This window comes from Ptychodera flava, chromosome 20 (genome assembly GCF_041260155.1).
Source record: "Ptychodera flava strain L36383 chromosome 20, AS_Pfla_20210202, whole genome shotgun sequence".
Taxonomy (NCBI): domain Eukaryota; kingdom Metazoa; phylum Hemichordata; class Enteropneusta; family Ptychoderidae; genus Ptychodera; species Ptychodera flava.
In genome coordinates, this window is record NC_091947.1 from 26,793,389 (window position 1) to 27,081,746 (window position 288,358).

The window sequence follows — 288,358 nt, forward strand, 5'->3', positions numbered from 1 at the left end:
TAACCGTATTGATGATAAGTTGACCACTAGTCTGACTAGTGTGTGGTGCGCGTGAATTTGATCTAATCACACTTGTGATTACTTGTCACTTTGGTCCAATCACATGTGAGATAACCTCAATTGCGATACGGCTCAGTCTGATCTAATTATACCGAAATTATTGCAGAAATACTTTTTTATATTTGTGTACACACCATAGACAGCATAGAGCGGAAGACGCACATGCGTGCTAAATATTCGCATGATATCTAATTACATTACCCTATGTCTGTAATTTCACGATATACACCGTTTGTTATGAAATTGTCAATCAAGGCTTTATGAACGACTGACACATGCGCACAAAACAGATGTAATCGTAGCCAGAACGCTGTCAACTTTTATTTGCCCAACTTTACACAGCACTTGAGTGACAAATGGCAGATCATAGTACATCGCCGATGAAGTTAAACAGTTAGGTTTATACGCACTTTGATTTCTGTATAAACTGTCTTTATTTCTTTGATAATATGGCAGACATTACCGCGCGTCCAAACAATGTCGGTATGCGTAGATCTACAGAATGCCATTTGTGTCCACAATTATTTCAGAGGCATGAACACCTGTGCTTTGAAAATTAGCTTGAAATATATAGATAATTCAATTATGTCAACTGAAACATTGCTAACTTTTTACTATGTACATTTCAAATCTGTTTTTATAATACACCGCCACTTGCAAGATATGACCTATATTGCGAGAACTCCGTCCAGCTCGTGCACATATGGAATGTACATGTGTCAGAAATCCGGATGTTCATTTCTCGGCATAATCTTATGAAGTGTATTGCAGGAACGTTTCAAAAAACTGCATGAATACGTGCGCGTGTTATTATTTTCACCTGGCAAGGATCGATGAGAGTAGAATATTTAGGGCATCTTTTACATTTTCGAAACTTCAGAACCGAAAATAACGTTGGCAATTGATGACTATTTCTCGCCCGGCTGATTCCTTCCATGCCGCAGGATGCACTGGCGGGAGCTCTGACATATATTAAACATATTTTAGGATATTCTGTATCATTATAGATTGGAACGAGTCAGAATAATAGTAAAACGACGTCATTATGACTGTGACGGTGCTTCAAACAATGAATATTTTCGGGGTAAAAGCCCGGGGGTAACTCAATGGCTAGTAGTACGGGGAGGGGGGTTCCTCACGAACATGGAAACCCAAACTGTTGTGATACCAGTTTAGAGCAAAAAAAACTACCCTTATTGATACCATACAATATAATAATCTAATCATTCGCCTTGCGTACCAGGGGTACCAACAGTCCAACCGACAGATCGGAAATTTTGATGGTAGATCTGGGATGTAGATACATGGGTTTCCAGTGTTGACAGCATGATTTTTTAACAAATGTCAGTTTGTGTTTAAAACCGGACCCTTTCTCATACCAACACCTCGTGAAAAGTATACCCTTTCTGATACCAAATAGTGCAAAAAAACGACCCCTTTCGCGCGGACCCTCCCCGTATAGCCATGTATGGGAGTTATCCCCCGGGGGTAAAAGCCGTGATTCAGTAAAGGATTCAAGTCTCCAAACAATCCCCCCCTTGCGTGCTAGAGGCTCTGGCGCAGCTCAATCCCATATTGAGAAAATTGAATGGACACAAGGCTGACGATGTGAAATGGACAAAAGGCTGACGATATGAACTGAATAAACCATTGGTTGCAAGTTTCTGTAGAGATGCAAAATACTCTGCACTGATTTTCGAGCTTCTTGGAAATTTTCTGGAATTGAAACCCCGCAAAAGTCCTGGAAAGTTGTTAAGCCACCGAAGATTTTCAAGAATAACAAAATAATCGGTTAATACGATATCGCAAAATGATGTGTAAACAGTTTTTTGAAAAAGTGATACATAATAAAATTTATACCCAGAAAATGGTATTTTAAATCTCAAACATTCCGTGAGAAAAGCTGAGAAACTCTGAAATTCCTTGACTTTGAGTGTATGGACTCTGGTTGAAAATAAAGCTTCACCGAACCTGTTAAGTTATAGAGCGCCCCCTACGTAGTAGAGGAAGATTAGGTGGGCATTTGTTTGTCGGAGATGGATATGGATGTGCCCTTTGCTCCGAGCCATCAATTCAATCTGGCCTGTGGACTGCGATGTATGTTCGTTCGCTCCACGAAGATACACATTAGATTGTAATAATACCTTAAGTTTGGAAAGACTAAAAGTGATGACAGTACCCTTCGATAACTAACTGTACATGTTGCACATCGATATCAATGAGGCACAACGTCGAATTACATTTGAAATAAGTTATTTCTTCCCGGGATACACGAATCCCCTCACCTCACCTATATTCATCTGAGGTTTATCAAATATGAATAAATTGGGTACTTTGACTTATCAAGACGTCGAGGAGATATTTATATTCAAAAGTAATAAAGTTCCGTGGCGTGTAGGGGCACCGTAGAGATATGATGGTGAATGATTTGAAAAAAAGACTCAAAATATTCTGAGTTACAGTTAAGCACGACATTTTTTAACAACGATTATGATTCTATTACACAGTATCGCCACCGCTCTACAGTAGAACAGCGCTCGGCATGGTGGGTGTCTATGGGCATATTTTCTTTCCCACTCCCACACACTCAACACGCACCGTCGGTCCGAACGCCGTACGCTCACCGTCGCTGAATTTAATGGGATATCTTACAGTGTAATGGATTATGATGCTGTGCGAATGTCCTTGGCAGATTTCAATACTTCTCCCTCCCATTGTGCAATGGGCATACGTCATAATGTATTTGCAGTTGGGTTTCCTTCTGTTGATAGACAGCGTACAGTAAAATATAACTCGTAAACAGGATGGTAAAACCACTTGAAGCATTGTGTCGTGACACATTGAAACGCTGAGTTCGTGCACCAGAAAATGCAAAGGTTTTTATTGATCTTAAGCTTTTCCCTCGTACAAAGGAAGCTTAGTTATTCAAGAATGTAATTGTGATCACCGGCACGACCCTTGATCTTTGATGGCTTCATTGATGGCACATGTATTTTCTGTGCAGAGGGAAGAACGCGGCATTCGAAAAATTAAGAGACATTCGCCCACCTATGTGCAGTAGAATCCGAGGGTGGGGTGGGGGATAAGGCCAGGCACTGCAATAAAAAGATTCTAATTGGGCCATAATTGACTTCACCATTTATCAAAGACAAAAGTTTTACTTTTTTTACTAGTTTTGATCGTGGAAAATGCAATGTCCATGAGAATACAGAGTAAAGAATCGAATAGTCCTGTACTCAAAGGATGTTTACCTAAAAAATTACAATGACAGTTTACTATCTTGGGTAGACGTAGGCTGTCTACTTCCAGGTCGCTTGGGATCAATTATTTCAATTCAATTAAAGTTCCTGTAGCTGTAATTCTTGAAATTTGTTGACCTGAAAAAGGCTTTCTATTTTCTCTGACTTGAAACCCTACAATTTAAAGGATATAGTCTTCTACTACTGAAAAATTGGACAAGCAAATTTAATTTTAACCGTTATTTTGATTTCCCGCTATGTAATATTAACAAGAAAACAAATCATATGATATCACAGTGGAAAACATTCTATACATTATATTAGGCTATTCTGTGAAGATTCCAATGCATATGTGCACGACGTACAGTGTTTTTGCTTTATGTGCATGAGGGCGTCATTTCACGTTTGGGCAAACGTTTATTATTTATCTTGCCCAAAATTACAAATGCAGTCCCAATGGACAGTTTATCATACTTGTATAAACACCCCTCAATGAGTTCATTTCCATGAACTTGTTTTAGTTTGGAAGTTAACAAAAATAATGCTAAAAGATACAGCTATTGGGCCTTTAAACCATCTTTCATTAAAAAATAAGTATTTATTAATGAGAAAAACTTGTGAGTGACCACAAATGAGTAAGGGTAAGTACTTCTCATGTGTAGCACAGTGCAGGACAGACAACCCGGCAAACCCAGTCACACACTTAGAACCAAGTGAACGACTGTAGATTCTATATCATATTCTGCGCAAATCGGTTGAAATAGATAAAATTTTAAATGAATATAAAAATATAATGGACACACAGAGAATTTAAAAAATACCAGTAACCATTTTTGAAAGGCTTCGACTCAGTGGCGAAACACACGTAACGGTGTTAACAGAGTGGCACCTTTATCTGGAGGGCAAAATGTTCTAAGAGGACAGAATCAAATACACAAGTTACTGCAGAAGTATTAAACACCGTCTTGCATGGTTCAGCTGTTGCTGATAAGCATTTGGTCATTTGAGAGCCACTAAAAACATACACATTAACTTACAATCACAACTTTCCCTTTTTGCCTTGTTGAGACGTCCTGGGTAACGTGACTTTAATGCTGATTTTGAACTCTGAGTGACCTAAGGGTAATGACGGTACAAATTTTGTATTTATGATTTTGGACAAATAAGTTTGAATTCCTGAAAAAACACCATTCGTGCACAGGCACTCATAAGTGTTGCTTTTCCTACCCGACTGACAGAGCTTAAATCACAGGCGTTCGTGGATGTTCCCGCCTGTAAAGAGGGTTGATCATGGCCATGGCATAAAGTGAACTATATTGTAGGTATTATCTTTTTGAAAATGTGGTGACCCCCCTTTTCCTACCAGTGAAAAAGCAATGACCCCCCCTTTGCGGATTCCAAAATTACAATGACCCCCCCCCCCTGGATTTTGCGGCCCCCCCCCCCGGCCGTAGAAACTGAACGGTTCCTCATATCCTGGTAGTAGCTTGAGAATAAATATAGGTATACGAACAAGATTGCAGTCGTATCGTTTCAGACTGTCGTCGATTCTATAGAAGCAAGTGTTGTTTCATCCGTTATCAAAGAAGGTCAACTTTGGTGTACAAGGCCACTAGTTTCGCAGCTAAAAGTGTCTACTCTTGTAATGTCCCGTGACGTCATTCATACCTCATTTACCAGGCCAATAGTAATAGGAACATGTACTTCAGACAAGGACGCCCTCTTTGTTATGGCTTTACAACAGTCGTGTAAGTCACCACTTTGCATTTTACCGTGATTAAATACCTATTAAATAGCCGTTAAAGATAGCGTTATCATAATGTCGATAATTACCGTGAAATATTCCGGTTGCGAGTGATTCTACAGATAGGCAAGAAGTTGACGTTCATTTGCACGTTATTAATTACGCTTTGGCTGTCACGGTGCCCGCACGATCTAGGCGGCAAGCTTGCATGCGTTTCCACTATGATGAAGTCGATCTGGAAATGGTGCGAATTGAGAGGAAAATTTGTTGGTTTTCCTTTTCGTGTCATAAAATACCAGCGTGTTGAAAAATTGTGTGTATGTTTGTGTTGATCCTTTATTTGTTTGTAGCGGTGGTGAAAACCGCGAAACCGGGGCAACAACTCGCAAGGCCTGGGCTGCATGTATGAAAGCATTTGATCTGAAAACGCCTGCCGCAAGTTAGCCAATGAAAAAGAGCTCCTGCAAAATAATTCTCGATAGACAGAAACAATATGATTGTAAGGAATATAGGAATGCCTGTAACGTTGTCCAGATCACAGACACTTTTCCAGTACAGTCAAGTGAAAATCGCCGATGTTGCGATGCATAGTCAACTTCTGCATACTATAGTATAATCACGCCTATGAGGACAGCATGCCATAACATGAATTGATTGGTAATGATCAATTTTTATTTGTTAATCTCACAAAAGTTTTTCCAAGGAACTCACAAAAATTATGATAAGCTGTAGCATCGTACTACTTTTTGCAGATGACTGCACTGCTTTATTTACACTCCACGATGCTGCGTTAATGGAGAATCTTTGCAGAGAGTCTCGTCGTTCCTAGGAGAAGCCAGTGGGTACAGGACGATGAATTTGACACTTTTCGAAAGATTATGTTTCACCTATCATCGTGTGCCAAAGCTTGGCAACAGGCATTGACGTGGCTCACATTCACCGTTCAATGAACTTTAGCAAACTCAGTCGACATTCATTTTTCCCGTCTCTGTAACGGTCATCCGTGATCAATTGAATGTTTTCGTCGGACATCACATGGCGATCTCTGTCGAACACACGTGCAACCGCGATGCATCCGAATGAAAGGTATACTTGTTGCGGCGCGGCAAATTGCCAGGACTGGATGTCCTGATCTGATCAACTTTAAAAGGCAACTATCTAACCTTTTCGTGATTAAATAGTGTTACAGTTTCTTAAGTTACAGCACGGAATAGGTTTTTTGCACCCTGCTTTCATCAGATTTATCAGAGTGTTGCTGTGGTAACATATTTCAATCGTTTCATTGGCTGAGTAAATAAAATAAATAAAATAGATAAATAAGTATACTTATGACACAATGTAGATACTGTATAGACACAGTTTTGACGCTATTGTCCCGTCCGTACGGTAAAGACGTACTATATAACTCTCGGGAGGAGGTTTTCGTACTTTATATCGATCGATAATGTTTGCCTTGGGGCAGACTTTGCGAAAATAAATGATTTCAGATCTTTCAAGTGTGCTAACATGCTCTTCAGGGATTAACGTGAAAAGTAGACAGAAAACAGAGTGTTTATCATTTGGTTTCGTTTAGATCATTTTAGCTTGTTTTCTAGTTGTGGGTTACATAGAGAATGCTTGGGCTTTTTCCTGACAATCAGGTTGAAGTTGTCCGTGAGTCTGAAAGGTTTTTGCAAGGAGTTGATGAAATCTCGTTTATAACAAACAGCAAGCGTACGCGACTTTTCTAGTTGGGTACACACTGTTCTATTCATACGGTGATTCACAAAGTCGCTCTGACCATGGACGTAAAAAAAAGATTTACGTCCAAAAAACTTTTAACGTCCGTGTACCGACAGGTCCGAGTGAACTTGAATTTTCTGTTTATAAAGCGACTGTGTTCCCTTGGCCATGAATCCTCTTCTCTTGGCTATTATCATTGCGGAATACGGAACTGCGGTTCCATGCGTTTACGCTTCCGTTTAATTTCCATGCGAAGGAGTACGGCGAAGAGGACCGTGACCCGAGCTTAGCTTTTTGTACTTAAATAACCCTGGATAGTCTCGCAGGCACTTAGTTCAAGGCCTGATCAATGCACAGAGCATGATTTCAAGGGGTAATGGTGAGATTATGTAAAGGCCAGGCTTGACGTCAAAATAGTAAACTCCGAATGGCGATTGAAACAAGCAACAGAAGTAGGATTCCACAGGACACATACTGGTAAACGCTGCCAATACCGTCATGTACAAAATATCAAATCCGATTATGTAAGTGTGTCAAACACGCATCTTCGAAGGCCAAACAATAAAATTTAAGTGCCAAATCTCACATTTCGGGGACGGAAATAATAAACTGTAAGCCTTGTGGTGTAGCGGTTTTTTTTTTCAAGAAACTTTCTGGCGAGAGAGATACTTTCACTAAATGGTTGTTTTTACGACTTTTTGCGTCACATCCTCTCCATTATTGGTTCTGTTTTCTGTTCAGTGTTTTCATAATCCTCCTGGGGCTTGTCTTGCTTACGACATACTGCTAGGTGTGACGTCATCGCCAATTTAACCCGATATCTGAACTTCAAATTGTCAAGGGACATTTTGTGTTGAGTCTATTTCTGATCCATCGGGCATTTTAAAGTTAATCTCCGTCATGCTTTTAAAATGTGCGTGTAAAAAAATAAAAGCTATGGGTTCTCAGTTTTTCATTCCTGGACTTTTCGTAGAGGATTTCTCGTGGTGTAGTCATAGTTTTGCATGAAAGTGTCCACAGATCGTATTCGCACACAACACGACTGTTTTTAAAGTCCCCCTCCTCCAGGTCATGCGCACTTCCGCAGGCCTTGAATTTTGACTATCGAGGGCAATAAAACCGTCGTAAACATTCAAGATTGTCTTCAAGATGTGGATGGTGAAGAAAAGTTTGCAAGTGTCAGGGTACAGGAAGCGCGGCTTTAGTTTGGTACATTAACTGGGATTTGTATCCCCGGTATAGTCCCGGCTTATCATTGTTTGTCAGCAAGATAAAAGCCGAGCGTTGATAGCACCATCTACATATAAGAGGGCCCATCCACAGCTAAACTGTTCCATTCGCACTGACACGTGGTCCGTGGAGCACAAACAGTAGGATCGCGGTGACGTTAACGGAGTGACAAGATAGCCCAACTGATTGCTGAGATTCTGTCGTTGGACTGGATAAGCTTACTGTATGTTGATAGAGTCGACCTGAGCTGAAGGCTGTAGAAAAAAGTCAGACCCTGATTGAATTCTTTTCTTTTTGCTCATCATGATAGTGTCCGCGAGAGATTTCTACGTTCTCGTCGTATTTGTCGGGCTCCTATGCAGTAGTATGGGTAAGTAAGATTTCCAATTCTAAATCTGAAGGTTGTCTCGTGGCTATGTCTTGTGCCGACCTAATTTCCACCTGACCACTCGATCACTCACACACACCAAAACGACCTTTTGTACCGGCGGTACGATTGACCACCGGACAGTACCAAGCCTTGTTCTTCCACTCACGTAACTTTGTCGGGATGAAGTACATCACTACACCCTGCGTACTCAATGATGAGCCAGAAGCGTGGACGTACTACAGAATCGTAGGTCCTACGTGGCACTGTAACTCGGAGAAACATACCTTACAGCTAGCTGCGAAGTCTGTACAAATTTCAGTCGACGTCGATTCCACGCATGGACAGACGCAACAATACATGTGTTTGTGTTTACAAACGACATGAACGAGTGCGTGCGGTAGACTGGCTGGTATATTAAAAACAATCGTACGAAAAATGTTTCCGATCTCATATTCTTTTGAATTCATATTACCTCACATAATTTCATGAAAGTCGTCTTCGGCATAACTTGTCTTTCAACATCTGTCATTGCGAGCCAGATGTAATATAATTTTTTTATATGATTGAGAAATGATAAACATCAGCTGTCCCAATAGGAATTCTATAATCGCCTTGTTGAATGCAGAAACGTCAAAATACATTAAGTGTAAATTCTTACATTTGCATGGAAAAGCGCCATCAGAACATCAGTAAGTGTTCGTAGGTTGTGCCTTTGAACGGAGTTGCAGCGAACCAATGGCAAACAGAAACCTATAACATCTCCCTGGCCGGGATAAGATCAGTCATAAGATCAGAATTTAGGAAACAGATATGTCTTGTGGTGAAAAGATGCCAAAATGATAATGCTATCCTTGCCTGGACAAACGTGTTGGATTAAATAAACTATGTATATCTTATGAAGACCCGTATTTGTAAGCAAACTTTCTGAATATTAATAATGAGTGAACTACCATTTGCCACGACAATGTACCAAGTGGGAAGTTGAACGTAAACAAAGTTCTAAAGATACGGAAAAGTTCGTTTCATAACAGACCTGTTACCATCGCACTTGCTGGAAAAGTCCAAAATATATCAAGTAAATAAAAATAGACAGTTTCATAGAGGGAACGAATAATCTGATCTTCAGAATCTCAACAATGACAATAAAAGAAAATCAAAAAACGATCAAGATAAACTACAGCAATTATATAACAACCAAGGTCTTTGGAGTGTCGTGCTATGATTATAAATGTAGAGTAGTGTGGATGTTTACGAGTATTTGTGGGGTATCACAAACGACACTGCTTCGAAATTTCGCATCAAGAGAAAACGCACCTTCAGCTTCGAGAATCGGAAAGCCCAAATCGTCCATTTTCGCGAACAGGACGTTCACATAGGATTACATAGCTTGACAATGACAGAATTCGCTCCCTGGGTTAATAACTGAGTGCGACCTTGAATTCCACTATTTACCCGTGTGTACCGAAGGAGTTACAAATCAACCAAACACCAAATGAATCCCTGTACATATCGGCAGAATCGATTTTTGTCTGAAAGGTAAAGCCAGAGACTCGGTATCCTCATGTGGACTCCGTCAACAGCAGCTGCCAGTTCCACGGCAAAATGTATGTCTGTTCATTATAACACCATAATGCTTAGTGTAAATTTATATAGAATGAATTGGAAAAAAATTAAGAAGGCACCTGAGTACAATCCGTTCACTGGTAAGAAAACTACTTTTGACGTCCAAATATTCTAGTAACAGTATTTTCGTGTTCCTGGGGCAACAGACAAAGTTGGAGCCACAGGTTAGACTCGATATATTGGAAACACGTGATCTTGACCGGGGATACGTTCATGGTGTTATAGTCATGTAATGTGGTCATCTGTATAATGTCAACAAATTTCATGACATCTAGCCCCTCTTTCCAAAGTAAGGCATAATCCTGATTCGTTGAAAGAAATCTGCTACATGTTATATGAGACAATTCTGCTGTAGAGGAACGTTAAATGATTATTGTATTTTGTCTGATTTTCCCTTGGAAAAACAAAAAAACATAAAGAGAATTTGGAGTCAAGTCAAAGCTAAAGTTATCAGGGAAAAATTAGTTAACTTAAGCTTTATCCAAGACAAACTTGAAATTACTCCACTGTTTTTTTGGGTTTTTTTATATCTTTGTTTTCCCAAATGGTTCATGGTGAGATAGGATCGTTCCGAAAATTTTATGGACAGCAAAGTACCCCTTGTGTTCGATTGAAGAAACATCTTTTCAAATTCACATGTGTGCACAGCTGTTTCCGAATAAAACTTCGGGGAGTACATTTTTTTGCGATTTCAATCCACAGCTTGAGAAAATAGAGAGACAGCTGATTTACATAACGATATATAATTTGCATACTCTTCTATCATGCAAATGGTTCTTGTTTGTAGTAGTTAACATAATTGTAAATAGACGCAATGATGGCCTATCCGTCGAAATCCCCTTGTTGAGAACCTTTTGCTTCTTTGCGCGCACAGACACAGACACATAGACACACAGACACAGACACAGGCACAGACATACAGACACACACAGACACACACAGACACACACACATGTATATATATATATATATATATATATATATATAATATATATATATATATATATATATATATATATATATTACTGTCAATAAAGGATCTTTCTTCCTAACCTATTAAAGCAGAACTCCTTTACGACCTTATTTATCGTCGCTGTAACGTTGACGCCTTTTTGTTATTTTCAAGCGAGCAGTGACGACTGCTCCAGGCGGAGCAACCAAAGACTGTTTAAAATTTTCGGGCACGTGGCCAACAGGTGCACCACTTGCAGGGACGACGCTGACTGTCACCCCGACGAACGATGCAAATGTTCCAAGGACTGTGGGAGAACTTGCATAGCCCATGGCGATAAACCCATTGTTAAGTTGGTAACGACGCCTGACGTACATGTCGATGCTTTGAAAGCAAAGGAACAGACGACAGTTACTGTAAAACAACAAGGAACAATTGGTAAGTTTCCTCAAACGACCGTGTTCGGTTTCGTCGACTTCATTAATCTGAGTTGGAAAGAAGGGATGTGAGACAGCGGGAAGACATGGATGTTACTAAGGGATAGTTACACTCCTTTCATGGTTTTAGTGGCTTCAATTCGTTACTTGTTCGTGTTTCGTTTTGTGTCAATATGTCATTGAGTATAGGGACTCTTTCCTGGTTTTGTTATGTTACTGTTCAAACTGACACTTACAAATCTTGCAAAAGCGTCTGATATCATTTACTACAACCATTTAAGGTAGAATGCGCCTCTGGGACAGGTATCTGGACTCTCAAACTTTTACAATATTCTTTTGGCCAACCACTTGTGTGAGCTCATTTTGAAACTTATGGAGAAAATGATTTAAGTTTACACAGGCATGTTTTTGTGAAAATCGATAATTTAATTTTCCTGATAGAGCTAATATAAGGATGGTAATCATTTTGAATTTCACAGGTGTTGGTAAATATTGGCCGATTGGTTTCTCTACTACCAAATTTGGACTGTGCCGCCAGATTTTCATACTTTATTTCGAAAGTTTACAGTGTCTTTACTAAAAGTTTTAGCAAAAAGTTTAAATATTTCAATTATGGGGCGCATACTATTTTTAATACAACCACCGCAAAACTTTTTATTCAAGGTACAATGGTAATTCCAATGGAGGTGTCACATTCTTCTTTTCGTTGAGTCAATTATAGATATTTAGTCCTAGAACGTATAACCCTATCACCTCATATTTAAATTTCAACATATCGTTCAGAGTTCATTACCTATAATTGTAAAACACTTTGAATAAGCAGCACTCTCTTTTTTAGCAAAATGGGAATTCGAATATGTTTGTTCTTAAATTCAGCCAACAAGACAGTTTGACCATTGCTAATGTGGGGGAATATTTTAATTAACAATATCTACAATTAACGAACCCTTGGAAAGAAATACTTTATTAATATACAGTACTCATGATTCAAAAGTTTCACGGCGTAAGTGTTTAGCAGTCAAATTTACACCCCAATCACCTGTGACTGACCAGTGCAACCCCTATCGGGGCTGCAAAGACATCGTGTTGTACAGAGCTGTGAATACAGGTGTGTGAAAGGACCAGAATTATATCCTGCATCAGTACATCATATTACCATGCCCTGTCCATTGCGTTTTAATTGGTCGAGCTGAACCACGTGACTGCCCACAAATACACAGTAATGGTTTGTTTTCATGCCCGTGAAAATGAATAATATCGTAAACATAGTAACTTTACGGCTAAAACGAATATTGTGATTTGTACAAAGATCATAATCAACCACAAAATAAAATGGAGCATTTGTGGGCCAAGTTTAGACTTTTTTTTCAAAAAAATCTCCGGATTTGCAAATTTTTGCAGCGCGCGCACTACTCACCGACAGGTTCTGGGGCCCCGTTGTCGTTCGCACGGGAAATTTGCGTAAATTTTGACTGTTTTTCAGGGTTCGTTGATAATATAATGGAAATAACAGACTCCGCGCTGACCATTAACGTTTATTTATGGGCGCGGGCGAGAGGAAAGCCAAATTAACGGGCTCGGCAAGCCTCGCCCATTAATTTTTGGCTTTCCTCTCGCCCTTGCCCATAAATAAACGTTAATGGTCAGCGCGTCGTCCGTTATTTCTATAATATTTGAAATTCAAAATGGCCGCCATTCCTGTGTTAACTCTATTGGGGAAAAATAAAATTTTGGATTTTCGTAAAAATAAGTCGGTAAAAGATTTTCTTTCTCCAAGAGCTTTAAAATGAGCCCCCACAAGTGGTAGATCAGAAAAGAATTGTAGAAATATGAGAGTCCGACTATCTGTCCCCGAGGCGCGTTCTACCTTACCCATAGACAGTAGAAGCAAGACCTCGCTTCTGTGTATGCAGGCCTATTAATAGACCATACAGGTCATTTAATGCAGATCTAAAATCTCACTTCCAGTTAGAATCAACCCAGTCCAGTAATCTGCCTGTTACATGTATTTATGTCCCGAAATCTGCCCATGGATTGCTCGCTTACGTTTCAACTGTCGAGTAATGAATAAATGATAAAATATTATTTCATCATTAAAAGGAATAGTTGAAACTTTACAACACCACTAGTCTTATCTAAAATGCCGGTCACACCATTGCCAAATATTAAAACTTTCGAGTCAACTTCACCCAATATCCACAGTTTCATCAAATAACTAAAACCTTTAGTGCATTACAACTTTAAGGCCTTCACAAGACCTCTTGCTTATTATTATTTCAAAAGACATGCAAAATTCAGTGAAACTGGATCGTAGCAGCTTTGTCATCGTTACTTCGAGATAGGCTTAGTATTGCTCTAATCATGCGGATGCAGTCTGTACGGAGAAGCCGTCCAGACGTGCAACGCACTGCAACCGATTGGCACGTCCTGTTAAACCATGGACGTAGAGCCCAGATCTCCATGGTTAAACAAACCGATATTCCCTTCTGAACAACTGACCTACTCTTCGAAAGCCATAACAACAACTATCTCACCGAGCGTGTTTGCTGTTCCGACACGTGTAACACCCAACGACGATATAAACCAACCCATTTCAATGATACTTCAACTGTACCTGTGTACCCATACCCCATAACTTCGACTTGGGACAGTGGTTCTGTCCCACGTATTAGCGGCATACACACGAACAAGTCAATAAACGTTCAACCCTTGTTATTTACAATGGCTCAATGGATAACATTTACAAGGAATTTATCGAGTAATGGGTATTTCATATCATCCAAAGCTGTTGAACACGACATAAAAACACACCAGCGCTGATCAGTGACCACGATAACAAAACGCTGTCGTGACGTGCGTGATGATTGGCTACAGACAACGTGGAATATAGTATTTTCGTTATTTGAAAAAGAACTACTGCCGTTCACTGACAGTCTGTGCATATTAAACACCTATTGCCTGGTCATGAGGGCTATAGCGCCCGTCTATTACCCCGAGGGGCCGTGTGTTACCAGAAACACATCGCTATTCCCCGAGACCGTAGGCCGAGGGGTATAGCGATGTGTTTCTGGTAACACACGGCCATGAGGGGTAATAGACGAGCGCTATAGCCCGAATACAGACCAGGCTATAGGTGTTTATAACACACCACATGCTCATGTTGTATTGTTATATAGATTTTAATGTGTTTTGATATTTTGCACTGCAACAATCCATTGTGACAAGTTTACTTGGCGATGTTTCGACAGCGGTTTCAGTTGTACGTGGTATCACTTTCTTTCAAAACATATTCGAAGCATACCTAGCGACATCCTTGGTTGCACTTTAATCTTTTCCGTCGTTGAGCTGTTCAAGTTCCTACGCTGTTGGAATGTTGGAAAATGTTGGAAAATCTGTTTTAGGGAATGTGTCGTCACCTATCCCGGACGCACATCACGTTCTAGTCACCCGCTATTGTTGCCTACGGTCACGTGACCGGGCACTTTCCCAAATTTGGTCAGAACTATTTCCCTAGGGAAATAGCTTTTCAAAAAATACCCTCTGACGTCACTTTTGTCGATCTGGTGGGGACTAGACGTATCTATTTTCTCGTCACGTGACGTATTCTGGCGAATCGCGACACGGAATGAGCATGTGGCGTGTTATAAATGTATATATCTTAATACTTTTGGCTTTCAGTTGTCAGGAAGTCGTAAGCCCTTAGAAGATCCCCGCTACAGTTGTATAATAGAGCGTACGTTCTGTAACTGTTGAGATGCGTTGCAACTCTCCTAGCTTGGTTTTGTTTTAGTTTTCTTTTTTGCACTTTTTATTGTGAACAAAACAAATACCGAAACCATTATAATGATTGACGAATATTCAACTTTGTAGTTGCCTAGTCCCCAACAGGAGTGAAGTTCATTTCGATTTAATATGGTAAAAATATGGTAACCTTTACATTTCTATACGTATGATCGGACCGAAGTAGACACACACTTAACAATATCACTTTCACTTTCTTTCAAGGTGATCATTGTCCGAAGAAGGAATACAGGTTAGTCTTAGTCTTTGGCTACATATCGCGAATTTGTCGGAAACGTGTCAAGTGTATCGTCGACAGCGACTGTGACCAGTCCGAGTACTGCGAGTGCAGCCGCTGGTGCGGCGCTGTTTGTGCTCCACGACCATCGCCAACACCAGGTAAGTCGGTAGATGATACACATGTTTGGTGGTACGCGTGCTATAGATTGGTATGGATATTGGAAGCTCATTCATATTTAGGGAGGGAGGCTATTATGTGGATTCACAGTCGACCCTTGTCGTACTTCGCCAGTCAAACCTTACAGGTCCACTAGCTGCAACTTTCAGTAATTTTTTCACTTCATATCCACACCGGTTTCCCGTTTTACTCCGACGCGACGTTTTTTCAGATTTACACTTTATTCTAAATATTAGATATTAGCTTGTGTCTGTCCCTTCGGATGACCACCCGGGGAAATATAGAGAGCTTGCCATTTATGAATTGTAGGGTGTATATTCGCACTATTACAAAATCGAATTTGTCTCTGAATAGACGTCCACAGACATTTGCAATTAAGGCAAGCTATTTCTTCCACTGTAGTTTTTACATAAGCTTTACTGAAAGGTCAGTCAAACGAAAGCGACGTTAAGGTAGAACGCACCTCGGGGACAGAAATTCAGGCCTTCAAATTTTATCACTTTTATTCTGACCTACCACTTGTGGGGGCTCATTTTGAAGCTCTTTGCGAAAGAAAAGTTTTCACCATCTTAGTTTTCCCTAAAATCGAAAATTTTGTTTTTTCTCATAGAGTTAACACAGGGATGGCGGCCATTTTGGATTTCAAATATCGAGAAACCACAAGTTATTTGTCTCTCTAGTACCAAAGTTTGCACGGTGACCCCTGATTTTTATTCTTGCTTTGGTAAGAGAATGGTTGAAAGTTTCAATGGGGAAAGTTTGAGCAAAAGTTTAAGTCTTTCACTATCGAGGTGCATATTACCTAAACTGACAAGAATAATTCTAGATCATCCTTCGAATATTTTTCTCCGAACACCCGCCACTATGACTCTGTCCATAACCTTGTAGCCTAGTGCGTAGGAAATGCCACAGTGATGAATGTCCAGGGGTGACCGTACCAACTACAATTCGTTCCTCATTCAGTGGAATAATGCTGACTTGGTTTATTTTCATTAACTTGTTACCGTTTGTAGAAACCTTTAAAATACATCGTTACTATGTACATTTGAATTCTAGTCCGGACCAGAATTTACTTGTCAACAATAACAATGAGTTGTCGAAATAAAAACGTGTATCTTGATATGCTTTGGGTAGTGAAACTTTTAATAGCTGAGATTAAAGACAAAAAATGTCAACAAAATCATCAAAAGTTAAAGGTACTGGGTCTTTAAACATTCCTTTTGAAAAGAGAGTTGTGTCTAACGTGTCTGAACAATCTGAACATAAAATTCTTGAACAAGCATGGTTTGAAAGCAAACAAACAGTAACTCCGAGAAAGAATCATTGATTTGTGTCTCACTGAAGTGGTACCCTAGAAAAATGGAAACTCGAAAACAAAAAACTGCCTGACAGCTATTTAGGAGAATAAAATGCTTCTACCAATACCATCATACTGTGCATTAAACTTGGCCAGTTCTACCTCAGAACTATATTAATGTGACGTTTCATATAAACGTGCAATTTTTTTGAGAAACCATAATGTTGGATCGGTAGGTAAATTGTTTTACAATCGTCAATATGACCCTTATCACATCTTATCAAACCAGAGGGTAACGTTCGATTCACTCCAGGTGAACTTTGAACCCGAAACTCGGTCACAGATTCCCAGGGATGATCCGATAAAATTTCATTGTCCTTCTCTCCATAATTCGCCGAAGCTATTAGACAATTAAGAGGGTGTGAGTGAAGGCGGAACCAGATAACAACGCTGATCTTGTTCCTGCCTGCGTTACTAGTACTGTGAAGTGATATGATAACTCCTGTACCAATCAGGGCGACTTTGCAAAGATTCTCCGACCAATCACGGCACGTCTTTTCCTGTGCGTCAACAGCGTTCCATAAGCTAAAAATGATCGATTGGTGTAAACGATGTGTGTTCTACGATATTCACAGTTTAATTGTGATCTTCGTATTCTCAGCTTTTTTGATAAAAAAAGTAGGGCGATAAAAGTTCATCTATTAATCATCGCTGTGGGAAAAGGAGTTTCAACCTCAACTTCCACGTTGGGAAAATATTACTCACACACAAATATGCTTAAGACTATCATGCTAAGCACAATTACAATTTACGAGGGTATGTAAGGTCATCTGCCTTAGATCGCATATCACACCTATAGAGATGTTTTTAAAGGCACTTTCGCGATCCCTGGGATCGCCTTTGTTCTGGTCTGTAAGAGGATTATGGAGGTGTGATAGCCTTTTGTTTTCCATTGAAATTGTAATCTGGTGGGTAAATTTTCTGATGAGACAACCTGGTGCCAACACAGGCCTTTAAACCCTGCCGACTTCGTCGTCGCCGTTCGGAAAAAACGTTCCGTGAGCTATGAACTTTAATATCTCGATCAATGCATTTCACGCCTTGTCCCTTGAGGTGAGACAACGAGCGCGTGACTTGAAACTTTTATTAGTCATGCTTAACAGGGATATGCAAAACTCGACAACTTTAGACCATCGCTTTTTCGCAAGAAACCTCTCCCTCTCTTTTTTAACTCATGCTTTATGTGAGCAATGATTTATATAGCATAACATGGAGGTCTACAATGCAAAAACATACTACTTAGCAATATTATTATCTATACTTTATGGGAGTCGAGGTTTCGCACGTACCTTTTTAAGGTAGAACGCACCTCGGGGACAGACATTCGGAATCTCAAACTTTTACAATTCTCTTCTGATATACTAAATGTGGGGATTCATTTTAAAGCTCTTGGTGAAAGAAAACTTTAAACCGGCTTAGTTTTTTGAAAATCGAAAATTTTTATTTTTCCCCATAGAGTTAACACAGGGATGGCGGCCATTTTGAATTTCTAATATCGGTAAATCTTGGGTAAATTGTTTCTCTAGTACCAAAATTTGCACGGTGACCCCCTATTTTTATTCTTGATTTTGAAAGAGAATGATTGACAGATTCCTTGAGGAAAGTTAGAGCAAAAGTTTAAGTCTTTCACCTTCGAGGTGCATACTACCTTAATGTGAGCTTTCAGTTTTCCTTTTCTATACTTAAGCTTGGTAAATTCTTTACAAATGCACTGTTGATAGCAAGGGGGTTTGTTCTTTACATCGCGCGACATACAGATTTAATAGATAGATCTGTTTCGCGATTAGAATCAGAAGATTCACAAGCATTGACTTGTCCAAATAAACTTCAAGCAATAATATAGCTTTTATGGGTCAAAACCGGCAGTAAGACCGGTTTCCCTGCCTAGGGTATAGTCCCCGGTCCATAACGGTGTTCACGGTTGCCTAACATGAAGAACGTACAAAGAGATGAATCGAGCGACCCTACTTCCGTCATTGCTGAAGACAAATTGATGGATCCCATTCTGAAATGCTACCGTGCAGGGATCTTTTCCAGAGCTAGAAAAAAACTCATGCTCTAGACTGAGAGAGACGAAGAACACATGTCATAGATAAAGCGATCCAACATCGAGTAACGTGTACGCTACTGTTTTCAAAATAACCATCGGTTGAAACATACTGGAAAAAAAAATAAACAAACAAGCACATGAACAAATGTTGACCAGGATTGTATCGACATCAGAGTCGTTCACCTTCATGTTCGAGCATAATTTGCACAACCGGAGCAAAAATATTGTTCTCCAGCCTATAGAAGTCAATTGAAGCACGGAGACTGCGATAAAGTTAATAATTTCGAGTGTTTATTTGTTTTACGAGTGTACCCCGATAACTGTAGCATAGATATGACGTCTTTACAATGACCAATAACTCATCACCTGTCACGGGGAGATTACTTGGACGTTTCCGGCCAAAATCGTCGGAGCGACCTTTGTACCTGACATATCCTAGTTCGTGGACTTCAAACGGCGAACCTTTGCAGCTGAAGCGAAAGACAGGTCGCAGGAAAATTTTCTACATTTTAATTTTGACACAAGTTTGTTGAAATAATCCTTGACTGCAATGCCGAGTTTGCTATATAAAGCGAAAGAACTGATCTCGTGTAAGTCACGTGAAAGACAGGGTCTTGCAAAGTGTCCCCATTTGCACAGGCGCCCGTGGCCTGGGTAATCTGCTTGATCGATCGATTTTCTGCTCGATCTATGGATCCCATATTAGCAATGGAGGAAAGATCGAGTACGGGATCGAGAGACCGGGCAGACTACCGAGCCCGCGGGCGTCTGTGGTTTTATCCACAGGGATTCGTAAATGGTCATAAATGGTCATAAAATAATTCCTTATTTAAATATTCAGTGATTAATAAATCGTGATTTCAAAAAGTAGTAGTTTGCACGGTTTTCATTGCTTGATGCTATATTGCATCGGACTGTTTCAGGCTGTATATTCCACGGTTTCCCCATGCACTTTTTACATATTTGACCTCTCGACAGCCTCGTCTTGACTGTGTACCATGACTTCATAGTTTTTGTGCCACTAGGTCGTCCAGTACTGGGCCCCGGCCAGGCGCGGTATAGCGGCAAGCAGTGAAAAATGTGCTTTTTCTAATCATGATGTTATTCGTCATTTACATCAAAATAAGGGATTATTTTCTGGCCATTTACGAATCCCTGTGGTTCACCCCAAAGGCTGGGCGTGTTGTTGGCCCATAAACGGTGGAGATCTTCTGTCTTGGCAACGTCGTCTCTATGGTATAGCGGACAACACGGAACAAATCTTTGTTGACAAGCGCGCTAATCTCATTATTAGCGTATTAAATTGGACAACTACAAAGTTTTTGAAGTGCTTTCGAGTATGTCCTCACGGTCTCTCAGAGTTCGCAGTATTTTATCCGCATTCCTTAGATAGTGGCGATCATTCGTCATCCCCTCGACATTTTTTTCGTTTTAACAAAGCCAGTACGCCAATTTTGATGTACAGATGATGCAGAATATTCAAGAAAAAGTTCCAAAAACTTCAAATTTTCTCTTCAACACTGAAATCTTGTATACCATTTTCTAATAACTTTCTGGCATGCACAGAATACGAATCATTTATTGAAATTTATAATGTCGCCAACAAGGATTGAATCAACTTTGATCGAAGATAGAAAGTTTAGTAAGATATTATTGCTGGAGATATAATTGTGCTAATGTGTTAACAGGACAAAGAGCAACGGTCATTTCATGAAATAGGTTAAGCACACATCAAAGAAAGGTCCTGCAAACACTGTACAATTCGAGAAATAACACATTTTGGACGTTTACAGACAGACAAAATATCTGATTGTTTTCTTGTTTTTTTATGCATGTATGTATATATGTTTTTTTCTCCCTAGATATTCCAAAAGCCGGCTCGTGTCCGTTGGTGCAACTGGGGTACAACCCACTCTTTCAGCGCTACAACAATTGTCGTTACGACTCGATGTGCCCAGGCGCCAGAAAATGCTGTAAAACCGTGGCTGGCTTTCGATGTTTGAAACCTGAATTGCCGTCTACCACAACCACCGTGTCGATAACAACAACTGTCAGTAATGTTACCCTGGATTTTAGATACAAAAGATATATGATGTCAAACCTTACAACAGCAAATGAAAATTATTCAGCGGAAATAAAACGTTAGTTTTCTATTTTAATTTGTGTTTTTGAAGGGAAATATCTTAACTTTTTGATAATTAATATTCTTCTATCATTATTTTTTAGTGAAACAATTACATACTTTCTCCATCTCCCTAAAGCCTGTTCATGGGACCACGAATCATTACTGTACAGTATGGATCGTTATTTTTGACTAGTAAATTCGAGTCCCGATACAAACTGAGTTGTCAACCATAACATGTTGGCATAATATACAGTCATCACGCTCATGTAGGCTTTTTGGCAAAGTGAACATTAGATATGTCGATATGATTGAAGAGTATGAGAAGAAACTTATTATTTGACAAACACCGCAAATAACTGGAAAGCTCGTGGAAATGGAGCTAGCCACGCCCATGGTTCATGTCATCGTTACCTTAGCTCATGATGACTTATCTACAGATGCAATTCTGTGAAAGTACAGTCATTTTCACAAAATATAAGTTTGTTGTTAAACTCTGGTAATTGCAATGGAATTGCACCACCGTCTTCAGTCGCATCACACGGCCGATACAGTTAATATTTACGTGATTGTATATGTGTCAGGTATGGGTTATGTTTGCATGTCTTCCACGCGTGCACATGGGCGAACGATTCCTTGTAGCCCACGTGTTGAATGCGAAGAAAAGTTTATAGTGTAGCTGCATGGGTCTCATGATTTAGACACGGTAGCCAGCTGATCACTGCGTGCCCTGAACTGAATGCAAATCTGGGGAATGTTTGATCAACGTCTGGCAAATAACATTGTCTGCTATCTCGATAGTGGTTGAGATCCCAAACTAGATCAACGTTCGTAGCTTCACGTTTTAACTGAATTATACCTTTACGATTTTCAACTGTCATAAAAGCCTAAGTAATGCTAACTTTCGATGATTATTTCATTATTTTTATTTATAAATCAATTGCAACTTCTTATTCTACTCCCCAAAGAATGTTGAAACACCCACTATTTAGCTTGTCAACTTATCGTTTAAATGTGTAAAATGCATTTTTATTGTTACATTTTAATTGTAGTCAGGACCAGAAGTCACTTTTCAACAATAACAATGCAGTTTACAACCATAGGGGCTGAGTTGACAAGCTGGATACTGTGTATATCAACATTCTTTGGGGAGAAGAACAATGAATTATGGTTCACATGCAAAATAGAAATGGTGAAATTATCATCAAAAGTTAGCATAACTGGGACTTTAATATACAAAATATAGAATTCAGAAATCAAAATAGTAAATATGGTTTGAACTATTTTGTGATGATTGCGGGTGACGAAAGGTGATAGAAAGTTATGCATTTACTACTATTGTTATGTCAATATTTTTATCCCAGGTGATATTTGCTAGAGAATGATAATTATATATATCACTAGTATCATATTTAGTGCTACAAGTGTTCTCATCGCATGCAAAGGTTTCCAAACAGTTCATGCTATTTTGCCAAAACATTTCTGATTTGGTTAACGGCGTTTTTGTTTCGTCAATTGTCACTTAATGGTGATGTACTGTATTATTCGACCGAAGCGATGCACAGCAAGTTTTATCATCATAAAGCGTAATGTAAGCCAGGTGCTAAAGACTTCGATTGGGTTTTGTCGTCCAGAATAATTCATTGCAAAGTTGTTCTTATTTTTTTCAATTTTTAAAATCCATGTAACCCTTTAATTTGTACTCACAGACCCCTGCATGGTCAAGGTCTGCAGAGACGAAGAACTTTGCCAAGTTTCACCTGAAACCGGCGAGGCAGAATGTGTTCAAAACCGGAGAAATTGCGACGAGGACGAAAACGTCGACGTCTGCGGCAGCGACGGCGTGACGTATCAGTCAATTTGCCATCTTAAGAAAAACGAAAGTACCAGAATCGTCCATCTTGGGAAGTGCACACTCGCAGTGGGTGCTTTCGGTGACAAATCGTGGCGGGTGTCTGGCGATGCCTGGATCAGAAGGACAGGTGAGGTCATGAGGTCATGATATCCTTATCTCCCACGATTTGCTTTCTCAGGAGAGATTTTTCCCAACAAGATTTCAGGAGAGCGAACTAGTATATTCGAATTCGTCGATTGTATTGTCACATTGTATGCTGAGGTATTATCGCAATATTTTGAGGCATTGCCTACCATTCTGTTACATTATTACAGTTAAATTCTGTACCGGTTTACGCTAATCTTATTATCACGCCATCGAGCTCTTCAAATTTAATGAGCCATTGTACACCGCTGTTTCAATTGATGGCTGATAGATTTGCGAAGAGTATTCATGCCACCTCGTCTAATTGTCCGTTTATCTCTTTCTCAGCGATGACACCGATAGCTCCCACCATCGCGTCATCTTTTGGAGATAGCGCCGGAGAAACCCCAACGATAAGGCAAAACTGATAAGCCAAATGGACACTGGAAAATAAAGTACAATCAAAGGTGATCGGTGCCTGGCGATCAAAAGAAAAGAATTGATTAAGTTCACAACCGAAGCGAAATGGACTTAGAAGCAATTTATATTTATAAGTCTTAGACCGACAGATGTACACAAAGAGTACATTTTGATTATTTGAGACAGCTGAACTATGAAATATAGACAGTGCCTAAAGCAGATTTATTTTAGAAAGTTATCATCACTTTAAGATGTAACGTCATCCAAGCTTTAATTTTCTTACCTTTATCAGAAATATTTAGTGAATTTTTTTTGTAAGTCTCACGCCAGACACATAGTTTCGCGTTCAAGGTAGTACAAGCCTCGAAATTGAAAGACTTCAACTTTTGTTCAGTCTTTCAGCAGGGAACGTTAGATCATTCCCTTTCGAATCAAGAATAAGAACCAGGGGTCACAGTTAGAAATTTGGCACCAGAGAAACAAATTTCGGAATAATTACAGACACTTGAAATTCAAAATGGCCGCCGTCCCAATGCTAACTCCATGAGTAAAAAATAAATTTTATGTTTCCACAAATACAAGCCTGTGAAAACTTAAGTCACTTAATGAGCTTCAAAATGAGCCCCCACTGGTGATAGACCAAAAAAAGGTGTTTGTAAAAGTTTTGGAGTCCGAATATCTGTCCCCGAGGCGCACTCTAGCTTAAAGAAACAAGAGCGTGATAAGGATAAGGTTCAAAAGCGAGCACTTGGATGTATCCGCTTGGCGAAAGCCGAGGGATGGACCATTAGATCTGGGGAGGGATGATCAGAATATCGATATGCAACTTTTTATTTCGCGTTCAGAATTTAAACATTTTTCGGACTTACAAGGCATGCATGATTTTTGACAAGTTTTCAATCTTTCCAGTCAACCCCCGTGTGAATATTTTATTTCAAAAACTATTAAGACTGCAATTTTTGCTACTTATTACTGTCCTTCCATTTTTTCCATTTTGACTGCCCCAACGGATCTAATGGTCGAACCCAAAGCAAACATACATACATACATACATACATACATACATACATACATACATACATACATACATACATACATACATACATACATACATACATACATACTTTTTCTTTCCTTTATCATAGGCAATAGGAGTGAGACGCTGCTACTGTCTATGCCTTTATATATCTTCATGTATTTTATTTACTGTTGGTTTTTAAATCAAACACTAGTGGTACTAATTAGTTGTTCTGTCAATACGCGTTGTTTTTTTTGTCATCTTTAATTATAAGACGATTTATTTGCAAAGTAGGTACGAGCAATCCTTACAAAACATCTTTGGTCATATGACCCTGCCCTGCGTTTAGTTGTCCCCTATTGGTTTATTGCAATCTAGTTTCTACAAACATTAAAGGCAATGTTGGCGACAAAAAATACCCGCAAACGCTTTGAATACGTATTGCCTGACTTCATTTGCAGTTTGTATCGATTCAGTCATTAAGCCTTGTTTTTTCATATGTAAGGTTTCTGATTAATGCCCCATTATCAGTGTGGTGGACGGAGAAGACCAAAGGAGGCCCGGGGGACCTTGGAGGGTCGCGTCTTGCGTCATTGAGGTACTCCAAAGTCCTGCGGATCACCGATAATCGATTACCGCAGGCATCCTAATGGGAAGGTTCGCGTGAACCGTGTCAGCCTACCCTCGGTACGACAGTGATCAAAGGTAAAGAGGAGAAATTCCAGTGACACTGTATCTAGGCCCCCTCATTCATGGCCTTCAAATGGCATTATATATTTCCCTTGGTTTCCATGTCTGCCGACGACTTGGCCCAAACTTCCCCTTAGTTTTTCCAGTTGATATCCGTGAAACGGATTCTCCTACATAAGTTTATGAAACCTATTGCCATTTGAGTTTTATATTGTTCAATCAAAGGGAACCCATGGGAGGCACAGCAAAGTGGGGCAATTTAAAACCTTTGGAGTTAGGATCGATAAGAGCATTACATTCCAAATCATTTCTAAATTTCTGGTTGCATTTAAAGGAACTTACTGGCCATATGGCATTCTATCTACTCAAAACCGTTTCGGGACTCAAATGTTTTTATACTGTAACGGTCATCCTCTATGAAATAATTGAGCTGTATCTTGATAGCCATCCAATCAGTGGTCGTTATTATTTTTTTTCAGAAAGTCTATAGCTTTGAATTAATACTGTAACATTCCATAACACAGTAAGAGGCTACTTTGTTCGCACACTGGGTTCGTACAGGGCAGATTCACCGAATAGAGATTGTTGTGTCGGTTTATTGACGAGATCGGTAGTTTGGTTGTCACGATATAAAATTGTTCCAAAATTCATGAATTTCCCTTTTCACGCAAAAGGCCGACGATGAAGTTTGATATTAGTGAATTTGTCCACATGTACGTAATTTTTATGTCAAAATCCAATATTTTCTACTTTTTTGTCGAATCTTATTTGTGTTCTCCAATGTCGACATACCCAAATGTCACAACCTGGCAAGTGTTTCTTTTGCACGCAAAAGTGTCTTTGATCAAGTACCGCGATTCCGCTACAACTCCTTTTGGAACCGCCCTTGATAGTTGCTCACTGCATCTTCAGCGATTACATGTGTAAGCCAAAATGTCCAAGAAAGCCATCATCAACTAACGTGTTCGGTGAAACTTTCCATTGAAAACTTTTCCCTTAAAGTGTATGTTATTTTAGCCTTTATCCTTATTTCAGTCTGTAACCAAAGGTTTTGAAACACTGAAGATTGGTCCCTCAAAGGGACAGTGGACAGTGAAATCAGTTTGTACTTACAACTTCCCACATGGCCATTTTCTACGCCTGCGTACAAAAATTTTACGTAGGTGACGTTAAAGCTTATTACCGACTGTTACTGGTCATGGTGCATTATAGGTCGAAAGCACATTTCTTACATCATAAAAAAATATGATGGAAGACACTTGAACGTCAATAAACGCTGTAGAATGTAACAAGACATCGACTCTTCTAGGATGGGCTTTGTATGTATGTATGTATGTATGTATGTATGTATGTATGTATGTATGTATGTATGTATGTATGTATGTATGTATCTATCTATCTATCTATCTATCTATCTATCTATCTATCTATCTATCTATCTATCTATCTATCTATCTATCTATCTATCTATCTATCTTTGAATGTATCTTTGTGCTTATCTATATATGTATCTATGTACGTATCTACGTATGTATCTATGTATCTTTCTATGTATCTTTGTATGTGTCTGTGTATAAAATTTACTTAAGTATACACGTGCACACACGTGCGTATTGAAGTATGCATGTACGATATTTGTGGTTATTCATTGCCCGTGTATATTCATTTAATGCAGAGTTCCAAGGTTACCCGTCATTAGAAGACAGCAGCCGATTTCAACAGATGGACAGATTAAAATACTTAGTCTGTGAGTACGTGATCATGGTCGGTTTCTTGGCCAAGAACACAGTGGTTAATCTCCGAATATTTAGTTAAGTCTAATTTGTGAACACATGATAGTTAAATTTTGAAGAAGTGCGATGAAAGTGAGGTAATGAACTGTTACTTGAGGGGAAATGTGAGGATAAACACATGTAAAATTCTAGTTGTACACGCAGTACCAGTTACTGGTACTAAAACAGGGAAACCGGTAGAGGGCGCAAAGAAACCTAAAATTAACTCTGTAACTGGATAATGGTGGATGGCTGCCACTTATCTAGACCACAGGTGCCAGGAGTTGCCAGTGTAGCATGCATATATAGCTATGTATACTACAGCCGCAACTCCAGGTACCTGTGATCTAGACAACTTCGAGGAAAATCGTCCCTATATGTGGCCAGGGGCATGCAGTACTGTTATAAAACTTTTGTCTTTAGCGAGCGTTCAGTTTTTACGGCCTGGGGGGGGGGGGGGGCGGCAAAATCTTGTCGCCGGTGTTAAAAAAAATATAGACCCCCCCTGCATTTTTCGTGAAAAAAAGATGACCCCCCCTTTGTCAGACGAAAAAATTTGATGATCCCCCTCCCCCCCCCCCCCGCTGAAAAATAACCAAAACCCATATGTCAAATTTACCCGCATGGTTTGGATTTGAACTACGGTACGTGGTGCACTTTATTCGTGTAGCAGAGATGCCAGTGCACAAACTTCTCAGCCACATCCATTGAAACGTCTGTTAATTAGAACGACTGTAAGGCAATTTTTAACTTCATTTCCATAGACAACTTATGTCCATGGACATTGTATAAAGTAAACTTTATTGGAGTGGTTCGCCAAAGGCAGCCCTCCGGTTAAGAGGGTCATGGGCCATTACGTAAAGTCAACTTTATTCTAGTGGGCCACTAAAGATGGCCCGCCGGTAAAGAGGGTCGATCATGGCTATTGCATAAAGTAAACTTTACTGGACAGGGCTGCTGAAGGCGTGCGGCCATTAAGATTGCCATGGGGTATTACATTAAGTCAATTGTAGTGGGCCGCCCCAGGCGGCCCGCCGGTAAAGAGGGTCGATCATGGCCATCGTATGAAGTAAACCTAATTGGAGTGGGTCGCCAAAGGCGGTTGCCCATTAAGTGGGTCATGGGTAATACATAATGTATATTTATTGTAGTGGGCCGCCGAAGGCGCCCCGCCGGTAAAGAGGGTCGATCATGGCCATGGAATAAAGTGAACTTTATTGTTGGTATTATGTTTTTGAAAATGTGGTGACCCCCCTTTCCTACCAGTGAAAAAGCGATGACCCCCCCCCCCTTCGCGGATTCCAAAATTACGATGACCCCCCTGGATTTTGCCGCGGCCCCCCCCCCCCCGCCGTAAAAACTGAACGGTCCCTTATGTTTATCTTTCGTTAGTGTTCCCTGAAACATTTGTGACATAGCATGGACTGGGGGAAGAAATGGATCCCCATACAAGTTTAGCTGCCTTCGGATTGCAGCATCGAACACATGCATGAACAGTTAAACTTAGTGTAACCGGACCTGATTTATTTATGCATATAATATGGTACGATGTCATGGTTTCCGTTTCCTAGCAACTGGTACGCCGGTACCACTTGGAGGTTAATGAAGCTCGTTAACAGCTCCTTCACAATTTTGAAAAGTCGAATGGTACCAGCCAGTAACAATGGCACTATCGTTTGTATCCCAAGTCGTATTCGTACCAACCCTGTTATTATGAGCATACAGATACAGTGATCATGTACAATTTTTGGCCAATGGCTGTTCTTTATTGAAAATGACCCATTGTCTGTTGATTTGCATAATGAAACGATGCTCATTAATATACTTTGCATAAATAAATACCATCAAGTGAGACACAGTCGTTCTATGATCAAAGCGACGGATAAACGTGAAATGATCGGTTCTACGAGATGCGAAGTCGGTTCCGAAGCCGTTGAATCTAGAAACGAGCGAGTTATAGTCAGTCGCACACACGTCATGTAACCATCTGTTGTATTTTTGGTCGTTTGTGTGTTAATGAAGTCAAATACGGCTAGTTTTCAATCGGTTTGGAACTCACAACATACGGAAGTCAGTCGCCTAGCAGAGAGGCAACAGACAGAACCGCTCGGAAGTCAAAAGTTGGAAAAACTTTCACCAAGTTCAAATCATATCAAGTGTAAAGACACACAATTTACAATGCATGTTATGTAGGAAACTCCATTTTATTTATGTCGTAGTTTAATATCTTTACTTTTGAATGTATCCCACTCAAACTCATTAAACGTTCATTAAACATTCAATTTCAATGATCTGTTTGCAGTTTTAAAACATTAACTCGACAACTTTTGATTGCCAGTTGGAGTATGTTTCTTGTCCTCGAACCATAAAAGAAACTCAACAACGATAAGAATTATAGATCTACGATATTTTAATACCTGAGTTTTACGTCTCTCTTGTGTTAGGTGTTGACTGTTAGATCTTGGGAGAGGCTGATCGACAGTAAAAAACATGTACACAGCAAAAGTTGCTGAAAACTTTTGCAGATATGCTTCGTTTCTGAAAAAATATTAACATAAATGTTGGATTTTAGGTAAAAATAGCCATGCCATTCAAATGCGGAAAAACAAAATCAAATTTTAGATTATGGAAATAGTAGGCTACATACTGACATTCTGAGCAGCCATCCAAGATCTAACAGCAAATCCCTTACTGCCGAGAGATATCGTCATTTGGTTCATATTTCCGTCATTTGGTTCATATATTGTAACTAGTCAATCAAACACAATTGTAAAGAAGCGGTGATTTTTCATGTGTAAATCTTCGGCATTGCTTGAGACGGTCCTTATTTAGCCGAGTCGATACACCTATAAAGAATACATATAGAGAAGGAACATTCGATTTTGAGAAGGGGTTGTCGCTATTCGAATCCTTGTTTCTGTCTTCTCCTATTCGCACTACTTTGGTTGTTTTACTGTAGATATCGTTAAAACAATTTCATTAACAGTCTCTTTAGCCGTTTTTTTTCAAGATTGGGTTAGTTTATAGCCAGAGGTATAAATTTGATTTTCCCCGATTTTTCCCCAGATGTTTAACCGTTCTAAGCACCCTTCTTAAAATGGACTGGTCCTTTTCTATGATTACAAGGCAAACTTGTCAACGATATAGACTTTGGTATATAAGGTATTGTCTGCGGAAGTTTCACAATATCTCTATGTGATAGAGTCGGCTGTCAACAACTACAATATAACACGTGACTAAAATATCACTCATATTTAGAAATAATAAGTACAGGTTTTTCTGGGAGTTTTGTGATGTTTAAACTTAATAAGGAAACACATGATTTAAAAACGTTCGATGACGCTCAGGTGCACCTTCGATACAAATTTCACCCTGCGAACTCTCGTCCCCGTATCTAAATACAAATTGCTGTAGTTTTATTTCCATTGAAATGTAGGTTATAAGACGGAAATGTGGGTCGCCGGGGAGGTGCAGTTGTGGAATTTTTAGGTAGTGTGTTTGAACTGTTCCATTCCGGAATCGTTCCCCCACCGTTATGCTGCTGTCTGGTAGTCTTGTAGGCGGACTAGTTTCTCGTCTCCTGTGCCTATCTGTACTTGTTCACTTCAGACATACGATCGAAAGCTGACCTAAATACTCTGAACCCAAATAGGACAATGAGGGGACCGTTGGAAACTGACCTACTTCTATATCCGTTCGTCCCCTTCCCCTTATGCGGTCAAACCGCAGGCGCTCGTATAGTTAGCAGAGTATGGTTATTAAAGTGGCACTCCCATTTGGTAACATTTTTAAAGCACATTTTTTTAATGCCAACGGTCGATATTTGACGTGGCGACTGCGCGCGGATCGCGAGATATCGATAAAAAACATGTCTTGAAAAAAGTAAAAGTTTGAATTCCGGTGGCCCACCTAAATTCAGCTTCCGAACATCGAACGTTCGGCACTGGGGCCATTGCCAACTAAGCTATGGAATACGAGTCTACGCTAACGCTGCTGTACGCCACAGTACTACCCGCGTCGGTGATCGGTCATGCCCCGTGGGAGAAAGCTGAGTCTTACTGACTTAGCGTAAAAACGAAAAACAATTTTTGCTGATTGCACCAGAGTTCGCATAGGTGACTAGCACAGTTACGTGCGGTTGATACATAGCGGCAGCCGCGTGTATGCGTCTATACCACGCGCGCGGCGTACTGTGTGGCAGACGACAAAATGTAGTCATCGGAGGCGGCTAATATTTGACACGTAAAAACTAATGTTTATGTGGTATTGGTTTAAAATATGATACAACTGATTTAGAATAATGAAAACTACAAAAACTAAGGATAAGTTTTCAAAAACTTACCTGAGGTCAAGGCATAATGCTGTATATAAAGTCTTTGCAGTGGGAAGTAAATTAATTGCGTCGTTCGGACTTATTGTAGACTCCCTAGAATATCGCCAATAAGCACAACAACAAACCTTCGGGGGATTTCGGATTAAAATCAGGAACGATCGTAAAATTTCGGGATGTGAAAAATACGCTCGGGAAATGACATGTTTTTATCTATATCTCGCGATCCGCGCGCTGTCGCCACGTCAAATATCGACCGTTGGCATTAAAAAAATATGTTTTAAAAATGTTACTAAGTGGGAGTACTAGTGCCTCTTTAAGTGCAAAAAAGGGCACACTGCACTTGGAGCGCCTTTAGGTCAAAGTGGCCCGAAAACATCACCAAAAACATCATGGGGGGGGGGGGGCCACTTGTTCGCACATTCTGAAGTTTGACCAATAATCTCTTGGGTAGGGTAGGGTGGAGAGATTTTTCAGCCAAGACCATGGCATTATGTACGTTACTTTCACAATCACAGGAAATTCCCTAAGACGAAGTGTTCCAAAGATGATCTTAAAGCCGAATTTTGTGTGGCCTTTCGTACTTATCCACGAACAATAAGTGACCAATAAATATCAACCACGCAATGGTGTGCGGAAAACACACAACAGGAAAAAATTTGCAAGGGATCGAAAACGATATGTTGCAAATGTTCAATAATGGTCTGTGGATGAACATGTGCACATTCTCCATGCTTGACAATGACTTTCCAGTGAAGTTCAGTCAGCGTTTCTCTGTCACGTGGTACATCTAAATCTGCACCAATGAAAAGCGACCTTCAATCTTTTAAATAATGTTTGAAACCCAGAAATCAAGCTATTTTTTAAAGTTGTCAAAGGATTACCAAGGTTGTTTTTATCCTCTGTTTTCGACTTGAAATGATATTTAGCGCGTAAACATGCTGATCAAATTGGATGATGAACGAATGAACACCATTTAAATTGTTGGACAAAAAGAGAAGGCGAAAAAAACACGATTTTCCTAGCAGTCATATTCTAACCCTACAACTTAAGGGTCATTACATATATTTTTGGAGTGTGGAGCTCAGAAATCTGGGGAAACGACAAATATGTAGAGCAAAATTTGTTACGGATATTGTGCAATCCTGCTGCTTTTTGAAAAAAAAATATTTTCTATATGAATGTCGGCCCACAAAAAAATGTTGAAATTTTGTTTGCGGAGTGTGAACTTATACAAGCTTTGCGAATGCGGAGAAAATGTCAAATTTTGGAAAGCGGAAAAAATAGCCTGTTGGCGTTCTGACAACCCTCCTCCACAGATTTATGGTCTATTCCTGATCGAGTGCCAATGTTTATAAGACATTTTACGGCTTCTCTGAAGAGCGTCCACATTTGCTCATGTTTGCCACTATTAATAAGTATTGCAAAATCGTTTTGTAAATGAAGTGTAGAAAATAGTAAGGCTTGTATGAGAGAAACAATAGCAAGCATTCTCAAATATTGCTTTAGAAATATCGGATGGTACACCTGAACAACACGAGGCCACATTATCCTTATGGTAAAAATCAGTACTTTCTCTTGGGTACCTTTCACGGTGAAAAAATACAGATGACCCCCTAAGATAATATCAATTTGCAGTACTGCTTACCGTGGGCCAAATATACTTCAATCTTGCTAAAATGTAAATCAAGCATTATTGTATCGTTACGCCACGTCCATTATTGCAGCGATAGTATGCCTATACCCGCTTGCAAGCACTTATATATTGCAACCATGATCTGTAAAAGTTTTTAAAAGGGTAATTCATGTTGCTCCGCGCACGCGTACACTGAGTAGCTCAGCATTTGTCAATCGCTAAGCGTTCGGTTGATCTTAAAGTTGGTTGCTGTCGACTGTGATTTGGACGAAATATGACTTCGCCATCCCATTGACGATTGTTACATAACCCGTCTCTTCAAAGGAGCGGTGTATGCATCAGACAAACAGCAACAAGACGACAGACACTACCGACATTACAATGGATGATTTGAGCATTTTCACACCTGCATCTGCAAGGGGTAAAAGAGAAAAAAGAATACGTCATTGGTAAACCTTTGCCCAGTGTACGGGAGATTTAACTTCACTCTAGAAAAATACCATGGTTCTGTCGACGGACAGCAACCATGTTCAACGACCAGAGCTATATATATATATATATATATATATATATATATATATATATATATATATATATATATATATATATATATATATATATATATATATATATATATATATATATATATATATATATATATATATATATATATATATATATATATATGTATGTGTGTGTGTGTGTGTGTGTGTGTGCATGCATGCATGCATACATACATACATACATACATACATACATACATACATACATACATACATACATACACACACATACATACATACATACATACATACATACACATACATACATACATACATACATACACACATACATACACACATACATACACACATAGATACACACATACATACATACATACATACATACATACATACACACATACATACACACATACATACACACATACATACATACATACATACATACATACATACATACATACATACATACATACATACATACATACATACATACATACATACACACATACATACATACATACATACATACATACATACATACATACATACATACATACATACATACATACATATAATCAATTATAGCACAAATGTTATCTATCAACTCAGCTTCGTACATCCTGGTATCTGGCCGTTGCATAAAACATTTTATCTCTATGGGAGACACTTGCAAGTATGTTCAAAAAATCAGAATATTGTGAGGTGTGAGATTTTACAGCTGCCTGGAACAGCAGGAAAAAGACTCGTACTATTTGATTTTCACAAACTTTACGTGGAAAATAGAAATACTTGGTCTGTAAGCGCAAAGTTCCAGTTGATAGGGTCTATGCTAAAATAAATCGACCGATGTTTGTCATGGACGACAGACAACCGCGAGGAAGACTGGAAGAAACCGACTAGAAAGACATACATTCCTCGTAAATGTCGTTCAAGAGAACTTACAAAGATTTTTTTGTTTTCGTTTTTGTTTTTTAATAATACCCTATTTTATAATTCGTTTGACGGCCTTGCATACAAACTGATAACCAGAATCTGACCTCAAATTCGTGAGATGACGTTTTGAAATGATCTGTGCAAAAAATGACCAGGGAACGTTACAGACAGTTCTATTCAGTGGATATGATGACAGATCAATAGCCAATCCGTAACCACAGCACTCCTTATGGATCGCAACCAAGTCAAAGATAATAGTGAAACCCTTCTTTACGAATTCAAAACAACAATATTAATTGAGGTGGTGAAAGGTCATAAGGGAAAATATCTAAAGCGTGCGTGTTGAGGTAGAAGACAGATATTTGGACTCTTCTTTTCTGATCTATCACTTATGGGGGTTCATTTAAAAGCTCTTGGGGTAAAAAACTGTCTTTGTTTTAAGAAAATCTGAAATTATACATTTTCTAATAGAGTTACAACGGGATGGCAGCCATTTCAAATTTATCGGGAAATGTTAGGTAATTTGTATCTCTAGTGCAAAAGTTATAACTCCTGGTTTGGTATCCTCTTTGAAAAACAACTTACAAAATGTTAAGTTCACCTTTGTACAAATGGTAATAACATTACTGGCATCGCAAGACCAAGAATAAAATTTCAAGGGTCTTTATTGCTTTCAGTTTTCACGTTAATATGAAAACATGGAAATACCTATGACAAACATTGGAGTACTACAGATGGCTTAAAAAAAACCCAGGAAATTCATCACGCTGAATTACCCCATCGTCAGAACATCATCACAAGCCACTTTAGCTGCTATAATTGTAGCTCTGCCGTCGTGCGGTGGATTCTGTTGTATTTGCTGTCCAGGCTGTTGTTGCGCCGGTCTTTCGCCATCGTGACTTTGCCAGGCGTCAGGGGGAGGAATTCAATTTAAGTCGTAAGAATGGGAATGAACAGATGTAAACGTCCAAATATTATGGTAATGATAACCGAGCTGTTTCGTCCCAGGCACTTGGTGGACAGACAGAAAGTGAGAACTGACTGTAACCAGTTGTGATGTGTCGGGACAAATCAACAGCGCCTTCAAAGTTAATACTGTACACTTCTATCGCTCATAGTACAAAGAGATCGAAATAGATTTACTGCAGCACACTATGGACTGTCGAATCTAAACAAATTTGCACCCGTCTAGTGGTTACTGTACAACATTTGAATTATATCACTTTACATGTAATATATTCAACTGTTTTTGAACACTGCAATAGTGTTTTTGCCAATATCGAAGAGCTGGCATTGATCGTTTCCTGTGATGTTAAAATTCAGTTTCTTCATGATTGCTATTCCACAGACCTTTGCCATCGGCATTGAACCTTTGAGGACATATTGGAAGTTCTTAGGCCCAATCAGTGCTGGTAGTTAGCAAAGTAGTCTAGTCCTTTTCCGGAGTATTAATCTGACCGTTATAATTGAATAATACAAATAGACTCCCTAAGTTGCCGTGAATAGTGACAATCGACCAATCAGATGTAATCTTCTGAGCACGCTGCACATCAGCTGTATTTTTGCCTTCGGAATTTTTTGGCCAATGTGTACGACTTTTCAGACCCCCTGTTACTTTCATACTAAAGAAGGTTGCAATGCTTTGACGCGGTTTTGCACAACAGGGTCATAATCTCTCTTCTCAGTAAAACATCAAATTCTGTCATAATTGTATTAATGCATATGAGTTAGTGAATGTTCTGGTCACTGCTTGAATTCACCTACATTGTACATCCGGGCTCGAGGGATTTCAGACTCTGCATTGCTTTTGCAAAGATTGGAATCCAACACTTCTATGTGGGGGCCCCTGAAATTGTTCCAGAGAGAGCATACAGGGATATGTGTATTAAAATGTTGTATCTACAAAAAATCTGCAAAATTTCATTGTTTTAAATGCAGTTATGTACGATTATTCCCTGACCTGGAATCTGATAGTCAATTAAGTTACAACTGTCATAGGTATGGGTCATGAGTCAAATAACACACATAATAACACATAAGACTTTTCTTTGAAGACAAGCTGAGATATTTTATTGACAAAAGGTGATCGTTTTCTCGCCAGAGCTTTTGCTCTGTCAGTTCCCACATCTTCAATTACAAAGAAAGTATATAGTAACATTTAGAGAAATGGCAGTCCAAGATTCTGTGAACTTTTGGAAAATTCTAAAATTCTTATTATACCCATGATCGCATCAGAAAACTTTCAATTTCCATGTCTCTTAGATTTATTGAAATGATAGCATTATAATTCATACATAAATGTTCATACATGGCATGCTAACATCTGTACCCGTACGTATGTGGGAACTCAAATAACCACATGGGAGATTCATAACCCTGGTAGCTGTGCTGTAAGTAGAGTTATTTAACATTTAATGGGCAAGATATGTAACATAACTTTCTCTACGAGATATGGAAATAGCCGTAATTAAAGGGATACAGTCATTAGAACTGCGCTCAAAGGTCATATGGGACCCGTACGACAAATGTAAACACTGTATCAAAGGTACAATGGTGATTGATGAAAGTTAAACCATGTCTGTTATAATCTACTTCGTGTAATTTGAATGTTGCAGCTATGAGGTCAAGGTGCATCTAGATAATAGTGCAGGAAATACATTGTTAATTTGTAAACAAGAAACTTGCACAGGCGCAGTTCAGATGACGGTTTCCCTTTAAGATGTAACTGTTGAGCTTTAAACCATGATGTATTGCTTAAGTAATTTTTGAAACGAACAGCATCATTTTGGCCATTAACAGCGGTTGGCATGCACCTACAAAACATGGGAAGGCCGAAGATGAATTTCCCATTAGGGCTTCTGGGATTATACGGCGATTTAAAAGTTTCAAATTCAAGGGTATCAGGAAAAAGGTTTTAGAAACCACAAAAACAAGATGAGTTTTGGGGGGACCTTTTTAAATTTTCCAAATCCTAGGAAGACAGCTAATGCACTTCTTCCAAAACAATTTGGTTTTTGATGGAATGTGTATATTTATTATTTATGATGTACTGAAACAGGAATGGGGGGGGGGGGGGGAAGAGTTGCTGTAGCATGGTATTTTCAAAAAAGTTTGACACATTGTAAGCGGCTAAATAGATGAAAATGTGTGCTCATGCACTGTACCCCGAGAGAATGTTCTAGACTTGATTTACTTGTCAACAATTGGGTACAATATTAATAGGCAATGAGGGGTCTTAACAAGCCATACACTGGGTTTTGTTTGGTGGGGATCTGAAGGGGAAATGGAAGCTTAACTGTCTGGACTATTGTGCTAGAAAGCAAATCATTTCAAAGAATCCTCCTTATAGCGTCATTGGATGTATAACATGTATAACATTTCGACAGATTAAGTTGACAAGCATATGAGATAAAACCTGTCTAATTGGCACGTCTGGACTGTACCTATGGATATGAAAGCAACAGAAAACAAAATGGCTGCCTGACAACCATATTGGATTACATCACATGACCAATCTGCTTGCCTGTATAGGTCATATAGATCAGTACATTTTACTGTCTTTATGCCAAGCGGACACGTTGTTGTTGATTCAAAATACCCATGACAAATAACAGGCACCAGGCCAGGCCAGGCAAGTGCATTGGAATGCATAAGGAGGACATAATTGAAGATGTTTAGTCTCAAATTTGCATCAAATCTATAATAACATCTATAAGTAACAGTTCTATAGACACAGAAAAAACTGGAACAAAATGGCTGTACATATATATTTGTACAAAGTAGAATTTTGAGATGCTGTCTGAGAAATGTTCTCACAGATAGAGAGTCACACTGATAGATGCACACATGCAGCCTGATTAAAATCTGATATTCTATATACTCTTTTGGTGTGAGCTAAATACAGTTGAAATTTATCCAGTTAAAGTTACATGATTAAAATATTGTCTACAAAGTTGCCCTGAAATAATGTTTAATTGTGCAAAGGTAATTTTCATTTTCCTGAGTTAATTAATCGTTAAATAAAACGTAATAAACACAAACATTATTTTTGTCCAGCTATAAGAGTTTGTTAGAAGTAATGTATCGCTAATTTGCATATCAATTATCATACCAACTTGAGTTTGAGCAAAATTGTACCAAAATGCTGTTAGGAATATTAAGCAAATGTTAAAAGTCACCAAGAAATTATTTTCTGAATTGATATTTTTTTATCATTTTTAGGATAATTTTTGTTTATTTATATATTAGTTATGTGATCAACTTGGTTTGAACAAACCTAAATCTGCATCAGAGTAGAAAGGTATAAAAAGGTCCTTCCAAGATTTCAAAAAGTCCTAGAGCAAATGGTTTCCAAGGTTACAATTATTGACCAATATTTACATCTATTTTGCTCATTGCACAATGGTCATAGAATCAATCTTGCTTGAACAACCTTAGATCTGCAACCGAGCAGGTCTGTTTTTGCAAAATATCAAAGGTCTACTTTTGGTAATTTGTGCATTTACTGAGCTCATTTGCATATTTTTTTGGCATTAAGCCAAAGTGACATTAAGATCTTAGAAATTCCATCCTTGACCCAAAGTGCATGTACACTCCAAATTTCAAGGTCACAGGCGCCACTATTTCCTAGGAAACTAAGTGAACAGACTGACATACATACACACGTACTTACAGACAGACAGACATACAGATATAGATACATACATACATACATACATACACACATACAGACAGACTGACATACATACACACGTACTTACAGACAGACAGACAGACAGATACTAGACAGCTACTGCCCCTATAGATTCTTTTGCCCTTTATATATGGCAACTGGAAGCTAACAAAGAAAAATAATTTTCAAGAAAAAGTGAGTAGAAACCCCAAAACTGTTACTTAATGTAAAAATATGTATAAATTTGAACTGAAGTTCTACTGAGGAATATTTGTACCAATATTGAAGAAATTGGAAAAGCCATTTGTGAAAACAAATTCTGCATACAAAAGTTGATGGATACAGCATGAGAGACAAGCGACGCACAAATCACCAATCTGATAAACCTAGCAACATTAACAGCAGGGCCAATGACTCCAATTTATTTAACTGGTGTCCTGAATACATATTTGATTAAAGCATTCTGATCATTCTGATTACTTCATAATTTTTCAATCTTTTGTACGGCTAGTTTGTCTCTGTACGTGTATAGTGTATGTTGTTCTTTATAGAGACCCTCTGGCTTTTGTGTTACGTCTGCGCTGTGCTGTGACAGACAAAGAGATACAAGGGCTACACAGACAAATAGCTCACACAGACATTGTTGGAAATCACAAAGAAGGAACTGAAATGATTTGTGACTGACTATGAAAGTAAGACACACAGACCAGACACATAAAGTACAACAGCACCAGACAAAGTTAGCAGAACAGCAGACATTCAAAACAATAAACTTGTTGTGCTCTTTCTACCAGTTAAAGAATTTATATTCATTATTTTGCAGATTATTTAATTTTTTATCGCTAATAGTGCAAAAAAATTTGCCACTTCAATCTTTAAGCTTGCTATGGGCATTTTTCCTTCATTTCTATTTTTATTTTAGGAGTCTGTTGTATTGGTCACAATCGTGTAACACAATGAAATAGTGGTAAACAAATCAGGCATCCAAGCCAAGTAACTGACAGAACAGACACAAAGATAATGATACAATCTTTCTGTGTTTGGCATTTACCAGTAAAAGATGCTACTCAGTGAAAGGTGGTTCTCACAAATGGCACAACTAATGCGTTACCATGACCAACAGTTATTCGATTTTCTTAACATATTTGATGACTTGCACAAACAACTAAAAAGCAATATTTATCCCCTTAGATAGAAAAAGAACACTATATTCTAATGCTTTTATGCAATTTACAACTACTTGCTATTTTTAATAAATAAATTCTCCCTTAAAAATTTACATAACCTCAATAATAAATTTAAAATTTACTTTTTGATCTGGAAGATACTACATTTACTCTTATTTCTAGATATATATTCTAAATGTATCTTTATCAATAATAAAGTTGCTACCTACAGTACTACAGTGCTGGAGCTTGGCAAAACCACGATGTACCATTTTGTTACCTAATACACAATACAATGACTTGCCTATGTGACATATATAAGCATACAATATATCTTTTTCGTTTTTCACATCAAACACCAAGGACAGACAATAGTTCTCTATTTATTGCAGAGGATGAAGATGCATATACTAATATTGACAAATAAACAAGAAATATATATAGCAATCTGAGTGGTATTGGAAGACCAAATATTGTAATTAAGGCAATATGGGAGATAAAATTAGAATTTATTTCACTAAAAGTTGAAAATTTGTTCTTGGAAAGCACACCATGGTTATGCTGAGCCCCAGTGCTGCTACACATGTGCTACGTCTCTTTGTCAAATGTTGACTACTACACACCTTGAAATAAGCCAGTATGCCTTTAAAGTGTATGTCTCTGCTTTCTTAAGGTACAGTATGCCTCGGGGATAGATATTTATACTCAAACTTTTACAATATTTCTCTGATCAACCACTTGTGACGGCTCGTTTGGAAGCTCTTGGAGTAAATAAAATTTTAACTGCCTTTTTTTTTGTGAAAATCAAAAATTGCCTTTTTTCCCATTGACTTAACACAGGGATAGCAGCCATTTTGAAATTTAACGATTGGTCAATTCAAGGTAATCTGTTTCTCTTGTACCAAAATTTGCACAGTAACCCCTGATTTTTATTGATTTTGAAAGAAAACGGTTGAGAGTTTATGTGTGGAAAGCTTTAGCAAAAGTTTAAGTCTTACACTTTTGAGGCATATACTACCTTAAAAAAGAAAAACAAAAGCAGAATTTGAATTAGCCTGCGGTGGAAGCAGATTGGTGGTGGGCAGATCTTACAGCAAGGTGATCAGAAAGGCAAGATTCAGCAGTACAAGTGATGCAGTGAGGTAGGAAGCGGAGGAAACATCTGTAAAGGATAAAATAGAAAAAAAAATCAGAGTTTATTTTGACAAAGATTAATTTCATGGCTCACAGAGTATAAGGCAGCATTTCACAAATGTAACATGTCTTACAGTTCTTTGCTATTCTCTTGCTTGTTGCATTTCTCAATACAAAATGACCAGTATATCAGATGTATTTTGAACATTTTTCGGAACATTTTTGTGAAAAGTCACAATTACTTTTTATATTATGTTCAACGAATCTGTAAATCATTTTTATTTGACAATATTGGTACGTTGGTTCTCTAACAAAACATTGTATGAAAACTTGTCTACACTACAAGTTATGGCATTTTGTTTCACAATGTGACCCAAAAATTACAGCAGACCTTCAGCAGAAGTCAGTACAGCAATGTGAGTAGTATGGTATAAAATGGGATGTTGTTGCTAGGATATCAACAGCCTTTTACTCAGCTGTACGTAATCACATCATCAGCATCATTCCTTGGTTTCATTGCATCTCAGTGATTTCTTTTTCCTTTTCAACTTTCCTGAATTAGAGTTTTCAATAAATGTGATTCATGGACAAGTAATATCTCTTTGTATTTGTTAAGATTATGCACACATTTTAAGTTTTCATTGGCTAAAAAGTGGCCAATTGTTATCTTTAACTTCATATTCAACAGAGAGAAGTATGTCTTAATGCTGAGGAAAGCCACTTGACTCTAAGATCGGCTCATAATGCCACAGCACACTCCCCTTGGTGTATGTGAGCCATCTTTGTAAACAGAGAGTGTGGGTTCAGTTTACAAACTGTTGAAATTACAACTGTAGTATATCAAAACAGTCTCAATTTTTCTAAAGTGTCCACTGTTCAGTAATTAAGTCTGGTGAAAATACATGCTGTTGCCACAGACATGTTTGGATGATAAATTGAGGAATCATAAAACAATGATTGACTCAAACATAGATAGTTTTACAAAGTGTCCCTGGAGCAGCTTTATTTAGCTTATTTGATCAGTGATTGAGAGACATTTGGTTAGAAGACAACAATATTATCATTCATAATCAGAATACTCATTTCCTACTGGTCGAGTAGACTGGCACATACAACAAATGACCTTTGACATGATGTAGTATCTGAAGACAGTAAATAGATAAAAAACTTACCAGAATATTCCATGGGGCAGTAATCTGTCGGCGCATACACACCTAGGTTTTCATTGTTCTCACTGGTTGCAGCAGTGATGAAGTTATTTCTCAGATTTGCAGAATTTGGGCCTAAATTAATATTTGAAAATGTACGAAAAAAAATCAAAATTGATTTTGGTCATTTCAACTTAATCAGCTGTTTTCTTACAACAAACACATTGATGTAATGATATAAGTATTTCCTCTGTTTAAGGCCAGTGCCGCAGAGACACTGAAATATGCAAACAAGAATAAACATACACGTCAAAATTTATATAACATTATACTGCTTGCATACAACTAAACATATTCTGGAATTTGTGTCATAAAATACTTAAATGAGCAATCATATATCAGTACTATGGTCCTATCATGGGTGAACTTTTGAGAGTCACACCTATGTGCCACATTCATGGAGATCATCAATTACGGCCATTCTTACTGGCACTGATGACCATCAGTGCTTTACTATTACTCTGATATGAACATTTACTAAGCTAATTGTAATTTTTGTGAGAGCTATGACACATTTCCCATTAATTACTGTTGGTGAAATATTGCTGTGCGCTCATTTATCTTTTAAGATAATTGAATTCAATTTAACATTTTTGCCAATAATGACTTTTTTTTCCATAGTCATAAATCATAAAGGGTAATAATCTCTATGATGTTTTACAATAATTTCTATTTTTTATAAAACGGCGTCACCAAGGTTTGTGAATTTGCATCATGGGAAATGTAGAGGCCATCCCTGGGATGACATGTCACTGCCACTCATTTCAGAGTTAAAGTTTGGATGAGAAATAAACAAAACAGGGGAAACGGAACAGTCCTTGCACATTTAGATTCTGATTCTAGGTCACCCTGTGGGTGCCATATTGTTAGTGTAGTGAATCTTGATGCAAGTAAAACATTGTAACTGATCTTTGTTTGATAGTTTACATTTGGAGAACTGCTAAATGAGAAAAAGTACAGATATTCTGCGCTAGCTTCCTCTTTAACCTTAAAGGAAAGTCTTGCAATTGTAGATAGAATCAATCTGACCATGCAAATATACCTCAAAAACATCCGTTCCAGTATTCCTTCCTGTCAACTTTTTCCGGTCTATACACTCACCACTATAAAGTCAGACATATCCTTGGGGGTTTCCTTTTCTTGTTCAAAATAGGTCACAAAGTTCATGTTATATAACCTAGGGGGATAGCACTAAGTAAACTTACCGATAAACCAAAACGCAATTGTTTGACAATCCGACACTGAAGTTACTGGCTCCCTGGAAGCTACAACGCGGGACATGTCAACACCGACAAAGGCAGCGACAGTCTGCCTGAAGTTGTATCTGTGGTTCAAATGGAAAGAGATTTCACATCATACCAATAATTTTTCTCTGATATGATTTAATCTTTGTATTTTTTGAAAGTTTCAGTTCACTCTCAGTGAAGATTTAAACTGTACTCCGCCATAGTTTCTCTACTGTCTCTGACTCAACCGTTAATTCTAACTGCTGAATTCCAATTCAGCCTCAGATAACAACATGCTCTATCAACACTTTATAATAAAAGGGTATGAAAATATTTAATGCATATTTATTATTATCGTCATGCTGGAACTCAAATTCAATTATCAGGTTTTACCATTCTATGGGAAAACTATTTGAGTTATTTCACATATTATGTTTGAAAATATAATTACAGTCAATAAATTACTTTGAGCTTTAAGAATCCATGGCATCAATAAACAAAATTACACAACAAAACTGTCTTGTGTTTCAATGTGGTAAATGCTCCCACGAAATCACACTGGCTCAAAAAAATACATTCATTATCTCACAGAAAGTTTATTTTCGCGATATGCATGAATACATTATTTTTGACACTGAGGGCAGTGTTCATGTTATTTCTCTTTTCTTGAATAAAATGCCCAAAATGACACTTACTGGTCAAATGTGTCTTCTAGCGTAGCAAATCCAAGAGAAACTCTTGCTCCAGTTTCTTCAGTAGGGAGCAGTGTCACACAACTGCCTCCAGACCCACCAGATGCGGTCACCTTTATTGTACGACCAATCACTGTAAACATTGAAAGAGTGGTTACTGATCACTATGGTAGAGAAAAGACAAACACTGAGAAAAATGTCACATCAAGTAACCTTTGACCTCAGCTACTTGCCACAGTAATACATGCCGTAGAATATTTACATAAAAACAGTCACAATAAAGCAACCTACAAACATCCCCTCCCTTAAGCCAAATGTGTCGCTTCTGTTTTATACTGAAGTTCTGGAGACCAAAAGATGCTTTTATGGTGATTTTTTGGCCTTATTTTCTACTCTCTGTAAACTCTGAAACTATTTTCATGTATGTTACGACATACCTGAAGATTCTCCTATAAGAGGCAGGTTGATATCTGTGTACCTCGCACGGCCATCCTCTGGAGACAGGTTGCCATAGCGACCAGTCAAGTCACCAACTTGACAGTGGCTTTGATAGGACAGACTGCATATTGAATCATACGAACCCTGTGAATATACCAAAAGTGAATGTAAGGAGATTAATTAAATGAACAATTTCCAGAAATTTTATTTACTTTAACAACATATCTAGAAATTCCCACATTGACTGCAGCTTGATGATGCATATTAACTTCCCGGTGTATGGTATCGGGCAGTAACCTGCCACAATAAAACTGAACTCCTGCTGGGAAGTAGGTATGCGCTGCGGTGGTGAAATGCAAACTACCGGTAGTATTTTACTTTTGGTTTTAAGACTGAGCTCTGAAATGTATCATCTTGTGTGGTTGGATAAACATTTTGGGGAGTTTTAGGTTGTAAAGGTCACCAAGTATAACTTGCTAATGAAATGTATCATAAACACTTTTGATATGTTTTTTTCAATAATATAATCAGCAGATAAGTTTGGATAAAGTTTGGATAACACCACAAAAATGCATGCAAGTATATACTAAGGAAAGGAAAAGGGTGAGGTTTGGCAGATTGGAACTCTTTTGCGATCCAATCCCTAAACCCATATTGACAATTGGCAGTTCAGTCTCTGGGGAATTATGACAAGATAAAGTCTCATTGTACAGGGTGCAAAATTTCAGAAAACAGCTTGCCTTCTCAAAGACCTGCCTAAAAATGGTTCTTTTGAGTCTGAAGTGACTTTGTGGGTTGATTTGCTTCAAATTTTGAAAAGAAAGACACAGAGAAATCCACCTTTAACTTTTTCACCACCGTGGTAAAATAGCCTAAAACCATTGTTATCAATGGTGATTGTGGGCTAGTTCATACACAAATGGGGTGAACAGGTTCAAGCTCCCTTTCTTTTAAGATCAAAATTATTCCACCTTGATTTTTGTCCCATATTTATTAGCATCTACTTGGCATATGTTCAAGTTAGATGTAATCTGCAACTTTGATGATATTTGAGAAAAAAAAACTCAACAAAATCGGTTTTGCTGAAGATCAGGAGATTTTTAACTTGGATGTGTTGCATATTACACCAGAGGGAACTGAAAGTGACTACTTACAATAAAACCACCAAACTATGACAGACAGTGTAATGAAAATGTGAAATACTCTTTGTTCCATGTTTACGGATTTAACTATGACAAGTACGTGACTTTCAAACTCTCATATCATGCATATGGCATTGTTGAAAACAGATACTGAGATATATTTGTGATGGGAATATCAAAGAGAGGCTGTTTTTAATGTTGCACTATTGTATATCGCTTTGAATGACAAAAATGAAAAGATGATTGCAAAACCCAGATATACTATGAACACTATATTTGGATCTGATCTTGATGATGTACAATTTGGCAAAATAATTGCCATTTCTTCAGTAAAGGATTTTTATATTTTCCTGTCCCACCCAGAGCAAAGTATGTGAGTTCCCATGCATGTTGAACTTGTTGCTGTACAAAAAAGTTTGATTTAACTGTTTATTTACACTTTAGGTATTTCACTGAACATAATTGGGAAAAACTCAGTAAAAATGTTTAGATTAGGTGCATAAATATGCAGATGAAAGTTAAATTCCATGTTTGTGGAAATCATTGTAGCAGTCTGAGGAGATCAAGACATTTCAACGACATTCCACAGGATTTGAAGTCATCACAGAACTACAAGAAGTCTTTCTGTGACTTCATTTTACCAGAAAGACGAATGCATTGTCATGAAAAACAGTGCTGGCACTGACTTGGTCTGTCCACGTCAAAAGTAAATCTTCTCTAAGTACTCGTCATTTGCTGAATGTCTTTCCCTTCAATGAGAAGACACAAAGAACTTTTCAAAGATGTTATTGAATCCACAACACTGCCAGATAATGGTTCCTTGTGTTCACAGGTGTATTAGCTGGGGATTCAAGGGTCTTAAAATTCTTTCCAGTGTGTGGGCTTTGAATACTCACATCACAATTAGCAGCCTTACAAGATTTTTTTGCCTACAAACATTCTGACTTGTTATCTGGTTTTGATTGTGCACTGGTAATCAAATAATCCAGCTCCATTGGTCAGTCTTACTTTGCATTGATGCAGTACAAGGTTATATATTCAGGTCCAATGGCTGCAATATGTACATTTTAACATAGATCTGCTCAGAATGACAGCAATATTTGTAATGATGGGCAAAGGCAAATAAATTTGCATAACAATTGATGCCACGCCTGTCTTACATCAGAAGATGACTTCAGTGAATTAGTATGATGATTACACCCTGCACAACTTTCAAAGAACAGCAATAGCACTCTTGAAAAGACTCTAGATCATGGATGTTTGGTTTTTTTCTTTTACATAAATATTTTTTCAAATCTGCCTTGGTTTACCAGTGAGTAGAACACGTGATTTTATACACGTATGTCACAACATTGAATTCAGTGAATTTTTTTTATGTTTAGTTTTGGCTCTACACATCCCTCAACTCTTTTTTTCATATTATTTTAAGTTTGACATCGTGAATTTAGAACAATGCTTATAAAACCTGATATATAGATTGGCTTTTACATAATAATTTCCTAAAATCTGCATCAGAAAGTGAACTAAAGACACGATCAACTGATTAAGGAGCAACATGTTTGGTAATCTTGTATATGCCTTTGTTTTCTGTCACAGTTTCGGCTTCCGAGAGATGCCACTGTAGACAAAGATTTTTACAATTGCTTTGGATTGAAAACTTTCACCTGGAAAGTTTTGAATATTTTTGCAGGATGAAGAATATGAAAATGAATATTTCGAAGATAAATTAGATTGCAAATGAAAGATAAATAGATTTTTCTGGAGATAGGTACATTTACTCTATAGCTTTTCAAAATTTGTTTGTTCTTTAATGGGTAAAACCTCCTGTGTACTTATACACTGAAGACAGCAAAATTTGATGCTTCCTGAAACGGGCGTAACCTTTAATCCTGCTAGTTCACACACGTTTTTACCCTCAGGTCAAGTTGGTTCAAACTAGAGAAGCATAGCATGTCCTATATTTTAACAACACTTTCGAACATTTGAAGGACCCTGAAATCCTAGATACTGTAAACATGATTTTTACTGACAAAAACTGCTATAATGATAGCCAAGTGGGTGAAAATACATATGGTTTTGGCTCAATACCACTTTTACTGACTTGGCTGATAGGGAAGTCCTGTATGGCAGTAAAAAGCTTAATACTAATCTTAAAACATCAATAGCAATATGTATTTTAAATGCATGATATGATTACAAAACTCCAAAATTCTGCCAAAAAACTAAACACAAGGGAGGTCACAAGGAGAGATTTTACAAATGAACTTGATAGTACATTCTGTTTTATATACAGTTCAAGGTTTAGGGTTGGAAAACTATCATCTCTAATGAACCATGGAAATCAAGAAAGACTCAACATGAATGAAATCAGCATGACAGCGATCGATTTAAACTTCCAAACATATCAATTTAATGGGAAATGAAACAGGCCGTGTGTCCAGATAAACATTGGAACAGAAATTAATATACATCATCAAAACAATCCCTCTGACGCAAATATTTCATAAAATTTCTTCAAAACAATTGAAGACATGTTTATACGGAGAAAATATTGTTATCATTCCTTGTCACTGAGATGAAGGAATTTCAGCATATCCCTGGAATACCGGCACACCCATGAATCTTTCAGTCCTGGGCTGATGCAAGCAAATGCCAGAGGTTTTTTTCTTTTTAGTATGTAGTTCAACATTGCATCTGTCAGTGCACTATACCAAAGTTGGTGAGAAAATATGCTTTGCAAGCATACCTGATAGGCTAGAAATTTTCCACTATCAAAACTGAGAAGGTCTATCCTGTCTCTGGCAGGAAAGACAGGGTGTTTATTCAACTTTGGTACTGCATTGAACTTGGCATATTTTGACCCCTCTGGTTTGTGTAGTACTGTCTTTGTTTTTGCTGTAAGTATTCACACAGTACTTGAATACTTGCATGAAAATGTTCCAGGTACATTTTTGTTTGTTTTTACACCTTGTTGCACCTGTTGATTCACTAGAATTTCTTTGTGCTGTAGCACTGCCATATGCCCCAATAAATGGCTCATAAAATTCCGAAAGGACATCTTGTTAGGTATACATCTCTTTGTCCTGAGTGTGAGGAATGTCATTATTACCCAGCATGCAATCTAAATTAATCTATGATTGAGGACGTATCAGTCATGCTTTGGTGTAGACTGTTTTGTAAATGGTCATTTTTATGTTATTTATGTTATATTTTATGTTATGTGTAATTTGATAAGTATATTTTGCAGTTTGGTAACACAGACAAGTGTACAGATTCTGTGTTTTTGGAAGGTCTTTCATTCATGTGTGAAAGTTTCATTAAAATTACCATCAGTTTTGCTTGTAATCTGTACTAGATTATACTAGATACTAGATACTCAGATAGATGTGAAAAGGACATTTATTTGAAATGGATTCCAAGATTTTTTCCTCACCATGTACAGCAGTGTTTGGTGATTGATTGTGATTGTGAATTATGCTCCTGATGTGTTATTGTTGACTGCATTTTTGGCCATAAAAGCTACAGGATTTGGTATGCGGGGATGGGCTAATTATACTCTGAAACAACTTTGGTGTGTTTGAGGGTCAATATAAGTGACAAATAAATCACCAAATGTGGATATTGTATGATAGCAAAACCTAAATGAGCTCATTTCTATGTTTAGTTGTTGTGGTTCAATCATAGTTGGTGCAATCTGAGGCTCCACTGTTTTAGTTCAATATCCCTACATCTTTGGCATGATAATATGACCAAGGTTTGGCACCCTTGGAATGACGTAGGCTGATTGTTGTCCGAAACAATGACAACATTTCTGTAAATAGTGACTGTTACATCACGAAGGGTGGAAATCCTATAATTACAAAAATGCAAATAAGCTCATTAGTTTTTCTTATGCCGATTATAATTAACAAGAAGATGTCAGGGTGACTTTGTTTGATATACAATGTTGAATCGTGAGCAGACTGACGTCATTGTAACAGAGTTATCTCACTTAAATTTCACACTTGTTTTATTTTAGTCCTCATCTTCAAAGACTCCATGTTTGATTACATTTCTATTTTTAGAAGAAGTAAAATTGTCGGCAGAACACTGCAGAATATCAATGAACCTTTTGTGTCAATGACCACTTGCTGGGCTTTTACAAAAATGCACCACACCCCTGAAACTGCCTGCCATGGATGGGTAGGCTTTGGTCATTTTCTCTACAAAGGATTATTGTTCTATTTTGTCATGGATACATGTCAGAGATAGATGACTTTCGCATGAACATCCCATACAGTTCCGTTTACTAGAATCTCATTTTTCCCCATCAGGTTACAGTTCACACCTTGGAAATAGTATTCCTGGCTAGGTAGCACACCAAAACACCATCCCTAAAGTTTTCACTTTTAAAGTTATACCTGACTGATTGCTTCAAATGTACATTTAACAAGAAATTATATTTTTAAGTAGGTAACTTGAAATTGTCACAACAGAATTCATTTTTGCAAAACGTTAAGTTTTCCTTACTTGCTACAGTTATTTACACTCATTTTTCATTGATACAGGTGGAGAACAGGTATTAATTTTAGACAGTCAAAGTGATTCCTATTAATTACTTAATCCCTTTCACAGCATAATTTGGAATATCCCGTCTACTTTCAGTTTGATTGGCAGACCTACATGTAGGCATATTAAAATTTACTACTCAGAGTAGTTAGAAATTCTGTAGATGCAGAAAGTCAACATTTCTGAGAAATGACACAGGCTCATTTCTTGGAGGACCGTATTACACAAGGTGAAAAGATGAAGATTCAGGATTTTTGTTTATTTGAATTCAGCTTAAATTTGGCTAAATGCAACACCGCAAAAGCATAAAGCACTATCTAACGGTGTGACAGAAACTACTTGTTACTCCCAGATTGGTTTCTGGATTTTATACGACCATTTACGGCAACATCTTTAACCCTCTTGTATAGACTACATCGTTCACCTCATAGTGACTAGCTTTGGTTTGGAAATCTGGATGACGTAGGTCAAGTTCAATTTAACATTTTCATGAACTGAGAACATGACTGCTGATGCAATTGAGCTAATTTCCTTGTAAAGTCTGTTCTTTTGTCAATGTCGGTGCATAATGTCTTGACCTAACCTAAGCATCAGTAAGTTTAAGCAACTTTAGACCAATGATTCTCTGAGACAATGAAGGTATTAATTTCAGTGAATAGTGAATAGTACATGTGGCATGACTGCTGACGCAAATGAACTTACGTCCTTGTAAAGTTAATTGTCATGTCAATGTCAAGGGAGTTTTTTGACCTTAGGACAAAGATTTATCACTTGGGATGACGTAGGCCCATTATTCTCTGAAACAATTGAGATCTTTCTATGAATGGTGAGTAATACATGACCCAATGAGGAAATTGTTCATGCACTTGCAAATGAGGTCATGTCAATGTAAGCTATCGTTGTTCCTATTTCAATGTCTGATTAACAAGATGTTGCTTTGACGTCATTTCATTGGAATACAGTGCTGGAGTTTTGCAACGTCATCACAACAGACAAAGAAATCTCACTAATGTCAGACTTGTTTTTAGTTACTAATCTTTAAAAAAATGCCTTTTGAATGATTGAGTGCTTTTGTATTCCTAGTATAGACTGAGCATCAAATTGTCAGCACTGAAAGAATGTTGAAACTGACATATCTGCCAAGTCTATCACAGCTTACGATAAATCTCTACACATTTGCAAGTCTTGTTACTCTTTTGGCCTTGACTTTCTGGTAACTCACCAGAGCTACTATAATTGGGGTTTAGGACTGAAAGGGCTCCACAAACAGACACCACACCCCCTTGGTGTAACTGCTGTGATGAACTGTCCTGTGACTTCCTTTTTGGACCAAATGGAGTCAATTTTATCTTGCAATGAAGAAACGGACTTGCATTAATACCTTTCTGTCTCCGTTGCTCAAAATCTTTTTTCCCAGTACAGCTCATCTTTCCAGGGATAGAACTCTATTCACTATGGTCCCTAATAAAATCTCTTCATACTTTGGAGCAAAAATAGTCCTTTTCAGAATCTGGTTTCAATATGATTATTTCCACTGAATAAAGAAGACTTCTGAAAATGTGAGATTGATTTCACTCATGATAGATTTCATACCTTTGCAACAAAACGTGATGAGGCTAAGATAATAAAAATACTACAGCTTTATTTGTAAGTGGTGTTTCCCCCCAGAATGTACAGTGAGGGTAATGTGCCTCCCCTCCCAATGCCTAGGGGATATACCATGAACATAGCAAGCATCAGTTCAACAGTCTAAAATTTCTCAGCTCATGGATCAGAATATCTATAGGCAGATCCATTCTCGACTTTACAAAGCACTATAAATTGTTAATTATCAACATACATTGTACAGGTATGCGTAAAGTATGCATGTTATTGTTTTAGCTCACTTAGTCCAGCCATGGAGAATTTCATGACAGAATTTTTCAAATAGCTTTGATCATGACAATGGGAAGAATATCAAAGTAAATACGGCTGTCAAAAAAGCCTGAACATCATCCCACACCGTCTATGAAAGGTCCTGATAGCAACTTGTTTGTGAAACTTCGTAAGTGTAATCTTTGCTTCAACATTTTCTGCATTGTGAAACTAAAGTATTGTTTGTTGAAACACATGCGTGGCATGATGTATTACACCTACCCCAGTTTCTACTTGATAAGGGTTGTAAACTTCACCAATACCATCACAGTCAGCAGTCTCTGAATATCCTGAATAAACACTCCATGAATATGGTACACCCTGGAGACAAAGGATTACATTTAGAAGTAGAGTCGAGGTCCGGGCAACTTGTCAGTTATATCATTATTAATACAATATGAAGGATTGTTGTTGTATGAATATATTGATTGACAATAAATAACTTTGTATTGACAATAAATAAATTTGTATTGACAGTGTGTCATACATGTTGTTTAAATTCTCAGAGGTGTTGAGATTTTGTAAAATGAAGAAAAAATTCCAAAACCACAAACTTGCTTGAAATAATATCAGTTGAATTCAATTTCATGATTGCTTCATGGATACTCATCAAAATCGACAGTTTAAAAAAGAGGAACTTGTGTGTTTCTCCATCATTTCATTCTATTTTGAACTCAAAATGTAAATATTGACTTCACGTCTGTGTGTACACCATTCACGTTTATGTTCTTACCTCGCCTTCTTCCAATGTCAGATCCGCTAAGATAGTCGTATCACCAAGGAAACCACCCTCATAATAAATTTTTTTCTGAAAAAAAAACAAAATGTGACTTTTAGTGCATGTTTAATCATGTTCTTTTAAATAAGATACACCCGAGATGTGTTTGATTGTTTAACAAACAATGGCAAAATAGTACAGTACATTCTCTCATTTGTATTTGCACCTTGGGAACAAATATTGCACCTTACGGACAGATATTCAGACTCTCAATTTTTTTCAATTCTTTTTTGATCTACTGTTCGGGGGTGGTTTCATTTTGAAGCTCTTGGATTGAGTTAAGTTTTCACTGACCTAATTAGTTATGTGAAGATCAAAATTCAATTTTTCCCATACAGTATAACACGGGTACAGCAGCCATTTTGAATTTCAAATATCAGTAAATGTTGGATACTTTGTTTCTGGTGTGCCAAAATTTGTAACCCCTAATTTCTATTCTTGATTCGCCAAGAAAATCTTTCCAAGTTTCATTGAGGAAAGTCAATGCAAAGGATTAAGTCTTTCAATTTGGAGGGGTGTACTATCTTAATTAAATCTTTATCACCTGTAGATATATGTTATATGTATGACTATATACTTTTGTTTATCTAGGTTTCTTTTGCCTTTTGATATTTCAAGATTATCCATACACATCTGTAAAACAGTCTCTGTAACAAACTTAAATGTTAATACTATACTTGGTATTTCACTTTTTTAAACTACCAGTATAGTAGGCAAGCTACAAATTGTACTTAGCACAGATTTGAACAGTTTCAGTGCAATATTTGCTTTTAGTCATTATAAGGTTAAAATAAGCTTCACAATGGGAGATTAAAATGTATTGTATGAATCAAAAATATATTGAAAACATGCACTGTTCTCAGTTGTAAAAACTAACACACAACAGCAACTACAGAGCTGATCACACGTACCACATAATTAACATTCACGGTTTGAAAATAACTGCACACATATTGCAGATTTTATGTGACATAACAGATTCTGGTTTGTTATAATTGGAATAATCGTCGTTGGGTGAAAATTTCCAGATTTGGCTTGGAATTGGTGCCATCGCAAGACATACCTACATAATAGTGCCTTTTACTTTTAGGAGTTGTGCTCAATCTTTCAAAAATACCCTGTCAGGTAAACCATAAAATATGAGACTTCCCTTCCATATACTGCCAAAACATGCAGCTTCTGACAAATGCCGCCTGACAGCCTTGGCATGGAGTTCAAACTTTGATTGAAAACAATGTTGCCACAATAACAGTAAGAAAGTACAGATGTGTACAGAAAGTAGAGTGATACAAATTGTAAACCTAGCTGAGCAGACTAACCAAACAACGGTTGTCAAACAAGGGTACATTCCTCAGTGCTGTAATTGTCACAACCACAGCAACTTTATCTAACCAGATAAACAAAACAAACTATACAATTTTGGCACGTTTCAACTCAGTCCTGTCACTTTGATGGGACTTGAGTCTCATTTATTTGTTGTTACTCTAGCAAGCAAAAGTGCCTCTCAATTGTTCCTCTTCAAAAGTGCTTGAAAAGAATATTAGAGGTTATAAAACGGCAAGCGAGGGTATTTGGTTGCGGATATAAGACCTCTGGGTGAAAATTAGCATATTTGGCGGGAAATAATCACCGAGCAAAGCGAGGTGATTATTTCACCCAATATGCTAATTTTCACCCCAGAGGTCTTATATCCGCAACCAAATACCCGAGCGCACCGTTTATAACCTCATTATATATGCTAAAGTTAAAACAGGTGGACAATGACGTTATTTAGGGCCGAAGTTGGAACGAAAGTTCAGGAGCGCCCAGCCTCATACAAACTCTAAAATAGAACGTTCAGAACGAGCGTGCGTGCACAGTTGAATTCATAAAATACGGTTACGCAAGGCATCGATATCGCGATTAGACATCGAACTTGAAGAATTTTACTTAAAAAAAAACGCTCGAAAAACTTTTAAAAATTATGTTGTTGTTACATGGCTTCGGCTGATTACAGAAACTCTTCATTTGTTGGTTCGTCAAGCTGCACTAGACTAAATTTAAAAATCAAAATCAATCTGAACCCATAGACTTGTTCGACATTATGGCGCGTTGAGCTCTCAGTTGGTGTTCGAAATTTGCGCGAGCTCAAAATGTTACGCGGCGCGCAGGTCTTCTTGTTGAGAATATAAATCCCGGCTCCAGCCAATCAGATTGCCGGATTCCCGCTAAGCATATTATAATCACCAAATACTTTTGTACCACTGAATGGTGACTTTGATTGATGTATGGCTGAGTAAACCCCAAAGTGCTTCATTTGCAGTGATTTGAATCAAAACAGTTCTAAAGATAGAGTCCACAGGAGCCGTAATAAAACTCCAGACACCTGTCACACTGAACCAGTGGAAACATTCTCCCTATGTGCAACCAGCTGGAAAATTATTTGTTCTGTTTATAGTAATGGGATCAGTAGGAACCTGTGAAGAAAGGCTGACATTCATTCAGTTGTTCTCAATCAGGGTGTCATTGATAAATGCTGGGACTTTAATCACTTTTTCACATCCAGTCATTGGTATTCTAATCCAACTGTGAATTGAACAGTATAACTTGATGTCACTGGTATAGAGTTAAATAGACAGTCATGCCAAAAGGACATATTATTTACATTAAATATCAGAATTCTTATATCTGTGTGTATACCTCTGTGTTCTCTCAATTGGTAAATAGTCATGGTACCAGAAGATATTTTGAGTTTACACACATGCCCTCGGATGGAATGGTACCACACAATGCCCATGAGAAAAGCTTACATTTGTGAACTACTGGAGCATTCAATCCCTGCTGTGGTTTGTTTCTGTTCCCTGTGGACTGTTTTAAACTTAAGGTATAACAAGCCCCGGGTACAGATAAACACTCTCAAACCTTTCCAATTCTTTTCTGATCTATTACTTGAGGGAACTCATTTGAAAGCTCTTGGTGTAAGAAAAGTTTTTAGTGTCTTAATTTTTCGAAATTGAAAATTTTATTTTTCCCTACGGAGTTAACACAAGGATGGCAGCCATTTTGAATTTCAAATATCGGGAAATCTTAGGTAATTTGTCTATAGTACCAAATTTTGCACAGTGACCACTGATTTTTATACTTGATTTGGTAAGAGAATGATTAATAGTTTCATTGAGGAAAGTTTGAGCAAAAGTTTAAGTCCTTCACTTTCGAGGCACATACATAATCAAAGACATTTCAAGAGGAACATATTTACAAATCCGGTTGTAAACAGTTTACCCTGACACTGACATTACATGTACCGGTATATATGTCACTTTTTTGTTGTGAAATTCAATACTCGCACATGGGTTGAGATGTGTTGAGATGTGTACGGTCAGTCTACTTTTACAGGGGAGCCCCCCCCCCAGTCATCATGTAAACAGACTGTCTACAAATAGGTTTAGCTGTTTAGTATAACCATGGTAATCAAGTTGTTGGTTCAAAAACTGATAAAAAAGCTCTAACTCATGATGCCAAGATACCCAATATCCATGGCAACAAGGAGGAAACAGCTAGAATACACATCAAAGTATGACATGGTTTTGATGTGGCTTCCGGAAGTGATTTGCCAGTGTGAAACCTTTGAGTCTGATGAAAGAACTATAAAGACATGATCTTGCTGAGTTTTAAGAGATTATGACAAGGCCCAATTAAAACCTATTGGATGTGATGTTACAGTAATAGGGTACACCATTTGTTTGCAACATTTGCCCTACATTTGGTAGTATAGGTTTGAAATCAGCTGACTGCTGTAATGACATCACCTGCCAAAGGTGTTGCTTGTTCCTTCAAGCTATATTTATTGACAACTTCAAAGGTGTGATGTTGTCTTTTGTTCACTTTACAAGTCCATTCTTCTTTATCAAATAGGCTAAAAACTCAATAACACTCTTCAATACATGCACCTAATTACAGCCTTTTAAACATCAAACTGACAAAAATCTCTTGAGGGTCTGTAACAATCATTGTTCTTTTTTGCATTAAACATTTCTTTTTCCCAGCCTTACACTAATGAAACTCCCTCAGAATAGCAGACATTTTGTTTCTTTTCGTTTTCAAACAGCATTTCAAGTTGCCATTGTTGGTTTGTTGAGTTTCCCAAGGTTTGATGGGATTGTTTAGCTACTGCTACAATAAACCTGAGACTTGCAGCCAAACTGCCGAGGTACATACACATAATGTAATTTATACATGGTCCTGCTACATGATAGAGGGACCATGATTTATAATGAAACACTGCAACAACTTCATACAGCACTTAAATTTCCCTTGAACATGTTGGATATGTTTGTTTCAGACAAGCACAAGTCCACAATAAGAACAGAAGCCTTTCTCTGAAAAGTGTGAGCTTTTGTGCAAAGTGTGCCGATGGTTGGTAGTGTAAATTTGCTCAGGTATCCTGCATGTATTGTCAAATGCTCTACGCAAAGAAAAACCTACAGGGTTGGTTTTCATTGTGGTTGTACAGAATGGTATTAAAATGCATGTAATGCTATACAGTTTGTTTAACCAGGCCTTTGAATACACACCATTAACTGCTGCACAACACCCAAACAGGATATCCAGTTTGATTTCAAGACTGTATATTTTTGAAAATGATTATATTATTAATAACTGTCCTGACATTTACAATGTAATATTATGGAAACTTGATTCCAAATAGCAGGCACTCACTCTCAATAGCCTATGTCATGATCAAGTTCACTTTCAAACAAAATTCTCAGATTGCATGGTCAGCAAAGTCTAGAATGCACCTTGGAGAGAGATATTTGGATGCGAAAATTTTTATAATTTTTCTCTGATCTACCACTTTTGGGGACTCATTTTTAAAGCTCATGGAATAAGAAAGTTTTTCACGATCTTAGTTTTTCGAAAGTTTAAATTTTTATTTTTCCCCATTGAGTTAACACAGGGATGGTGGCCATTTTGAATTTCAATGAAATAAATGTTAGGTAATTTGTTTCTCCAGGAACAAAGTTTTCATGGTGATAACTTTTTTTTTCAAAAAAGAACAGTGTGGGCAAAAGTTTTGGTCTTGCACTTTTAGGGGCGTGTACTACCTTAAAACATTAAATGTTGATTGCAGAAACCTGTGCTTTCAGTGGTATTACTTTGGACAGGTTGTACACAAGTACAGAAACAAAAAAGTTATCGAAGAGAAATTTAAATTCTGAAAATATTACTTCGAGAACTACGCACCTCCCAGTGTCTGAGTAAGGTGTTTGTGAGGGGGGAACTCAATATCTCACCCATATTGGTCACACAGTAATTAATCTTACATGTAGCTCATTCTCTGTTCCGTAATTACACACTTCACCCTAAACCCCTGCCATATAACCTTTACCTACCTTAACAGCAAGACAAGCCAGACCAAAAGAAAGAAAATCTCCAAATGGAAAGAAACCCTAGAGATGTTACGTGTATACTGATCTTTTATAAGGAAATTTCCTACTTTGTCCTCCTAATATTTGTACTAAAAATTTTGATGGGAAAAATTACATCACTCAAAGGGTTAATGTTATAATTCCTTGACATGAATTTGATGTAAAAAGCTAGGACACATCGAGTTGACCCATGTGGCTGAAATGTACAAATCATGAAAATGGAAATTTACTATTATCCCTTTATCAGAGAAGATTTCACTTATAACTATTGAATAAATTCGGAAATAAATGTATGAAAAGAAAGCAATGGTAAACTTTTTAAGAACATTGATATAAGCTATCTCAAATTGGATAATGAATTTTTAAACGCGTAAATATCTGTTTAAGTGCATAGTCTCTATTTCTATTTCTATTTCTGTCAAAATTAGTCTCCTATGACAGGCAATGTCCTGATTGAGGTCTTTTTTTCCTTCCTTAGTGAGATTTTTCCTGATCAGATTATTTTCTCCCGTAATGGTCTAGTGTGCCATGCTGTCAACATGTGACAAACTAAAGTGAGAATCTAGGATTCTAGACTTGAAAATTATACCAAACTTTGACAAAAATTGCAAATGTCGATAGAGTTTAACCTTGTCCATTTAGACATGTACTGAAGTAGGAAAACACCATGGAATTTGTTCAATGTGCACTAACTTGATACATCAGTGTCATGTACATTTGTAGCACACATGTTACAGACACCTTTGTCAGTTTCATGGTGTGAAATTACATCAGACCTGTGACCTTGGTCATTGATTCCATGCCAATTGAGAAATACATGGGGTGGTGCAGTTTTCCTGTTCTAGATTTTCTACTAGTCCCTGTAGCTCAAAACTTCATGAGTATTGAGGTCAGAGGTCAGACGTGCATGTACATATTAAAAAAAGATATAGTTACAAAAGCTTCACATTAAGAATTATATCCACAGAATTTTACTTGTCAGACTATTCAGTGTTAAAGAGGTTTATGATGTGATATTATAGTGTGACAAGTGAAATTCTGTGGATATAATTCCCTCTGCACTGAGTATGTCCCAAGGATGGAGGTAACTTTAGCACCCTCACAGAGTTGTTTCAGTTTTTCAATAATATTGAGTTTATACTTCAATGGATCAATTTTAGGAAAACCATACTTAATTCAATTAAAATACACATATTATACAAATATCAGTTAATAATTTGATTATATACTAAAAGCTGAAAAGTAACAATTTTAGTACAGTGAGAAATTTTGCTCAACAGCATTTGGCAAATGGAAAACTTTTCCGAATATATTCTGAAGCTCATAAAAAGTTGAAATTGTTGTTATGTCTAATCATTCTCCATGGTAAAGTGTACAACTTGTTATCGCAAACAAATATGCGATTTTTCATTTCATTCTAAATATTGGAATTTGGAAAAAAAAAAAATTTTTTATACTGCTTAATGGTCACAGTTTGCCAAACTGTGATCACACACTTGAACACCAGTTCTCCTCGAGGGGATATTTTTAGTATGTTGGGCACCCATCTGATTTTTCAGCAATTCATTCAAATATTAACAACTATACAAAAGAATACATTTTCACAACAAAAGATATGCAAATTATGCATTTTTATGTAAATTGACCACCCTTATTTTTTTCAAAGCTGTGGAAAACCCTACACTAACTGCTAAAGTTGGTGTAACCTTGAGACATGTGTACCTGCTTCATTCAGTATTGCACATGCAATTTCCCAAAATAGGGCAGACAGACCGTGCTCAGCTCTCTCTTTGAAAATGTCAGGGTGATTAAGGCTGGCTATACAATGTGCAGTATCGTTGTGTAACATCCGACGTATTAGAAGGTGATATCACTGATAGAAATGCTGATGTAAACTAGACAGTTATGAATAATGAAAGAAAACAATGGGTGCCAGGGGAAGTCAACGAGGTACAGCCTCTATTGTGTATTGTATGGTCAATGCATAATAATGAGACATAAAGAAGCTGTATTCAGTTCAATTCAATTAAAATATTAAATTGATATTACCGGTACGATATTAATATTAAAGTAAACGCTAAATCTACAACTTATAAAACAGACGTGAGAATTATTAAGTGTGAGCACATGCACACACCATTCAAAAACCACTCTGCAGTCAGACTCAAAGACACTTTCTGCCACTTTGACCTGCAGACCAAACGGCCGGAAAGAAATAAATTCTAAACATAAATTACTGGTACGATTGGATCAAATTGAGAAAGCTTTTCAGAACACCTGTTGCTTATAAATTCTGTTAAGGTTTTTCTGTAGTCTACAAATTAGTTTTGAACTTCTCAGCCCAAACAATTTTATCACATGAGTTCTTGTTTTTAACAAAAAGCTTTTTGTGTCTAACAAATAAAAGAACTGTTGAATAACACTGCTTACTCAAGTACAGCTGGTCATGCATCAAATATATTCATTAGTCCTATATACATGAAGCAATTTAAGGCTAGCATACAGTTAATCTATTATTTACACTTCCAGATATCACACTGGTAGATGAAGCATTAAGATGACAATATCAACAGACACTTTAAAATTCCTACTTTTTCCAAGCCATGCAGGCAATTCCTATGTTCCAGTAGCATGCTAGGATTTTTACAAAGGCAATGAGGATATATATGTTTGTACTTGGTCCACCGACATTTATTTTCAGTATTGACACTAGACTGTCAACAGTCCTCGTGCCTTCTTTTGACCGGAGTCACTTTACTAAGTGCGGTAGCAATCCAACGTAGCGATCGAGCGCCGAAGGCGTGAGGTCGAGTGCCGAAGGCACCAGCTATACATACCGGAAGCTACGCGAGACCAAGCAGTACAAGCGACTGGCGAGAGTCTATATGACACACACGGTTCTCATTTCACCAATACATACTGAGGAAAACCAAACACTTATGTACAGGTAAATGTACATGTATGTATGCAGAAACTAATGGTGAAGTTGGTATTTCAGTCTCTATTGATTTTTTGAAGTTATCATTGATCACAGGGAACAGTGAAGAATTCCATGAAAATGTGTATAAATAGACTTTAAATATTGAATGCTTGCTCCTATGATCTTAAGTTATAAACTTGAAACCTGTTGGCCACATTATATATAGTTGAGAGTGCTGCAAATATTTGATGAATTTGGAGTTCACTCGTACTCTAATGGATTTCATTTGATTCAGTGCAGACCAATCTGTGATGAGACACATATTTAATATCTACTTCTGTAAATGTCAAAATTGCATTTTTATTTATTGCAAGATGAAAATTAAATTCATGTTACGTACTGGCACTGAAAAGTATGTTTAGTTAAGACCACAGACTCTTTCATTTCCATGTTTTTATCACTCTGATGCAAGAGAACAGAAAAAAGTTTTGATTTCCTGCGTCATTTTTAACAATGGATTAAAAGTTGGCATAAAAGTAGGGATGTAGGTCAGGCTGGAAGTGGGGAAGACCTACATTTTTCACCTCACTTTTTAAGAAATGAAGTTGTAATACTTTAGTCCATGCTTTGAGTAGGAACACCCAGGCATAGCACGAGGAAACAATAAGTCCCGATGACTTTTCATTCTATTGTACGCATGGTGAATGCATATTACTCTATATGTCAAATAACTAGAATATTTCAGATCCATTTGACTAGATTTCACTTTGGACATAAAAAGACCATGTACAATCAGCACAAAAATGAGCATAGTTGTTACATAATGTTGTGCACATTTTATACTTTATATGTGTACAAATTACCTGACAACAATCACTGCTGTTTATTACATCATGACCTTAATTTGTCTCTGGTAAAAATCATGTTCACACAAAGCCTTCAAAAGAGAGAACAGAACTGCGTGACATCACCATACCAGAAAACTCTATACAATTTTTTAAAGTACAGCAATGCATACAGTGTCTAGATTTACCTGGGCTGGATTTAAACCAAGAATTTTTATTTGTGGGCTTTTTTTGTACAGTGTGCAGTATAGGTTGTAACAACAATGAAAAGGCTGCTTGCTTGTTTATGGGTGTTGTAGTAACTGAACAATAAGCGGCAATGTGTATAGGTGGTGCGGACTGCCAGCACAGTCTGAGAATGACTGTCACAGACACAGACTATGGGACCACGACAGTAATGAACCAGAAAGGTGTGTGAGATGGCACTTGTTTCCACAACAATGAAATTCCTCTCCACTTATAGCAATAGCGTGAAGAATAGGGACTGACACATGTCATGAACTGAAAGCACTCACGCCGCGAAGACCCTTTGTAACCTGAGAATTTAGTGGGGGCGAGTACCAAACCATCAAAGGGGATAAAACGATCACCTATGGAACATGTGCCCATTACATATTGACTTTATGTGAAAACCTTTTACAAAGCAAAAGACAAAAACAAACACAATATAAAGGTGGCATGAAACCATAGACGGCTAAATCATCACAGAAATGCACTTTCTTGTATCTTACTACATTGACATGATATTTCTCCAGAGGTTTCACGAAGCAAATATTTACACAGAACAAACTTACCAGTACTGTCTATATACCTTATGAGATACATGTGAGGTTTTTCTGTAAGTGCTTACATCGGTGCCATATATAATACAAAGCTAATCTGACAAGGCTGCTGGTCTAAGTTTCAGCTTTGTGATGACAAATTGGTAGAAAATCAAGGCATGTCGCAAAGGTTTGGAGAGTTGAAGTTGCAAGCCAATAGTTCACCTTTGAACCTATCACGCGTATCAGAGTAAATCAAAACATTTGTTTTGGGGTGGCTAATTCTCAGGGAACGCTTCATTATTCACGTTCATGCAGCCAACAATCCCTATTGTTAACTTTATCAAAAGTCTTACACAATTAAGCAATGTAGTTGCTAGATCAGATGATGAATTATTGAATAATCAACGCAATTGTAGTGTTATCAATTTTTACCGATTTGAAAATTGAATATGTCAAAATCATATTGAAATGTCAAAGAGAGTAAAACCACTATCAGGTATATTTTATTTCAGAATAAGCAAATTTAATTCCGGAGAATATGCTGGAAACACCACAAAAGTTAAACCCAAACAACATTAATGCTTTGATAATAAACCAACAAACTATGTTGTCCTTTCTTCTATGTTAAATGCAAAATCCAAGATACATGAATATGCAACAATGATGATGACATCATCATAAGATTTGCAAATGTTAACAGTATCATTTACATATGCTTTGCATAAATGAATACATAATTACAGCATTTGCATAACTCATTTGCATACTCATCAATAACTTTGCATAGATAAAGACTGTCATGGCACAATTTATGAATAATGCTTTTCTCTACCAATAAAGTTTCTCACTCACCATAACGACTGTCCCAGAAAGTGATGCTGTATCCATGGTTACCACTACTTCCACCTCAAAGTCTCCTGCAGCCAACACACTGATCAGATTTGAGCACACCCATCGAGAGCCGATCTCATCATTCCTGTGAATGACAATCGACCTGTCATTGGCACTCTGCGGGCCCATCATTGGAAGATTGCTGTCTGTGTAGGTTGTTGTCAATGACGACAGTTCCGCCAAGTTGCCAAACTTACCACTCAGGTCACCTACTTCATACATGTCATGCGTGCCGGTGTCTGGAGAGCCGATGACATTGAACGGATTAAAGTGTCCCAGGACTGATGCCCCACTGCAAGGGGACTCTGCACTGGATAGAATAGGAAGAGCATGGATGTGGTAGCCTTTTGCAAGACTTTGCAATCCTGAGATGGCAATGTCAATTTCAGAAGAATCAAGCCAGGAATTTTGTGTGATATCAATTGTCCCTGAAACTGGGCCTTCACTCCAGCTGCCGGCCCTGGCCACGACTGGTTTTAATTCATAGATATTGGCACATGCGTAACGACTGGCGCCAGAATCTGCAGCATGTACGACAATCGATCGGCCAATTGATGAAGTTATCCCGGACAGAGGTGCCTGGGTGTCTGTGAAAAAGAACTTTCCGCCACTCGTTGCCAAGTCTGAGACGATATCAATTTGGGAATGCTTGCTTGAGAGATCTCCCAGCTCACACCGGAAAGGATTGTCTGAATTGCACTCTGAGCTGTAGGCCGGCTCATCCAGACTTGCAGCATATGGATTGTAGTGAGGACCAGCACTGCTACACCTGGAAGTGGAGCTCAAGAAATCATCTGTGACTGGGTCTTCATGAATATGCCAATTATGACTGTTAGTGGCAGTGGAGCCGTCTGCTAAGTTTACAAATACAGACGTTTCGGAGAAAGGATCGTCAGATGCTTGTCGCAGCATCATGTAGCCTACAATTGGTCCTCGGAAAACAGCTACAGCCGTTTTGGTGGCAGCAGGATAACTGATACTTGCACAAATCCATCTGCTTCCGTCTGGTTTGTGGATGACAATGGAACGTCCTGCAATACTGTGTTTACCAAATATAGGTAGATTGTAGTCCGAATAAGTCTCGCTAAAATCGTCTCCTGATAAAGGTCCGAACTTTCCGCTCAAGTCTCCAATCTCATATTTGTCCATTGTGCCTGTTCCTGGTGTTGGACTACTGTCCTGATCAATACCATATGGGTTCCAGTGTCCACTGACAGAAAATCCACTGCAAAGGTCATCAGATTCGGTTGTTCGTGGTGGGAGCGGGAAATTATGCACGTGGTAAAACTTACCGGTGTCTTGTAAGTTGCTCAGCGAAACAGAGACTGTGGTGGGATCTAGCGGTGAAGCTTGGGTGAAAGAGATTGATCCATTGACATTTTCACTGCTGAAGACCGCTTCTACAGTCCTACTTTCTAACTCTGTGATATAGCCACATGCAAGTTTTTCACCGCCAGACATAATCACCACTGTGTGACCGATGACTGAGTTCGCCCCCGAAAGTGGGAGATTTGTATCGACAGATTGTTTGACTGCATCACCTTTGTTCGTTCCAACTTCTACATCTCCTAATTTGCCGACAGGTTACCAACTTGACAGTTTTCCTGAGCGCTTGAAGTGCATCCTGTGTTGTCGCTGCTGGTTGGGTTGTAAACTGAAGTCACAGCAGCGCAACGAGCTGTGTGCGTGATATCGTAATCTATTCCATTTAGGTTGCTGTAGATGGACCAATCATATGCACTGCCGCCGGTCATACCATCTATAAAGAACAGGTCGCTGTAGACCGTGGTTTCTGCAGAACTGTCACTGGCTGGCTGCCGAAGCATGACCATCCCAGCAACAGGAGCTTGGAATAATACTGTTGCAGTGACCAGAGTTTCAGACGTACTTATTGTAGCGCACACACGATGCGAGCCACTGTCTAACACAACCGACCTGCCACTTATACTATCTATACCAGACAGGTCTATGCTATTGTCCGTCACTTGATAACCATCTGGGGTAGAGCTCGTCAGACCAGAATGTGTCGCATCCAGGTCATGTAAAACTGCTCCCATCACTGGGTCAGCACATTTGGAAAATCGGTCGTAGAACACCGGAAGTTCTCGAATTTCCCACATGTAGGTACCAGCTAGCAAACCATTCAAGGAGACAGTGATTGTTGTGGAAGTGCCGGCAGATACCTGGTCAAACTGAATCGTTCCAGTTACGCCACCCATGTTGAAATTTGCACTGAGGGATGTGGACGACTCCACTGATACCAGAAGGTGACTCCATACTGGAAAAAAAACAGTAAAAGTCATAAACTAACATGCATGTATAAATTTTATAAATATTCTTTTCATAATTGCTGACTCTTTGGTGCAGCCATGTTATGTTACTGGTATTATCAAAAACTTCCTGAGTTCACCACAAGGGGATTTTGAGGAGACCGCCACGTCTCTGTCTTTTTGAGCGATTTTTTCATATGTCCATAACCAAACAAAAGAATATATTTTCACAATAACAGAATATGCAAATTACATAAATTGGTCGTTCCTGGTGTTTTTCCACGTTGTAGAGAGCACTGACTTGAACTGTTGTTAATTCCTTTAAAAATGAAGATTGATACATTTATATCAGGAGTAAAAGATCCATTTCTTGTAAATATTCAGATGACATAATTATGAAATGAAAGAGAACAGAGACGCATCTTTTTTTATACCAATTTTATTTTCAGATTACTTTACGCACACATACATATTTACAAGTTTCATTGTCAGTAGTTTCATTTGGTGTGGGAAACTTGTTGATCTAAACAGATGCCACAGAGTAAATACATCAGCGAGTTATGCAAATTTTTGGACATTGGTCTGTGTTCTCCAGTGACTGTCAGGTATAGGTTTCTATAGCTCTAACATCAATTGTAGCCTTTGCCAATCTTCAGCTTACATCGGCTGATTGGCAAACCAAACAGGAACCTAATTATGTATTTGTTGTACTTCTTTTGAAAGCATCAAGAATTTCTTTCATCTCAAATAACAGTAAATCTGAGGTTTCTTCTACCATCAAAGAAAATGCAAAGTAATTTTTTTTCTTTCTTCACTATGAAAGAGAATAACAAAGTATATTATTAGCAATGAGGGTCTGTGATGTTTCCTTATAGACATTCTCCAAGAGAGATGAAACGGACGGAATATAATTTCAATTTATTTTCTGCATAACAAAGAGAGAAGATTAGTCAAATGTGGTAAGTATGGTTTTTGAAAATACAAACTTCGTTCACATTGTGCAAGTTTTAACCTTTGACCCTCCAAATTGGTCCTATTCTTTTGTTTCGCAATGATGGATAGATCTCTCCAGAGGCAATATGGGCTACTCAGGAACCACTGTGGCTCTGTGACAACTGATGTATCCTATGGGAAACAGACCCTGAAGGCTCTATGTTATAGTGGCGTACAAACAAATAAATTTGGATAAATGCACCCACAGAAATATACCAGATTAGATTCAAGGTTCTATCTATCGTTTCTGCCTCAGGCTTTTGCATATGGCTCTGTTTGTACTGAGGTCAATTTGAATTCTGAATTCTGTCCCCTGGGGTAAAAGATTTAAAACTAGGACAGTTTTAGGTCATGTTTACTGGAAAGATACATGTACTTGTTTATGACCTACCATAGACTATACACTTGCAGTAACTGAATGATATACCAGATGCTGTCTCACCACTCATAAAAATATCTCTCCACTATGGCAGAGCACGGTCCTTTTGTGGAGGGACCGTGGGCAGAGTAGCCAAATAGAGACAGCACTTATAAAAGCATTTCCCTTGACAATGATTTTTTATTAATTGGCTAAGTGACATACATTAAACAGCTAAGTGACATCCTTCACTATATAGAAACAATATGTGTAAAAGTATAAAAACTCAGTAAAATACGAAAAAGCCATGTTTTTGGTATACTTGATACACGCACTGTGAAACGCGGGTTATTTTTTGAAGACATATGTTCATTAAATATTCATGATACAAATTGAATGTATAATGCTTATCAAGTGTTTTATATTTGTATCAGTAATGGAATCAAAAACTCTCAAGTACATGAACATGTTTTACATTTCTCATTCCTATTTCCATATAGACAAGTCCATACTAACCATTCATAACAATGACTTTGGACTAAATTAAAGGTTGTGAACAGGTTTTATGGGAAAAGGTTTTCATTGAGATTTTTTAATTGCCTGTTGAAATAATATACCAATTTATGCAAAGGAATTATCAAGCATTGTGTATGCACGTTAAGTTTATGATAATGTATAATTATCAATGGGAAAATATTCAAAAATTCTTTGCTCAATTGGTTTTAATTATTACATAAGCAATTGACAAAAGTTAGCCGCTATTCCTCTGGTAACGGCACTCACTCTTTCACAAACAGCATATTTTAATTCAACTACGGTCAAACGAATCCACCATGGGAAATTTCTAGGGTGTTGGGAGCAATGGAAAACAGATCATTATTGTTTTTACCGCTGAAACATCCTAGTTTTCCATGTGAATTCCATTGGTAAATTGAGCTTTCTGAAAATCTCAATATACTATGTGGACCATGGATGCTATTTAATACTATCCCGTTATCCCTGGTTATATGTAATATAATATCATCTGGAATACGCCCCCTTCAAAGAATTGAGGGAGCCAGGGCTCATCTTTGTGTTAATCTTTCGTCCACTTCAGACAATGAACTACTATCTAAACACCAGTCTGAATATATTCAAACTGTAATTTTCAAAAAACGCTGAATTTATTAAAGTATCATATTTTATGAATACATAAACCGTAATATGATTCATATGTGCTATTTATTTCATATGCAGATGGGCCAGGAATAATAGTTTGTAAAACAGTAGTTCAGTCAGTGAACTAAATAAAAGGAAACCTAAAAATTATTTGCACACTTTAATAGGTGTGATATTATGTTCATTTTGTACTTCGTAGAAGGCATCAAGGAGTTTAAGTGCAAGCTGCTAATTAAGATATTCTTTGGAAATGGCAAGACAAAAAGCAGTGCCCAGGAAATTAATCACGTGTTACAGTGAAGGAATTAAATGAAACTTGAAGCTGATATCACAGGGAACAGCATGCACACTGTGATCTAAAGAGCTTGTCGTTGGGAATGATCCTGGGCCGACTCGCAGCGATTTCGAAGCTGTTATCCAATTGGTTGGCAGAATCGTACCGTTATAATGAAATAATACAAATAAACTCCCTAAGTTGCTGTGAATAGTGACAATCGACCAATCAGATATAACCTTGCAAACACGCTGCGAGTCAGCCGATGATCTGAGTCAAGTGACCTGTCAAGTGCTGAACATAATTTCAACAGGCCAATACCTCAAATTTGTTGTTTTTATTTGTTCTACAAACTTTATAAAGTTGATTAATGTGACAATCAAAAAGTAGTCACCGAGATTAGATTGAGATAAAAATTATACAGATATGGTAAGATACTGTCCCTGAGCTTTGGACTATGTCATATAGTTTCCTGTTCTCTGCCTGTTTATCTACACAACCGTAAAAAGACCTAATGACTTTAGATCACTGCGTACATGTATGCAAATGTTGAAAGCAGTCCAAACCAGGATACTATTCCGGATTCCGCAATTGATAGGTGATAAAACACTTCGACTCCATGTGTTCCCTGTGGAGGAGACTCCGCAACGACCTTCACCTGGTCAATCCTACCATAAAAGTTTCCATTCACAAACCGCAGCTATATACACTAGATCTTTGACTCCAGAGAAAGATGTGAGCCGTCACAGTTTCAGAGATGTAATTTGTTTATGAACACACTTAAATCAGTAAGGTTTGTGGCAGGGCGTGACCGTGTTGTATATTTGTAATCACTTTATTGCTCAACAACACACTCAGCCTCAGGGAGTGTGGTACGACAAAAATTACAAAACTCACAGTTACATCGACTGTGCTGCTGTTTGGAGAGGAAGTAAAAAATAATATTTCACAAGAAGAATTCTATCCTTCTGAGTAAAGACGTGAATACTGCACAGCTCAGTATATTTATGTCCTGTTGGAAGTGTCTCTGCGCGTCAATCCACATGAAATATATATTTTTTTTAAACAGATGTTTAAACAGTCAGCATGCATCGTAGCTACTCTGTAAATCGTCTTTGGGTCGGTCTGCCTGGTCGCCCAATGCGGAGTTCCATGTCGCTATCATAAAAAATATTGCGACCAGCTCCTTGAATCGCTGCTGTCACAGTCGTTTGGAGAGCTATTCAGCGCTGGGACTATTCGCCCCATAGACGAGAGTACGGGTATTTCTCGCTTCTGTACTCTCGTCTATGGGGCGAATAGTCCCAGCGCTGAATAGCTCTCCAAACGACTGTGCTGCTGTCAACGGTCAAGTGATGATATATGGGACAGGCCACGACACTTTATAACCCCCTCCCCTTTCAACTTTCCTTACTTTATTTGATCATGGAGCAGACTGTCCTGGTAACGAACCCCGATCTGTCCGAGATCAGCATAATTATACTAGTAGATGTCTTGTTGTATACGTTCAGGTACCTATTTGAGTGATATGGGTACAGCGTACCACCCTGCGAGCTAGGTGCCACAACTTGCAAGACGCATACGTACGTAACAACATGCAAAACACATCATTGAGCGTGTATTCATCTTGTGAGTAACTCCACAAAGAACGCCAGTGCCAAGGGCAAGACGTTCCATGTGATTTGAGTAAAAGAAGTCTGGAGAGATGATGAAAATATACTTACGGGCCAGCGAGATAGCCAAGACGTGAGTAACTGGACGCCACATAGTTATGCACGAATAAACTGAAAGAACTTGTTCAACGAAGTGGGTTGGTGCAGTGGTCGGTCCTTTGTGCCTTCTACCGGGAAGTGGCACAAGATGTGTCGCCTGTCACGACTTCAGGGGGATTAGGCCTACCCGCTCATTACATTACGCAAATGATACTATCCTCACGTGGTTGGCGATGATTAGACCATTGGCTGGGGGGCCGGGCACCAACCTGGCGACTCGACAACTTTGTATACATTGACAAGTTGGGAACTAGCGTAGCAAAACAAGTTGCGTTTTCATGTGCTCGTGCGAACAGGGATTGCCTCAAGGCTATACAAACAACACTGAAAGTGTTGTGGAACGTCGCCAACCTGACCGATTATTCCCATTTCAGCCCGCGCCGTTATTTTAGGGGTGTCGCCGGAGCTTGCATCCATGACAATTATACATATTTCGCTTTGACGAACACACTGGTATTTAAATTAACAATGTTTTAAAACATGTAAAACTTGCAAAGACCTGTGCGTATCGGCATTTTCACGAGTAGCGGTTCAAGGAGCCATTTTCCTACTTCATAATAAATAGACACTCCCTCATGTAAATAGTATAGTCTGCGATTCAAATAACAATGTTGATTGTACGTGCATTGCCCTAACAAAACACATGATATCACCTGTTGAAACCTTCGGAAAACTATACGCAGTAGATTTGTGTGTGTTATCTGTTGGATCGCAGTTGTCTGCTGGTCATTTTTCGACAAAACAACGCCTGTAACTTTTGGCTTTCGAAACAATGTGCAAATTGCAGGAATCGATATAGGCCTTATTGTATGAATGGACCCGGTCATTTTACTTGGTCTGTCTTTGGCCTAGGGGGATAAGCTTGGTATCTTTAGTTCTCTGTATAAAAATAACTGCAGGGTACCGTTATGTGTAATTTTTCAGTTATGTGCCCACATAGTTCTCTTTTTCAAAACAGCCGAGTATCTCGATATTTATGCAACGCCTATGGCCATGCATTGTTACCAGGTGCTGCCGAGAAACCCCATACTCAGAAGAAACCGTTTCTCAGATTTCTATGGGTTAATAATTCAGAATTAGACGAATAAGAAATATTAGTTTAATAAGGTATCTGTAGTTTGCCTTTTACGCTTATATCCGGGGAATTATATGTGTGCATGGAGGGCTAGTACCTCTATTCTAATACTTGCTGCGAAACGAGCCCTGCCACTCCTTGACATGTTCTTTTGAGAGAGAGAGAGAGAGAGAGAGAGCCGAGCCGAGCCGAGCGCACCTGTGCTTACCCTCCACCAACTGAGGCCAGTTGATGTGGTCTAGGCTGTTAATTCTGGCTTTCGATTTTATATCACGTCTGTATTGAAAGCTTGTACAAATAAATCTATTCGTAAACCCCTTAGAAGGAGTCAGAGTTCCCAACCTCTTACACATCATTCCCACAAACCATGTTATTGGGAATTGGTCTAACACCTAATTCTGGCAATGGTCATAGGGAACTAAATTTTAGTACCAGCAACATTCAATTTTCAGCGCATCCTACTGCTCCAACAGCGTAATGGATAAGTGACTGTCGAGTACCTGCAACACTCTCTTCATGATCAATGTGCGATAGATACTTTAACCACTTCATGATATTTCACTGTGTTTTGTGTTACCTTAGTGACCAAGAAATGTTTGTAGGCCCTTGACATTCGGCAAAAGTGATGCGATGCTGTGTTTTTTCTTGTAGTTCCCTCATAAATTTCCTTTTCCGTTTTGAGACTATAACCGCAACTGTTAACTTAATTACGTTTTCTTATTCGTTTATTTGTTTACACTGACTGCGACGGTTGCAAAATTCACTTCCCTAATTTCGGTAATTTAGGGATAAAAATTATGTAAAGGAACCGCAACACATGCCTCGATTATTATAGTGAACGGGCTGCGTGTTTGCGGTTTGTTGGGAAACACACTGGAAGGTTTTAGGGAATATACCTAGGCACGTAAAATTGTGTTTGCGCACTGCAGGTCCAGAAGAGATACAGATGAGAAACAAGCGTGTTCCCGCCTTCAATATAAATTTGCTAATCGGCGAATGGTTAGAGGTAAAATAAAGGAAAGCTATCATTCGATATTAAAGCTGAGTTAATCTATAATACACCTGACCCTTCTATACTCCGTTCTATTAGAAAGGTCGTTTGCACGCACGTGTGTGGTAAGTTTCAGTGTAGTGGCAGGGATTGCGGGTAAAAAAACCTGATATCAACTGAAAGCGCTCCTCCCCTGCATGTTGTCTGATGTTGATCTTTGCCAAATAAATGTGTAATTACAGTTATCCAAGATGTCCATTTGTTCCGCTGTGCGATGACGTGTGTCCCCGGGATCGGGAGTCGGGTACTTCTCGGGTCGAATGAGGTCATAGTACACGGGGCGCAAAGACGAACTTTAAAGGAAGGCTTTAACATTTCCAAAGCCATAGTACCAACTGGTAGTTCTACGAGAATACCAGCTTTAAAAGTTACGTAAGGACAAAGAAACCTGTTAATACCACTTTTGCGCATTTTCGAACATTTTGAGTGTTCAGTAGTCCATTACTATTACTGTTAATAATTTCGAAACATTAAAATTATGAATAGCTGAACGTGGTAAAAGAAAGATTGACCAGCTATCAATATATTCGCCACGAACGCATATTTCGATCTGAACCAGTATCAACTACACAACCTTTTTGCCCAAATAATATAGTTTATCCCCTTCTCGTTTTTTTGAAGCCCCGGTGTAAATGGTTAGCAAATGACTGAGAGAAGTGCTTAGATGTGGTATGATGGTTATATTTTAAGTTCTAATCCAATCCTCCTAATTGAAAATGGTCTGTGCATTACTTTTTTGCAACAGATCAGATACATACATACTCCTTATTTTGCCACATTCATTCCGAGACTATCATGGTGACGGTGATACGGCCTAGGCCAACTAGTATATTGACATAAAACACCTGATTGTGAAAAAAAAATTGTGACCATATTTTTGGGGAACATTCTTAAGCATTTGACCGAAGTCAAATTTCATAGTGGAAGCTGGGTCTATCTTGTTTGCAACTGTCCTAAATATTTACACAGAAGACTACAGAAAGGTTTTATCAACGTTTGAAGAATTAAAAAGCCTTCAAATTTAGCAACTTTCATGGCCATGGAGTTTATTGGCAAGAGTATGCATGTAACTACATACATAACGTGAGCTAACCTCAACATCTTTGAATCTGTAGTCAATAAGCAGTTTATGAATTATCTCGAGACTAAAAATATTCTTTTAGACACACAATTTGGTTTTCGTAAAAAAATTTTCGTAAAAAATTTAGTACAAAGCTAGCACTTGTAGACTTGGTCTCTGATATCTCAAAGCATCTGGACAACAGTCATCCTACACTTGGTTTTTTATTGACCTAAAAAAAGCTTTTGATACCATCGACCATACCATTCTGGTACGTAAGTTGGAGCATTATGGTATCAGAGGAATTCCTTTACACTGGTTTGAAAGTTATTTATCATGTCGAAAACAGTCTGTCAACATTGACAATGTGTCATCTTCATATAGGGAAATAAAATGTGGCATCCCACAAGGGTCTATTCTTGGCCCAATACTGTTTTTAATTTATATCAATGACATTGCAAACTGTAGCAGCTCTTTTCACTTCAGACTTTTTGCTGATGATATCAATCTATTTAAGTTTTTTGAAGGCAATGACCTCAATCTAGCGCACATAAATTCAGACTTCCAAAATGTCTGTGATTGGTGCCATGCTAACAAGCTGACTATCAGTGTTGAAAAGACAAACTTCATGATCTTTAAAACATCGAGAAGAAAGGTAAATGTGCATGGCAGGGTGGAAATTGACGGATGTCCCATAGAAAGTGTTCAGTCAGCAATTTACCTTGGGGTTTCACTTGATGAGAACCTTACATGGAAGTCTCATGTCCAAAAAGTTGTCAAGGTTATAGCCCCCAAAATTGGCCTAATTTCTCAGTTAAGGCATTATGTACCAAGACATATCCTTCTTTTGTTATATAATTCACTTATTCTACCACATATTACATACTGTATTGAAATATGGGGCAATACATTTACTTCGTATCTAGAGCCAATACTCTTTACAAAAGAAACTTGTCCGTCTGATTACATTTCTGACTTCCGCGCTCCCTCTGCCATTTTGTTCCAATTACTTCGAATCTTAGATGTTCATCAACTCTGTAAACTTCACACATGTTTGTTTATATATGATCTTCGTAAAGATCATTTTGCCCATGATACATCATTACCTAAATCCAATTCCCCATGATTATACCACCCGCTTCGCTCCCTTGACAATTTCTCTATTCCTAAAGTTCATTTGACACAGAGTAAACACAACTTTACGTACGCTGCAACATTTCATTGGAACTCCCTACCAAATCATATCAAAAATATTTCAGATAGAAGATTATTTGCAGCTGCTATAAAGACGTACTTGCTCATATAATTTACTGTGTATTGTATTTTATTTTATTGAGTATTGTAATCTTCTTAATTTGCAGTTGACATTTAGTAAACTACTTTATGCTCGTTTAAAGGTTTCTCATACGGTTACACTTGAACTCGCTATAGTAAAATCACATTTGTTAGGGTCGTGGACTTGACTAGTTCAAATAGAACTATTTCCATGACCTCACCAGAAATACTGTTTGAGTTTACTCCTTTGTTATGTACAATGTTCGTGATTTTCTGGAGAAATAAATTATAATACAATACCATACATTTGGCATATCAATAAGCCCGGTTACATAGGTGCGTACAGTAGAGAGCCCTCAACGGACGAGTACTAGTTGCCTGACGTATTGGACGATAACTGGTGATGATGTTGCATGCCACTATTTGACTTACCCTTTCATTGAAGAATTGATTCTCAGAACGACACATTTCTTGTGACTAAATGATCCGAATAATGTTATGTAATCTTTCCACATCAATAATAATAATAATGTTTTTATAAAGCTTTATTGAGAAAGCTAAACGAAGTCACTACGCGACGATGGTCAGTGATTGCATTGGTGATCAGAAGAAACTGTTTCAAGTTGTTGAGCATTTTCTCTGTCTGTCCCGTGTATCAGTTCCATTGCCGATGCATGATGAGCCTCAAAAAGAGGAGAAACCTGGTAAATGGATGCTTGTTTCATCTCACCTTAAACTTTTATGCTGTGTTTCATACCAAAAGGGTACCTGCAAGCAAACTTGCGAGGGCGCTAACATATCGTCTTGACAAGGCCTCTCGTCCGGGCAGCTTGATACTCCCCGAAATCAGACTGTATATACGACACGTGCGCCCTTGGCGCTTACAGCTAGCTGATGCCAGTGGTGTGAACGTAAAAAGTGAACAATTCGCCGTTATATTGATTTTTATTAGATATGTAGTATGGTTTAATAGTGCCTTCGTAAGATCCGAAAGTTTCTTAAAGTATTAATTTTAATCCTTCATGGTATTCGTTTCATAGGAAGTCTCGAAATGAGCAAGGAATCATTACCTGAATTTCCATTTTTCTCTGACATCGCTTCTGTCGAATTTTAAGGTCATTGACGTGGCACTGATCTCTGCAACAGTGTCAAGCTTATGAAAAAAAAATACACTTGAAACCAAAAGATACAGATATTAGCGTATATAGTACAGTTAATTCTTCCTCGATATGGAAATGTGACCATGATTTCATTCGAGCGCGCGGTACACAAGTATGAATACATTTTCCAACGTACTCCTTGTACCAACGCCAGTGATGCTACGGAGTACAAATATTGCCTGAAATGATCCAATGTCCAGTCAACTACGCTGAAATCAGTACAAGTTATCCAGAGGCTAAAACAAAAAGCTCGACTCCGTAGGTCGAGGTATTGCAGCAAAGTTGTCGGACGACGCTGATAGATCGTTACTATAGACTGCAATATTAGTGTTTATGAAAAACCAGTTTGTGACAAATACATTGAGATACATAGGTAACACCACGTGATATAAAACGTTCATCAAGCCATTTTATGTTTTAAGATGATAAGAAAACGCCATCAGCTGGAGTTCACTCAGATTCTCTAATTTTCAGATATTTACGTGTAGCTGAAAAAATGGTTTAAAGCCACTACCCTTCCTACATGGGTACCGACAAGAAATAATTTATCTTCGCCTAGATATGTCACAATTCTGAAAATACTGACCTATCTTTCGATTCTCCTGGCACACCGTGAATCAGCAAACAATATGAAGGAAAACTTTGATAAAATAAATACTGACACATTCTGTCTTGTGTTTAGGAAGTATATATCATCAAACCTCAGATGACGCCAGCCCAGGGGACAAGAAGAATACATCTCATAGAGAGCAAATAGGGGCTGTGAATATTGTATATGACAAAGAAGGGAGGATAAAAACTACTGGGTAATTGTAAGCTGCTGTGTTAACACAGTACGTTGCAATTTTACATAGTCTCCATATTGACGAAAATCAGTTAGAATTGAGAAAACAGAATATACAAGCGTACATACGTCACAAAAGCTTTTCATCATTGCCAACGGACCCCGCAAAATTCTCAAAACTGAAAAGGAACGCTGTTAAGTTGAAAACAAGCATAAAAAGGTTGTACGTATTTTCCATGAATGTACTGAAGCTGATGAAAACTTTAAAAATGGCAACACTCCTGAAGACAGGAGATATGAAGTATTAGCCTCGCAAGGTCGCACCACTATTTGTTTAATACATGAAAAGAATGATCGTGAGAAACCCAATCAGTCTCCTCAACACCGACTGTAAGATATTAGTTCTAGCACTTGCTAGACTACTGCAGATTATCTTGCCACACAATGATAATTGACACAGATCAAACCATCTACATTAAAATTCGATAGATTGGACAAACTATCCGATTAATAAAATTCTCATTGATTATGCAGAACACGAAGATATGGTCAGCGCGATCTTGTTTCTCAAAAGCCTTCGATTCGCTCGAATGAATTTTTTTATCTGAGGTACTTACAAAAATTGATTTCGTGCCACCCTTTGTTCAATATATTAAAAACATTTATGATTGTTGCGAAAGGAGTATTATAAATAACGGATAGAGCTCTTCTTAATTTGAATTACACAGAGGTGTCCGCCAAATATTTTTTTATTCCGCACGTCTGTTTTTCTCGCAGTTAAAATTATGGCTTGCAACATTGATCACATTTCTGATATTCAGTGTATTAATGCTGGAGTCTGAAAATATCCTAGTAGACGTTAAATCATAATTTCTCGAGTCGCTGACGTCACGACAACACTCTTTGTAACTGATGAACCATCATTACCCGATGGTATTGGAGTTTGAAAACATTTTAGGAACTTATCTGGATTACAGATAAATGTCACCAAATCGGAAGGTGTCTCTAGCTTGGAAAACGTAAAGGTCGAAAATTATCGGCGTATCATTCAGGTATGGCACGACACTGGTGGGTTACATATGTGCCTCCCGAATCCTAGCCACATAGATATTAGAATCAAATTATCTGGAAGAACAAAGATATAACCAGCGAAAAATGTAAAATTGTCATATGACTGATTATGATTAATTGTCATATTAATGATTATTTTTTTTTCAATTTCATTATGTCGGAAGTTTCACATTGTGCTCTAAAAAAAACAACCGAGCAAAAAACCAAACAAAACCAAAACGAAACAAAAATAAACCAGATATGAACTGTAAATGCTCACGTGTTTCATTATATATAGAAGTTATGTGTAAATTTGAACCTTTGCCACATGTTTGCAACTTCATTGAAAGTATTATGATCAACATAATGAACAATATTCACCACAGATTAACTTTATAGGTCATTAAGTATTCAAATACGCAATTAGCTGAAACAGAAATAGTTAATTTCTTTGACTGCTGTCATTGTATCACCACTTTATATAGCAAGTGTAATTGCATGCCTTTGGTCAAGTCCTTCAAACTATATATTCCAAACTTTGAAAGCTCATTAGATATGCAAACTATAAATTAGCTGACACGAAAACTTAGTGTGAAATGACTATCAATATTGGTATAACTGGTATAATCATCAATACATAGCATGTTATGCCAACTTTGATCAAATAAATCCAAGTATATATCCCTAATTAGGAAAGTTCATTAAATACACAAATTAGGAATTGGCTGAAGCAAAAATGCTTAATGCCTTTCAATAATGTTAGCCTACATAATAGTATCTTTAATGTACATAGCAAGTTTCATCAATTTTGGTCATGTAAATTCAAATATATATCCCTAATTTCAAAAATTCATTAAATATGCAAATTAGGAGCTCGATGAAGTAAAATGCTCAATGACTTTCAGTAACGTCGTATCATAGTATCTTTATGTACAAAACAAGTTTCATCAACTTTGGTCTCGTCAATACAGATAATAGCCCTGATTATGAAAGTTCATTAAATATGCAAATAAGGAATTGGCTAAAGTTCAAATGCTTAATGTTCAATAATGTTCTATCATAGTATCTTTAATGTACATAGCCAGTTTCGTCAACTGTGGTCTTGTCAATTCAGATAAATACCCCTAATTAGGAAAGTTCATAAAATATGCAAATTAGGAATTGGCTGAAGTAAAAATGCTTAATGACATTTAATAATGTTCTATCATAGTATCTTTAATATACATAGCAAGTTTCATCAATTTTGGTCATGTAAATTCAAATATATATCCTTAATGTCAAAGGTCATTAAATATGGAAATTAGGATTTGGATGAAGTAAAATGCTTATTGACTTTCAGTAATGTTAAATCATAGTATCCTCAATATGCATACCAAGTTTCGTCAATTTTGATCGAGTAAATTCAGATATATATGCCTAATTAGTAGATTTCATTAAATATGCAAATTAGTCATTATCTTTCACGTCACCCCTTAATAACTTGCACAGCTGATATATCTTGATGTGATCAACATTTGTAGCAAATCTCATCAAATTGTGTGCAGTCGGTCTCAATGTATAGCCGTTTTTTCTAAAATCATTAATTATGCAAATGAGCAAAAAGTAAGCAAGCCACACCCACCAAAAACTAATCAGTTCTTGCCATTTGCAAATTGAATCTATGTACCAGATTTGATTCTGATCTGATGAGCCGTTTTTGAGATATTGAGCACACAGACAGACAGACAGACAGACAGACAGACAGACAGACAGACACACAGACAGACAGACATCGCTGCGACATATGCCCACGTGTGTCAACACGTGAGCAAAAAACGGTTTGCCGCTCATGAAAAACAACATCATTTTTTTCTTGTCTATTTTACACAATGAACGTATGTCCAGTAAACAATACAGGTACCTGTTGTGTTCAGTGAATGAACACGAATTCATCGATAACAATGCATATTGTCCATTTGAGCCAACGTGGCATAGATTCAACAGATACTCCCAGAGAAACAACATATTCAGATTTTGTGAAGCAGCGTCTGCAAGCGACGTCGATTAAACGTTTTTGGTCACGTAGATTTTCCTCAACTGTGGAATCAAATTTGTCAATGGGAAACATAGTTTAAGAAGTAAAAGGAGGGGGTTGATAGCAAGCTGCATGCTGATCGAGGAAGATTGACATTTTCATAAAGTGTTGCGACTTTTAACATCAGCATCCAAGGCAAGTCGGCGACATACTTTGACCCCTTAGCTTTGCCAGGTAGGGCGGAAATAATATTCTCATTCTTACCACAGTCCCTCTATCCACAGAGGGACTGTGTTCTTACCAATACGTACATATTAACATTTTGCACTTTGTTGGTGCAGTCTTATATAATTGTACAGAACATCAGTTCATTGTGTTGGAAAGTTTCTATGCACTTCAATAAAGGAAACTCCTCATTGTGGCGATACAAGCATCCGTCAGAAAACAAGTATGTGACCCTTCCCCTGTAGAACCTTCTGTAACATACCTTTGGGAATCCTGTCCTGGTTATTTCATTTGGAAAAAACGATCTTTTTTAGGTTGCCAGCTAAAGGTATACATTTTCATTTGGATAGATATGTTCTGTAAAGAATTTAACCTTTCCTGTCATTTTGACTCTTTTCTTAAAGGTATATAGTCACCTGTAATCTAAATATGCCCATATATGGTCAAAGAGGCGTTCCTTGGTATTCAAAATGCCCATGTGAGGGCGCTGATTTTAAAAAGCGGCCACCCGCTTAAAATCTGTGATTGGTTTGATTTTCTATTTCCATGGTAACTTGGACAAAATTTGAACAGGTGACAGTATACCTTTAAGGTAGATCGCATCTCAAAGGCCAGCCTTAAATTTTTGCTCAAACTTCCTCGCGGAAACTTATAACCGTTATACTAAGACTAGAATTCGTGGTCAGCGAGCAAATTTATGGCAAAAGAGAAACAAATTACCAAATACTTAACGCCTTCCCTGTGTAAACTGTATGGCATTGGAGGTAAAAATCAATTTTCGATCTTCACAGATATAAGAATGTGAAAACTACATTGAACTGAGTGTTTGAAGGTGAGCTCATGCAAGTACTAGTAGTAAACCAGAAAAGTATGAAAATTTGGGTCAAAAGATCTGTCCCCAGGCGCATAGCACTCTACACGAAGAAACAGCGGAAATGCTGTTGACTGTTGAATATTTTTTATATTTTTTGTTCATCTTTGCTGCATCATATCATTTAGTTTCTCTTTTAGATGAAAACACGCATATGCATAACTTGGGAAATATATCCATGCTTTGTTCCGTTTGGCATATCAACTATGGTTCTAATATCTTCATACGTTCCGAAAGCATGTTGAAATACTCATGGTGTAATTCTTCTCGCAAACATAGCCAGATGTACGATGGTCAGAAAAAAATAAATCCAGGTGGCAGAAACTCAAAGTACATCTGCACTTGGTTGTGTTGACAAATCGAATACTCGGTATTTCGTATTGAAATGAGCACACCGTAAAATAACGAGAAATGGCTCTACGGCGTGGCTTTGAGCAGTATTCTTATCGAAAACATCGATGATTCTTATGCAACCATAGTCACTTGTGATCTATTCAGCTCTGGGACTATGTGCCCCTTAGACGTGTGTACATATGCCTGACTTCTCAGGCATATAGGCCTACACACGTCTATGGGGCGCATAGTCGGAATCCCAGAGTTGAATGTACACACGTCTATGGGGCGCATGGTCCCAGAGCTGCATAGATCACAAGTGACTGTAATGCAACTGATGCTGTAAATTGTGACAATATGACAAGAGGAAAAAAATATCGCTGAAGTTTCTTTTATATTCGTAAAATGAATCTAATTTGTTGTACTCTGTTTCAATTCTTCAACCTCATATAAATAGTTTCACCATGCACATCAGTGATACGCAGCAATTCTGAACAGCGCCCTCTTCGTCGACACCTGAAGAACGAACTTGAAAAGAGAAGAAGCCAATCGGGTTATCCTTATCTTTGTTTGATCACTCATCGTAAACCTTCTCGTATTTCGTACAGTTAAATTAATTCTTGTTCCCGGAAGAATTTTTAAGTTTTACGTCGCGTCATATGGACGCCAACACACCCGCAATCAACTACTTCGTTACCTGCTTGGGGTGCCCAGCACTTTCGCTCCCCGTCAGTACTCTGTCGCCCGGCAACTATATATTCTTCGTTGAATTTAATAAGATAAAAAACGTCTACATCTTTTTTTTTAGTGCACAGTCCAGGTTTAATTCTCTTTTCCAAAATAATAGTAAAAAATGAATGTATGCTGTTTTCACACAAAATTTCTATCTTTTTGTCATCTATCATTTCAGTATGAAACAATTGCATGTGACTTGATATCGGTACATTATTAAATTAGCAATGTGAAAAAAATTTGTGAAATCAGTTCTTGATTTGAAACTATATAAAATCTCATAATTCGGGCTGACTTGTGTTTACTTTCGTTTTCACTTCATCAGCTTCACCTCGGCTTGTCCCTGTGTCCTCCCCACCTTCAGTATGGAATGGAACAGTCCACGACTTGATGTTGATATATGCAAAGTTATCCAGCATGCATCCCATTGAAGTTCTGTGCTAACGTGGGTGGGGTGTATGTGTGGAAGCGAAGCCCTGTGCAGTGGTCGTTCTGACACCTCTGGATATTTCTCTGCTCGTCTTTTGAAAGAATGACAGTCAACTGGTGAAAATGTCTCTACAAGTTACCGTGACAAACGCCACGAACCTCCCGAATATCGAAAAGTTCGGGAAGATCGATCCACAAGCCACCGTTATATTTCAAGGTATGTACACTACAGTTCGTAACGAAGCTGGCGGCAGAACACTGTATACATTGTGTATGCAAAAATACCGGTTTGACAGTGTAGTAAAAGTATTAAACTAGTATAGGAGTTGTAATGATTGAAAGTAGAAAGAAAGAATGCCTCTCTCATGACTGCAAACATTTGGTAATGGTTTGAAGTGAATGAATTTTTATGCCCTCACCTGTCAATTCTGAAGTTACCATTGGTGCATTTTCCCTTGACTCTGTAGGGTCATCGAAGAAGACTGAAGTTATCAAAGAAGAACTCAACCCCGTTTGGAACCAGGTAAGTCGGATATCTGAATGGTGCATCATTTCATCTTGACGTATTTTGGCATGTCTGGCATTCATTACATTGCACAGTGATAGCAGGGATGGATTTTTACCCTCTGAAGTTTGGCTCAGAGTTCCTCGACACTTATCCAAAACTGGTCAGAATTCTCAATCAGTGCAGTGTGGCTGCGGCATATCGGCTGCGGCGGTATAATTACATGTAAAGCCCGGGAAAATTTTCGATAAGGAGCTTGCGGGGAGGCGTGTATGGTCGTCCCCAATTCAATGTAGTCAGACTGCTCGGGTCACTTCGAGAGAAACATAAACAGCTTCTTCACTAATCTAGTGCACATGTCCAAACATTGTCAGCTCAGGCAAGTTTGTCTCATTCACGTAATTCTTGCAGAAATTAGAGTGGGACTTGAACGACAAGGCGCTTGAAGCACACGATGAAGTTGAAGTATTCGTCAAAGACTGGGAAAGAGTTGGCAGAAACAGGTGCTGTACAACACTTCTATCATGTTATCATGTATTATTGGGGGAGGGGTTCGAACGGGAGGTGCAGAAGATACAAAAGGGAATTTTAGTTTGACCTTTTCCATTTTATTCACCCCAAAAACACTTACTAGTAACTCATCAAAATATAAAAGCAACAAGTTTTATCGAACACCCCCTGCATATAACTGAATACTTGATTTATGTTCAGATTAATCAGAGATGAGTTTCTGGATGGCAGTGATTTTGACACAAAGATCTGAAGGATGGGTGTGTCTTATCACTGCATACAGGTCTGTGAGTTGCAAGCGTAGCAGGTAACGATTTACACACTAAACCTGCACAGAGCAAAGGTGTGTCTGTTTTGGGTTGGAGGGGTGCATAATAAGGATGGATAATAACGGAACAACAATATATGAACATGGATATTTGTGTTGGCCAACTTTTAAAAAATAATTTCGCGTCCAATGTTAATCTTAAATGACCATTTTACTGTAAATGCAATACCCAATGACCTCTGTATAGAAACACTATACCTCACTGAATTACAATGACTATTATGTTTCACTTACGTAATGCCCAAGGCTGTGAGAATAGCAGTTGTTCAGCCCCAATGGAAAGTCATTCTAGGGTCCTCTGACACAACCTGCATGCCCCAGGAAATGTTCGTCCATTTGTTGAATAGATAGCTGATAGTCAATGAGGCGACAATTATAATGGTTGAAAGAGCTTGAGTTTCGGTCAACCTCGGGTAGTTGTGTAAGATGGGGTAGAAAAAAGAAGTTCCCAATCCCAGCCGAAAAATGAAATTGGATAAGGTCCTAGCATATAAAGTTACTACATCCCGGCTTTCTGGAATGGATTTGTTGGGTCTACCCATATGAAAGGTTACCACTGCTCTGGTATGTTTTACATCCTCCAAAATTTGATCTTTTGATCTTGTAATAACTTAAATAAGTGAGGGTCAATTGTTTTTGCAAAGCATGGTTTCAGCTACAGTGTGTAGAAGGACAAGAAGGCTTCACAAACACATAGTGGTTCTGAATTAATCTCCACTTGAAAATATTTTATTGGTTTCCACAAGCTATTACTTTATGGATTTGACAGGTATGCCTGACAACGATAACCCCTTCCCCTAGTATCCATTTACATTGCCCAAACCACAAGAGGGTTTGACCAAAATTTGAGTGCAATAATATTAATAATAATATTTATTTCTTATAGAGCGCATCACATTTTTAAAATCTCAATGTGCTTTACACAACACTAAAGAAAAGCAGTAAATTATAAATAAAAATTACGAGAAAACACCAATAAAATGCAAAGAGATAAAAAGTGTCTAGGAATAAAATGATCTAAAAAGATAAGTTTTTAACTGACTTCTAAAATTGTCATAAGAATTAGCAAGCCTTATCTCAAATGGTAAAGCATTCCACAAATGGGGAGCACATACAGAAAAGGCTCTATTGCCATAAAAAGCCGTGTTGCAAACAGGCTGATGCAAAATGATCGCACCACTAGACTGGGACCTATTAAAGTGTACGACCAGTATGACGTACTGTAAGCATTTCTGCTAGATAGTCGGGGGCTTGGCCTGTAATAATTTTGTAAGTGAAACAAAGAATTTTAAAATCAATTCGTTTCTGGACTGGAAGCCAATGTAAATTTTGTTGTACTGGTGTTAATGCAATGGGTCAAAAGGGTTAAACATTGCTTGTACTATGGGTCTAAAGACTTTGTGTTGCGGCTTACACACAGTAATTGTATTGGCAGGTCACTCTGTAGGTCACTGGCCTCTGTCCTTTACTAATAATGGGTGTACAGTATAGGCAGGCAGTGATCTAGACTCAGAACTGCCAATGCAAGGTCAAGTGTTAGGGTTGACTTGATGGGTGTTTCAGCAAAGGGTGTGGGATGATTATTTTGTAGGGAAGCAGTGTAAGATTTGCAATTCTTTCATCTGAAACTCCTTCCGTGGTTTTGCTTAAGATTAAAGAACAGAGGGAAATGGTTTGGTGAGATGCTTAATGTGATAATATCAAGAAGAAATTGAGGTAAAATGAATTGAAAACTTGCTATCACTTTTTTTAATGCATCCTAAGTGAATCAGAGACTGACCCCTCCCCCTCTCCTCTTCTCAAAATGAAGTTTGTTACGTGGGTTAGCATTGATGTTCAATATTTTCTACTGTTCATTGAATGGTTTTCTTTTCCCCTTCATTAATACTAATAATAGCTTTCTGTTTAGTTGAATTTGATCACATATAGTCTGATTTCAACTCGGCTGTGATAATTTTTGGTTCTAAAATGACTTCCTGCCATTTCCTCAATTGTTTTTGTAATCTGTGAGTGAAAAACACCTTTTCTTTGGTCTTAAAAAGTAATTGTGTGGCGATATTATTTTAATGGGTCTTCAAAGGCACAACCAGTGAGTTTTAATACTGAAAATGAAAAGTACTGTGTACTATTACAGTTGATCAAGCGCGGACAAGTTTTATGAAGTGATATGCTGTCGTATAAGTCAATCATTTGTGGATTGAAATGAAAAGAATTAATAATGGACTGTTCTTTTTAGACAGTAGTAATATTTTAAAGTACTGGTGGTGTTCCCTAAAATTTAAGGAAATATATTCGTCACTGGCTCAATAACATTCCTTTCCATATTACATAATCAGTGTGCTTCCGGCAAATGTCATTTGCCAGAACTGACAAATATACTTTCAGAAATTCCTTAGTTTACTCAAAGAGTTAAGAAATGTTTTAAGGTAGAGGGCATGTGTTATGAAACCTATAGATGATTGTACACATGATGATGCTGATGTGGCCCTGGATGTGAACTAAACCTTAAGGTAGTATGTGCCACAAAAGTGAAAGACTTGAACTTTTGCACTTTCCTAAATGAAACTTTCAACCATGATTCTTTCACCAAATTAAGAATATTAAAATTAGGGGTCACCATGCAAAGTTCAGTACAAGAGAAACAAATTACCTAACATGTACCGATATTTGAAATTCAAATTGGCCACCATCTATGAGTTAAACCCTATAGGGAAAAGCAAAGTTTTCAATTTTCAAAAAAACTGAGATGGTGAAATTATTTTTTCTCCAAGAGCTTCATAATGAGTCCCCACATGTGGTTGATTTAGAAAAGAACTGTAAGAATTTGAAAGTTTTGAATATCTACAGGTAACACATTCTACCATAACACGGATGCATAAGAAAATGCTTGTTGACTTATATTCATAAACAACAAGTCATTACTATCAGTATTAATTTCAAAATGACCCGAAAAGTCAACAAACACGATTGGAATTCACCGACACCTACTTGCCGTGTCAAAGGTCAGAAAACCTTGACAGTGTAATCATGGCAGATGACATAAATATGCATCAACTCTTCATGGAGATGGTATTCCATTTGCTTCAAGTGAAGTAGTGAAAATTGCCAACGTTTCAACTCCTACGTGATGCACCAGTGCTTAGATCAGAGACATCGTACGGGAACAAAAATTTATTGTATGGACATGTATTGAATATGCAATTTATCCAGATTTGCTTATGTCCACCTTCGTTGTCCAGCTTCAGCTCTATCTTGTGGTTTGACTGGAAGAGTTTTATTTCAATGTTCTGAGAAGTATGGCCCCTATTTTTATACTCTATAGTAAAACTGCCCATAGAAATCGTATTAGGGTTGCATTGTTGTGGAATTTGTGGTTGGGGTACAAACACGTTTTGTGGCAATATATAGGATACAAGAATGCCAGACAAAAATGTTATGTAATGAGGTGTGTCAATAGTCAAGGGGTCTTTGATCTCTGTTATACCACTGAGCGATTCTACTAATGTCTGTGCTGAGCATTCAGAACTGATTTATTTCGCCAGTTTAATCAACTGCAGCATCAGAATAAAATAAAACTAATGTCAGTGTGAGACATACTTGACTTTGAAAAACCTGGAAACAAATTGTCTGTAATTGTCACTCAGTGTCCTCTTAATTATGTACATTTTCTTAGAGACTTTTGGTCTGTGTTCGGAGTTTTGTACTTGTTAGTTGTACCAAAACACCTTGATTATGTTTCTCAAAGCATTTTTGCTGATGGATAATCTAGAGTACTTATGCTTAGAGAAAAGAAGGCAGATTATCAACATTCCTGCTTTTTCAGCAACTCGATCAACACAGTATAGCCATGGATGTAAAAAAACAGACATCCATGGTATAGCTAACAGTGTAAGGTAATTCTTTATTAAGATCAGAATTTATTAGCTCTAATGTAGAAATATCCATTTAGTTACACTGATTGACTCAAAAATGGCAAACAAATTTGGAATAAAAAATATCCAAATATTGTTGAGGAGCCCTGGAAAGAAACGTTCAGTACAGTTTTCTGTCAAAATGCACCACACATGCAATTAATATTTTAGCTTGCAAACGTGAACATATATCTGCTATCTCTCCCTGATTTACTGATTATGATTGCTCTTATCAAGAGGGGCCCTCTCATAATGCTTACCAGATGCATACCAATAACAAATAACACATACTTCTGATATACTATTGATAACCAAAAGAAGTACATTAAAAACTAAGCCATACCTGTGCTGTTGAAACAGAGTGTATTATAATCTGGGATAATTTGATTATTCTGATCATGGTCTTGAACCACACACTCAAAACTTGTGATTATTTGACTTCCCCCTCTGGCCAAGTCAAAGCCTTGAAAATATCATAAATCCGATTTCAAAACAACTGTGCACTGTTTAATTAAGCTTAATTCTAAATGTCGTAACAGAGAAATTTGCATCACAACATTAAACACTGTGCATTGCATTGATCTCAAATTCAATTTGAAACTTTTCTTGGAGGGATGGGACTTAAAGTGAAAAGTCAACTTTAGCAATTATGAATTGTCACCTGTGGGAATACCGACATTTTGTTCGCTTTCTCTGTTCAAGTATTAAATATAGTCTTGTTAGCCTGTGTCCTTGCCTTTGGTCCGTGCCCTTATTGAATTCCTTCCTCAAGTTCAAGTGAATGCATGGCTTAATATTCGGAGTGTTCCTCCCAACATATTTTCAGATAGTGAAAAGTCCTTCACAGAAGTGCCTCTGATGGGTTCACTTTCAATTAACCAACACACTCAATACATCAACGTGACAAAAGAAAATTCCAGCTCAATGTGATCGAGACGTTGTACTACTGTGTGCAAAGAAATTTGCCTATCAAATTACTATTTAATGATTTTGAAGTGAATATTTTGATGGGTCATTAAAGTAATTTTAAACTTAATAATATTAGGTATAGTTGTATAATTTTATGGTTGTATATCAAGTATAATGACGTTTTGAACCCTCCTTTATATGTCGTTACCAGGTATTTATGTTCTAATACTGCAAAACAGCCCCATTTGTCCCATCATTTGTTGCCAACATCACATTAATATTTCAATAAAACGCTTTAAATAATGTTTTAAACCTGTTGACACCAGATTGGCCTAATCCTATTGTTTGCAACGGTAATGGGAGGTCAGGTGGGTGGGGGGTGTCAAAATTTTTAATAATGTCAAATTTTGTAGGTTGTGTTTGAACGTCAATATGAGCAAGCAGTCTTCTGACCTGCGTGCAGCATGTTTGAGAGAAGAAAGTATGTTTTACGAAAAATTTATTATGGCCTTGAATTACATTTTCCAATGAATATTGTATGCCATATTCTCTTTGCGTATTAACGTAAACTGCACAGTTGCTTTCAGCTTATTTGTAATTTTGTCTAATGGCATGGTTCCCTGCGACTGAACATGAAACGACAACATATGGCGCATTGAGTTATTGATATTTAAATTAGACTAAGACAATTGTATTGTTATGGTTTAATAAATACATTGTAGCTAAATTTAATGAATAATGCAGATATGAATAATTCTGCTTGTGTCATAGATTATACTTCCTGTCACGTCTTTTGCTATTCATCAGTCTTCAATTGTATTTTCTATCGAAATCTGCTTTATTATAATGACAAAACTAAATAATGTGATAGATGTAAATGTATTGTGTACAGAGAAATTCTTTCTTTTAATAGATGTTAAACTGTTTAGGTAGAAGGCTTTGTAGTGTTGCACGTTAGTAAATGTTTACTCTAATTGTTACGGATAAACAATGATAATGTAGGGATAGAATCTGAAAGGGGAAGACCGTTTGACATTGAGGCCATACAATTTTAAGATTCAGGCTGAAAAATGTTCACATCGGACTCATTTGAAAAAAGGATTCAAATACAGTTGAAAAAAGAGAAAAAAGAATTCAAATATTGAAAGAGAAAAAAGATGCGGAGGCGACACAAATTATTTCATAAATTAATTGTCCATTTTTCATTAAGCACATTTAGTATCTTCTGCATCTCGATATATTGAGTCTTTGGCATGGTTGAAATGAATGTATTTCAGTTTTACTAAGGCAGTACAGCTACACAGGTGTACTTTTATGTTTTGCCCAGTACCAGTACATCATCAGAATAGGTCTTATAATGTTAAACAGCAACTTGTTTAGACTACCACGCTACAAAATTTTACATTTTACAACTTTACAAGAGTGAATAGGCGAAACTAATGTTGCGGATTTACTCTCTCAAACTCCTCCAGTCTACTTTAGTCACATATGATCTATTTCCGGTAGATAAATTTAAAATCTATCATACATTTAGAGGAATCATCGACCGAAAGATGTTGGCCATCAAGGTTATTATGTCTTTTTTGAACCGTTTTATCATGTTGATTAATTGTGACCTTTGACCTCATGAAAACTTGCACTGCAAAGTTTCACAAGCACCCCCAAGATTCAAATGATACGGCCCACAGCACAGGTTGCCCTGTGAAACCCAACCTTTCAAAACAATGTCAACATTGTTAGCTAGTCCCACTTACACAAAGACCCCTTTAATTTATAGATCGGGAGTGTTTTTAGTAATGGTACAAATGTCGAAGTGTGATGTGAAACCTGTATATGTCAATATTGAATATAGAGGACTTTTCTCAGCGGGCTTTTATTTTTGTTCATAATCATATTGTAACTAAAGATACATATATATTTACAGCATTTTATCACAGAATTTGAGATCAAAAGCTCAAGTATGCTTGACATTGTTTAACATGTTTAACTTTACTGAAAGGACGCACAGTTTCAAGTGTATATCCCTAAACTTTTCAACATTATATACCTCTGTGGAAAAATTACGGTTTTACAATGGTTTGTGGTGAATATTAAAGTCAGGTTTACTATCAAGAAAGTTAAATCATAGAGAGCAAATTGAATGCTTTTGGTGGATCAGAGTTTTGATTGAAAGCATTGGAAGTTGAAATCTGAGAAGATATGCTCAAAATAAAGATAATAGATTCACAAATGCTTTCTTGCCGTTGACTTGAAGACTATGCCATATCTTATCAGATCTATAGTTGTTCTCAGTGATACCTGGACAATTGTGTCTGGTACAGGGAATGGGCGGTGCCAGGGAATTCTTGACATTCCTCCGTTGATTTAAATAATGTGCCACATTGTCCATTGTCAAATTATGGCTCAAGTACACTCTCAGTGCCAGATTTGGAATGTTTGAAGAGTGAGAATTTTGCCCTGGAACTTGGAAAACACGTTTTATTCTGGATAATTTTGCCCAATAATGAAACACAGTACAGTGTTTTTGTCAGGAAATATGCAAAAGCAGGCAATATATATTGGCCGGTGTTGTCTTTCCATGCTATTTCTGTCTTTATACTAAAATTTGTGCCGAAACTTTAACCCTTTTCCTGCCAAGTCGGTGAAAATCCGCTTGAAATTCGGTGTAGCCAGAATCTAAGTACTGGTGACCGTTATTCTACCAACCCGATGGAAATCGGACCCTTTTTGGGTACCCCCTTTCCTGCCAAGTCGACGGCACTACGTTTTGCTATCCTCTATGCATTTAGGGGTCATCCGAGGACAGGTTTTCTGACAAGGAACGCCTTTTCCCCTCGAAATGGGTTCGCAGGGAGTCGATAGACAGGGAAAGGTGCAGAAACCTGTCCGCCAGTCCCCAACACCCGAGGGGGGCTGGTTTTTTTTTACCGCTTTTTAGCGGACTTGGCAGGATAGCATGGTGACGTTTTCTGGCGGAGTTGGACGTACTTGGCTGCCTGGCACTATAGAGATTGCTGCCGAACTTGACCAACTCGGCAATGCTAATCTAGAAGGCTACCTCTTGCAAACGACTTGGCAGATATGCCGATGGTGCGAGACGAAAGTCACTTATTCAGTTGTGCGTGACTGAAAATGAGAACGTATTTTTGACGGGACGGCTCGACTTGTTCCTCCGATGGAACGGATATGAACAACTCGGAAATACCATTACAAACTGGTGTCCGACGTACTAAGCTGGGCTTCAGCTCTGCAAGTTCAAGCCAGGCAACGTCCTTCACCGCCTTGGCCGTGCCATTCAATGGACGTAGCTTTGGATTTTTTATTTATTCCATCGTCCGAAGTATTGGCTCTGGTTTGCAGGCAAACGTATCCTCTTGCCGACGCATTGGTAACTACGTACGCTGTTTGCGTACAGAGAATTCAAAAGGGGACATAAGGTTAATGCGTAGTCTGCTATGGGGATACCGCCTGCATTTAGCAGGGACTGCTTTTGTTATGCAAACCAGCTAGCAGTACAATATGGCTGCCAGCATGTGGACACGTCGATGGCTAGAACAATGGAAGCATATTGCGTTGCACCCGTGCATCGCAAAAGTGAACTGAAGACTTGGGTGTAGTGACTGGTTATCACTGGTTAGCTGCAGCCCAAGCCATGTCGGTACAAAACCCGTACCTGACTGAGGACCACTCGATTAAGTCAGTAATGAACGGTAACACTCGTAAACCAACTCCCAACTGAGCTGGCTAAACTACGTGGAGCTGTGCTTCAATGGCTCAGCCATGTCGTTAATACAACGGCAAAAACGTAGTTTTTGTGCTACACTGCCAAGTCGTTGAAGGTACGTATTCAATTGACCCTACCCTGGGGAAACAGGACAGGTTTGCCGGTGCTGCTGCACCCCTAGCACGACCCTCAGGGTCTCTGACTAACAGACGAGTGAGGTGATGTTTGTGCCTAGCGGACGTGCGTAATACTGAAGGAGTTTATTTCCGAAAAAATAAACATGAAACGGCAATAAAATGACGCACTCCCAGGGGCAAAAAAAGCCGGTGACCTCAATTTTTTTCTGCAGTAACCCTTGAGCTCCTTCCCCTGTCTATGGGCATGTAGAAATTATCGAGTCTAACACGTATAAGTACGGCTAAAACAACCCTGAAAATGAGCGATTTCTGCAAAATGCCTGGCAGGATAACATGCAGGAGAGCCAATCTTTTGCAGGCACATATTATGGGGCGGTTTTCTACTGACTTGGCAGGATAACGGACAAGGGCGCTCGGCAGGAAAAGGGTTAAGGGTTTTATTAACCTAGGGGTTGCGGCTTGAAAGTAACTCCTGAAAGACAGGAATGTAGACTCTTGAGATGCCTGGCATTGTCAGGTGACACTGATCAGATCCATTCATAGCCTGATTTGCTGTGGATGTCAGAGTCTTGTTTTGTGTGCTATGGTGATTATCATAATCAAGATCAAATTATAATATTGAAGTGTTTTGAAGAAAGGAAAATGGGAAGTTGCAACTTCTCATGTGAAAAGAATTGAATGAATTTAGGTTTGTGTAAACAGACGAAGTCTTTGAAAATATTTGTTCATTTCAATCTGGTTTATATATGAGTTAATTTATCTGTAAAAATACGTGTATTAAAGGGATATAGTTGTCGGAACTGCTTTCAAAGGTTGCATGGGACCCATATGACCAATGTAAACATTATATCCATGGTACGATGGTGATTGATGAAAGTTAAAACATGTTTGTCACAATCTACATCGTATAATTTAAATGTTACAGCTATGATGATGAGGTGCATCTAGAGATCGTGCACGAAATACATTGTTTGTAAACAAGAAACTCCCACAGGCACAGTCCTGATGACTGTTTCCCTTTAAGTCTTTCCCAGAATGTTGCAAAAAATTTGAAACTTTGATGAGCGCAGATATCGAGCTTAGTGTATCATAACTACAAGTAGAATGATGTCTTTTCCACAGAGCATTTCATGCAGAACTGCCCTTTATGAACATGTAGCTCAAGCAAATATTCACTTTACATTTGTAAATAGTTGAATAAAGTAGCTTTTCCTTCTGCAATCATTCTCTCAGGCCTGAAATTAGTAATGATAAGTGGTTGTGTAAAATGGTACCATGGTTTTCTATTGTTGGGAGGATACCACAAAGGGGGTGGAGGAGTCTTTTTGCAATAATACTAAATTCAAATGGCCCTTGACCTTTAACCTCTGGAACCAGGTCACTGACTCCTCTTCAAAAAGTGATGTCCTAATGGTCGCTGAGGATAAGTGTTTGCAAAAGACTGACTCTTCCAAGTAATGACCTGTCAAACACTGCACAATGAATGCTCACTATTACTGCAGTAATTACGAGTATTTATGATGTGATGTTTGATGTATGCACAGACAACGTACCCGTAATACTGAACTCTGATGAGAATATAGCCCAGTGTACATGTATATTCTGAATTCCAGCATTGTATTTCTGGGTCTAGGCCAGTGTATATGTAATAAGGAATATGCAAAACTGATGGACATTTAGGATCATACTGTTCACATTACTAATTAAATGCTTTTCTCAAGAGCGTGTATTTCTATATTGATTCAGAGAGGTTCCCCCTCTACAAATGGATTTTACAGTAGGACTTGGACCTAGTATATAGGGACACAGGGATCAAGTTTCTTCTAATCTGTATGAATATGGAGGTGTCACAGCCTTTTGTTTTCCATTGAAATTGTAATCTAGTGAGTAAATTTCCTAGCAAGACAATCTGACGCCTGACAAAGGCCAAGTGTGGTTGAAGGAAAGTCAAATGTTCAGACAAGGTTTAGTATTTGTGTTCTTTATTCTGTTGATATACCAGCCGAATATAAAATGGCAAAGGATCCTGGCAGAGTGCTGAATCAAAAAGTAGTACACTGTTTACAGCCGTAGTGAGTTTTGATATCAGAGTGAATGACTGCCCACCATTGCAAATTTACGGTCTTCATTATAAATCAGAAAATTCCAGAAGCGTAATAAAAAGTGACAACAGCAAGTCGAGAGACGGGAGTTTTGGATAATCTTGTTTTATTTGCTATTGGACTTTGATCTTGTACATCCCACCTGACCACTTCATAGCTCACTGCCCGTTTCTTTATTGTACACTGAGGGACCTTTTCAGTTGTAATGCTTGGTTTGCTCCGATAGATTACGGGGAAGTAACTCTTCAACATTGACGATTCCTGTCACTTACAGTAGTGCTTTTTTGTGAAATGAAGTTCTCTTTCTGCTCACAAAGGGAAATAATTCGTAGTTGATTAAATGGGACAGATAATTGTGGCTCAAAGTAATTACACACGACACTTGGTAAAGCCAAGTCTTAGGGATTGAAATCTGTCTGGAGAGGCATGCTGATGACAATCATACAACATCCCTGAAACTATAGGAGAGAGAGAGTTTAAGTCACTGGGAATTAAAATGCAGTGCTTGACTTTTTGGAAATGTTAATCGTGACATTTCAGTGGAAGAAAGTCGTTTCTCTGTCAGCATCATGAAGACCACCATGTCAACCCTTTAAAGCCTCACGATCTTCTACAAGAGTTCATCTTTATCCTCATCACGTATCGCATCTCTAGTGATTAGCCTCAGCAAACCTACCTGTATAGCAAATCTTCCCATGGGAATTCACTTGATTTGCCAGCAGAAAGGAATTCTCAGAGCTCCACCATTTTTCACACAATCTTTTAAATTCAGTCAAATAAAATAGACCTAACAAACTTTTTTTTGAGGGAGGGATATTAAATCATGCAAGAAATTTGTAGGCAACAGAATTACAGTTACTCTAAACTGAGCCTAGTAATTTCAGTAGAGCACCAGCACAGATATTTTATTGTGCCAAGAATAGTCGACGTGTGATATTTTGTATCATTCTTGATCATCAAGCCATTTCCGACCTTTCTTTAACCCCGCTACATGCACTGGTAGTTTCACTCCTCCTGCAAAGCTTATACCTTCACATGTGACTTTGACTGAAGTCTAAAATGACAGTCGACGTTTTCTTGCAAATTTTGATGGTTCACCGAGAATAGGCAGTGTCTTGGTAAATGTCATCCGAGACAGGCGTATGATCTTGTCTTTGTAAATCTGTGGGAATTTTTATTTCATGGAAGTTGTACCCGACAGTGTGGCTTAAATCATATCAGAACCCTCAACATGGTTAAAGCAAATACTGAAGTGCTGTAGGAAACATTTTAAAACCTCCAATAAAGTTTCTAAACTTCACTTCCTGATCCAGCCTTTCTTCTCTTCCTGTTTACTCATACTGTGTATATAGTATGATGGTTTCATATGATAGCAAAAAGTAATGTAACTTTTCCTCAGAATCTATCAACATGTATGTATGTATGTATGTATGTATATATGTATGTATGTATGTATGTATGTATGTATGTAAGTATGTATGTATGTATGTATGTATGTATGTATGTATGTATGTATGTATGTATGTATGTATGTATGTATGTATGATGTAAGTATGTATGTATGTATGTATGTATGTATGTATGTATGATGTATTATGTATGTATGTATGTATTATCTAAACATGTATGTATGTATGTATGTATGTATGTATGTATGTATGTATGTATGTATGTATGTACTTACTTACGTACGTACGTATGTATGTATGTATGTGTGTGTATGTTTGGAATATTATTGTATAAACGCTTTGGATAAGGAAGCAAATATTTTGTCCTTTGGCAATATAATTTGTTAGCCTAGATCCTATTTGTTGCTTACGCCGTGTCGGAGGCACAGAGGCCGTAAGCGACGAATATAATCTAGGCTTAATAATTTGTGTACAAACAGTGGATAAGGATGGCATTGTAGAATTTAAGTTTGACATTAATATTATGGTACAATTAACTCAAGGATATCAAAATATTTGGAATAGAAATGTAAGTATTGTATAAATATATTGGATATCGATAAGGACGTATAGTGTAAGCATCTTGAATGATTGTAATGGTCACTTTCTTGGAGGAGTCATGATGTCCTGTACTCAGCTTTAATCAGAATGTAAAAATATAGACTGTTGAAAGGGGTCACACATTTCTGTCTGACTATAGGAAACTATTTTCAGCAATTTGTAAAGGCAAAAATATATTAGAATCATTAACGTATTGAGTATGAGTCAAACTGCAAACGGAGACCATATTAGGGTGACCCATCTTTTGCGCGTATTTCTGTTGTTTGTGAGTATCAGCTATTGTGAGACAAAGCGTCTATATATGGTGCCATCATATATTGTAAAGTTTATATTTGTGATTCTGTCATAACACGTGTAGGAATATTTAACAACATGCTGGTATGGAAAGGCAGAATTTCCATTACCTTAAAAGCACAGCAAATAGTTATTTATAGATGCTTTTGATAAGGAAAGCTATGATTATGTTGGCTGTGGATGCCGGTGGTGATAATGTCATGTCCTGTGTTGTTCCTGTGTTTTAGCTGTTCAACTAAAAGGTGACTCTTAGGGGGACCAGCAAAACCAGATACGCCCTTCCTGACCATACGCTCCCTCTGTATTTTGACACTTCATTGCATGTACTCTTACTGAAGCCAACTTCATCAGACCTCGTTGATACAGTCTTTTGTATACACATATTGTAGGCATTGAACCTGCAAGTATGTTTATCGGAAATAAACAGCTAAGTCTCATAAAAATTGTGCTGTCTCACCAGACTAGTTATAGCTGATAAACTTGTGGTTGCTCACTTGAAAATTAATTCTCTTGTAACAGGGGGTGTCAAGCCTTAATCTCCAGTGTACTTGCTGTAGGCATGGTTACCAAAGGTTGCATCTTTTTTATCAGATTTTCTGTTGTTCATGTCAAGATGAAACATTGTGGGTTCTATACTCAGTGTGTGTGTATCAGACACCCTATCAGTGAGGTTGAGTGAAACTGGCTGTAGTTTAGTTACTCACACCCACACTTCTTGCTGATGGTCCTCTGTGAGGACGTGGGTGTGCATGCCAATTTAGCATATCAACCTCTGATAACTTAGCCCAAAATTCTCTATGCTGAAGATGCTGATTTCATATTGGTGTTCATTTCTTATACCTCATTAAACTTGTATGAAGCAAGTCCCAGATCTTTGTGTACACCAGACTCCCCTTCACAATGATACTTAATAGCAATTTCCAGATGGACATACTGTATACAGCAAAGTGAAGCATGCTTTATAACAATTGAAGGGATTTTGGGACCTGTTGCCACAACTTGTTGTCCTTGAACCTACTTACTTTTTATGCAGAAAGACATCAGCAAGGGACTATGGGTAATTAAAACACATCCATGGCAAACTAATTGGGATTGACCTTAAAACTCCTCCCCTGAGGGAAGTTTGGAAGTGCAAAAATCTGTGCGTTTGACTTCAAAACTCCTCCCTAAATGAAAGTTGTATAATATAAACTTCCCAAAAAGATGACAAAATGCCAGAGAACTATATAGCAGACATTATTATATCATATGAATAATTGTTGGAGTTAAATTTCTTGCAGATTTTTGAAAAACAAACATTTCAAAGCTAAATGTGAACAGTGAGTGGGTATGGTTTTTTTCCATGATGCAACTGTTCCCCATTAATGGTATTTGATGCCAATTTGTGCATGACAATCAAAATGCAGATGATCCCCCCCGCCCTGATAAACAAATGAAATTCTTTCGTCATCATGTTGTAACTCTTCATAACCATGAAACTTTCACTGTGAGTTACTGCTTGGTATGAAGAAAAAAATTCTGAGATTAGGCAAAGAAAAAAAAAAAAAAAAAAAAAAAAAAAAAAAGATTGATTTGTTGCTGGTCATCACCCGCATCACTTCAAAGTTTGGGTGTCAACTCTATTTTTCCTGTTTTTCATTTGCCCTATGGAAAAAGGGAAAAATGTATCAAATTCCACAAAAAATGAAAAAAAAATTGAAAAAAAGATTGCGTCGCTGCATCATTTTTGCCACATGTCAATGACCAGAAGCAAATCTATTATTTGTTTTGGCCTTAGCCACCCGATGATGCATCTGAATTTTGTTTCTGTGATCATTCCAAACATGAATATATGTGAACAATCTGTTAGTAACGGTACCAGTACTATGGTGTAACTGTCTTCCAGTGTGATATAAACTTGCCTGTTATTTTACAACATGTACTTTTCTTGCAACAAGCGCACATCACAACAGAAATAAATCATAATTTTTTGTTTTTATCCAAAAAAAAGACATGCTTATTGTCACAAACTGGCAATTTTTATGATCCAACATACCAGTATCATTTTAATTGTGTAATTACCGTAAACAGGAATGAAAAAATGTGCTGGTTGGTATCCTATAATTTTGCATCAAACAAGCAAATATTCCATATGTCCTTAGTTTGTACAGTTGACCGTTTGTTTAACCCGCATGAGACTTAGAATTACTGTCGCCAAAACTTGATATAGTAGCATCCATGACTGTATGCGCTAAATTACCAATGACTAGTATAATCGCTCCACGGTTTTGCAATCTTTCAGAATCTGAAAATTTGTTACAAGGTTGAGGTCAGAAAGTGTGATCATTCATCACCCATATATGCTAGAACTATATGAAGTATAGAAAGGATCGAAAAAACAACTTTTTATGTCGATATTAGGTAATACATAACTAAAGGATCAATTATCTTAATGCATATTATGATTAATTACCCCGACCGCAAATTAATATTTGCCTGATAAATGCATAGTACATAGTAAAATTATTACTTTAGTCCCCTATTTTAAAAACGTTATATTGATTAAATACAGTGCGGTGTGAATGAAAGATGCATGAGGTAATTACATCATTCTCATCAAGATAAATATTTTTTTAATGAGTACCTGGAAAAGAACAATATCTATTGAGATGATTTTGTTTTAAAAGGGGCAAAGTGAAAGTGCTGTAAATAACATGACACATTAAAATTAAGCGCCTTTGAAAGATTGATGTAAAGTCAAAAGGTGTAGTTACACTACTGACAATAAATTAGAAAATTACATTTTCAGGAAGAAGGGTAATTTGTAGTGAGATGAATGTTTCCATTATCAATGTCAAGTTTGAAAACAAATTAGCAAGTTCAATTGCTGTAATTTTAAAGGTACACTAGTAGTGCTACATAAATAGCATTGTTGGGTGGTCCTCAAGCACCATTTGGATTATTGAAAATTTTGAAATTTAAATTTATATTAATGTTGCACAAATTCACATAGAGACATGTCCAAGTTTGTGCAACATTTATCCACAAATTATTATTGTCATGGTTTTGCTTTTACTTTTCTTCACAACATCTTTTCAGATTTCTTTGCAGTTTGATATGCAGTTAAACCAATACTGGCGTATTTTGATTGATGGCAAATCCATCTTATCGCCATTATTCAGCTTTAGCCCATATTTCTTCCTGCAAATGGAATATAAATTATTGTATTTTATGGTAGATCCACAGTCCTGAGAATTTATAAGAGTATTTGAACATAATGTCTTTCATTGTCTAAATGTTTGAATCGACTGAGCACAACATTATAGTAATTTATCACAAAGTGTAGGGTTAATATTCTGATTCTAGTCATCCATCCTCGTTAATGACTCTGTTGGGAATTGGGAGATAATGAAATTTCCATGCCTTAAGAATAAAGAGATGAGACGGAAGTCGGTCATCAGAGAAAGAGGTGTTTTGAACATTTCAGAGCCACATGACGGTGGATTCCATCTTCCATAATTATCATTGCATTATGTCATTCCTGCTTAAAACATTCCTTGCTGTCATTATTTCCTTCTTGCCAATCATTGCCCAGAACAACTCTGTACCTAGTTTTACTCAAAGATGTTGGTTCAAGGAATTGTTTATACCAGGGTAGTTCAACTGCCCACAGGAAAGTAGACTTGAAAGTGAGACAGGTGTTGCAGGTTCTACATGTTATGTAATCTTTTAAAGTACTTTAATTTGATGATAGGGAAGTGCTGGTAAAGTGATGGAAGTAACAACAGATAATCAACTTAAAAGATCAAACCGGCAGTGTATGTCTTTTGTTCTTTATTTCATCTAGTGCAACAAACTAGCATGAGTGAAGCTATTTTAAATACAAATATCACCCCAGGATATGTTAACAAAGTAATACACCTTTTTACTCAGCAATGGCATCTATGATTGAATCTTTAATAGACACTGAAACTCAATTAATCATCATTATTTTAACATGACAGTGTATATACTCAAAATAACAATTGTTAAGGTCTTGCCCAATTTAAGATGCTTGGATTCCCATAAAATAAAATATTCAATGTGCACAGATACACACACAAAGACAGAGAGACAGACACACACCGCTATAGATGCACATATGTGCATTGACAGAATATGCTACAGTAGTACTTCTTTTAAATATTTTTGCAGGTTATGACTTAAGATCATATTTGCCTCAAAAGTGAAAGACTAACATGTAAACTTTTGCTCAAACTTTCCCCAATTAAACATTCAACCATTTTCTCACCAGATCAAGCAGGGTCACAGTGCGAAGTTTGGTACCAGAGAAACAAAGTCCCTAACATACTGCTACTTGAAATTCAAAATGACTGCCATCCCTAGGTTAACTCCATGAGGAAAAATAAAATTTTCAATTTTCAAGAAACTTCGATGGCAAAATTTTTTTAAGTCAAAGAGCTTTAAAATGATCCCCAACAAGTGGTAGATCAGAAAAGAATTGTAAAAATTTGAGAGTCCAAATATCTCTTCCTGAGGCGCATTCTACCATAATACGTAAGATTAGAAATTCATAACATTCAACAATCCCTGATAGTACACATGCAGTTGTACAAATAAAGTAAGGATCAGATAGGAAACTGAAATAGTAGAATTGCAGGTCAATCAAGTGGTTACCATGACAACAAGTGACATAGCTATAAAGGCTATCGGAAATGTGGAAATGTATATCTTTATTGCTGTGATCATTTTCTAGATCTGGTGTGATACAAGTTTACCAAGCTCTATTTGATACTCCAGTCCGCAAATTGTTTTTAATAATGAAAGATCAAGAAACCTAAATTCTGTCATGTCAAGGATATTTTTCACATATTCTTAGTAGCTGCAATCTAACAACTGTATATTAGTGCTTAGTCAGCCTTTGAGCTTTCACATCGGTACATTTATTATATATTTGAGGATACTCTTCAGAATTTTAACCCATCTTAAAATTTTATGTACTTGAAATGTTAATTTGATATTCTGGGCACTTGCAAGAAAGATGTCATAATGTTTATAAACTTTTCTTATGACAAAGTTTTTGTACAGTGTTACTTTATTTGAAATGGGAAATGCATCTTCCATTTGCTTTAGGTATTTGGAACTTTTAATCCATGTTTATGAACTAAGTTTTCTACAATGAAAAACTATTTGTGCACTCTATATGAGTAAGAAAGTGAAACTGTCATTGCAAAGTAGACATTTGTTATGACTGTTCATCCCAATTTACATATGACTGTGCATTTACTTTGAGTGCTTAAGCTAATTTAAATGTGACTGTGCATCCTAATTTGCATATGAGCGGTCAAGCTTATTTGCATATGACTGATTGTGCCCCAAGTGGCATACCTTGGTATACATACGACCACCATGCCCTCAGAAGAAAATATTATTGGATAGATTAGATTATGTAGTCAAAGATCCATCCAGGTTTTATTAATTTGTCAATGCAAGATTAAAATATTGGTCAGCTTCACGTTTTAGCATGAGAAGTAGTTGTAAGTTATTAAAGTTGGTGAGAAAGAAATGTAAGTTATGCAAATTTATGCAAATCACCCAATTTCCTAACTTTTTTACCTTGTTTTCAACATTTCTTTACATATTATAAAAGAAAATGACGATTTTTTTGCAATTAAGTTCGAACATTTTCATTAAGAGATGCTTCAATCACTTTTTTAAATGTCACTCTTTCAACCTGCTGTTGAAAAATTAGAATAAATAATGCAAAAATTCTACATCAACTCTAGTTACAAATGAGATATTTAATTTTACAAAGTATTTTATTTTGACTTAAATCAATTCTTATCACCAATAGCAGAATTGAGATTTTCCACACCAAACTACACACAAGTGTACGTCCTGTTTACTGAATACAGGGTATTTTAACATGCTTACCAACAGAAAGTGCTCAAGTGACGGCATAGAAATAAAAAAACAATTATCAAAAGGTACAGCTATAGCCCGTAGTTGGAAATGTCATGCACAGGTGTCCATGTACCAGGTAGGCAATTACGAACAGGGGGAATAATGTTCTTTCTACAAACGGAGAGGCTTGCAGGAGTCGGTGCTGCAGAAAAGGAGAGTTAGCAAGGCTGCAAGTCATGCTTGAAGATTCTTAAGTGTTTTAGAATGATCCACTTGATGTGTTATGATTATGTGCAAGTTAATTACCCATTGATGAACAAAGAGACCCTTGAAGTAATTTGTTTGTAAATGATAAAATTAGGTTCTACAGAATTCAAATTGATTATTCAGAGCTTGATCATCAAAATGCGCCACAATCACCGGCAGGTGTTTATAGTTATGCCTTGTTGAATGGGAGGAATACAGTGTAAGATGAAAATGTAATATATACTCCATCCTTCCTTGTCTTTCATGCAAACACTCATGATTGTTCCTGGAGATATGTTTATTCTATCCGAGGAAGGGGAAAATGAGCATGAATTTTTGATGTCATTCAGTGAGTATCCCAAGATAGTACAAATAAATGCTGCACGCGTTCTCATGAAATATGAATGGGCATCTGTAGCAAGCTGTAGACTCATTAGTCTAGAGAAGAATCTGTTATTAAATACATACCGTACATCAGACAGCTTAGTTAGTGTGGTCACATGTAAAATATAGCACGAACAGATGTGAAACTGTCTTCATCACGATTCACTGGATTGAAAGTTTCATATAACCCTGAGGAAATTGAAAAGTTCACGGCAAACATAATTTAGGTAATGATTATCTTCAATTTCGGCGTACATTTTTGTAATAGATTCTATTTTTGATGTACATATATTTGGATTTTCAGTTGCTTTGAACATTTTATAGATGGGAAGGATTACATTTGCCTGACACTGCAAGTCAAAGCAGAATTTGAAAGTTTGCTTTATGCAGATTAGGAATTTGATTCATCTAATCATAATTAGCAGTGGTAATGAATTATATATAATGTACTTGATATTAGAATTAAAAGAAGTTTATTTGATGTCTGAATCAAAACAAGTTTATTTGATATTTGACTGAAACAAATTTGATATTTGAATGAATAATGTTTGATATATGAATTAAAGGAGTTGATATTTTAGTTTGACTTGATATTTAAATCAAACAAAATTTACTTGACTTTTGAATTAAATCAAGTTTACTTGATTTTTGAATTAAACGAGATTACTTGATATTTGAATCAAAACAAATTTACTTGACTTTTGAATTAAATCAAGTTTACTTGATATTTGAATAAAAACAAGGTTACTGGGTATTTGAATTCAGTTTCTACATATTGAATGTGAATTATCAGTTTGAATCCAGTCACAAAATAAGTAGCTGAAATGGTTTCATGGGATGGTACATGTATGACTTAATGGACAGGGTGTGGTTTTAACAATGACAGTATAACTATACACAAATGAGGATCAGGTCGAATACGTCTGTATAAAGGCAATGCTCTGTTGTCTTCTTATAAATGTCATATGTACCATTTATGATCACAATTTGTTAATTCTGGGATAACATAAACAGGAGAAAATCCAAAGAGTCATGCGTAATTTTCAAAGCTAGAACTTTAAAAACACTGCAGGTTGACAGTATTTGGGAAAATTGACCCCTGAACCATCTTTTGTACATGTTCTGTTTTTATTGAAAGTGAAGAAAAATATCTTTTCAGACTCATTGTATGTGTTAAATAACAGCGCACCTACCATTACCCGGTTATTAAACCCTGTACTCTTCATTGTACTGTCACATTTGCATGTATTATAGGAGTGAATCTTACAACAATGACTTTAAATATTTTCTAGCTATATCAACTGCTGGGTGACTTAACCATTAAACAAGCTGAATATTCCTCTTTTTTTGCCTATACTGTCTGCCGATGTCACATTTGAATGGTATCTTTTTCTTGTATTACCTTGTTAACATACGGTATAATGTATAATGAACTTGAAGCCGAAGTGCCAAAATTTAATACCTTCTAAACTTTGTCTGCAACACAAGTAAAATTTTCCGTTGCCACAGTCTATGCTCTCTCATGTCATATTGCAATCGCACTAACCTACAAATACCTTTTAGAAATTCGCAGGCTAGCTTTGTGCAGTCAAAGGTTAAATACGTTTTACCAAATTGTGAGCAAATTGTAGTATTGGATACTCTCAAAGGACCCAAACAAAAAACTTACAAGCATATATACATGTAAGAGTGATCTTCGCCAGCATGTGCTTTTCACAAGGTATCGGTTCACACTGCATCCTCAGTAAATTGTTACCCTGCAGGTGCTGTGTTGCAAGTACCCAGACTGAAAGATTCACCACTGAGTCTTCCAGTCTATACAAAAATTCTGCCGCATAAATAAAAGTTCCCCGCCCTCTCTAAAATAATAATGTCATTCTTGACTAGCTAAAGAGATACATGTATCACAAAAGCGGTCATGTAAGAATGTACAATCTCAGATGCCGTTGTTCATATATTTTGACAATCGATATTGCAATTTTCTAGTACACACAATCCCAAAACAGGAACAACACAATCAAAACCAATTTTAAGATAATATACAGATAGAAAAAAAAAATGTAAGCGTATATCTGATCAGCTTTGATTATTTCGAATTGGTCAATCCAAATGACAGGAAATGAAGGACATTCTTTCCAAAGAGAAATTATTTGTTAATCACCAAGAAGATTAATTGCCCATACAGCAAGTAGTCAAGATTCCTGTTCAATACCATAGTTGAAAATTATCATACCTGCCAGGACAGTATCTTTCCCCATCAGCCAACTCGGTGAAAAGGGTATTGAGCCAAAACCATCGTATTCCATCCAACTGGCTTGGTCTGTTCCAACAGCTATTAGTCCATAAAAATCATTCTTACAGTATCTATGACTTCAGGGGCCTTCAAATGTTAAATTTTTTGTTAAAATGTGCCAAATGGGACATATTGTGCTTAACAAACTTGACCTGATGGTGAAATTAGAACTTGGCAGAAAAGGGTTAATACTAGAAGTGATATTATAGAGTTGTACTGGTAAACTAAAAGAAAACTTAGTTACACCTATTTAACTTTGCAGTCAAGAAGAAAAAACTGGCGTATCAAAACCAGATCAGGGAATAACCGGATGTGTATACCATTTCCTAAACATTATTGTAAAAAATCATTGTATTTATAGTTTCATTTATGTGATTATTGATTGTAATATTGATTATTCATATCCCACTCATTGCATGTATTTTTATCCTGAATATGCAGAGAACTTAGGAATATCAATATTATTCCACAATGAGCATCCATGCAAGCAGTGGAATTTTGGCAAGCATTTGTGCAAGGATTTGTAATTGAAATTGCTGTAAACTTTGTTTTTTTTTCAGCCAATGTCAATTTTTAGCAAATTTTGCTAAATCTGTCAATTCACTAATTTATGGTATGAGATGTCACAAATTTAAACTTTTCCCTGTGTTTGCCGTGGTTTAAAAGGATGCCTTTCGTAGCTAAATTGAAAACCTGGTGATTGCAATGAAAATTCTAAAAATCTGGAAAAAAAACATGCATTTCGTTCACGCTGTTTTATAGTAACTTGGTGTTTTGAATTTCACATTGTTTTGAGAGTCAGCATAAGTGTGAAAATTGCTGGCTGTACAGATATATTGATAGTGTTTTGATTGTAATTATTGATATCATCACGAAGGGTTGGAATCCCTGCTGGTACTTTTAATATTTGTACTCCATGATAATATTAAATCAATAGGAAATACGGTAGAAGCTGCGGATATTGAAATGTAATAGGAGAACAATAATTGGATCTTGTCTTTGTAATGAAGATTTTAATTTCCGTGAGCAAGTATATTATATTTGTCTCTTCCCTATAACACCATTACTTATTTCTTATGATGATTATGATATTGAAATAATATATAAGAGACCTATGGAATGATTTTATAGTGAAATAATGCAACTCCAAAAGAGAAGTGACAAAGGGCATGTACAAGGAGTCATGACACTGAAAAACCATGAAATAAAGATGTATGGTCCTCATGGCATTACAGGGAATGTCAGGTGTTTGGAAGCCCTGCACATGGAGACGTGTGACACCTGACATATATCAATCTGTGAAGTCTTCAGTAGGAAGAACTTAGGTCACATTTAGAAGACGACTTCTATCATTGATATATTCCCTTAGAAGAAGCCTCTTCATACTTAGTCAATTTGATATTTGCTGTAAAGAAGTTGATCTGAATGAGACAGTTATGAAATCAGACTGAAAATATTGCCAGTGAAAGATGAATATACTTTTGATTGAATCTTGCAGCTGATGTAAGACTAATGAAAGTTTATTAATGTGAACAGGGATACATTAGGTCTTTCATAACAATTTATTCAAAGCAGTATGCAAATTAATACTACTCAGTGAGACTTGTAGTATCGTATAATGATATACCATCACATTGTGATTAAAATTTGATATTTTGGGAAATCTGATAACAATGTGTCAATTTTCCCCATTCTGATGTGTTTGATGTACTTTGTCCTAGTTACTGTACGGAATATATGTTATACAAGATTATCGTGTATACATATCTTGTCCACAAGGATAGATTACCCATATGAAAGTACCTGTAATTAGCCAACAGAATTGGATCATATGTCGTTACTGTCCTTTCTGAACTTTAGCACACTTGTAAAACACATGAGACAAAAAATATTTAAAGTTGACACTAAATTTGCATATTTTTTAGTCCTTCGAAACTGTTACAGTCTAATTTATCCCAACAAAGTACTCGGTAAATTTTTCCAAATTACACCCATTTGACATCAATATCCTGCACTTGTTCCCAGTTTGCCTTTTCCAACAGTTGCTATTTATGGGCCACAGGTCAACAAGGCATTACTTATGAATAAATTGGTACACTACCAGTGATACGACTTTTCTCTTTCTATTGCATATCAGGTGTGACAGCTTGTATAAAACTTGGCAAATATGTATCCGATATCCTCTGTTTGTCCGTTCAGTAATCATTAACATATAGATAACAGGGTAAAATCCAGAAATTATATTTCACATTCCTCAGGGATATTTTCTAATCAAATAGAAGTAGGTACAGTATTTGCATTCACTGTGTTATCTCTGTGTCTTGTGATCATCCCAGGAGAGTTGCAGTGATGTCATAGAATGAAAATTACCCTGTAGTGAAAGTAATTTGTCGGCAATGATAAAATGTATCACCCCCACTTCTAACACTTATCATACTAGCGTAGACAGGCTCACTCTGATAGGTGTGTCCTTGATATTGATAACAATGGAAGTCAATCAAGTTATTACCCTAAGGGGAATGCTTAATCTCTATGACTTTGATATCATGACCTTGAACATTATCCGACATGTGAATGATAAATCGTTTTGACTGACATTGGTTGTGGATGTTAAGTTTCTGAGTGAAATATGAAAGAGAACAGCTTCTATCTGATGTCATATAAGTGAACAATAGGTTTACCAGCTGATCGATGACATAAGGGCAAAAGGATACACTTCTGTACTACTTCTGTCAATCTGCATTGTTACCTGTCAAGTCAAATGTACTTTATAGAGAAAAAATCTCACTCAATTGTTCTGAGGTTCAATGTATTATCAGCCACACATGTCACATATTCAATATTTGGCAAACACAAACATTGGTGTGACAGAGTACAAAACAGGACCACTGAGGCAAAATAAAGAAAGAACAATAATTTTATTTTCACAAGACCATATAGCGATGTTAGAGATTTTGAAAAAAGTGAGCATATCTTCCTCATATGGCTGTATGTCCTCCCATTCCACTGGTGTATGTCAATATGTCAATAATGTACAGCTCCCATTGTTGTTGATTAGAAGCCCAGGGTACAGTGTAACATCTATTTGTTGTTTTGGGTGAACTTCCTCAAACTTTCTATGACACAAATGGATAACTTACAAGCGTTTCATTTTCTCACAGAGCAACTTACATTTAAGTGCTTGTATGGCAATGAGATATTTAAAATATAATATAATTATCCTTACCTGATCACCAGTAAACTTCAGGCTGTATTCTGCGGTGCCATTAAGAATTTAAAATCTGTTTGACAAATATTCTCCAGGAATATACAATAAGACTTGTGTATACTTATTGAATGAATTCTACACATATTACCATGAAACACCATTTGTAAATTAATGACATCTTGTAACCATGTGACTGTTATACGGTAGGTATACTGTTACCAATCATAGTGGTAAAATGTTTTGGGCCATCTTCTCCTCTAATACATGTATTATCATAAATACTATGTTTAACTATATTGTCAATATTTTTGTCTTTTAACAGACTGCTTGGAACAGCAAGAGTGCCTCTCAAAGATCTGATCAAATCAAAGAGCAAAGCTACTCATGCCAATGTGAATTTGCTGGATGGCCAGAAACGTGCGACGCAGGTGAGAGTTTGGAAAAGGCTCATTTGAGTCTGCCTTTCATTCTGCAATGGTCGCTTGTCAGTTATCATGTGCTAAACAGCAAGATTATTCCAACTTTAACTGATTATCAATGCAATAGAGGGATTCAATATCCAAGGAAATGTATGCAAGCTAGCAACTTATTCACCAAAAGATTACTTACCCCGAAAATTTGGAAAGCATTTCTGAAATAGCTGAATTGCTTTGTATGCTGACTATTGGCATTGATTAAGTATTTCCTATTTTTTTGGGGGGGGGGGGGAATCAGCGGTTTCCAATTGTTCATCAACAAACTTTGCATGAACGTTTTAATTGTACAACAGAATTATCATATCAGAAATTCTCTGCATCAATTACTGTGCTGTACCTTATCTTTGTTTGTGAAAGTGAGTGGTGGCATGGAACTCATTCTCACACGTTTAGTGTAAGTTATCAGATGATGAATTTTCTCACACCTTCATAGCAAGTTATCAGATAAATATGATCGTCAGTAAATTGGCATTTTAATATTTAATCATATTATAATCCTTTATATCATTTGTCAGTTAAATATCAGAGTAATTATGCCCTTTTGAAGTCATTATCTTCCGGTTTAAATTTTAATCTGAAAAGTTGAACTAAAGTTTGGAGGGCAACTATTTTGGCTTGGATTGCTGTATTGTGTGATTCTACAGTGCTCAAGCCACAATCTGTGTAATGATATGGCCTTTATACAGTTAGACAGCAGGTAAAGAGCTTTAAAAGAGGTTTAAAAATGATTTTTCTGATATGTGTGATTCAGTAATAAATATATATAGGACTCAGGAAGAAAATCCAGGCTAGTTTTATAATGGACCTAATCGAGATATCCAACAGCAACACCCTTACGAAAAATGTTCTATAGAATTCAACAGAATTCTATGGAATCTTGTTTTTCGATAGAGTTCTATAGAACATGGGGCCAAAACTCTGTTAGCTTCTGTGAAACTTTTATAGGGCACAAACATTCACGATAATTTCTCGTGATTATGAATTATTTCTTGTGAATTATTTATGTCCTTCAAAGCTCACAACCAATTAACGATGACACAATCTCCCATGACTTCCACAACAATGGGATTATTCCAAATTATTGCTTTACAGGTCAAAATGGCTAAAGATAGATCCTGCCCAGTTGGCACATGTGCCATCTGGTGTGACTGCTGAGTACAGATTTCTAGTTGCTGTAGTGGGATAAATATAGTCTTATCGGTCTAGGAACAAAACAGACATCTAATGATACCAATGCTTTGATGAGACCTAGTGCATGGTGTACAAAAATAGAATATGGAAAATTGCATGCATGCAAGGGGGGAACAATTTGAATAATTCTGTAGTCATAATAAACATTGCAGTATACTTAGCAAGATCATTAAGATTTATATTTGCTGTGCAGTGTCAATAATATTCTAGAGGTGTTAAGTTTATGCCATTCTCTACCTTGCTTATCATTCCCATAGCAATGCTTCCGACAACATTGTAACTTTTTTAAAAATTAATTCTTTTTTTACTCTAGAATTGACAGGGCTCCAATAAATTTTTGATGATGCTCCTAGTGTATTTCTTGCTCCTGTCAATCTTTAGATTTGGCTCTTTCAGTATTATGTGTTCTATAGGCTTCCACAAACCTAATATTAATCCTCTTTCTGTTGAAATACTAGTAGCGGTGAGCAAATCCGTTTCAAATCCACTAGCCTAGGGTTAGTACGTCGGAAAAAGTACTTGCCCGCCATCAGAATCCACTTGCCCATGGTCAATACAGCCGTAAATTCTGTTCAAGTTATACTGTGAAACTAATCAACCATTATCAGAAGGTGTTGTATGTTGGAAATATTTAATATATCATGGATTACCTACCGGTAGCAATGACAATGCATTTAGTGGAAGTACATGATGTAGAAATTCTCTTTCTCCTCATCAGTTTTCCCAAATGTACAAGTGCTAGCCATAACAGAAAAACTGCTGGCCCATTAGGTCAGGATAGTGGATTTGCTCAGCCCTGACTAGCATATGAATTATTTGTACAATGTGATTCAGTTCTAAGAATCAGTCTTCAAAAGTAGGCTTTGCTCATGGTCACCATTGTTCAGTCATTGTCAGTTTATGACTGCTTTGAAGCCATTTGGTTAAGCTAACCTGCCTTGTTTTCAACATCTTGTACGTTCAGATAGATGATTTGGGAAAAATGGGTATAAAACTACTCACAATGCTTCACAACATGTATAAAACATTTGGATGATCTAAGCCATATCTGCTTTGAGAATGCCCTTTCAGTTTTTCTCATCAGTAGTCTGTATAATCAGGAGGATAATTGACAGAATGAGAAGCATCCTTTTTAGCATTTTACATACTAGTATACTGTGTACGTCCAAATTGTGCTCAACATGAAATTATAGCATGTTTAGTCATGTTTTCTCATTTTTCCATATGCTGTTTCAGTGTGATTGAACCTGCAGTGATGAATGTTTTGTGTTGTTCTGTATTTGTTAAAAAAATACAAGTCCTTAAGTGTGAAGCGAGAAATAAAATTGTGCAATGACTTTGAAATTATCAACAAAGGAAAAGTGCTGTGCAATGTTTAGCTTTAATGTTTAGCTTTAACAATGTTTAACAGCAAACGTCATACTTTCTGCCTAGACACTGTACAACCCTTTAATACCAGTGTTATCGAACAAGTATTTTGACTTTTACAATGAATGAAATATAATGAAGTTTCAGCAGTTCGCTGACATTGAGAAATCAAGCTCTGGCTTGTCACTGAAGTTTTAGTGATTACGTTTCACTAGTCTATCGATATGTCTACTTAGAAATAGAATGAGGTTATATCTAGCAACATGAAAGTCATACAATGTAGAATCCATAGTATTGTTCCCTGTCAAGCCATGGCAAGTGTTAATTACAAAAACACCAAAAGCTGTCAGTTTTGTCTGTTGAACACTTTGATCAAGGATACTTGTATCAATGATTTACAGATACAATGTATTTATACATGCACCTGAAGATTTAACTGTCAGGAGAAGAGTAATGTTGTCGTCATATTGTAAATTATGTAGTTCCATGCAGAATTGTCAGCTTATGTATAAATTGCATGTCACAATTTTATTGCACTTGTTGATATCAGATGCTAGGCTCTGTGAGTGTAAAAAGGTAAAATGTAGGTTTCTCGGGCGACAAATATTTGTCGATCTGTCTTTCTCTCAGAAATTGAATTTCATATAAAATCTAGGGATTCTACTCTTGCAAAAGCTTACATGATTGATATTAACATGACAGACTATTGGTTAATTCAAGGCTGTATTTTTTATACTTGGCTTTGAAGATGTTCATAATAATCTACAGTCTTCCAAGTTAGTGCTTATGAAATTATGATTTGTTGTGTAGAAATATGATTGTTGCACTGAGTTTGATTCCATATCTTCCAACTTGATATTTCATCTCATTTTATTGCCAATTAAAGAGTGTGCATGTTCATAGACAGTCGACAAAGTGACTGTCTATGGTATGTTGTATAGGTTGAGACAGTTGAGAGATAAAAATAGGAGCCAAAGATTTCCTTTTCGCTAATCGAACTTGACTCAGACACAAAGTACATTATGAAAAATGAAAAATCAAGAAAGGCTAGTATGAGCTTTGCACAAAACCAGTGTGTGTCATATACGGAGGCATTTTGTCAGGAATTTACACTTTCATGAATTGCAATGTATATACTTCGAGTTCTTTGTTGGTCAGATTTTCCTAAAATCATAAAAAAATGTCATATCCGGTGATACTCATTATGGCATACCCCATGACTCCTAGGTCATGTATGTAAAATCACAATATTTATGTTCTTGTAAAACAAGCAGTGAGAAAATGTTCATACATATTTATTTACTTGTTTTTGGCAACTTGACCTGAGATCAACACATGAACCTGGCATTAAAAGGGGAAGTCATCCTACCCGTCTTGGGTCATTGCTCTCAAATCAGTTCAAAGGTCATGAGTCTTATCCAGGTCATTATAAACACTGCTTCTGGAATTTGGTTATCAAGTCCCCGCGTCCACTCTACCCTTCAATAGCACTTGACTTGTCCTAGTTTTACCAAGGCAAGACTTCATCTGTCTACTTAGCCTTTAACACTTGAGTTGTGTAACTTGGCATATTCTTTTCCCAACCATTAATTAATATGATGGAAGCATTCCCAAGATTTAAAATCTTCCACCAAATATGAATTGTGAATGGAATTTAAAGTGATAGGCTTATAATGGTCTTACACATTATCACACTCACTGCAGATTACCCTTATTCAATGCTGTGTTTTTGTAAATTACAACAGTCTGGTGAAATGTCATTGGAGTTGCAAAGTCATTCAATAGTGTTTGTACCAACAAATCATACATGTACCTCTAGCTAAGGTTAACTTCACATACATGTAAGGGGAAAGCAGCAATGCATTTACAAAACAATTTTGTACTATTGGTTGAATACCCTGACCCTTTAGTAGTAAAAAAAACCCAGTGTCCAGTGATTGACTTTAATCTGGAACTGGACATAAGCTTATAAAAATCAGAAATTTCAATTTTTGAAATTGTATATTCACTGTATGTTACTTTATGAAATAAAAAAAAAGATTTACAGGGAATGACCAGAGACTACTTTCACCATTTTTTTTTCGGTTCTATAGATTTCTGTTGAATTCGATTCTAATGAATACTGTGTTTGTTTCAGGCCTATATCACCCTTCAGTTGAAATATGACCAACCTAAGAAGGCTGGAATGGGTGACAGTGGTGGTGACGAAGGTAAGCCTGTGCTGTTTTTATGACCGCTTTCATCCACCATTCAATTGCACACAGGTCTGACCACAACATGGCTAACAATAGGGTCACAACAATGCTGTAGTGTTAACCCTTTTGCTGCTTAAACCCCGGTGCGGGGTATAAAAGACCCTAACTCATCGAAAATTCATAATGGCGCTGAGTGACAACTGGCAACAGCAAGGTAGACCGCTCCGTGAAAATCAGCCGAAGCGCCATAATTCTCAAACAAACATTATTGGCATACCATAAACATAGACTGTTTCATAAACACGTAGGCCATACAGGTATCCCCAAAGTTTCACAAAGGCTTTTAAAATCACGACGATTAGGGGAAAAAATCGTTTTCGTAACAAAGGAAATGGCCCCAGGGAACAGTCGTTCCGCGATTCAAACAATTGTCAATCATGCAGTGACGCGAAAAGGTGTAAACTGGTCAAACATTTGCTGTGCATACCAGAATAATTACGATGTAAACAAACCATGTGTACGCTCAGAGTTACATGTATATTTGCGTGCACACAGGATGAAAACTTCGTGGTTGTCATAAACTATTTTACTAACAAGCGTTTATGATGCAATGACATCGCGAAAGTGAGCGAATTTCGGTCGTGACTTAGCAAGAGATGAGTCAGTACCGGTACGATGTATCCTTGCGAAAAGTGCGTACACTGTATTTTACAGAACTGCAGGCAGAGCCCATAGTTTACAATGACATCGAAAACAACTAAATATTAAAGCATGGCGGTAGCCTCCATGATCAATTTGATTACAGTCAGTCAAAGAGAGCCACTTTTTTAAACAGCCCCCCCCCCCCAAATCTACGGCCGAAAGATATACCGGTACGCTACAGTCGCTTTTGATATAAATGCTAGCCCTGAAAACGGCCGTATGGTTTGTACATGTACACGTGTTCTCACAATGACATGTCGTGTTCGGAGGGTTGGTAAGGTTTTGACATACCGGTTGCCCCAGTAACGCTTGGACTTCTGTTATGAGAATTAAACAAAGCTTGTAAAGACATCAAAACAGTATTTGTCAATGTCAGTTCAAGGTGAGCAAGTGAGCGTCGACGCGTCATCACCCGATCTTCTTTGAAAGGCCTAGGCCTATTGATACGTGTGTCCGAGATCGGCTCATTGTATGATTTCGACAAAGGTTGGACTTCAATTTCTTCAATAACGAAGATATCTATGAACCCAGTCCCCGGTTCATCCCACTGCTCCGAAAATAAACATAACTCGTGATCGTGATGAGTTGTCCGGGGACAAAGCAACCGAGCAGCCGACCTCGATCGCTTACAGATATCGTGGTACGCGAGATTCATGGAAATCTCGATCCTTCCGTGATGTAGTGAATTTATTTTTTTATTTTAGCGATCGGTCATGACGTCGCGTCGTTCACCTGTTTCCTACCATTTTCCTGACCGTGTTTCTCAGTCAATGTTTAGATCGGTAATTCGTGATTTCAACATACGAAATTGCCAGCTTCGGATTATTTTTAATGTTTATGTTTATTACTTTCTTGATGATTATTTCCACTACGTACGGCGCCAATTCCGTATGTAGATATGGCGGTCAGTAGCCGAATCATTCTCGAACGATGACCCCAGAACTTCAGTGAATCAACTCAGCAAAAACTTCAGTACATCAACTCAACACGCTCCTGTTTTTAGGAAATTGATATTTTTTCCTTCTTTCTTTTTTCTTTCGCGTATTGCGAAGGCTGTACCTAAGCTTATAGTCAGAGCGTGATTTGAGAGCAAACAGATTACGCAGATAATGCGAACGATAGCAACCGTTACCAACAGACTCATTATGCAGAGCCGTGCCCCAAAACGCCCACCCAAACTTGGCATTAATCCGGATCCGGTCCATTTCGCCCCGGCTTTAAGTTTAAACACAGCCTCTTGTGTTTTCACAATGAAGACGTTCGCCTGTGTTGAGGAAATATGGGTGGTAAAATGTTGAAGCTGTGTTTAAAGATTGTTGGCATGGCCCTGTTCACTTTGTTTACTCAGAGAAGGTGATGTTGCACAGATACAGCACAGTGGTTTTCCATATGTTGCACTCATGTGCCAATATCCAGTATTTTCTCTGTGAAGTTGCTCACCAAAGACAGCATTGTAGTTTTCTGTGTGTTGTTAAGTTGTATTTATGTACCAATATTTTCACTGTGAAGTTGAACATTATATTGCATGTTAGTATTATATGTATCTCATGGTTTTCATGTTCTCATCCAGAACTCAGTTGAATAGTTTTATGTGTCATCAGTACAGGTACAATTGAAATATACACTCGTTGTCTCTAAATTTTCATAACTGTCATATCTAATGATAAGTTGTCACTCAATATCTAGAATTTAGGTAGTACCGGGGTATGTACCTCAAAAGTGAAAGACTTAAAAATGAACCATTATCAAATCAAGACATAAAAATGAGGGGTCATCATGCAAAGTTTGGCACAAGAGAAACAAATACCTAACATTTACCAATATCTCAAATTCAAAATGGCTGCCATCACTGTGTTAACTCTATGGGGAAAAGTGAAAGTTTGGATTTTTGAAAATCCAAAACATCGAAAAGTTTTCATTCTCCAAGGGGTTTAAAATGGACCCCTGAACAAGTGGTAGACCAGAATAGTTTTGGAAATAATTGAGAATGTGAATATCTATCCTTGAGGCACAATCTACCTTAACTAGCCATCCATCAGTTTTGATATGTGACTATCACCAGATTTCTTCAAATTACATTGATTCTTGAAGATTTTATGGGCATGTTGCTTTTTATGGTCTTGGTAAATTATGCAGAATAAACATCTCTCGTGTGTTCTCATTCAAATATGTGGAAGTCATGATTTATCGTTTCTCGGAATTTCTGTGAATATGAAATTTTGAGGTTGGATTATTAAAGTAGGAGTGCCAAATTTTTTGCCTTTCCTGGTTTGCAAATTTTTAGTCATTAAAATTATTACTGTTCATACTTCAACATAAATGTGCGATTTCGAACATGTCGTTCTGTGAGTGTGACAAGATATATTTATAACTCGCAAGGAAGACACAGCAAGGCATATGAGAATTGAAAATCCAATGGCAGGAGTTGTTCTGTTTTGTCTTTAGCCTTTGTTTGTTTTCCCCAATGTTTACACCTTGCAAGGTTGAAGTAGGTGTTGCTTAACCAGCTTGTGTTTCAGTGTAAATGATGTCATGGATGAGAAACTGTAACCATGGAAACTGCCATGGGTCCCATCATTTCTACATCAGCATATCATGTAGGGTACAGTGCCCACTCATATATTAGGTTTCATCAACGATAAGGTGCATGCAAACTGAGTAAAGTCTTGAACAAAGAGAAGTGATGTTGTTAATGAACTGTGTTTTACGACAACTGCCAAAGTCTAGGTCCAGTGCGATACATTTATGACCCCTTCTTAACTCTTAAAGAGCTATGTTTGGCATGCAGAATCAGAAAAACGAATAAAACTACAACAAAAATGGGACACTTGCTAGATATAGGTCAGCTATTGTCAATGTCAGCATATAAATGTTCAAGGACACGTCACATGCTTGAATGTCATGTATCGTGTTGGCTATAAACTGTGAGAGTTTATGGTTGAAAGTTTAGGTACAGCCTCTGCAAAAAATTGTGTATCAGAAGATATGAAAGTAAAATTCACTGAGGAATTGCCCTTCCAAGTATGTTTACTCTGTCACTTTAAGCACCTGGTACCGAACAGACAGCACACGAATGAAAATATTACCTGTATTGGTTTTAAATTATTTTCAAGAACACATGAGAATTCCTCCGAAAATTTATTACCCGAGTGTTCATTGATTCGTGTCTGAATAATCCACGAAGTTAATATTGCTATAAAACTGACAAATGGATTTGTGTGTGTCTGTAATACTCTGCATAAATCCGTCAGGTGTTGTCTGATTCCATGTTTGAACTCATGCTTCCCAATATATTTCCATGTATAGATCCAACTTAACCGTTAAAAAGACAAATGGATTCGTGCCAAACCAATGATGGAAAACAAGTTATTAAACTCGTTCCAAAGTACTCAGTGTAGCTGTACATTACTTTACATTTCTGGGAATCAATTCTAATTTTTTGCAGACGTTGGAATAAGCAGCTGTATCTTTACATTCTAGCATTTTTTAAGTACTGTATTTATATAAATACATACCTACTGATATGTCAGTGTTTCATATAACACGGCTTAAATTATTGACATGTTGAAAGCAAAATCATTTTTTCTGCCAGATATCAGATTTTGACAGCTACTTTTGATATTCCATTTCCAATATTTCAACTCTTCTTGTTGCATGTATACATACCCTTGAAAACAAAGTTTTCTGCAGTTCATGTTTGCTGTATTCAAACATCCTTGTTCTTGTGTTGTCATCTCAGGTTGATTTTGTAAGCTGAAAAAAATTATGATAAAAAAAATTGTTACATCATCTATAGGTAATAAATGAATGGTAGTGCATTCAAGAATTAGCCAAATATTTATAACAACATTTTAAAATTAAGATTTGGTCTTCATCAGATGGTAAGGTTGAGTGTCTAAAAAATGTAAAATCCAATAAAGTTACAGAGTTTGTTAACTCATCTTATGTCTCTTTAAAAAATGTGGGTTTTTTATTTTATTTTTGTTTTCATTTATATGTTTTGAGATGATAAGATCCATTTATTTATATGACAATTACAAAAACCAGGAACATGTACATGTGTGAATAATACAGACACCCTGAAAAATAATTGTAAGTTTGCTGTTCAGAACTATAGGGTATTGGAAAAGTAGGTATATATTGTTCCATGCGGAGTGCATTGTTATTTTTCATATCTTATGGTTTTTAAATTTGAGCCAATGTGAAAAAAAATGCTGATGTGGCAATTTTAGATTAATGTGCTAGATGATCAGAAACAATCCTTTTCTTTGTATGGCCTAATTGTACAAATGGAGAGCACGTTTTATAGCGATGAGTAGATCTCCACATGTCGTAGCTGAATGATTCGTCATGTGTGCGTGGAATCCAGGTGGCCATTCACACTCTCACTGGGAATCCAGATGTTCACTAATTATGAGAATGTTTATTGAATGGCTGGGTCAAATTTAGTAAGTGTTGACGGAATATGCCTTTGGGGATGTCTCTCCGATTCAAGTATTCCGGGACGTTGAGTACATCCGCTGTACAACTGGGATGTCTGGCAGGTTCAAGTACTAAATGCTTTAACGAAATACTTAATATAAAAAGGTTGACCCTATTTAAAGGTGTTGATGGGCAATGTGTCATATAATACATGTCATAGTTCTGTTATCAGTCTAGCCTAAGCATTTACAATTTGTGCGGGCTGTGAAATTACCAAGTACCGGGCACGATTCAACAAATTGAAAAACACTTTTGTTGCATTCAAGAGGTTACCTATTTTTACCATCTCCTATTAATTGTTTTCATTTTCTTAATTATTAATACTGTCTCCCATTAATTTTTTCATTTTCTTAATTATTAATATTAAATATTAAATTTATGTCATAATACTACATACTCTGCTCTGCTTTCTGTCATAATAAATGAATGGATGAGATAAAGTCATTAGCATTCTGCAGGTACACAAATTATAATTCGTGTCTGTCTGATGCATTACTGGAAACAGTATATACATGTACCGGTAATATCTGAGAATGACATTTTCTCATTGTCATCAGAAAAAAATTGTTATTTTTGACATCATGAAATGTTTCTGGCCACTGCAATTTAGCTATGTGTGATGTGATGTATTGGAAACGCACAAGGGGAAAAAAATCGTCAGTTTGATAATTTCTATTATTGAGAGCAGATCTAATCACACTGTATTGGCAAAATGCGTCCCAACTACAGATGTGGTCTGAACAAACGCCATGTGATTCTGTTGAAAACCCAAATGTAGCAGTGCAGTAAAAAATATGCTGACATCAAGAAAGCGGTCACGTGAACAGAAAACATTACAGGAGGTAGTCATCACAGCCAAATTTTGAGTTCTGATCTGAACTCCCGAAGTCACCAAACATTGATACTGAATTCCTGATGAAATTTTCATAGAAAACCAGGATCAGTTGGTTTATCTTTATGCTCCAATGGAGACTCCCATCTATTAGCCTCAATTTCCCCCACTATTAAAAATAGTTCTCTAAAATTCATTAGATGGAGAAGAGATCGTTATAGGTTAATACGGTAATTTACGACAGAATGCTTTGAACAGCTGATTATATGTTATTAATGTTATTCTCTTCTTTGTGATAATGATATTTGAAATTCCAAAAATTTCACAAAGGTAAAATTATTCATATTTTGTGATAATGGGTCGGCCAGTGACACCTTCCACATACCACCTGTCGATATGTCAGAGACGTTTCTGTTTATTAAAATTTGTCGGATATTTTTGTTTCAGAACAATTTTCCACGGACAGATAGGCACCGCACAAATATGCAATGATGGCCTTGTACGTACCTGCTGATCCATAGTTGTAGACAGTCCGACAGAAACTTAGACCAGCTTGCTCTTAATCGCAAATTCATGGGTAATCCACCCACGGTATGCAGGCTGAGTTCAGTGTTGTATCATTGATGTTTAGAAGACCTGAATTATTGCTTTTTTAAGTGAAGAAAATATTGAAAACTACAAATTTGAAGCATGAGAACTCCAACACTTGCCGTAATTTCTCCTGAAAATCATTGCAATTTGTGAAATAATCATCAAAATGGCAAAAATATAAATATGAAAAAAATGAAAATTACTTCTAATTTGATCCTCTGATAAACCGGACAATAGTTGAAGTTGTGGTACCTATTGTTTTGCTACAAAGGTTGGGTAGAGACATGAAAGTGGTGTTTACCCTCATGCAATTTATATAGTGTAGGATTACAGTAATACATGTATGTACCAGTACTATTTGACCAAGGTGTTTGTCTAAATTCATCAGATCGTGTTTGGCATAGACAGATCACTGCCCATGCATGTTATGATGGATGACCACTTATCCCAGGTACATGAAAAAACGCTGAATGTGACGTTGCAGAAAGACTACTTTTGAAATTCTTCAACACACACGTACTGAAAGGAAGGTATACACAGGGTTGTTTTTGTTTTTTTTTCGTGCATACTCCGCTGATTAATTGGTTGTGGTGGCAAAATATAAAACATTAAAATTTTGTGCGTCATTTCGTTAATCTCTAGTGGATTTGCAAAATGGAGGGATGACTCATTTTGTAACAGATGTAGTTGTGTCATGGTTGTGTATTGTTCGACTCAATTTGAACATTTTAAACGTAATTTGTCATGAGTAAACAGATCAGATAAAAGCGGATGTCTTCAATTGTAGAGGATAAAATATAAGCTAAGGTCACGGAATTTCATCTGTGGTTGATACGTAATTCAGCACCCAATGATGAGAATGAACATTTAAAATATTAGCTGCAGCGCTTCAAATCGTGTAAATGGGCAAATATATTTCAGTGACTGATTCTTTTCAATGTTAATTAATATATTGTTTGTTATTTGTGGCATGATGCAATTTTACCATGTGTTGTCTTACATCACAAAGATGTTGTGTATATAGGGTTAAGTTCTATATTCACACAGATGGTATCAATAATATTTGTACCTATATGCATTAATTTGGCTTTTGAAAGAACTGGCAGAGTTTCTGAATGTCTTTTCAATGTAAACTTCTTTCAACATTGAGAGGGGATCAACCCAAAGTCAGCTTGGATGACAAGTATACATATTAAATCTATCATCATGGATTTATCTGTGTTGACGTCAGAAAAAATTTATCGACTATTTGAGGTAGTTCGCGCCTCAAAAGTGAAAGACTTCAACTTTTGCTCAGACTTTCCTGAGTGAAACTTTCAACCATTCTCTTACCAAATCAACAATAAAATCAGGGGTCACCATGCAAAGTTTTGAGCCAGCAAAACAAATTACCCAATATTTTGCTATATTTGAAATTCAAAATGGCCGCCATTCTTGTGTCAACGTCTATGGGAGAAATTTAAATTTGGATTTTCGAAAAATAAGCCAATAAAAGTTTTTCTTTCTGAAAGAGCTTTAAAATGAACCCTACAAGTGGTAGATCAGAAAAGAATTGTAGAAATTTGAGAGTCTGACCATCTGTCCCCGAGGCGTGTTCTACTTAAAGCTAATTTTTAGCTCCGCTGTCAGCGACGCGGAGCTTATCAAATAGGTTGATTTTCCGTCGTCGTCCGTCGTCGTCCGTCGTCGTCGTCGTCGTCGTCCGTCGTCGTCCGTCGTCGTCCGTCAACAATTGCCTTCTCCTCTGAAACCGCAAGTCCAATTGCTTTGAAATTTTATATGCAGTTCACTTAAGGTGACCTCACTTCAGTTTGTTAAAATCGTGGTGAAATTTGCATATTTGTATTTTTGGGGCATTTTTTGGTGTTTTTGGTAAAAAAATCTTCTTCTCTGAAATCGCTCGTCCGATTGCTTTGAAATTTGATATGCAGTTTGCTTAGGGTGACTTCAGTCAGATTTGTTCAAATCGTGGCGAAATTTGCATATTTGTATTTTTAAGGCAATTTTTGTCATTTCTGGTAAAAAAATCTTTAAAAATCTTCTTCTTCAAAACTGCCAGTCAGATAGCTTTGATATTTGGTACATAGGTGCCTAGGGATGATCTATTTCAGATTTGTTCAAATTGTGCAGAAATATGCAAATTTGCTTTTTTAAGGCAATTTTTGCCATTTTTGGTCAAAAAATTTATTTCTCAAAAAGTACTGGTCTGATAGTTTTGAAATTTGGTATACAGGTTTCTATCGATGAACAAAGTAATATGTATTGAATTTCTGATGAAATCTGTAATTTTGTATTTTTGGGGCAATTTTTGCCATTTTGGTCAAAAAATGTGTATTTCCAAAACTACTCATCTGATAGCTTTGAAATTTGGTATACAGGTTCCTACAGATTAACTAAATGATAGTTATTGAAATTATGATGAAATCTACAATTTTGTAATTTTGGGGCAATTTTTACCATTTTTGGTCAAAAAATGTGTATTTCCAAAACTACTCATCCGATAGCTTTGAAATTTGGTGTACAGGTTCCTACAGATGAACTAAATGATAATTATTGAAATTATGATGAAATCTGCAATTTTGTAATTTTGGGGCAATTTTTGCCATTTTTGGTCAAAACATGTGTTTCTCAAAAGTACTGGTCTGATAGTTTTGAAATTTTGTATGCAGGTTTTACAGATGAGCTAAGTAATATATATTGAATTTCTGATGAAATCTGTAATTTTGTATTTTTGGGGCAATTTTTGCCATTTTTGGTCAAAAAATGTGTATATTCAAAACTACTCATCTGATAGCTTTGAAATTTGGTATACAGGTTTCCATAGATGAACTAAATGATATTTATTGAAATAATGATGAAATCTGCAATTTTGAATTTTTGGGGCAATTTTTCCTATTTTTGGTCAAAAAATGTGTTTCTCAAAAAGTACTTGTCTAACAGCTTTGAAATTTGGTATACAGGTTTCTATAGATGAACTAAATTTGATCTTTTGAAATTATGATGAAATCTGCAATTTTTACTTTTGGGGGCAATTGTTGCCATTTTGGTCAAAAAATTTATTCTCAAAAACTACTCATCAGATAGCTTTGGTTGACATGTTCTTAGGGATGATCCTATGTGATATATTCAAAGTATGATGAAATCTTGAATTGCACTTTTTTCTGGCCACTGCATCGAGCTATCAAAGATTTCCACCCTTCTTCATCAACATGTGTAAAAAATAGTTATTCTCTACATAAATACAGCGGAGCTATATCGGCCGCTAGGTCGCTTAAAAAGTTTATCAACTATTGTACCTGCAGGCCTCACTCATAATGCTCAGTCAGTCTTATTGGTGTCATTAAAATTCTGCCACCTATGTCTCAAAGATAACAAAAAGTGTCACAAGTTTGATAAAATTTGATGATAACGTTCCAGTGAAAGGAGACCAAGGTATGATGCAAAGGTATTTGAACACAAACTAGGGTTTCATCCTAGGGTTTTACTCAGTATTGTTTTATTAATGTGACATTTTTTAGTGATGAAGATAGGCCATCAAGCTGTAATATTGCTTGTCAAAGATCTACATCTCGTGGAAAGAGTGTTGAAACATTAAAATTTGATGTTTTAATTAAGGAGTGGCACATATTTCACATGAATGGAGAGGAGACCTAATTGCTAAGCTCTGCATCCAGTTATGGTCATCTCAGGGCGAAGTCGCATAGGATTGCAAATTGAAGATTTGAGAAACACGCATTTTAAATCCTGTGAAGGGCCCAGCAAGAACTAGTATTGTTAGTTATTTTCATCAGTGTGAAATGAAGAGGTAAAAACCCACAAATTTTTGTCATCTTTACATTGAACTACGGCTGGCTGAATCAATAGATAATTAGATGCTTTTAAATTCACTTCCCGTTTGATGAAAGATTTATTTGGCAAGTGCTTTGAATTGTAACTGTAAAGATTGCCTGCTTTGGATTTCATCCAGTCACAGAAAAGGAACATATATCATGAAAAACTGAAAACTGCTGGGTTATAATCAGGGATTATTTCTGGTTGAATGTCTGTCAACATTATCTTGAAACACTTCTAAAGTTTGGCTTTCTATGGTAAGCCAATAAATGATTTACCACCGACTGAAGAGAGGACTTTCTCTTTGATTCAAGATATACTTCCGTATTCCATGTATTTGTATTAGTGCTGGGCTGACTCCAGGAAATTTTAATAAATTCTTAAAATGCCTGAAAGAGTTCTGAAATCTTAAAAGTTAGAGTGGATATAGTGATTGTCATTATGAACATTTTGTAAAAAAGTGAAATTGGGTTAGGATTTCAAAATGCTTAAAATTGAGGGTAGGGTTATTTTAAACAGAAAGACTTTTGTTAAAAGATTCACTCATTGCTACCATGATAGTCAGACTACAGGGTATCCTTTGTTATATGAAGTACAAAGAAAGTCTTGTACGCTGACCTCGTAAAAGATTTTGTGACCTGAAGGTATAAGTAGAGCATATTGTGTGAGGGGGATATGCCAAATGGTCAGTAGAGAGTGTGCCGTATGCATGTGTGGTCGACATATAAGCAATATAATACTGTTGATTTTTGAAGTGGTAAGCCATATATATCACAATATTGGAAAAGAGTGTAATGACCAGATTAAAACCATTAAACAAACACTCAGATTTATATCGGATTGTGCAGTTGTGTGCACCGGCTTGAAAGGTATTTATTGTCAAGCTTTATTTCCACAGAGAGTAATATTTTAAACGTAAACATCAGTGTCTATGAGTTGTACTCAAATTTTTCCTTTTAAAGCATACTTTGTATTTGAATTGTGTCTTGATTGTTGATAATCTCAAATTCATGTTTAACAGATTATGTTTTAACCTTGTCAAAAAGTCTTAATTGATGAGAAGCCATGGCTATGATTGACATCTTCAGTGAGTCAGTACAGGCATCTTGTTTTCACCTGAAACCATTGCTTTATATTGTAGCAACAGTCCAAGACTAGATTGTTCTATTGCATATCTGTGTGTTGTAGTATTTCATGCAGAAAGCTTCAGAAAACTTTATACTATCTTTAACTGCTACATTGTATATTGCAATATATTGAATTATTCTAACAACTAGCAGATGCAAATGTGTTCTTGCCTTTGTTGTGTGAGAAATCTTTTCACCTGTGACGTGTTGACCAATATTGTAGTTATAGACCAATACATTTATTAAAGCCTGCATGTAGACATTTCTGATTAAATTGGTGTGTGCTGCCAAATTGTAATTTTATTGTTTCATTGCTGGTGGATTGTAACTGGAGGGTAGCATTCTTTGGTAGAAAATTCCTTGGCCTGACAACGTCAAAAATGTCAATTGTTTGTTTCCTGTTGTGAAGATTAGTGTGATTGGTCAAGGTTTAGACTTCCTCTCTGAATATGGCAAACCCGTCAACAGGGCTGTTCCTATTGATGCAATTGTTTCTCATTAATATGCGAAAAGAAATATTCACCAGCATTATCTAAGATTTCGCTTTTGAAATTACACTTGTAAAAATAAGTGAAAAAACACTTACTTAGTATTAGGCAACTGCTAGTGTAACAATAAATACTAGAAGACACATTTAAGGCTCAGACTGCAAGCTTTAACAGTGGCTGCACATGCAACATGTCCGATGTCGCATGTGTGCAGCTACATGTATATTAGGTTACAAACCTGTAACCACAAAAATGCTATTCAGTTTTGCAGCTTCTGTACCATTAATGTTCAAACAGAACAAGTTTATTTTGTGATAAAATTTCATAGCTTGCTGTAAAAGAGTGTCTTTGTATTGAAAGGGGTGGATAGGTACCTTGATGAACATGATGAATGACCTTATCCTAATATGGCTGCCAAAGAAATCAAAGTGAGGCTGACACTTTGTAACCATGGTGACTGCCACCTGTAAGAATGTTACATACTCAATATTTTTGGGTCAAAATGGGTCATTCTGGATAACATGATGTATTTGAAAAATGTCACATCTGGTTTATGTTTATGAACACACATGTATGTATATGTAAATATAAATATAGATAGATTGTATTGTTTATCCTCATGAAATACTAAATATGCTGTGGCAGGAATTATTGTGTTACCATCAAATGTGATGTAAGAAATGTTAACGATTTCATGAAAATGGATATTCGAACACTTTAAGGTTTCACACTCAGCCCTTCCATTAGTGTACATGCACATGATGAATGTGAAACGGTTTGTGGTATAAACTGCTGCATGTCACACTGTGGCTGCCCTAGTTTGAAATGCCATGGAATAAAAATTAATTTGAATTAATTAAAAAAAAATCTTTTAGTGCAAGATGTGAGGTGGATTAGTATTCATTTATGCAAATTGTATTAATGAGCATTGTTACAGTATTCAAATGTTATGCTAATGTGAAATATTCATGTACCTCACATCTTGCATTGTATAGAAACTTTACTGAGTTCAAGAGTGAATAGTTCTGTGAGTGTGTGGCTCATTGTCAAAGCTGTCATTCTTTGAAAATGCATACATAATGGCCAGGATCTAAGGTTGAAGAGCCATATGTGTTTTAAATAAATGTACTCTCTTTCTGTTTATATAGATGATGGAGGCGTGACCGTGATAGGCGATGATGGTATAAATTATCTTTATATGACCCTATTCTTCACCCAAACCCTTTTGTTTTTATAGCTCCGCTGTCAGTGACTCGTAGCTTATCAAATACGTGGTTGTCTGTCGTCGTCTGGTACATATCTAAAACTATTTGTCGAATCAAGTTTGGTTTGTAAATTTACAGGAATGACCTCATTTATTGTTTTAATGATGATGAAATTTGCATATGCAAATTATTTGGGCTAGATTTTCATTTTTTTATCAGTACATTATTTCCTCCAAAACCACTTGTTTTAGAACTTTGAAATTCATTATTTGGTTTTTTAAGGATACCTGCATTAAGGTCACTGTCATAATTATTTGGCATTAAAAATTACAAATTCGTTCATTATGCTATAAGTGAATACCACAATCTGCAGTCTGCACTACATTACGTAACATAACAGAATGTATAATTGGAGAAAGCTCCCTCTACACTAGCAGAGGGGAGGACACTCAATCTGTGTCAAAAAAGAAGCAATTTTCTCCAACCAAGTCAGTTTACTTTGAACTTGATTTTGGAGTGATAGGCAGCAATTCTATCGTTGCTCTTTACAGCAAAAACTAACAGCGGGGCTATATCGGCCGCTTGGTCACTTTGTTTAACTTGTATTGGTAGTTGTAGCTCTGCTGACCTCATTTGCTCATGCATATCATTCAACGATTTAATTTCATTTTTCTCAGACCTTTTAATTTCAGTTGTAATAACTTCTACTAACCCCAGTGTCTTCCTCCCCGAAGCTACAGCCACTGTTTCACCTAAGTTTTGTCCTTTCTGTAATTTTAACACTTAACTTTATTTTTGCTTGATTCAGCCTTTATGATTGTATTATTTGTGAAGTAGTTCTAGATTGCGTATGACTTTTGGTGCTGTTTGTGTTATTTATGGGACTCATAATAACATGATCTCTGCTTCATATTCATAAAACATACAAATATTAAAAATAATAATGTGGAAAGACTAGCAATTTATTGGTGTTTGCGTAACAAATGATTCAATACAAATGGACCCTTAAATATATGCCATTGAATGGGTTGTGATTGACTCAGTATGTGCTTTACAAAATGTGAAACTGACATTTTTATGTCACGTTATTGTGATGTTATGACTTCTATGCTGTAACAACCTGGAAAATTGTTTTTAAAATCAATGTTTATGTTTCTGTTTCCTGATAAAGTGCATATTCCAAAGATTGTCCCATTCTGAAATACAGCAGACAGCACCAAGTCATATTATCTATGTTTTGTGTTGTCTTTGTACCTGTCACACTTACACACGTTTGCCTAGCAATTGATATTTAAGCTAAAAGTTTTTGTCAGTCAAGTTTTGCAAGCTATCATGCAAAGAGCAATGCCACTACTAACCACATGTACAAAGAGCTTTAAAGGTAACTGCTCTGAAAGTTTACCATGCACGCTGCTGGCACAGCCATCTCATCAGTATTGTAATTTTAAGTCTAGACTTTGGAGTTCTACGAAAGATCATTGGATTAATTTATCATTTAGTACATTATAGTTTCATTGATGATATGGTGTTTGTGTGCAACAGTACTGGTCAAATTGTTGAGCTGGTGTTTTTATTGAAAACTTATTATTCGGAAGTGATTGGAATGATTTCAGTCACAGATTTTTCAAACAAGTTCTTTTCTAGTCCTGTTTCAAAAGCATGTCGACAAAGAGAACTCAATTTACCTTCATTGAAGTGCCAGTAATGTTAACTTTTGATAATTTGACAAATGACCAATACTTGTCAATGAATGAATAATTAAAAACCCTGACCTTGGTGTTTGGTATAGACCAAAAATAAAGCAAAGTCATAGAATTGCCATCAGTAAAATAAACAGACTTTCACAATACTAGAACACAAGCAAATCAAACTGCTCCACACTGCTTTCACTATTATGATAGTATAGTCAAATTAACATGCACTTTATTTTGATGTATTAAAGTTAAATTGTATAAATAAGTGTTTCTATATGAGATCAACATGGTTTACTATATATTATTTATCGTCTAAAGTGTCGCTGTGTACTTTTGATCTGTGGTTTATCATCTCCAGTTTTATTTTGATACTAAAACAAAAATTCCACTTCTTTCACATTTTCTCTGGTTAATATTGTACCTACAGGGACAGGTATGACATTTTGTTCAGTATTATTTTCACCAAATATTTGTCATGGCAAAGTTGTTTTAGTATTTATTGCCATCACCTTTGAACTCTGAACTTTGTGAAGGTCAACAACTATGTATCTCCCAGAACCTCTGAGAATGATGCCTTCTGCATGTTCCTTCCATGTTTTAAAAACAACCCAATCATCTTAGACACTTTTCCTGACTGGCATACCTTGAACACAATGTTTACAGAACCCTAAATATTTACATGTGACTTTTATAGTTCATAGCTTTTGTTAAAAGTTAGAACACTCCAAGCTCAGACACCATTTATTTTTGTGTAGGTTTAGAAATTTAAAACATTTCTATAAAGGATTTGAATCTTCTAAAAATGACACTGTTTGAAACGAAAGTTGGCTCTTTCCATCTGATATGGACTTGGTCTTTGCAGTGTATAGTAGCTTTATGTGTTCAGAAGCGCACTGTGGAGAACTTTTCTATTATGCATGTTTTCTGTGAGTCAGCTACAGTGTATTTAAGTATTACAGCTGCATAGTATAAGTTGGTGTTCAGGACACTAGATCAGTGTGCGCATTGTCGTATCGATAACTACTATGGGTAGAGCTGTAAAGACACACCGCTGTGCAGCAACTGTTCATGCACAAGTGATAGCCAGGCCAACAGACCAACATATCACAATGATAGTTTTGATTTCAATATTAACATTTCTGTGCATGCTTTAACTTTTACCTCATTTCAATATAGTAAATTTGTATTAATACCCTGCAGTGTTAACATGAAATACAAAATCATAGTTTCTCCAAATTTCCACAAGCATTGATCATATAATAATAATAAAATCTTGCATTATTGCCAGTACTTATGCCAGTGTCTACTTATTAATATTTGCATGGGCAAGTCTGCTAACATTCCCCAATGATCCAAACTTTATATATGCATAGCTTTCTATGCGTTCTATTTCTGTCATGCTTTTGACTTACTTCTGATAAATTCCTCCAAGATGTTGCCTTCTCATCTCAAAGTCTTTTACACTACCTCTAGAATTTCTAAACCTTCTACTGCAATTTATAAATGTCACTGAGTTGTCAGTTCAAAGAGGAAAAAAGTTTTTCAACAACACAACTCTAATCACCAGACAGTGACTTCTGTACAGCAATACTTCATAACCCATTAGAGCTTAAAGCTCCCAGTGTAATTTGGATATGTATACCCTAATGATGGACTGTAAACAATGAGGTTCGGGGAATACATAGTGATTATTTGTTTCTTTAACATTTGTTTCACCAAATTATGCTTTTCAAATAGTTTTGTAAAGCTTTTCATTGCTCTCCATCAATACTTGGTCTACTTTTGCCTAATATATCGATCAAATCACAAAAGTAGTGAGTAGTATTTTAGTTCTCAGCACTTATTCTGTGCACACACAATGTAACAATAAAGGCATAAAAATAGTTTTGATATGAATAAAGTACATTCTAAATTGAACAGAATTTTTATAAAATCAAAATTTACTGTCCATAAAATCTGTACTTTTTAATGTAATTTATAGACTGTCCTCAGTCTGTTGTGTTTCCTGTGCCTGAAGTACTGAGGTAGCCAGTGCTTAGGCAGATTTTGTAGAATAATATTACATTGTAATTACATGTATGGGCTTTTAGCCTGTTGTTGAGAGTCACAAGGCAAGTGCCGAAATTAACCCTTTGAGTGCCAAAGTCAATTTCTGTCACCTTTAAAAATATTTCCCGGTCAATTTTTTCAGATTTTTTCCAAAATTTTGATGAAAAGCTGTAACCGATGAAATGTGATGTCCATTTTGTTCAATATTGTCAAAAAAAAAGTCGGTAAAATGTTGAACTAAAATTTTGGTGGGAAAAATTACAGTGCTCAAAGAGTTAAGGCATGAGCTTGTGAAACAATGGAACCACAACAATTCACACAATCGGCTGTTGACAGTCTGTGTAATTTATTGATGTATAGGTGCCTGCAGTACATAACACATTGCTGTATATAAACCAAGGCTTGGTAATTAATAATACTATTGAAAGGAAACCTTATTTCTTTTTATATGAAATGCAAAACATGCATCGTCATCACAAACTGGACAATTCTTTACAGGCATTTGCATCAATTCGTTCATCTGCTTCCCACCAGGCCTCCCAAGTTGTTGATCATTTGTCAAATCATGGTCTGTGTCCTCTTACAGTAAACAGACCATTCTGGTATGACAGATGATATGTTATACAACAATCACTTGCTTAGGGAGACACCACCACACCAGTACTAATATTCTGATGTGCGTTTTGTTTTCTCATTTTTCCTTCCCTTTCTGTTTTCTCATCTTTCTTTTGCCTTTCTTTTTACTTGAGGAGTTTCTGACTTTAATATTTTTCTTTTTGAAATGACAGTGGACAGTGATTCAGATATGGGAGGAGGTGATGAGACTGATGATGGTGGTGGTGGTGGCGGAGGCGGCGGCGGCGGAATTGTTAGTGGTTCTGCCGGCGGAAGGTAAGTGTCCAAAAGCAAAGAGACTCAAGTGTTTTGTACGCGACTCCATTGTATATGCTGAAATATCCCCCATGTGTGAGCACGCTCATGCAATTTCAGTAAGTTATCGATCGGATTCAAACTCGCAGTGTATGACGCCTGTGGTCACCGAGCGAAAACATCAGCAGTCAAAATTCCTCAGCTAAATCCCCACTTTTATAAGGAGTGGTTCAATAACCAAGCTACATTGTAAGTTGTTAGAATTTCTGCGAGATCATTAGTTGAAAATTTGTGTTGTTCACTTATTCAGTTGCAGACCGGAAGATTTTATCAATACTGATCATCCCACAGTTAGCAGCACTGCTTTTCATGTAAACATTTTTGAAAAAAGCGCCACATTTTATTCTCTTCAGTTGCCAAGTAACAATGCAAATTTTTAGTTTGAAAGTAACGACTAACATTTTCTTGTCATCATCCCGCAACCCCTCCAGAAAGAGAAGCAAGCTTCAGAGGAAAGAACTCTCCACAAAACCGCAAGATTTTCAAGTTAGAGTGAAAGTGTGGGAGGCTCGTCAGTTGCAGGGAGCCAACATCCATCCAGTGTGTAAGGTATCGGTGGCTGGACAGACCAAGATGACCAGAGTTAAGCATTCCACAAACACGCCAGTCTGGCAGGAAATCTTCTTCTTCAACTACAACATGAGTCCGGCAGAGCTGTTTGACGAGGTCATACTCATACAGGTATAAATTATTAGTGTAACCTCGTTCACACAACACATTTTGTGGATTTCATCAAAATTGCTAACACAGTACATGGTCAAGGAGTGACTGACAGTAAAACATAAAGATGCCAGTTATCGAAAGATTTATCATCCTAGTCAATTTGTGCAAAGTGTGAACAAGTAATTGAGAATAGAATTAAAAAGTTCGGCTTGTCAACAAGTATGGAACTCAATTACTACCACAATCTGTAAGGCAAGAAATTTATTAGGAAATGCAATGCAATTTATTTCTACCCAAAGATATTTATCCCCTAGTTCAATTGTCAACACACCATGCCTCTTCTGCCCATAGCTGTCAATATTGTGATTCAGTGTGTAAATACATGTGAGGAAGGAGTACTATAATGGTTAAAATTCGTTCAGCTATGTAAAAAGTGTATGGTTTGTTTCCTTTTCCATCCCAGGTCTTCAATTCCAGAAAGTTGCGCAGTGACGCCCTGATTGGCAGTTTCAACTTTGACATCGGAATGGTCTACGAAGCAGAAGATCACTGTTTCCGCAACAAGTGGCTGCTGATGACTGGGACTGATGAGGCTCAGGCTGGGGTCAAAGGTTACATCAAAATCAGCGTGTGCGTCCTGGGAGCAGGAGACGAGGCACCTGTAAGTGAATGATAAACGCTGCGTTTGTACTTTGCATGTCGGTTTTTCAAGTTGATTTCCTGTGTTGACTGCTGTTTCTGACTGTGCAAATGAACTAGGGATGACACCAGCTGCTTGTAATCAGTTTGTATATTCTAAACATTATCTGATAATATAAAGAAAACTCTGATAATATCGTGCCTATCAATAATAAACAAAGCTTATTGTGAATGCAAATGCTTTATGAATGATGTATATATCAAAGAATATGATAAATATGCTGTTGATGATGAATTTGCTGTAGTATAAGTTATGGCAATTAAATAACCACTGCTGATTACGTTATCATGTTTTCACGATATTAATGCATTTTTTTGCTTTCGTTTACTTGGTAGCATGATAGTTAAGGAATGAACTGTCAACATGTGTGTTATCTGTTAACGCTGTGATGCTGCATTGAAATGTTACTTGTGCTGTATGTCTCGGTGTCTGTGTTACAGAATGATGCATGTCTAAGCATGGAGCATGTGGTTGTTTGTTGTGGTTGTATAAAAACTATCATGGAATAATTTTGTTGTTGTGTTCTACTAGTGATACAAAGGGACAAAAGCTATAAATTTTGACAGCATTTTCATCCGTTTTACACAAATTACTAGTCTTGCCAATATAGTGTATCATGTAAATTTGCAATGTTTTAATTTAATACCCATGATTAAGAAATTTCAGTCCAGACAAGAATCCAGTTATCAACAATAGCAGTAAACGTATTGTGTGCATACAGATAGTGTTGGCAAGATGAACATAGGGCTGTTTGACGAGGTTTTTGGAGTGGAACAAGAAACTTTTTCACACAAAACAAACATAATGTAAAATACACCAAAAATGTCATTGTATGTTGGTTTTACTGTATTTGTTCATATGTTGTAGCTGTTTTCTTTTGCTGCCTGATTTAGTCAAAATCCATACTTTCAAAATGATGTTATTCTCTTTATATGAAAAACTGCATGAAAAGCTGTTGCTCTTTGCAAATTATTAAGGACATACTTTTCAAAAGGAAAAAAAATTGTATGAGAGTGAGGTTACATACAAGAAAAGCAAACCCTGTATAAATTTGAAGTCCTACATCTAAAATTAAAATGTCATCTGCCAATATGACAGGATTGGTAAACGTCACTGACATTTTTCATGTCATTTATAGTGGTGTGAGATGTCCCCAGTGGGTGTGTGTTTATGTATTTGAATATGCATTAATTATGGTAACATCAGTTTGTGATGTATTCAGTGGTTGTTGTGTTGGTGTAATATTTATGCGTTCTGTGTTTTATCTGTGTGTAAGGTATTACTGTGGAATATTTTGTAACCCATTTACAATGTATTGTCACAATATCAAGTGCATGATAGTGTATGCATGACGCTGTTACAGTGGTGTCGAATTTCATGGGATTCTCGTGAGCATTTGTTGCATCCCAGGTGTTGATAATTTTTGTTTTATTTTCCTTTATTTCATTGATTTTCAACCAATTATTTTTTCCCATTCCTGGAAACCCAATCAATGTGATGCATTTTTCGTCCTGGCGTTAATGTCTGCTGTTGATGCTGTAATATGATTTGATGTTTTCCCAAAGTCCCGGGTATGTTCCCAACAAAAAAAAAGATTTTCACTGCTGTTGCCATTGCATTTCTGTTTATTTTTACATGACTGAATCGGGCTGTATGCGAGCTATTTAAGAAGTATTTCTCTTGTTTTTACATGTGTAAATTTTATATTTGCACATGCCTATCATAATGTGAAACATTAACTTTATACCATTTGCTACGTTGCAAATATTTGGCTTTTCTCTCTCTGCTATTTACCGGAGTCACAGAAATTTTGCATTCGTTCAGGAATTCAACTACCTGGAGTTTGAAACTTTGTCAACATAAAATTGAAGAAAATATTCCATATTTTTGCTGTGATATTATAAACACTGGGAACTGAATACAATATCCTGCATTTCTTCTCTGATTGTTTGTACTTTACTGATTATGAAAGCTGTGAAAAAAATTCATAATTAACCCCTTTCACCACATGGTTGGTCCAAACCCATTGTTATCAATGGTAAGTTTGGACCTCTATACAGGGAATCGGGGGTGAAAAGATTAATAGCCCTGTAATGAATGCAAGAATTTAGTTCTGAAACTGCAAGAAGGTAATAATCCGTGTATCTGACCCATTCTGACGAAGCATAAATTGGCAGCGAGTCAGAAAGCAGAGAATGAAAGTTTACCTTAGTCGGTACTTGATATATTATCATACCAGCTTGTTTAAGTTTCAATGCCCGTATTATTTTTCCGGGAATAAAATCACTTAAATAGGATTAGTGGACAAGGAAGCGATGACTAACAGTGATCCTGGTACATCAGTGTTACCTAGCGTAGACTCTCCTAATTTATGACTCTGTGAATTTTGACATCAGTGTACATGGAATAACAAAGAGGATGTCAAAAAAAAATCATGGCCGGTGAAAATATCTGACGGCTCATAGCAAGAGTAATCACAAACTATTTTACAGGGACGACAATTCTTGTCATGAAAAAATGGAAACAGGGAATGCAATGGCAACAAGCTACCAGCACATCTATGTGTAGTCTGCCCACACCTTGTTTGCCCTTGTCTCGTTGTTTGTTGTATACACTCATTTGTAATCATATGTGTCACAGAATGATACAGTGTCCTGTGACACTCTGTGAAGGTAGAATAGTTATGTAAACACAAACAAACGTACACACTTGTTATCATGTGTCACAGAATGATTATGGTGTCCTGTGACAGTCTGTAAAAGTAGAATAGTTATGTAAACACAAACAAACATACTGTACACACTTGTTATCACATTTGTCACAGAATGATATACTGGTATGGAGTCCTGTAACAGTCTGTAAAAGTAGAATAGTAATGTAAACACAAACACACGTACAATGTACCATACACACTCAGCATTTGCACCAAGGTAAAATTTCACCTTCGTACATGCAAGTGTTCCGAGAAAGGGAGATTTTATTTGCCGCGTACTGTACCCTGTGTGAAGTGCCAATGTAATAAAACTGGACATAAAACAAGTTGAAAAAAAAAACAGAAGAGGAAAAATAATATTTCTACATTACAAAAGTGGAAGATATTGCAAATAATATTATTGTCATGACACATGGAAATGTGGAAACTTTTTGAAATATAATTATTGAGTTTTTGCTCAAATTTTTCAGTCATTTTGTCGGTTGTGTTGTTAGTCTACAGTTCAGTGTTTGATCAGCTGTTAGGTGTGAAAATGAATGCCGGAACTATGCACTGTCACATGTCAAAAAAAGTCTTGATGTTTTTATGATCCCTGGGGCATGTCTAATTGTTCAGATTACTCACATCTTAAAGATCACCAGATAAGGTCATCACACCCTGGTTTGTATTTATCACGCTACTTCACACATTAAATCTAGACAGAAAAAAGTCTTTGAGGCAGTTATACATGACGGAATTGCAAATGAAATCCAAGTTATATCCATTCGTATGGGGACAAGCCCCAATTACAAAGTGTAATTTAATCATGCTCCAAGTCCAGATGTGCATATCAGTCACGCTGGTGATCACTTCTTACATTGAACTGCCGTTCTGCATTGTGCCAAACTACTGTTAGAATAATGTTTTACAATAAAACTGAGTACAGTGAGGAAGTCGTCACTCATTGGTGCAAAATGCTTCTATGTAGTTCTGAACATGAAAAAAGATACGTTGTCTACTTTTAGAGGTGAAGTTTATGGGAAGTGCACCAGTGCTAGTAGATTTTTGTCTCCAAAAAATCCCAGGGAAGATCAGTCAAATCTGAAAGATGTGTGTATGAACATTTTCCAATTTGTTTGCAGTGAAGAAAAATCAGCATTTTGAACCATGATATTGATCAAATCTTGGCAAATGGTTTGGAGCAGAAAAAAATCTTCATCGCCAAAGACTTCACTGTCTCAGTCATCCCTCATTCATCCAGTGGTTTGGTCCAGCATACATTTGTTTACTCAAGTTAAACCAACACTTTTACTTGTTTACTTGTTTTAGGACGCTCCTGCAAAGTGAACAAAATTAGCTATCAACTTTTATCCTAACTGGTACAATAAAATTCTTATTAGAAGCTGCTGTTTAATTTAAAATTGTAGTGACAAGGTTTTGCTTGGTTCTGTTAAATCCATATGCAGCATTTGCCATCTGTTACAGTTGTAAAGAAATTATTGTGTAATTTTTTGTAAAAATTAATTCAAATTTTACTGTACTTCGGGCTGCCATCAACAAAGAGTTGTACAGAACACAGTTTTGGGCACCTTGATGCGGCATCTGATACAAATTACACACACAAATCACGTCACAGCTTAAGCCTTTACTGAAATCTTAGCCCTTTGGGATGCACATTATCTCATGAGCACATAGAAATCAAATACCACTCAATGAAATAAAAGATTTATAAATGACCATGTCCTACAGGAAGTAGTAAATGTCATCAAGGAATTAGAATGAAAATTCATTCGGAAAAAGTAATCTGTATGTAATATATAGGTTTGTAAGGTTTAGGGAGTTAAAGTTTGGAAACTGAATGAAGAGACAATGTTTTATGGCTTTGATAGTTTCAAAATGCACTGTAGAGCAAAAGAAAAGCATAAAAAAAAACCTCGTCGTAAGAGTGTAAGGATCAGGATGCTAAACTGGTATGCCACATACTCAAAAGAGTTTGTTTTAGACCTCAGAAAATTTACAACTTAAATGTCGAGATGTAGTGTATAAGGGCTGACACAAAGATGTTGAAAAATGAAATGTATGCACCTAGAAAGTGAAAGACTTAACTTTTGCTCTAACTTTCCTCAAGGAATCTTTCGGTCATTCTCTTTCAAAATCAAGAATGAAAATAGGGGTCACCGTGCAAATTTTGGTACTAGAGAAACAAATTACCCAAGATTTACCGATATTAGAAATTCAAAATGGCCGCCATCCCTGTGTTAACTCTATGGAGAAAAATAAAAATTTTCGAAATTCGAAAAACTAAAGCGGTGAAAAGTTTTTTTTTCACCAAGAGCTTTAAAATGAACCCCACATTGGTATATCAGAAGAGAATTGTAAAAGTTTGAGAGTCTGAATGTCTGTCCCCGAGGTGCGTTCTACCTTAAAACATTTGTGAGGTAGAAAAGCACAGCAGTCAGGGGGATTGTTTCTTTCTAAATCTGAGCTTGCAATATGTGATTACTTATTGAATCAGCGTGTCAGCCACTTTCTAGAAACTATCAGAAAACCTATTTAAGTAAGCCATCTTGCAAAATTTTTAGCAGCTTTTGCCGAAATTCATCTGAAATACACAGTGTTCTGAGAGACTGACTGACTCATTACACGTAGTTGTTGTATATCCATCAACAAAGGCTTGATAACAGTTGATAAATGACTGGATGATCTCATTCGTTGTAGCATATGGACACAGATAAAAAATCTGAATTCGTATTGATACCACTTTTGTAAACTTTCTGCTGTCAGAGTTATGTACAAATGTACCGTATATACCACAGCTGATACTAGAAACTATAGGAACTCTTCGCATAAGGCAAGGATGTCGGAAATTTTTACTGGACGCAAGTTGACAGGATTCTAGTTTGTTTCACCTTTCATTGAAAATATTGCAACATTCACTATGAGTTCTCATGAAAGTGATGAACTTGAAAGTGTAAAAAAGACAAAAAATATAGTCTTTTCCTGTTGTCACATGAAATGGAAAATTGACAGCAAAGCAGGAAATACATGCGCTTGTGTATCTGTATGTCATCAACTGCTCAGTGTAATTCTTGGTATTAGGCCATGAACCCTGAAAGTTAAATTTCATTGATTTGCTCCTTTGAGAGAAGATGAATGCCCAACAAGAAAATTCAATCAGTGTTTCCAATCAATTTGTTTTGACTTACTGATTTTACTGAAGAAATTCATGAAAAAGAGAAGATTCTCCTGTTGAACGGCTTTTATGTGTGAAGTATTAACAGCCCTCACAGTTTTTGTTTGCAAAACATACCAGTATGTATTAACACGTTTTCATCAATATCTCTTGACCAAGTTATTATGCCAAGTTGTTGGATAAACACTGCTAAACTTTGCAATTTGTTGTGTACAGTGACGATCTCTTCATACAATAGTCAGTGCAGGTGCTTGACAACGTGAAGGAGGTAAAGCTAAAGGATGACAGGAGAAGTTTTTTTAAACGTAGAAATCTGCTAGTCTTAGAGGTGCCTTTTATATCAATTCATAGAAACTTAACCCCCCAGGGCCTCATTTAATTGGACTACAGCTTAGCATATAACTCTGTATTCCTCTGTCTTGTCCTGTACGTTTTGAGCAGTTATTTGTTATGAAAAAAATGTCATGCAAATGGCGTGACTTGACATCTCACTAATTCACCACAAATTCATGCTTCGGTGAGGATACTTTACGGTGTCGATTTTTGAAAAATTGATGAAGAAAATTAAAAAATGCAAACAGTAAAGCATGATGGATCATTCCGTGTGATACAAGAAGGATGAGAGTTTCTGTGAACTTGACAGTTTCCGAAACTCTGCACCTGAAACTGTCCGGTAAGGTGTGCGGAGTATGGATTTGATTTATTCATCAATACTGTGTATTTGCTTAAAGGTCTGGTGAAATGGTCCCGTTCGTGTGACTGAATATCTTCCAGGGGGTCAATACTATTACACTCGCAACAGAATTGCAACCTAAAAGTACGCGCAAGTGTTAATTTTTTTGATATTTCTATGCGCGGCTTTCATGGGGTCATTTTGCGACACTCAGGTCACGCCCATAGCGGGGATAATGGTTGGCCGTCTGTGACGTCACTGGTGTGTTCATTTACATCGAATAGCGGTCCAACGCCGCCTTATCTCTGCCCGGTATCCGCTAACAAAACACTGTTCGCGCTGCCCATTTGCCACGTTCGCCAATGCGAATCGAAATCCGAAGTGGCCAAAAAAATCGATCCTAATTCGCCACAGCGGCGAAACTGAATTTTGTTTAAAAAATATGGTAAAATAAAGAAAAAACGTGGGTTTTTTAGTCTTTTGTTTAATCTGCGCTTCTCTCTCGGCGATTCGCAAAAACTGTGTCTACTTCCGTATTATTGCGTTCTTTCCGTCGTACGTATTTGCAATCGTGCCAAGTCTCGCGAGAGATTTGACGTCATTTAGTCTAGTGTACAGCATGCATAAATGGCTCTCGCGAGAATTGAAACTAAGACACACGCAATCGAGCCCTCGACATAAATTTGAGGTCATTTTGTCTAGTGTACAGCGGGCATAGGAACGCTCGCTCGCGAGAATTGAAACTTTTGCTATACATAGCAGACATACGCATTTTAATCGAGGCAACAAGGTTCGGTGTTGCAGTTGATTTACATTGCGGTCTAGATGTTCTGTGTTGTGGATTTTCATCACGGTCTTCAACATTCCATGTTGCGGTCGATTTGCATCGCGATCCTCGTGGTCTGGTATTCCCCGTTGTTCTTCAATTAATTGCCGTCCCAACGACGCGTTGCATGTTGCTGTCGATTTGTATCAAGGAGGACTCTACCTCCATGATTGGTATCGCGATCTCTACGTTCCGTGTTGTTGTTCGTTTTAATTGGTAGTCTCAACATTCAGTGTTGCTGTTCATGCAGCTAATTTGCATCGTGGTCTCAACCTTCCGTGTTGTGGTTGTACTTGTAGTGCATTTTAATCACGGTCCCATTTACGTTCTAAGTTACTGTCGATTTGCATTGCGGTCTCGACGTTCCGTGTTGTAGACAAGTGCATTTTAATGGCAGTCACAACGTTCAGTGTTGGTGTTCATGCTGTTGATTTGCATTGCGGTCCCAACCTTCTGTGTAGCGAGTAGCGAGGCAGGCTCAGCCGAGGGACCGTGGCCGATCGTACGAACCAGCAGAGACAAGCACATCCTATGGTTCAAACACTTAACACTTTACGGGAACTTAAAATAATTTACAGTTGAGCCGTTCATGTTCTTGCCGCTGTCACAGCCACCAAAAGAACAACGTGCTCCCATAGTGAATGAGGACACTATCCTGATCATGTAAGCGGAAACCCTAGAAGTTACCCCCCGTAGGGAGCTTACGGAGGTGTGAAATACTTTAGTTCCCGTTATGAGATACGGCGTCGGGCAAACTTCGGAAAGCCGAAAAAAGTCGACTGGAGAGGCTCGGGGACACGCCCACATTGCATTTTTCTTTTGCCATATTTCATAATCACGCGCGCTAAACGAAAAAAGAAATGAATGTAACTGTTTTATAGACCATCAACTGTATTTCTGTGATTTTGCAACATGGGCATTTCACCAGACCTTTAATCCAGCTCATTTATCTTGGTACAGTAACGGTGAAACTGATTAGAAAAAAATTGATAATCTCAGTATTGAAATTTGAAACCTTGACAACCATGGCATGATTTCTTCCGGAGGTTATTGCTAAAGAAATTAAAACTTACATGTGTACAATACAGGAGAGAGATTTATTAAGACGCGAGATATAAATTTTCTTTTTAAACATACTAGTCATTGTCATGTGACTCACTCTGACTTTTTGTCTTAATTATTCACTTCATTTTGTCATCTCATTACACTCACAAAACTTTGACTGCTGTCCGTACTTTTCACGTATTGTGTTTCTCAATTCAGTACCATGTGTATGACAGACTTGTTGGAAGTTATGTTTTCTCCCACCGTTACTCTGCAAGACTTTTCTTTTTGCATGTCATAGGCATTTATGAAGGAAGATCCAATATTTTACCCTTTCCCTCATTTCTGATGTAAAGCTCCATCTTCCTCAAGAAACAAGGGGGTTGAATCAAAATTTGGGGGTTGATGTGCAGCATCTGGGAAGCTGTTATCCAAGTGGTTGGCTGAATCTTACTGTTATTATTGAATTATACACAACAGACTCCCTAAGTTGCTGTGAATACTGACAATCCACCAATCAGATATAACCTTCTGAGCACGCTACATATCAGCAGCAAATTTGGCGGTGAAAGGGTAAATTATGGAGAAATTTCACACATTTTTAAACGTCACTGGGCAATTCTGTCATATCACATGCTACTGAATTGATGATATTCATGAGTTGTAACCAAAATGTGCAATCATTAAGGTTCGGATTTTAGAATGAACACCTAAGCTGGTAGTTGGTACTCGCATGCATGTTACACAAAAGAGTAGCATAGCTCAACAGATTCTGTGTCAAAATGCAAAACAAAACCATGGATCTCATTTTTCTGATACGTCATATTTGTGCTTTTACAGATGTTTAAGAAGTCAAAAGATGACAGCGATGACATCGAATCGTAAGTACTCTCCGTTTTATTGATTAGTTTAGAATTGGCCCGCCCTGCGCTTGTTTTACAAAATAAACATCCCCTGGCTGTTAATTATCGCATGCAATTACTTGGTGTCAATGAAAATTTAAAATAGCTTTAAAGAAAGAGGTGTGTACCAGCTAAAATGGTGGCCAGAGTAAGTATCGAATGGAACATACCAATAAGGAGATTATAGGTATTATGGCTCGGATTATTGAGGGACAGACAGCAAATGTTTTCAGAAGAAAACTCCTCCAAATAATGTGAAATTACATCTCTGTTGGTGTGAAGCCAGTTTCTTTCCTTATTTCAATCAAAAATTTTCATCAGTACACCAGTGTCAGAGTGGTATTGAGTTCAGTCACAATTCTGTAGTTCATTCACAAGTTTTAATCAGGCTCATCCTTACGGAACAATTTCAATGACGAAATGAGGGCAAACACGAGTATTGATGAAAATACAGAATTTAATACAGACATACCAGCAATATTAATGTTCAGCAATTGAAGGGATCCAGTGGGTTGCCCAACAATAGATTGTTAATAGAACACTGGTTACCAAGGCAACAGACACGAACCAATTGGTTTTATGGTGCAGCTCGTGTTATTCGAATAAAACACACACATCATTTGACGTGTACTGTCATTCGATCAACAAGTGCAAATATATCATTGTTCAGAGTTCAACCTCATTTTAGCGACGAAAATGGCACTTTTACCGTTATATTGTACCGTCTCTATATGGATCATAGTAATCAGGCAGGAGGAAATAATGCAGAAACATTTGCACATTTGAAGTTGCAGATAAGATGCCGTACTCTCACATCCTGTTTGTCAATAATTTAACGTCTGATAAGTTTCGCCGGAAATGAATTAACAGCTGTGCAATAAAGCCATACATTACACAAGTTTGTAAGACTTTGTTCAGGCTGTGCGCAGACTCAGGAATTTAATATTCTGCAAATTATTAAAAGCAACTTTTTTCATCATTATTTGATGACATTATCCGGGAATGAATTATTGAGTTAATTTCTTGTGTTCAGATTACAGGTTTCAATAGAAGGATTAATATTTGAGTTGTGGGAATAATATAGCTAGTGTCCTGTAATGTGGTATTAAACTATCCAGGCCTAGTACCTGGTGAACTTGTCTTCCTGCTTTCTACAACAGTGAAACATCCATTTCAACTGAAGGTAGTATGCACATAGGGGACAGATATTCAGACGATTAAAACTTGTTTGATTCTTTTCTGATCTACCTCTTGGTGGGGCTCATTTTAAAGCTCTTGCTGAAAGGAAAATGTTCACAGCCTTAGTTTTCCAAAAATTAAAAATTTTAATTTACCCCTTAGAGTTAATAGAGGTGTGGCGGCCATTTTGAATTTCAAATTTCGGGCAATGTTTAATAATAGGTAATTTGCTTCTCCAATACCTGCATTGCATGGTTTCCCCTTAATTTTATTCTTGATTTAGTAAGAGAATCTGTGAAAGTTTAAATGAAGAAAGTTCAGGCAAAAGTTTAAAGTCTTTCACTTTTGTGGCGCATACTATCTGAAAACAGTTTCCAACAACAGGTACAGTACCATATTACCATACCCGTCCAAAACTTTTCGATAGAACCTGCCATCATGCAATTAGAACCAGAAATAGAACTGTAGATTACTTCTGTATCAATACCCATTTATGCATTGCTTACACTTCATTAGCAAGATAGAATTTTGTTTGATCAAAGTATCAAAAGATATTTTAAACGACTTTTCAAAAGTGTAATGATGTTTTATTTTTAGAAAACCTCAAAGATAAAGAAATATAGTTGCTTGTTAGGTTATCGGTGTTCATGCATGAAGTAGAAGTCGTGAAGTGCCATCAGAAAATGAGAAAATTGCTATTGTTTACCAATATACTGAATATAGACTAGGAATTATATTTTTTGAGATACTGCTAATTGGGTGTTGATGATGTTGTCAGCATAAAATTTTAATGTAATCATATTTCTTATTGGCAGACCAGTTATTCTGGTAAATTTGATCCGTTATGACTTTCCAAAACATACACTTTCCCGTATTGGAAATATCTATAGTTTTTATTGTTCATACTGAATGAAGACAAATGGGAAATGGATGTCTGCTAAGTTTGAAGTAGACCTGTAAGTTTTGTAATTGTAATTGTAATTAGTTCATCATGAAATATCATGCATGCTGTGAGAGATGTTGTCTGTGAGGTACAGGTGCCACAAATATTTTATCAAAATATCAACCCATCAAGGATTACCTCTGAAATGTAAATTTATTTTACCATAAATGATATTTTACTAGTAGATGGGCGAGATGAATGTCACTGGTTATTAGTCACTCATCATCATGAACCACTTTCCTTTTTGTGACAACAACAGGCACGACCACCAGATTGTACTTGTTGAAGTATTTATAGTTACATAGCAAGCTTGAACTTGTAGTCAGCACTGCAAAATTGGAAATCTGGTCTGATTAAATGATTATCCTGTGTCTTTTCTACTTTTAAATTCTTGGCTGAAAAATAAAGAATGGTAAAATGTTGAAGGAATGTTCAAATAGAGCTTGATACACTCCCCTAGCAGTCGATAAACACTTTTGTATATAACCTGTAGCAAATGGTCATAGTTCATGAGAAAAAACAGAGAATTTTTAAGCATGTGATGTTTAGTGGTGTCAAGTGCAGTGACATCATGATTTTCTGTCAGTGACATCATCATTTTTCATGAATATTCAAATTTTACCTTTGACTTTTTGGATGTTAACACCTGACACACTATATTAATTACCGATTAATGATAACATACAGCAACTTGAGTGGTGTAAGGTAAAATCAAAATGCGAAGTGAATGACAGGCAAAGTGCCAAGAGACATGAACTATCAGAACTGGAGAACACTGGATCCATCCCGTATAATCATATCTTTTTGTCTGGGGGTACCTTTGTTAATAAATAGATAGAAACATACCCCCTAGGATAATTGTAGATTGTAATATGGTTTCACAAGACTTGCTACTGTTTCACAGTCTAGCATGCAAATCAAGTTACCATTGGACTATTTCTATCAATATGGTTTGTCAAGGTGATTCGTTAGCGGCGTGGGGCAAGAGACTTTGTAATTGCCGTAATCAGTATTGTGTTTAATATACAGCTGATTGGGTTTATTTTTGGAACAATGGCAACTCTCTGTCCCTCCATATGGTCACTTTATTGTTATACAACCAACAAAATGTGAATTTTTGACAAATGAAGGTTGTTGTTGTTGAAAATGTAGATAAACCCTTGTACACTATGCTGTTAGACCTGCAGGAATTTGCAATCAGCCAGCCACTGAAAATTAATTGTATCTACATTCCTACCTTGGCAAATTGTAAATTAACATGAAAATTCATTTAAAAAATAATATACTTCATCTGAATTTCAGGTTCACTATTTTGAGTCTGTGATGGTGTCTTATTGAAATTTTGACTCATGGTATTTGAAAAATGTCTTTGATATTCAGGTTGCATAAACTTTTAAATTACAAGTTGCATAAAATACAAGGTTAGCAGGTTATGGTTGTTGTCCATTAGCAAAATCTGGTGAATTTGAGCCAACAATGTATGCAGAATAGCGCTGTTCACATCTTAGCTCGAACCCTCTCAGTACCAGAAATTAGTACAGCCCAACTGTTTTTGATATGTTGGGTTGATCTATCTGTGAGGAAAAGGATGCAAAAGTTGAGTATGCCAACTTGTTTTGCCAAGCAATATATTTTCCAGAAGTTTGCAAATTGCTTGTGGTGGAAGTTATTATTTTGGGGTTTACTGTAAGTTATGCTCATCTGATATCGTAGTCCATTCAGGTTGCTTTCTTTTTTATGATGCCTGCATTGTCAATCATCAGGAACAGTGCTGTTTCTATCAAGCTTTAACATTTTTATGATCACAACATCTTGAATATGGATATTAACCCTTTGAGTGCTGCATTTTTTCCCACCCAAATTTTAGTGCAACATTTTACCAATTTTTATGAACTTTTTTGTTATTTTTTAGATAATTTTGGACCAAATGAACACAGCATTTCATTGGCCAGAGTTTTTTATCAAAATTTTGGCAAAAATCTGACAAAAATTGACTGAGGCAAGGGCAACAAAAATTGACTTTGGCGCTCAAAGGGTTAAAAAATACAGATACATGATGAACACTGATAAAAGTATCAGCAAAAGGCTATCAGCTGGCTGTCATCGTGAGTTTCAGAATCATCTTCGCTCCATAGCCTAGAATTGGATACCGGTAGTTTCCATGACAACCTGATTGTCAGAAAGCAAGTTATTGACATCCCTCATCATTTAATACATTTGTTGTCCATGTTTTTACCGTGGCAAGTGAACACAATTTTCCTTTTTTTCTTACAGTCATTACTTAGGAAAAATGATATGGCCATTTCAGGGCTCTGATAAGTAGCTTATGGAAATAAATAGGTGTATTGCTTTTCCAAATCCACTCCAAAACTGTCAATAATAAATGAGTCCGTCATATTTTGAGTCCAAGCCATATCCAATGAATACATTTAATACCCTGATCTTCAAATAAGTAATTATTTTGTATTTCCACATCAACTGAAGAGTTCCACTCAAAATGTCAAACATAAACATGAATACTGCAGTCAGTGAATGATCCGCAGGTTGTTTTCCCCGACAGATGGCCTTGACAAAAAAAAATAGTAGGACAATATTACTATTTGTGTGATGGGTGTAATTTATGAAATTATAGCAGATATGATGTATGGCTTGAACTTTTGAACTGTCTGGTAAGCGCATTTTACAGGTGTTTCGGATGGCGTTTTAATTACATTACACTGTCATGAAATATTTAGACAATGGCTAATGTTTGCAATACCTCAGACAAAAACGACCATAGTCGGTCTGTTGTCATAGGCAGTGGTGCGAAAGTATTTGCCATGATTTACATAGCTACAGTGTGTTGAAATAATTAATGGCTGTTGCTATTCTACATCTCGTTCCGACTTGCAAACATTTTTTTCCTCCTTAGTCAAATATTATCAACAAAAGACGGAAGAACAGACCCCTAATTCATGATAACTTTCATTTCCAAAGGACAGAGTTACTTTTCCGTCCAGGCATACATGCATGACAGTTGTATACACGTGTAGAAAGTGATCATAAATTTTGGCCCCAATTTTTCAGTTCTGAGAGACCCATCACACTGTCAGAATCCCTTGATCTAGTACTGTCGTTTCATGGCAAATGTTTGAAACACCATTTGTGGAATGACAGCGGTGTAACTGTTTGATATATAATCTTTGTGTCCCATTTCCCCTGTGATAAAAAACGCAAACAATCCCGACAAGTGTCAAGATAATTGCACAAATCATTTCCTGTGCGATTGGAATTCATGTATCTATTAGAACAGAGGTGATTAATATGTTCTGCAGGCCTGAACAGCAAGTGATGTATCCCAGAATTCTCTCTGATTCAAGTCCCCGGAGATTGCCTTGTGAACCGTGGCAAATTCCACTGCAGTAGTCTTTCAGAGCCTGCAACGATTCTGAATTAGTACACAGGTCTTCCCAGTTTCATAATCATGGTCACCTTTTCGGAAAATGATCAATTTTCCAGGATTCAAAAAGCATGCAGTTGTGAAATTTTCTGCCCAATTTTACTGCCGGGCGTATTTAACATTACACACAAGGTGATGAAGTTTCAGCTATGTGGGCAAACGAAGCCATACTCATTTGAAGAAATGGCTCGATAAAGTTTACTGACATCTTGATCTTCTATGCAAGTGATAACCGAAATTTGGAAGTGCTGAAATTGTGGCACATATTATAACAATTTACAATTCAGTTTATGTTGGTTGTTTTATCTCCCGTCTTACAATCATACACATCCATACATTTCCTCCCTAGGTAATTTGTTCCCAGACGACTTATTGAAATCTTCAACTGACTGTCAGCATATCTTGGTTTAAACCCAGTGCATTGTGATATGCTTTGTTCGACTCACAATCATGCAACACTTAGAGCAGACGAAACAAAACTTATTATCAAAACCCACAATGGATGGTTTATCCACAACATCCTTGACATATGAGTAGGCAAAGCTTAAAACAGGGGTGACACTAATATAAATGTGCTCCGGTGTCCCCTTTAATCATCCGTGGTGAATTCCAATACTCCGGCAGGAATCCAATTTGTTTGGTAATGAGGAACACCGACGTGAAAAATTAATGCAATAACTTTCGGTGTAAAATGATAACAAAGTACTGTCTTATTGGATGCTAATTAATATGCCAAGGTCAAGGTCATTGCAGAAGAAGAGAGTTCTAGGTCATGCTGTATAGGCCATCAGAAGAAAATACACTTTTACAGTTTAATAGGTTCTGTTTTAGACATCAATTATTTCTCAATTTGTCAATTATTTGTCAATTTTATCATGGACTACAAGGCGAGTCCTTGGGTTAATGACTGACACAGTCTGAATCATTAACTTGTTGTCAGTTGAAGTCTTAACTGTGGACACAAATTTTATCATCATGGTTTAAAAAATATTTTCACCTTTCTGGCCTGATCTCCGTTATCTTTGTCACCGGTACGGCCAATGTATTGCATTTAGCGATTACAATAATGGCTAACATGACAATGTCATTTAAATGTGCATACTAAGGACTCAGCTAGTTTTGTACCCAGAGATCACAGAAAGTGGCATGCTCCACATACGGGTACACTCTGGTGACGCTCCCAATTACCTTCTATATTAAATAGACAATCCATAAATAGAGAGACAGGGCATGTTCAATTGGAGAGAGATGTGTCAGCATCAATTGAGAAATAATCGGTTGATGAAAAGTCACAAATCTACTACTGTTGATTCTAAAGGCTTGCCGAGACCATGACAGATATTTCTCATATTGATACACACCAGATTATGATGATTGGAAAAATTTACAAGTAGTTAAATCTATAGTTTGTCACAATCAGGTTTTGAAAATTGATTTCTAGATGTCTACCATGTGTCCTTATTGGTGCGGAAGTTCAGAATCTATAGAAGTGTTCTAACCATTTCTCACCCCGTTGGTCTGTCCAAATCCTACAGTTTTCAAAGGTAAAGTGTGACCTCTGTACAAGGAAATTGGGTTACTTGAGTATAGGTTGTGTGCACATGAACTTGAGGATTCTTTGCATGTGTTTGCAGTTAGTGTAAATCCGTGTCTGTAAGCTCCCGGAAAATCCTCGAAAGTCCTTGAATTTTAAAGTGTCCAGGAAACGACAAGATGATCAGTCACAGTATCATAAACAATATTTCTGTAAAATCTTGTATGAAGATGATGTATTGTGAAAATGATACCTGGAAAATGGTATTTTGGACCTCAAAAGGTCCTGGAAAATTGCTCAGAAAGTCTTTGAATTTTAAGTGACTTTTAATGTGTGGACCCTGTAAATCTGTCATGACACTAGCCAAACAGATTTTTCATAAATTACTAGTGATTGAAAACAAGCATTAGAATTCAGACAAAGTTTTCCAGCTAATTGCCGTTGAAGTTACGGTGACTTGAACAGCGAGTCCGCATATCTTATGGATCATTAATTCCATAGTTTTCAATGAGATTTTACGGGTTTTAACATTCAGGCGGAATAATTTGACAAAATATCAGCCTCTTTGAGGTCCCACAAATTCTAATGAAACCTGCAGACAGTATCCTGGGATTTTAATAGCTGTAGCAGTGAAGTGTGAGATGGATTGAAGTTCAAATAAGCCTCGGAGACAGATTTTTAGAAAATGAAAATTCTACAAAAAAATGGTGACTTTTGCATTGCAGTATAACCTCTGCCATTTCCATAATTTGTTACAGAACTTACGGTAACATTTAACAATATTTAGAGTGGCAATTTCTTTTTTCCTTCGTATAGTAAAAGGTGTAATACCTATGATAATATTGTTACAGCTGTTTTTCAGCAACAAACATGTTTGTTCATTGTTCTGCCATTAATTATGAATTGGACAACAAGCATAAGCCTAGTCAATATGATATCTATTGTGTACAACTTCATTACCACTAAAAATTTAACTCTGGTGTAGACTAAAATTTGGTTACCAATGATAAAATTTAACCCTTTGAGCGCCAAAGTCAATTTTTGTCGCCTTTAAAAAATATATCCCAGTCAATTTTTTGCCCAAAGTTTGATAAAAACTGTAGCCGATAAAATGTAATGACCATTTGGTTAAGAATCATAAAAAAAATTACAGAAAAATTCATAAAAATTGGTAAAATGTTGCTCTAAAATTTTGATGGGAAAAATTACAGCACTTAAGGGTTAACATTACACATAATACACATACACCATATAGGCTGTACTGATGAGCTGAACACAAGATAGTTAGACACAAGGTATTTGGACATTATCACTGGAGTAGAAACAACGTCAATGCATAAATTGAAGTGGTTTTCAATTTCATGTATGTTTGCCTAACTTTACGTCTATTCTACCTATACCATTGAAAGCAGATTTATTTTTAGTTTAATTAATTGATTGATAGTTTGCCTTTTGATCGGTTACAAGTTTATCACAACTTCAATTGAATTTCCTCTTCCAAGTCACAGATTGTTGTCGACCTGAGAAAAGTCACAATTTGTTATACATGTTTTTTAAGGGCTTATAAATTTTACCATACAAGGGACATGGACACTTATTTTCATTATACTTTTATAATATTTCAATGTCGTGTTTTGTTTTACTAAAGAGAAGCTCAGCTGGAAGAAGGTTTAGGAAACCATTTTGATATCTCTCATCTTTCAGGTTTTGGATAATTAATGAGAAACTTAATTGAATAAAGGTAAAGAATCACTGATATTGCAGCAAATGAGTGATTTGCTAAACTTTATCACTCAAATCTAATCAGTTGAAAAAAAACAAAATGTCAAGCACTAACTTAACTTTACACCTCTCAAACATGCTCAAAAAGTATTGATATATTCTCAGTTGATGGTGATGAAGAATGCCCAATCTGATAAATTATAATTTGTTGATTTCATTTTCTTTAAAGGTTTTTATGACTTGTTACTTATGCCCTTTCTAAAACACAGTGGGGATAGAAGGATTATATCTCTGTTTACGACTCTAAAACCATTAGTTTCGACACTCCAGAAAATTAGAGTCACAACTGATAGTTCCCAAAGGCTTGCTAGGAGATTTATGAAATAATCTTACCCTAGAAAAGCGTCATTTCCCATCTAGCACAGTTTGGTTGACAAGGTTTGTCTTTGAAATTGTGGAAAGAAACAAAAGCAAAATATTATTTTGTCAGTATACTGATGTTGTTATGACAAGCATATAGATTATGTGCAAGAACCCCAACTCTGAGTCTCTATGATCAACACAGAAGTAAAAGATGAAAAACTATGTTTAAGGTAGAACACGCCTGAGGGACACAAATTTGGACTCTCAAACTTTCACAATTCTTTTCTGATCTACCACTTGTGGAGGTTCATTTTAAAGCTCTTGCTGTAAGAAACCTTTTCAATGGATTAGTTTTTTGAAATTTGAAAAATTTTATTTTTCTCCATAGAGTTAACGCAGAGATGGCGGCCATTTTGAATTTTAAATATTGGTAAATCTTTAGTTATTTTTTTCCCTAGTACAAAAAGTCACATGGTGACCCCCGATTTTTATTCTTGATTTTGAAAGAGAATGGTTGAAAGATTCCTCAAGGAAAGTTTGAGCAAAAGTTAAGTCTTTCACTTTTGAGGCGCAAACTACCTTAAATGTTTTTTTTTTTCCAGTCACAGCCAGTGTTGCACACTAGTTGCTGTATTTAGTAACAAACCTTAGAATTTCTACCAGGGTTGGCAAACAGAAACTTATCTTAAAAGTGTTGAAAAATGTTACAACACTTTCAAATCTCACTCTTCCATAGGGATAACTCAAGTGGTAAAATATTCATACTGTGAAACACTTCTTTAAATTCAATCTGGAGTGTGGATTACCGTGAGAAACAGATCACACCGTGGGGACCTCCCAGCATGCTTTAGGTGCTTGACTATGACACATACATCGAGTCAGTCACAACGCTTCACTGTGTATCAAAATAATACAATGATGTTAAAAAATGCAAGACAGGAACGAACGTCACAGTCAATGAAAACTGCATCCTGTCTAATACCCAAATGAATTACTGTCAGGCAGACTTGTCACCGAACTCAGAGACAATAATGACAGCAAAATTTGAACTGACATGACAAGAATTTCTTTCTGTGCATATTAGATATAAAATAATAAAACAAATGGCTTTTCACATCAATGCACATCTGTATACATTGAAACACTTGACAAAATCTGTTTAAAAGAAAACTCTTGGCAAAAAACAGGATTTTCTACTCCGTAACTGAATACACGACGTTGTGACAGAACAGATTAGAGAAAGAAATTATAAAGTGTACTGTAAAAATGGGTAGAGATTGCTGGGCTTTAAACTTCAAACTGGACTTTAGTTTGATTTTTGTGCAGATGTGAGAGTGGGAAAACCGCAATTAATGCAGCCCTGCCAACTTATGACAGCCACTGAAAATAAAACTCCACTATCTGTGTAGTGAAAGGGGTATAATCATGTAAAAAATGTCAGCATAATTTTGAGTCGAACAGTCACGTCTAACATGCCAGTAACTTCTCAATCAGTAATACAGAAAACCTGCAAAATTTTCAGAGTTTGCCTGCATTCAAATTTTAATGTGGAAACAAGAAATAGGATATTTAACGGACAAGTGTGTCATGCACTGGTTGTTCTGTGTATGTGTACTCTATTGTACATATTTCACAGCCATCAAAAATCATTGAATAAACATTTCGTGTTCCAACAAGTCATGATATGCAGGGTATAGAACCAGTGTACCAATTACTTTCACAGTCATTACTGGTAATTTATGATTTACTGTTTGAATTTATTGACATACCCCTTAGCAGTAAACATAGAACAAGGCCTGCAATGTTTTATTTACTCTGTTCCACCCTCTCCCTCTCTTTTCTCCCTCTTTATCTTTCCTCCCTCTCTCTCTCCAACCCTGTACAACTGTCATTCTGTTCACTAAATCGAAAGGCAGTTAGTACACTTGGTCATTTTCCTATCGCCAATATCCAATTAAATTACAATGTAGTCCTTTGTACATTTTGAATGCCATATTTCAAAATTTTTAACATATTCAGAACCATTAGATACCGGCATTTGATATCTTACTGTATATTCTGTATAGAAATGTTGGTAACGGAGAAAGTTTGTACATATCAAATATGGCTGTTTAGAAATTCTTTTAGCTATACTGATAAAAATTATGAAACGCATGAAGAAATACAGTCATGTAAAATATGAGAATGAAATAATTATGAGTATTGCTAGCTATTGTTGTACATATTTCTAAAGTCACTGAAAAGGGATGATGTAAAGCTAGTTATCGCCGTGAAATATTTACAATAGATTTTGTGCTCTATCCACAGAAATTTACTACGTCCAGCTGGTATCCAGCTACGGAAAGGATGTTTCAATCTGAGGGTATACAGAGCAGAAGACATCCCCCAGAGTAAGTAGTCTTGGTCTCCCCCATCTTTACAATGGAACGGCCCAAGCGTTGAGCAGGAAATTAGCATGGCCGCTGTCAGAGCAACCAGTATTCTGTGTGTGGTCAAATGAGGTTTTGAACTGTTGTCTTATGGAACTTCATCAAAAATTAGATATTCTATGTTCTATTATATAGCTACATGGTTGTGTTCTAATCTATTAAATATTTTATTGCATTTCAAGATAAATGTGACTAGTCCAGTCTCATTGTTAAATAATTGATTGCATTGCAATGAAAACAATATTTAGATGATGATGATTAAAGCAATAAACCTAACAATGTAAGTGTGTAGATCCCAAGGGTCTTTTATCATACAGTCAGTGTTTTCTTTGTTTGGGGCAGTACAGAGTACATCTTACCAGTTTTTCTGGGTCACATTACCAAGGTTTTCCGTTGACGGGTCATAATGTACATTACATGTAGTTATCTATAGAGGAAAACCACAATAGTTATAAAGTGGTACACAAACCATTTTACACATGTTCCTAAATATGCAGCAAACTGCTGCCATATTTACCATCCATGATACAGACAAACGGTCCTTTCTCCAATGTGTAGTCTCGATGATGGCTCTCGATTACCAAACATCCGAGACAGAATTGCCAAAATAGATAACCTTGAAAAAATCTTCAATTGAAACCGCAGGATGTGAAAGTACATCTAACCACAGTACCGGTCATGTTATGTAAGTCCATAGATCAAGTTTCACCACAACTCAGGTCATGACCCCTGTGATAACCTTGCGTTCTGGGTTTATTTTTATCGTGTGCACCAGTATCATTCAAATTTCACCTAAAACTCCAGATTTTGCTGTGAGAAGATAGACATTTTGTTTTTGCTTGAAAGTGAGTAACACTGTGGTAATTAATACTGAATGAAGTCAGTAGGCTGGCTTTCACGGAGTGTTCTGGATGCAGTGGATCCATACCAATGAAACTGCAAGGGTTAAAGGTCATGATAGGATCATTAAAACTTGTCGAGAGGTGCTGGGGAAAATATCCGGAAAATGAAAGAAGTATTCAGAAACCGCTATGAGGTGTGAGTGTTTTATCTTTCGAAACTGCTCCACTGTATCTGGGTTACATAGACCCATACACCCATAAGGTTATCAGGGGTCAATCTCAGACAAGTTGAAGTAGACAAACAGACATTTAGAAAAAACTTGCCAAATAAATGTACAGTGTTTGATTCATGTGTTCACCACCCTTGATCATGACAACTGAGAAGATCAAGCGATTACGGCCACCATATATGGTAAGTACATTATATATATTCACAAATTTTCAAAAACAAAATCTGCAGTCATTCGACTCTTCCAGGAGTCAGTGCAACCACTCCTGTTTCCAGACACTGCAGGAACTATCATTGTCAATGAAGTACAAAGGTGATGAAGATACAGACATTCTCTGTGAAGCCAGTCTGATGAAAATCAGATGCTGGAGATGGCACCATTGCTGTTCTCTGTTCAGTTTCCACTGCCTCTGCACGATAGTCTAGGATGTATCAAAGTGACAGGATAGATACTAGATTGCTGTACAATAGTCTAGGATATATCACAGGATAGATACTAGATTGCTGTACAATAGTCTAGGATATATCACAGGATAGATACTAGATTGCTGTACAATAGTCTAGGATGTATCACAGGATAGATGCTAGATTGCTGTACAATAGTCTATGATGTATCACAGGATAGATGCTAGATTGCTGTACAATAGTCTATGATGTATCACAGGATAGATGCTAGATTGCTTTACAATAGTCTAGGATGTATCACAGGATAGATGCTAGATTGCTGTACAATAGTCTAGGATGTATCACAGGATAGATGCTAGATGCTGTACAATAGTCTAGGATATATCACAGGATAGATGCTAGATTGCTGTACAATAGTCTATGATGTATCACAGGATAGATGCTAGATTGCTGTACAATAGTCTAGGATGTATCACAGGATAGATGCTAGATTGCTGTACAATAGTCTAGGATGTATCACAGGATAGATGCTAGATTGCTGTACAATAGTCTATGATGTATCACAGGATAGATGCTAGATTGCTGTACAATAGTCTATGATGTATCACAGGATAGATGCTAGATTGCTGTACAATAGTCTATGATGTATCACAGGATAGATACTAGATTGCTGTACAATAGTCTATGATGTATCACAGGATAGATGCTAGATTGCTGTACAATAGTCTAGGATGTATCACAGGATAGATGCTAGATTGCTGTACAATAGTCTATGATGTATCACAGGATAGATACTAGATTGCTGTACAATAGTCTATGATGTATCACAGGATAGATGCTAGATTGCTGTACAATAGTCTAGGATGTATCACAGGATAGATGCTAGATTGCTGTACAATAGTCTATGATGTATCACAGGATAGATGCTAGATTGCTGTACAATAGTCTAGGATGTATCACAGGATAGATGCTAGATTGCTGTACAATAGTCTAGGATGTATCACAGGATAGATGCTAGATTGCTGTACAATAGTCTATGATGTATCACAGGATAGAACTAGATTGCTGTACAATAGTCTAGGATGTATCACAGGATAGATACTAGATTGCTGTACAATAGTCTATGATGTATCACAGGATAGATGCTAGATTGCTGTACAATAGTCTATGATGTATCACAGGATAGATGCTAGATTGCTGTACAATAGTCTAGGATGTATCACAGGATAGATGCTAGATTGCTGTACAATAGTCTAGGATGTATCACAGGATAGATGCTAGATTGCTGTACAATAGTCTATGATGTATCACAGGATAGATGCTAGATTGCTGTACAATAGTCTATGATGTATCACAGGATAGATGCTAGATTGCTGTACAATAGTCTATGATGTATCACAGGATAGATGCTAGATTGCTGTACAATAGTCTATGATGTATCACAGGATAGATGCTAGATTGCTGTACAATAGTCTATGATGTATCACAGGATAGATACTAGATTGCTGTACAATAGTCTAGGATGTATCACAGGATAGATGCTAGATTGCTGTACAATAGTCTAGGATGTATCACAGGATAGATGCTAGATTGCTGTACAATAGTCTATGATGTATCACAGGATAGATGCTAGATTGCTGTACAATAGTCTAAATGTATCACAGGATAGATGCTAGATTGCTGTACAATAGTCTAGGATGTATCACAGGATAGATGCTAGATTGCTGTACAATAGTCTATGATGTATCACAGGATAGATACTAGATTGCTGTACAATAGTCTATGATGTATCACAGGATAGATACTAGATTGCTGTACAATAGTCTATGATGTATCACAGGATAGATGCTAGATTGCTGTACAATAGTCTATGATGTATCACAGGATAGATGCTAGATTGCTGTACAATAGTCTAGGATGTATCACAGGATAGATGCTAGATTGCTGTACAATAGTCTAGGATGTATCACAGGATAGATGCTAGATTGCTGTACAATAGTCTAGGATGTATCACAGGATAGATGCTAGATTGCTGTACAATAGTCTAGGATGTATCACAGGATAGATGCTAGATTGCTGTACAATAGTCTATGATGTATCACAGGATAGATGCTAGATTGCTGTACAATAGTCTAGGATGTATCACAGGATAGATGCTAGATGCTGTACAATAGTCTAGGATGTATCATAGTGACAGGATAGATACTAGATTGCTTTACAATAGTCTATGATGTATGACTGGATAGATACTAGATTGCTGTACAATAGTCTATGATGTATGACTGGATAGATACTAGATTGCTGTACAATAGTCTAGGATGTATCACAGGATAGATACTAGATTGCTGTACAATAGTCTAGGATGTATCACAGGATAGATACTAGATTGCTGTACAATAGTCTAGGATATATCACAGGATAGATGCTAGATTGCTGTACAATAGTCTATGATATATCACAGGATAGATGCTAGATTGCTGTACAATAGTCTATGATGTATCACAGGATAGATGCTAGATTGCTGTACAATAGTCTATGATGTATCACAGGATAGATACTAGATTGCTGTACAATAGTCTATGATGTATCACAGGATAGATGCTAGATTGCTGTACAATAGTCTATGATGTATCACAGGATAGATGCTAGATTGCTGTACAATAGTCTAGGATATATCACAGGATAGATGCTAGATTGCTGTACAATAGTCTATGATGTATCACAGGATAGATGCTAGATTGCTGTACAATAGTCTATGATGTATCACAGGATAGATGCTAGATTGCTGTACAATAGTCTATGATGTATCACAGGATAGATACTAGATTGCTGTACAATAGTCTATGATGTATCACAGGATAGATGCTAGATTGCTGTACAATAGTCTAGGATATATCACAGGATAGATGCTAGATTGCTGTACAATAGTCTATGATATATCACAGGATAGATACTAGATTGCTGTACAATAGTCTAGGATATATCACAGGATAGATACTAGATTGCTGTACAATAGTCTAGGATGTATCACAGGATAGATACTAGATTGCTGTACAATAGTCTAGGATATATCACAGGATAGATACTAGATTGCTGTACAATAGTCTAGGATATATCACAGGATAGATACTAGATTGCTGTACAATAGTCTAGGATGTATCACAGGATAGATGCTAGATTGCTGTACAATAGTCTATGATGTATCACAGGATAGATGCTAGATTGCTGTACAATAGTCTATGATGTATCACAGGATAGATGCTAGATTGCTGTACAATAGTCTAGGATGTATCACAGGATAGATACTAGATTGCTGTACAATAGTCTAGGATATATCACAGGATAGATACTAGATTGCTGTACAATAGTCTATGATGTATCACAGGATAGATGCTAGATTGCTGTACAATAGTCTATGATGTATCACAGGATAGATGCTAGATTGCTGTACAATAGTCTAGGATATATCACAGGATAGATACTAGATTGCTGTACAATAGTCTAGGATGTATCACAGGATAGATGCTAGATTGCTGTACAATAGTCTAGGATGTATCACAGGATAGATGCTAGATTGCTGTACAATAGTCTATGATGTATCACAGGATAGATGCTAGATTGCTGTACAATAGTCTATGATGTATCACAGGATAGATGCTAGATTGCTTTACAATAGTCTAGGATATATCACAAGATAGATACTAGACCGCTGCACTGAGGCAATGGAGTAGGAAAACAGCAAATGATCAGCAAAGGTACAGATGTAGCCAATCCCTGCATGTGAATTATATCAAATTGCTGTGTGCTTGTCTGTTATCTTCTGGATGATTAACAAAATATATATGTCACACTTGATGCTTTACACATGTACTGAAACAGGTGTAGTAGCAAGTGATTATAGTCACAATTAATTGTTTACATTTAAGTAAACAAATTTACATTACTTTGTAGTAATAGTGTCCTTAAAAATACATTCTTCATATGCAAATATTAATTAAAAATAAATTTGATAATACTGTAATAGTAACATGAAGAAATGAAGTTCAGTGACTCTGCTGATGGAAATAAAACGCTGGATGAAATGTTGAAGCCAAACTTATGTTTCATTGAACACATCCCCACATTTTTGAAATGTTTGAAAACAGGACGCTGATATTTCACAGGGGCTTCAGACTTGACTGTTGATATTTGCAGTGCATCTACAGAGCATTTATATTCTTCAAGATAAACCTAGCCAGACAGAAAGACTTCAGTTGGTCACGCAGTGATGTTTGAAATCACTGTGCCTACACACAGGAGAATCTCAAATTTCAGCAAAGTAGATATACTGGTATCCTGGTACTGCCACGACGCAACTTGATAAGGTCGAACATTGGGTCATTGTCCAACATGAAAGTCTGAGATGTTGGGCTTGCCTCAAATCTAATTTTTGGGCTCTGGTATGTGTAGGATGCATCAACATGAAAGTATTAACCCTTTTCCTGCCAGACAGTAATAACTGTATCCCTTCCCCATCAGCCAAGTCAGTAAAAAGCGGTATTGAGCCAAAACATGACGTATTTTCACCCACTTGGCTTGATATGTTATAGCATCTTTTGTCAAAAAAAAATCAACTTTACAGTATTAAGTTTTCAACAGCCTTCAAATATACAGTATTATGTTACAATACATCATATGGAATACGTTGTGTTTCATTAATTTTAACCATCTTGACCTGGTGGTGAAATATGGACTTGGCAGGAAAAGGGTTAAATTGGATAAATTGTAGACTATTTGGGGTATCATAGAAGAAGAGGTCCTCAGTCATATGGATTTATTTTGATATTTGGTACACTATCTAACATGTGCAGATCCATTTGAACTGTATGTATATAAGTTTGTCCAGTGTGAAAGATAAACATAAAGCCGTCCCACGGGTAGCTGAGAAAACTAAAATTCAACAGAAAACTACAAAAGTGGGACAGTTTCAGTGACAGGTCAGTTTAAAGTGAAAATATAATCGGTTAAGGAATGTGATTGGAAAATAGTTGAGATATACCCATGTGTTTATACAGTGTGGTTGGATATATTGCACTTTTCATGTGAATGACTTCATCAACGGTATATGTCTGCTTCTTGGAAGCTTGCCAAGGTACTTCCGCCTGGAAATTCCCAGTTGCAGTTTAACATGGAAAATTTTTCACAGTAATTCTTCCGTGGAAAGAAAGTGCAAGTTGAAGTGAAACCTTGAGAGACGGTATCCTCTGAACTGAGTTGCATCTCTGATATGATCTTAACTGTCTGTTCTCATAAAGCACACACATTTCCCATAGCTCACAAAGGACAAGTCACTTAAAAAATTTGTCACTTATAAAGTTGGTGTTTGAGAGGCTTTTTTTGCCTGTACTCAGTGTTTACAAATTACAGAGGGCGATATGCAAGGACATTGCACTGGCCAGCTTGGGGTTCAAATTTCCTCAAAAACATTGCAACATTAAACACACAATTAGATATTTTATGTGCTATCTCGCATATGTTATTCCTGAATGATGTTCTGTTTTTCTCGGTTTCAGTTGTGGAAGTCTTCAAGATCAAGATGTTCCTGTTTGAAGACCATGAGAATGTTTAAAATTTACAAAATGTAGTCAACTTAATAAATATTGTGTTTATTACCAGAATGATTTTCCCGTATGTCCAATTCTGTTGTGTGGATACTGTTTATTGTCAGTGTTTTTTTTCCTTCAAGGGCGGACCTTATTTTGTCAAGCCTTGCCTATTAAATAAATAAACCAGTATACAGCTATTATAGCTGTCTATCCTTCAAGGTACACTATCAAGATTGTCTTGCCCTGCCCACATACACTACATCCTGTTCCAACAATGACTGTAATAAATTTTACATTTTAATGGGAGGCTTACAACTGTTTTTATGAAAAACTGCACGTTGGTATAAGGTTTATGGGGGTTTTCCAAGAATTGTATTTCCCAAAATCAGTGTAAGGATACGATTGTAATATAGATATCACTTCGGTTGTGAAACCATTCAAGAAAGTTTTTTAATGTGCAGGTTTTTAAAAAATGATGAATCACCACTCATGTATTTTCTCTGAAGTTTGTATGTCTCACGCTAACCCTTCATTTAAACCACTGCTTCCTTGAATGCATATCAGTAGAAAAATAGATTCATATAGAGTCATTTATGACTCCTGGGGGCGCTGTCTTAAAAAATTGTCCTTTCCCTCTGGTCATTGACCCCCATGGTTGATGATTTGTGGGATGTGTTCTGTAGGTTTTAACATATGGACGTTGATTTATCACCTGTGTGATGATAAGACCTGATAGCAGCCTCTATGTAAAGCATTGCCTCTCAAGAGACCAACAAGTACAACCATTGATCGTATTGATAGTGTAAAGAATTTTTCAGTGATCCCAAGATGATAGGAACAGTCACACCTGCGCTAAAGCAGGATGTGTTTGTAGGGCACAGATGCTTTGGGAAGTAAAATGGAGCACTCAAAACTATTGAATATGTGGTTTAAGGTCAGGAAGATACAGCCTGTTATTTTCCGTAAATGTTGAGCCATATAGATTTTTTCACGTCGGTGTATTTTATCGATGTACTCCACTATGTTGTAGAGAGCAATGCTAGTAGATATACCTGTAGCATTAAGTAAAATGTTTTTGTGAAAAATAAGAATAAATCAGCCCAGTTTCTTTTGTAAAGTTTTCTATGATTCCTTTTTGCCTGTGTAAGAGAATAGCACAGATCGGAAATACTCTTTAGAAAGCTTCTGGATGTTCCACCATGTACATGCAAGTGTGTACAATTTCAATTTTACAGCACCTTACTGTGTGGCCTTTCGTATTTGACGTATGTTAGCCTATCAAAGTACAAGATTTTTCACAAGAGGTCAATAATTCCCTGCACACATTGATCGTCAGTTTGATTATGAAAAGCAAAAACTTGACTTAAAAGCCCATGCCATTATTTTATACCGTATAGTTTGAAGTGGACATTTACAAAACAACATGTGAAAAAGTATCCATCAGGAAGTTTGGAGGCAGGAGGTGGGACCTGAATTAAGGTGGGGTTATTCAAGGTGCACTCTGTTGATTCTGACGTTATTTCGTGCATTTCATGGGACAATCAAACAATGACTAATTTTGGGATTGGCATTTTTGGCCCAAAGTACAAAAACAATAGCCCCATTATAGACCATTTTAATGCTGAGGGAGGGGCCTGTGTTAAGGTATGCTTGGCATTTATTGCCCAAAGTGCAAATATAATGGTCCCATTATAGACCATGTTAATGCTGAAAGTAATTAAACCTCCCCTTAACCCAACTGTTACACTTTTTGTAATGTTGGACAAGTCACCAGCAGTCTACTGACTTGGGCAGCAAGGCTGGCAAAATGTTGACAGTCTTAAAATGCATAAAGTATATTAGTTTCATAGATTTATTAATACAATGTAGGGCGCAAAAAGCTGTTGTCAAAAATTGTGAAAAAAAGAAACAAGCCCTCATATACTTAAATCTTGAACATTTTTTGTGTGTTTAATATGCAGTCACAGTGCTTCTGTTCCCAAAAAGTACCATTATTTCATCAGATTTATGTGAATAATAATTGACTTGGTTATTCATTTTCCACAACAATATTCACTCTATCAATCTGATTATTTAGTCATTTGCTTCGTGAAAGTTTTATGAGTACATGTAGGATTTGAGCAATGGTGTGATATTGGAATAAATAATTTATGTTTTTGTTTAACAGTTGAAGTTTGTTGACAGTACCGAGAAAGTGACATGTTAAGTTGCGAAATGTAACATGTCTGAATGGAAATATTAATATTGCATAAGTTGTAATTGCCAGTTGAATTCTGGTTGAAAATGTTCTGCAATTGTGGCTACTAAATCTAAGACAGGAATGTTAAATATGAGCTTTAGTGAATTTTCTGTCGCCAGTTCTATCAGCAAAGGCACTGCCCAATTAGTTTCAAGGAACTATATTTGTTTGCTACACACAAAGTTTTATGCACACTTTAATTTTATGTGTGACAATAATCATAGACATTATATGTTTCATGACTCTAATTTTATTTTACAACCTGTGATTTGAATTACAATAACGATGTTTGTGTGTGTAATCATTTACCACAAGTTGTCAGTCAGCTGTGCTCATAGTTCATACTTATTGTTCTTCTCACAAAGTTAAGTATGATTTACATGTATTTACTGTGGAAGATATTTCATCAATCAGATATCAAAAAAGTGTTCCAATGTGGGAAGCTGTATGTATCTAAATAGAGGCTTGTGTAGCTATGAACCTGTCCAAACTAGATGATTTGTCTAACATTTTGTTTGTGATTTTTTTTGCAGTGGATCCTGGTTATTTTGAAGGTGTGAAAAAAGTCCTGGGTGTGGGCGAGGAACAGAAAGAACTTGTAGATCCATACTTTGTCTTTCAGTTTGCTGGCAAAAGTGTAAGTGCGACAGCTGTCAACTTTCTGATGACTTGCATCCCTGCTATGTAAAGAAATGTGTATTACGTTATTTGGTTCATTGCTGTGTATGTTCAAATTGCTTTTCAAAAGCATTGACATACAAGGAACTCCAAGTAAGTTTCATGCTCATGTTAACAAAGTTCTGTTGGTCGAAGTATTTGTATCCCATGATGTCAATTGTCCAGCAGATCAAAGGCTCAAGATCAAGCCAGAATTTTACTTTTTTTCAAAACAAGAAGCACGGTCAACACCTGCCAAATTTAGTGTAATTGTTTTCTTGAAGACAGTTTGCTTTACTGTCTGTGTCATTTTCAGCACACGTGTGTAAACACGTGGGCTATTGTCATAGCGATGTCTGTCTGTCTGTCCGTGTGTGTGTGTGTGTGTGTGTGTGTGTGTGTGTGTGTTAGTGTGTGTGTGTGTGTGTCTGTCTGTCTGTCTGTTTACACGATAACTCAAAAACGCCTGAACGGATTCAAGTCAGATTTGGTAGACAGGTACCATATGCTACTTGCAAGAACTGATTAGATTTTGCTTAGTGTGGCTTGCATATTAATGAAGTTACGCAATATCGTTTTTTTTCCGTACAATGGTTTCCCTATGGAGACGGTAATGACAGTGTAGACATATATCAAGAAATACTGCACAAAATTTCATGAAACTTTTCACAGATGACAATCTCAGAACATTATGATGATGCTGTGAGTGTCATGTCAATTACCTTCTCATTTGCATATTTAACGAACTTTTGTCATTGGTGAGATAACTCTGAAATTACTGCACCAAACTTGATGATACTTGCAACAAATATTGATCTGATATATATCTAATTATACTTAGAAGCATTGGGCAGTGTCAAGTTAATAAATAGGTCATTTGCATATTTTATGAAGTTCTGTAATTAGTCATATAACTCCGATATAACTTCACCAAATGTGATGAAATCTGCTGTAGATACTGATCCGACTGATATCTAACTGTAGTGTAAAGCATTAAGTAGTGTGATATTAATTAAGGGTTCATTTGCATATTTAATGAACTTTGTAATTAGGTATATAATTCTAAAATTACGGCACCCAAGTCTTTGAAATTGGGTACAGATATTGTTTTGATGAATATCTAATTGTACTGAGAAGGATTTGGCAGTGTCAAGTTAACAAATAGGTCATTTGCATATTTTATGAAGTTTTGTAATTAGTGATATAAGTCCAAAATAACTGCACCAAATGTGATGAAATCTGTTGCAGATACTGATCCGACAGATATCTAATTGTGGTGTAGAGCATTTACTTGTGTGAAGTTAATTAAGGGTTTATTTGCATATTTAATGAACTTTGTAATTAGTGATATTACTCCAAAATTACAGCGTTAAATTTGATGAAACTTGCTACAGATGTTGATCTGATAAATATCCAATTGTACTGAGAAGCATTGAATAGTGTCAAGTTCATAATTAGCTCATTTGCATATTTCATGAAGTTTTATAATTAGTCATATAACTCCGAAATAACTGCATCAAATGTGATGAAAACTGCATATACTGATCTGACAGATATCTAACTGTGTTGTAAAGCATTTAGTAGTGTAAAGTTAATTAAGGGTTCATTTGCATATTTAATAATCTTGTAATTAGGTATATAGCTCAGAAATTACAGCACCAAATTTTGTGAAACGTGCTACAGATATTGATCTGATAAATATTTAATGTTGCTATGAATCATTGAACAGTGTCAAGTTAATATAGGGATTATTTGCATATTTAATGAACTTTGTAATTAGTGACATTACTCTAAAATTACTGTGCTACAAATGTTGATCTGATGGATATCTAATTGTCCCATGAAGCATTGAGCAGTGTCAAGTTAAGTAACAGCTCATTTGCATATTAAATAAAGTTTTGTAATTAGTGATTAAAATCTGAGAGTACTGTGCGATGTTGAAAAAAGACCTGCTTCATTTAGTGATAACATATATCTTATTGTTCTGTGAAGCGTACTACTATTAATGAACCTGTTGTAAACACGTGAGCATATTCAGTTCATATCTGGTCAGATACATGTGAGAAGAAAGTCTGGGTAAAATGACAGCAAGCGAAATATTGGGCAAAACCGTTAGTAGCCGCTGCTTGCTTGGACAGTCCTTGCACAGTGACTTGGATCTGTATGAGAATTAAGTCGACCAACAAATTGCCTGTAAACCTTTGCTGTGACTCTTCTGTTTTGCTGTTTCATGGGTCAAGTTTTCCGTGCTAATGTGAATTTTTCTTTTTAATTTTGAAACTGTAACAGGTAAAGAGCAAAACAATTTATACAACGGATCATCCAGAATGGAACCAAGAACTCAGACTGGGCATCAGGGTTTGTACCTTTCACTTCCTACAGTGATTTCCATGCAGTCTGGATGATGTCGATGTCATGCCTTGAACTACAAGTTATTTTACAATTGCCAGTCCAATGCTTTCAATCCAGCATAATTTCCCTAGTGTAACGCTGATTACTCATTGTATCAAGTTTCATTGATAAACAATTACATATTAATGAGTTGATTTTACAAAAAAAATTTTTTTTAATAAACCACTAATCATCAGATCAAAGTCATCAAAATTTTTGCATGTTATAATCTTAAAATAAGTTCTTGGCTTGCAATTCCCAAAATACCACAGCCCATCATTAGATACTTCAATAATCTATGTATTAGCTTTTCAACGGGATGGCGGCAAGTCTTTTGAATTGACCATTCCCCACATAATGCCACCCTTAATTGGCATTTTTTTCTAACATTTTACAAATTTACTTTTAGCTTGAGTTGAGTATGCAGCAAAAATGTTGACCTCTAAAAGGTGTTGAAAAAGCTATTCAGTTTCCAAATCTGTGTTTATATCAGATGGTTCTTGTTTTAACTGATATTAAGGTAGTATACACCTCGAAAGTGAAAGACTTAAACTTTTGCTTAAAATTTCCTGAATGAAACTTTCAACCATTCTCTTACCAAAGCAACAAAAAAATCGGGGGTCACCGTGCAAAGTTTGGAACTAACGAAAACAAATTGCTCAACATTTTGCAATTTTTGAAATTCAAAGTGGATGCCATTCCTGTATTAGCTCTATGGCGAAAAAATTAAATTTTAGATTTTCGAAAAACTAAGATGGTAAAAGTTTTTATTTCTCCAAGAGCTTTAAAATGAGCCCCCACAAGTAGTAGATGAGTAAAGAATTGTAGAAATGTGAGAGTCCGACTGTCTGTCCCCGAGGCAGGTTCTACCTTAAGTGAACTCCTTTTTTGTTGGACATGAGTCTCATGTAGTCCAGTATGATGAGAAAAATATTATTAAAAATAATTCTGTTTATTGGTTTCAGTTTCCATCAATGTGCGAAAGAATGAAATTTATCATGAGGGACTGGTGAGTGCTTTATTTTGTATTTGTGAAGTTGTGTGGTTTAAAAACCAGTAGCTTTAACTTTTGATGATTTTTTCATCATTTTTTGTTTTGTTTTTTTAATTTCAAGTTCTGGTGCTGCTCCCCGAAGCATGTTGACACACCTACTATTCAGCTTGTCAACATGGTGTCCATAAGTGTAAAATACAGTGCTAATGTTTTCATTTGAATTCTAGTCTGGATCACAATAATTCTGAAATGTCTCCTTTCTTTCATGTAGGGATCGTTTGTCAACAGATGATACCATTGGTACATTTAATTTAGATCTATCAGCAATATCTTCTCCTGGTGAAGAAGACGGTAAGTTGCCATCATAACAATTCCATGTCCAGCACAGTGAGAATAACTGATTTTAACACATGATCTCCTAAGCTTCTCACTGTTGTTCACCAACACTTTTGTAATGTTAGAAGAATGTTGAACCCTCTTTATCAGAAGGAAAAATCAAAGGTAACCATTTTGACTAAATGCTTCCATTGGAAAAGGTAAAGGAACTATTTTTTGGATTAAATTTTACAGTTATTATAAGCACTACTCCCGTTTGAAACATATTTGCTTTTGCTCTGCAATCTTTTTTTTGTTTTAATCTTTGAGAATGTATAGTTGCCCTAACTATGCACCAAGTTTAGTCTGTCCAAGCCTGACTTCTACAGTTACATGTAGCATACCTGTACAACTTCACCGTACATGTATAGGCATTCAGGCTTGAACAGGTTAACTGTAAATGCACCCCGTACATCACATATTTTGTATGTGTCATTTATTTTGCAGTGTGTCAGCTCTTTATATTTTACACTCTGCAATACTTTTTATATGTACCGGTATTCTAAATTGTTTGCACCAGTTATTTCTTTAATTATATCATGAGGGATGAACTTATGTTTTAGTTTTATTTTTGTTGTAGAATGTGTTGTCATAATGTTTTATTATTTTACTGTCTCATTTCAGATGAAGATCGAGGTAATATTTGGTAGATTAACCTGCATAGGTAGAAATGCTTTTGCTGCTCATGTGAAAATACTGTAAAAGTAGTTGAGGTGATAAAGTGAGAGACAGGGGGAAATTGCTTTGCTGTCCCCAGGTGTCAGCTCAATCAGCCCTCTAATTAACTAATTACTGATGAGCCTTGCCAATTAACCAACTAAATTGCAGATTTCTCCTTACTACATGCTTGTCTGGGAGTTGGGAGTGTCGTTGTGGTATTTAGGGATGCTAGAGTAAAACCGCTTTTTCGTTGATTTGAGGGTGATTCATAATCGTGACTGCATTCTTGTACATGACAATGGTGTAGTTCTCTACCCGACAAAGTCGCATATGCGCCGTTCTCAGAAAATCTGGTTTGATGACAGAATTCATGAATAAAGTTTGCTCTAAATTACATGCGATCAGAAATTGCTCACCGTCAAGACATATGACAGTAGCAACTTAAATCTTAAATTTCACACATTTTTATCAATTTCATTTATTCATGGGAAGGAGAGCAAGTTTTCCCTTAAAGTGAACTCTTAGCAAATGCAGTAATTTGACTCTAATGTATTTTCATAAATGAAACTCTGTTTTTCAAATAAATGAATGCATATCTGGAATATGGGTCACCCTAGAGCTGTCTTTCAAAAAGACTTTGGTTGCAGCATTTTTGTTTAATTAACAAAGGGTTAGAAAGCTAATGGCTTGCTCTGTCTTTATCTGTCTGTAACACAAACTATGCTAACCTTTCAGTATATGTGTGTAGCAAATGTTGATCAATTCTCTCCTCTAGCAAATTCAACGAAATTTCAGAATTCACAAAAGCTTTCTGCCATTGGCCCTCAAATTACCAGGTGTCAACTGTGTAATCAATTTTTGTCAGGATATTACCATCAAGTTTAATTGATTTTTACCTTATTTGTCCAGAAAGACATTTTTAGTTACCAGCAAAAAGAAAAAAAACAAAACTTTGATCGACATATCACCATAATCATCGACAAATGACACAGTAGGCGTACAGAAACAAAACCATAATTGTCAGTCAAACTTTTGTATACAAAAACAAGGCCCCACTCCCCCTTCCTTGGTACTGTACATGTAGTGTTTTCGATAAAATGTAGACCAGGACTGTTCCTCATGAGAATGAACTTTGAAATATCAAAATAGCATTGATCTAATATCTGTGAATCTGTACCATATCTTCGTAGAATTCCCAATAGCATAGAACTATAAAATGTCAAAGTACTAGTATCGTACACTCAGATCCCTTAATACTGTTATCTTTGATTCACACAAAGAGTTATCGAGCATTTGTTAGACTATTCTGTTATACTGCAGTCTGTCACTGTCTGAGGAAAAAGATGGATTTATTAAGGGACCGTGCTGTATGTCATGTCTGTTTAACCCTTCAATCCACAGTGTAGTTGTTCCTAGAACTATACATCCAATGCACAACTCAGATGATATGCACAATATGTAGTACCTCACTAAAAATTAGTAGACCCACTTGTGGAGCTTCCATCTTTCACCCCCAAAAATTCTGACAGAGATGTGAAGAAACAACTTGCAGTTTGTGTGAAAAATAAAATAAAATATAATTGTTGCAAAAATAGTCTCAAGCTAAAATGTTTTAGAAAAAAGATAAAAAATGGATAAGAAAGGCAAGAAAATCCCATTATTGCAAAGACCAGCTTAGTTCTCATGATAATACGCAGTGATTGAAACCTTCAACAGAATATGTAAAATGAAAAATTATTTCATATATATTATGTTTTATTACAATATTGCCATAAAGTTCATGTCAGCGTACCTAAGAGATCAGATTTATCACATTCTTTAAAAAATAATCTGAAATTATATTGGTTGAATATTTATGAATGTTTGAAAGTGCATAATTTCTGCTTCCTATGTACTTTATTAATTTTCTGTTTGCTTATATTTTGCACCACTCTGCTCTGCCCTGCTTTGATTTAATTTGCCTGCCAAACATCATGATAGGATTGTGCACGGATGTGACAGATAGCTGTCATTGGGGGATACACTGTCTACATGGGGGATGCCATCGTAATGAAAGACTGATTTCCGGCCATTCCGTGTCATTCCATGCCACATTCATTCATCCAGATCCATAACTCATTTAAGTCTCATGGGCGGCATGAACATGTCGAAGCTGTATCCATTGTTTGAAGGCATCCATGAACACCTGCGACGTTCCTCAGCAAGAATTGTCATCTCTTTGCCATGATGTGTCATTATCTTACTAGTTCATAGTTCTTAGTAAAATCATTAACTAACAATACTTCTCTCCTCATGTAGGTTTTCTCTTGATTTTCTCTTCTCCGGCTGATGTCGATTGATGTGCTAGCAAGCCTCTGATTTAATCAGAGTCATTCTCTTTCTTCTGAATTTTTTCATTCATATAGCAAAAATACAGTAAAATCTGTCACAACTGAACATTTGTCCCATCAAAGGAAAACTTCAGGAAAAGTCTCCATGATGGGTTGACCTCAGTTTTGGTGTATATCACTTCCTCGTCACTGTTTCTCACATAATCCAGTGTAGTTATGGTTCAGTTTAGAAAGGTTTTACTGCTATTTCACACTTCATTGACACAACTCATGATGTGCATTCTCGTCTGAACATCATAATGCATGATTGTCATTTACACTGTCGTGCAGTTTCCACTGTGTTTTGACAATGTTGCTATCCAGTGCACAAGACAGGAACTATGTTTTAGACCTGTGCTGTGGATATTCAAAAAAATGGATTAAGGTTTCCTGCGATCACTTTGGCAAAACAATCGAGCCAAGTGACTTGTTTCATCAGTGTCACCTTGTATATGCAAATGAGAGAAGAAAACAGAACCTTATTCCTGTTTATTGATGTGTACAGAATAGCAAATTTGTGGAAGGTGTGTGACAGATATAGTCAAATAAACAGTCAATCATGCATGTTGCCATACCAAGAAGGGTATAAGTACATGCATATAAGGGGTATTTCTAAATGCCATTTCTGCTATATTCCAAATGTAGGTTTTCTACCAACTTTTGGACCAACTTTTATCAACTTTTATGGATCAACAAGAGAATTTTCAGACTTGCCTGATGAGTACGAAGATCTCAATCTGGGAAAGGTACGGCTCAGGATCAGTTCCACCAGTTTGTCATTTCTCTGTTATCCCTGTTATTCTGTCCAAGCTCAGTGATTGGCCCAAAGAATTTCTTGGAATGGCCGTGTCCACCTTAGTAAGCAGGGGTGAAAACAGTTGATAATTGAACACTGAGTAACATAGCAATGTCAACAATTAGTAAAACGCTCTGTAATTTTAGAGTCCAGCTTTCTTGCTGTCATGGCATGCACTGTTTGAAGTTGTAAATAGTGTCTCATATTTGAAATGAAAGTTTTCACAAGATCTGTGCATACACATATAAGTACCTATAACAATTTCAATGTTAGTTTATGAACGACATACAAATAACAGTATGGTAGGGCCTGTTGGTGTTAAAATAACATAACTAGATAACAGTTCTGTCATTCATATGTAACAATGTCAGTCTCATAAATTTTAAAATGATATTTTGTTCCCACCTGTATTCTGAATAAAACTATAAAAATTGCTCTGTATGCTCCTACTGTAAACTGCTGTGATTATGCAAAACAGAGAAAATGTTTTGTGAATTTCTGTTGAACCCACTGTTGAAATCAGTGCCATTTTCTTGGATTCATATGGGTCACTCCTTGCAACTGAATCCAATTATGATTCCTGTGTGTATTCAAATTTGCAGGGTGAAGGAGTCGCATATCGTGGGCGCGCTCTGGTCTCCTTGGAGACCAAGCTAGGAGACTATCCAGAAATACCCGTGGATGAAGTTCACAACCACGATGTCCTGGCAGTGCACAAATTCCAACGCCGTCGTAAGTTTCTCCTGTATGGTGCCTTTGCGGAAGCGACCATGATCAGTGTCACTGATGGACCCGTTCAGTTTGAACTCAGCATTGGTAACTATGGCAACCGCTTGGACACAACCATTGTGCCGCAGGCGTCGACAACTCAGCCAACCAATGCTGTGTTTGATGGGTGTAATTACTATTTCCTGCCATGGGGTGACAACAAACCCTGTGTCATAGTCAACTCTCACTGGGAAGATATTAGTTTCAGATTGGAACCGCTCAACATCCTTCTAAAGATGGTGGACAGACTGGTACGTGTTAATTCATGGTTGACCTCCAGGTTTAGACATCTTAACCGTGTGACTACTTTGAGTGCCAGAAATTTCCAATGAGATGCTGTGTGTGTTCACAGTACATTTGGTAGCAATTTGTGGCAGTCAAGTGGTGACAGTAATGCTTCATAAAATGACTGTCACTGACAATGGCAAATTTTGTGGTTTGCAAATAGTTTTCCTTTATTACCATTTGTTCAGCAATGAGAGGAGAGGGTGAATTTACAAGGACATGAATTAATTTTTTTACTATTCTTTCCTAAGTTTTACTTCCATATGATTTATTTGTCAGAGTTAGTTAGTGAGATAGTTCTTATTGACTCTTTTGGATTTGTTCAGAGGAATGAAAACACTTGGAAAGTTTATAGACAATACTTGTTGGAGAAGAAATATTGATCTTTTGCAAAACTGAAATGGTTACAATGTTTCAAGCTAAATTTATGTAATTTTGTGTCACAGTTCATACAGAAAAAGACATTGTTTCATATGAAATATGTGTTAATAATGATTCTCTGATTTTGTGGATGAAAATTTAAACTTTCATGCTCATCCAGACAAGTGCATGGCATCTTTGACATTGTTTACTGTGTTCAAACTTGACCTGTTCCCAAGTTTACCCACGTGCAGAGTGCTTAAATCTGAATGCGTCAATTAAACTCTGTAAACTTGAATCACAGTTTAGTCGACTTTATTGCTCTCTGTTTTCCTGCACACAGCAAACCAACTTGAGGAAAGTACAGATTGCCATCAGAGCAGCAGCACCAACAGCAGAAGTCGCCACACAACTCATTGCATTGTTAGATAACCTCATACAAGACTGTAGGTAAGTTGTCTTATGAAATTTCTTGAAGACTCTGGAATTGTATTACTTTTGATAGTAGACCTTTTTGCATAATTATTGAGTGTTTGAGCTCTGTAAAATGGATGAAGCCATTGCTATGTGTGTGTTGATATCTGTTTCGGTGGAAATATGATATTATCTTTTGTAGATGTCTACTCAGCTGAGTAGGATCTATGAGACTTCTGAATATTTTTAATAATTTCACCATTTTGCTTGCTTATGGATTATTAATTGCTTGGCCATTTGATTTAATTTGATCATACAGTATTAGTTAGCATTACGTACAGGACTGGGTAGAACATTAAGCAAGTGAATACAGAGAATATTGCGTTATTTCTCAACCAAATACACATAGTGTATAAAGAGTTGATGGCAACTTTGCCAGTATTGTAAAGAACACCAGAAATCCACTGATACTGTCAATTTCCAACAGATAAATTTTGAAATAATAAAACTTCTTCTCCAGTAAGAATTTTAAATTACTTGATAATAATCTGTACAACTCCGATTAAAGAAAAACATTTCCTTCTTAAACATTGTCATTTTCTTTTTTTTCCCTTCACTAAATAACCCTAACTGCATATTTCTTTGCATCACATAGCAAACCTTTTCCCCAGTTTGATGTGACCAGGGTCAGGACAACTAAACTTGACCAATACATTCAGGAAATGAGGAACTTTGACCTGGCCAGAATCTGCCAAGAAGCCACACATGTGAGAGATGGGGTGGTCAATAAATATTTCCCTGCTCCACCACAAATAAACATTGGGTACTGAGAGAACGATTCAGTCTTGACATTGAACTATTTGAGAATTTTAAACTAAAAATCACCACTCTACATTTGAATGCTCCATCCGGCAAAAGCTAATCTTGACATTGAAAGAGCGCCACCAACGGTGAAAATATCAGAAGCGATATAATTATGCACTTTACAGTTTGACTTCAAAGACAGTTACAATCAAATTGACTTCGCAATTTACATAATGTCATCGCAGTTGGTATCAGTTGGTGGTGTGTATCTTTCAATGTTGTCCCCTATCTTCCAAGTAATGTGATCCATCCCCCGTAGCAGAACACAATAGTTTGGATTGCAAAACTCTGGAACAAGGGGACGTATTTGTAGTGCTGCTTTTACTGAATTTTTCCAGATTTGCAAGTTCATTCACGCATTGTGTATACATTGTTCCATTGTTCCCTTCTAGCAGCCTGGTGTCTATAACCATTAATAAACCTAACTGTTGACAAGCTATTAACATTGCATTGCAGTGCAGCTGACCGGTAACTCACCTCTGTCTTGCTGTTCATTCCGTGCACTGTGTGTTTCCACTTCCAGGCTTTTTACCGCAGATCACTTCTCACAGTTCCAGTTACACATTGCAATTTTACATTTGAAATATCATGGTGTTAACCATTGAAGGAGATGAAAATCTTTGTCCAAGGGGAAATTTTCACTTAATTCGTCCTCATGTTTTTTCCCAAATATTCCACCTGAATAAGATTCATTTGGATTTGACATCCACATACTGTGAGTCCAGGACAGTAGTACCGGAACATTGCACATATTACATAAATGTCCCAGGTGACAAACCACACAACATTGTACACTTTACGTTCATTTTTGGCAAATCAGAATTATTTTTGAATTTTTGACAGGTGTACTGTAATAGTGCTGACCATGAGATCTATCCATTTTTACCTAAAAGTTGAAATACTGCTGGTTCAAGGAGACAGACATTCCCTTCAAAACGTCCCCCACCATGATGCCCAAGCCTCCGCTCATCACTTAGATTTCAATATATTCATCTGCAAAATTTGAACCACTACAGATTTCTAAGTTTTCACCCCTTGTCTTACCTTCCCCTCCAGAAAAATAATAATGCAGTATGAGCTCAATCAAAGTATCTCTGTGAAAATCAGTGAAAACATGAAAAGAAACACCAGACCTGTTCTTTGTCATCCTATGCTTGGCATGGCTTTAATCAATCAACTTCAGTCAATGAATACCTAATTGCAAGTAATAGTAATGCTCGCTAGATATTAAAATCAAAAGTAATCTCACCATAAATTATTCTGATAAAATTGTTCAGGTCGTACGCGCCTCGAAATTTAAAGACTTATATTTACGCTGGTTCTATTAAAACAAATTACCTTAGATTTACCAACATTTGCGATTCAGAATGGCCACCATTCTTGTGTAATAACTCCAATGAGAAAAATTAAATTTTTCGATTTTCAGAAAAATATTAAAGACCGTGAAAACTTTACTGTCTTCAAAAGCTTCAAAATGAGCCCACACAAGTGGTAGATCACAAATTTTAAAGTTTTGTAAAAATTTGAAAGTCTGAATATCTGTCCCCGAGGCGCATTTTACCTAAAAGTAAAATCTTCCACTGTTGTAAATGCCTTGGATCATAATAACCAATCACACAGCTTTAACAGTGCAGGCTAAGTTGCAGTGACTTTATGTAAACTGTCATGTGAATAAGCGCCATTTCTACTGAGTGCTGTAAAATCTCATTTGGATGTTTTTCTGTTTCATTCCTGCACTTGAACTTGCAGTCAACCGATGCCCCAGGTGGATCCAACCAGACACAAAACCAATGAACTTGACATGAGGAGGCAGGAGATGAGAGAAACAGACCTGGCCAGGATTACCCAGGATGCAACACGACTGCGTGAGAATGCCACCGACGTCAACGAGGCTGTGAATGAGATAGAGGGGTACCTACAGACTCTCAAACACCTTGCTATTGAGGTAAGGATTTCAAGTCATGGAATTATCAAAGTTTAGAGAGGAAAGTATGGATACCGATATTGACTGCTTCATTCCCAACTCTCTAATAGAGGACCAACTTTAACATAGAAAAACATAATTTTGCGTAACTCTGGTTTTGAAGGAGTTTAGGTAAACACTATCCAGTGTATGTACAACATAAACATTGTGGTCTGAGATCCAGGACCACCAATCATAATGCCATCATTATATGATTGGTACCTCCAGGCCAGGTTTCAGGAAAATTTGATTGAAATTGATATTGATCATGTTAATCACAAAATGCTTGATTTTCCATAGCTCTGATGTATTAAAAGCGTTTTTTTGTTGTTGAGCACAGCAAAGTGATAACCATGGTTCCAGTCCCATCGTTGTTCAAGGGCTCCCCTTGATATCAAACAAATAACACGAGAAGATAACATTGATTTCCCATACATATTAGTTCCAAACCCTCAGCAAAAACACTGTATATACTATTATGCAGGTTACACTATGTCATATATTACCAGATTCTGGTATGTCCATCCTATGACTGTCAGATGAATAGCTTTCAGATTTTCACGTCTTTTAAACAAACAGAGTAGTTTTCTAGATTGTTAATCAGATGTGAACACTTTCAAATGCTATTTTCAGCCTCAAAACAGTGTTCCTGATGTAGTGGTGTGGATGTTGAGTGCAAGGAAGCGTATTGCTTACTTCCGAGTGCCATCCTATGAGATCATGTACTCACCCAACCCAGAGGCCTGCGGCAAGCACTGTAACAAGTTTAGAACAGTGTTTTTGAAGGTATGTTTATCAACAAATACTCAAAAACAAAGCTATTAAACTATTAAACTGACTTTTAAAACAGCAGCGTATCATCTTTAAATTAATACAAGTGGTGGCGTTTGTTTCCCTGATCATCAAGAATGGCTAATTCCGATGTAGAAAGACTGAAAACCAGTTCTACATGACTCTTGAAATCATATTTCCATGTCTTACAAGTATTGGATATTGATATGCATTATGTGCTAGTGTACTACTCTTTACCCTGTCGCTGCTTTTTTACAGGGTTTCTCAAGTTAATTTCTTCCTCCTAGATTTGAAAATTTTTTGGAAATATGTGAATATTTGCCAATCTTGGCTCCTGAGGGACTATACCTAAAATACAATTGAGTGAGTGGGAAGATAGTAATGTAGAAACATTGAGCAAGTAGGAATGCAGTACACATTGCGTTATGCTGAATTCAGTCGTGTATTTGACTTGCTACCAGCTATTATTCACACTATGTAGAAGAATTTATCAAAAATGCTATTTCCACAGCAATTTGAATGCACTATATTTGTTGTTGTTCCTGTGTTCTATATTTTGAATTTATGGCAGGAGCTCACGTGATCAGATTGTTCATATAATGTTTGTTTGTTTGTTTGTACCGCTGACAGCATCCAGGAGCAAAGTCGGAGGTTGCTCTAGGAGCTGAAACAATCCCAGCCATGTTACGTTTGAAACTCTGGTTGGGTTTGGAGCAACATGAAGAGAATTTTGCCAAACAGCAAGGAGGGGGACTTATGGCCGTCTTTGCAGAATCCGTGAGTATGCATGTTCCATATTATGACTGCAAGAAGAAAAAACAAAACAAAAACAAAAAACAAAATTACCATTGATAAAAGAAAATCCCAGAAACAAAACAAATAATGAACAGAAAAGAAAAAGATGAAAAATTCAGAATGAAACAGTTTTTACATGAAAAAGTTCAGTTACTGCAAAAATTTCAGTTTTAAAGTAAAATTTCTCTCTGATTCGTAAACTCTGCATCGTAAAATCTTACTGTTGCTGAAATGAACTTTAACTGATTGATCAAATATGATCAGTGAAAAGTAACTTCTCTTTTTTTACTAAACAAAATCTGTAGACAGTGGATTAGAAAGTTTTGTTTTTGATGTGTTGATGATTGTTATGAAATGCAAACTGTAAATACCATTATGACTCATATCCTGTGACTTTCAAATAAGAGTTTCTGTAAAAATTTTGGCTCCAAAGCTGACAATTTAGTTTTCATTTTCAGTGTCATCTCATGATCTCTATCCATCTTTCATCCAAAAAGCTGCAGAAAACATTTCATGCTCTCTTTTTGTGTCCTCTTTTACTGTTTCATTCTTCTGTCGAAATTTACCCTGAGAATGTAATGTTTAAAACACTAGCAAACAAAATGGAAACCTCTGTACTTTGAGGAGCATGATTAACAAACAAACAAACATACTGAGATTGGAGTGAAATATTCCACACCAAGAAAAAACTCAACTTAAAGAGTGCAAATATAATCAATAAGGGATTGACACACTGACTATCATCTAAATTATCATCATGCATTTGACCTTTGACCTCAATACATTTACATCCATCATTATACATATGACCTTTGATCAACTGGAGATTGACATCATCGACCGAATCTTGACAACAAAAATTTTCTCTCTTCTATCAAACTTTCATCATTGTGTATGTTAACGTCTTCCATCATAATATTAATTTTTCCGCGGCAACCTAAGAACACTGAAGTTTCAGTGTTGGCAGAGTCTGTAAGTTTTAGCATTGCTTCCTGCGCTACCATATTCATATAAAAATAACCTTGATGTCGCCAACTCGTTCTGTGTTCATAAATTAAAAGTCACGCCTGTTTTAAAAAATATTCATCCTCATATGTATGACCTTTGACCTAATCGATGTTTTTATCACGTACTGCATGATGCATGAAATACTTGTCCACACGTCGTGACTTGCCACGCGACATCCTCTCCAAACAAACCCCCTTCCCTGCACTTGAACCTGCTGCCGCAGAAAGAAGCCTGTATCAATCGGAATGCTGAAGTCGTAAGTGGAACCTGCTGGTTACAACAAGTCTCTGTCTACCCTAGCGCTACTAGTAAAATCCGACTTAATGCTAGTGAACCAGAGCTTTTAATGGCACCTGCTGCTTCAAAACCTTCCCTCGTATCTATCTGCATATAATTAAATGATGATTATCACTGCACACTCAATTTTTTGTAGTTTTAGAGTACATTTATATCACTGTCATGCTCAGCACAGACAGTTTGAATTTTGCCATAGTAATTCTTAGAATGGTTTATATTTTCTTGTAAATTTAGTCGTTTTTTCCCGTTTATTTTGAGGTTTATTGTACAAGTTCTCAAGCACTCCATAACTTGAGGAGAGATTTGAACTTAGATGTGACGTTTTTGTCAAATGTATCTTTCTACTTCTTCATACCATACATGCATATTCTGTCATTCAAATGTTGTTTCCTGCGTGTTGACATTGGTGGTGGTCATTGTCAAGTTGGGGCTTTTGGTGATGGTCGTTCTCAATTGGGATAAATATCTTCCCTTCAGACTAGTTAACTTGCTGCTCAGTAGTGTTAAGCTGTGTTATTTACAGAAGTTCTGTTTTTATGACTTGGTATACATATGGTAATGACTGTTACCCTCAAAAACTGTGGCTCTAAACTTTCTTGACATAAATTTTCTTATCTTTATTGTCTCCTTTTATACAGTTTTGCATTCTTTTAAAGTTTTATAGAAGGCCAACAGAGATTTTGCCAAATATTTGAGAAATATTTGAGAAAGTGGATTCCAACTCTGATTATTATGAAAGGGTCATTCTGGTGATTGGTGTGTTTTTTTTCAAAATTTTAACTGTAATTTGTATTCTCTCTTATTCAAACTACTTCCCCTTGCAACTTAAAGTGTGGCAGACCCTAGAAAATTATTGTTAGGTGATAAATCTACCATGTCAAACAGTTTGTTTGGCCCCAATTGAGAAAGACAAAGTGGAAAATTGCTAGGGCTCAGAAACAAAATGCCAATTTTACATTCAACATTTGTAGTTTTTGTGTTTTCAAATATTGTGCTTCATGCAGATGTGAAATGAATTCCCCTCCTGCCTTCCAAAATCCACATTCATGGTACATGGTGTCCCTGTCATTTGGGGTAGAACATCACACCGTCGACACCGTAAACACATGAAGCAGACTCGTTCTTTTTCAGTGGCTTTGGTGTTCATGGGATTGTGAAAGGACAGCCACGCGTTTCAGATTCAAATGTGTCCACTTGTTTCCATGACAACTACACATCATTGTGCCTTTGAGTACAGCTACTTTTGTTAATAGTAAAAATCATTTGTTTTATGACATTAGCTTAACTAATTACAAGGCTGTGACAAGATAAAAATTCAATGACAGGTTGTCACCAAACTCCATATTTATTTCAAACCTTTTAAAAGAGATCCCCGTTATCCTTCCTGAAAAGCATAAGACATTCCACAAGTTGCAAGGCTTTCACTCTTCTATAAAATTTTGACAGCTCTGCGTAAAAGGACTTTTAAACTGTCTAGCTTGCAGTTAAATGTAAAATGAAGTCTTTTTCTTTCACAGATATTTACTGCTTTTGTGTTTGGCCAGTGGCCAAATCTCTTTCAGTTCTAAAAACTGAATTTCATTTTTTTTACAGTATGAAAATCAGATCAATGTACTTGGAAACTGGACAACAAAGGGATTGCCTCGACCCAAGTATTCTGATGTCACAGGGCAGGTAGGTATTAAAATTCAAGATATCTTTTCCTCACATGTAAATTAATAAAAAATTTGTCTATATCGGCCAAATTTAATTTTATTGCATAACTAAAGGCCAATTCAACCTTATCGCATAATTAAAAATTGACATGCATGTCTGTATTTGTGTGCCTTTAACCTGTTCATCCCTACTACCCTGTAAACAGGTTCACATTCACTACTGATAACAATGAGTTTGGGCCAAACCATTGTTGTGATAGGGTTAAAGGCACTCTCTTGGGGCTGATGTGCAGCGGCGTGGAAGGTTATAGCTGATAGGTGGATTGAAATTGTTCACAACGACTTAAGAAGTCTGATGCTAAGACTATTGTGTTTATGGATGAGATTCATCGATTTGATGATATTCAGCCAGCCAATAAACTACAAGCTTCTGAGGCGCTGCACATGGCCAAGTTCTGATGTCTACTCGAAGTATGATAGTGTTCCTAAGGTGTGGCAAGTTTGCTGTGTGTCCTATGTGCCTCGCACTGTTTATCGCTATTGCTATTTCTGAAATAACCAGTAGTTTTCAGTCATTGAAGATTTATCTTTCTTCAACTGAAATTCTTGAAATGAGTCCATCAAAATCAGGAATGGAAAAATATCATCAACCCACCAACTTACAAGGTGTCTTATTGATATTGAAAATACTGTCTAACCAAGCTCAATGCCAAGTGTTTTTTTTTTATCTTCCAATATATTACAGCTGAAATTGGACAAGGACAGTTTTGCTTGTCCAGAGGGATGGCGATGGGAAGGAGAGTGGTTTATCAGCCCAGAGCTCAGGTACCGAATACAGAATTTCTTCAAAATTGCTTCCTCAAATGTACTTGAAAGATGACATCTTCAGATGCCTTTTGACCAGTTGCGGTGAATAGCGCCCTCAATAGTTTGTCACTGATCCACACGCTTAATGGAATACCGGTACTTGAATCACGAGTGCAGAATGTATAGTCAAGCTTTTAACAATGCATTCTGGCAGATTCGTTGGAAGCAGTTACAAATCATGGCGATTAGATATCCTTTAATATGAGAATAAATTCTGTTCTTAGGCAGTCAGTGTGTATAAATACATGGACATTGCATAATTATCTTCAACAAGCACACCAGATTTTCTACATTGTATATACACAAGCTAAAGTAACAAGCAATAATATAATGTAAACACTGGGGTGTTCCCCAAAACTTTAAAGAAATGTGAATGAAACCATTCATTTCAGACTGATTGGAACGTTGACAGACATTTTGACCACAATAATTGATGTTTTTATTGTTACACCTTATACTTTTCCTCTCCTCCGTTCAGTTTGAGTTACGACACTGACGCAGGTCACAAGAAATTTGTGGAGGACGCCTTTGAATGTCAGCAGAGGCTACCGGCCGGTACTTGGCAGGCAGCAGCTACACCCTACACCGATGTGGTAAGTATACCTGTCGAAATCCGAGTCTGTAAATGCACCAGGTACTTCAGACATGGCATACCGGCTTGAAGTCATAGGTCATTGTCATCAGATGAAACCAATTACATCTGAAGAGACTCATATATATCATGTATACCCTTTTTGAATGCTCTATTGACAGCTTATGCATCATTGAAAAAATTATGAAAGCTTTCTCATCAGCAAATTTCTATCAGAGACTGTGTTTTCACATGCTTATCAGAAGTGAGCTGTAGACAATTATTGTACCAAAGTAGTTATAATGTAAATAAGAAACTCTAAAACTTCAAATAAGTTTTAATCTTTCCAACTCTCTGTTAAGTGTTGACTCAAATCTACTTTATTTGTTCTTCAAAGGACAATTTGCATTATTCACATATGTTTTGATGTTTGTTATTTTGCTATTGTTTGTAGTTCACTTTTCCACAAAAGAGGTATATTTGCCTTTTGCGCCTGTTACATTCTCATTTATAACTGCTCCCCATTCAAGTCGCAAGTTGGTCAGTGACATAAACATTAAAATAGAATATGTTACTGACTTCATATTGTAGAATACTCAGTGCTGCATTTTTTGTCTCAATATACTACATACCGTTCAGTTTGTGTGTTTTATTGCTATCCTAAAAATCAAGAAAAAAATTTACAAAAATTCCAACTCTTTCACAACTACTTGAACATTGTGACTTTATCTATATAACAGTTGAAATCAAACTGTAAATTCAAACTAACATCGTTTCCAAATATCTGTATATGTTTGAAGGAATATTGCATGATTAAGATGTATTACATTGCCTCATTAGGGAAAGCTCATATTGTCTTTGTTGCGCATTACAGAGAGGTGATGCTGTCACCCCCCGAGATGAAATAGAAGCTCCCGAGGGATGGGAATGGGATGATGACTGGCAGATTGACCTGAACAGGGGTGTGGATGAAGAAGGTAGGATATCTTTGCATGTTTTGAAACGCCCCTCTATAAAAAGTGTGGAAGATTGTCAGAGACTATGTGACACTCATGTGTGCCAGTTTGATCGTTACCTGATGTGTTGAAAATTGTATTGTAACAATCATCTTCCGTTTTCTATTCTTCTGCTTCAGTTTATCAACATTGTTTGACATTATGGAGCCAATGAGCAAAATTACATTTGTCTGTGTTTTTGCTAATTTATAACCAAGTTAAGGTAGTAAGCGCTTTGAAAATGAGAGACTTATACTTTTACTCTCACTTTTCTCGTGAAACTTTCACCCATACACTTAAAATTACCTGACATTTACTGGTATTTGAAATGGCGACCATCTCTGTGGTAACTCTATGGGAAAAATAAAATATTCAATTTTCGAAAAATTAAGACTGTTAAAATGTTACTCACTCCAAGAGGTGTAAAATGAACCCAAACAAGTGGTAGACTGAAAAAGAATTTGAGAGTCTGAGTATCGGTCTCCAAGGCACATTCTTCCTTCATGTTACAGAGGTTCCGATGTCAATGTACTGGTGTTCTCTTTGACACACTGATGCTGTCTCGGGCAATAGAAATATCACGATAGTTATCATTCCAGATCATCTACATGTACCTCACTGCCTGTTACCAAGCCTGAATAACAACACTGTTTCCAATAAGAAATATGAATTTTGGTGATTGTCTTTTTTGTTTTTTTGTTTTAACAGGTTTTGAATACTGTGTTGAATTCACTCTGGGTGGATTCACCCCTGTGGAAAAGACGTACCACCTCTGTAGACGACGGCGTTGGGTCAGAGGTCGAACACTGACAATTGATCCCAAAGCCCTCATGGTAAGTCACAGTCAGTCCAACTTCAACCATTTTCTGCATCCTGTGTATGCTTGCAGGAAGTTCTGGAAATGCATGTTTAAGATTTCCAGATGCTAGAACTAGCTAAACAGACTGCTTGTGAAAAAAAACATATTCAAAGCACGGCCAATTATATATTCAAAGAATATCAAGGAGCAACGGAAAAGATTTTGTTTGATGCTGTAATGTCATGACACGGAAATTTCATAAATTTCAAAAATTTGTTACAGAAAAGAGAGCTTATACTATTTGCATAGTTTTTGAATCACATGACTATCACATGACTCACATGTTTAGAAGAAGCCGTGGCATGGAGGTGAATTCAGCCAACTTACAATAAGTCAAATTGAATAACCTATGAAATGTCTGTGCTGTGATTAGTAAGACTTTCCAGAACATTATCCGATCAAAGGAGTGTAAAATGATGCATGTGTGTATGATGTCAAATAAATCTTTGTCAACAGATTTTGTAAAGTGAGTGGATATTTATTATGTCTGCCTGTTTTGCTATACTTGTTTGCTGTCTTTCTCTGTCTCTGTCTTCGGACATCTTGTTTCATAAGTTTCCATGTTATGATGATACTGTAACAGTAAATCATTTTCATGTTGTTAGTACACACAACATTACACACGAAGCTTGAATGGTTCTTCAACATACATAGACTCATTAGGTATCAACTATGCCAGATGTGTAAGTTAGGTTTCTACAGAGATGCAATCCCTTTCTGGGTCCCTACTGATTTCTCTGTCACTCTTTGGTGTTCAACCGTGTTCCTTGTAGGAATGGTTCCCTTTTGGTGTCTGCTTGGGGTATGTTCAAGTCGTCAAATAGTTCCTTCACCTTATTTTAGCATTTTGATTTGGCTGGACAAGATTCTAGCATAATAGATATTATTTTGTATGTGGATATTCTGGTTCAAAGTTTGATGTCTATTTGATGTATTCACAATAGCAAGAATCAAAATTATGAAAAGTCAATATTTTACAAAACATGTTTTTATGTTATTTGGAGTAAACATACAGTTCTTATTTATGAAAAAAATGTTGAAAATATTTAAACTGTCTCAACACAACAGATTTCATAGCTATATTTAGTGTACAAAACTTTTCTTCTCCAAAAATCCTAATCTTGCCAAACTGCATGTCAAGGATTATTTTATGAATCATACTGCGTTGAAAAATATTGTAAAAAACAGCTGCTGAGAGTTCAATTCTATTATTGCAATACAAGTGGTTTTATAAACATTTTGTCTAGTGCAAAACCTTCTATTGCCTGGTTAGGAATTCTATCCTTGATACTAACTTGAGTTCTCTGGGAGCAAGGTCGTCTTGTCAGAAGCCTCTCTATAGGGTTTGGTGGCTGGTTCCTACCCAAATTCCCAGGTCATTAACCAATCAACACCCTCCTACTTTATTCCCCGTGGTGAAAAGATTCCAGAGAAGAGGGAACGTGCAGACTCTACAAGCTCCACAAGCAGCAATATGAGTGGGCCGGCAAAGGCCTGGGCTGACATCAAAAGTGGCATCCAAGCCATTCGTCTTGGAATCTCATTCAAAGATCCCCTAGACAGGGCGTCGTTCCTCTTAGTATGTAAAAAAAACCATCAAGAAGCTGAATAAAGTGTTTTTCCCCTTACTGTTTTAATGGGCCTCTTTAGCGTAGTGAAATGCGGTTAGACTGTGCATTGTGTCGTACTTGCAGCTCGGTGAAAATAAATAAAACCAGTAAAGTTTCATGCTCTTTGCCTTGCCATGTATAACTTCTTCCATACCGTACAACTTGTTCAGTTCCCAATATTTCAAAACACACATGCACGCACCACACAAAACCATACATGCAGTGAACAAATAATTGCTCTAATCTGATTGGCTCTTTAACAGGTGCTGATGAGCGTAACATTTAGATGCCATTGTTGCTATCATCTGTTATCAGCATTATAACAGTAGTTGCTTGATGAGTGCTTATATTCTGATCATCATTTTTTCTCTCTTTCCTCTCATAAATTCTCTCCCTCATTCATTGTCATGGTGATCTATGTCTTCAGAATGTATGTAACTGCTGTAGTATATGCCTGTTGTGAATGTCTTGCACTTTACATGTATGTTGTTGTGTCATGTGATAAACTGTTCCCAGACCAATGATAATGCATGATGGATACTGACGATAGAAGGCCATCGAACGGTGTAATGTTAGATTTTTGCTGTTGCTATGTTCGGTCATACAGTGTTAATGAATCTGATAGCTGCAACTTTAATATCCAAATGATGCATGTCATGGTAATGTGTGTCAAATGATTTTGATTTCCAAATGTTGCATCGTGAATACCCAATGACCACTGATGTTGGTAAACAGCAATGTCACAAATGCCTCGTAAATGTTGCATGATTGTGAGTATAGAGTGCACCACGCGACACTTTTCGGGCATTAAAAAATTTGTGGCTTAATTGTTTGCCTTGGCCACAAAGTGGTTCTCACATTTACCAACACTCCCTCACCCCAAGCAAGTGTTCTATCCTGTGTAATATAATAATGCTGAAGATACTAATATATATAACAATATTTTTATATTGTATTCGTGTAAAGTATCGTATGCATGACTGTTTATTGCAACCTTTCCATCGCCAGTAATTCCCAATAGCAGAACAGTCAATCTTGAACCTGGCTGTACATTGTACATTTACTGTCAGGAAACCATTTGGCTTGAATAGCCATGCAACTTTGCAGTGAAAATGGCGGTGGAAGGGTTTTTAGCACCTGCATGTGTGAAATACGGGTTGTCAAGGTGATATTTATATATGACCAGTAAACGAATCATACCAGTGTACATCTCACTAAACCACCACGGACCTTCATGTCTGCAAAATAAAATACCAGTCAGCCTGGCCATGTTGGCATGGCAACTACAAGAAATTGAAAGAACTGAACGTGATTATACAGATACAAAATCAGAAGTTTGCCTAATTTTTGTATGAAATTTTCAATTACCCACTGCTCTCCATGAACTGGTACTGTAATTCCAGTAAACTTCCCCATCAGTAGTAAAAGTAGAGTTTAATATTAAAAATATCCAATCACGATACCATCAGTGAAATTTCCAACATTTCTGTTTTTGTGTATCAGTGTCTGTACTGTGCCCATTTATCAGTGTATCAAAACATGTTTGGATTTGACAATGACTCATGCAAACAAGTAACTAGGAACTACACAGTCTAGACCAATTAAAAAATTTTGGAAGCAGTGAAGAATGCTGTGTTCAAAATTTCAGTGAAGTTATGGGGTACAATCTAGTATCAATACTTCTACTAACTGCAGACCACCTATTTTACTGATTTTTTCAACAATATATCATAAATACATGGGTTGTATACAATTGTCTATGGTTAGGTTTGTAAGATGTACACTCAGCATGCCAGAAAACAAATTATACATTTTCAGCCGTAAAATATAACAATGAGTGAGTTGAATGTACATGTACTAGGTAATAAGATCATACCTTGTTATATTGTTTGCATGTAATAGCATTAATTTATTAATACCATCAATAAAACAGTATTATTAACCCTCTCAGGACTGCCTTGATGGTACTGTACATGGATAATCCCTGTACAATGTATGCAGAGGTTTAAGCCTGAATGGGTGATAATATATGTTATCATCATATATAACTAAGAATTCATGATATCTTTTCATACTTTGACACAAGTCTTGTCTTGTTGTCACCAAGTGATGTCTTGTATTCATGTCTTCATGCGTTAAAATTGAAACGATTCTCAGCATCTCATAATTGATAACTCTGACTTAAAAACAAACGGTACAAGAACTGTCTTTGAAACTCTAGACAATGTTTTGACACAGGAGACAAAGGGTGACTTGAAGTCTTTTGTTCAATCAGAGAAAATGTATCATTCAATCATTCTGAACTAACACAGTAAGAGAGACAGTTTTTAGTTTTCAAATGATGCTTGCATTTATACATTTAAGAGACAGATATATCAAAATACTGATACACTTATGAGATGCTAAAATATCAACTTAACCCTTTGAATGCAATAATTTTTTCCCACCAAAATTTTAGTGCAACATTTTACCAATTCTGTGAATTTTTTTTCTTGCATTTTTATGACAACTTTGGACCTAATGGAAATCACATTTCGTTGGCTGAAGCTTTTTATCAAAATTTTTGTGAAAATTTGAAAAAAATTGACTGGGGTAAATTTAATAAAAGCAACAAAAGTTTACTTTGCTGCTCAAAGGGTTAAAAATTATCTAAAAATACACAGTCACACATGCAAACACACACACACACACACCTACATATAACACACACACACACACACACACACACCTACATACTCTTTTAGTCATACTATCTTTCATCATGCAAATCAGCAATGTTTAGATTTAAAATATTTGCTATAATTAATAACATAACAACTGTTGCTAATTGTAGTAAATGCACTTGTTACGTACAAAACTAACATACTGACTCACCTATCGCCTTTTTCCTAATGCCTGCCACTAAAATCAACTCCACATCACTGACAACAACACCACGTACAGCAACAGGAGCAGGAGGAAGAGGTACAGACAGATAGTAATAGACGCATGTCTTTAATGCAGCCAATCCAGGGCTTGCTTAGCAGTGGAGGTGACCAGATCATGCAACCGCTGCGAGGTCTCTTTAACTCTAATAGCGCTAGCTCTCCATTCAGAAGGTTTTCACGGGATCAGACTTCTACTGAAACTGTCTCTGTAACTGAAATTGATGCTGAACCTGAGCCTGACCCTGACCTAGAGGTGACGGGGGACATTTTCACTTTCATGTGTCTTTGGTCTGGTCTTGCCTTGTACTCATTTGCCATTCTTTAAACCTGCCGTACAGACCCTATCACCGAAAAAATTTGCTTATCGCTGCTTATGCACATCAGAATCTCACAAAGTGTGCAAAAAAGGCTTGTTTCAACCAAACATCTTTTATGGTTTCAGTCATATCAACATAATTATTCTTTGGGTTATGTTGCACTTTTTTCATTCCACTTTCTGTGTAAATGATCTTCATTGCTATGAGGCAGTTCACAGGTGGGCTTATCAGATACAATTCTGTAGATGTCATCATATATAGTAATATGTCCCCTTGTTTGGTGTGTGAATTAGACTTAACCTCGTACTTGTCTGTTCCCCTGTTCCCTGATATTGTCACATGATGTAATGTTTTGTTTTGGTGCTTTGTGTCCCTGTGTAACTGTCGTGATCAAACCCAGCTGTATTCCAAATATATGTCTTAAGAAGTTCCTTAAAAATCCTGTATTTCTAATTTTTTTCAAACGATGATCACTCTGCATGGGTTCGATTTTTTAACATTTTTTCTTTTAATTTTTTTGAAAGTGAAATTGAATAATTGTAGAAATTTTCCAATGATTTGAATATGGAAATCTGGCAGCTTTCATGAAAAAGAAACTTTCAAAAATTTCAAAATATTCAAAACTTTCATAATTATTTCAACTGCATGTATGGTGTGAGGTTTTTCATTTTGTGTCGTGTGGGCAATTTCATTGCAGTAAATTATTGTAGCATAAGAAAATTGTGACAACAAATAGTTTTGCTTTATGCACAAGGTTGAAATTCATATTCAGTTGAAAGCTTAGACTGAATTTATGTACACCTGATCCATAAAATTTGTATTATGAAATCCAAAACTAATCTGAATCTAATGCCAACTTGATATGACAGGAGAAGAAACGGAAAGAGATGGCAGAGGGTTGGGAATTTGCTCCGCTCTTCACAATGAAGTTCCACACCAAGGAAAGACGTATGGATCTTGTGCGTCGTCGCAGATGGCATCGTAAGATGATTGCTGAGGGAGCCCACGCATCTGCCATATTCTCAACGGAAAAAAAGAAAGATGTAAGATTACTTGATACATGAAAGACACTAATTAACAGACAGGATGTAAACTCAAGAGTTCTCTTAGCAGTTGAAACCAGTGCAAGACACATTTCATGAACATCAAAAGTATACTGTGACACGATCCCATTTCTATTTAGTCATTTCACAAATTTCAAATAATGTAAGGGCTTCCCATTTCCTTAGCAAGTCAACAATGCAGAGTAGAATTACAAGTTTGTACATACACCTGCTATGATACTTTGATTTTTTGATTTAAAAAAAAAGACACAAAACTTTCTGTTCCTGAAATGACTTTTTTTTAAAATCAAGTTTTAGGTAAACTCTGAAGTTCTAGGATGGTTAATGTTATCTTGATTTCATGTTAAGTATAACAAATGCTAGATAATAATATCCCATTAAATGCAAAAAAATTGAAAAATTGAAAGTTTTTGATAATTTTCCATTGCAGCAAAGTGATGCAGAAGGTAGTGTGATGGCATCACCTAGAATATTCCTGACATTCAAAGGTAAGTCCAACCTTCACACCCCTACAGTGAAGTCATATAATGGAATGGTCCTATTGTAATGTCTTGTAATTAGATTATACCATTGCCTTCAAGGAAAGCTATATTTCGCAACTGTAATGTTACTTTTATCTCTGATCCCAATTTCAGCCTTCTGGCACTCAAAAAGATGTGTGAAAAGTTGCATTTCAGTGACTTGTTGAGAAATCACATGACGCATTGTCCAAATTCATCATCTATGCTTTTCTTTGACTTCTGGGTCTGCTCTATGGCCCATCATTTACACAAAGCTAAGGGGACTAACTGATCAATTGCACAAACATAGGAGGACTGAATGACCAAAGTTTAAAATTGCAAGACCAGGCTTTATTAAAGAAAACTCATTTTGTGTTCCTCTAGTCGAAGCTGATGATGGCTTTGCTCACATCTTGTCTCTTGAAATGAAAAATTGCAAGGTTGGAAATAACAAGAGACCATACATGTGGAGTGAACCTCTCTAAAACTTTTTCTTCTGGATACTTGACAGTTGGGTCTCCTGGGGGGCCTACTTTATCTCGATCACATTTATCATAATTCTCATCTATAACCTTACAGCTCCACATGTGTACCAACTCCGAGCATACATCTACCAAGGAAGGGGTCTGCTAGCCATGGACTCTGACAGTTTCTCAGGTTAGCTGTCATTCAGTTTTCAATATCACCAAATCATAATATGGATATTATATAGTATAAAGATTTTAGCAAGCCTCTACTTTATGAATGCTGAAAAAATGTGGTGAACATTAAAAGCAGAATTCATTAAATTATGTAAAAGGCCACAGTTCTAGAAGTGTAGATAGCATCTGAAGATAAAATCATTGAAAATTATCATACATTTTTATCAATATTTTAAATAGATCCATATGCATATTGCTGCTTGATGACAAGGAGTCAGAAAACTGAAATCAAAAAGAAGACACTGTGTCCAACCTGGGATCAGACTTTGATCATTGATGACTTGGAGATTTATGGAGAACCTCAGAGATTAGCTGATAATCCTCCAGATGTGGTTATTGAAGTCTTTGACTGGGATTCATTGGTAAGAAAGTCTGTCAAATATTTTGGCTCAGGTAACTTTTGTTGAGCCCTTTCACCACAGTCTCAGGTCTTGCCAATACCCATTGTTGTCTATGGTGATTGTTGACTTGTTTATGAGGAATCAGTGAACAGGTTACATTACAGATACTGGTATGTGTTTTAAAAAATGTTTGAATGTAGCCTCACATGCAGTACAATATTATTTTTCAAGTTTGTCTGATGATTGTCCCAGTTGCTTTATTCAAATGATCTCTCAATTTGTTCCTTTTATAGTTTTAAAACTTGGATAAAAATCATTTATATGCATAATACAGATGATGATAGAAGATGAGTCTTCCAAAGAGATGTCGCCTCAGTGACCAAGATAAACATTCCTACTTTCAGCCTGTCCAAATGTTATACCCATTTGTAACCCTTTTGGTTCCAAACTTGGAATGATCCTATTGTTTTATGTGGCTAAGTTGAACTTCACAATATGCAAATGAGAGTAACAACCTTCATCCCTCCAACATCACAGTGCCCAGCTTTTACCGTAGTACCATGTGTAGCTTCATAAAATCTGTTGATTCAGAAATGTTTGAGTAATTTTCATTTTGTATGATTTTCAACTAGTTGAAAACAAGGGTGTTATGAAGAAGTAATGACAAGAACCTTTATGTGATTTTTTTATTTTTCATGAAACCAGGGAAGTCCGGAATTCATGGGAAGAGTGATGGCAAAGCCTTTGGTCAAGTTGGAAGGCAATGATCCAAGAGTTCCTAGATTGATGTGGTACACACTGAGACGTGGTAATGAAGATGCTGGTGAAGTCCTTGCCTCTTTTGAACTTTTCCTGGTAGGTGCATGTAACGTCTCACCTGTTCAAAACTGATAACTTTGAGTGATTCATGGAAGGGTGTGTACTCTCAGTAGAGTTTAAGAGACTGCAACCTGCATCTATAGATCACAGGATCTCTCCTATCATGTATCGGTCACTGTGGACATTTTTTATGTTGTTTACCAAACGTAATAACGTGCAGTCAAGAGTGACCAGTTAATTGCAGACTACCTTGAAAACATGGGGAACATAGTCACTTCACTTCTGGTGTAAGATTTAGACAAATCCTTTGACATGTTGAGTTATTTCTTCTTTGTGATCGATAAAGGCTGCACACTTTCAATCAAAAAATGTTTTCAGACATAAAATAAAAAAAGGTATCACTCTATTTCAATTATAACTTTCAAATTTTTCATGTGATATTATCTCTTGCTTCAGAGACCAGTGTAAATTGTTACCGTAGTAGCAATCAGCTAAAACATCAAATGGATGGTGGCTGACAATAGTAGTTCCATCAAAAGCAATTCAAAATTAAATTTGAATTAAAAAAATGTTCGAAGTGAAAATTTAATGAAAGGAATTTTCTATGGTGCTAGTGTTGTGTTCAGTGAGTGATAAATAAATAGTCCGGTGTAACTTTTCCCAGTAGATCATTTAAATGAAAATGATTAACTTTGTTTTCCATATTATCACTTGTTTTTTCCAGAAGGAAGATGGAGACTTGCCATTCATGCCACCAATGGAAGGGAAATTATATCGTGTGCCGAGTGGCATCCGACCAGTGATGCAAAGAACAGCTGTTGAGGTGCTCTGCTGGGGTGTACGCAACATGAAAAAATTCCAGTTGGCCAGCGTCACATCACCTAGTATTGAATTTGAGTGTGGTGGAAATGTCCTGCAATCTGCCAAGATAAAGAACACTGTGAAAAATCCAAATTTCTCTGAGCCTCTACTATTCTTTGATGTGGTAAGATACTGTTGGGTATTTTTTTCTTTTTAATTGATCACTGAGAAGACTTTTCTCAGTATTGTGATGTTGAGAAAACTTAGCTCATTTTGAGCAAATTTTTGTATTTTCAGTAAGTTTGTTTGACCGAGAATGGATTTTAATGATGAAAGGAAAAAGCTAACTTTTCTGACTTGTCAACATTATGTTGACTCCAGCACTGCCATTCAATATTGGCCAGACATTGAAAATTCACAGGAAGCATGTACTTGAAATTGGTAAAATGGTTGGCTTTTCATAAGATCACAAAAACAACTACAATATCCTTTATAACAGAATGTAAGAAATCCAGTATGTTTGACTGATACCTTCACTACAGAAAAGGTACTTTGTGAGTAACAAACTTACAGGTAATATGTGCCTCAAAAGTGCAAGACTTAAAAATTGTGTTCAAAGTTTCCCCAGTCAAACGTTCAACCCTACTCTTACAAAATTTAGAATAAAAATCAAGGGTCAAAGTTTAGTACAAGAGAAACATATTACCTGACATTTACCAATATTTGAAATTCAAAATGGCCGCCATCCCTGTGTTAACTCTATGAGGAAAAATAAAATGTTTGATTTTCAGAAAATCAAGACTGTAAAATTTTTTCTTACTCCAAGAGCTTTAAAATGAGCCCCCAAAAGTGGTAGATCAGAAAAGAAATGTAACAGTTTGAAAGTCTGAATATCTAGATCTGTTCCTGAGACGCGTACTACCTACAGCTCTGGTAGTATACAGTGTATGCAGACAAAGATGGCAATGTTCAAGAAAAGTTTCAGATACAAACTGATTACATCATACCTTCCGTAGAGCACAGAGGCTCCTTAATGGTGGCATTTGCCGCAGTTTGTTGCTATTCCACGTTTCAAAATTGCATAATTGATACAATATTTATCCAACTTTTATACTTTGTTGACCAAGAAAAATAATTGTTTGTTTACTTCTTTCAGATGTTGCCAAAAGAAGAGCTCTACACGCCTCCACTGAATATTTTGGTCCGTGACCACCGTGCGTTCGGCCGAAAACCGATTGTTGGTATTTCCGTGTTGCGCACACTTCAGAAGTTCCGTTGTGAGCCCATGAAAGAACTCGATATGGAAGATCCCATGCCAGAGAGTGAGTACTTAGTTTCTGTGTGTCTTTTATTTATTTCAACCTTTCTCAGATTTTCGATAAAAAACAAAACAAACCAGTTACTTGAAGTTGCTTCTCTGGTACATTTTGTATTTGAGTAGAATTACAGACTTCGTGAGTAACAGTTCTTGTTCCCAGCCCATTAAGTTTATCAACTCAGATGCAGATCTTTGTTGTATTTAAGTATATGCATCAGAAATAATTTATAATTTTTGATAGTGTATAGAATACATGAGGATATTTTCCGGCGAAAACATTGCTTATCCATTTTAAATTTTAAGTTTGCGCATATTACAGTGTGTCCACATCTGCTTTGACATGTACATCCACAAACCAGCTTCCTTCACATCACTGCTATTTTTCTGACAAACAGTAAAATATGCATATTAGATAACTTCACCTGCTCAACCATTACATTTCACTACCATTAAATTTGCTCCACCTAGTTTCTTCTGCTTACCAAATAACAATTTGCTTTCATGTGTGCTTTCCTAATGGATTAAACCCTTTGAGTACAGCTGTAATTTTTCCAAGTATATTTTAGTGCAACATTTTACCAATTTTTATTATTTTTTTTGTAATTACTTTGATAATTTTGGATCAAGTGGACATGAATTTTTGTTGGCCTACAGGTTTCTATCAAAATTTTAGGAAAATCTAAAACAAAATTGTATGCATTATATTTTATAAAGGCAACAAAAATTAACTTTGGCACTCAAAGGGTTAAAGCATAATCATGAATTGAATTGTTTTTCACTGAAAGCACCCACAAGCCATTGCCTTTGATGTCTCACATTCTCTTTGGCTGTTTCTCTCTCTCTCTGTAATTGTCCTTGTAAAATAAATGATAATATGTGCTTCAGGAAAATGACTTTTTCCTTTTTTTCAGTATTTTTTCTTCATCAAATCTGATTTTACATCATTTCTTGTCATGTAAATTTGTTTAAACCATGCATTGTCATGTAAATATTGGCCTCATGGTGCTTTGTAGCAAACACTTGGTACCATATATGATTGGCTTGTAAATTTAGAAATACCCTTCTGTTGCATTACCATGTATGGCAATGAAGTCTGGTGTGACCATATATGGTAATAATTGATGCATCATGAATATCAAATGTGTACCAAAAGTTGTAATACGTTGGACTATTTACTCACACTCAACATTGCTGTATATTTTGACATCTTTAGATCTACAATAAATATACAATGTGAATGGCCACATATCGCAAAGCAAAGGGGTTTTGTTCACTTCAGCTATTTTATTCAAGAAGTGGAAAGTTTAATTCAAGCAGAGGTAGTGATTTCATCCCAGTGATTATGATAATCAAATCCAAATCACTGACGCAGAGTGGAGTTGTGTGACCAAACACAGGCAACTAGGTGGTACGCCAAATTTAGGAAATATCAGTGGTTTGTAAACTTCGATACACCATCTAAAACAATGACTTGTAACCAATTTTCACTACTCACACACTTTGTCAACTGATAACCAGAGATTACTATTGATACCAGTAACATACCACTGGGTTTGTGATCTGCAAATTGTTTAATTAGGCTAAGAATAACCGACTTACTTGGAGTGTATGTGTAAATAAGCTAAAGATAGATCAAAATGGTGTGCTGGTATCATTGTCAAATGGGTGTGTTGTAACAGTATGGAATTGTACAAAGTCCAGAATAGTACACAGTTGTACAGCAGAATTGATCATATGTATTGGTGACCATTAGTGAAATACAAAACTAATCAACATGAATTCAGTGTATGTACATTGTCAGTTATGAAGTTACTGTTGACACTGTTGCACCATCGTCATGCAGAAATGTGTAAATTATTACTTTAAATTGAAGTAAGGATGTTTCCACTTAATACATTGGGAAGTGATAGCTCTTGACGTATTTTAGAAGTGAGCTAAATTACTCAACTAATATGGTATAAGAACTTCACAGGGACACAAAACAACTTATGCTGTACATCAAATATTCTATTTTTGGTTGCTGTTCAAAACTTACATTTCCTATAACACCAAACATGTTTAGGTGGAACGGCAGCTGGCCCCTTACAGCTAGTAACTTTGTAATGCATGTGTCGTGTGTCTACACATACACTAACATACACAATACAACAGATTTACTATCTTCAGCGTTTTCTTCAACGATCTCTGAAGCTTTCTCATTTCTAATATAAACTGTCTGTCTTGGGTTTGATTTCATGTCAACAAACATGACTATCAGAATGTTTATATACATAACAGTACATGCATACAGATGATATGCCATATTTGGCACTATGCATGGCCATTTTTGTATGACTCATCAACTTTAATGCCATATATGAGGATTTGCAGAGATTACCATATTTGGTAATGTCCATATATGGAAAAATGGCTCAACGGTACCATATATTTGGCATATGCAGAGTTAGCTCATTAAGCTATGTCTATATATGGATGTCATAACAGAAATGGTATTACAGACAGACAAGACAGTTCACAATACCCATATTGCATGAACAGTTTGGCTACGATAACAACCACGACCTCTAATCTTCCCTACAAAATATCTCAAATTTCACACAGTACAGTATACTACTATCTTTTGATTTGCATTTGACAGTATAAATACCCATTAACAGCTTTTTCAAAACTTTCTCCTTTTTGACACGTACACAACATCTATATAACCAACATCTTTCAATACAGTTTCACTGGCCACTGAATAACTGTAAGAAGTTTGAAAGTGTTTTGTTAATTTTGATTTTTTTTAAATGAACAAAGCGTGGGATTATTTTTGTCCTTTTAATGGAATTATTGTGACAATGAGAGGATCTGTTGTCATCCTTGAAGACAAGTCAAAATAAGTCTGTTGTTAGCAAAGTTTTTTTTGGTCTAAGTCAAGGACCCCTTTTCCCATTTTATAACCTCAGTAATATGTGTTTCATATCCCCATATGTAAACTCTGTGTAGTATTGATCTGTTAATATTAAAATGACACCTAATTCCAGTAATCTAATCCAACATTAATGAGATAACAGTTCTTTCTTGAATAAGTCACCTAGTTTCATATTATAATTTCTTGTGAAAGATCATTTCATAAAGGACCTGGTTATTCCCTTTGTGTGGAGTACAGTCATTAATAGTGACAAGAATTCTGAATAAAAAATGTCAATACCCTGTAACCTGGGATATTTTTATTTTTTCAACCTTTTTTCCAAACTGTCAATCAATTCACTGTGGATTGATGACTATTTTGTGGATCTGTCTTTGATGGTAATGGTGACGGTGTTTTCTTCCCTACCCTCCCCTTTCTTTGATTTCCCTCCTCCGTCTGTCTGTCACTTTGCGGTGTCGTCTTAAAAACGAAATGTGTTCAGCCGAGGAAGGACAAGCCGACGGTGAAGATGGCACAGACAAGCTGCAGTCTGCCCTGGACGAATCGGTTCAGCTTATGGTCGCCAGTGGAGGTCAGTGGAAATCGTTAGCAGCCGGGACTGGCAGGATGGGTACTGGTATTATACGATGGTCTTCAAACGTGGACTTTGAACTTTGATCTTTGCACCTTTTTTGTTCTAACACTGCGTCTTTCTGTGTGCTATTTTTTTAACTTCAATAATAACAGTTCACAATACTAACACTCTAACAAACCCGTGTCCACAATTTGACGATCAACTCAGACCACAAGATCATTGCACCTGCATCAACCATTTCACCAGCAAATCCAGTGAAATCCGTCGTCTTCTGTGGTAGAGTTGATGGTGCATTATGGGAAATGAGGTGCACTTAAGGGGTCTCAGGGAGCATGTGCGGAAAGTGGCTGTATCCATGGTGATAACACTAACCGCGTACCATTTAAATATCGCCATATTGAGATGAAATGTAGTTGTCTGTTGTGATACCATCTCCCTGTCCACAATGCAAATATGCAAAAAAAACTGATAAAACATGCCAATAGTTTGCTGTATAAAAAATTCCTCAAGAATATGGCAAATAATGGCAACTACTCTCTAAGAGTCTCTTTATACCTTAGCTGTAGTTTGAAACATCTGTTTTTAAAATGTGTGTATGGACTTGTCTATAGGACGTTTGACTTATATTGAGGATTAAACTTAGAATACAAACCGTAGACAGTAGAGAAACTCAACTACAAACTGATTATTTTTCCATGCTGTACTGTATATTTTTTCATTTATAAATGACAACCAAGTGGACATTTGTAATCTATATTTCAAAAAAATTGACACCTGACTAGTTTCTCCAAGAATTGTAAAGATATCCTGTATCAATGTACAGCCAGTGTGCAGTTATTGCATACTGTCGTACCGGTACTGTGATTCAAGATGGCCGACCCAAAGCCATGTACATTGAAGTAACAGAGCAAACAGTATCTGTTTTTTCAAACAGCAAGCCACAGAAGTAAATCTTGAGTTTGTACATGATAGAAAAATGGTACAGTCCCAAGTATTTGTGCATTTCTTTTGTGTAATCCTAGGGTAGGTTTTGTAGTCCATGTTATGAACAAAAATCACAATCTTTAAGAGATTCTCCCATGCTTCCATGTCGTGTAAGTTAAAATAGAAATAATGCTGGCAGTGGTTCTCAGAAAGATCTGTGAATGATTTCTGTACAGTTTTAGGGAGAAATATTTTGTCGTCAGTTTCTCTCTGGTATATATACAAAATATTTTGCCCCTGTCTCCTGTTTCTGGATACCGTCACTACTTATTAAGTTAACTCATTGTTATGATATCTTGGTATGATTACTTGTGTATCTGCTATGAATGATTAACTCAAATTTAGAGAATTCTGAAATGTAAAGCATGGATGTAAATTGTTTTCATATTTGTGTCGCATTACTTGGCCGCATATGTTTTATGTGAACATGGCGCTACATAAGCAACTCCAACGTAAACACTGACTCTAATGTGCCTATGCGCAATACTTGTAATATTACAAACCACATTCGTCAGGGTCATTCATTAATGAAATTCTATCATTACAAAGGTGAATTTCCTTAATTCAGTGAAAGTTCTATGTCAAAATTGAACTTGAAACACCTTTCACAAAGCACAGCAATGCACCCTTAACCAGCACCATTTGCAATCGGTACTTGTAGGTCTCAAATACGTTGTCAGAAGAACCAGTCTCATGTATCACAATGAAATGTCTAATGTCAAGGAATATACATGGCATTGTGTCTTCACCCACCATAACACGTGATCGTCATTATGCTGATGTATTCCTACACTTGGAGACATTGCATTCCACTAACTAAAAATAGATTAAGGACATACTGTTCACTTAATGATTTCTGTCAAAAATCTCTATCAGGGTCAGAATGATTTTGCAGAAGTATAGATGAAAATACCTCTGCAAACAACGTTTAACAGTTGACATCAAACTATATATAATCATGCAGATCTACCAAGTACCCTTCCATGACATAAATGGAGTGAAGTGTCATACTGAAAATTACTCCAGAAAGTTCACCCTTTGTCATAAACACATTGAGAAGTAGCTCTGTAAATACCCTAGTGAAGTGTCACACCATGATTTGCCTGTAACACATCCCATACAACAACTGCCATGGTTGCAGTATGTGCTTGGTACTAATTCTCAGTAACTTCTCAATCAAATTCAAAACCACTGGGTACAGTACCTGGCAAAGATATCATCATATATATATATATATATATATATATATATATATATATATATATATATATATATATATATATATATATATATATATATATATATATATATATATATATATATATATATATATATATATATATATATATATATATATATATATATATATATATATATATATATATTTGTAGATTTTTTTATTTGGCATCAGTGAAATATCTCTATACAGACATCTGTTTATTTTCCACTGATGGTACAGCTCCTTAATTTGAAACTTGAGGTTTTTTATTGAACAACTTAAGGGTACTTCTTGTCTTCCTAGTTATCCGTGGAATTTAATAATGGTTCAAATAATACGTCCTTGTTGGTAATAGAAAATTAATAGCTTTTTATAAGAAAAAGTTAATGGTTCTCAATAATTTCTTGAGCTACAAAATCTAAAGTGTATTCGTGGTAATTGTACTTCTTGTCTTTATGACTGGGAACACATCTGACTGGACACACACATCCAACAAAGTAGACGTGAACGCTTAGCATGGCCAGGCAATGCTTGTCAAGTGTTGAGTCTCTAACAACAACTAACACCTTTAATTTGGTTTCTCATCATTAATTTACTCTCACATTCAAAGCTGTCCGTTTGAATTCCCGGTGCCCGAATTCCTAGAGAGGAGCAGATTTTGGTCATTTTAACCAACTTCATGAGTTCATGATTAAATAGAATACAGTTACTATAAGTGTTCTTCAACCAATATAATTTTCCACATCGTGTGAAAACTCCATTTTCCTGTATTCATGTGCATTGTGTTTCCATACGTAGTAATAGTGAAGCTTTTGCCAGCAATGTAGCATATTTTATAGAAAGATCTAGTTTTGCAAAAAAAGTGTGATATCTTTGAGTCAGCAGTATATTCTTAATCTCCTATTGCATGATACATCACTATTTCTCAAAAGCATGCTGCATCATATCAAGTATGCCACATGGGTACACTAGTGGCCCAGTGTTTATATCAACGCTGAAAACCAGAAAAGTTGTTGTCCACTGACTTTTATAAAAGACCATGTGTTTTTGGAATAAACAACTTCTTTTCTTTCTATCCATCTTTTTCTCTTCTCCCTCGTCCATTCCTGGATTTGCTGTAGGCGCAGATGGATCTGTTACCGGCAGCGGTGACCACATAATGGATATGCCGGAGGAAAAAGAGAAAGGAAAATTGAAAGGACTTAAGAAGAAAATGGTAAGTTGAAATGCAACATTGCAAATAACCAGAAATATTCAAGTACAAAAAACAAGTTTACAGGGTTTTAGGAATAACACTCGCTGACTTTTCAGACAGAAAGCCACAAAGATAGCTGCGACATCGTCAGATAGAATGATGCTTAGCAGATGAGGATTGTTCAAAATGACAGGGTCAAAATATATAATGGTGTCACCTGATATAATGATGTCACCTGATTTAAAGGTGTCACCTGATACAATGATGTCACCTGTTTTAATGGTGTCACCTGATATAATGGTATCACCTGATTTAATGGTGTCTCCTGATTTAGTGATGTCACCTGATTTAAGGGTCTCACCTGATGTAATGGTGTCACCTGATTGGATCACCAGTCAGTGAATTGCCAAAAAACTTACCAGTAAAGACACACATCTCGTATAAGGTTTCTTGTACAGTGAAGACACATATTTGAACGTCCAGCCCATCCATTTACATTCAATATAGAATTTTTGACCCCGGTCCTTGGGTACACAAAGTTTCCCATATAGTATCCATAATATATAGCTTTCAATGTAATTTTGTTGCAGCTAGGCTCTAACTAACCCCCTCCCCACCCCTCCCCAAAATAATTTACAAAGAGCATATTTTCATAATGATTTAAAATAGCCAATATTTACCAATGACGTGCATGATTACATCAAGTCTTTTCCTATTTCTGTGTGTCCATAACCTTGGATGATGGCAAATTTGTGTCTTTAGGAAAGAGACTATCGTTCAGTCTTGTCACATTTTGCTATTAATGTCCTTACTTCTTCTGTATGAAGAGTTCAAGGTAATTATTACTCTTCCCACTTTTATCTATATTTATATTTAATAGTTGGTCCTTTGAGCAAAGTTTTACCAAGCTTGTTAGCATCATCATTGTCAAATTTTGTAGAAGTCTGTTGCAAATGACTCAATTGTACGTGTGAAATTCTCAGAAGTATTAACTGGAAGATGATTTTGATTCAGTTGCGGAAAGTAATTTTTTTCATTTATTAAAAAGATTGCAGTGCAACTGCAGTCACGCTTTGTGTACAAAAAGTCAAACAAGGTGTGTTTTAGTTTGGTGATATCCCCGTAAGATTCACACGATGGCCATGTAAGAAGTGATATATCGTCTGAACCGCCAGTTGTCTCACAATCCTGTGATAGTGTTTCTTATACACTGGGGTTTACCATTGTATTCATATTATGGGGAGAATTTTTGAGTTGAAAATGTCATGTGCACCATATTCATTCTCGGTGTCAGCATGCTTTAATGTGTAAATAACCAAGTTCAATAACATGATGTAACTAACACAGTTGCTTGTAGAGTGCTTTTAAGATTAACAGATAAACACTAACCCCTTTTATTTTCTTTTAATTTTTAAATGCTAAAATGTAACTAGGGTAAAATTGGATTTGGTAAAAAACGTTTGAAAAATTTCAAGGTTTGTATATACGTGACAGTGTGTTTGCCCAAACATAGGTACATTTGTACGTGTATGTGGTGTGTGTGATGAATTTGTGTGTGGATGAGTGAGTGTGTACATATATGGCTGTCTGTCCGGCAACTATGTCAATGCAATTGCTGAATTGTCCAGCAGATCTTCTGTATCTGGCTCCTGTGTTAATGTAATGCAAGCTTTTTTGCTAAAGATAATTCACACAAATTATTTTGCTTGTTTTATTTCACTATATTTCACATTAATAAACTGTAATTTCTTTATTATCTTTACCTTTTTTGTAATCTGACCGGGATTCTGAAATAAAAAATAATTCAACTCTATAATGAATATTTTTATGACACTGGGATTTATTTTAGAATAATGTGTATTGCTCTTTGTAAGGTTTATGGTAAACATGTACTTCCGAAAGACATTTCAACGTTCTCTGTGAAAAGTATTTGCGGATTGGCATATCAGGGGCTCTTAATTAGCATGAAAAATATTTGGACCAATCAGGGAGTCTCTTCTATATCTTCCTAAAATCAGATTCACTACAAGGGTGTTGAATGTAGAGGACTTTTCAAGAAAAGTATACCGTCTTGCATGACATATAGATATATATTACCAACACATATTTTTGCCAAGCACTATGTATTTTTACAAACCCTTTTGAACAGAGGAGGAAAAGAATTGTTTCTAGTTGACACCTTCTAGTTTATTTATTCCAGTAGTGTGGTCTCTTTCAAGTGTGGCGCCCTCACTGGCCGATTAGATTAATCCATGAATCCAGAATCAAATAGCATATATCGTAAGATGGAACAAGTTAATAGTTTAGGTCTATTTTCAAATGAGTGGTGAATCATCCAGTGCTGAAGTATTCTGTTTGTGAAGCGTACAATGTGCAGCAAAGTGGCCATTGTAGTCTTCACTTTTCTTGATACATGTGTAATATAAGATATGTGATCCTTGATCGGCTATGATGTTGTAGTGTGAATATCAGATCTTTCATAGTCGGTCAGGAAGTATAACCACAGAAAGAAGTTGGTAGAACATGTGCTATGTGAATTGTGATTGGTAGATTCATGTGCTATGTGAATTGTGATTGGTAGATTCATGGACTAGTCTTACCTAATCCCTACCCTGATAATGGCCCAGTCTTACCTTGTACCTACCCTGATACAGAGAACTTCATGTGCGCACCTTCTTCAACATTAGGTTGAATTCAAATCACACAGAATCAAAGTCAAGCATTGCTCTACCAAGCTGCATTTGAGTATAATATCTGAGGAGCAAACATCCATGTTTTACCGCTTCACTTACAAGTTACCGTAATATCACAGCGTAAGCAGATATTTTCAACACAGAATAATATCACATAAAAAGTACGTTTTTTATTTGTGTGTGAAATACTGTCACCAAATTTCAAATGTTTAAATGTGCTGTAAAACTAAAAGGTCTGAAAGGAATCGCTCCGTTGAACTTTGGTCCTTTGCTGAGAACTTGTAAAACACTTCACAAGACAGACCAAAGAAATGTTCAACACGCTTCAGTGGTATGGCTGACAGTAAACTGCCTATTTCAGATATTAGCTTATTTTATCTTTCAAACATCACTGGAAGCCCAACATATTATAACAGCTGCAAACTGAAGTAACCATAAGTAGTCTGTGTACCGCTTACTGGAATCTATAACTTAGAAACCAAAAAACATATCCTTCTCAGACTGACATCATTATTAAACAGCTTCACCGTGCAATCCCATGCTACATGCCTCCGAGGCATATTTTTCCATAAGTTTCTATGTTTCTTCATGTTACGTGAAGTGAATTTTTTAGAACAAATGGAAAAATATTGTGGTGCACTTTTCCTCATCGTATCTTCCGCAGTTTTAAACAATGATCAGAATGAAAGACAAGTATACGTTTTTTCCATGATTTTGCATAATGTTTTCTCAGTTTCCCTTTTCCGTCCCTTTCCTGAGCCTTTCCCGTTACCTAATAATGCCTCGTTGTGTCTTCCCTTCAATAGCTCTCTGTAGCCAAATCCAAAGATAAACATGAGCAGGTAATCGCTAGTATCTCCCAAGCAGGATCTATTTTTTGCTTTTCCAACTTTTACCTTCCTTTTTTAAGAGTCATTCCATAATCTGCTGCATATCTAATGCCTGTCCCATTTCATTGCTTTTGTTCTTACGTTTGTAACTGCAAGACTTCAATTTAATACTTTCTTGAGAATGAATTGATTTCTTTGAATTTTTAATTTAAGACTTTTTTACAGAATTTATTTTTCAATTTGTAATGTTTCTTGTATTGACATTCTTTTGATGTACATCCACTGCAGATTGCAATGAATGATACTGTGGTCAGCATTGGTGGGAATTCAAAATAAATCAATAATTAATGTACTAGTTTTAGATCATTTTGATATTAATGAAGTTGATTCTACTGGTTGTGTCTTTTCTCAGAAATGCAAATTTGTCCGTTGTCAAATATTTTGTGCAATTTTATACCAAGGTGGTAACAGCAGATTTTTCAATGAATTTCAACAGAACAAGTGCTGCTGTAGAAATTCAAATGAAGCACAGCATTCCCTTATTATCAGATCTGACTTATACACCTAGTTAAAATGACAATTTTACACTGATGTTGTGAGCAGTTTAACATCAAGAGAGAGCTATGACAAATATTTGTCTCACTTTAGTTTTTGAAAAGTTTAGAAGCACAATGTACTCATGGTACAAGTATTCTCAACTTGCCTCCCTCTGACCACAGTTCATTCGCTGTCTGGTGGTACCCAATGAAACTATGATTTGATCAGCTCGGTCAACAATAAACTAAAGCATCTTTTTTTGTCTGTTTAAGTTTTATCTACTTCTGTTTAGCTTAATCGTCGCAATGCCTGCCTCTGCTTGCATGATTTTCATAAGAAAGCTTCTTAGTTTGCAACTAACCTAATGCATTTTAATTTTGGTGTTTATGCGGTTTTAAAGTTTTGGTGTTGATGCTTTTTAATTTTGGTGTTGATGCTGTTTTAAGTTACGTGTTGCATGCTGCTACATGCCTATACCAATATTTTTGTTTTCTTACGGCTTATCATGTTGCTCTGTACACTTGTTGTGTTCAAGCATGAATTTTTGATTTATATTTTACGCTGTTTGTTTCAGTATTTATGATAATTATTTTTGATGAATATTTTTGTAATATTCAATCTTCATTAACCAGGATTATTCTAAAAGAATGTCCTAATACCCATTGGATTTATACTTTGTGTTTATTTCTAGTCTATCGGAAGAGTCTTTATTTTCATGCTGACTTTGTTTTCAATCTTTGCACTCTCATTTTCATTTACACCACCGCACAACTGTGCTTGTTTACAACGTTGAAATAATGAAAATAAGCATAGTAAACTCCAGGTGGAAGTAAATTCATCTGAAGTAAAGATTTTCTCCTGTATTTGTGTGTCAACATATAATCATGGGTTATTCATAGCTTGACTGACATTGGTATAGGAGTTTTCAATCTTCGATACCTTTTTATCTCAGTACTTGCTAGATTTTATCACTTTTTACTACCCCGGCTTTCATTTCATAACACACGTTTCATGTTCAGTGTACCACCCAGAATCATTTTTGTTCAACCAAAAACATCACAGCCTGCAGTTTTAAAAGGTTCAGTATATAGTGAATGAAGCGCGCACATGTTGTTAAAATGTTTCACTCCATCGCAGATAATGATATGTGTGCCTCAAAGAGCTGGCCACATGTGATTGTGTACTATAATCAGTGATGGTAAACAGTAGCATAGTCAAATATCTCACCACCCACAGTGAGAAATATTCTTCCAAGACTGTATGTACATGCCACATATTACAAAGGGATAGTAGCTATAACTTTTTGATGATTTTTTTTTCACTACTATTTTAATGGCAACTTGAATATCTTGTTCTACTCCACATAGCATGGTCAGATGAACAGTCTTCAGCTCAGCATGTGAATGTGTACCCTGTATTGTTATTGTTAACATGTGAATTCCTGTCCAGCCTGGAGTTCATATGTAAAACGATAACAGAGTATTTTACATGTATAGATGCTGCATTGACAAACTAAATAGTGGGAGGTTTCAGTATGCTGTGAGGAGTAGAACAAGAATTTGCCATTGACATATAAAATATAACGCATCAAAAGTGATAGCTATTCTCCCTTTAAAGTGTGTTGTAACTAAATTCTAAATGATAAGCTGTGATGTATTTTTGGAAGTCAGAATGATTTTGGGTGGTCAGCTGTCTCATCTATCCTTCCTCTTTCCTTCAGGCATCTTTCTCTAGGAGGTGTTTTAAAGGGGTTTGTTGATTTTTCATTTCTTTTCTCCACTCACATCTTGTACTGCACAACGGCCTCTTTGAAATATTGCAGACAAATTAAATGCTGGTAGCAAATTTTAAAAAGAAGGAACTCTGCTACATTGGACTCACATGAGTGAAATGAATGTGGAAGATTAGATTTTGAATGAATATTGAATTTTACAAAGTTCTGGTAAACTGTAGAGAAGGCCATTTCAATAATTTTAGAAATAGTATGTTTTCAAAGATTTCCCTGACAGAAAGCGTCTTGCGTGAATAAAAAATTATCGAAGTGGCAAACCATCCATCCTATTGAAAACTACATCCAGGCCTCTTTACTGCTGTGATAATTTTACTACTGTAAGGCATGTACACTGATAATTCTTAGCTGTCTGTTATTGTAAAATCCACTTAAATTACACTTGGAAGGACTGTTCAGCAGTATACACAAAGATGATACGGCTCAAAGGCAGAAATTTTTCAAAGCGCCCTCTTGAGTCAGCAAAATTTGTGTACTTTGTTTTTTGAAAACAAAATTCTGGCCAATCAGAAACCGGAAAGCCTGTTTCCATCATAAGTTTTTCCAATGCTGATTTTAGCAAATAAAAATATGCAAATATACTTAATTCAAGTAGCTCTCTGAAAGAAGGGGCTTTTTGTGCAGGTTTCACTTCTAACTCAATCTTTTCTGATACATTACAAGGTTGGTATTATTATCATCATTGATCTTATTACATACCTCTCTTTGTCCATAGAGTATTGTCTTCAGAATGTGTATTCTTTAATGCCTGAGTTGCTCAGTGATTTTTTAAATATTTTTTTATCACTGTTCAGGAGATTCTCCAGGATGAAATTGATTGGTGGTCCAAGTATTACGCTTCCACTGGTGAAACTGATAAATCTGGGGATTACCTCGACAAGGGATATGACAAAGTGGAGGTTAGTGTCTTGGCTATCATTTGTGTTATGAGCACACTGCTGTATTTTCAGTCTCTTTCCCCCAAGTGGTGTTCCTTTCTCAGCAAAGGGTGTGCATCATGTGTTGAGAGACTATCGAAAATGATTTGTTTCTAAAACTTTGACTCTAGCTTCATTCTTTCGTCTTGATTTGCCTGTACACAGGTCCACTCTCAACATTGAAAATGGTGGGGTTCGGCCAAATTGTGGTTATTTATAAGTAATTGAAGTGCAAATGGATTCAAAATTGATTGTAGTAATTTGACTCAACTCCACAATAACTTTTAGAAATTGAGTGAAAAATTTATACAATAGACCAGGGAGTAAACATGTAAAATGAGAAAATAATTTCATGAGTACATTACTCAAACAGCCTTTAAGTCAATTGCTGCTGTGATACATAAAAACTCATCCACAGTCATCGGAACACTGTCAATGTCAATCACAATAACACTCATATGAACTAGAATTCATGTCTAGATGTTGTCTATATGAATTTCTTTGCTACATGATTTCAGTGAACTTCTGAAAAGATTTGCAAAATCTTTAAAAAAAACTGTAGAGTACCTTTTACTCAACTAACCAAAACTTGGTCATCTCAAACCACTTGTAATCTTCCAGGCACACATTATAAAATGTAGTGTTTGAATTCACTTTTCCTTCATAGGACAAGTTTTGGATCATTTTTTCTAAGCTGGCTGTTAACACTACACACACTGTGTACTTTTTCCTCAGATATATGAACAGGCACTTGAGGAGTATGAACAGAATGACCATTTCAAGGATTTCTGCGATACCTTTGAACTGAAACGTGGCAAAAGTAAGGATGACGAGGAGTCTGACATCGTAGGAGAATTCAAGGTACTTAACCTCAGTCATTAGCAGAGCCAGTCCCCTCTCTAAACCAAGTACATGTCAATTGACTTTAACACTCGGAGAATCTTAGTGCAAGCCTCTGTGTGAGAATTCTGCCATTGTTAAGATTTTTTATCAACTGATTTTTGTCCCATGGACAGATAATAATCAGATATAATAACAATTAATATTGTTACAATAACAGGTTTCATTATTACTATTGCAGTAAAAAAGTACTTATAATGCTTTTATAAGTTAAATCAGGCCTCATGCGTTAAATATGAGAGTGATAATTTAAAATAAATAATTATTTGTTTCTGTAGAAAAGTGATCACTAGTTATCCCTTGAGATTTAGTTTAATAGGATTTAGTGAAATATTACAGACTGATTAGCTCTATAAAATATTAAATTGTGAAGAAAGCAATCAATAACTTGCAATGGGACATGATGAAGCAACTTGTTAGGTAAGCATGGTAAGTACTTGTAGATGGTACAAATGAGGAAAAAAATTTTGGTGATTTAGGATAGAATGCGCCTCAGGGACACATATTTTGGCTGTCAAACTATTCCAGTTCATTTTTGATCTACCGTATGTTGGGGCTCATTTTTAAGCTCAAGGAGAAAGAAAAACTTTCACAGTCTTAGTTTTTTGAACATTGAAAATTTCATTTTTCTCCATAGAGTTAACACAGGGATGGTGGCCATGTTGAATTTTAAATATCGGTAAATCTTGGGTAATTTGTTTCTCTAGTACCAAAATTTGCATGATGACCCTCGATTTTTATTCTTTATTTTGAAAGAGAAGGGTTGAAAGATTTCTTGAGGAAAGTGTGAGCAAAAGTTTAAGTCTTTCACTTTTGAGGCGCATACTACCTTAAATTGCAACATTTTCAAAGTGAAGAAAATGACACTTTATGTTTTAAAACAGTTTCGTATATATGTTTCTGTATTCATCAGGGTTTATTCCGTGTATATCCATTGCCTGGCGATCCTAACACTCCGTTACCACCAAAACATCTCCGCTATCTTCCCAAGAGTGATCCTGAGGAATGCATTGTAAGAATATACGTGATAAAGGCAGTAGATCTACAACCTCAAGATCCCTCTGGTTTGGTAAGTATTAAGATCATCAACTTTGCCGGTTGTTGTTCAGTTGTAGTACATGTCAGATACATATCACCATCCACCATGTGGCAGACAATAGACAAAACACCCATATACAAAGGTGATCAAATCATTGTATAAAGGTATGTGTTGACCTGAGTGTACGTATATGGACAAAAACTGATGTCAGATATGTGAAACTGAAAGAGAAATTTTTGTTGTGCACACTGTAGGGTCCTAACTTGCCATGACCCTAACCTGACTCCTTAGGTGAATGATATTTAATGTCTTTCTGCTTGACATGCAGTTCTTAATGATTGCTGGCTACATTTTCACAAAACAATTATACCAGTATTTGATACATATTTTGATGTCCCATTTCAATAGTCTGATCCGTACATCAAGATCAAACTGGGAAAAGAGACGATCAAGGATCAGGAGAACTACATTCCCAACACACTCAATCCAGTTTTTGGACGGTAAGGTTTAGAGACGCAGCTCACAACAGGGTGCAGCTGTCTGTCAGTATCGGAAAATCACCATACACACATGAGGCCTCAAATGAGTTTGCAATCGAGTGAGGGGGGCTCTGCATCATACAACTATCAATATCATAATTATACCATTGTCATCACCCTGCCGTTTTATTGCGAATATCAAACATACAGATCCCATTTATGTCATTGAAGATGATAAGATCTTTTGAGGCAAATGTGCTAAAAAATTATTACTGGTGTAGAACGGTCATTATGCAAAGTAACCATGTAACTAATTTGTGTAACTGATACTTTGTATCAGATGAAAGTTTGTTAATGTTAAAATGTGGAATATAACAATTATCGAATAGTTTATGTGTTTTACAAATCACAATTTAATGTACACAATACTACATGTGTAAGATAGCTGTGACGTGTACAAAGTATAGTAAGAAGACGTGCCCCTATTTCTCACCAGAAGGCTCACAAACAATGTGTCCATGGTGTGTTATCCTGTTTGATCTTCATTATAGCTTAACACTTGTTTTCTGTTCAAATGTAGGATGTTTGAAATGAAGGCATTGATTCCAGTCCACAAAGATTTGAGGATTGCCATCATGGACTATGACAGGCTCAGCAGCGATGACATCATCGGTGAAACTGTCATTGACTTGGAAAACCGACTGCTCACCAAGACCAGGGCTACTTGTGGTTTACCCAGGACATACAATACGTAAGTCAATGTCTCGGTAATGTTATATTGGCTTCAAACGTGATTTATTGTCAGTGAAAGTTGTTATGGAAACCACGCAAAGTATACTTGAGGATATTGAAACAACATATTACTTGATGCTGAGTGTGGAGATGGGGCTTGGTATGGGCAGAATAGTAACTGTAGATTTCAGTTCAGTGCCACAGTTCTATATGTGAGACAGACACATTGTGTGAACAATATAAACGATTAGCTTGGGTATCACCACACATTTCATAGTCACCAACTCATTGATTAGTTACAGTAAACCAGCATGGGCCAACTCTGTCTTGACCGATAGCTGAACACTTGATTGCACATGATCTTTTAGTCTGACACATGTGCAAGTAAATAGTAACTGGTACTCCCTGGAAACTACTTGTTAATAACTATATACTGGTTCATGCTGTAACTACCTACCAGTAACTACCGGTACACACTAGTTCATACTATTAATCAAAACATTGAACTTGTACATGTGAAGAATATCAAAAGACCATGATTAATTCATCGGTTGCTCACTGAAATCTTTTACTTGCTTAGCTTTCTTTCTTTGTGTACACTCTTCAACGTACATGTAAGTAACGTCTTACTCTGGCTGTCAGGTCTGGTCCCAATGTTTGGCGAGACATCCAGACTCCAAAACAGATTCTTGAGGAGTACTGTAAGCAGAACAACCTGCGAGGACCCAGATACTACGGTACAAACAGTCTTGCCGTGGAAGGCAAAATGTACAACTTGGCTGACTTTGGTGAGTTTCAAATGTTGAGTTGTCATCTCAAGGCATTTAAATATCCGAGTGAAAAGAGTTCTTGTTCCAAAGCACCTGAAGCATGGCATGATGGTCGATTCATGCGCTATAAACAAGATATCTGATTCTTTCCTTATCAGCCCTTACATAGCAAATGGCAGTCAAGATGATAATATCAGTATATCAAATTCTCATGATTTGGCAATGCAGAGGGAACTTTGATGTATTCAAATTGAATGGGCAGTTTCGTCAAATATTGCGCTCAGGGAGACCGTGTTAGGTTGTCAATCAGGATTAGACCCCCTAAGAAAACGCTTGATTGTGGATTTCTTACTCTCTCCGGGTCAACCGTGCTTTATGCACACACAGATTAATACATTGTATTTCAATGCGGCTCAACTATTGAGGAAGAAAATTCTGGAGTTTTTTATTTGGTGATCAAGATACTACATTTAAAAGTATATGAAATATATTGATTGTTTTTACTGGTAACTTAGTGAATATTTGTGATCCTTGGTGATTGACCATGCACTAATTAACCCTTTCACCACTTTGGTTTGACCCAAACCCATTGTTATCAATGGCGACCATGGACCTGTGTACTTGGAATTGGGGGTGAACAGGTTAAGCTGTCATGTGTCATATTTCACACTCTAAGTATAATATCTTTCCCAATAATCTAACAAAATGATACATCATCCTAATTGATATTTCCACAGAGATAAACCACATTCACAATGAATATCAGGGACCAGCCGAGCAGCGTCTTGCTTTACATGTGCTGAGAGAACAGCCCCTGGTAAGGGAACACATCGAGACCAGAAAACTCTTCAGTCCGATGCTGCCCAACATAGAGCAAGGCAAGCTACAGATGTGGGTTGACATCTTTCCAAAGTCACTCGGGGCGCCTGGACCTCCGTGTGACGTTACACCAAGACAACCCAAGAGGTGAGCAAGAACTGTATTCAATAGATTTTCTCGGACTTTTGAAGAGAATTTAACCTGATATTCACAGACCTGAAGGTGTGTGCGATTTTGGATGGCTTGAGATAATTCACACAAGTAATTTTTCATTGCATATTTTCAGTGAACAAAGATGAAAGCTGATCGGTCAATTGAATAGACCAATGAAAATGTGCAGCTGACCGAGTGAACCGAATATGGATCTTCAAACTTGATATTGCTTTCCTTAGTTTTCTCTGTCAGTGAACAAACTTCATTTTTCATACATTGGTCATATGTCACTGTATTATGTTGATTTCTTTCATGGGTCGTACATGTTTCGAAATGTAATTGTTTGGTTGCCTTGACTTTCAGATTTGAGCTCAGATGTATCATCTGGAACACACAAGATGTGGTACTGGAGGAAACATCACTGCTTGGGGAGAAAATGAGTGATATTTACGTCAAAGGGTAGGTTGATAGTGTTCTATTTATGGAACTCTATCCACTGTCATGGTAGTTCTGTGATAAAATATACTTCATGCAAAACGGAAAATAACCAACTCTGATTTTCAAGAAAGTCACAAAATTGTGATGCAGTAGACGTCTGACAATAAGCTAAACTTCACATTCATCGCCAATTTCTGGGAAGAGACAGTATTTATCCCCTACCTTTAAAGATATTTGCATACATCTCATTTGCATACATCTCATTTTCACTTGTAGCTGGTTGATGGGCCAGGAAGAGAAGCAAGAAACTGATGTCCACTATCGGTCTTTGGATGGAGAAGGAAACTTTAACTGGAGATTTGTGTTTCCTTTCGATTACATTCCTCCTGAGCAGACGATGGTTGTCAAGAAAAAGGTATGTATAGCATTTTATACTGGAAATACCAGATTATTTATTTAGGTATCAGCATTTGTTGCTGTCACAAAGTGTTGCAAATTTTTGTAAAATTTGAATATTTTTCAATGAAATGTGACAAAGAATTTTTAATCTTCACCGATACTGAATAAAATCCTCTGTAAATATTTGATATGATTATCATGGAATGTGTACAACAGAGTTCAGAACATGAGACTTTGTTGTCATTTTGAATTTTTTTACAGATTTTTAGGGTTGTTGAAATAATAAATGTTTGTTCTTAAGATTGAAATTAACCCTTGAGCGCCAAAGTCAATTTTTGTCTCATTTTATGCATATGACCGATCAATTTTTCAGATTTTTGCCTAAATTTTGTTAAAAAATCGTAGACAATAAGATGTGATGTCTATTTGGTCTAAAATTATAAATAAAATTACAGAAAAATTCTTAAAAATTAGTAAAAATTGCACTAAACTGTGTTGGGAAAAATTACAGCACTCAAAGGGTTAAATAATGGAATGTTTTATGTTTCTGCCCTGTTTTAGGATCATTTTTGGAGTTTGGATGAAACTGAGGAGAGACTACCACCAACCCTGGTCATTCAAATCTGGGACAATGATCAATTCTCACCGGATGATTTCTTAGGTGAGTGAACAGGGCCAATTTGTAGTGACATGAAAGGTTGTATCTGATTGGCTGTTTTGAAATCATATGTAAATGCCATTGATATTCAACCAATCAATAATCTATATTTTTAAGACACTGAACACCAGTGAAGTAAATAAGTCTGCTATCATGATTGATGCATATTAAAACTAACATCTAAAATGAAAACTGCAAGTGATTGCAGAAGTTGTGTTATTTCATTGCTCTTCTGAACTTACAAATATATTCAAATTCAACTGGTCAATCAGCTAGGGTTTTTTTCAAATGAAATCTGACAACTTTAAAAGTGCATTATTCACGCAATAGAGGCCAAATTGCTTTGCCATTTATAGTGTGAGAACTTGCATTCAGAAAACAAACTTTAATGAGATTCAATCACAATCAAATACTTTAATTCCCAATTGTTATCTCATACCAGGCACTCTGGAGTTGAACCTGAATCATATGCCAAAGCCAGCCAAGTCAGCCAGTAAATGCAAACTCAGCATGCTGCCTGATGCACAGGGCAATGCCAACACTGAAATGCTGTCCCTGTTTGAGGCAAAGAGGACCAAAGGTTTCTGGCCGTGTTGCAATGAAGAGACAGGTGCCAGAGAGCTAGCTGTGAGTATTTTCTTTCTGCTTTCACCTTTTCACTATCATGGTATGGTCCAAATATGGTTATCAATGGTGATTGTGGACCTGTTCATTGAGAATAGGGATGAACAGTTTGATACTCACACAGTTGTTACTGAAAGCTGCCTCCTGATAAAATTCATCCTTGTAAAATTCCATCACACCTACTTAGGAGCAGATATAGAAATCAAATAAAGTGGTTTGTATTCTCAATCATGTTAGAGATATACTCAAAAGTCTTCATTTTCGTACCTGAGAGGTGTAGTGTATATGGCTATTGTGAACTTTTCATTTTCTCATATGAACAATATGCAAGACTAGTGTGATTGGCTGGGTCAAGGAGTGAGTATTGTCTTGCTTGTGAAGCTGTACTTGTGAAATATAGGGTATTTCAAATAGGGATAACTGTGGTACAATCAAGGGGCAGTGTAATAACCGACTGCTTCCCCTGGTGTTGTGGTCTTTTGAATAAAGGAAAATTATACACTAATGTTTTCTCTGTCTGTTGCATCTTTAAAAAGTAACACGCAAACTTTGAAAAATCATCGATCGTGTTTTTTTAAACTCCAAATATTGATGACTTTGTACAGGGCAAAGTTGAGATGGAATTGGAGATTTTATCACAAACGGAAGCGGAAGAGAAGCCGGCCGGTTGCGCCAGAGAAGAACCAAACCTGAACCCTCATCTGGATGAACCAAAGTGAGTAAATGCCCCTTAGGTTAGCCGTGTATTTCCAGTCTGCTGTCTTAGTTGTCATAAATTGAAATAACCAAATCATGAAAAGATGAATGCTTGATGTGCGACTTCCGTGGCAAACGAAAGACTGTTATGCATTCACAGAAATGTGATTTCAACACTGGCTTGGTACAGTACTGCATTTAAGCAATAAATCACATCAAGCGATGGTATACCACAAGATTTTGAGCAGTTGACTACATACAGGTACAAGTGATAGCAAGTGCATGTATGAAGTGAACATGTCAAAATCGAGTGGTATACCCATTGCTTTGTGGTTTATTGCCATTATATCATAACAGTGTATTGAAATTCTGGCACAAAACGTTGAAAAAGGGAAATCTCTCTAGATAAAAGCTGGTGTGTTTTTACAACTGTGCTAATCGCGAATATAACATGGCTATTTTCAAGTTTTAACCAATTAGATCACTTTATTTGCGGCATCAATATACTGGTATGATATAATATTATAACACTCTGAAGAACAAAGTCAAGTCAAAACCAGCATCAAGTTGCCTCTGTTTCTCTCTCATATCTTGTAAATGGTTCTGTACTAGTAAAATCTAATGGTGTCTTATATTGCCTTACAGTCGTCCAGCAACATCCTTCAACTGGCTTACATCGCCGTTGAAGAGTCTTCGTTTCATCGTCTGGAAGAATTTCAAAAAATACATCATCGGATTCCTGATAATTCTTCTCATTGTCCTGCTGGTCGCTCTCTTCATATATGCATTCCCTGGCGCTGTCGTCAACAAGATCGTTGGCACATAATCAGTGGTAACCAAGGCAACCGCTACTGAAGACTTCTCATTTTTGATACATTTTCTGAAATCCACAAAGAGCATTGATCAATTTTTCCCAAGTTATCATTTGTATTCACAGTGTTCGTTGCCTCACATTCCAGTTATTTAGAACCAAGTATGCATTTCATTTCAACCAATTTTCTACTCTTTTAAGGCTGAGTCATACTTACCCCAAACACCATCCATTGTAATTTACAAATGTCCCATCAAAAGTGCATGCGAAGAGATTTAAATAATCTCCCAAGAAAAAAATAAAATTATGTCTGAAATCTTTCAAAGAATTTTGATCGTTTGAGAGCAGTGTGACTTTTGAATTGTTTCATTCAAACACTTCCTGGTCTGTAAAATTGCAGGGTCAGAGGTCACTCTATGACCTATGACATCAGAGAAGTGAAAGCTAAACAATCTTTAGTTGAAAATAATACCTGTAAAATTGTACAGATGTATAATTAATTATGCATGCATCTTTCTTCTCTCTCGGGTCATCACCCTTTTCAGACTGACTGCTGTGTTAAAAACAAGGACCTTTCCATTGTATATTAGTTCATTGAATGACTTTGATGTGGTGACTGGTTTTCCTTTGCACTTTATTTGGGAGCTAAGTTGTATCTCATGTACATTTATCTTGGTGAATATTGGTGAACTTGGAATCTTCTTTTTTTAGCCCATGCACAGATATCAATGTGTACAGGTCACAGCCAATACTTATTACCTACTTTATGGGGCTGGGGAGGGGGAGGCAGTGTAAATGAGGGTTGATTCAACAGAGATGGGGCAGGAAAGTTGATGGAGTGGTAGTGGGAGGAAACAGAGTAGGAAATGGCAATACCGTTGATTATATCAAGGTACTGGCAGTGTTTATCCAGGACTTTTTAATGTGGAAATATTCTGATGACGGGGATTTGTCCAATTTACACAGAGTGTCATGTTAGGGCATTGTATATTAGCTGGCAGTGTCATTCCACTCACATATCCAACGGCATGATGGGAAACCCCAAAGCATGGCCGGGGAGTTGTAAATTAGTGACAAGCGAAACAATGAATGTGTTAAATAGACACTAGATGTAGCGTATGTGGGGTACATTTTAAGACCACTGTGTAAAAATATTGATCAAACAAGAATGACATAAATTAGCAATTCCATTTACAAATTCAGTCACAATGTTTTTTTTCATTCGGATATTTCTGATTCATTAATTGCCAAGTTATTTTCAGTCTTTTCTATATTATGTACTGGTCTTCCTCCTTTTCTAAGTTTGCACAGAATTTTTTCCACTGACCTATTTCTGCAGTCAAGAACTTTTGTATTCCTTTTTCACGTTGACATCCAGTCTTGTATTTACAACTTACTGATATTTATGTAGCCTAGACTGTAACGTATTTATCATAATCTGTTCTCACTAAGTGTTTATTATTTCAATTACCGCACAACTGAAATGAACAAAGTTGAATGTTTGACTGTGCATGCTGTGTCAGTTTCAAAATATTTACCAGTAGATGAAATTGAAACAAACGAAAAAAGACATTTGGATGTATTCTCATACAACTGTTCAGTTTCAACCATGTGGCCATGCAGACAATTCTTTAATGTGTCCAGACTAGTTACTGAAAGTAATAATGCCAAACATGTAAAAATCAGAGAAAAAATCTTTCAGGGGAGTGTCCGTCAAACATGTGCCAACATTGTGATATTTGGATATTTTACATCAAAACTTTTTTTCCAAAGGATTGACTGTAATTTTAGATAAATTTTATCATCTTGTGAGCAGCTCCTGGAGGTGTGTTTATGCACCGTCCCTCCACCCACGGGGACGGTGGTTTATGTCTTCAACAATTCCTGACCAGTTATAGTAAAAACGAGAAGCACCAAGCAGTTCCTTGTACATCAAAGAAAAAACGAAAATCTACTGAGTGGCAGACAAGATCCCTGAACCAGAACAGTGCTTCACAAACACTGCCATTTAAGTTAGTGTTTGTTTTTTCATACTGCAGGAAAATTATCATGGTAGTACTGTCAGAAGCCATTATTTCATTTGTTAAAGTTTATTCCTGTAAATACATCTAATGCAAAGATAAATCTCAGAGATATCACCACTTGAAAACACCTAACAAACTGTACATTTCATAGATATTGTGCTCCTGTTACCATGGCAATATAGCTGAACAAAATATTATCCCAAACTTCCAAGGCAGGTTACTTCTTAGTCGGAAATGTTGGCCAGTTTGTGCAATGTGCAAATCTAGCTGGATAACCTGGGCATTGAAATATGCAATGTCGAAAACCAAAAATCACCATTGACGGCATTATTGGTAATTAGTCTGCTTTATTGAGGACACATTGGCAATATTCTAATAATCCAAAGATGTTTCAAGCTCTGTTTTATGCAAATTATTTCTATAGAACACCTGTGTCTTACCTCAAGGATGTCAAGCAATATCTGTGAATGGGGCTGATTAATTCTCACAGTATGTACAACATAATTTGGTCATCACAGAGATGCATCTATATGAATCAGGCAATCAGGTATTATGTCAGTCATTGCCAAAACCAGCAATCATTCAGTGCCACACAATCTGATCAGCCTGATTTCAATTCACATGGTGAGAGGAATTCTATCTAGTTTGTGAAAATGTTGTGTTTTTGTGTCCACCGTGTATCCAAGTATTGAACAAGAGGCTGTAACCCGTAGTTTCCTCGATAAATTTATATATAATTGCTTATTTCAGCTATTTACACTAACTTTTTAATGTAATGTGGTAGAATGGGCCTGCAGTATAGTCGGGCAGCTATTTACGCTCTTTGGACTAAAAAAAATGATAAGAAATTGCTGTAGCAACTCTGATGACGTTGTTTTTCATTTTTTTTTCTCTTTTGATAATAGTTTTGTCAATGGTATCCTTAGCTTATTATTCATCTATCTGTAGTTTGAACGATTTGTTCAACTGATTATTGGGAAATCATTATTTTGTAAAGCTAATCTTTATTCAACTGAAATTTTTTTTCGTGTGTGACTTGAATGCTGAAATGAATTGGCAGACGGTAATCACGATGGAATATGAATTGAAGCTGTAATCCCTGCTAACAATTATGATAATGACAATGAAGATGGAACGATAATGACCCTGAATGTGAAATGATAATAGAATTTGATTCACAGTAAAAGTGAAATGTAACTTATATATATGATATAATGTAGAATGTCCAAATTTCTAACTAATAAAAAATGTATGCACATTACAAAATTTTTGTTGTGTCAAGTTTTCTTCTCCTGTCTGTCTGTTATAGTCAGCTTTCTACAATGCTGTGTGTTCTCTTAAGGTAGGTAGTATGCGCCTCGAAAGTAAAAGACTTAAACTTTTGCTCAAACTTTCCTCAATGAAACTTTCGACCATTCTCTTACCAAAGCAAGAATAAACATCAAAGGTCACCATTCAAACTTTGGTACTAGAGAGACAAATTACCTATTCCCGATATTTGAAATTCGAAATGGCCGCCATACTCATTGGGGAAAAACAAAATTTTAAATTTTCAAAAAACTTCGGTGGTGATAACTTTTCTTTCATCAAGAGCTTTAAAATGAGCCCCCCGAAAGTGGTAGGTCAGAAGAGAAGTGATAAAGTTTAAAGTCCGAATTTCTGTCCACGAGGTGCGTTCTAACCGTAAAGCTAAATGGACACGGTGCTGACCACTAATTCAGTTCCATGTAAGAAAATTGTACATCATACATGTATATGTATGTATAGTGATATAGAGTTCATTAAAAGAAATTTCTGGAAACTCTGAAATTGACCTAAAGAGTTCTGAAATACCATCAGTTTGAGAGCACATTGCTGAAGACGCCGCCCTTTCTTGTGGTGCATGTTTGGTGTCTCTGATTAAAGTCAGACACTTTCAACAAGTGAATACATTCAAACAAATGGGCTATACTGATCAAAAGTTGTGACAGAAATTCTTCTCATTTGTTATCATGTGCTTTTCTTGAAAATTTGTGATAAATTAGCACAAATATTACTAAGACACAATCTGCAAATGTCTTGACGCTAAGTTATGAACTTACTACTTAGCATGCGCATAGCAGCCATACACTGAATCTAATTATTTTTTGTAATCTGTTTACAATTTGAAAGATTTTTCTCCAATAGAAATACTGTGAAGTAAATCAATCACGTACAATCTTGTAAAGTGGTTTTCTCTGATATACCTTCCTGATCGTCGATTCTATTAATGCTGTTCTATATAGCATCTGCATACGCACAAAACTTACATGTGTATATGTACATAAATGTATGTGGTGTGTGAGAGAGAGAGAGAGAGAGATGGCAAGAGTGCCAAAGAAAAAGCACTCTGCCATGATATGATGCCTAGGGTTTCAAATAAGTATCTCCATTGGTAATATATCCAATAGTTTAAATCAGGTTTAAAACCTCTGTACAGACAGATCAACATGTGCACAGTACGATAAAATTAGTGAGAAACAAAGCGCCCTCTAGGTTAATTTGATGCAACACTGCAACACAAGAAAGTATTTGTCCGACACCCAAAATCTGCATTTTCCCAATTCACGGGAAAATTAGCTTCTTTGCTTTAGTCATTCAGATCTCTTAAAGATATTGCAGGCCTTGTGTAGCTGTACCTTTTGAAACTTAGAAATACAAGCAGTAAGAATATCCAAAATTTGAAGATGCATGCATGTGTTCTTGTAAATTTGTTAAAAAATGTGTCCCTTTTAGGAAAGTCCTAGAAGGAGGGGAAGGAAGAGGGGGGGGGGGGGGGGATGGATGGGGTTTTACATTTGTTCAGAAAGAAGCATTGAAATACCCTGATTGGCGTAGAATTCTTTACACGTGTCCAAAAACATGCTTTGCGGGTAGCATGGATACCATTGTGTGCAGTGCCCTCCAGTGTTGAGTTTATGATGTGGGTGCAACTGTTTGCAACTGGCTAAGATTTCACACAGAATGAATGAAATCATAAACAGGTAACCATGGATTAATCATAAAACTTTTGATGGAAAGACCTACTTCCCTAACAAAATCCACATTATTTTTTTATGAAACAAAGAGAAAACAGGAAAGTGTAGCTGTTTCTAAAATTACCTATATTAAGAAGGCATTCTGTATGTTGAAGAAAAGTGTCTTGTATTTGCGAAATGACCACATCATCAGACTGGCCTGGGAAAATCCCCTCAAACTAATTAACTTCACATCAACATTGAACAATTTCTGGTGAAGACTTCAGCACTGCATCAGTTCATGTAATATGTGAACTTGCCTTTTGTCAAATTGAATTTTCTTGAATTCGCATGTCAATGCAGTGAATGCACACTGATTTAAATACTGGTGAATTCTAAATGTTGTCAATCATCAAGTTAAGAACAGACAATTAGAGGTTATTGCATCAATATCTAACTGCATTTGTCAGAGGTATTTTGGCAGTCTATGGTATTCTAGGGCACAGGTACAAGCACTCTCAAAGAAAATAGACCACATACATTTTCCACTTTGGAGAAAATGAGCCTTTTTTTTCCATAATACAGATCTGTGAGTACTTTCTCATACAACACAGCCCACAAAAAGGCAAATGTGGTTGTTAGTTTTGATTTTTAAAAGAAATTTACAGTTTTTGGCATTTTTATTTATACTTCCACATCTCTGTTCAATTTGTCATTAAACTGCCCTGTCCACCACCATTTCATTTTTCTTGTTTTCCAGACTACAGCTTTCATAACTTTGCTGAGTTCAATACATAACCAGAATTGTCAGTTTTCTGTAATTACATTGGACTTAAATGTATTTTACAATGTCTTTGGCCTTGGACATATCTCAACACCAATGGCAATAGGTCTGATTCATTATGACATCAGAGTGACATCATCAAACATGCAAAGGGCCAATATTTGTCTGAATATTTGGGCAAGACTTTTGGATATTTCATGTACAGATGCAGTGAAATCTGTTCTCTGATACTACCACTGTCTTAAGAAGAACGATACAACTAAAACAAGTGCACACAATTGTCTGAATTTCAGTCACCATCAGCGATATCGTGTGTTGCCATTTTGTGATAAATCCACAATTGCAATCAGTTCTATTATTGTGAAAAGAAATTCTTTTTATTCTTTTATTATCAACAATTCCCACTGTGTTAATTCAACAACAAGGCGATAAATACGGAGTTTTAAAACACTGATTTTATAAAACAATAAAAATAGATTCTTCAGGAAAATAAGAATTACAAAAGATGGAGAAATCATGTCAGAAAAGAGTACTAAAATTTTACACCAAATTAACATATTAATTTCCATATTTAAATAACTGGTTAGCTGTGGGTCTATAGCTGTGGTGTTTTACGACTTAAACGCCTCCACTACAGCTAAAGGAATTTCCATAGACAAACGTCCCAATTCATCCACAAGCACCTTGTGCGAAAGTTTATTTAATGATATTTGGAAATGTTTAAATCCAAATTACAAATTGCCAACACTCATTGAAAAGCTAGTTATTAGGAACTCACCACGACCAGAAATCCCCTCAAAATTCACCAAAATATCACCTTATTTCTAGCTTTACCCGACATGACTACCCGGCGATTGCCATTTTTGTAGCATAGTAACATGCTGCACTGGGCCTCGAACCAACACTTTTACGCTAGAAAAATGGCAGTCTCCGTGTAGTAATGTTGGGTAAAGCTAAAATAAAGGTGATATTTTGGTGAATTTTGAGGGGATTTCTGGTCGTGGTGACACCCTGATAACCATGTTGTCCATAGGTATTGGCAATTTGTAATTTCGATGTAAACTTTTTGAAATATCATCGAACAAACTTACCCAAAGGGTGCTTGCAGGCTTTGGACGTTTGTCTATGGAAGTTTCCCATAGCTGTTGTGGAGGTATAAAAGTTGTAAAAGTCAAAATCAGCTGTAAAAGGCAGGAATCCTATCTGAAAGCACCACAACTATGGACCCACAGCTAATAACTGGTCTGACAATCTCATTTTTACTACCAGACTAAAGTGTGTGGTAGTGCATATTCTTTCAAATTATATATTACAAGCTTCCAAAATACAAACGACCTTGACCTAGTTCTGTAGTTTTTTTTTTTACATCTGGGTGTATTTCTGGTCAGTGTCAGGTTCAAGGTCATGGCTGGAAGGGTGGACCTTTACAGTACAGATGCTTCACATGTTTGACCTTGGATATTTCAACCAACCCAGAGAAATTTCTTACAAAAGCTTTTAAGCAGACAATATTGCTTATCATGAGGGCTTTGACTGAGAGAATTTTCTTACAAAAAGCTTGGACAATTAATCCAAAGCAATTTCTTACAAAAACTTGCACACAATATTGCATTTATACAGGGAATGGCTTTGATACAGAATATAGTTTTTTTTTTACAATGCTTTCACAAAAAAGGATGTCAACTTTACATGTCTTGTCAACTGATTTCATTTTGTTAACATTTTAAACAATACATAACAGAGTTTGTCAAAGGTGTGATTACAGGGGATTTTATTCCAGACCGTATGACCAAGCCACAAATTTATTTAACCAAAACAACGTATTCAACAAGCCGTACAAAGAAACACAGTTTATAGTTTTACCAGTCATTCAAATCCCTAGATTTCCTTGAAATTATCTTTCTCTGTTGTACCTTATACTCTATTTTCCTCTCTGCTGCCAGCCTCATACCATTCACATCTCTGAGAGCATGCTATGATAAGAGTTTGGACTGGGCTCTTCTATACCAGTATATGATAGAATCAAGTACTAAGTACTGAATTCTTACAAAATTACCGCATCATTTTGGAGTCAACATTACAAATTATGATGTTGAGAAATAACACAACCCCCCCCCCCTACATCAACCCCCACGACTTAATAATGCAACCCTAAAATTTTCAGCCAGCAGCCGTTTAGTTTGGCTCCATTACTTCTTATGGGTATGGGTTGATCTTATGTACAGTGAATTGAGGGGTAAAGGGTTACGTACAGACAACTGCACCACACACCGTGCTGCACTAGTCTAGACAACACAATTGACCTTTAATAAAACCCATGATTGTACCATTTCCATGTACGATCACAATATGGAAATACCTTTTTAAACCTTTCACCACTACCGTGTAGCCCAAAGCCTTCGTAATCAATAGTGTCGTGGACCTGTTTAAAGGAAATTAAGGCAGAACAAAAAATATTAAAAAACTAAACCTTCCATATGGGATAAAGTAATATACATGTACAACAGAGATTAAAAAGTAATTATTTGCATCTCATGATAGAAATAAAAATTAACATTATTTGAAATAAAACGTGAATCAGCAAATTTACAATTATGATGGGGTTAGGGATACAGTAACTGATTTGTGAGAAATTCTCACCAAAGTTGGAAAATATTCTTTGTAAATGTTGAAAAAAATCAAACCCTAATAATACAAACTGACAGAAAAATCTAGGGAAACTTAAACAGCATCATACTCAATATTCATTGATGTATGTATATCTACTCTCACTACACTTGTACAGCCAATGCAACTTGCTGCTTTAGCCAGCTGAATCTTTTGATGAACTTACGGACAAAAGGTCTTTCCGTAACACAGATTATGAGGCTTCCTGTTTGAAATTCTCTGTTCATAATGGCAAACAAGAGGCGAAATGCTGGTTTCCTTCAACAGAAATACCATGCATTCTTGTAATATTTGATAACACTGGATGTTATTACAAGCTTCTTCTGTTTGATGAGTACTGATTGGATACTCTACAACCTGAAATCTGCAGCTGTGCACTGATTGGCTATCTGTTACCTGAAATCTGCAGCCGAGCACTGATTGGCTATTCAACAATGTGAAGTCTGCAGCCGTGCACTAATTGGCTACTCTATGATGCAATATCTGCAGCTGTGCACTGATTGGCTACTCAACAATGTGAAACCTGCAGCTGTGCACTGATTGGCTACTCAACAATGTGAAATCTGCAGCTGTGCACTGATTGGCTACTCAACAATGTGAAACCTGCAGCCGTGCACTAATTGGCTACTCAACAATGTGACCTGCAGCTGTGCACTGATTGGCTACTCAACAATGTGGAACCTGCAGCAGTGCACTGATTGGCTACTTTGCAATCTGAAATCTGCAGCAGTGCACTGATTGGCTACTTTGCAATCTGAAATCTGCAGCAGTGCACTGATTGGCTACTCCACAATGTGAAATCTATAGCCTTGCACTGATTGGCTACTTTGCAATCTGAAATCTGCAGCAGTGCACTGATTGGCTACTTGGCAACCTGAATTCTGAAGCTGTGCACTGATTGGCTACTTTGCAATATGAAATCTGCAGCGGTGCACTGATTGGCTACTCCACAATATGAAATCTATAGCCTTGCACTGATTGGCTACTTTGCAATATGAAATCTGCAGCGGTGCACATAAACTGAGACCGACCTTGCAGTCACAAGGCTACTTATCCTACTTCTCAACTTCTCAGGGCTTTGCTGCAAACTGACAGCTTACATTCTCTACTGTGTAGATCAATGCAGTCACACAGTTATTAAGTACTCTATTTCATTTTGCACTTGTTCAAAGGTTGTAATGTGCACTGTGATTTTGTTCTACTCACACATGTTGACTGTTTTGGTACAGGCACAGATAGACGTACAGTTCATTCTCTCTACTGCTGTGTATGATCAAAGCAAAATAACCATTGAAATCAAATAACAATATAAAGTCCATGAAAACAACTGATGGAGAGAAATGTAATCAGTACATTTTCACATCTATTGCATAGCAAACAAAAGAAGAAACTTGAAATTCAAGGGATGGTTTTAATCTCCCAGGCTTGGCCTCAGTGTCCTGTATGTACATGGTAAAATAGGGCTGTACCTCAACCCTGTTTTCAAATTCACAAAAAGTTTCTGGTCATTTCAAAGTAATGTGTGACCACAATGTATGGTTACTAAAATTTCCAGACAATTTCAGATACATAAAAAATACCTTCATGACAAAGCTTTTGTAACATGTAAAATTCAACAGATATTACAAGCATTTGTTGACATGTGGCACAAAAAAATGGTCCATCCCAAGGGCCTCATCCTGATAAGTCAGGAAACTTCACAACTTTGCCAGTACTCAAGGCAAAACATACCAGAAACGAAACCACACTTACTGGTGTACAGTACATGTACATACCATAAACATTTCCACGACAAAAATTCTGTGTTAGGCTACGACAAAGGTACAAAAATATGAGATCTTTTCATTGATAAAATGCTCATCACTGAAAATTTTTTTGGACAGGTTCTATTAAAATCAAATTTAAAGTTTGACTCATATTTCATTTTGGATCATTGCAGACCTGGCTGCAGTCTCTCAACGCAAAACTCAGCGTCAATAAAAAAAACATTGGTGTAAATCATTGGTTAACAGACCTTTTTGATTATCTAGCGCTTTATACAAGGCCTTGATATTACTATTTTCTGACTCTATGGTTTCAAGTACTACGACCTGAGGATACTGGACCCCTCAATGGCTGCTTTGGTGACCAATGACGTTCACTCTTACAAAAAAAAAAACTTCCACGTGAAAAATGTGTGGGTAGCCATTTCAATTGATAGTGGATGACATAAGACACCGTCCATTGCATTGGATGGGGGATGCCTTGTTGGACATGAAGAAAGAAACTAGAATTCAGGTTTGCATAGCTGAAGGCATAGGGAATGGGTGACGAAAACCAACAGTGACAGGCTCTGAACCGAAATAGTTAAACCACTTGTGCACCTGGTGCACATCTGTGTGCAGATGGACCAATCAGAGACAACTGTGTGATCCGGCTACACACACACCACCTCAAAAAGATCCACTGTACAATGATAACATACAAGTTTCTGTCACTGGAAAATTTACACTAGCTATTGGCTTTTGTTCGTCTAACAACATAGGACGTCTTCTTGGTATGTACATTATGAGTAGGAATACATAGACAATACATTTGGTCTAGCACACTATTATTAAACATTTCACATCAGTACATGACTTCCTTGTCAAAGTCTCATATCCTTTTCCTATCATTGGTAAAATATAAATGATTTTGTGATCAGGTCACATGGTCAGTGTGATACATATATGGCTAACCAGGACAACATGGCAGTATGCTGTACAAACTTCTATTCTGTTCACACACACATAAAAATAACAAGCTCTGGTAAAAGCCATACCTTGATCAGTCATTCACATTCCCTCTGTTTACAACTATTCTGTCTTAGCAGGGATGTTTACAGGCTATTTGTGTAATTGTTGTGCTTTCTCTAATAACTGAGCACACGCAATCAGTCACTATATTTACAAATGGCACTATACAGAATTATTACTCGCAGTGGCACCTCTGTTACTGTGGTTTTACGACTTATCAGGACACCAAACTTGCTAATTACCCAGCTAGTTCACTGATGATATCGAGACTTTGATCGGTAATTACCAATTTAAGCACTTGTGTAATTAACTTCAAACTTGAGCATGAGCGCTCCATGGGATACACAATTTGTATACAAAATCACTAATAAGTATCAAACCAGTGCAATAGACTAATTTGTGACCAGAGGTTGGCATTCCACTGAACATCATTCCTCAGTAAAACCAACATATGTACATGTGTGCTGTTCATCCGTGTTACATGTAAAACTCACTTCGGAGAGGAGAGGTTACGAGAGTATAATGGGTCGGTAGGGTTTGTTAAATTACTTTTCAAAGCAGAAAAACTATTACTAACATTAAAACAAGGGGCCATTGGAATTCCTGTTACAGTATTGTGAGGAAAATCCTACATTATCCAGTTTATTTATAATCCTATGACCCTCCGTATCCATCACCTAGAATAGTCCCACTCCGCGCATCCGCCATTGGTTTTCCTCCCATAAAACCTGCAGTTTCATTCGGTTTGAAGCAATTATAGCAATTATCCTTTCATCTGTGAAGAGTTTTTACCGGTGACTATTACAACTTTCACTGCCAGTTGTTGTTTTCATAAGATGCAGACATTTGATACTGAGTAGAGTTGCTTTTACGTGCAGGCAATGCAGATGCCACTTCACAGTTCACACTGTGCTGTTGATTGGCAAAGTACAAGACGTCTTTGTTTCACTTTTTTTTATTTCAAGATATGATTCATGTGAAAATTTTACGAAATGTCACTGATGGGATTGTGTTTTCAATATCATTTGATGCAGGGATATGAAATACTGTGTCAGTTTAGCTCGTACTCATTGCTGAGTTTTGCTGCCTTTTTGCAATGGTTGTCTACCAGCATAAATGTGATTGAGGAATGCCAGTTCATGGAGATAGAGAGATTGAAAATCTTTCTGTATTCTAGCTTCCTTTACAATTTCTTCAGGTGTAAGTCGATTTAGGAAAGTGATTGAAAGTTTGAGTGGTGTTCAATAATTGTGCCTAAATCAGCACGAATTGAGCGGAAAAGTATTTAAGTAGGACTGTTCAATCAAACATGATGTCCATTGAAGTTACAGAAATATTTTTGGTGCAGTGGGCAGGTTTACTGCAATGCAAGTTGTATTTGTCCTGTGCCATATTCATCACTTTGTTCAGCAATTTTTTGTATGGGTGCACTGTTGAAAACTTTTGAGTGCAAACTCATGTCTCAAATTGGTTTATGCTATCACTGCATGCACTGTAGTTGTCGGCGTCTGTGTTTACACTTTGCCACCCATGGAGTTACTGCAGCCAGATCAAGTATCAACTTTGAGGTGAATTACCAAAGTGCTTTGGTAATTACTGATCAAAGTCTCAATATCATCAGCGAAGTTGCTGGGAATTAGCAAGTTTGGTGTCCGGATAAGTCGTAAAACCACTATAAAGAAAAAAAATTTCTTGGAATGCAAAACAATATCATGGCAGCTAAACCTGAAATCCTGCTGCATTTTATCAGCTCCGAAAACGACGACTACCAGTGGTGGGTTTTGATGTCAATGTGGGCAAGTTACTCTCAACAGGTAACTGGAAACACCGGTGAGACAACGAATCAGCTGATGACGAGCGCATCCACTGTGTATTTGGTAGTCCTACAGACCAGTATCAGGACAAATCTGGTAGTCCTACATGATTCGTGGTATCCTACATCCTTCTTGGTAGTCCATCATCCTGCTTGGTAGTCCTGCATACATGAACACGTTATGTCGCACACGTCCGTTAGCATTTCACTTCTGGACCACCAGAAGGCATTCAAAGCTTTGGATGAAAACACCGCCAGTCCTTGATTCCAGCCTGCAGGATTTCTTTACTTTTGTCTAGCACACACTGAATGACTCCCAACATTCTGAATATACCAATCTTAAATTAAAAAAAAAAATTGCAAATGAGAGTTATTCCAAATTCAAATATCTGCTTCTAGCACTGACTGCCTCCAATCAAAGAATTTCTGGGATGCTGTTCGTTATTTGTATTCTGTAACAATTCCTGGCAAATGCGGTTCTCTCTGTCCCTCCATTGTTCCTGCGTGGTATCGGTATGTACTGAACAAGGGTCCAAAGTTCTGACATGGAGACGTCCATGAAAAACAGCAGCTGATTGGATGACGGTGATTACAAAAATGATGTCAGAGAGTAAATCACCCAATCAGAATATCTGACATGGAGACGTCCATGAAAAACAGCAGCTGATTGGATGACGGTGATTACAAAAATGATGTCAGAGAGTGAATCACCCAATCAGAATAAGTCTCTGTGCCAGGTTTCCTGATGTCCAAAATTGCAGCATTGTTGCCAGACCCATTATAGTTTATATTAAACATTGCTATGCCTGCTGCTCATACTTTCTTGCCGTAACTCATACAGAGCGCATGGTCCCTGATGTCTCCCCAGCCACCGTTGGGTTTGGACGGTTTGGCTGATAAAGTCCTTGTTTTCTGGCCAAGTTTCAATTCATTTGGGAAGAGGTGCTGCTTGTTCACCTCTAGCACACTTTCTATATGTTTCACTTTCTCTGCAACATTGCACTGTTTACCATTGTGATGGATACCACTGTAAGAGAAAACAAAATTACAACAATTTTCGTTCTATTACCAGTAAGTATGATTTGAAGAAGTGCTGATTAAGGATTTGTCATCAGTAGCAGAGTGATGACAAACAATGATGCTGTTTACACGGATATGCTCCTAGAAAAATTACTTATATTTCTCAGTTTCTCTCTACTCACAGGCAATAGAGGCATATGTACATGCCCCCTTACACATGCTGGTCTGTTACAGTGCCTTCAAAGACAACTTGTATTGTAACACACCTTATCCAAACTCTCAGTTGTGATTCGTTAATTTACAGTCACGTGGTATGCATCAATTTGACGCTGATACATGTGAAGAGCAAGTTTTACAAGTCAACAGTTTCCGAAACTGTTAACCAGTGAACACTTTGATTGGGGAAATTTGAAAGTGCCATCTACAAATGTGCTCACTCTAGAATGCATAAAGCAGATAGCAATGTTGAGATGAGTGATGATACCTGAGGATCTTCTCAATTTTTTGGCGAGAAAATTGGATGTGGTGTGTTACAAAACACATATTGGCTGGCCGCATTCGGTTAAGAACATTTGTTTTCTCTCAGGCCTGAGAGTCACCAAGAACAATTGGTATCCCTTGACCTGAGGCCTCATCAAACAGACTGTTTTGGGGTGACTCTCAGGCTCTCAGGCAACAAACGTATGCTGTTACCCTCACAGCCAGTCAATATGTGCATACTATTCACTTGGAAATGATGCTGAAAGTGTTTTTTCAATCCGTTACATCCCCCTGATCCAATACTTCATGGTAAAGAACATATCACCTTATTGTAACCTGTCTTGTTTTATGGAATGGTGAACATGGCAGCTTATTCTTTTCGCATCAAATCATTCACGACGAGCGTAAATATCACGGAACCAAAAAGATGACTGTGTTAGCTTATGTTATCAGTATCAGGTTAAGTCAGTAAAAATCACCATGATTATGTAGGTCTCAGCAGGACATGTATCTTGTGTTGACATTACCTGTGGTGCAGATCTGTAAACCTATTCACCACAATGGTTTGGTCCAAACCCATCGTTATCAATGGTGATTGTGGACCTGTTTACAGGGAATTGGGGGTGAACAGGTTAAAGAATCTTATATGTGACATGTAGTGATTTAGTGATGTTACCAAACTTGACCTGACAATGACTGATAAAGATAGAAGGAAAAGCAGTCAATGGACGGCACTTACCATTCTCCTATATGGAATACCCGTGGTGATTTACTAACCAAGGCCATTAATGAACTTGACATGCAGTGTTTACTTATATGCTGCAACGTCCAGTCCCAATTGTAGTCATCAAAGACACAGAATTCCTGTGAATAAAACAATGATCAAGTGCGGATAATGTCAGAAAGTCTGATTGTAAAACTTTACGCTTTTTGAACTGCTGGGATTTTTCCACTTCGCTATGGTGGGTCATTTTTCTAACCAGACCAGTACACAGGATGCTATGTAGAATAATCTATGAAAACCAAAAAATACTGTTTAAGTGGTTGGCTTGACACACAGTCCTTCCCACCCTATTATCACCAAATTTTGGTATAGTTCAGTTGTCTTCTGTAGCAAAGTTGGATCCATACAAGGGGAATTAAGGTGAGAAGGGTTAGGTGGTATTGACGTAGTCACAGCATTGCTCAGAAATGAAAAGTTTTCTGATATATTCAGACTGGTGGCTGCTTCCCGAATCAAACTGAATCTTTCGATTCCCAGTTTCTCATGATGGGTTCAACCATGACACTGCAAAAAGGTGGGGGCTATACCCTATTAATGTTTATGAGGGGGACGGGTGGCAGCCGGAGAGAATGGGTTGAAACTGGTGTGAAAAGTTGATAAGTGAGGAAGTTACACTTACCTTAGCACAGCCTTGTAATTTATTAAATGAATTCCTATCCATGGCCATGCCCATATTGTGTTTACTTGAATGCCAAATTAATGCATCAACCTGTAACACAGCACAACATGGAACAGAAACCATGAGAGATGGATACCTGATCTGTTATACAGCATTCATAAATTGCATTATATGGACAAACATATGGCAGATATAGTATTTCTGTTTCTTCTTGTCAGTATTTCTGTTGTTGTAACATTGTAATCTGTTTGACAGACCTGTTATAAATAAAATTGATACCAAAAACTATAGACCCTGGACCCAGGGTCTATGCAAAAACATACCTATTCCTGAAATACCGGGACTTGTAATGTACCTTATGTGTAGTACCTTATACCTAAATGTACACGCTGCATCCGTATACTGCATGTTTTCAGTATAACATAGTGTAGCTGTAACACTTACCTTATTACTTCTATCTGAATAGTGTACTCCTTTATCGTACAACCCTAGGGTTAGGATATCACATTCTGGACATGTACTGCAAAACAAAACAGAAAAATATCATCATTTCACATTCATGGTTATAAGCTTTCTCACTTCTTGGCAGTATGGTTGCAACTTGTTTTAGAAATTAAAAGTGATTAGAAGCATTCTGGTCTCTAAATGACACCACCAGATTTGGTCCGATGGCCCACGGTTGATGGAGGTATGAGTTAAATACTGCCCTCAACGACAAAATCTACATTTCAACAAACTCTCACAAACACTTTGCCTTTTGGAAAATTAACACACTGAGCTTACATGTAGGTACCATTTACAGTAGCTCTTTTGCCTTTTTTTTCCATTTTCCTGTACAACAGCAAGACTTCATCACAAACCTTACATTCTAATTGCCCTTGGTGTTTGACCTGTATGAAGTCCAGCTTTCCTATAGAAGACAATGCCATTGCCAATGCGCCGAACCATTTAGGTTAAACTTGTGTGTGCTTTAAGCTAATGAGCGATATCTTAAACACTTTTCAATGATAAAGCATTCTACACATACAGACTATGTATTCACTAAATGTTACAGCGAGGGCACGACTTATCGGAACACCAATTAGGTAATTACCCAGCAACTTAGCTGAGCACTTTGCAATTTGAACTGGCATTTACCTAAACAAGAGTCTGTTTTATTGTCTGAAGACTGATAAGATATCCACCAAACTCAGCAGGCAGCTCCCACCGAGTAAACTGATATGCCTACACTGGAACAACCCATTTTCAACTGGCATCTAGCTCATGGGAAATTGTGAAAAGGGGGAATAAATATTATGATGTAACACGATCTATTGTACTCATTTTGTGTCCTGGGCCTGAACCTGACAGGTTTTGCCTCTGTATGTTATTTGGAATTGAAACATCGCAGCATCCCTTGTAAATCTAGAGTTACAAAACTTGTCAAATTTACCACCTTCCATCAGCCCACCACCGACGTTGATGGAACAGTCCATCTTTATCATATGATTGGATAGTTGCTCTGACAGTCAGTGTTTCTTCAATGTAATAATTGTGATTAAAAAACTGGTAATAACATGCATATATACAAAAACAGGACACAAAATGACAGTGGCAAATCATGTTTTACACTTTACAACATTTTATTCCGGCCCTTCAAAACTCTCTCATCAACTACATGCAGCTGCCAGTCAAAAATGTTTGTTTTTGCAGTGTAGGCGTATCAGTTTACTCAGTGGAGGAGCTGCCTGCTGAGTGTGGTGGATATCTTATCAGTCTTGAGACCATAAAACAGACTCTTGTCTAGGTAAAAGCCAGGTCAAATAGCAAAGTACTCAGCCAAGTTGCTGGGTAATTACCTAATTTAGTGTTCCAATAACTCGTGCGCTAATTGTTAACAATGAGAGTGCTTTAGGGAGTAGACCAAGATCTTGCAATCGATATCAGATATACAAAAATTGTGAAAAAACTCATCAAATGTTACAGCTACTGGCCCTTTGAAGTAAAATTGCAGAGTTATTAAATACACAATCACATTTCAATATAAAATTTGTGAATTTATGATAAAATGCACCTGGTCACTTATCTGATAGACAGCTTGTACAGATTCAGTAACAGAAAAACTCAGTGGCAGAAAAATTAACTTTTGACCATCTATTTAAATATTTGTAAGAATTGAAAATTTCAAGTTTTCAATTTACTTTGAAAAAGAAAATGGTAACCATTTGCTAGTTAAAACACCAGTACACAGCTCTGAGAATATTTACTCCTCAAATAAAAAATTTTGAGGGTAAACTCTTTATTCTATATTATGAAAAAGATTAGTTGAAGTTTCCTTGAACAGTGCCGTCAGCGAAAGTTTAGAATTTGCAGGTTCAAGATACACAGTAACTCTTTGAAGGGGTGGGTTTTTTATTAGCTTCATCTCTGAGTAAATTGACTAACTCACTGTGCACTACTTTCAAAGAAGGACAAAGGACTAAAATCACATAAAACGTAAATGTCAACAAATTGGTTCTTATGCTAGAACCAAGGACTGGGGACTGCCCCTTTAAGGCTAGGGAGTATGCCAAATCAGGGAAAACGTGTCCCTTGAAACACCAAATGCTGCTACAGAATTCACTGCATACTTTGAGCAATGATGTTTCGAAAACAGAGATACTGTACAGCTATGGACTTGCAACACTGCTGCTACCATTCATGTCAACATCACAATGGACAATCGAATTACAAATTTGTCTTGCTTTCACAGTGATGTTGCTGATCACAAATGTTCTGTTCAATCAAAACTGGAACAGCTGTGTAATAGAATATGACTGTTGGCATTTTATTCTTATTAGATCTCTTCCATCATGACACAAATGTTACAGGGGCATATCAGTCCCTCCTTCCTTGAAAATGTTAATGACCCTTAGGGTTGTTCAGATGTCCCACAAATGACTCTAAATACTTTGAATACTGCCGTGAAATATCACAAAACACAGACACTCATTGTCATATTCATTGTATGGGAAAAGAAAAGAAACGATTAGATCAGTATAATGTTTGAAAAAATGTTAGACAAATCAACATGGTCATAAGTGACCTTCTCTGTCTCTTTGACCTCTTTGACCTTTGACTCTTGCATGAAGCACTGTTTATGTACCAATACACAGAGACAAATTCAAACTTGTCCTCACACTCAGGGTTAAAATTTAACCCTAAAGACTCGACAGTCTCCAATCACTCAGCACTCTCTCATTACATTTCTTGATTGTTAATGAAAAGGCAGCATTCATGTTAGCTATTATTTCCACATTGAGGTCAGGCTGACTGACATAATGGATATTTTATAGAAACTGCACATGTTATAGGAATTTGAAATTTTCACTTCCTTTCAAGTTTTGTTTTTTTTAGGCCAAAGGGATTAGGTTATATGCCAGATTAGATACGGAAATAGCATTCAAAACCTTGTCTTCCTGAGAAAAAAAATCACTAAACATCTGTTTTTTATGGTCATTCCTTATATACTAGGGAAAGAAATGACATTGGCTGTGTAAACTCTGTCATAGTAATCTTTCAATTTTTTTTAATTTCCTTTTGAAGATAAGCTGATAATTATTTCAATAAATGTTTGGAAATTTTTTCCTATAACATCAGCAACAGATGTTTGATTATGATTGAAATTATAATGTGGCATTCTGGCTAGAAGAAGACTGCACAGCCAAGCCTAGGGGTAGATACAGGGATGAAAACACATACATACAGTGCATCATCAGAAATGCCAAGTAATATTCAGGCTGGCTTCTGAATGGGAAAACCCTACCACATAGAATCAGTCAGGTTATAACACATGATTTTTCAGCTCAGAAACAATACTCATAAAATGGAGTTTTTTTATTGATTTTTCATGAGAAGGAAAATGAAATGTGCAAGTATTTGGTTTGTAATTTCCATAACAAATGCCATTCATATTGACTGCTAGACAAATAAAACATCAACACTAAATGACAAGGGTAGCAAAAATATCATAACTTTTAATTACATTTGTCATGCAAATAAAACTTGATATTTTGCAATTTCATGACTGATATTGCCCTGGTGGATTGCTAGCACTGATTGCCTAGTTGATCCATAGGACAGTAGCAAATCGTCTGTCGTTGAACATTTTTATTCAGTCCACACTGCTTGCTGACAAGTTGATATCAACAATCAGTTCCTAACAGACGTAGAGATTGATGACGGTTCCCTATACTCTTTCCTGAGCTGCACTCAGTGTATTTATCTCAGCCGACACTTCTCCAGCTGTAAAAGTAAACATTCTTATAATCTACTCTCTTTCACACTATATTCCGGCAAACTATGTAATTTACAGACTAGCTTTTGCCTTTTTTCCCTGCAGAGTTCAAATTATAAATTATTTAGAAGACGAATGTTTACAAACTCCTGTGAAATGATGATTTATGTACCTTCTCATTCAACCACTCCATTTTTTTTAAAGAACTGGAACTAACAGTCCTGGAGAACTAGCTACCATGGTTGAAAGAATAGTGTAGATGTGCATATGTTGTAAGACTGTTAACCGGTATATCAAATTATCTGTAACATCAGAGTATCCATTTTTAGGTTATTTTTTTTAATTACTGGTACTTTCATCCCTTTTATCGCCAAAGTTATATGAATATTTTTGATAATAAAGTCTATCAGTAAACTTATCACAATTTCTTGACACATGTAGGGAACTTTTTTGGTAAACACTTACGCAACGAGTATAAAGCCAACTAGAATGGAAAGTTGAGGTAGAAAGTGCCTCGGGGACAGATATTCAGACTCTCAAACTTTTACAATGCTTTTCTGATCTACCACATGTTGGGGTTCATCTAAAAGCTCTGGGAGTCAGAAAAATGTTCACTGTCTTAGTTTTTCAAAAATTGAAAATTTTATTTTTCTCCATGGTGTTTACACAGTGATGGCAACCATATGGAATTTCAAATATCGGTGAAACATGAGGTGATTATTTTTCTCTAGTGCCAAAACTTACACAATGACCCATGATTTTTATTCTTGATTTGGTAACCGAATGGTTGAAAATTTAATTCAGGAAATTTTGAGCAATCTCTTCAGTCTTTCACTTTTGAGGCGCGCACTACATGTACCTTAATGATTGATCATCATAACACTTCCGAGGAAAGTGAGTAATCTGGTTTTGCATAAAATCTATCATCAATGAAATAATTTCATCGACACAGACATCACAAAAAATCTAGATTCTAAAACATGACTTGAAAAGTAGTGTGACTGATAGCTGTTATTCTTATTGAAATAATTTCTCTACAGTAAAACGCTATGATAAATTCACACACATACACTCATACAATTCTGAGTAAATAAATATCAATTCATTATTCATGGGATGTTTAAGCGGCAGAGATGTGTATTTTTATTCCTCTGTGACAGTTGACAAAGGCAGTGCAGTGATAATATTTTTTAAGATATCAGATCAGCTCCATTAGCCATAAAATTGCATATCATCAGTGGGGGCAGGTCATCCATCGCACCAGAGATTTAAAACACTACAAAATGTGCAACATTCTGTAGACAGACATGAATGAAATGGTTAAGTTATCTTATAAATTTTAATCTTTTTGGTCAAAATTATAGCTTATCTCTCCCTTGGTCTAGTGAAGTACAGCGGGCATATCAACACCTTGACATATCCTCTGTATCATTCGGCTTGAGAAAATAGCAATTGATATGATTTAAGGTAGAATGCGCCTCGGGGACAGATATTCCGACTCTCAAATTATAGTATTTTTTCAATCTACCGTTGGTGTGGCTCATTTTGGAGCTCTTGGAATACCGGTATATAAAATTTTCACTGTTGAGGAAAGTTCGAGCAAACATTTGAGACTCAATTTTAAGCCGCATACTACCTTATTAAAAGGACCATATTGAATGTATTAAAATAAAATTCTGTTGAATTTTGTATGTCTCCTGCATCAATGGCAAACACCCACACAATCATGCCATTGTTCAAAATAGATGACTATCCTAACAGTTTAAATGATGATAATAAATTTGACTATTAAACAAAATACATTCTGTCACCCTGCTGTTATATGCCTGTGGTTTTTACCTCACAAGCCTTCTGGCGTTACAAATAATTACTTGATGCAATTCAAAAGGTTTCATTATTTTTGCTGTGATTCAAGACTAGAAAGTCACGTCGACAATCCACTATTTAAAGGTTGTACTACTTCAGTTGGTGGGTAGCATTTGTTTTTGCCGTGACAACCCTATAAATCTTTCACTTTATTATTCTGTATGTGTACTTGCACTGTTTCTCACAAAATGATGAATAACTGCTTCTCTGTGCCACTGTACTTGTGCCCTGGCAAGCTTATCAGTTGTTGTGAGACTTTCTCTGAGAGATGCCCATTATTCTCCAGGGTTATACAGAGTGTAGACATGTGCAAGTCTGGCTATATTCAACCAGTAAGGGATAAAGGGGTAGTGTGGATCAAATCTCAAATGTTACTCAAAATGCTTTCAATGAACAAAATAACTGTGGGGAAATCACAGAACAGAAAACGATGACTCAGCATTCTGGTCAAAAAACGCTAACCTGCCTGAGTCAACCATAGGTGTGAATCAAGGTATAGTCAACATAGCACAATAGGATGAACTGAAATTGACAAGAAATTCTACTGGAGTTGGATTTCACGGTCATGACACAAGGTATATTGCGGAGTTTTCACGGCAATGTCAAGCTGACTGCAAGTTTATTGAAACATGATACTGTCCGGGACAGTAGGAGGTGTCTCAAGGTTAAAACCATAACATATTGAAACACTAAATTAATTGGACAAAGATGGCATCTTACTTATAAATGACCTCAAAGTATACATCTCATGGCAAGACCATGTGAATTATTACTACACAGTATTTGCAATTTTTGCATCTTGATACACAACATGGTATGACCAAAAATGCTATAATTATCACCATCACAACTTTTGGTTAGAACATTGCATGGAAAGGGAATTAAAGATACGTCAATTCACTAGTTCCGGTAAAGTGTTTATTAGTATGATTTGAATGAAATTACAACCATTATCCAATAAGAACTTGCATTTTGAACTGGGAAAACCTTAGTCACTCAAAATTCATCTGAGTTACACTGTATACACTGTGATATCAGTGAAAACAGTCAAAAACATCTCACAGCTCCCATCGCAGAGCCTTACAAAGATAGATGACACTTACTTTTTCTTAAAATTGTACATGGATGATAACATCGAAAGGAAATCTGGTATGACGTAGTGATCTTCCTCTAGTAATAGGACCAGACCATTGTGATCGGCTGTTGTATCCAAACCAGTAAAAACATGCTGAAGCTGTAGGAATGAGATAATGGCACTGGTTATTGCATGGTGTTATCAACCTCACCACTAGTGTTCTTTCTGAGATAAATTGGTCTACAACTGGACCAAGAAAATTTTCTGTGATTCAAGAAATTTGTACTTTGTTCACTGACTGGTATTGGGCTGTTGATGATGGCATATTCTTCAACCGCAGTGTGTGGAGAGACTGTGTTTCAACTAAACAAAGATGTTCTGAAATATTACCAGTTGGACAACACAGTGGTACCCACATAGCTATACTACCATTGATTAGTTGTATTGGTACTACCAATACAACTAACAGTGAATGAACATTTAGGATAGCAGAGTATAATATTTGTCATTTTTAATGTTGGTATTAAACAGTACAGTGTCCAGTATATGTGAGCTATCTATTGAATCTAAACAAGACGTATAGGTACAGATTTACACATAATGTCTGCTATGGGGCATACAAACATACCAAAAACACTGTGGAAACAAACCAACACCGGCTAGTATCTTATGTCCCAACACAGCATCCTTTGATTATATTTTGTTTATAGATTTCATTATTGTTGTTGGTAAGAACCTCTAAACTACATGTTCAGGGAATTTGTTGTAAGTCACAGAGTTTGACACTCTCCTGTTCAAGTACTTCAGAAGTTCATGTAGTCTAGAATCTAGCCAATCATTGTCAGGGCTTGATTCCAAGACAGCTGCAAGACGACTGGCTATAGATAGTTGACAATTCTTCCAGTAGTTCACACTGTATCACAGACAGATATCAGTCTGAAAGGTCTGGTAGTTTATGTACCAAAAAAGTGGAACTATCATTTTGGCAAGTGCTACCACGGTACCAACAAGTGATTCTTGATAAAGGTGAATCCTGATGAGAAGTAGAGCATGTATTAATCATGAATATTACCTTGTGGCGAGAATGAGATAAATACTGTGGTCCCGAACCATTCATACATTTGAAACTTAAGACTGCTATGAAACAAAAGATTTTCCAAAATATGTATTCAAAACAAAGAATCCAACATTCATCTCCATTTATGAGGTTTTTCCTTTCCATAATTTTCAAGAAAACTTAAAGCATAAATATTTTTTATCTGGTATGCTCTGCATTAATACAAAATACCTACATGAACACTGTGTATTACACAAGATATTTGAAGTATTTTGTGTGTCAGATTCATACATGTAGTAATGTATATTTTATACGTATGTATCACTTCCTATTAAACTTATAGGAAAATATATACAGTATAAACGTAGACTAGAAATGCCAGTGTTTTTGTAAAGGCCGGTACCCCGGTAAATGTTACCAGGGTTCCCCAGTCATATTGCCAAGGTTCCACTTGGTATATCAATGCAATCAGATTAGGGGACAGCATAAATGTTACCAGGGTTCCCAAATCATTTACCAATATTCCCCAACCTACAGCAAAAACACTGGCGGCACCATATTGGCATGCACATCACACGCAGACAAATTAAGGTCCAACTGCAAACAATTTGTCTCAAAATGCAATCATGCCATCAGACTTAAACATTTTGGGTTTTTTTGTCGATACTGCAACAATCAAAATTTATAACATCATAAAATTTACCATCTTTTGACAAGAATTGCAAAAACTTATTTTCACGGTATATCTGAGGGTTCCATAAAGAATGAAACGTACATGGATTCCTTGATATTTTCTTGGGGCAATACTGCCATCGTACACTGTACCTTACAAGACAAATGAGTTTACACTGAGCTACCCTGGGCAAAAAAAGCCGGTGAAGCCGGACCATATAGATTGCTATCTAATTTCACATTAAAGAAACCTCAATATCCAGTCTAACAAAATTATGGAAAAATTCACCCTGACTCATTCCTAATGGCAAAAAAGCTGGCACAGAAGCAGTTTCCCTTCAGCTTCAATATCAAGAAATGATTAATTTTTCTCATCCAGAAGGTTCATCCACTCTACATGATCATTTGGAACTAACGACATCAATATTTCACTGTTATCTTTTTCTGTTTGACTCGCCTGACACTGGACTTATCATTCAATTTTTCGATGAACCACAGAGAAAAGGTTATCTTATCTGTTACATAAATATATTCCTGAAATTTCAATGACGGCAATTCATTACGAATGAAACAAAACTACCTCTGGGTCAGCACCCCTAAATTTTGACCTAAATACCTAGCTATAGAGCCAGAAATTAGGGCAGGGAAATGTAAAATAGAAAGTAAGTGATGTTACATTGTCATGTAGTACAAGTATACTAGTAGAGGATACAATGGTCAAATATTACACAGAGGGTTGACAAAATTGAAATACATGTAGATAACATACCGGTGCTTAATTAAATTTGCACAATTTTCTGTTCTGAATTAGATAAAGTGAATAAGAAGGTAGCGGTAGTTCTGATGGCAAGTGATGCAAAATCTTATATTACAATTATTCTGTTCAAAATGCAACATACAACGTGGCAACATGTACCATACAAACTATTCTTGGAAACGCTATAAAAAAAATTTGTTAAACTATAGTTTAAGGACGGCCTTGACCAAGAGAGTAGCTTTCTCACAAACAATCAATTTCAGTTAACTAAATGAATCTACACTTTGAGAACACAGCCCTGATCATTATTCAGTCAAAGTTTTCAGGTACACCAAGGTCAAACGAGGGCACAACACGTTAAGAGCAAGTCTATCGTATTGTCCCATATTGAGGTTTTTGTGTTGTAATTTCATCTCAAACATACATGTGTAACACACTTTCCAGTTATTGCAAAGTAGAAATTTTGACCTAAACATACAACCCCCTCTATGTAGGTGACTATTTGACCTTTGACCTGACATCATATTTGAGTATACAATTTCAATTTACAATGCTTTACATGTGATTGCATATTGTTTGGCTATCATTTGGCATTTTCATCTTGTGTCACTGCTATTTCACAACAGAACACCGTACATATCATACTATGGTGACTAAAAAATACACTGTATTATGAGCAATCCCGGGGAGCAGTCCAACATCCAAGAACTCTTATAACTCTGTGCCGGTAATTTCCTTGTAATACAGGAAATGTCTAAGATGGTGCTGAGTTGGAATCTACATGTATCTTACTGGCACAATAGTTGCAACATTATACATCCTGAATACATAGGTTTATGTGCCTGAGAGCAGGTGATAATTTGCCTAATGCCACGACAGCAAATTGTCTCCTGCTGCGAGGGTGCATAAAGCCATGTATTCAGGCAATAATATTTTTATTACATGCCTCTTTACAGTTAACTCTATGAAATTTAGTAACATGCAGGGCATTCTCAAACAATTTTACCATTTTACTGACCAGTATCAAACAGATTTTAACGAAAGTCAAAATAGCAGTGCGCGTATAGATATTTTACAGTCTACCTTGGACGTCGAAAACGTCAAAGGGTTTCACCAGACCAGGTAACTACCGGTCCCTACATAGTTCACAAGACCCACTAACTTCCTGGGTATTCCTATTCATATCAATGCACTGATTTGCACTCACATTGAGGCATGTAATAATTGATAGTATTTCCATTAGTTTTGTTGTAGAAAAGTATGTTTTCTCACTCTCTCTCACTCCCTGAAGTGTGATGAAATACCAAGTACTAGTCTTGCAGACATAATGCTAAGTGTAAAGTATGGTTATTGTGGACAAGCCAGTTCTAGGTCTACAGTAAACACAGGATAATATAAGCATACATGTACAGTCTGTGTTTAGATATTCCCTATGCTTTTTTGCATGATTCTCAGGTATGTGGTAGGGAAGACGTTTCACTTTCATGGTGAAATCCGGAAGTGAAATCTTCAGCAAAAATCATGCCTTTCTCTCCTATGGTTGTAAAATGCCAAAGAACCTGAGCAGTATCCATATGTTGGAGAAACTGTTCACAGTCAAGTAGCCGTCATAGTTAATCATGACATAACATGATCAATCCTTTGAGAATTTTACTGCCATATTTTACCAATTTTTAAGAATTTTCTGAAATTTGTTGATAATTTTGGATCAAACGGACACCATACTCCACTGGCTACAGTTTTTTATCAAAATTTTGGCAAAAATCTGAGAAAAATTGACTCGGGTATATTTTATACAGGCGAAAAAAATTGACATTGGTGCTCAAAGGATTAATCATCGATATCAGATATTAACTGCAAAATGGTTCTATTGTTATGTTTCACGGAACTACCCACATTTGACATTTCAAACACAATGTTTTTAACTAATTAGACCACGGGTGTCATTTCCTTTCATTTATAGGTATCGGGGAAAAAAGCCTATTACAATCTTTGAAAAAAGTCATTGTAGTGAGAACCTATTAACCTCTCACTGAGAATCCATTTGACTGAGATCAAAATTGTTAGAGTAAAATTCACTTACTTTCCACCACCAATGGTGCTTTGTCATTGTATAGCGAGGTTCCCTGTAATGGCCATATTGGTCCGGATGTTCCCAGTTATTACACTTTACATCCGCTGCCCTGAAAAGTAACGAACATATATCAACTATTTATTAACTTTCATTTTTTGCAGAGCTGGAGGCAATAAAATTTAATATCTATGATCTTCTGGGTTGAAGGGGAAAGGGTGAAATTATTGAAGTTTTTATGCAAGCTATTACATCTTTGCATCATCTCATAAAAATGAATGTAAGGTTACTGAAGCCGAAAATGAGTTATTCACTTTCATTGTCCTTGTTGACAACCTCTTCACAGCAACAATAAAATACTCAGGTTACAATAAAGATTTTGACATAGTTTCTGTGGAGCGGTAATAAAATTACATGTATGGCCTTGTAAGAATGTTCACTTTGTCATGAAACGCCACGACTGAAGTCAAATGCCATTTGGCGATCACTGCAGCTGATTTCACGCATCTTTGCATGAACATTTCAAGATTACAATCATTCTAACAGTAAGAGTGTGGCAGTGCCAAGGAACCATTCCGTTAATTCTCTCTTTCATACTACTAGTCTTATCACAGTCTAACCATGGCACAAATGAAACGGCAACTGAATGTCGGGAAGTCACAGAGTTTGTAAATTACTCATTACACAATAAATGATGTATGCCGGACTTGATGTAAAAATTGTCAGGCTCTATTAAGTAACCAATTTCCTGAGTATTGTGACAATCACATGTTGGTATGTTCACATTTTGCTTCCCTCAGAGATTAGTACTGACAGTCATCATTGATGCAAAGAGTATGCAATATAAAACTGCATGTACATCAACAAGTTACAAATCCATTCGACAGAAGGAAATTTGTTGCCTGTTGAATAGAATTTCACTGCTTCAGGTAGATGCACACAGTTAAAAGGCACGCCAAGAGTTATGAGCATCCGTCGTTAATGGCATGAACAAATAAAATATTTACAACATTGATGCAACACATCCTAATCAGTATCCACATACATGTACAATCCATGATGTGAATTCATGATGGCGTAACTCAACAACAAAACTCCTTGCCTCTCTCTCTCTGTCTTTTCATTTTCTATTTATATAACATTGTGAAATAGATATAAATGAATATAAATTATTAGCTCACATATAAAATGATGCTTGCCACTCAGTTTTGACATAGACAAACACATACATACATTATATATATTTAATAAATATATATTATATATATATATATATATATATATATATATATATATATATATTTATATATATATTTATTAAATATATAATGTATGTATGTGTTTGTCTGTCAAAACTGAGTGGCATATATATATATATATATATATATATATATATATATATATATATATATATATATATATATATATATATATATATATATATATATATATATATATATATATATACCGGTATATTTAAATGTATTTGTGTATCTTTCACACATACAAATAATACATTGTATAATTATGAGTGTGTCACTCAGTTTTGAAAACAATCTATGTATCTAATATATATATATATATATATATATATATATATATATATATATATATATATATATATATATATATATATATATATATATATATATATATATATATATATATATATATATATATATATATATTATTGTTACATGTATACATGTATGGTAGTGGCAAAATTGCCAACAGTACATGTATGGTAGTGGCAAAATTGCCAACAGTATGGTAGTTGGAAAAATTATTTCTGTATTTGAAGTCATAATCGTTGATATCATTTTCACAGAATATTACCACTGGTGACATGCATGTAATAGAAGCATGTAAGTATTTAACAGTGTTGACGTCAGACATGTAATTATTTTGTCATGACTCCAGGCACACCATTCACAAAAACAGGGTGGATGTGATGGCAAATTTCAACAATTATCGCTTCAGATGCTGGAGAGAAACAACATTTTATCATAGGCCTAAATCAAACATATTTTTCTCTTTTTTTGCCTGAAAGCATTCGCTACACTAAATAAGTTACACTAACAAAGTTACAGAGAGGAAAAACCAGTCTGATGCAAACTTGCCCCTGCATATCAATCATAAAAACAAATGTTTCTTAGGTACAAAACTACATCAATTTGCTGTTAAAAGTCTTAATATACATAGTGTTTCAAAAATTCCAGGTTATCACTACTGAAAAGAGAGAGGCTCACAAACAAATACTTTCTTTCAATCAAAGATCATGTCCGAGTACGAATGATTTGTTTCACATTATAACATACGGTATGACAAGTGATGTCTGCCCATTTACTGATTTTTACAAATGTGAAGTGTATATGTACATGTATGGGAAGAACAGCAAAACATATGGCGAATTTGGAACAAAGAATATACCAGAATTATAACATACAATGGAATACCGGGGGGTATGTCAGAGTATGATAAAAATGTTGATACGATTGATTCAAATGAGATTCTATTGGTCAGATTGGACATTAACATATGGTCTACATACTCTCATGATGCCAATCACATCTCCAAATTATGCCAAGTAAATGATTCATTCTGGCACTCATGACTGTGGGTCTCAGCACAGTCCCTCCACACTGGTCTCTTCATCAGTTGTACATTTCAGTAAATTCCAAGGAAAATACAAAATCATCAAAAGTTTTCATTGCCTTGCTTCTGATTGGAAATTGAGTGATTTGTACATGTACCAGAATGTTGATGCAAATCTCACATTTAACCCTTTCACCACCATGGTTTGGCCCAAACCCATTGTTATCAATGGTGAGTGTGGATCTGTTCACAGTGAATTAGGGGTGAACAGGTTAACACATCATTTTATCATCAAGAATCCCCGAGTCATCTTTTCTACAACTTAGTACCAGTAACCACTGCGACCACTATGGCTCCATGGGAAAAGGTCATAGTTCACGGACTGATGGACAGAATTGATGATGTGACTGGATGCTCCCTTTTCCTGACCATGAAAATACATATGCACTTTATTTGCGGATGGAGAGCAGGTTGCCTCATAAATTTCAGTTCCCTCCTTTGGAGATTGAAGTGTTTAGGCTGCGGTGTCACTCTAACATGTGTGTGGCCGTGGGAGATAGAATTTGGAAGGTGAAATATACCAAAGCTCTGATTTTTTGAAAATTAAAAATTTTCTGAGCACAAACCAGGATAAAACGTTATACAGGTATTGTATGCAGAAGTTAAAATACTGACGAAGTCATGGCAATTGATTGCTGTTTAAATGACAAAAGGAATGCAAAGAAAAATTTACTCAGAAAAAATGCCTCCTGTTTTTTTAATTTCCCCTGACTGCTTTGAGTTTTTGTTGCTCTTGAGATTATTAATCAAATGACCCCTCATCTTATATTTTGAGACAAGGCTTTCACAAAATGTCTTTGTAATTTCACTCTCTGTATTTTCTCATTTCTCACATATGAATGAACACAACCAATCAATATAGAGTTGGACGGAAGTTTGATGGTGGAGTTTGCGTGTTTCCATGGCAACACAATATCCCATAGTATATACTGAATTGAAAGCAGTCAGACGCAGGAAAAAAATCGCTGCTTAACACCGGTAGGAGTGAGTTTCTCAGTTAGGTACTCATTGGAAGATTTGCTCTGGCTTCTTGTTTCACATTGTATTCTGAGAAAGACGTGTTCAATGGTACATGTATGTTGTGTATGCACTCATTGTCGTTACGTGAATTAATAAATGGTTCTTGTCATGGGGAAAGTCCTACGATTTCACATTCATTTGGACAAAAAAGATAATACGTTCAATGACATTACATTGCACACATCACAGTTTTTGTAGGTTTTTTATCAGGAGATGATTGTTTTTGTTAAATTTTGTATATGGAGATGCAAGTTACAATGTTTTGTATCTTGAAACACTTTGAAAAGTGGTAGACAGAACATATTTACATGCGAGGACATTCATCTTGCTTACAGATAAAAAAGATAGAGCAGTGGCACAATTCTAATACCTGAAAATACTCTACATGTACATGTACATCAATCTGCCAAAGGCTGTTTTGACATGCTGTAAACCTCTGTATATTGTGTGGTACAATATACTGATTATTACAGCAAATTGCTGTTCCAACATACTGTAAACCTCTGTATACTGTTACTTAGTAAGTACTGGTATGCTATACTGAGAAAAACACTATTCTAACATGCTGTAAACACTATTCTAACATGCTGTAAACCTCTGTATACTGTATAGAATGATATGCTAGTCAGCAAAACGCTATTTCAACATACTGTAAACCTCTGTATATTGTACAGTATGATAGAACAATTGTTAAAACACTATTCTAACATGCTGTAAGCCTCACTATATGGTATAGAACGATATGCTTATCATCAAAATGCTGCTCTAACATTCTGTAAACTGTATACTGTATAATACGATATATGCTAATCAGTAAAATGCTGCTATAACATACTGTAAACCTCAGTACACTGTACAGTACAATATGCTAAGGCACAGAAGGCTGCAGTGCAGTCAAGTTGCTAGTACCAGTATTTCTGAAGTTCAAGGTTGATTTTATCTTGACATGAAAATCATACTGAAAAGGCGTAACCTGGTTTTTCATCAAATATGTTAAAAATAGCGTCAATGACACTGTAGCTCCCATCCTGGACTATTTAGTGTTTGTTCTCTGGTCAGATATTTGAACATGTGTGAAAGGGATAAAGTGCATGAAGTGAAAATACTTAAAGAAATGTACTGGAGACAGTGAAATATGTTTAACCCCTTGACTACCTATGGCGCCGGATATTTCCGGCGCCATATTGAATTACCATATACCTTGAGTGCCGGAAATATCCGGCACAGTTAAATAGGCGTATTTGCTTCGTTTTTGTCGCTAAAAATCCCGTAATTTCGGCGCCTGCACGCAGCGCAACTAGGATTGATGTATTCCGATGTGGCCTGAATGTGATTGCGCCCCCGTACGTCCGAATATGGCCAAAATCCGGAAGCAAATGTCGTGACCCATGACCTCGACCCTGAAAGGTCAGGCTGATCACTGAAGCGTCGCGCTGATTGTTTACAGTTTTCAGAAGTACGGACGATCGCGAATATGTTTATGGGGGTTTTTTAATGAAATGAAATGTTTATTTATTGAAAACAAATGATTTATATGTAAATATGTTCTATTAACAGCAATATTCGAGAATGAAACTAGAGGAAATACAGTGTTTTACTGTAAGCCAGTGAAATTTTATAGCAGCCATATTATCAATATGACTGGTCACATGACTGGTCATGTGATTGGTCATGTGATATGTTGTTCCCTAAAATGCATTTTTAAATATTGTGAAATATGTTTTGATAAATCATAACCATTTTAGATGCATGTTTCTGCAAGGAAGACTTAAAGCAGGTGTTTACAAATTTAAAATGTGTTGATTTTCAAATACAGAATCATGTCAGATGCTGATGTTTATGGTTCATTTACTCTGCCTTTTGTGAGAAAAATCTCAAATAGGTACATCTATAAATAAAGTAAAGGGTAGTTATTATTACACATATGTAAAGACAATGCCATGAAAATTGCAACTGTATTCAAATTTGCATCATTTTATGGATTCAAAACACGTCCTGATGCTTCAAATATTCATATTCTTTGCCAACTCTGGTCACATGACATGTCATGTGATCAGTCACGTGACCTGGAAATACAAAATTTATGTATGAAAAAGTGGGAAATTTCATGCTGATTCAGAAAATATATGGTTTATTGGTACTTACTTAATTTTTACTCTAAGCAGTGTTCATGCAATGACCACACCCCAGATTTTATCAATATTTACATTAGGGGCCTGGTATATAGGAATACATTGGCCTTGGTAGTCAAGGGGTTAATGTAATTATTCAGAATATAAAATGGAAAAAATACAGAATTAGATATATCGAATACTGTGATACAACCATTAACTCAACAAGTCATTTACAATGACATAGTCCCCACTTGTAATAGGAGTATTAGTCTTGATGGGGCAGGAAAATATGGTCATTAAGACGTATCACTGGAGTGTATATGTTGAGATCTATGGGCACATAGGTCTATGTCGTTGTTCCCAATTTGAAACACACGAGGCATGTCTAAGTTATGGTTCTAAATCGGGAAAAAAGATCAGACCTCTAGCAGTATTGGCCAGCCAAGAAATACATATGCGCATTATAAATGAGGTACAAGATGTGACATCTTAAGGTCTAATATCCTATCAAAATTGGAGGGTATAGAACTTGTGGTTACTGAGATATGCATATATATGTATAATCAAGGTCAAAGGTCATCGAGGTCACATGACATTTTGAAAAATCAGATCTCTAGCTCTATTCGCTTGCCCAGAATTAGATGTGTACATAATTAATGAGGTAAAGCGTGTGTTGTCATAAGGTCTCCCATCCTACTAAATACAAAGGACATAGCACTTGTGGTTACTTAATTATTGACATAAACATATATTTTAGGTAAAAGGTCATCGAGGTTACATGACATTTGGTCAAAATATTTCTCTCCTATAGTTATCCCTATATACCAAAAATCAGACATCCAGCTCTATTGGCTCGCTCAGAATGAGATATGCGCATAATTATTGAGGTACAGTATGTGGCGTCATAAGGTGTCCAATCATACCAAACATGAAGGGTGTAGCACTTGTGGTTACTGAGTTATGGACAAATATGTATATTTGAGGTCAAAGGTCACCGAGGTCACGTGACATTTTGTCAAAAAAAATTGTTTTGCTAAGTTATCCCTATATACCAAAAATCAGACCTCTAGCTCTATTGGCTCGCTCAAAATTAGATATGCGCATAATTAATGAGGTACAATATGTGGCGTCATAAGCTGTCCCATCATACCATACATGAAGGCTGTAGCACTTGTGGTTACTGAGTTATGGACAAATATGTATATTTGAGGTCAAAGGTCACCGAGGTCACGTGACATTTTGTCAAAAAAATTGTTTTGCTAAGTTATCCCTATATACCAAAAATCAGAGCTCTAGCTCTATTGGCTCGCTCAAAATTAGATATGTACATAATTAATGAGGTACAATATGTGGCGTCATAAAGTGTCCCATCATACCATACATGAAGGCTGTAGCACTTGTGGTTACTCAGTTATAGACAAATATGTATATTTGAGGTCAAAGGTCACCGAGGTCACGTGACATTTTGTCAAAAAAATTGTTTTGCTACGTTATCCCTATATACCAAAAATCAGACCTCTAGCTCTATTGGCTCGCTCAAAATTAGATATGTGCATAATTAATGAGGTACAATATGTGGCGTCATAAGCTGTCCCATCATACCATATATGAAGGGTGGTAGCACTTGTGGTTACTGAGTTATGGACAAATATGTATATTTGAGATCAAAGGTCATCAAGGTCACATGACATTTTGTCAAAATATCCGAGATATCTGCGTGAACGGATGGACTCACGGATGGACGAACAGACGGACATGACCCAATCTATAAGCTCACTGGACTTCATCCGTGGGGACTAAAAATTGTGTCACTGCATCCTTTTTGCAATATGAATACGATGAGAAACTATATTTTTATTTTTCGTGTCCTTATACATGGGAGTCTATGGAGATCTGCCTTATACATGGGAGTCTATGGACGTGTAAACTAAAAATATGCAAATTTCACCACGATTTGCCCAAATTGGGAAAGGTCACTCCTATGCACTTCCATACCAAGTTTCAAATCAATCGGACTTGTGGTTTCAGAGCAGGAGATTTTTTGACCAAAATGGGAGAAAATTACAAAAAATTCATGAAAAATAGCAAGTCCAAGATACTGACCCAAGATGTGCACAATCATTTCATGTCAGCCTAAAGTACTTACATGCTAATTTTTCATGTAATCTGCCCAGTGGTTATTGAGTTTTTTCAATTTTGACTGTTTTTACATTTTTTCACTTAATTTGCATATTTTTGGCAATGACAACTTCATTTGAACAAAATCTCATCTACAGCCCATCATCCATGTACACACCAAATATCAAGATGAAATGTACAGCGGTTTTGGAGTTTTTGATGTTGACGGACAGACATACAGACATACAGACATACAGACACACAGACATACAGACATACAGACATACAGACATACATACATACAGACATTTCCCTAGCCTATAAGAATAGCTTCCATTGCCATATATACATATGGCTATGGGAGCTAAAAATATCATAGTTCACGGCGGAATAGTGAACATACAGCACATTATGTATCTGACCCATGACAATAGTAAAGCGAAGAAAAAACATTTTGGATATGTGGTTTTATAGCTTGAGTTGGGAAAATCTGTTTCAATGTATAGAGACTGTGTTGAACAGTTTGTACACAGAGAGCAATATTCTGAGTTGCAAGCAGACACAATAGTCATCTGGCAAAGAAATCTACTCAACAAAATTTAATGAGAGAGAAAATGAACAGTGTGGCCTGCTTTCAAATGCCCTCAGGGAATAAACTTTCCATGAAATAGTTGGCAGCATGTTTTGGAAGGATGCATCATATCAATGGATGAAGATGATCATAAATATGGGACATAATTGTGTTGCCATTTATAGAGTTTAATATTCTCAACTTTCATTATTGTAGATGATTTACCACCCTGTGTATATGCAGTCCTTTCCATAAATATCTAACCTTTGCATTCACTGAAGGCATTTTTGATTGGAGTGATATAAACACATATACAATTACCATAAAGGAAGAGGTGCATAACAGTGAGAACACATCACAAATTTGGATTAGAACAATGCAAATGTAGGCCTTTGGCAATGGCCATTGTAAAATTGTCAAATAGTACTGTTTTACAGTCAGTGAATGTCGCCAAATGGCCACTTTTTAGGATTTAAATCAAATAATAGATACTGTAGTATTCGGCTGAATCACTGAACTCTCAAGTACAAAAAAATCCACATCACAAGTAGCAAAATGTTCAAGTCTTTTCACGAGCCATCTGGTGTTGTTTAAAAGGTCCATTAGCTCTCTGTTTGGATGGATAGTAATTGCTTCCCTCTGCTCAAAACTGTCAGGTTTTGTCACAATCCACTCCAAATTTTAAAAATTCATAGCTCAAGACTCACCGGAGCACTTATAATACTACGACTTGGCAGACACTTTGATAAAAGCTGGGGACATTTCATTTCATTGAATGATGCATCCCACAGCGCATACCAATTTGATAAAATTCAGGCCACGCAGGAAATCAATTTTTAAATCAAAATGAAAATTTAATAACACTGGATGTTTGCATTATTCCCCTGATAGCATCTGAATAACTATGTGCTGACAGAAAACTAACGATAATCTAAATGTCTACTGATAGAAATGAAATATCTTGTACACACATATGTCACTTGTCCAAAAGGCCGAGAGGCACACTGATGCACACGTAGATGAACTGCTTGTTACACCAGATGTACAATATTTATATGCAAATGATGTGATAGAATAGTAGCTGTCTCTGCTGATGTGCAGCGTGCCCGGAAGCTTACATTTGATTTGTCGATGTTCACTATTCACAGCAACTTAGGGAGTCCATTTGTATCATTCAGTCATAATGGTAAGATTCAGCCAACCAATTGGATAACAGCTTCCAAGATGCTGCACATTACGAATAATTATGGCTAGACTATGAGGCTAGATGACATACACAAGTACTTGGCAAAATCAAAAAGTTGTGCCTGCAATTCTGTTGTACATATACTGTATGTGATTTACTTCTGAGGTTTCATCCTGAAGATTGATATTGAAGCACACTGAACAACTGGAGAAAAATTCCTGTACTTTGGCACAATTCTACTTGTAGTGTCCCAAGAGTGCCATTATTGCAAATTTAGATTAGAGAAAAATGACTTTGAGTCTAAGAGTCATGGCCACCGTACAGTCTGTCTCTGAATGGTTCACTGAGTGTTCATATGAATATTTTACAGGAATACTTCAGAATCTGTATTCCACGCTGCTTTTAGATATTTATTATTATCTTTTAACTGAAGCTATTTGAATAAATGTCTTCAGCCCCCCCCCCCTCCGAAAATATGTCAACCTACCCTCTTGGCTCTTAGAACAAGTAAAACTGTTACATGTAAATGATTGATGTACGTGTGTATGTGATTGACATAACAATTGCCTAGACTCAGACAAATTCAGGTGGACACGGCTTCTAACATGTCCAACAGAGACACATAGGAGTTTCACAGTTGAGAATTGATTTAATTTGTTAAAGTCCCGTTGTGAACTACATGGGTTTTGATGACCTTCCATTCAATGTAAGTTCAAGATATGTAGAATTCACTTGCTGAGGTAATGAGACATCTGGCAGTCAGACAATAACAGTCACACTGAATCCAAATATCTTTTTTCAGCAGAATGGTTTCAGCATAAAAATCTAATTTTGATCAATCACCATAGCAATCAGACACACAGTGTGACGAAAAAAGTGCTTTTGTTATCAGGTCTCAGTTAATCTTATCTGGTCATTCAGTAATTTTTATACACCCATTAATGTTATCAAGAAATTTTACTTCAATTATTTGAAAATATTCAAGATAGGTTTGGACTGATGAACTGGAAGCCTTTTCTGTACCAATGACTAGATATTAGGAAAGGGTAATTAAAGGTACATGGTCACCGTAAATTTGCATATGCCATATATGGTGAAGGGGCAGGGCATAGCGGACCACCCCGTAACACCTGTAGCTGTTGGTCCTCCATATTTGATACCTCAAAGTTCATGCAGATGACACTACTAAGTATGCTATGGCTGGTCATGTGGGGGCCCCTTTTTTAAAAAGCGGCCACCCGTGTAAAATCTGTGATTGGCTATTTAAAAAAAAAGGTGACCGAATATCTTTAATATGAACATGTAAGTATCTGCTCTGTGTGTGGTTCTTTGGAAACCACAAGTATTTCATACAGGTATAACCAGAATAGATGTACAGTACTATCAATTATAGACAACAGCATTCTTTTGTTTATACTGTTATTTATATTCTCTAGTGCATAGCCACTTGTAGTCATTCCAAAAAGTAACAAGTCATCGTTGATGACACAGTCCCCACTTATTAATGGGTACTTTGATTACATGTCCTCAGAGAGGATAGAGCCCTCTTAATTAATTAGGTCTATGATAAAAATACTTTGATACAGATGGCGCTCAATGGCCAAGAATGAGTTCCATGGTAATGAAAACATAAAACCAATGTAGGCCACCATCCTAAAGTTCATAAAATGAGTCAACTAGGAATTAATCAACAGGATGTTGCAAAACATTTTTGCATACAATCCTAACACTTAACAGATTATCACTGGTACCATATTTCATAAAGTTGATGCAGTATTTACAACACTATGAGATCAACATGTGTATCAAGTTTCATCACATTTGTTTGTATTAATTTGTGGCTATATCACCCTAATTAGGAAAGTTCATTACTTATGCAATTACAAATTAATTAAAATGACACTGATAAATGTCTTTTTCAATGTTAAAGCAATGTGAGCTTAACATCTGTACAAAGTTTCATGAATTTGATGCAGTATTTCTTGACATATCAGCCTACTTACGAAACTTCAATAATTGACATGTTACTGCTACATGACGTGAAACAAATTGATGAGTATATGTATGAAATCGGTCAATGTCCTTGTACCAACTTTGAATGATACTGGTGGAAATATGTTTGAGTTATGGCTCTGTACATTAGAAAATTGTAACAAAATCACCGCCATGCAGCGATATTTGATCTTACTGTTTAAAAAATCAACATATGTATGACATAAGTCAATGTACCAACTTTGAATAAGATCAGTTGAGACTTGCCAGAGTTATGGCTCTCGACATGAAACAACCATAACAAAATTGCTACCATGTGGCCATATTGGTCCATTTCGTGAAACCAATCGACATACATATGTATAAATAAGTCAATGTCCTTGTACCAACTTTGAATAAATTTGCTTGATACATGTCAAAGTTATGGTTCCGGACATGAAAAAATCAGAAAAAATGGCCACACGGCGGCCATATTGGATTGTATCACAAAACAAATCAATGTGCATATGTATGACATAGGTCAATGTCCTTGTACTAAGTTTGAATAAAATCAGTGAATAAAATCAGTTGAGACGTGCCCAAGTTTTGGCTAAGGACACGAAAAAATTGTAACAAAATGACTGCCATGCAGCCATATTGGCTCATATCATGAAACAAATTGACGTACATATGTATGACATAAGTCAATGTCCTTGTACCAACTTTGAATAAAATCAGTTGAGATATGCCTGAGTATTAAGGCTCTGTACATGAAAAAATCGTAACAAAATGGCCGCACGGCAGCCATATTGGATCGTATCACATAACAAATTTACATGGATATGTATGACATTAGTCAATCTCCTTGTACCAACTTTGAATAAAATCGGTTAAAACATGTCTGAGTTATGGCTCTGTACATGAAAAAATTGTAATAAAATGGCCGCCTGGCGGCCATATTGGATCGTATCACAAAACAAATCAACGTGCATATCTATGAAATCGGTCAATGTCCTTGTACCGACATTGAATAAAATCGGTTGAAATATGTCCGAGTTATGGCTCTGTACATGAAAAAATCGTAGCAAAATGGGCGCGCACGGCAGCCATATTGGATCGTATCACAAAACAAATTGACGTGCATATCTATGACATTGGTCAATGTCCTTGTACCAATTTTGAATAAAATCGGTTGAAACGTGTCTGAGTTCTGGCTCTGTACATGAAAAAATCGTAATAAAATGGCCGCCTGGCGGCCATATTGGATCGTATCACAAAACAAATCGACATGCATCTGTATGACATATGAAGTAATCCTTGTACCAAGTTTGAATGAAATCGCTCCTTGCATCTCTGAGATATCTGCGTGAACGGACGGACGGACGGACGGACGCACACACGCACGCACGCACGCACAGACGCACACACGCACGGACATGACCAAACCTATAAGTCCCCCCGGACGGTGTCCGTGGGGACTAACAAGACACTGTTTGTCTTCGCAAAGTGTATCAGTGATAGAGGGACCACAGTACATTAGAAACATTCATTTTGCGGCTGATGATTTATATGTGTAAGGTTTTGGGAAGCAATTCTGTCACATTTTCAGCAAGGAAACTTGACGATAGGCTGATAAGGACAACTTAAAAAACAACATACAGGTTCAATAAATGCTATGTATTGAGCACTTTCAACTTACAAGGATGGACACGCCCTACTGTAAACATTATTCAACAAGATAATCTTATCATTAATAGAAGGGATGTTAGAATACCAAGGATTTTTGAAAATACAAAACAAAATCTAATCTCTCGCTACATCCATGGGTATGCTTTTGCAACACCCAATACAAAAGAGACAGCTCTCATGGTGCCTGTACTATACATTATATATCAGACATATCATATCCCCAATCTCTACACCAAACACGATGAGAGCTAAGAAGAGCTGCAGGATCAGAATTTCACTGTGGAAACCATGGAAACAAGACTGACACTTAGCACTGCAGCTGGCCCTGACCTGTGTATGAGGTTATTGCCACTGAATACTTGATCTCCAAATGACGTTTACGCATGGATGGAGATTCATGCGCCGACTTATTCAATACAATTAATTTTCCTTCAAATTGACAGGAGACTTGTTTTTTTAAACAATCTCATTTCCAAAGAAAAACACCCTAAGTAATCATACCAGTAGCAGTAAACACATCACATAATTAGAGGAATAAAATGTCTTCTACTTTTTTGGCCATGCAATATCTACTAAAACTTCAACAATATATTCAACTACAGATACTGTGAGTACTTATGTTTTTTCGTGATTTTATATCTTTGATATTCTTTACTTTGTACAATTATCGATCCTTCCAGCACTATAAACTGTCACTCCAGTTTGTAAAATACAACTGAGATATTCAGGTAGTTTAGTACAGCTACGAAACATCTTGGTGTTTACAGGAATACATGCAGACAGCAATTTTCACAATGAAAGAAGTATGCAAATTATTCATTGTTATGCAAATTGGCCATCCCTTTCTGTTTTTCTAAGCTGTGGACAACACTGGTCTAAGGTTTTCATTTTGATTTGACTGAGTTGGTACATAGACCCTTGAGGGTTTATGGTTATTACAATGTATGTCTTTCCTTTTTGCCTGTTCCATTACGTGTGTATATGACTGTGTACCGTAACTTAGGTGCAAGATAAGCAATACTACATGTAGAGCTGAGGACATGGGTCACCATGGAGAACTTGTTTACCATTTATCTCCAAAAAAACTTAGTAATTTCACTAATTGTCAATTATGGTTTTACTGGATAATTTATTGTGCAAACAGGCAATACTTCATCGGAAATATAAATATGTACATTGCAATAATAATTTATTAACGTCTGCCGTTACTGACTTATTGACGTCTGCGGACAGAACATGATGAATTTAATATCCTCAATTTAATTATGTGTACGCAAACTTGTACAAAAGCAGCTTAATCAGAATGCGTTGAGAAGTATGTAGGCTGGGGAAAGCCAGTGTGTATTGACTGTGTAAGGGTTCCATTGAGGGTAATAAATTGAGGAGTTTGTAATATAAGACATGTGTGCGTGCCTTTTATGTGTCCGAGTAATATTATCAATTGAGATGAGTCACAGTTAAGCAATGGTGTGCTACATTACAATCTTCTAGAACTTTTGACAATTACAGTAATTGTCAATTATACTGAGCTTTACTTGATAACCTATCATTAAAGTCAGCCATATCCTGTTTCTGACATTTACATAATCGTGCATACACACAATGCAAAATGATTAATTGACAATACATCTCTGGAAAATTAATTGCTGACTTTTTAAAGCTCTTTCATTTTATCATGGATATAGAACACAGCAAGAAATTAGCTTGATCATAGTGTAAGCATGGCTGAGTATGCAAATTACAAGATGATAATTGGTGCAATATATTCTTGCATATGCCTAATTCTTTGCAACTTCATACAATGATTGAGGTGAGTCACTATAGAGAATAAACTGTTTTCGACTGATTTTCTAAAACTTAGATGATGATACTAATTGCCAATTATGGCTTCACTGGACAGTTTGTCATACAGAGTACATGTGTGTTTTCATCTGAAATTGAATTCATTGATTGTGCATGTGCACTAACAATGTAACAATGACTGATCAGTGTATATTATGTAAATAGGCTGATGAATTCAGTAAGTTTAATTTTATTATAACACGTACATATTAAATGCAGCAAGAAAACCAGATTGATGACAGAGAATTTGTTACATGTACACATAAATGGCCTGAGTATACACGTACCATACCAAGCACATACATGTATACCGGTAGTGTGGGTTCAATGACCATGACAATGAACTCAGGTGGCAGTGACATTGCAGCATAAAGTACCAGATAATGCCCTTGACATTGCACAGAGCCAGGCTTTCATATCTAATCCTACAGAACAGGTGTCTTGATAACACCGGAGTTTTACAGCAACACATTTCATTGTACTTGCATATGACAATGAACATCTTTATATAGAGCGGTTCCACCTTTCTCTTTTTTTAACAGGCACACCTTTCCATATGTTGTGATTTTGAAAATGCCTGCATGACAAGTTCTGTGTATGGTGGGAAGAGACCACCGGAAGAATTGTCTTTTCATGGAGAGTGAGGGGAGAGAGGACAACATTTTGACACCTAAAGCAGGCACAGGACATGTGTCAGTCAGTAATATTAGATTAAATGCATGTTCCACAAGATCCTACAGGGGGCGGAACAGCTTGACCCGTACCCTCCAGATTCATTTTGGTTTAATATACATTTTGGACAGGTACGGTATATTGCTTCACTGGTTTGCACACCCCCACCCCCCACCATCCCCCGGTGTTTTAAACAAGTCATCTTTTCCCCAAAACAATATTGGTTAATTGTGGCTTCACACTTTTAAAATGAATACTTTTGTAAACAGTCGCAACATGCGCTTGAAAAAAGACTCCATGACACAGGGAGGTTGGATTAACCCAAATATTTCAAAACAAAAACTGACAACATGATTACTGGGAGAGTGATATCAAGGTGATCTCATGTGATATATTAACATTTCTTCAGAGGACTAGGAAATCAATGCCTACAGGCTAGGCAAAGTCAGCTGCATTCATCTGTATCGCGTACAGATGTTGCTGAAACTCTGGAGTCCGTCCACTGATAATGTATGTGCATCTGCTTGATAAAATGCCTTAATCTTATCTATATTGAGCTGCCAGTACGGTACGTTGCAATGGGTACATGTAGGATGGACAAGTGTAAAGAAAAAACAGACGGGAAAAAGTCATCGTTGATGACACAGTCCCCACTTGTTAATGGGTACTTTGATTACAGGTCCTCAGAGAGGATAGAGTCCTCTTCATTGGGTCTGTGATAAAAATACTTTTGAATAAATTCGCTTGATACATGTCTGAGCTGTAGTTCAGGACATGAAAAAATCGTAATAAAATGGCCACATGGCGGCCTTATTGGATCGTATCACAGAACAAATCTATGTGCATATGTATGACAGACATTCAGCTCTATGGGTTTGCTCAGAATTAGATATACGCATAATTAATGAGGTACAGTATGAAGCATCATAAGGTGTCCCATCATACCATACCGTATATGAGTTATGGACAAATATGTATATTTGAGGTCAAAGGTCATCGAGGTCATGTGACATTTTGTCAAAATAATCGTAGTGCTAAGTTATCCCTATATACCAAAAATCAGACCTCTAGCTCTATTGACTCGCTCAAAATTAGATATGCACATAATTAATGAGGTACAATATGTGGCGTCATAAGGTGTCCAATCATACCAAACATGAAGGGTGTAGCACTTGTGGTTACTGAGTTATGGACAAATATGTATATTTGAGGTCAAAGGTCACCGAGGTCACATGACATTTTGAAAAAAAAATTGTATTGCTAAGTTATCCCTATATACCAAAAATCAGACCTCTAGCTCTATTGGCTCGCTCAAAATTAGATATGCGCATAATTGATGAGGTAAAATATGTGGCGTCATAAGCTGTCCCATCATACCATATATGAAGGGTGTAGCACTTGTGGTTACTGAGTTATAGACAAATATGTATATTTGAGGTCAAAGGTCACCAAGGTCACATGACATTTTGTCAAAAAAATTGTATTGCTAAGTTATCGCTATATACCAAAAATTAGACCTCTAGCTCTACTGGCTTGCTCAAAATTAGATATGTGCATAATTAATGAGGTACAATATGTGGCTTCATAAGCTGTCCCATCATACCATATATGAAGGGTGTAGCACTTGTGGTTACCGAGTTATGGACATATATATATATTTGAGGTCAAAGGTCACCAAGGTCACGTGACATTTTGTCAAAATATCTGAGATATCTGCGTGAACGGATGGACTCACGGACGGACATGACCCAATCTATAAGCCCCCTGGACTTCATCCGTGGGGACTAAAAACTCTGTCACTGCATCCTTTTTGCAATATGAATACGATGAGAAACTAAATTTTTATTTTTCTTGGCCTTATACATGGGAGTCTATGGACTGCCTTATACATGGGAGTCTATGGAGACTGCCTTATACATGGGAGTCTATGGAGGTGAAAACTAAAAAGTCCTCTAACACGGCCAAATTTGATTGCATTGTGAAACAAATCGGCGTGCATCTGTATGGGGTAGGGTACTATCCTTGTGCAAAGTTTGAAAGAAATTGACCTGGGCATCTCTGAGATATCTGCGTGAACGGACGGACGGACGGACGCACACACGGACGGACGCACGCACGGACGCACGCACGGACATGACCAAACCTATAAGTCCCCCCGGACGGTGTCCGTGGGGACTAAAATGATGCAATCTTATAAAACACCAACATCATGATATCTGATAATTATATGTATGACCAACCCCACTGTACAACATCTACTTGGCATAGCAAACATTTATCAAAATGTAAACATTGTTTCTGGTGGTGAATGTCTGTCAAAAAACTTCTCTGTAGATGGTTATATACATGTACATATAGCATCCCTACTGGTACTATTACTACAATATTGAGGCACTGGGCCTCACATTTGTTTTGGAAAATGCATCAGATGTACACATGCAAACGTAGGTGTGCAAAGCTTTCACGGCTGTGATGAAAACATATTTTCAGAAAAAACAGTTATCAAAACCGCAGCATCGGAAAGAATAACAGGGAGAGAACACCTGACATATTGCAAAATGGAATGAACTCTTTACGGCTCACACCATATATGCAGGATGTTTTTTTCAGTTCAGCAAACACATAGCCATTTCAAATCCTGAATGGATTTTGTAAATTGAAAAAATATTTTTAGAGATATTACAGAGCTCAGACGATTGATGAATAGAGCACAGAAATAGTCTTTGTATTCCAAAGTGCATATACATGTTTATTAAGTGTTTCCTGAAAAAGGTAACTGACAGTTTGTAGAAGGTTAAAAGAAAAGTGTTTCTGACAGCTCAATATTTGCTTCAGACTGAGAGGCTTTTACTGACAGATAGTCCATCAAAGGAGCTTGCTGCTTCATGTTATCAGCCGTCAAGCAGATGTGGTGTCAGCAAAGTATTTGTGATGCACATAGGCAGCCATAAAATGGCTGTAACTCAATCTTTTGATGAAACAAAGATTAACCCTTTCACCACCATGGTTTGGCCCAAACCTATTGTTATCAATGGTGGTTGTGGACCTGTTTACTGGGAATTGGGGGGTGAACAGGTTAAGTGTTGATTGATATAAAAAAATTTAGGACTTACAAGAACTTTTCAAGGTTTGGCCGGGTCAAAGATATTTGCTGGTTCTCTTGATCAATCAAAATTTCCTAGGTCTATATTGTTATCATCTCAAAATAAAAATTTCAAGTAATTTTCAAAAAGGAATATAATACGGAAAATACACTTGTTCACAACATACACAAATGAATTTGTATACAGTATTTTTTCGATACTGTAAAAATCTCTCTCTCTCTCTCTCTCTCTCTCTCTCTCTCTCTCTCTCTCTCTCCCCCCCCCCAAGAATATTCACTTATAGCTCTATTGAAAAGGTTTAATACTTTCTTTCATTTTTCAGACAGTCACGATTTGATGATTAATACTAGTGTTCAATTAAATAACATACATGCATGTGCATAAATCCAGAGCTATTGCTGTGCCAACGCAGCGGGTGTTTGCTTTCTGTAATCAAATTTATTTTTGCCTCAATCATACATCTTTATTGAATTAATAAGAATAATTTATGGAATTTGACAGCATGGTGAATTACAAACTAAATTTGGATTGTTACTGAAGGGTTTGATATCATGAAAGTTAATTTATTGGGAAAAATAGTATTGTCGCCACAAGAGCTTATTCATCAGCGGTAAATTAGAAAATTTCAGAACGCTGAAATTTCAGGCTAGTGTACTCAGTAATTATGAAATTACAATAATTTTACCAAATATGGGTCTTGACGCGCATTGATGTCAATATGAAAATGCTAAATGTTCATATCATGAGATGAACATTTCAGACCAAATATTAGATTGAAAAACATTAGTAAATGCAAGCTGAGTGAGAACATGGTTTTAAATTTCAAAATACAAGTTGACAGAAAGCACTCTTTCAATGACTATAGCCCATCAAAAACAGTTTCTCTAAAGTAGTGTGGGATATGCCCAACAGTATGTGTGTGTGTAGAATGTTACTTTCAGAAAGGATGCTTTTCCAAAACAGATTTTCCAACTTGTAAATCCTATAATTATTTACTGGTCTATGCTAAACTGAAGGGAAGAATTAAGTTACAAGTAAGTTTTCACGATCTTGTTTTGGAGAAAATCAAAAACTTTGTTGTCACCAGAGGTACCAACAAGTATTGTGAATTTTGTACTGATCATGCTTTTTGTATGTGTTTTACTCACAAGAAGGGTTAACATGACTGCCACTGACTATTTTAATCATCAGAGACAACTTCGGTATATCTTTACAGAGTGTATGAGCTGGAATCGCATACATCTGTGGGGGAGAAATAATCAGTACATGGCGTTTTTTAAGGATGTTGTTCACATGTGCGTCTCTCAATTGTACAAGCACTGTGAATTAGGCGACATGGTCTCGTGTGTTGAACGGCCGGCACTTTTTAGGAAAATGTCAAACTGACTACATAATGTGGTAAAGGACTGGATCGAAAATGTTCAGTAAATGCACACTTGACAATCAAACTTAGCGATCACAACAGACTAGGGTCGGCGTTACGCGTCCACACACAGAAATCTGGGCCAAATCGGATTTTGTGTCAGTCGAGTCCTAGACCTCTTTCCTGATCGGGACAGAGTTGGTCCGACAGTATGCCCATGCCTAGTGTCCAGATTGCTGTTATAACACTGATGTAAAGATTACGTCGGTGTAGCCGTGGCGCAACTTTTTCTGTGTGGTATATGTCTGCAACTGTTTGTACTTCACATATAAACTTCTATGTCTTTCATAAAATCCAGTTAAGTCCATAAAATAAAACAACTCTTGTTTAATTATTGCTACCCCCATGTCTACAGTGTACCAGTACAGTAGATACCTAGTACAGGCTGAAATTACATCGTGCTTGTAGTGATATTTGTGTCTGAAACATTGCCAACCAGTGTAGAGATGGTTAGTGATACATGTACACACATGTACAGTAGGTACTCCATGTTTCACATACAGGAGTCTTTTATTCTGTAGCATTTATAAAGCAATTTCCTGTGCATTTAAAGTTCAAATATTGATACTATAAAACATAACTTGCATGGTTTTAAAATTAGGATATCACGTGAACAACATCGGACATGTTTTGACTTTTCAGGCAACAGCGGTTTATATTCACTACATGAAAGGGACCTAAAATTCCTTAGACTTATCATAACTGTCTGATCTGACCACAACTGTGAACAAAGTCAAATTGATTTTTGTATAAAAACATTGCAAAAAATTCTGAGGACAAAAATGCACATTCCTGAGAAAAGCGGAAACACTTTGAAGCGAAAATTCTGCCATCACTGTAAGTTATCTATTCTGTGCCTTAATTAGTGAGGTGACAGCTTAATTGTCAAGATTATTGCATGGGTGATACCAACAGATATCAGATTTGATAGACACCTAAAATCAATTTATCAGACTATTCAGATTACCATATTGTATCTTGAAAGACTAGACAGTGAGTTTGAGGTCATTAGCCTCAATATCAAATGCCCCTGCTGTGTCCTAATTGGTAATTTTACCCTACATGTACATATATAGCTTAGCTTTTCTGTCATCTTTACTACTCACATTCTTGAAAAAAATATTTCTACTTCCAACTTTGCATTATGTTGGCTTCCCCCTTTTTGCCAATACATCTCTCTCTCAGTTCAGAATGAATGAGGCTGTTGAAGCAAAATGCTTGCAAGGTCTCTCGTCACTCCCCTAAAGTGGTTACACTGCGTAAAACAACTAAGTTGCCTCTGGGTACATGCATACCAAGTTTCAAAGCAAACAGAATAGTTAATTCAGAGAAAATGATTTTTTGACCGAAAATGCAAAAAATTGCCCCAAAAATACAAATATGAAAATTTCTCTGCAATTTTAACAAACCCAAAAGGAGACAACCCATGATGTGGACGGACATGTATACATCCACACATACTAACATACATGTACATACATACACTGGTACATACATACGTATGTACAGACATACAGTTGTACTGCCACCCCCGACCTACCAGATAAGCTCTCTTTGGTATGTATACATATACCAAATGTGAGCTAAAAAACCTCAAATCAACTTAAAAGAATTAATTCAAATGTTATAGTATACTGAAGTAATCATAGGTAAAATAGAAAGTGACATTACTCTGGATAATTGCCTGTGAACAGTGCCTGCAGAAAAAAATGTGTGGTGAATGATAAACACTCCAAATAAATTCAAAAAGAAAGCTCTACTGATATACAGTAAACATACAGTATCTTCAGTATATTTTAATTTCAGATTTTCCTTGAACTGGAGAATCCTTCACAATATCAATGGGTACATGTTGTAAGAGATATCTTACTCTTGCAGCTTAGCGATCGTAATCTCAGTGAAAGCCGGTGAGAGGTGTTGGTGAGGCAAAGTTAATATTGCTCTATACGAGAACGGAATTCATGATTGCCTGATTGCTTCATTACTCATGCTGAAACTGAGTAAAACACTTTCACAACGAAAGATTACACCGAGAATGGCATTCTTATAAACTAAGGGAGAACTCATGCTTTCAGAGCTTTACTGTAAGTTAGTTTAAACCGCAGATGCATTCCTAGGATATTCCAGCATGAAGATTGAGATGCTTAGAAAATTAGGAAAGAATCCGATGTCAAAGTGGTCGAGTGTGAATAATCCTGGGAAAACTTACACCACTGATTACATCTTTGTGCCGCTAAGATTGAAATGAAAATTCAGGTCATCCCTATGGATTCATAATCTCAGACGTGCATATGCATGAACACAAGGGCATCAGGATATTGTTACGTGCAGAGAAAACGAACAAAAGGGTGAACTCAGCAGTTAACGTTTAAACAAAATTTATTACGAAAATAAAACTAATTCTAAGTTAGGGACAGAGTACAAGCTTTAAAAGTGTACAGACTACTTATCTCAGCTGGGACGGCAAAGCTCCAGTCTCAGAGTTGTAACAGTCAGTTGGATGAATGAACAGTCCTTTGGCTTGCAGGCTTGAAGCTGCACAAAGACCACAATATAAATCCAGCGTTGACAGTGAAGGTCTTGAAAAGTCTTGAGAATGACTACTGCTGGAGTTTAGTAACACACAAGAGACACGATCCCAAAAGTCTGACTGGAAGCTGTGCACGTCCCTTTTATAAAGGCATGTAAGAACAATCTAGAACCTTTTATTGACATGCTAATTACTGTTCTAAAATTATCTCCCTTACACAACTAATCAACTTTCCAGAACATTCCAAACATGACTAATTGAATTCAAGGTTGTGAGGTCATCAAGGGCAGTGACCTTGGGAATGTTCTAGACTGATTGAACTCAGGTCATGATGAGTGTGGGGGAAATGACCTACATAACACACCCCCTCTTCAAAAAAGAAAATTTTTCAAAGAAAAATCTTTCTTTTACAAATGTAATCTTGAAAAGGATTTAAGTACTCAAATTTTGTTTTACTCTAAAGTAAAATTTCTTGAAAGTGAACAACAATAAACTCTAAATACGAGAGAGACAGTCTGCAATTAAATTGTCTCTGCCTTTGATATGTCTAATGTCAAGATTAAACTCCTGTAACATTAAACTCCATCTTAGTAATCTCTGATTTTTGCCTTTAAATTTCTGCAGAAAAACAAGAGGGTTGTGATCAATATAAACCACTATTGGCTGATTTGAAGAAGTAACATAAACTTCAAAATGCTGTAAAGCTAATATCAAAGATAAACACTCTTTTTCAATTGTAGAGTAGTTTCTCTGGGATTTGTTAAATTTGCGTGAAAATAGCAAACAGGATGATCTACACCATGACTATCCTCTTGCAATAAAACAGCACCAGCAGCCGTATCACTAGCATCTACAGCTAATTTGAATGGCAAAGTGAAATCTGGTGCAGACAACACTGGGGCACTTTGCAGTATGGCTTTAAGTGTATCAAATGCCTGTTGGCATTGCTCTGACCAAACAAACTTTACTTCTTTTTAAGTAAGTTAGTCAAAGGCTCAGTAATTGTGGAGAAATTTGGACAGAATTTTCTGTAGTAACCAGCCATACCGAGAAAGCGCATCAGTTGTCGTTTGCAGTTTGGTATGGGAAAACTTGAAATGGCACTGATTTTGGCATCAACAGGTTTTACCTCACCCTGTCCTACAGTATGTCCGAGGTAAGTTACCGTAGCCCAACCAAACTCAGATTTGGCAAGGTTGACAGTCAACATTGCTTTGCTCAGTCTCTCAAAGAACTTCCGCATGAGCTTGATGTGTTCCTCCCAGGTGTCACTATACAGGACGACGTCGTCAACGTAGGCTGCACACCCGTCTAGCCTGGATATGACGTCGTTGATCATCCGTTGGAACGTTGCCGGAGAGTTCTTCATTCCGAATGGCATCACCTTGTACTGGAACAATCCGTCTGGTGTAACAAAGGCGGATATTTCACGAGCACGATCCGTCAGAGGGACTTGCCAAAATCCCTTCAGTAGGTCAAATTTCGTCACATACTTGGCTTTTCCCACTCGGTCGATGCAGTCATCAATCCTCGGGATTGGGAAAGTGTCTGTCTTTGTTAAAGTGTTGACCTTCCTAAAGTCCGTGCACATACGATAACTGTGGTCTGATTTGGGAACAAGTATGCACGGCGAACTCCAGTTACTTTTACTGGGTTCAATAAAGTCATTGTCCAGCAGGTATTTGACTTCTTCCTGGAGATATTTCGCTTTTGTTGGATTCAGTCTGTATGGATGTTGTTTTACAGGCTTACTGTCCCCAACATCAACGTCGTGATAGATGACGTTCGTCCTCGTTGGAACATCTTGAAACAGGTGTTTATATTCATGGAGCAGTTCTTTCACCTGTTGTTGTTGTTCTGGCTGGAGGTGTGCCAACTTTGTAGACTCCAGCTTCTCCAGGATTTCTGAGTTTTGAAGCTTGACCGAGCCCAGCTTTGAGTTTAGAGTATTTTCACTCAAGTCAGTTTCAGTATCACTATCTTCATAATGGTTTGAACTGACTGCACTGACAGGCTGAGTTATAGTAGGATTATCCCTATCCAAATATGGCTTAAGCATATTTATGTGACATAGCTGTTTTTGTTTTCGCCTGTCTGTAGGTGTTATTATGATGTAATTTAAATCACTCAATTTCTTATCAATTAGGTATGGCCCAAAGTAACGAGCATGGAGTGGTTTGCCAGGAATTGGAAGTAGAACAAGAACTTTTTGACCTGGTTCAAACTTCCGTTTTGAGGTGCTTTTATCATATTTGATTTTCATTGACTGCTGAGATGACTCAAGATTTTCTCTGGCTAATTCACATGCTTGAGAGAGTTTCGTACGAAAATCTGACACATATTGCAAAATATTCAGACAATCGTCATCGTCTGATAGGAATTTCTCTTTAACGAGCTTAAGTGGGCCACGGACTGTATGTCCAAATACAAGCTCAAATGGACTAAAACCAAAAGACTCCTGAATTGACTCTCTAACAGCAAAGAGCAAAAAATGAATTCCTTCATCCCACTGCTTCTCTGTGTCAAAACAGTAGGTCCTAATCATGTTTTCAAAGTTTGATGAAATCGCTCAAGAGCACCCTGACTTTTGGATGATAGGCGGATGACCTATACTGTTTAATGCCTAGCTGATCCATTACTTGTCGAAAAATACCAGACATAAAGTTGGAGCCTGGATCGGACTGGACACATTTAGGGAGGCCAAATAAAGTGAAAAATTGACTAAAGCTCTCACTATAGTCTTTGTCTTTATGTTTCTCAGTGGTATGGCTTCTGGGAACCGAGTTGATGTACACATAATTGTCAACATGTACTCATTTCCTGATCTTGTTTTTGGTAGGGGCCCAACACAGTCTATTAGTATCCTACTAAATGGTTCTTGAAATGCAGGAATTGGCTGTAAAGGGGCCTTTGGAATGGTCTGATTTGGCTTTCCTACCATTTGACATGTGTGACAAGTTTTACAGAAATGTGCTACATCCTGCCTGAGATTAGGCCAATAAAAGTGACTGAGAATTTTATGATAAGTTTTCCTGACTCCTAAGTGACCAGCCCAGGGCGTTTCATGGGCCAGGCGCAATATTTCAGCACGGTAGGGCTTTGGAACCACAATTTGATGTTTTATAGCCCAATCGTCATCAACCAAAACATCTGGAGGTCTCCATTTACGCATGAGAATACCAGACTTTGTATAATAGGAACAGAGCTATCTGAAGTTTTACCTTCATCATCTACCCTGTCAAACAAAGACAAAATATCTGGGTCTTTGTGTTGTTCTGCAATGAGATTTGATCTAGAAAATGTCTGACTTTGGTCAGCAGAAGTTTTACTGGAAGTTTCAAATCCACGAGGGATAACGGAATGCTCCGTGTCAAACACCTGACTGAGAAAGGTGTCATTTAAGTCAACATCTGTGACATTATTTTTGAGAGTATTTTGATTCTCGGAAGTTTTCATGGCTCGAGTAATGGCACATGAAGGAAATAAATCGGGTATCTCTTGTTCAATTGGCTCTGGATCCTGATCCAAACTATGATTATCAGTCACAAGTGGATTAGTAATGACCTTGTCCCCGGCAAGGTCGTTTCCAAGAAGAAGGTGAATCCCTTCAAAAGGCAAAAAAGGCCTAATACCTAAAGTCACAGGTCCAGAAACAAAGTCTGAAGACAAATAGACATTATGGAGAGGAACAGGAATGTAGTCATTACAATCTACCCCCTAATAAGAACTTTAGAACCTGAAAATGACTTTTCAGAAAACGGCAGGGTATCTGCCAACAAAAGAGACTGGGAAGCCCCGGTATCTCTTAAAATTTTGACAGGGGTAGCGGAAGAGAAATCACTAGAAAGTGATATAAAACCATCATGAATAAATGGTTCGAAAATACCCATAATGCTATCTTGAGAAGAATTGACCTTGACCTCATTAATTGGGGATAAGAGGGGTTTAACCTCAGAAAATGTGTTGCACACATTATTAGACTCTAATTGAGTTGACGAAGAAATAAAGCCGGTGGGCTTAGATCCACTTTGACCACTTTGACCTTCACGTTTTCTTTTCAATTTGAAACAATCTGACATTAAATGGCCGTCTTTCTTGCAATAATTACAAGAAAGTGTACCGAACTGTTGTCAGAAGGAGATTGAGACTTGGGATCTGATGATGTGGAAGTGTTACTTGAATTTTGTGAACTGTTGTCATTTGATTTCCTACTCTCCTTTGAAAAATTCTTGGATGAAAAGGAGGAGTTAAATTTACCTGCATTGTTTCTGTATGGAAAGGACTGGGATGGTTTGCTGAGAAATGAAGATTGTGGGTCAATGAATAATCATCGGCCAAACGTGCAGCAACCTCCAATGTATCTGCCTTTTGTTCATTGATAAACGTCTTGATGTCACTCCGGATGCACCTTTTAAATTCCTCAATCAAAACAAGCTGTCGTAATTTGTCATAATTCTGACTGACCTTTTCAGAAGAACACCAACGATCAAACAGTTGTTCTTTTGTTCGAGCAAATTCAACATAAGTTTGATCTTTCGCCTTCTCACAATCCCTAAATTTCTGACGGTAAGCTTCAGGCACCAACTCATAGCCCTTGAGAATTAATTCCTTCACAGAATCATAATTTGAAGCCTGCTCTACTGACAACTGAATGTAAATTTCTCTGGCTTTACCCACCAAAGCACTCTGCAAAAGCATAGACCAGGACTCCTTAGCCAGTTCAGACTCTGAGCAATTTTCTCAAAATGAAGGAAATATTTATCAACATCCTTTTCTTGGAACGGGGGAACCAACCTGAAATGCTTAGTGATGTCAAACTTGTCTGAAGGGGAGAATTTTCCTGACTGTCCAAGCTCTAAACGTTTTATTTCTACCTGCAATCGCTGTTCTTCTAATCGCAATTCTTTTTCTCTCTGTCTTTCTTCCATTTCTAATCTTTCCTGCCTTTCTTTTTCTTTCATTTGTAATTCCATTTTCTTAATTTCCAAATCTGCCTGTATTTCTAGTTTTCTTAGTTCAAAAGTAGACTCGGGCTCATAATCTTTCAAGGTGGATTCCTCAAATTGGCCTAAATCAACTAAATGTTTTGCAATAATGTACTGTATTTCCCTCTTGCGCATGGATCTTTTGACTTCTACTTTAAGGAATTGGCCAGTGCTATGAGATCGTCTTTTCTGAGGGAATCAAATGTGTCCTGATCAAGGTCATCCATTTCCTCTGTTTAAATTCCGCCATGATTAAATTTCGCTGAGTTCACAGTATACAGTAGTTTTGAAAAGGCTGGCAAAATGTTGTCAAACGGCTCAAAATGTTCGTATCCCGGACGAGCCCCCAATTTTGTTACGTGCAGAAAAACGAACAAAAGGGTGAACTCAGCAGTTAACGTTTAAACAAAATTTATTACGAAAATAAAACTAATTTCTAAGTTAGGGACAGAGTACAAGCTTTAAAAGTGTACAGACTACTTATCTCAGCTGGGACGGCAAAGCTCCAGTCTCAGAGTTGTAACAGTCAGTTGGATGAATGAACAGTCCTTTGGCTTGCAGGCTTGAAGCTGCACAAAGACCACAATATAAATCCAGCGTTGACAGTGAGGTCTTGAAAAGTCTTGAGAATGACTACTGCTGGAGTTTAGTAACACACAAGAGACACGATCCCAAAAGTCTGACTGGAAGCTGTGCACGTCCCTTTTATAAAGGCATGTAAGAACAATCTAGAACCTTTTATTGACATGCTAATTACTGTTCTAAAATTATCTCCCTTACACAACTAATCAACTTTCCAGAACATTCCAAACATGACTAATTGAATTCAAGGTTGTGAGGTCATCAAGGGCAGTGACCTTGGGAATGTTCTAGACTGATTGAACTCAGGTCATGATGAGTGTGGGGGAAATGACCTACATAACAGTATGTGACCTTATAAAGGTAACGCTGACCTTCTATAAGCTTCATTGTTGTAGATAAATTTTGAACAGAAAAATTACATATCAGATAATTACCAGGCAAGCTGACTATATATAATTTCCTATTTCATTTTTCTGGCACTAAAATGTCTCTGACAACCTTTATCATTGCAAGCAGAACTTTGAATAAACTTCCTCAATCTTAATTGGACCGGAGAACATCTTTTGTTGCAGTATTGATTTTGGCCAAAAACTTCAGGGATTGAACTCTACTAATTTCTATTACACGTACTTAGTATTACAAATAAATTTCAGAAATGCTGGTCAATAATGGTGAACTTCTCAAAGGACCTTGGATGAATATAAATGTAGATACATAACCAAGCAGTGATGGCATGAGATGTAGGGATTCATGTGCATTCATAGATATCATGGTTTCCCTATGCTTGATGCAAACATGTGTTGCAAATGTGTGGCCGATTTTTGTACTGTACATGAACATGTATATCCACTGCAACATTACAAAGTACTATGTTAAACAAGTATTTCCATATCTTGCAGAAAAAGACCAGTCACTTGGGGGGGGGGGAGAAAATATTCCATTGAATACAACCAAACCTTACTAAATGTGTATGCACACGGATAAAACACTGAAAATTCATTATGCGTAACATTACAAACTTATATCACAATTTCATTAACTGTGTTAAATACGAAAAGTTTTTGATGCCATTCACTTGAATTAAAATATGCAGTATATTTGGTAATTACAGTCAAGTCTGCTGAAGGCTTGTGCTGTCCACTAAAACGTGGTCTTTGTAATTTTGTGATTCATATATTGATTGGCACAGTGAAGGAGTTGAGTCCTGTTGGCTGATGATGGAATGGAATAGTCTTCATTCAACGTGATTCATTCCATGATGTCACACATGAGCAAAGGACATTGAGAAATTCAAAAGATGCTACTGGAAATGTTCATCAGGAGGCATGATGATACTCTGAAGTATAAAATGGTGATCTGAGATTTATAATATCATTTTATGCTTGCTGATGTCAGACAAATCAATCCTGACAATTTTGACAAAGTCACAGAGAATTCAATGCCGAGGGAACAATGGGACGCCCACTTCCTTCTTTCCGAGCATATGAATACGTTGGTGGGCTGAGAGTACGTGTACCACTAGAAACATGAAGCCTAAGATGTCAAGATATCCACTTGTATTCTAATAGCACTAAAAAAATACCACAGATGTAGGGCCACTTTATTTCCATTAACGCTAAACGTGTATGCATGTTTCTGTGTCTGACAGTATATAAAAGCTGCATGAGTATAGTACATTTTCCAACTATGATTTGAACTTTGGTTGCAAATGTTTGATCAAAAAGATTGTCTATCTTGATTTGGGCTGTCAAAACTGACTGACGGCGGTTTCATTGAGAACACTAAATTGATTTGGAAAATCCAAACATGCCATTACTTTTGACGGCCAGCTGATGGTTGACAGAATGAAATATTTCTTGCTTGTTTTCAGAAGAAAGTCAGATACACAAGTGGCGATAATTGGATCCTGGCTGGCAGAAGTACCCTGGCATGGAGTCGTTTACAGGACGTTGGGGGGCACAGGTCAGTTCTCCTGAAACCTGTTTATTTTCAATGATAAAATATGTACGCTGCATCAGAGCCGGGGTCACTGCAAGAGCACACATCCTCTGAGGCCAATTAGAAATAAAACCAAACTGGTAAACCATCAAAACCAGGCACATACATGCATTCCACCCTTTCTGTTTATGTACTGACGCCAAGATCAAAGCCTCTACGGAGAAATTTCCACACACAAACTTGTCAGTTATACATCAACCAATGTTCTTCAGCTGTCATGGTCTTACACATGGTGAGACCGCTTACAGACTTCATTCAGCATTGTATTTGAAAGTTTGTTGAATTGAAATCCAGTTTTACTCAGCTTGACATACATGTATACCCAGCATGAACTGGACCTCAGGCAGTTTTTGCTTATCTTTGACACAGCTATTACATTACAGATTCGTGTAAGTTTGCATGTACAACGATGTGTTTGAAATTCTACGAAGTAAAACTGTATCTGAATATAGTAACTGTATGATTTCCACTTTTATTACACTAAAGAATTGAATCAAAATCTCTTATGGGCACACGACATTTAAATATTGAAAAATTCCAAGCAGATCAATTTCAAAATAGTATGGTGGGCATTTACTGGTAAGAAATGACTTATGAGTCAGAACTTGTACTATGGATAGTTGATATGCAATATCATGAAGATTTGATGACATATGGAATTCAGTGTGGTAAACCATTCCAAGAGGCAACTTAGCTGTTAACAGAGTTATAATTTCATTGAGTGAATATGAAGTAAATATAAAGAATACACAAGTCGAACTATGCTTGGTGTGCCTGTAAACTAGCAAACTGGTGATATTTCTCAGAGTACAAATCATCATTTTTTTCTTTGAAGTACTGTCTCATGTTATAATGGGATTCAAAAGGGAGGGGTATTAAAATACTCGACACATGCAAAAAAGAGATACCACCTATAAATACATCTGCCAAAAATACCATGTCTGGATGAGGGATGAGGTAGACAGGTCAACACTGAGCATACATGTATGGTCAACTCATGTACCACAGACTTGATCACCGCATGTGTATCGTGTACATTGTACATGTACTGTAAATATTGCACATGATGGTCACACACGTAAAAATGATAATGATCAAAACTACAATAATCCATCTTCAGTATCCATGGCTAAAACCTGCACAGGTTCCGGAAGTGAATTTTCCCTAGAACTTCCGACTGTAACTCTACAAGGTGACCTTGTATTGAGCCTATTGCTTAGCTGGAGTAACGTTCCGTCGCCAGTTTTTTGATTTGTTGACCCATTTCCATGTAACAACTTACATTTAATCATTTTATCTGTCAATTACCTTCACAAAAGGCAAATATTGGGAAAATATGCCCTAATTAACAGCTGGGCATATCGCCACCCTCTTGAAAATGATTATAGTCCAGGCCCCATGAAATCAATAAATTCACATGGTCCACCTTGCCTCTCTGCATCTATCAAAGAAGTGCGTAGTGCATAATTATAGTGGCAGACACGACTGCAAATTCCTGGTATTCAAAGAAATCTTTACAGATCCTGGTGTACTTAGCATACAGCTGTCACCGTGACTTCTCTCTCTAAAAACTTACATGGGTGATTTATAGTGTCGGTCGACCATGGTTCACTGACCATTCATCAAAGTATGGTGACAGAGTGCATTTTTCCATTCAACATTTGTGTTGCAAATATATCTGTGTATGTATAACCTAGCTTAGGTTTCCTCATAGCTATCAAATCTATTAATCATATAGCACTCTCCGGGAGCACGGCACTGATATGCTTTTCAGCTGTTGCCGTCTCAGCCAGTTTTTCACGAATATGGCGTTTCGCTGTAAACAGTCAGTGATGCCCACTGTTAATGGCTTGACTTGAAACACTCACGGCAGAGTTTCCACTCACATTAGTGACTGGCGTCATTTGAGCTGCAGCTGCAACATGCTGAAAGCCGGCACACGGGTTAACTTCCAAACGTGCCTCGGCCAAAATTATTAAAACCACACCATATGTATTATAATTGGATTGTGTTGCCACAAGTGGTATTCAACCCAGAGCTACACAATGCTACTCATGTTTCAGAAGCAACATAATTTTTTTCTCCTGTGTGGAAAATCACTCCCGGGGGCCATGTGTATCAAGCTGAATGTCTATCAAAGTCAAATGCATTTGTGCAATATTTAACTCATCATTAACTCATCAACTGCTACACTTTTCTGTGAGTGAAATGACTCCCAACAGATCTCTGTGTGGATGGATAAACCGGTCGTGAACACCATCAGTGCATCTATGGGCTTCTAAAGGGCACAGACACAAATCTTGGCAAAGCTTATATAGATAAGTTGCTGAAGCAAGATTATTCCTCTGTCTGCATTTGTTGTCAGTATTCCATGATTTCACATCTACCAGTATGTACATATATGTAATGCAGTGTTGCTGCAGATGTTTTGATATACAGGTACACTTCAATGGTACATGTATACAACTTTTGCAACAACAGTCCTGCAATGCTGTATAAGTATGACTGCCTTCAGTTTATTAAGGGACACCCTGGGAAATTTTACCACCTGCACGCATTAAAATATAAAGAATACTGATATGAAAGTTAGAATTAGTTTTTCACAGGACAATAAAAGGTATTCCTGGTTTTTACATATTCAGCAAAGCTTGCAACATGCATGCCCAGTCGAAACAGAAAGATAAAAGGAAATTGTACAATTTTCTTTTTTGATGACATTTTTATGAGGTTGTGAACGCTCTGAGGTCGAAGCCAATACTGATTAACTATTAGGTGGCCTCGTCCGTAGACCGTCCCACTCACAGCCTCGAACCCGGCCCATTTAAACTACAATAAAACAAGTATTATTGTTCACAAAATGCAAAAAAATTCACGTAAAAAGCCACAAATTATTGCAGATGTACACGTATTGTACTTGACATACTAAAGCTAGGACGTAAATCTTATGATGGACTAAAGAATGTCACTAAATTTATTTTTCACTTGATGTCTCACACATGGGCAAATTGCAACTAGTACAGTGGATGCAGGTCATGGTACGTTCACTGGCATGAAGTCAAACTGTTGGCACTGGCAATGATGTTTGAAAACTGGAGGCAGCCTTGACACACTGGAACAACAATGCGACATTCCGCTCAACCTTGAGGGGAATCCGTCCAGCACAGGAATCCAAATGAATTTGCACCACAAAACATTCAACGCATTACTTTGATTTCACAGAAGAATACATGGACTTAAAAGGTATACTGTCACCTGTTCCAATTTTGCCACAGTTACCATGGAAAGAGAAAATGTAACCAATCACAGATTTTAAGCGGGTGGCTGCTTTTTAAAAACAGCGCCTTCAAATGGGCATTTTGAATACCAAGGAACGCCCCTTTGACCATATATGGGCATATTTAGATTACAGGTGACTGTATACCTTTAAAGCATAAGTACAACTACAGCTTATAGCAAAGATCGCAAATGATGTCATGTTTTTCTCTCATTAATACGCATAAATAAATATTCGTCCGCATTTCCCGCATAAACGACGACAATAAAACCTGCTTGTGTTACAATGGCAACAAAATGTTACACTTATTCGTATGAATTGATGGCTTAGACTACAACATGCAACAACAGCTGCGCATGCAACGACAAAATTTGTCCGAATTTCAGGCATATTTGTCCAATAGTCGCGTGCGTGCAGCTATATTTAGTAACAAACCTGTAATCACGATCAACGCTATAGTGAGGGCATGACTAGTTTGTGTATTTATATATTTTTTCAAATACTTCAGGTAGACAAGTACTTGTAGTATGCGCTTCAAGTGAAATACTACTACACAGATTGTAACAATTGAGAATACACGACCATCCTGAATTCCATACAATTGTAGTTGTTAGCCTTGGTCACCTTGGCAACCTCCTTGTAAATACCGGTACACTGCCATGTTCCGGCAAATTGGAGCTGAATCATAACTTTGACTTCTTTTTCTTTCAAGGTTGCACAGTGTAAAGTCAAAGGTAAAATGTATACATTCATTTTGTGATTAATGAGTGTCTACAAAAATACTTGAATTAAAAAATCTTTACTCTTGCGTCACTCAAAAAGAGGACATAAGTCATTTGTGTCTTTGACCTTGCCTTTTGACAGGGTGTAGAATTTAATGTGTTATACCTATTGATCTATTTGTGCATGTATCTATCACAGATCATGCAAGTTCTGTGTCTTCCATTGAATTTGAAATCCCGTGAAACAATTTGCTTTCATCAGGAATATGCAGCTTTAAGCTGGGTGACAATGCCTTTGTATAATAGCGACTGCCACACATACAGTGCGATATTAAACTTGTGAATACTCATGCCAGTCACTGTTTTTTTTTTTTTTGTCTTTCACCGTTACATTGTAAGTCTATCATTGTGAGAGTGAAAACTGCATAAATGGCTGTCAGCAGTCTGGTGGGCCTGATACGAAAGCTTTGCTATGTTTGTTGAAAACCAAACAGGGGACAATATATGTGCAGTCAGCCTGACATAATGGATGGAATGCCTTTTTTTCGACTGATTTTGTTGTATTTGTGTATGGATAATGAGAGACAGTTGCAGTATGTATTACACTACTAGGGTTGCCCATGTTCACCAAAGTGGGAGGGCCTTCAACCCTGTCACCCCATTTCATGTGTAGGGGACCCGCTTTGCCTTAGAAAACAATGAGACTGGATCGAACAATAGTGATTAAAGGGCTCAAGGTGAGAAAATTTCAACCAGCAAAATGAGCCAAAACTGGTCATTTGATAATACCATGAACTTCATGATGAAGGTAGCACACAGAGTAGTGTACCTGCGTGGTAAAACTTGGTTTCCTCATGACTGATAAAACCTATTGCCCTTCAGAATTCTCTGAAAGTCTATACCCCAGCCACTGAGATCAACAATACACAAAGGGTAACAGTACACCTGCCTTTCTGTTTGATAGCCATGGAGTGTACAAACATTCTGTTGGTAATCTGGTACCACTGTAGAATTGGATACCAGCATTCAAAGGTTAAGCGATACAGACAAGCTTTGGACACATATTCCTGTTCTGTAAACTGAGGTTGAAACCAACCAACGCCTCAGGTAGAGCTTACACAACAAGAGAGCTATGACATTGTGACAAAACGACATGACACTTGCCATTTTCCAATGGATGAGCTTTTAGCTCTCTTGCGGCATTTTGTATGTTTAGCACCAAGTAGGGGGACTTTTCTAATAGTTTTAAATCATATACAGCAGTCACAGGACAAGTATTCATAGCAACAGGAAAGCAATGTATACCTGTAAGACGATAAATGAATTAAAATCATTGAATAAATAAATAGGTATTTATACAGTTGGTATACTTTGCACTGTGCGTCTGTATGTGTGTGTGTACATATATATATATATATATATATATATATATATATATATATATATATATATATATATATATATATTATAAATGCTTATGTAATTCATATTATTACATTACTTTTTACAATTTTTTATATTTATTATTTATGTATATTTGTTAGTTTGAGTTTGTCAGTGATATTTCAGATCATAGCACTTGATAAAATTTGGTACATTCTGTAGGAACTGCTAAATCTCTCTTTCTCTTACATGTACATAAAACTTTCCACATTCGGTGAATTTTGAGTACAGCATGTAACAAAGCGTCAGAATGTATGTCATATAGGGTCAAGAGACTGGCCTATTTGTCTATTACTTTCAAAATATCAGATGGAAAATGAGTGTAGATCAAAGAGGTTTTTCCTGATTGGTCAAGACAGAGGTCAAATGTTACATCAGTGACCATTCAATGACCCATAAGGTCATTGGCTGATGTGAGGCACACAGTCGTTTTTAATGTTACATGACTTCTTTTCTGACAACTATCAATAAACACTTCCGAGTAGTTAGCATTTGGGGAAGACGGCTGTTTCATCAAATATGGATGAAATACTCACTTTGCCTTTGGCATGTCCCTGGGACAGTCATTGGGATGAAAGCCTGGGAACTCATCCTTGTAAACTTGAATGGAAAATGGATAAAATATTTGAATGACCTGGAATGCAAACAGAAAGAAGGATATATAATTATACATAATCAGGAAGTTGTTCACTATGACCACATTTTTCATTGATAATGTGATTGAGTATTAAACATTTCTACTTTCTTTACATTGTAGCTCCAGTATCACTGATATAGTTGAACCATCATGAACAGACACAGGTACACATACAGCTTATGAGTATATGTCCATGGGCATGTATCTGTATGTGTACGTATATGTATGTGATCTGTACATGTACGGGTAATGCACATCTCACTACTTTCATCCATCAAACTATTGCACGTATTTTCCATTACTCTTTGCAAACATTACATTTGGGAATTTAACAGATCCAAATCACATCAATACCTTGTAAGTACTTGAGCAAACTGTAATTTCTGGAATGTTTGCAATGAGATTAGTGTGTAATTATGATCAACAAAAAGATGAAGATAGTGTAGTCTTACAGTGTATATTGAGACTTTTATTTGATTTCAGATTGAAAGTGACGCAAAATGATCATCTTTTTGCGTCTGCCCTAGACCCGCCTCCGAATCGAAATGAAATTGGTTTGATGCTAGGCCGAAGCCGAGTGTTCATTTTGCTTTTATAACACTGATGTAAAAGTTACGTCGATGTAGTGGCAACAAAGCTTTGTCTGTGTGAAAGGGTAATCGTCATCTCAACCTACTTCATTGTTTAAGACATTTTTCATTACGTTGCTTTAGGTACATGTACATGTACATAAGCAGTGTTTCATCCAGGATGGCATCAACAGGGGGATTGTCCCCCTTTACCAGAAAATTTAGGGGGGATTTCACCAGTTCATGTGTTCTAATTGTATCTCTAAGGTGTGACTGGCACCATTTCATGGGGGGCTGGTCCCCCCTTGAAAAATTACAAGGGGGTCCCAGCATGTCAACAGAGGGGAAATCCCCCATCCCCCTCCTCTCTAGATGAAACACTGCATATGCAACATACAGTTCACGATTACGCGTTTCATTCACAGTCTGTTTCAGTTATAACAACCCTGAACAAGGCCACTTTATTCTGTTTTTAGCGTTTTTAATTTTAATGGTGTGTTAATATACATTACACAGTACACAAGCTGTTACAAGCTGTTACTTTCTTTGTTTACTTTCCCTTTATAATGACCTTAACTTTGTGTCATATTGAAATCATTGTCAATGATAAAATCAATGGGAAAACATTTGGAAAACTCTTAGTCCATTTCAGATGTCTCTGATGCACAGGAAATAGGAAATTTTAAATGACTCAATTCCAATCTGAGTACACATCTGGACTATTGTTGCAAAAATACGGAAATACAAAAAACTAGCCATACCAGTACAAATGTCGACACAATTGTTATACTGAAATAGATTTGTGCAACGTGTGTAGGAGTGAAAGTCGCATGCTCCACACAATGAAACTCTTGGTGTTCTGGGACAAATAACAGCGTATTGACATGAACAATTGTGTGTAAAGTAGTAAGATTGCTAGCTCACATAAATGTATATATTTTTGGAAAGGCAACATGTTGAGGAACCCAGCTGCGCACAATTCATTTCTACTATTCATGCAAATATAAAACGACACAAAATATTTTAAACCCCTTTATAAATCAATTTGCTTCCTCTCGCTTGTGACAATAATGTATGATTTCCAGTTATTCCATATGGTCTTATTGTAAACCATTCACCACAAGGCTCTGGTACAGTACATGTACATGTACATTCCAATTGTTTTCAATAGGATGGGAGATCCTATATCCAGGGGACATGAGAGTGAAAGATGTTACAGTAAATATTAGAACCAGCTTAATAAGAATATATGTGCCAAGCAATTTAAAACATATTCATATAGTTTTAACTGAACATCAAAGAGAAGAGAGTATGGATTCAGAGGTATACAAATGTTTCAACCTTTATTGTATTAAAAACCCACCAGGAATTGATCATGAAAATAAATTAAAATATAAAATACAATAAATTTTTCATCACAAAGCTTGTCACTACGTTATGTATGCTATCTTTCTACACCTCAGGAGTTAAATACAACATATAGGTACATACATGTACAGTGTAATCCAATCAAAGACTGAAAGAGTGTCAAATACGGTGAAAATTACAGCTAATCCTTTTAGTATGATGTCATACTGTACTGTTCACTGAAAGGCAATAGATATCCTGGTGGCTAATTTACCACCAAGAGATATTACTGTAGGCTCACATCATGGCAATGACTGACGATTTGGATGTATTTGAAGATCAGACAGAGCAGACACAGGAAAGGATGAACATTGGACTTGAAAACCAGAGATACAAGAAGTTGTAGGAAGCACCCAGCAATACTTTAACATTTACTAATTTATCAAGAATTGTCAAGATAATTTTGAAATATCAAGTTCATTTCAATATTTTTGCCAGAAATGCAATCTTGAGATTTCAGTACCTGAAGCTGTGATTAGATGGTCATGTGAAAAGATACTGGATGACACAGGTATAAAATATAGGAAAGCCAGAGCATTATTTACTGTTGAACATGAAGTGGAGTATTTTAATAATCAACAGTGTAAAGACAATACTTCAGTAACAAATCATTTTAGGACACAGTAAATACTGAATAATTTGACATTGTGAAAGCTATGGCTAGATTCTAGTAGTCATTTGACCATCATGGTACCGGGCTGGCTTGAGTACATTATAAAACCCTAGCATTATGTAACAAAGTAGTTTGTTTTCTTGACTGGCCAGTCAGTAGATTTGATTGTGTGATGCAAACCATCATGGTTTGAGGACACAGTGAGTAAATACTGAACAAGACATATGATAAACAGAAGCCATACAACCAATTAGATAATGGGAGAACAGGTACCATTAACCTGTCTAGGGAATGTTTGTTCACACATGTCAACGAGGAAAAATATAAAACATGCCCCAGATGGAGTAATTATTGCTTCTTTTATCTGTATTTGCTGATTGGTGCTAAAGTGGTCATGAGTTGCAGCACTATGGGGGGGGGGGGGGGGGGGACCACAGTGGTTTCAGATACATGTAGGTTGTTAATTGAGGACAACATGTAGATTGCTTGCTTTCAAGAAGAGGCAGGCATGAACTTGGCCTTGGCCCAGCTTTGACAGTTTGCCGTATCATCAAAATTTGCATTTATTCCATTCAGGACAGTATGCCTGCTGGTGGTGACAAAATGGAATTCCTGCTATAAATTTGTTCAAGTCCTACTTGATGAAAGCTTGTTTTATGCTATCAAGGGACACTGGTTTAAATTACTACATGTATGTTTGTCTTCACGGGAGGAGTCAGTGATAATGTTTACAGCATGTATTCTGTTATGAGATTTCAAACGGTTAAGTTTGTTAAAATAGGTCATATAAGACATGTTATGCTTAAACAGTTTTAACAAACTTGACCTTACTGCGACCTGGGGACATAGCATGAAATGGGTTCAGTAAACTATTCCCACTGTACTGTTTTCATTTTAGGTCAAACAATATATTTTCTTATTTTTCTTGTTACTTGGCTAATCAATATCTCTTCAGCATAGTATGTTTATTATCTTGATCCATTAACACACCAATTCACCAAAGAAATGATCTAAGCATTGACTGGGAGAGGGCAGAGGTCAACACTGCATTGCACAGTAGATTGATGAAGTGGGAGGGGGCTGGGCTGAACCAGCCTGTATCAGAGGGCTGTATTACAGCATACACAATTGAAACATGAAGGTACATTACGTGCCATTTAGTGACATGTCTTTTGACAAGTAACTATACGTGTACACAATTTCTGTGTGACATTAAACATACACCAAAGTAAGTCAGCCGTCTAGTGTACTACCATCAGAGCAAATTTATTTCAACCGATGTCACAGGTGTTTGAGTGAACACGTACGAATGCCACTCAGGGAAATGTGGGAGTAAAAACTGATGGAAATCAATGAATACATAGAAGCTATCCTTGAAAGGAAGCTACGGTATGATATTGATTTGTCAGATTGTAACACATCTCACAATGCTACATTACAGAAAACCATCATTATGGTTACATATACCTTCTCCACAACAGAGTTTTGAGGGGTGGGCATGGATGTAAAAAATATTTTTTACATCCATGGGGTGGGCAACTCCTCTGTTTTTGGAGCAATCTAGTCAATGTGTAAATAACCCTACAAAAGAATGCATTTTAATAACGGAAGAATATGCAAATTACCCATTGCTACAGAAATTGGCCGCGACTCTGTTTTTCCAAGAATTTCAACACTGAAGTGGTTCAATTATAACACAAGTGGTGTGTTGGGGTTTTTAGAGATACCCAACACATTTCTGTATACACAGAGTTAACTGTGTATACATCTGAAACAGCAGTATCTAATCAGTGAAGTGAAAACAACTTAATGAGATGGCTGGGAATCCAGATAATCTGGTAATAGCTGAATACACCCAACCTAATTGAGACTTTTCAGCGGTGATCCCCCGTGACTTGATATTTGGTTCTGGAGTCAACTTCAAACCAATTCAATGATTTTACCTTGAAAACCAAGCTTTGTGGTATACAAAAGCTCTCTAAAGCTACCGTAATCCTCACAAATGGTGCCTGACTCTGGGTGTTTCTGCTGATTCAAATACATGCACTGTGAAGGGGCAGTAGTCTAGTGAATATGTAGGAGACGTCACAGGTGCATCTTAGAAAACATACCACTATTTCATGCTCTAACCTGTTCATCCCCATTTCCCTGTAAACAGGTCCACAATCACCACCGGCAACAATGGGTTTGGGCCAAACCATGGTGGTGAAAGGGTTAAATTACAATCATGATGGTGGTTTTCGGCAGTGTAATATTTTGAGATGTATTGCAATGTGACAAATCATGGCAGTACACATACGTTCGTAATAAATATATTAAAATATATAAATTTTAAGATGTACACCCCCATAGATAAATGTAGGTACAATTTCCTCAAGAGTACATGTTATAGAAGGTACTATCCTTCTCATTTTTACACACACACATATATATATATATATATATATATATATATATATATATATATATATATATATATATATATATATATATACACACCACACCGGTATATATATATATATATATATATATATATATATATATATATATATATATATATATATATATATATATATATATATATATATATATATATATATATATATATATATATATATATAATGTACACATGTATTATATACATTTAGTACACATGGCCATGAGGATACCGTAAGCGAATACACTGACAGATAGAAAATAAGCCTGACAGATTGATGAACGTCTGACTCGCATTAAAGAAGCATATATTGTGCCTGGCTATAATTCATGCACTGTCCGGTACTACATTGTTCCTTGAAAGTTTTGAGTTCCCTCTTTCATATGGTGATTTGGCCTTTTCCAATGTTAGTGAATTCAAGTCCTCAGGAGAGCACTAACTTTTCCACAACAACTGATCCGGAACCAGTCTCTAGGATTAATGGTGTATTTCCCTGTTTGTAAACAGTTTGATTAGGTTAAAGACCACCAGAAGTGGCAGCCAAAACACAGAAAGATATTCCAAACAGCATCAGTGTGAGAAAGCATAAACAAGGACAATGTCCTCAAAGTCCAAACATTAAATACCGCACTGCCGATAACAAAAGGACAATAGAATTGCTCATTGACAGGGGTGAGGCCTTATATACTTTCATAACAATCAGCAAGTTTCAGGAAGCTAATACAGTCAATGATTAACCCTTTGAGTGCCAAAGTCAATTTTTGTCGCCTTTAGAAAATATGCTCCAGTCAAATTTTTTCAGATTTTTGTCATAATTTTGATAAAAAACTGTAGCTAATTAAATGTGATGTCCATTTGCTCCAAAATTATCAAAACAAATACAGAAAAATAGTAAAAATTGGTAAAATGTTGCACTAAAATTTTGGTGGGAAAAAATTACAGCACTCAAAGGGTTAGTTAAAGCCTCCCATCAGTGGCCTAGTCTTATTCTGTAGATCAAGACACACCTTTCATACTTAAATGAGGCATCTAATCCTCTTTCTCCCAAAGGATTTCTATTCAAATACTACCCATCAGAATTTCATTGAAAGTAAACACAACATCCAGGCAACTTGCTTGTGAAAGTATGTCAAAACAAAAACTTTCATTTGTAAAGTACTTTATTCAATCTCTCAGTACACTGATGATAGTTTGGTGTTTAGAACTTGACCGTGCTCATGTCATGCTGTAGGCAGAAATACGGACATTCAAAATAATCAAACTGTAAAAGTAAGATTATATACTTGAGTTTGTACTGTTTTTTTAAAGAAATTAATTTCAAGCTGCAATACAAAGAGCAGATGTTTGTAAAATCAAACCACTGACAGAGGATAAACAACAAATGGAAACATTGGTAGTGAAGGAGCAGGGATGTAGAAAATTTTACTTACAGGTAGCAAAAATAAAACTTCTGGCGGTTACAAGTAGTATATATGCACATTAAGTTTGTGCAAAATGTCCTCATTCTTTACTAAAACTAAATCTTCATGGCTGGCAAATTTTAGCTGATAGCCAGTTGA

At 36.7% G+C, this 288,358-nt stretch overlaps 4 protein-coding genes across 44 annotated transcripts in view; 2 read left to right on the top strand and 2 right to left on the bottom strand.

Annotated features, from left to right (window-relative positions):
• Positions 1 to 7,897: 7,897 nt before the first annotated feature.
• Positions 7,898 to 26,504, top strand: LOC139120451 (uncharacterized). The gene is made up of 6 exons (XM_070684860.1): positions 7,898 to 8,365; positions 11,115 to 11,378; positions 15,383 to 15,556; positions 20,845 to 21,123; positions 22,814 to 23,086; positions 23,431 to 26,504. Exons 1-6 carry the CDS (start codon positions 8,299 to 8,301, stop codon positions 23,508 to 23,510), a joined length of 1,137 nt encoding a protein of 378 aa, XP_070540961.1. The 5' UTR covers positions 7,898 to 8,298; the 3' UTR covers positions 23,511 to 26,504.
• A 12,702-nt stretch (positions 26,505 to 39,206) lies between these two features.
• LOC139120452 (uncharacterized) lies at positions 39,207 to 71,053 on the bottom strand. The gene is given in 10 exon segments (XM_070684862.1): positions 39,207 to 41,405; positions 42,550 to 42,660; positions 43,791 to 43,909; positions 44,507 to 44,636; positions 44,941 to 45,085; positions 52,768 to 52,866; positions 53,279 to 53,353; positions 64,113 to 65,720; positions 65,723 to 66,429; positions 70,929 to 71,053. Coding segments are annotated over 10 exon segments (3,111 nt in total). The 5' UTR covers positions 70,972 to 71,053; the 3' UTR covers positions 39,207 to 41,331.
• Positions 71,054 to 82,931: 11,878 nt separating this feature from the next.
• LOC139120453 (myoferlin-like) lies at positions 82,932 to 220,834 on the top strand. Of its 41 annotated transcripts, none has more exons than XM_070684864.1 (55): positions 83,025 to 83,252; positions 83,503 to 83,558; positions 83,952 to 84,043; positions 109,801 to 109,906; positions 114,651 to 114,723; positions 127,910 to 127,942; positions 132,498 to 132,600; positions 133,071 to 133,320; positions 133,766 to 133,963; positions 143,271 to 143,311; positions 154,820 to 154,902; positions 164,775 to 164,878; positions 167,188 to 167,256; positions 168,255 to 168,298; positions 168,555 to 168,634; positions 169,283 to 169,294; positions 172,333 to 172,433; positions 173,086 to 173,502; positions 174,240 to 174,346; positions 174,966 to 175,133; positions 176,924 to 177,119; positions 177,771 to 177,923; positions 178,560 to 178,706; positions 179,667 to 179,696; positions 181,623 to 181,703; positions 182,430 to 182,509; positions 183,030 to 183,144; positions 183,997 to 184,099; positions 184,826 to 184,950; positions 189,530 to 189,550; positions 190,700 to 190,873; positions 191,325 to 191,382; positions 191,974 to 192,051; positions 192,276 to 192,457; positions 193,142 to 193,291; positions 193,980 to 194,240; positions 195,213 to 195,378; positions 198,770 to 198,904; positions 202,187 to 202,281; positions 203,694 to 203,735; positions 205,760 to 205,795; positions 208,041 to 208,070; positions 208,904 to 209,008; positions 209,762 to 209,887; positions 210,840 to 210,995; positions 211,374 to 211,465; positions 212,025 to 212,195; positions 212,819 to 212,964; positions 213,684 to 213,912; positions 214,282 to 214,377; positions 214,633 to 214,771; positions 215,317 to 215,416; positions 215,856 to 216,040; positions 216,643 to 216,752; positions 217,379 to 220,834. In XM_070684864.1, the coding sequence occupies exons 1-55, from the start codon at positions 83,159 to 83,161 to the stop codon at positions 217,557 to 217,559; spliced, it is 6,525 nt and encodes a 2,174-aa protein (XP_070540965.1). In that variant the 5' UTR covers positions 83,025 to 83,158; the 3' UTR covers positions 217,560 to 220,834. The 41 variants fall into 41 exon arrangements, with proteins under 41 accessions (XP_070540966.1, XP_070540973.1, XP_070540977.1 ...); XM_070684863.1 differs by lacking the exon at positions 179,667 to 179,696 and adding an exon at positions 179,956 to 179,988; XM_070684873.1 differs by lacking the exon at positions 179,667 to 179,696 and adding an exon at positions 179,956 to 179,988 and having other exon boundaries at positions 198,770 to 198,859.
• Positions 220,835 to 231,229: 10,395 nt separating this feature from the next.
• LOC139120459 (alpha-1,6-mannosyl-glycoprotein 2-beta-N-acetylglucosaminyltransferase-like) overlaps positions 231,230 to 288,358 on the bottom strand; it is a 78,797-nt gene continuing 21,668 nt past the window's right edge. The window contains exons 2-8 of the mRNA XM_070684907.1: positions 281,673 to 281,770; positions 245,250 to 245,349; positions 240,709 to 240,839; positions 233,929 to 234,004; positions 233,485 to 233,574; positions 232,821 to 232,945; positions 231,230 to 231,608 (exon numbers count right to left, since the gene is read on the bottom strand). Coding sequence (XP_070541008.1) covers positions 231,395 to 231,608; positions 232,821 to 232,945; positions 233,485 to 233,574; positions 233,929 to 234,004; positions 240,709 to 240,839; positions 245,250 to 245,349; positions 281,673 to 281,770 — 834 coding nt within the window. The 3' untranslated portion in view covers positions 231,230 to 231,394. The remainder of the gene's footprint in view (positions 231,609 to 232,820; positions 232,946 to 233,484; positions 233,575 to 233,928; positions 234,005 to 240,708; positions 240,840 to 245,249; positions 245,350 to 281,672; positions 281,771 to 288,358) is intronic.

What these genes read in the sequence shown, in the direction of transcription:
- LOC139120453 (XM_070684863.1), top strand. Translation starts at nt 83,159, where the DNA reads ATGTCTCTACAAGTTACCGTGACAAACGCCACGAACCTCCCGAATATC. An exon ending in AAATTTATCATGAGGGACTG is followed by an intron (nt 168,299 to 168,554) that starts GTGAGTGCTTTA and finishes TCTTTCATGTAG; the next exon opens with GGATCGTTTGTCAACAGATG. An exon ending in TTACCCAGGACATACAATAC is followed by an intron (nt 212,196 to 212,818) that starts GTAAGTCAATGT and finishes TCTGGCTGTCAG; the next exon opens with GTCTGGTCCCAATGTTTGGC.
- LOC139120451 (XM_070684860.1), top strand. Translation starts at nt 8,299, where the DNA reads ATGATAGTGTCCGCGAGAGATTTCTACGTTCTCGTCGTATTTGTCGGG. An exon ending in AAAACAACAAGGAACAATTG is followed by an intron (nt 11,379 to 15,382) that starts GTAAGTTTCCTC and finishes CTTTCTTTCAAG; the next exon opens with GTGATCATTGTCCGAAGAAG. An exon ending in TGCCTGGATCAGAAGGACAG is followed by an intron (nt 23,087 to 23,430) that starts GTGAGGTCATGA and finishes TCTCTTTCTCAG; the next exon opens with CGATGACACCGATAGCTCCC.